At 40.9% G+C, this 203,106-nt stretch overlaps 4 protein-coding genes and 1 long non-coding RNA gene across 9 annotated transcripts; 3 read left to right on the plus strand and 2 right to left on the minus strand.

Annotated features, from left to right (window-relative positions):
- Positions 1-36,541: 36,541 nt before the first annotated feature.
- LGR5 (leucine rich repeat containing G protein-coupled receptor 5) lies at positions 36,542-105,265 on the plus strand. The gene is made up of 18 exons (XM_081928017.1): positions 36,542-37,095; positions 61,125-61,196; positions 67,389-67,460; positions 69,535-69,606; positions 80,447-80,662; positions 82,912-82,983; positions 83,715-83,783; positions 89,987-90,058; positions 90,966-91,037; positions 91,131-91,199; positions 91,560-91,631; positions 94,952-95,017; positions 95,820-95,891; positions 97,459-97,530; positions 99,692-99,817; positions 101,274-101,419; positions 102,401-102,484; positions 103,170-105,265. Exons 1-18 carry the CDS (start codon positions 36,869-36,871, stop codon positions 104,258-104,260), a joined length of 2,742 nt encoding a protein of 913 aa, XP_081784143.1. The 5' UTR covers positions 36,542-36,868; the 3' UTR covers positions 104,261-105,265.
- LOC309379215 lies at positions 98,135-99,685 on the minus strand. Its single transcript, XR_014172416.1, has 3 exons — positions 99,372-99,685; positions 98,555-99,111; positions 98,135-98,174 (listed from the first exon to the last, which is right to left on the minus strand). It is a non-coding gene; the product is annotated as an uncharacterized lncRNA (long non-coding RNA).
- Positions 105,266-114,925: 9,660 nt separating the features above from the next.
- Positions 114,926-149,985, minus strand: ZFC3H1 (zinc finger C3H1-type containing). Of its 4 annotated transcripts, none has more exons than XM_081927975.1 (35): positions 149,245-149,985; positions 144,778-145,194; positions 143,694-143,752; positions 143,187-143,385; positions 142,821-143,047; positions 140,829-140,952; positions 140,176-140,273; positions 139,341-139,544; positions 138,666-138,830; positions 138,274-138,411; positions 135,524-135,642; positions 135,107-135,253; positions 134,125-134,299; positions 133,827-133,958; positions 131,967-132,515; positions 131,758-131,867; positions 130,705-130,836; positions 129,191-129,312; positions 128,687-128,788; positions 128,407-128,526; positions 127,541-127,724; positions 126,693-126,879; positions 126,056-126,247; positions 125,202-125,439; positions 123,786-123,891; positions 123,192-123,390; positions 122,457-122,551; positions 120,989-121,099; positions 120,113-120,217; positions 119,863-120,028; positions 119,117-119,217; positions 117,799-117,900; positions 117,155-117,194; positions 115,968-116,030; positions 114,926-115,842 (listed from the first exon to the last, which is right to left on the minus strand). In XM_081927975.1, the coding sequence occupies exons 1-35, from the start codon at positions 149,840-149,842 to the stop codon at positions 115,705-115,707; spliced, it is 5,964 nt and encodes a 1,987-aa protein (XP_081784101.1). In that variant the 5' UTR covers positions 149,843-149,985; the 3' UTR covers positions 114,926-115,704. The 4 variants fall into 4 exon arrangements, 2 of the variants coding, with proteins under 2 accessions (XP_081784101.1, XP_081784100.1); XM_081927974.1 differs by having other exon boundaries at positions 143,694-143,755; XR_014172378.1 differs by having other exon boundaries at positions 115,824-115,842; positions 117,155-117,446; positions 143,694-143,755.
- Positions 149,986-150,282: 297 nt separating this feature from the next.
- On the plus strand, positions 150,283-178,158 carry TMEM19 (transmembrane protein 19). Of its 2 annotated transcripts, XM_081928095.1 has the most exons (8): positions 150,283-150,693; positions 153,890-153,962; positions 170,641-170,794; positions 171,289-171,402; positions 172,764-172,901; positions 173,219-173,470; positions 174,962-175,171; positions 175,830-178,158. In XM_081928095.1, the coding sequence occupies exons 3-8, from the start codon at positions 170,662-170,664 to the stop codon at positions 175,991-175,993; spliced, it is 1,011 nt and encodes a 336-aa protein (XP_081784221.1). In that variant the 5' UTR covers positions 150,283-150,693; positions 153,890-153,962; positions 170,641-170,661; the 3' UTR covers positions 175,994-178,158. The 2 variants fall into 2 exon arrangements, with proteins under 2 accessions (XP_081784221.1, XP_081784220.1); XM_081928094.1 differs by lacking the exons at positions 150,283-150,693; positions 153,890-153,962 and adding an exon at positions 166,839-166,924.
- A 10,163-nt stretch (positions 178,159-188,321) lies between these two features.
- On the plus strand, positions 188,322-200,750 carry RAB21 (RAB21, member RAS oncogene family). The gene is made up of 7 exons (XM_081928114.1): positions 188,322-188,685; positions 192,702-192,761; positions 192,908-193,015; positions 193,396-193,459; positions 194,302-194,356; positions 197,009-197,097; positions 198,905-200,750. The coding sequence occupies exons 1-7, from the start codon at positions 188,518-188,520 to the stop codon at positions 199,042-199,044; spliced, it is 684 nt and encodes a 227-aa protein (XP_081784240.1). The 5' UTR covers positions 188,322-188,517; the 3' UTR covers positions 199,045-200,750.
- The last annotated feature ends 2,356 nt before the right edge of the window (positions 200,751-203,106 follow it).

Genomic DNA, 203,106 nt, shown 5'->3' on the forward strand with positions numbered 1-203,106 from the left:
TTCATCCCACTGTACCCAGGGATCCAGCAACGTGATAGTCTTTTGAGTATAGGATTTCCACTTTCCTGTCAGAGAGAAAAAGACAACAGATAAAGGTGGATTGAACCTGATTAAAACCAAAGCTAGGAAGTCAGCATGTTTCTATTGAAACTATAGTGGATTTTTTTTCAGAATCAATAATTTTACTGAATTCTGGATCCCCTAAAATTGTAAAAATATATTATTATTCATACTGATTATTCAGAAGGGAAATTCCTGTCCTGCACAGTGCTGTGACCTGGAACCTTCTGTAAAAAAATGTATTTGTGGTCTGAGAAAACAGTTATAGGTACCAGAAAGCAGGTGTCAAGACCTGTGGAAAGTGAGTCATGCAGCAGAAATACAGGAACTGTACAGGCTGAGGGGAAGCTGTGGCAGCCTAGATATGGCTAACAGAAGTTAGGTTTCTACCTCTGCTAAAGCCGAGTTTACTGGGACCTATACAGTGTTGATGATAAGAAAAAAAACCCGAGGTAAGAGACACAACCTTGCCCTACTGTCTCAGAGAAATCATTAGTGTTTCAGGATCATTATACAGACATATTAGCTGCAAAGCAACTGTGCTTTGTTGCTGAATTAGACCCAGTACATGTGATCTCAAGACACCCGAAGGGTGGCAACATGAGAACAGGCCTTCTCTGCAGTGGCTCCCCATCTGTGGAATGCTCTCCCCAGAGAGGTTCGCCTGGCACCTTCATGATACAACTTTAGGTGCCAGGCAAAAATTTTCCTTTTTAAACAGGCCTTGGGTTGATTTGATTGACATCCTATGCCCTTTTTAAAATGTAGTTTTTTTGGGGGGGTGGGGGGGAAGGGGTTGTTGTTTTTATTTTGATTTTGTTCTGCAAACCACTGTGAGACCTCCAGGTATAGGGTGGTATATAAATTCAGTAAATAATAATAATAATAATCTCAATAATCACTTTGTGCTGCTTTGGCACAAAGTGCAGTCCTTGTCAGTGGTACGGAGCTGCAAGCTTTCTTTCTTCTTGACCATCCTGCATTAACAAGCATGCTAAGAAACAGGTGGTTTTTTATTTTCATATGAACAAAACAAAAGAATAAAACGAAGTCCAGGTGCAAGAAATGTATTTTTTTTACAATAAACTGAATTTCTAATAGGCAAAATTTCTAAATCCTGGAGTTCTTCTTCCTCATTTTTTTGACTCTTAGTGGTGCTATCCCAGTTTGATGGTTGCTTTTTTGTTATGTGGCCATGGATTGCTTGCTTACTGTTGGGGAAAACATTTCATCGTAATTATTAAATAGAATAAGAAAAGGGAATTTACTGGGAGCAGGACAACCTAGCATAGCTGTCTGGATACACCAGCAGAGCCAATCCAGCACCTGCACAATTTCAACCTTAGCCCTGATGTGCTGTCACTCTGCCCAGGTTAGCGTTAGGGTTACCAATATCAGGAGAGAGGCTCCTGAGCTCTGCCCTGCTACCCAGGCTGCCTCTGCTTCTGCACAGACATGCCTAAGATGGATACGGGAGGATTAACATTCCGCAACATTCCTCTTGTGTTATTTTCTTTTTAAATTGCCACAGATCTCTGGCAATCTCTAGCACGGATCTCATTCAAACATTTCTTACATCTCTGGTCACAATTAGGATTTGTCTTTTTTTTTTTTTTTTGCTTTTTCCTCATGAGTTTAGTAAGGATGCCAGATTTACAAAGTATCTTGTTTTAAAGAAAGTACCACCTGGACTTCAAGAGTGGAAATATTACTACAATATCACATCTTAAAGGAGGGGGCAACATCTGAGGGTGCTCTCACCGCTGGTGTTTGAAGCTGAGTATGCACGACATTAGACACAATCCGTATTTATCCTGTTGTTTCATAAAGAATAGTGCTAATCAGGGCTTTTTTTCCAGCTGGAACTCACCAGAACTCAGTTCTGGCACTTCTCATGTGGGCACCACTGTGATTATAAGAGAACAAGGAAGGCATTCATGGTGTGTTCTGTCACCTTTATTTTTCTAGAATAACTGCACTGCTGCTAGTTGATGCGTTTTGAAAAAACAAGACACATTCCCTTTGCAGTTAAGCTGAGGTGTGTATAGGGAAATCAAACAGGCAATGCACACCAGGTAAAACTATCCCTACCCCTCTCTGGCATGAACAGCAATATGCAAACCTTACTTGAAACACAGCAGGGGGAAATAACCTCACTGCAATTTAAGCTGATAATGGGTGCATAGCCTGAGTCAGAGATTTGTCACCGATATCTTTTACCTGTTCAGACAGTCTCATTTGTGTGCCAGGGATTATTGTTGCCCAGAGAAGAGGAAAAGATTGACAATTGTGGCAATTTCTTCTTAGCCCAACTCTCATCGCCATTCACCACTGGCCATGCTTGTCCAACCCCAGCTAGAGGACCATCCATGCTTCAGTCCAATAGTTATCTATCATGGATGCAGCACAGGCCTTGAAATCCATCATTTCATCGTCTGGCAAAAGGGTGTGATGTTCTTGACATCCCACACACAGAAAGAGGCTGTTGAAACTGTGCGGCTGCCAGCAAGAATTTTGGAAGGAATCCTGTCCCCACTCAATTGTTTCCACTGACTTCACTGAAGCATGATTTCTTTCATTGTGTTCGCTCCGTGCAACTCTCGCTGAGCCATCCATGGAAGTCTCTGCAAGTCAACCTGGGAAGGGGAGGTGTTCCTGAACACAAAGAGGCTAGTATGAAGTTATTTGTGCAAATCAGTGATTAGAAAGAAACTTCTCCAGTCTCTGAAGTCCCATATGATTCGTTTCTCGCAGCAGCTTTTCATCACCCTGCAATTTTTATATTGTTTTTAGAGAGGTTTGGCTTTTAAATCGATGGTTCTGCTAACCGGGTGGAAGAAAGCAGGCCAGCATCCACAGCTTGCACACACGAGAGCTTTTTTCTGTGTTCAAATCCTAAAGGATGAAAAAATGCTCAAGATGCACATTTTTGCAGCATCTAAACATTCTGTACAACTCTAGCACGAATCGGAAGGATATATGTCTTCAGCCCCACATAGACTCTCTGCTTTGACAAAGGTGTGTATAAGGTGGGTTTTTTCCTTCAAGTTCCTTCCCCAAGTCTTTAGGAAGCAACAGTAGTGTAGTGGTACCAGGCAGAGGGCCTTCTCAGTAGTGGCACCTGCCCTGTGGAATGACTGCTCCCCACTTAAAATGGGGGGGCGCCCTGTGCGTGGACGCGCGCAGCCCCTAGATCTGGAGCGACTCCATCAGCATAGGCTTGGCTTTGCCTTCCCTCAGGTGGGATACCTGGAGGTCTCCGCCTACCTCAGTCAGTTGTCCAATCCCACCTGGGGGAAGCATTGCCAAGGAGACCAGGCCAGGTAGGGGAGGGATTACCTGCCCACACAATAGAGGGAGGATCTTACCTGGGAATCCTCACTTGGCTCCAGAGCTTCTCCCACCCTACCCACCCTCAGTTAATGTCTTATTTTGCAGGTTAACTTTTCTTCACAGGTTATGCAGGTTAACTTTTCTTTACAGGTATGCGGGCGCTGCTACATTAAGGTCGCTGTTAAAGGGCCAGAAAGGAATTTCCCTGCATTGGCAGGTTTCGCCTTTCCCGTAGCAAAACGTCACAACTTTGGCGGTATCAAGCCTTGGGCGGAATCCTTTAGTCCATCTTCCTCTTTGCGGCGGTGATACCAGGGTTCCCCATTAAAGGGGTTTCAGAAGGGAGGCTTTGACCGTATGCCGAAAGGTCGTCATTGCTCTCCCCTGCAGCGGCGGCGTAACGGGAGCGGCTATCTCTGCTTGAACATATATTCTCCAGAGCCGGCCCATCCCACACACCCACACTGGATAATGCTCCCTAGGTCCCCGGCTGGGGACTGGTGAGGGAGAACGGCCAATGCCTCAGCCAAGGTCTACCCACATTTGAAATTTAATAAAGTTGTGGCCAATTTAATCCCATAGCACGTTGTCTTGAGTCGTTATTCCGCATGACGGGGGGGGGCGCTCGGGACCTGGGGACTCCGCCTGTCCACACAACACCCTCCCAACAGATGTCAAGGAAATAAACAACTACCTGACTTTTAGAAAACATCTGAAGGCAGCCTTATTTAAGGAAGTTTTTAATGTTTGATGTTTTATCATGTTTTTAATATTCTGTTGGGAGCCGCCCAAATGGGTGGGGTCTAATTGTTGTTGTTGTTGTTGTTGTTGTTGTTGTTGTTGTTGTTGTTATCATCTGCAAGAGCTCATGATGACAGCTCCACAGCGCCATCTCCAAGAACAGTTCAAAAGTGCAGGCAGTTGTGTGTGTGTGTGTGTGTGTGTGTGTGTGTGTGTGTGTGTGTGTATCCAAAAATATTGTTGCCTGCAGTTAAAAGTTACTACTGTTGTTTCTTAAAAGATTTATATGTGCACACTTCCTCTGCGCTAAACTGCCACAAACAACAGTAAAACATGAAAGCCTCGTTATCATCTCACATCACTAACAAGGAGGGATCTTCAGGTACAGTGGTACCTCGGGTTACAGACGCTTCAGGTAAAGACTCTGCTAGCCCAGAAATAGTACCTTGGGTTAAGAACTTTGCTTCAGGATGAGAGCAGAAATCGCACGGTGGCAGCACAGCGGCAGCGGGAGGCCCCAGTTTCAGGTTAAGAACAGACCTCGGGAACGAATTAAGTTCTTAACCCAAGGTACCACTGTACCTTGGTGTTCTGACACAGGAAATCATCGCTTCTGCTCTGAGAAAAGTTCCCAGTGCTGCACTTTTCCATATTCCCCGTCCACGACTCCACCAACAAACAACTAAAAACCGTAATATTGAGAGAAGCCCTCAGCAAACTAGGTTTTCTCACCTAGGCTGAAACTTCAATCAGCTGAGGGTGGTCCTAAACATGCCTGTCTCTACTACTTTGCTGTATAGGATGAAGGTGAGGTTAGGATTTGCTGCCCGCAGCCTTTGAATTAGATCAGTAAGGAAACCAGCATTCTGGGATATACTGGTACCTGAATTTCACTGCAAGCACACAGTGGACACTGGTGCAGTCCTATGAATGCAAATTTGCCACACAGTGGCCCTGTCTGGAACGCAGCAGCTTTTAACACCATAATTTAGGGCTAGCCCTTCGAACGTAACAACCAGACTTATAAGCCCCCAGTGTATCAAGTGCACTCAGATTGTTCTACTTTCAGCCTTTATTGGTTTGGGATTTTCCAAAGCTCTAAGCTGCTTGATCAAGACCACATGAGACTGCCGAAGTGTCAAAGGATATCACTGGCAACATCCCAGTAACAAATTTTTCCTCCTTTCTTGCATGGTCCATTTAATTGAACACCCCTATCAGTGGCAGATGCATTGCAAAACACATTTTTCACTTTTATGTCTCTCTCTCTCATGTCCCTTTTATGAAAGTTGTAAAGTTATATGCTTAAGAGACTTTGGCTAAAATGTTTTATTGTGAAAATTGATAACATTTACTTTGCTGGAGCTGGGGCAAAATGTTCATATTGTGGACAGACTCTCACGTTATGACTTTTTTTATTATTAATGTTCCTATTGTTTACAAGCTATAGCCAGATGCTGATTTGAAATGCACTCTTGGAAGATGAAAGGCTTTCTACTGACACAGGCATATGCCTTCTGCTCACTTCAGCGCCACATAGCAGGTACCTGTTCAATACTTGGCAAGGCTATTCCATCTATGAAGTCAAACGCTCCCCTCCCCCATTTTACACCAAATATGTTGGATTCCAGCATTTTGAAAGGCTTGGTCTGAACCTCCAAAGTTCATTTGGCTATCCTCACTTTCCACAGTGTTGGCACCAGTTTGAGAGGACCTCACACTAGGAAAAACACAGGTCTGTGTGTGTACGACAGCAACATTCCCATTGACGTCAATAAGAGTTAGGCGTGGCTATGAACATTTGGGACTTGGCCCTATGTGCTCGTTTTGAAGGAGCCTCTGCTTACAAAACATGGGTGGATTTCATGAGATAGAGAAAGCAAACTAGGAATCCCCATCTTTGTTTGGGCTAAAATGTTCCTTTGCAACTTCTGAATCTTTGTGCAAGAATAAGAGTGAGGCTCAAGGTTGGAAGTAAGTCAAAGGCAGAAACACACAATTCCTTTCCATACAATCTACAGCAACATAATGTGTTCAGTCGCAGTTTGGATATTTCCTACCCTGCTGTCATTATTTATTCCACGGCTCGGTAGTGGAAAGTGGGTGTTGTGGTTTGGGGGGCACTGAGGGTAGGAACTCAAACCCCATCACACTCCTAATGATGGGAGCATGCATGGGCCAAACAGAGCTCCCAAGTGCATTTGGAATAAACCAGGCTATTTTCTGCTTGTTTGAGGGAATTGCTTGATTTGTTCAGCCCAATTCTAAACCAAAAGAAATCACTAATCTTATACTAGGAAGCTTGCCTGTTGGAATTACCCAGGCTTTTAAACCTGAGGGTTGAGTGTGGGGAATGGTGGAATCTTCACAGAAACATGGGGAAATATATAAGCAATCTTTTCCATATGGGGGAATAAAGATAAGTCTGTGAGTAAAACAATCAGAGCTCCAGCATCAATCTGCAGTCACCTAACTGGACTGCATGGTTTTCAGGTTTATTCTCTCACAATAAATTCCTGGTGTTCTTTGTTAAAAAAAAGATAAAAAGCGCATTCATTTCTATGACTTTTTGCAACACAGGAGAAATCTCTTCCTGCCTTCCACCCCGATAGTATTCAGTTATTCTTTGGATAGGGAATGAATGAATGAAACTTTATTGCATCAGCCATCGGCCGTAGCAACAAAAGAACATTGCAATATACACAGAACAAAATAAAAAGTTGATTATATAAAACACAGTTTAGGGTCCTGAATCAGCAGTCAAATAGTGGGCCTTATTCTGATTGCCCCAGCTAGAAACCTTGCAACCTTTGCAGCCATCTGCTCCTCTTGATCTGCCAGCAGAAAAGACACTGTGGCAGTGGTTGGGCGGCCTGGAATGGACAATAAAAGAAGGGTGATAATCTCATTCCTCAGGTCTTTGTAAAGAGTGCACTTTAGGAGGACATGCACCACTGATTTGGTACTTTCATCTCTGCAAGGACATAGGCGTTTTTTGTGTGGAATCTGTTGGAATCATCCCTCAAGTACAGCCGAGGGCAATACATTAAGTCTTGCAAGGGTAAAGACACATCTATATTTTGGAATTGCTAGATTATACAGATAGGGTGCCAGAGAATCAAAGTGGGAGGTTGGGAAATGGTCATACCATGGGCAAAATTTCCTTGTTGTGACCAAGCTTGATATCGTTTAGGCATTGGAAGATTAAACTATTTGCTTTACTATAACCCACGGTGAGTAGATGTTGTGGGGATAAACCTCAAGAGTGAAGTTTTTGATAGACCATTTTAGACTAGGCACTCTTGTGACAGTCTTGTTGCACTAGGGATATTAGACCGGGAGGATTTGAGTTTAGGCGAAGCCAGAAGTTAAGTGTCCTGCGCCAGATCCGTAACTCTACCGAGGGGAGATTGACTTCTAGGCACAATGATGCGTTTGGGACACAGGGTGGTACAGAAAAAAATTGCCTTAAGAACTTTGATTGGACAGCTTCCATAGATCCATGGTAAGTGCCAGTCCAAATCTGAGCCCCATATAATAGCTGCGCTAGGGGTTTAGGTGTGGATAGGGACTTACATGGCAAGGCCCTGGGCCCCACAGTTCTCTTAGATAATAAGCACACGGACATGAAAGTTTAGGTTAATGGGATAATATAGGCAACAACTTGATTGGCCACACACCCTGGCTATCCCGACTGGTCAGCTGGGGGGCGTGACGCAGCTGGGGGTCCCTATGATGCAGGCGGCAACCCTCCACCCACAGCTAGGTCACTGGGAGGTCCCGGATGCCCTCCTGCAATGCCGCCCCCTTAGGGAAGGGGAATGGACATATTTGTTAATGGGGTGACCTTTTCAAGATGGATTCACTGCTGGACAGATAACTGGAGACCTATATCATCTTATTGTCTCACTCATTTGTAACATGCAGCACCCAGGACTAATATACGTATGTTGAGATATGTATCTTGGAAGGAATTTCTTGTACTGTGTGTTAATCCCATCCCCACAGTACACGATGTATCCACAGCCTCCTGCCAAGGAAAATAAAATGCACGACATTCTTAGGCTAAGCTCCATTTCCAAAGCAATTAAACTGGCTGTTGCTAATTAATACAAATGTCCTTAATACATACGAGACCCCTGACATGCATCTTAGCTCAGGAAACAAAGGTGCGGGGGAGGAAAAACCTCATCTCGTGAATGAAGACTCCACAAATACAAAATATTTTCAGAGCATTCTGTCCATTTATCTCATCCCCTCTGGGAGGGGGGAGCTTTTAAAATAAACTCTCTTTGTTTCATCTGCTTCTTTTGGCTTTTAACCTTTAAAGCAGGGACATGGATTGTTGGCTCTCCCAAACCAGAAATGGCGTGGCATGGAAGATCGCCACATTGATGTTGTACCCACCATTTATAAAATATCCCCTTGATGGTTCTAAAAACAAGCTTATCTCATGCTGTATCTCTTGTCAGAATTATACTGGTCAATCTCTTCAGATGTGAGGGATTCTGGTGGGCAGGGAGACATGTAAGGTACAGATCACTGGAGCTCAGAAATGACTATTGTCACTGGACCTCGAATGTCTGGTAACTTAGTTCCTAATTCTTTGTTAAGGATCCTTGCTACCCACGCCAAATAGCTGATCACAAGATACTGCACATGCCCATCATTTCAATGGCAATGCCCATCAGCTTTGAGGGCCCCTGGTCCCCTCAAATATTTTAGGGGAGTCGAAAGGACATCAGTCCCCAGGATTTGGCTACTACAGTAGATATGTACCTGAGGCTGAAGAGAAAGGGCATTTGCTTTTATTTTTAACAGACCGGCTGAACATATTCTCTGAATACTAATTCAGTATTGAAAAGGCTCATAGGGCAGTCAGTGTACCACCATAATTAGACTCTGAACTGACAACACTAATTGTCTGCTTTGTACATTGCTCTCTTAAGGAAGAGTAAGTTAAGCTGCGGCATAACTACTCTAGGAACTCACACAATACTGGATTCGTATTTTCCCTGATACAACCCAAGATGTTGTGGATAATAATAATAATAATAAATAAATTTTATTTATATCCTACCCTCCCCAGCCAAAGCCGGGCTCAGGGCGGTTAACAACAATAAACCAGTACAACAGTAAACACAACACAACACTCTAAAATCATTCATTATAAAAGAAAGGTTGCTTGTTTTTCTAAAGCCAAAGGTTTTGAGCTGTAGAGAGAAAAGCAGACTTTCTATATAAAAAAATAATCATGTTGCTTTATGCACTAAATAGATGGGCAGATAGAGCAATTCTCTCTTTCAGCAAGCAGCGGCTTTATGTTTAAACTCTGATTGCTTAAAACTTCTTGGTACTGAAACAGGGGCTCTGACTAGCTTTGGGACACATGTTATTGTTGAACTAACTCTGAGGTTATTCGTTTCCTAAATATTGTTTACATGATCTAGCAGCCTTCATTTTAGACCATGAAATATTTTTGACCATGAAATTGTGCTAGCAACAACAGAGACCACATCAGAAACAGATTTGGAACCTCTGCATCTCAGGCTATTCGTTTTGCTATCAGTTCTGGTTCCATATATCTATATTCAGTGCAGCCAAGCTGTAGTAGTTAACTTTTGCTGAATTCTACCAACTCATCACACGGGTGAATATGGCACCTTCACTGTACAGCTTTTGTTGAATGCTGAAGACACACCTCTTCAGCCTGACCTTTGACACTTGAGATGTATATTGTTAGGACCCACCCTATTCTTGTGGTTGTAGTTTGCTTTAAACTGTTCGTTAATGTTGCATGTTAAATTGTTGTGACCTGCCTTGGGACCTTGGGGTGAAGGGCAGGTAATAAAATAAAATAATCAGTGTTCCTGTTATTTAAATCTTCAGTGGGATGTTGAAGCTGCCTGCCTTCCCTTAGCTCTATCTGCCTTTTACCCTAAGGTTACCAGATGTCCCCATTTTCCGGGGACAGTCTCCGGATTTACAAGTCAGTCCCCTGACAAAATCCATCTATTTAGTAGAAAGTTGAAAAGTGTCCCTGGATTCATTGAAAAAAATCTGGTAACCTTATTTTACCTTCAATCTACAGATTACTTGAAGACCATAAAAAATCTTATGTTTAAGAATGTTTGACCAATACAACCATAAATTCACTTAAACAGGAATCTGGGACAGGGATAGTGTTATCATTATGTCAACTAGACAGGCATCTAGGGTGCAGACCTCAGAGGTGCACAGTTTTATACAGATTAGCTTTTGTTGTATCTTATATATTTTGGATAATATTTTACTTTACTTTTCTTTTTTGAAGAATTTTATCATTTTTGAAGTACCGTAACTTTTCCATGTATAAGACTAGGGCTTTTTTTTTACTTAAAAATAATGTTTAAAGGGGGGTAGTCGTATACAAGGGGGCAATCTTCCCCCCATTTTCTTAATTTTGAGTCCCCCAAAATAGGGGACGTCTTATACAGGAGGGCGTGTTATGCATGGAAAAATACGGTAACTCATACATTAGACTTAGTTTTTTATGTGTACATGAAATAGACCAAGTTGACTGGAGGTTATGTAAAATACACTTAATTTTAAATCTTATAGTCACATCTTAATCTTATTTAGAAAATGTATTCATTTTTCTAGTGAGTGATGGCTGATAAAACAACAACAACAACCCTCTGGAGCCCAGTACCACAAACGAAAGGCAGGAAAAGCTAAGGAGGAAGCAAAGTTATAGGGCTTCTTCCTGAAAGACCTTGGTACACCAAAAGCAACTGAAGACAAGAATATGACTGCACTCTTCTTGAAGCTAGCACTGAGGAAGTTGAATGTGGTGCTCCTACTGCAAATGATATAAACTCTAAGATAAAAGATTACTGCAAAGTCAGCAAATAAGATAGTATTGTGTCTGACTTAAATTTCAGTGCCCCCTACTAACTGGCCTAACTATGGCAGTGATAACTTGTGACAGATTGCAGTGGTACCTCGGGTTAAGTACTTAATTCCGGAGGTCCGTACTTAACCTGAAACTGTTCTTAACCTGAAGCACCACTTTAGCTAATGTGGCCTCCTGCTGCTGCCACTCCGCCGCAGCACAATTTCTGTTCTCATCCTGAAGCAAAGTTCTTAACCTGAAGCACTATTTCTGGGTTAGAGGAGCCTGTAACCTGAAGCATATGTAACCTGAAGCGTATGTAACCTGAGGTACCACTGTATAATACAACACGGACAACAGCAGATAGCATCACATGATTTTCCCAAAGATTCAAAACCAGAAGATTTTTGTCCTATATGCTACCATAGGAAATTAGCAATCTGGTTGTTTGTACATCTGGAGACATTTATCTTGCTCTTGTAGGGAGGTAGTATTATAGGGGTTGGGGTGGCAATTAGGCTGTATCCCTGAGTCCCTCCCAATTCCTGGATCCAACAAGGATTCAATTGCTGGACTAGCCAGACATGTTTCTTGGTCATGCATCCACTCCCCCAGTATGGGTCATTAATGTAACAAAGCAAGTGGCTCTGTACCAGCCAAAAGGATAGGCTTCCCTCCCTAAACCATCAGTTAGTTAGAAAGACAAAGGCCAGAGTCCATGTGTGCGTGAAGCTGAAGTGAGAAGCAAGGCTGCAGGTTGGGCAGCTTGGACACAGAGCCATGCCTAACCTCTGCTTGAATCCAAGGTTGTGGCTATGGGAGAACAACAACCCTCTTGGAGTGTTAATGCTGTGAGCCCCTCAATCATAGGCTCAGGTTGTATATACAGTGGTACCTCGGGTTAAGTACTTAATCCGTTCCGGAGGTCCATTCTTAACCTGAAACTGTTCTTAACCTGAGGTACCACTTTAGCTAATGGGGCCTCCTGCTGCTGCTGCGCCGCCAGAGCACGATTTCTGTTCTCATCCTGAAGCAAAGTGCTTAACCCGAGGTACTATTTCTGGGTTAGCGGAGTCTGTAACCTGAAGCGTATGTAACCTGAGGTACCACTGTATGTGCAAATAAACCACGTATCATAAAGACACCACAGCCCCTTTTCCAAGCATCATTTTCTTCCGTGCCTTCTTGTCCCTGGCAACCCTTCCCTGGCACCAATGGCATAGGAAGGGGGTTGCAGTGGGTGCGGGTCGCCCCGGGTGTCATCACTAAGGGGGTGACAAAATGGCTATGGGCTGTGTGAGGGCATTTTTAACTGTCAGATTAATTCATACATGCAATCAGCCCAAAATGAATGCCTAGAAGAACAACAAAGTGGAATCAATCAGGAGCAAAGGCATAGCTAGGGGGTGGGTGACACTGGGTGCCACACCACGGGGGGGGCAGCACTTACCGCGGGGCCTGCAGCATGCCCAAGTCACATGTCTCTCCTGGGAGTAATGCTGTGGCTCGGGTACCTGCAGGCCCCACGCTGCCCAAAATGGCAGCATGGGGCTTGCATCTGCCCACCACCTCTCCCTCAGCCACCCTATAGCTGGGGGTGGGGCGGTGGTGAGGCTCGATGCAGCGCGCCTGCCCTAGCTCGCCCCGCCCAATGGGTGGCTTGCCCCACCCCTGGGCAGAAGGGGCACACAGCGCTCTGGGTGCCTGAACAGCTATCTGCTCCACTGCCTGGCACCTGTTGCCATTTCTCTTTTCCCTTTCCGACTGTTCATTTTCCTGCCTGCTGATATACCAAAGACTTTATATAGTCTGTGTTACAGATGTGTGTTTCCCCCCCGGTTATTCATATGAAAAATTCTTCACAGATGCCTAACTACATTGCAACATATAAACAAACACATGGTTGTGAAAGAATATCACAGGATATTATATCGGCCCTTCTTACACGTGATGGGTTATTTTATTATATAAATTGCACTTCATCAAATCTCTGTTTTTCATTTTCCTTCCTTTATGAAAATGAGTGTAATTTTAGTGCATGCATAAATTTACTGCGATTTTTTTAAAAAAAAAAATTTACAACTTAGCGCTTGAGCTAGAGCTGGAGTTCATAATGTTCATTTGGAAAACAAATTTGTCTAGCTCATAATGCCTGGTTGAATTATAAATTGCCATTTTCTCCAGAAATTCTTCCCTAGCTCAGCATATAAGGTTCTGCACATATGCTGTCAAGCTGGCCGCATTGCTTTGTAGGCAGATGCACAGAACTTCTTTAATGTTAAGCCTTTGCTCTCAAACAGTCAGCGGTTGCTGTGAATTACATGACCAGACTAATGTTGGATACGATGCGGTGTGTTCTGAGCACTCAACTAGGCTCCAGGAACTAATTTTCAATCTTCCCACCCCCATGCTTTCCCAGTTGACTTAGAAAACTCCCAAAGCCAAACCACAGAGGTCCTCAGCGAGTTTGTACTACAAGAGGTCCTCCTTTGGGTTTTATACTTCAGGTTCCAAACATACGTCCTCTGCAATAATCACTCTTCTATTACTAGGGACAGAATATCATTATGATTTGTTTCATTTATGAATTGCTTACCATGAAGCATCCCAAAGCGACTTACAATATAATAGCATATATGTGTGTGCTATATATGCTGTTACATATATCAAATCAATTTGAACAATACAGACACTAACTGGGATAAAGAGCTTCATATAGAAGGCTTGTTGAAAGAGGAATGTCAGCAGCAGATACAAAACGACAATAGGGAAAGAGCCTCTCTCATATATATATAATTGGAGGGAGTTCGAAAAGGTAGGTGCTTAAGATTTCATTCTGACCATACAGAATGGACCTCTGGTAGGAGGTCTCCTGCAGAATGTGTTGCTCACTTGGGTATGTAGGGGATAAGATAATATTTTGGGTGTTTTGGTTCCAAGCTCTCTGCTTTTGTATACCAGTATACCTTCTTACATGGGACGCGGGTGGCGCTGTGGGTTAAACCATAGATCCTAGGACTTGCCAATCAGAGGGTCGGCGGTTCAAATCCCCGCAACGGGGTGAGCTCCTGTTGCTCGTTCCCTGCTCCTGCCAACCTAGCAGTTCGAAAGCAAGTGCAAGTAGATAAATAGGTACCACACTAGTGGGAAGGTATACAGCGTTTCCGTGTGCTGCTCTGGTTCGCCAGAAACGGCTTAGTCATGCTGGCCACATGACCCGGAAGCTGTACGCCGGCTCCATCAGCCAATAAAGCGAGATGAGCGCAGCAACCCCAGAGTCAGCCACGACTGGATCTAATGGTCAGGGGTCCCTTTACCTTTACCTATACCTTCTTACGGGACATGGGTGGCGTTTCCGTGTGCTGCTCTGGTTCGCCAGAAGCGGCTTAGTCATGCTGGCCACATGACCCAGAAGCTGTACACCAGCTCCCTCAGCCAATAAAGTGAGATGAGCGCCACAACCCCAGAGTTGGTCACGACTGGACCTAATGGCCAGGGACCCCTTTACCTTTTACTATACCTTCTTACACCTTGAACCTCTATCCCAGTAGCTAGTTGGCAGCCGGTGCTATTCTTTCAGCAGCAATAGTCCACCCCAGTGGACTATTTTGCATCACATTTTGCACTAGTTGCAGCTTCCAGGTCAGTCTTAAAGGCAGCCCCACCTACAGCACATTTGACTAATCTAATGTAATTGTTGTATAAATGCTATACAGTCATACCTCGGAAGTCAAACACCTTGCAAGTCGAACATTTTGGCTCCCAAATGCTGCAAACCCTGAAGTGAGTGTTCCAGTTTGTGAATGTTCTTTGGAACCCGAATGTCCGTGTGGCTTCCGATTGGCTGCAGGAGCTTCTGGCAGCCAATCGGAAGCCACGCCTTGGTTCCCAAATGTTTTGGAAGTCGAAAGGACTTCTGGAACGGATTCCATTTGACTTCTGAGGTACGACTGTATCTGTGCACTGTGTGACCAAGCAAGTACCAACAGGTCCTATTGGTTAGCACTTGTAACATCATTAATAATGAGAAAGAAAGTCTTCTTCCCCATAAGCCGCTCTTTCATTGACCTTTTCTCCTCATAAAAATGTAGGCACTTGATGGCAGTGCATTATGAGCAACATGTAGTATTATTATTTTTTAATCCTCTGGAAAGTACCTAAAGGGGAAGAGGTCACAAGCTTTCATGATCTTAACACAGAAATTATTTGAATAACAGACACCCATTGTCTTCAAAGTGCTGTAGTTTTAATGCCACACTCATTTTTGTTTGCTCAGTTAAGGTGATTTCATTTGTGGTTTGAAAATATTTGTAATAAGAAGCCTAACCGTACTATGTTGAACAGCACAACTGATAAGGCTGTTGATATCCGTTTCCAAGTTTGGTTTAAATTATTCTTTCAGATTCTTTGTTTCTGCTGAAACAGGTAAAGAAATTGAGAGAACTGGAAGTCTTGAACCATGACCAATAACATGATCTCCAGAGCGCTGGCATGGAAGGGAATTTTTGCAGATCACAAATCTGCAAGACACATGTTGGTGTTTTCCAAAAATATGTCATTAAATAGCTGGAAAAATCCTTATTTATGTTAAGCATGGTGTACTACAAGGCTGAATTATAAAATGGGCACATTTCAAACAACAGTTTTTTTTGTTTAAAGAGAAGTGGTAAGCTTATGAGAATGAGAACCTGCTGTTTGGAGAGGGGGGAGGAAACCTCCTTAAAACAATTAAATTTCAGATAAAACCAGTTGTCATCTTTCTGTCTTTGCTCATCCATTTGTCATAGAATGCCATCTCAAATCTTCAGCTGGAAATAGCATTATGAACACTAGCTGCTTTTCCCCATACAATTTTAACTCAATCCCTTGCTATGAATTATCTCATCGTTCTCCACTGCGCATTCCACTTGTACTTAAATCAGAGCATAATAACATTTGGACATAGCCAAACTTTGCTCACCTAACGCTCTCTGGTGCTTATATATTAAAGCAAGGACAGTGCACCTGAGCCAACTGAAGCCTGAGTCCCAAACTTAATCGAGCCAATTCAGGGGGAGACCAGGAATTGCTAGAGTCTGGTTGAAATAGCCCCACAGGTTGGGTCAGGCAGCCCAAAGTAATCCAGAGGTGTCTGGGAGTGGCACATTGGTCAGAAAGGAGAGGTAGGTGTCGGACAGGAAGCAGGAGAAGCAACAAAAAGCAAAAGAGTAGGAGAAGCTTACCTGACTGGTTGTGTCTTCCCAGGAGAAGGTAGAGATGGGGGGGGTGCCTTTGGATGTGGACTGTAAGATGCTCCTTTTCCAGCAGTTTCCCCACCTGGCCTCTCTTTCTCTCCTCATGCCCTACCACCTGAAGCAGCACCCCAAAGGACTGGATCCTCAGCGCAACAGCTGGTATGTGAAGGTTTTTGATCTTGAAGGCTTCTGGGGGTACTTCCCTGCAAGGAAAGTGCTTGCAATGGAACAGAACCCTGAAGGATTGAACTCTCCTCTGGGTCAGGAAGGGGGCAAAGTGCCAGAGCATCTCCTTGTCTTACTCTCTTCCTGACCATCTGTTTAACTGGGGTTTTAAAACTTTTCATCACATTCGTTTCCTATCTAATATTGTTCATTGGCATTGTTTCCATTTGTTTTTGTTTCCCACCGATTTCAGTGGGAGATTCAGCTCATCTTCTGCTTCCTCGTTGTTTCTATCCTCTTGGCACGTATTCCACTACCCTTCCATAGTATCAGACCCACCAATATTAAGTGTATACATTATATAGGCAAATTTAAACATTGGCGGATAGTAGTTCACATTTCTACCTTGCAGTTTTGTAGTGAAGGAGATAAACTATTGTTTTTTCAGGCCAGTTTTAAAAACACATAACTGATATTCTCCTTGGAGGATTTTCCCCAACTTAAACATACCATGACTTCTCCACCCTTTAAAAAAGTAAAGAAACTAAACTGAAAACTTGTTTTGTTTTTTGTGAAATAGGTCAACAGAGTGCAAGGCTTTCTAAAGCTTTGTCATTGCAATGGAAAATATTTGTTAATACTGCAACATTATGGACAGTGGTTGAAATTCAAGATTCTCTTGAATATTTGGGGGAAATGAAAGATGTGCAAAGATATTTTATACCAAGGAAAAAGCATCCTTTTAGGGTGGAATTGCAATTTGCTTTTGCTGATGGCAAAGGTGCAATGTCTGAAACTGTAACTGATTAGAAGGCAGCACAACAAAGAGCACAGAATTATTTCCTAATAGTTTGGATCACCAGAAAACACTGAAAGCCAATTTATAGGGGACGGTTTTTAATGAATTAGAGAAAGCATCACTATGATGGCCATTTCTGAGACATGACTTCTGTTATGAAATAAGTACTATACTTACATAAATGTACTTACAGAAATAACTGGGCTTTTACTTAACTGTGAAGTTTTTTCTTACTGGAAAGTTTTACTCAGCTGTGGTGAGATCCCCCCCTTTTTTAGATCTGTGTTTAGTTTGAATATGTTGACAATTTGGGAAGATCTGAGTCAAAATTATTTGGATGAACTTTGGTTAGGTAAATCAAAAACCAACTAAAAGGTTCACAGACCCAGAGTTGGTTTTCCCTAGATGGTCTCAACAACTAGGGAAATTCATATGTGGTCTGGTCCTAGACCTTTTCAAATATATTAATAAGATATTTGAACTCTGCAAGTGGTCACCCTGGAATCTAATGCCTAGATAAGCAATTGAGTACTACATGGTACTTTAAATGTCATTCAGTTTAAACGAATAAATTAAGAAATTTTAAATATACTTGTGCATATATGCTTTTTCACTTTGACTGATTATGTCTGCCCCCAGTGTACCTGTAGCCTCTTGCACCATAACATTTCTGCCAATAGGCCTGTCCTAAACATTTTCAGATGTATTGCAAAATCCCCCCCCACCCCAATTTTATTGGCCTGGCTTTTCTTCATTCAAGTTCTTAGGAAATGCAATGTGTCAAAATCTGGTCAAAAAAGCCAAAGATTCTGTATGGTAGCAAAGCCTGAAGTGGCCAGGAAATGTATATTTGGATCATAGTCAATGTCAATACAGGCTGTGGCAGCTATGGGAAGGCAAATTATATGTTAGGGATCATTCGGAAAGGGGTTGAAAATAAAGCTTCCAGTATCATAATGCCATTATACAACCCAATAGGGAAACCACTCAAGCAACTCCTTTCTGGGGAAAGTTTACAACACTTGAGGTGGGGGTTAGTTTGGAAAGAAGTGAATAAGGGGAAGTGTATTATAGAAGTGTATACAATTATATATGGTGTAGAGAAAGTGGGCAAAGAGACTTCCCCCCCACACCTTCTCCCATAATACTAGAACCTGGAGGACATCCAATGAAGTTGTATACTGTTCAGGATAGATAAAAAGAAATACCACATTAGCAGTGGCAAAGTTTTTATCTGTGGTTGCACGAACAAATGATCCCTATATTCTGAACAAAATGTTTGTTTAACCTGGAGGTAGGCTGTATGAATTGTGTATTGCTTTGTAATGATTTGTTGGGTCTCTGGACCATAATAAAGATTGATGATGAAATACCTTGATTCCTGAACACCTTGGAACTCGTACATTTCAGCTCCAAACAATCGAAAACCAGAAGTGAGTGTTCCAGTTTTCGAATGGTTTTCAGAAGCCGAACGTCCTGTGCGGCTTCTACAGCTTCTGATTGGCTGCAGGATGCTCCTGCAACTAATTGGAAGCTGCGCTTTGGTTTTCAAACGGTTTCGGAATTCGAACAGACTCCCGGAACGCATTCTGTTCAAGAACGAAGGTATGACTGTACTTCTTCACACAGTGTATAATTAAAAATACAGTGGTACCTTGGCTTAAGACCTTAATTCGTTCTGGAGGTCTGTTCTTAACCAGAAACTTTTCTTAACCTGAGGCACCACTTTAGCTAATGGAGCCTCGCGCCGCTGCCACGCGATATCTGTTCTCATCCTGAAGCAAAGTTCTTAACCCGAGGTACTATTTCTGGGTTTGTAACCTGAAGCGTATGTAACCCTAGGTACCACTGTATGGAATTTGGCACCACAGGATGTGGTGACGGCCACCAGTTTGGACATCTATGAAAAGGGTTTAGAAAAATTCAGAGAGGATAAGGCTGTCAATAGTTACTACTTATGAGGCCTTTGTGCTACTACAAATAGGGGAGGCAGTATGCCTCTTAATACTAGTTGCTGAAAGTGCAACTGGGGAGAGTGCTGTTGTGTAAATGTCCATCTTGCAGGCTTGCCCTGACATCTACTTGGCCACTGTGAGAACAGGATCATGGATTAGATTGACCTTTCATATGATCCACCAGGGCTCGTCTTATGTTCTTCTGAAATGAGGCTGGGCAAGATGGTCTCTGAAGATCATTAGCAAGCAGAGGCCCTTTAGTGCTGAGACCAAAGGAGGAGATCTTGCCTGGAAGTTCTTGTCTTTATCCAAGTAGCACACCACTTTCAGGGACAAAGTAATTCTGGTGGATGTCGCTAGTTATCTTGCAAATCTCAGCTTTGACCAAAGCTCAATGGTTTGGTCTGAATTACTGACTGGCATCTTCAAGGTTCAGGCCCTACAGCTGACTTCACCCCAGCAACAAAAGACAAACAATAAGACTAGTTTGATAGCTGCCAACATCTTTAAAGAGTTTGGCAGTACATATGGAGTGAAATGACTTTCCTTTTCTTGATGATTTTCGCAGCATGCAAGTATTAGCTTCACTAGCACCTTGGCAATAATCCACAATCATATCTGCGTAATTTTTGTAATAGTCAAGAAGTTGAGCAAGCCTGTTCAGAAAAGACGGATCTTATAAAATTCAGCATCTCTGGATGGAAACTGGGAAGCAGGGATGGGGGAGAGGTTTAGATTCACATTCAAAGGTGAATCTATCAAATTCACACTTTCTGAAACAACATGTGAATCAGAACAGTTTTGCACTAATCCAATTTTGTGCTTTTGTGCTCCAACTGATGTTTACAAAAATGCATATATTAGAGAAAGTGTGAAAAAAATCTACAAGTGCATCGTATATGGGGGAATTGCCTGGAAAAATATGTAAATCAGTCAAAACTGCATATAAAATGTGTTTGTCGGGAGAATTCTGCACTAAAATCCTGATTAAATTTCATAGGGATTTTTAAAAAATAATAAAAATTGCAAATTGCTGCAGATATGTGGAGAGCTGAATATAAGATTGGGAAAATGATAGAGAATCAAAATGGACAAATCCTTTCATACCACAGCATTCAGTTTAGAAATCCCTTTACTTCACACACTTACACTTTATAAAAAATGTGTGTGTGTGGCTAATTAAACAATCTATGGCCTTTTTAAATGGTGGAGATTATTGTTTTTGTTTGTTACTATGGTATGTATTTTTGTGTTTTTATACTGTAAAGCACCCTGTGATCCTCGGATGAATGACGGTATGGAAATTTCATTAATAATAATAATAATATGATATTTCTAATCCACACCAGAAAATTGCATCATACTCTCAACTGTATTGAAGTCAGCACTGTATATGCACAAACATTATTGCTCATATTTTAAGTACGGTAATTTTTAAAATCCATATTACTCAAAGATAATTTACAGTCTTCTAAGGTATACATACATAAAAGAAGTTTGGCTGATATTAATGGAAACCAAGCAACTATGAGCTATGTATCTTACTTTTATTTTAGACATTTTGTGAGCTAGTTCTCATAAAACTATAGATCAAGGAAATAAATTATCAGTGTATTTTGCTTGTGTAACAGCCGCAGTGAGGCTTTTTACAATACGTCCTAAATCCAGGACTGAGTCATAAACCACCCATGTAGATTCCATTTTCAGTTCCTACTTTTTCTGAGATGTGTGAAAGTAAGTTATAGATATAGGGAAATGTATGTGCTGTTGTGGCTTTTCCCCAAAAAGAATATTTTCCTAGGCACATACTGTCCCAGATCTCTAAAACGCATGTGTAAGAATAAACATTTCCACTGTATATTCAGAACTATCCTTGAAATCACATAATGCATTTGATCATTAGGGAGAAGGCAATTACTTCAGTAGGAAAAGGAAACTAAAGTACAATGAAGACAAGTTATGAAAGTCAAGCTGGGATATTTTACACTCTGGTTTTCTCAGTATACTTTAAATGATTAAACCTGAGGGAAGCATGAAGTCATTTCATTAGAAAAAGAGAGATGTGGAACTGCTTGCTGATGAATAAATTGTGTTTCAGTCAATTGAAAAAATCTCCCTAATAAATATACAATGTTAACTTATCGTCAGCATGATAAGATGCTTCCTTTTTTCCAAAACATGTGTATTTTACTGTTGCTACTTCATAAGCACTTGTCTTATGATTTTGATACTAACCAAATTTCACTTGGGCATTGTGTAAAATTGTTTTTCCTAAGTCGAAGTAGAGAAAACTATTGAATGGATGACCTTTTTAATCTATCCATTTTTAGAAGATTTTGTACAAAGCAAATGTAAAGCTTCTTTTTCCTGCAGGGATGATTAATGGTTGAATTAGAAGCATTGCAGGAATGGCAATAGACTTCAGGGAATCAATTAGGCAGTCTCCTAACCTCATGTTTATATCTGATAAGTGCTGAAAGTTATACCATTGGGGCTCTCCCTGTTTACTGCAGTGACAGCTTGTTGCTCAGAATAAAGCCAAATCACACACTAAGTTCCAGGGAATGTACAGAGTTCAAGCTGAACTGAGCTTCTCGGAAACACATCCTAACTTCCAGGACTGGGGAAAGGAGCCAGATAGCACCATTTTCCATGATCATTACAGAAGGCTTATTTAACCAATTCAGCTGTTCTGAGAAAACTACCAGTTTATGGGTTCAAAGCTGAAAGATTAGCCCTTGTCCTCAATTTCATCTTCATCATTAAAGTACCTTGCACTTTAATAATTAAATACAACCTCACAGTAATCAACTGTACATACAGAAAGAAAGAAAGAAAGAAAGAAAGAAAGAAAGAAAGAAAGAAAGAAAGAAAGAAAGAAAGAAAGAAAGAAAGAAAGAAAGAAAATCAGGTTTTTGGTGAGTGAGAACTTACTGCAAGTTGTGATCCAAACAGTGAGACTGAAAGTGATGTGTGTGGTTGACAAATGTTAGGATTCCCCACTCATGTAAACAGTGGCTCTTGTTCACCTGCACACATCCAGAAGTAAAAGTACATCTGGACAGAATTCAGTGACATTATCTTTAATACTAGGGCAAAGAAAACAATTGGAATGCAAAAATACAATGGAAAAATCTATGGAACATTCCTGTACTACTTTCTCTGCCCTTCCTCCGATCATTAAAAACTATTGTTTCCCATGTATATTATGACAGATATTTCCCTGGCAGGAGGAGTACTTTCATAGCGAGGATGTCTAAACTGAATTGCTCTGACAGTGATAAACTGTTTAATACTTTTCTATTTAACATCAGCAATCATTTCCAGAGTATTTTTGGACAGCAGCTAATAATAAATAAGCCAATTTTTAAGTCAAGTGAATATATTTAATTCCTACAGTACCTGGTGCCAGTCAGCCTATTATTTCTAAGTTACTTTTTTTTTTTTGCTGTATCTGTTTTTCATTTTAAAAGCAGAGGAAACATTTTCCTGGAAGTGGTTTCTTGGAAAAAGAAAGGGCAAGCATTTGGACCATTAGTTATATTACTGAAAGAGAAAGGCTTACCTAACTTCATGTAGTGAATCTCCACAGTGTTCTGCTCAACAAAACCACAGCTGTCTGAACTTGTTACTTACAAATCATGCTATTTCATATGACTGATCAGAGAGAATACTGAAATGAAATCTGTAGTTATTTATTAAACCACAGATGAATGCAGTACTTTGAATATACATCTACTTAACAGTTTAAAAAATCTTTCCAGTTGATATCTTTGTTTATGCATACAGAAATGGGTTTTCAGGGAACAAAAAAAAATCCCAACAACTTTGAACACCTTTGGATCTTGTTACCTTAAGGATTTACCAACTGAATGTTTTGACACATTGTTTAGGTTCCATAAATGAACCCCTGGAGGATATGAGACAGTACTAAAATACTTAGTTCTTCTCTTTCAGAAAAGGGAACTATCTAGAGTAGGTTCCACATCTCATCTGAGACTGATAAATTGTGGGGGATGGGACTCCAAATCCAGCTAGAAACAGATACTTGATTTACCTTTATTGCCATCATAAGCATGCTACTTACTAAAGCAGTAGTGGCTGGTGGGGTCCCTACCAGACGTTGCTGGTCTAAAACTTCCATAGGCGATCCTCATTAGGGATGAATGGAGTTGGAGTTCAAAACATCTGGAGGGTACCACACATGTTGCCACTGTAGCAAAGTATCCCTGCTTGCCAGCGATACCTCTATTTTAACTCAATGTTTTAAGATGTTCCCATCCCTCTTTTCTGTATGTTCTGAAATTCATAGGTTTGCTAGCAAGTGTAAGTGGCCATTGCACTGTGTCACTTGGCAAGCTAACAGTCAAGAGGTTTTCTTTGTCAATCCTTTGCCCCCAAATTCACCATGCAACTCACCATGTGAATTGACCCAGTGCTGGATTTACATATAAGCTAAACAAGCTATAGCTTAGGCCCTCACTCTATTGGGGGCCCCCCAAAAAATTAAAGAAAAAAACTGGATGTACATTTCCAAAATATAAGATAAAAACACAAATAAAATAAAACCTACATACATACAACAACAGTGTTTGTGTTGTGTAGGCTCCTATGATGTAAGTAATGGGCCCCGCCTGCTAGCCTGCTCCCTAAAATACCACCGGTTTGCTCATTTCTATATCAATTACTTTGGTAAAATACATATTTTGTTATGTGCAAATGGCTTTAGATACCTATTAGGTCTATCAATTACCATATAGCATATATTCAACACAAAAAACAGTGGCAATTTGTTGCTGAAAAAGGATAGCTGGACATATAAAGGCCCCCATTATCTTCAGTAGCTTAGGGCCTCATCAAACCTAAATCCGGCCCTGAATTGACCCAGTTCCACTTGATATCTACCTCAGTGTACTCGGGAGACATAGCCCCTTTTCTGTGACACTGCTGGCTAGGGAAGCAAAGAGTTACAGTGGCCAATGAAGGTGACAGTGTCTTCCTGCATTCCTGGGAGGCATTCTGATCGCACAGTTCCCGGAAGACTTCCAGGGGACTCCTAGACAACATGAGACTTGAAGAAGGGAATTCTCATGGCAGCTAGCATCCCCCAGATTTCATGACATCTGGGTCCTAACATAAATGGGGAGGCCTATATAAGGTCTTGTCAATTGTGGCTCAAGCTCCTTTGGGGTGGTAGCCAGCCTGTGTAGTGGTAGCCAAGGGCATCTAATTGTCTTTTGTATTCATTTATGAAGGGAAGGCATTCCTTAGCCTCCAAAGAGTAGCCACAATAGTGTGTTGCATCAAATACAAGTCTTGTGGTATCTAAGGGGAAGAAGATACATGAGGTGGGTAGGTACATGTGTAGGTACAGTATATATGCACTCTGAGTACAGAGTGGTTTGCTTACAATCAATGCTTTCAATCAATGCTAGAGATAAACATGGGTGTGCCATAGTACTATGCTGAGCCCGGACAAGCAGAGAATTCAGTCAAACACCAGATCTGCCTGGTCAGGTGTAAGTCACTCTTGCCTAGAGAGTGCTGGTGATTAATGGGCATTGCAAGAATAAAAGTGTAAATAGAGAGACAATTACCTCCTTCAATGAGTTTAGCAGTCCTAGGATTTGTTGAGACCAATGTCGAGGTGTCAAATTTGCTAATGAATTCCGACTCCATGGGGTTTCATGCTGAAGTCTTTCTCTGGGATCAAACTAGTTATTTAAAATGGCAGTGCTCTGAAAACAATGGGGGAGTGTTTCAATTTCTCAAGACAGTATTATGTAGTAGAGCTTCAAGTCACTATTCACCAAACTCAGTTTTCCAAATACCACTCCTAATGTAGGCTAAATAGCAATACCCAGTGAGGACCAAGCATAGTTCAAGGGCGTTGAATGCTAAAGATTGGGGTGGTGGTAATGGAATGGAGTCAATGTGCGTCAGCTTGGCTTACTGACAGAAACAGATAAAATTGAATAAACAAAGAAGTTGTCCTTAGTTTATTATTTAGCTTTCTAATTACTAGCACATGCTTCCTGAGCAAGTGGCATAATGTGCTTACTACTGTGAAGCCTCTAAACTGCCAATCCATTGCTAATGCATCAAGGCTTTCCGCATTTCACTAATGCTAGTTACTGTAAGCTATTTCATTCAAAGTCATAAATCTACAAGAACATCCCTGGATAATTGACAAATAAGATTCATCATTCCTCTGAAACTGTTCTGTTTTCTCTTTGTTTTCCCCTCCTGCCTATAAAAAAGTCCAGTGGGATACTCAGCAGAGATAGTTAAATTGTTTTTGGTTCATTTGGCAATTTTGCATGTCCTTCAGTCTACTGCAGATGAGAAGTAGCAGAAGAATTGGAGCTGGAGTAATAAAACATTTTATATAGTCAAGCTGGCATAACTAAAGTGTTTGTGTCAAAGTGAATCATTCAGCTGGCCAGGCTAAAACAGGGCTGCCCCTTGACCATTTTCATTTTACTTCTAATGGCATTTTCTTGTTGTATAACTTTGACCACACATGTTACACTATATCACATTATTGTTTTGCATTGCATTTTATTGCTACATTGTTGGTTTCTGCCTTGGGTGGATTTGGTCCGGGAAAGTGAGTTATAAACATTAAAAATATCAGATTGCTGGCGCAATCCTATCTATATCTACTGAGACGGAAGCCCCAGTGAGTTCCTAACAGGTAAGGAGGTATTCCATTCACCTTCATGTGAAAATTAATCTAATACTGGTGCCCTTTTACCAAATCAGGGCTGGGACATCTGTGGCCCTTTAGTTGCTGTTGGACTACAGTTCCCATCAGCCCTAGCTAGCATGGCCAATGAAGAGGGAAAATGGGTGCCTGACAACTTCTGGAGATCTGAACATACCAAAATATCTTCTAAACACAATGTGATGCCCTGCTAAATACAATAATCTTTCTTTTGTTTTGGAAATGAGTAGGAAAAGATCAGATCCTGTTACATTTGTGACCTCTAGAGGCCAAGAAGAATTAAATTGATTTTATTTATGCAAAAAAGAATATAAAACCCGCTCTGGAACACCACCATTATAGATTAGACAAGGCACGCTGAGATACTGCATGCTGCCAAGGTCTTCTGCTATACTAAATGCTGGGGTTGATTAAATTTCCATCTGCTAGCAAGTGGCAAACAGGGATTGACTAGAGAGCAAGTGATTAAATTATGTCTTTTTCTAGTTAACAAAAATGGAGTTTAAACTACTGCCAGCATCCTGACACAATCCCCCCCCCCCTATAAGGGCATTCTTAGGCATATTTTTTCCAGCTTGCATTATTCTTTTATAAAAGACACAGGAGTTGTGGGCATAATACTTTGTAGTCCCTATTGTTATAAAAAGTGAAACTGAGTAGCATACAAAATTTGGCTCTATGTAGGATTACAAAGGATTAAAATTTCCTGCTTTCAAAAACTTGGATCTTTATATCCATTCCCATTTCTTATGTGTGGCTGCAAATCCCATTATCTGACATGAAACTTGAAATGCTTTTTTAAAAGAAGAAGTTGGAAAAATTATACCTATGGAGGAAGCTAGGAGAAATTTCTGGTGGTTAAATCTCTTTGAACTTGTAAATAATGAAGTAATTGTATTTCAAACAGCATCTGCTACATCCTTTGACATTTGGACAATCCATTTTGAGAGGTGGAAACAAAACTACTAACAAATCAGGTTGGTGTATTTGGTTTTTGAAAATGGAGAAGTAAAGAAAAATTGTGACAACTTAAAGACCAACCAATTTTATTATGGGGTAAGCTCTCATGGACTAGAGCCCACTTCAGATGTATGGGGTGTGGTCCTCAGTTGTCAGGCATATAAAGAGAAAACATATATGTAAAAGGGGAAAACAGGAACAGTAGAATTAAATCGCAACGGAATGTAAAAGAAATGGAAGAAAACAGGGCAGGGAAACCTGTGACTCTCCAGGTCTAGTTGGACTAAAATTCAATTTTTAAAAAACTCAATTGGTCATGCTGCCTGCTTACTCCATTTGCCTGGGAATAAATCCCATTGAATTCAAAAGGACTTACTTCTGAGTAGACATGGCTAGGATTGCACTGTTAAACCATATAATAAGCATATCGCCACAACCCAGTTAAGCATCTTAGCTGACATTATTTCTAGTGAGAGAATTAAGCACAAGCTCTCTCCTGCTGAAATAACTAAGGTTTTTTTTTAAACAATGGCGGCGGCGGCGGCAGCAGCAGCAGCAAGTTAAATTTGGCTGAATTGTGCCCCAGGGCAGATGCAAAATGAAAATAAATAATTGAGTTGTGTTTCTCTCCTGCCCCATGTCACATGATAAATCCACTTGTTTCCTCTGTTTTCAAAGTTCAGAAGTGAGCATGGATTCTTACGGAGCCACATGACACTGCACAGAAGGGGCATGTCAGCAGACTGGAGGAAATCCTAATTTTTGCAGTGGTTAAAAAGGGGAAGGGCAGAATGAAAATGGGAAAGTACATCTTTAAAAACCTGTCCAGAGAGGACTGATTGTGCACAGAGGTCACAGTATACTGATTATAGGGGAGGGCGTGGAAATCAGTGGGAGGAGGGATGGAATGGAGTACCACAGAGGAGGCATGGTTGACTCACAGGAACAGTGAACAAGAGCACTCCACACTGCAACCTTTTGTTGTTGCTCCTGTTTAAATATTGATGTGCAAGTGGAAAGCAGGAAGGACAATGGAATGCACTGTGCACAGGGCTGCATCTGAATACAGCAGGAAGAGTGGCTTTTCAGAATGCTCAAGCAAGGTCAAAGCAGTGACAGACCTCAAGGTCTCAGGTTTCAGTGGTGCCCTGTGTGACACCAAAAGTCTTCACCCCCGCCTGTCGCTTTCCATTCTATATCATAGTTGTGGCACCCCCTGCAGTGACCCCCAAGCTCCGCGCCTAGTGCAACTGAACCAGTTGCTTTCCCCTAAATTGTTGTTGTTTAGTCGTTTAATCGTGCCCGACTCTTCGTGACCCCATGGACCAGAGCACGCCAGGCACTCCCGTCTTCCACTGCCTCCCGCAGTTTGGTCAAACTCATACTGGTAGCTTCGAGAACACTGTCCAACCATCTCGTCCTCTGTTGTCCCCTTCTCCTTGTGCCCTCCATCTTTCCCAACATCAGGGTCTTTTCCAGGGAGTCTTCTCTTCTCATGAGGTGGCCAAAGTACTGGAGCCTCAGCTTCAGGATCTGTCCTTCCAGTGAGCACTCAGGGCTGATTTCCTTAAGAATGGATAGGTTTGATCTTCTGCAGTCCATGGGACTCTCAAGAGTCTCCTCCAGAACCATCCCCTAAATTAGCCTCTGGTAAAATTCAAACAACCACCCCCAGAATTTCCAGTCTGTCTGACTTCAGAGGAAATACCTTCCAAACCAACCGTGTACTAATTACTAGACCCCATACCTTCATAGGATGAAGTTGGACATTAGATTCTATAATCACATTATGGAAAAGAATGGAGGACTGAGGGAAGGCAAGGGGGGGGAAGCAATGAAATTTATTTTTCCAGTGGTAATTCCCATTTGAGAAGATAAAAACCAACTGGTAATGGAACACACTTAATATCTCTAAGCCACTTACCAACTACAAGGCACACACACAAGTCTAAGTACATGTGGTGGAAGAATGCTAGACCAACTGCACCTTGGAAAGTGATCAGTAATGCTTTTAGACTTCTATATCCGTTTGATACTTTTATCAGATTTGGCAATGCACCTTCACTTTGTTTGAATTGTCAGTAAGTTTAGGAAATGCTTTCCAAGGACCTTAGTGCAACACATGTGTTGGGCTGTGAATGTTATCAAATGCATTTCTTAATACTAATATACCCTTTGTCCAAAAATGAAAGCCTCACATCTGAGCAGTAATTGTAATGTCCTTTGCTGAACGGAAGCACATTTCGGATAGCACAGATTTTTGTATTTTTACCCTGTGCTCATACTTATGTTCTGCTTCTTCTTTTCCTTATTTCAACACATTTTTTAAAAAATAAACTGTTGCATCTATAAGCAATGTGCAGTATGACTGTAGGAAGAGTACCTCTACTCTTCAGTTTCCCTTTTGTTGTATAAGTACAATATTAATTCACTATCTGGAGGTCTGTTGCGAGAAAGCCATTTCCTACTGAGAAAACCTATTTAACACCTGGCTTTAAGTACTTTCCATCACAGTGCTATGAGCCTTCATCCAGGCAGATACAGCAGCTCACAGAATCAAGCTTATGCATCCTAGCATTGGCGGGAGGACATAATATCTTGGGCTAGCCATGAGAACATGTATTTCTGAGGGGGGAAACATGCTTAGAGATGCAATGCACAGAAATATAATGGCCTAGACTTGAATGAAAGCTCTGAGAGAAGAGAGATTCCAGATTCAATAACTCAATTTGTTCTCTAGGTAATTCTCTTTGAACATTCAAAAGGCAGAGTAAATTAGATCTTACTCTGCCTTTTAAACATTCAGAGTCAGTTGCCTTGGAAAACAAATTGAATTATTGAATCTGGAATTTCTGTTCCCATTGAGTTTTCATTCAATTCATCATACTCTAGCTCTCTAGCTCAACATTTACCAGTAACTCTCATTTTCCAAGTGTGCGTGGATGTGAATAAGACATTAAAACTCATTCCTGAATAGTGCATAAGGGAAATGTGGCAATATGTCGTTTTAGCAGTAAAGTCCATCATAGTTTTTCTAATATTTTGAGGCCATAACAATCATTTTTTAAAAAAATATCAATGTCTGCTTTACGCAAAATGTGATGACAACATGCCCCCCAAGCAGTAGATGATATTTTTATACTTTGTAAAAAAATATAACACACTCTAAGCATTTCTCTAAACATAACACAAAATCATAAAAATATTTTTAGTAGATTTTAGGAAAAAAAGGAAAGAAGGCTCAGTTTTCCTCCTCCAAGATTGTGTATGAATCATCTTAAAAGATCCATCTTTTTCCATCTGCTAGAATCATTTCACACTTGGAACAAACTATCAGGTGAGAATATTTTGTCTTCTTTTTTTTATTAAGTGGAGACTTCTGCAAAGTCTTCTTTCCATGTTATGGATGAAGAAAATGTAGTTTTTGTGTGAAGATATAGGTCTTATTGGGGTTTTGTGTATTTATTTCAGCACTCTTACACAAAAAATAGCATTTCAGCATTTAAATATCCCAATAGTAATATGAATGTTATAGGCCAGCTTTACAATGACATCAGTAAAAACTGACCAGACTAAACCCATCACCTTCTTTTCTCTAAATCATGTTCTTAATTTTGAGGGCCTACTCCAGAGTAGGCTTTGGAGTAGGCTGATTTCATACTACAATACGCAACTCAGAATTTCTATTTGTCCAGCAGAGGGAGCTCATGCTTTCAACTTTTTTTCCTTTTCCACACATGCAAATTCTAGAATTCCTTTTTTTAAAAAGCCTTTTAAATTATTGTTGCTGTTTCTTAAAAAAATATGGACACACATACTTCTTGCATATGTGTAGAAGTTAAATATATATACGGTAGTTTGTAAGACTGGTAATATATTGGACTTATCTAGCTCTGAATTAAAAACTAAACAGCTTAAATATTTCTGAAATTTTCAGGGTGGCATTTACAGCCTCAGTTTTGCTAGTGGACAGAGACCTATACTAACTGCATAGAAATATAGATTGAGAAGGAAGCAGAAGAGTGTAAAATCAAGTACAGAGTGTGTCCCAAAGAAGCATCAGTGGAGGTCCCAAATCAAGGTTAGGGTACTTTTCTCCAGCTTCTTTCAAAAATCATCATTATGCAATCTGAACAAAATTTGACAAGCCAGTATTATCATTATTGAACCTTGGTGTGTTTCCTAAGAACATAACATGCATTCTAGGTAACTAGGAAGAAGACCAGATATGAAAGGCTCCTTGTTCTGTGAAAAATGACTCCCCAATCTGATTGAACTTTCATCACTTGAGCTAAGGGGTTCCACTTGAGTACAGCGAGAACTCTCACCTAGCTGTTGCAATTTGGAGCACTGTAGCTTACTTGGAGAAATCATCTCAGAACTGGCTTAGGGGAGGGAGGGGAAACCCCGAGCCCTTGCCACAGTTTTGAAAGTTTATTTGCAAATCAGCACTTGTTTTCTCTTTCAGTGGTTTCATGTGGATGAGGGAAATGCAACTTTATTGCAGTGGTGGCATACTTCTGAATTTGTTAGAATAATAATGTTCTGGTAGAGTGGGTGGTGAGACGTATCCAAATGTAATGATAGCAAATAACTTGTTGGTTTGTTTTTTAATTAATTGCATGAAGTTGGAATGAACCCATCCCATTTCCTTTTCTTTCCACTTCTAGTACTGCAAAGGGCAAGTTGTAATTATTTAAATGTAAAACATTTTAAAATTTAAACTTCAAATGCTTTTTTAAGGTGAATGCTCTGCATTTCAATCAAGGAAATGTACTGGAACAAATACTTGGTTTTTTTATCTATCATCTATCATCTATCTATCTATCTATCTATCTATCTATCTATCTATCTATCTATCTCTCTCTATATATATCAGTTACCAACCTCTTACAATACAATTCATATTGTATTTGGACATGGCCCTGCCCCACCCCCAGCTTCTTCCTTGAGGAGGAGCTAGTGATATGACCCAGAATGACTCACTGAGTAACCTGATTAAACACACACTGTTTCAAAGAGCCTGATTCGGAGATCAGACGTTGTAGTCTTATAAAAGTAATTCAAGTATAGGCTCAAATGTATCAGGCTTTTGGATACCAGTGTATCAAGTTCTCAAGGCGTGGCATTTATCACCCACTGGAATTTGCTGATAGGTTTATATTATTTAGCATTTGAAAAGTGAATTGAGCTTAACTGTACATGTGTGTGGTCTGGAGGACTGCAGGTGCATTTTATATGGAGCATCTGGTCTTTCAGAGTGGCAAAACTGAAGGGGGCACCAATACATAGTGTTCTACCACAGCATCCCCCATCCCATTGGGCATCGTGTTGGATTACCTTGTCTTTCTGGCTCTAGTCAGTTAAAGCAATAGTTTTGGGGTGCCTGTTATGAGTGCATAGTCCTTGTAAGGGCACAGAAGAGACAAACATGGGCAGGAAGGCTTTCCTATTTTGTTAGAAGTTTCTCATTTTGTTGAAACCAAAGTGTGCTTTCACTGACATATGTATCACTAAAGCTCTCCCTTGCATGGGTAGACAACCTAAGGCCCGGGGGCCAGATTTGGCCCAATAGCTTTCTAAATCTGGTCCACGGACTGTTCAGGAATCAGCGTGTTTTTACATGAGTAGAATGTGTCATTTTATTTAAAATGCACCTCTGGGTTATTTGTGGGGCCTACCTGGTGTTTTTACGTGAGAAGAATGTGTGCTTTTATTTAAAATGCATGTCTGGGTTATTTGTGGGACATAGGAATACGTTTCTTCTATTTTATTTTTTTAATATAGTCCGTCCCCCACAAGGTCTGAGGGACAGTGGACCGGCCCCCTTCTTAAAAAGTTTCCTGACCCCTGCTCTAAGTTCTATAGACATGAGAACAAGTGAAGAAAGATCATGCAACAATCCTGGATATATGAGATCAGGATTCCTCAAGTGGGTCATGCATACTCCTGAGACTGGCTGTAACAGAATCCTATTCCCCGTTGTAACTGGAGAAGGGAGGAGAATGCGGAGGAAGGCAATCCATTGACTTCTATAGTAATGTTTTGATACCTGTTTTAAGGCATAAGAGTGGGAACTCTTGCACTCTCTTGAACTCGCATTTCTCCCTTACTATGCTCCTGGTGCTGCACCATCATGGTACTAGTCTGCCCATGCCATGATGTAGCTGGTGATAGAATCCTACCAGTGCAAAGGTATCACTAAGCTGGTGGTTATTTGTTCTGCAGTACTCCGCTTCACCATTGTAGGGTAATTCTACTCAGCTGCCCATCAGGTTTAACTCAGGAATAAATACTCTTTCCCCATAACACAAGGTGATGGGAATCATCAGACCAAATGCACTCATGTGAAAGGAAAACCCTCTATTTGGTAAACAACAACCTCCCTGTTCTTTTCTCATTATATTGTATTTTAGGGAAGGGGTTGTTGTATTATACATTGCATGGTACATTGCACAGGCACCAGAAGGGAAGGGTGTGCATTTCTTATATTAATAAATAAAGTTTAACTTGATATATTTATTGACCATTTCCCCTGACCATTGCATTACAAAGAATCACACAGGATGGAAACCATATCCTCTGGGCATCAATATGTCAATTTTCACAGGAAATGTTATAGGAAATGTTAAATAAAAACAGGAATCAAAATGAACTGCTAACAAAGCAATCATACAGTATTTTCCTGGGCAAGCCAAATTCCTTAGGTTTGTAGAAAGTTCATTGGCTAGAGATACACTTGCATATTACATCCCAGTTATATGATCCATTTGTATATCTAGCCCAACCATATAATAATACTCTTCTGCATTTATTCTTGATTAACTGGCTACCCCTCTTCCCAAAGCCAACCAAAAGTGGCTTAAAATTCAAAATAGTTTTAACAATAACGATAAATCAGTAAGTAAAAACCCCAACAGTAACAGCAAAAGCAGAGTTAGAATCAACATATCTAATTGTTCTGGGAAAATGTAAAAGGACTTACCCGGCACCAAAAAGACAACAGACTCAATACCAAGCAAACTTTCTTGGGTGGCAGTTGCAAAGCTTTAGCATTACCAAAGGGGAACCTTTATCCCCAGTGTCCTCTCCCCTCACCTCCGATAGTGGAATAACCCACAAAAGGGTTTCCATGGCTGGCTTGGTTGGAAGGAAGCAATCTACTGGTATGTAATGTGTCTTCCATACACATAAAAAGTCTACTCCAGAAAGATTAGTAAATCACACTGCTAGCAACCCCAAGAGAGCGTCCCCAACATATGATGTCTTATAAGAGAGTGGAAATAGTGTCATTTCATACATGTGGAATTGTGGAGAGTGGGTCTTACATAAATAGAACTTCAAACGATGCATATGGTCTGATTATAGTACAAATATTTGGCATGCAGCACAAAATAAAGAATTCCAATCCAATCACATCCTGCTTCCAATAAGGACAAAGAAACCCCCACCCCAACACTAGATTTATTCAAAGGTTAATATTTGTATTAGCAGCAACTAAATAAAGATATGTTACTATTGCACACTGGCCTATTAGATAATCAAACATATGCATAAAAAATAAATAATGTCCAAGCAAAATATCATTTCCCCCCTCCCTCTCAATTATTAATCAAACCGCATTTATCAAAAGGAAGTAGCGATATCAAGCCTAAAGCATTATTTCCTTAGCATGAAAAGAGCAAGGTAAACAGTGGACATTATACTCTTTTGGAACAAATTAAATATGCCTATAACAACCCAGCAAAGAATGCAAATAGTGTTTAATCATATGTTTGAAAAATATTTGCTTATCAGTTGACTAAAACTATGCAGGCGTGGTATTCTTTGGTAAAGTACATAGATGACTGTTGGAACACACAATGAATGGGGCTGCCATCTTGCCTAAGGCGAACTGCAGTTATTCAGGCAACTGCCATTTTAGAAATTAATGGAACTGCAAGTGTCCTGTTTACTCCAAGTTACTGAGGATTGTTCAGAAATTCCCCCAGTTTGATGAGAAATGTTTGCATTCTGTACAAGCATAACTGAATACCTGAAAACTACTTTGCAGTGGTGCATATTCCTTCTGAAGGACATCTGAGTCAGGTTTCCCACCTCAGATGTCACTTGCTATTTCTCTGTGGCTGATAAGTGTGTCTATCTAGGATTGGGGAGACGAGTGTTCAAATCCCCACTGAGTCATGAAACTCCCTTGGTGACCTTTGGCCTGTCGCTTTTTCTCAGTCTAACCTACCTCACAGGGCTGCTGTGAAGATAAAACTGGTGTAGGAGGCAGGGTATGCCATCCTGAGGAAAGGGAAGATATATATTCAATATAAATATATAATCTGGTACAAAACAAGAGATCCCTCCTTCTTCTTCTTCTTCTTCTTCTTCTTCTTCTTCTTCTTCTTCTTCTTCTTCTTTTCTTCCCTTTTTCTTTTTTCTTCTTTTCTTCTCTTTTGCTTGATTACTTCCCCTCAGATTCTTGCATTACTATCCAACATCCCATACCGGACCCACAAAAATACACAGCGTTATTATAGTTGGGGAGGAGGTCAAATCCTCCTATTTAGCCAAGAAATAAGCTAAAACTTCATCCAGAGCCGAACAATTGAAATGAATCAGGATTTGCAGGCTCAAATCGTCCTCCCTAACAGATTGAAACTGATGCACAACTTGCCCATAAGGGAAAGAACTGAACTGCTGTTTGAACGCTATATATTTTTAAAAACTTGATAATTAGCAAGTAGACTTTGTTCTACTGTGGTTGTTTTTTTCCCATCAACTCTTAAGTTTTTAGACTGTGGGGGGGGGGGACCCTGCCTTACACTTGGGGAAGAGTAGACGTAGGAGACAAAACTATAGTCCTGCTTCTACAGTAAGGACATAATGTTGTCGATCTGGTCGCTGTCACAATGGGCATAGCTGTCAACGTTTCCCTTTTTTTTTAAAGGGAAATTCCCTTATTCCGAATAGGATTCCTCGCAAGAAAAGGGAAAAGTTGACAGCTATGCAATGGGATAAATATCTGAAACCGCTGCGTGATACCTGGGTGAGATTAGTAACCCTACCCACTGCCCCCCCCCCCGTCTGGCTATGACTGCCACCAGACAGATCTAGGCTGCTTAAAGAAAACGCTCTCTTGGGAAAGGGGACTGAAGAGACGCTTCACACGTGTCTGACCTCCTGCTTCTTTAACAGCTGCAGGGCGGTCAGAAAAGCTGCACCTGCTGAATCCCCGCCACCATGGAGCGGTTGAAGGTGAAATTTTTTTGGGGGGGGGCGACTTCCCGTAAGAACAAAGTTCCCGCTGACATTTGACGTGAGGGGCTTCGGTTGCGCGGGGTTTGTGTACGTCGAGGGGGAAACTACAGCCGTCCCGGGCTTTAGTTGCGTCAAGGACTATCGCCTCGCAGCTCTGAGGCGCTGCCAAGCTGGCCTTTTCCCGCTTGGCACACCAAACAGCAGCAAGGAGAAGGGGCGGGAAGGGAGCGAAGCGCGCCTAAACTCCCACTCGGCGTTCGCATCTGCCAGCTTCTGTTCCCGCCCGGCTCTGGCAAGAGAGCGCACAAGCCCCACCCCCTTTTCTGTCGCTCACGCAACCACGCCCCCCCCTTCTCCGGCGCTGGCAGGAGCAGGGAGCGCGGCGGCGAGGCGACGTCGGGGCGACGTCAGCGGGCGCGCGCGGTTCAGACTCCAGCTCTTTAAAAACAGCGTGTAAACTGAGATGCTCCTGCAAAGAGCGGCTCGGGCTTACGGGAGCAGCAGCAGCAGCCGCCACCGCAGTCCCTCCAACTGCAGTTTCGTGAGCTGCCAGCTATTCTAAGCGTCCCCTCTCTGGGCGAGTTTGAGGCTATATATTCACAGAAGAGCGAGAGTCGCCTCCCCACCTCAAAAAGCCGAGCGCGCGCCTCCGAGCACCGGCAAGCCCCCGCGCCGTACAGCTGAGGGGGGAATGTCAGCGGCTCCCTCGGCTTCTCAGGAAAGGAGCTCCGCCGTTTTCGCCGCTCGCCCCCTCAGCGCTGCCTTGGCACCATGGACACCTCCTCTGCCGCCGCCCGCGCGCTGCTCCTTGCCAGCTTGCTGGGGTTCCTGGGCGCGGCGGTGCCGCTTGCCGGCGGAGGCAGCCCGTTCGGAAGGCGCCCGAGGAGCTGCCCGGCCGCTTGCCACTGCGAGGAAGACGGGATGCTCGTGAGAGTGGACTGCTCGGACCTGGGCCTGGCCGGCCTGCCCGCCAACCTCAGCGTCTTCACCTCTTACCTGTAAGTGGCTTGGGCGCGCGGGGCAGGCGCCCTTTTTTTGCAGCTGTGGGAACGAAGAGGGGGGGGGCAGGGCAATGAGAAAGCCGCTACCTTAGTCGTCGGTGAGGCTAGGGATAGGGGGTGATGCTATGATTACGCCATCGGCGTGCTTTACGAAGAACAGGTAAGACAGGTCCCACCTCGAGGGTTTACAAACTGAGACCCGCTGAAGCAACGGAGGAAGGGGACGGGCGAGATGAAGACATGCGAGGAGGGCTCTGTGATTCTATTTCAACTGCGCAGACTTCGGCTTAGTTAGAATAAGGTATAAGAACTAGGGGAGGATAAAGGATCTCGTCGATCTCGGTCCTTTGCGCGATGGTCGCCCGTGCCAGAGCAAGACCATGTTCTGCAGAGGACGTGATGTCCTGGATTAAGCAGGGGACAGCGGTATCCGAAATAAGCCATGCTGCTTAAAGCGATGGGTATCTAGTAACCTAAGCAAAACCCTGTGGTGTGTCTACTGGTTTAGGTTTGTCCCTCTCAAAGGGAACTTCGTGAAAATGGTTGTTTTTTCCTGTGATCCTGTTCCACAGTTATGGTTACTTTTTTAAAAAAAAAATGCAGATGAGCTGTTCCGAGAGACTGTTGCGTGAGCGCTAAAAACAATTAAGCACATTGTGGAGTTTGAGTTTGTTCTTTGGGAGCAGTGGAGTTTCACAAGAAAGAAGGTGTCCGTCTCAATAGGTTTGTTACCCTATGGGTGTTGTGGGGTCAGCACTCCTCACATATGCAATTCCTTCACCCTCAGGATGTCAATGCCATAAAAATGCCAGCCTATGCATTTAATGGGATTTAACTTTTCCATGGAAAACCCAATAGATTTTACTGTTGCCAACAACACATTTGCATTCTGTGGAACGCATCCTAACATGACATGGAATCAGAGGCAGTTCTTTAAAAGTTGGGCTATCTGACAGTCTCGTGTCTGTCCACCACTCTGACTACATCAGATATAACTGAGGTGGGCAGCACTGTGTAATTCCCAAGCTTGAGGCACTCTGGTTTCAGACAGATGTGCCTGTTTTCCACCACCAATGGGCAACAAAAATCCAAATGGAGCCTGACAGAGTCTTGGGAACCATCCTCAAGAGCTAAAAAATCTGATTCAGCATTGCAACCAGCATCAGGAGCTATGATATAAATATTATTCTAAAAATACTTACGTTAGGATTGAGCATAATCCATGTCACTTTCAAATCTGTAGGCTGCAATCATGCATTCTATTACATTCAGCGGGGCTACTGAAAACTAAGTGAGCCATGGTACTTGTTACAGCTCTCCAATACTTGGTACTCTTTGTTCGTATATTCTGAGCTGGAAGGTACCAGGGGATGGAGATGGTAGAGTGCTGAAATATGTTTAAGGCTGTAGGTCCTGTAGAAACATGCCTGGTAGTATGTATGGTTGAACTCAGTGGGTTACTTCTTAGCAGAGACAGTCAGGATTTACAGTGTCACGTAAGGTAACGGTAAAGGACCCCTGGATGGTTACGTCCAGTCAAAGGCAACTATGGGGTGCGGTGCTCATGTTGCTTTTCAGGCTGAGGGAGCCAGCGCTTGTCCACAGAAAACTTTCTGGGTCATATGGCCAACATGACTAAACTGCTTCTGGTGCAACAGAACACTGTGATGAGTGCCAGGTGCACAGAAATGCTGTTTACCTTCCCGCTGCAGCATTACCTATATATCTACTTTCACTGGTGTGCTTTCAAACTGCTAGGTTGGCAGAAGCTAGGACAGAGCAACGGGAACTCACCTCGTCACATGGATTCGTATTGCCCACCTTCTGATCAGCAAGCCCAAGAGGCTCAGTGCCGTTTGTGTGTGTGCTGTATGTTTATATTAGTATCTTGCTGTGCTGTCAAAGTACATGCCAGATTTTTATTTCTTTTTGTTTGGTACAAAGTGGTAAAACATGTATGTGTTGATTGTGGATTTATGGAGCCTGAGTAGAAAAAAAGTATGGTTGAGAATACACTTTCAGATTATCAAAATTTATACATGAAAAGTGTTTTTATATAGGAATTAAGCTACAACTACAGCCTGCATGCTTTGTTTTATTGTTGTACATTCACTAAGAAGCTGCTGTCTAGGCTAGGGCACTGCAATACAGGTGTAATGGATGATCTCACCTCACTCTACTATACCTTGAGGTGGCACAGAGACACCACTTCAAAGCCAAATCCATGCACACTTAGGGGATGCGTGTATTTAGAACCATACTACAAGGGGCAACCTAGAAAAATAATCAATTTCTTGCCAAAACACCTGTGTAGATGTTGCTTTATAGTGCAATGCTAATGAGTTCAATGGGGCTTACTCCCAGATAAGAGGTTATATAGGATTACGGCCTTAAACATCTGTTTATTAGAAAATAGGATGTAAGCCATTTAGATACATTTTTTTGTCCATTCAAAATAGGTGCAAGGTACATATACAAGTATCTTGCATGATTTGATGGGCCACTGGTCTGATCCACCAGACTCAACAACTTTTGGGATGTCTTGGTTTTTACTCTTTGAAATATGGCAGCCCTATCTTACGTTCTTTCGGGTACTTATACCAATCCACTATATAATTATGATGCATTGTTTACAGAGTAGTTAAAAATGAAGCAAGAGCATAAACTTGGTTAGCACTGCTGGATGCTATCTTTACCTTCGCTTCCCAAGGCATGGCTTTGAAGTGCAGTATTTTATTTAATCTTTAACTGATCTCTGCCTAAGACCAGAGCAGGTGCCCAGGAAGGCAGATCAATCTTCCCTTTGGATTTACTACTCAGTCTAGCCAAGGAAATTGTAGTCTCCATATCAGAGATAAGGAAGCTTTGACTTGAGGGGAGGATGTGGCCATTCAGGCATCTCTGTCTGGCTCTTGGGATGCTTTCCAAGCTGTGCCCTGCCCTGCCCAGGCACACTGCTCTCTGTCTCTGCTCAGATCCTTCTTGAGTGCCTCTGCCTGGCTGTAATATATCCTTCAACTGCTTGCTGGGATGGAGAGATGTGTTTGTGTGAAGAAATCTCTGACTTCTGCATGTGGGCAGCAACGTAGCCTTCTGCATTCAGTGTTCCATTCAGTGACCTCCATAAGGTTTCCTATGAAGGAATGTGGACCTCAAGCTGGAAAAGGTCCCCCACCTCTGTCTATATGCGGCTTATCAAACCTGGTGATAAACTAGAGTGATTTTACTTGATCTGACATTGGATACCCACCCCTAATCTTCTCTGGTGTAGCTACTGGGTAGAAGGTCAAAGGCATTTGAACATGATGGATATCTTTGTTTTCCCTCAAGACAAACAGATTTGGACACAGTAGAGTATGAGACTTTTATACTGGAGGCCTCCTTGATATGTGAAAACTGTTCTTCCAAACCAGGAGTTGATGCTGTCTTGTGGATTTTAGGTCACATTTATATCCACCCAGTTTAATGCTTGAAAAATGTGCAAGCTCCATTTGTATAGGTTTTAGCATAATACTAAAGGTTTTTTGTTGCACTTTTAAAATAATTGTAAGACTTCGAGAAAAGTGCTACTTTTCATGAAAGTGAATAGATGAAACATCAATTTGTTGCTATTATCATGACATCAAGATTGTTTAATTGGGTGAAACTTTGTGATTACCATCCTTTTTTTCTTCTTTCTCAACTTCAACCATTGTTTGGAACATTGCTTTGCGTTATCGGCCATCGTAGTAATTCTTGGTAGTGAAATTTCTCCATTTAAAGCCAGTATCTTTTTACTTTACTATTGAGGTCAACTTCATTATTCATAGAGCAAATAATGCTATTTCAAACCATTATGACAAATCTCCTTGCAGCCTTGCCTGAAGCAGTGGTGGTGAATAACCTTTGCAGCCCTTTAGGGAAGGGGAGGCTGCAAGAGTCCTAACACATGTCAATGCTAATGGAGATGATGGCGAGGCTAAGGTTGGACTATTTAAGCCTCTCCTACAGCCTCTTCCATTCCTTGGCACACACCCCTTACTCTTTGTTCAGTATAGGCATTGCTAGTTGTCTTCTGGGACCAAGTAGGAATTTTTTGGCTTTGCTGATTGACTTTTTTGCCTACACTGTACTGATTTGGTGGCTGGTGCTCTTAGCAAGGTGGCAGCCATTGAATAGGTTAATTGGCCACATAGGCCAAAATAATTAAGGTTTGCTGAGCCTCCTTAGGCACCTTTAAGAGTAACAGATGTAGTCCTGAGATTTGTCTTTGAGGCTGTGGGTAGGGAACACCTTTGGGGCCAACCTATGAAGCAGCAAGGCCTCTCGACTCAACTGAAAGATGGAGCATAAGGAAAGGGGTAGATGAAATGCTGCTCCTCATTCTTAGTAGGGCTGGCTTGACCACAGTTTGCCATATGCAGTTAATATCCCACACCATCCCCCCCCCCCCACTGGTCCATTTTAAAGGAATAAACGTGGCCTATTTCATACAACCTTGTGTCTCGCCTCCTTATTTTCCACTGTTGGTACAAATTGCTATTCCTAGCTGAATGTTTTGTTTATTGTAAACCAAATAAAGCTATTGAATAATATGTAACAATTCCTCACTGGAAACAAGAGTGGCAAAATATATAAACCAGAATAAATTTGTTAGTTATTAAGTTGCCACAAGACTGATAGTTTTGCTGAAACCAACAAGCACAACTGCTCCTCTGGAAATTTTTGATGCTATGCACCACAGGGACAGGCAGAAGGACACACTCAAAATGTGACATAGCAGCCAAGAGGCCTTACTGAAAGTTGAGGATTCAGGTGCAGTGGTACCTTGGTTCCTGAACAGCTTAGTTGTCGAACAAATTGGCTCCTGAACGCCGCAAACCCAGAAGTAAGTGTTCTAGTTTGTAGACGTTTTCCAGAAGCCAAACATCCGACGCGGTTTCCGTGGCTTCTGCAGCTTCTGATTGAGTGCAGCCAATCAGAAGCCATGCCTTGGTTTTTGACAGCTTCAGGAGTCGAATGGACTCCCAGAATGGATTAAGTTTGAGAACCAAGGTACCACTGTATTGCCTCAGACATCTGTCGTCAGCCTATCCAGCCTACAGATGAGACTTGATGGACAATGTATATAAAACACTGCTTTCTTTCATGTGCTGTAGAACATGGCAAAACACATTTATTGTAAAGTATTTTATCTGTGCTGTTTGGAATCAAGGATAGTGAATGTATAGGTTGGAACTATACATATTTAGTCAGAAGTAAATTAAAATAGGATCAACCTATAGCTACCCCGGGGACCAGTTGTTTGAAGAACGGTGTGCATATACATTAAGCATATAATGTAGGTCTTGCTAAGTTCAATAGGGTTTACACCCAACTAAGTGTGATAGGATTTTGGCATTGGTAACATAAAACTTGTAGGCCAGGACTGAACTGTTAAAAACCAGAGGGTTGGGAAAGCTGGAGTTATGAACTGTGTCACTTACTTTTCAAAAGTAGCTTTCTAGTAATTAGCTATATTAAAGCATACCTGATTCTGAAGTGTGCATTTTTTCTTTTGAAGAGTTGAAAAAATTGAGGTAGGAAATGCCCTGCAAGAAAGGTTGTCTGCATTATTTCAGTCATCCTGCACAATGCTTAAAAACAGGATCCAGTGACATAACCCTTTGCTATTTGCATCAAGTTGTGATTAAATTATGTAGTGGCATAGCTCTAACCCATTTGCCAACTCTCATTGATGACTAAAAGACACAAGATAGGATTAGAAAACTCCAGAACGTCTTGTTGCTCAAGCATTTAAAAATGTGATGCTGGTACCTTTAGAATACCTTTAGAATACTAAAATATTGTGCTCACAGTCACTCATATCCCCATAGTATTTTGGATTGCTTTGTTTGCTATCTGGTCTCAAGTGTTTCAGATAACATTAAGCATCAGTAGTGCAACTTAATTCAGACTACATGCCAAATCACAGTTAAAGAAGGTTTCCATCATGGTTTTGTGGCTAACTGTGGTTTGTGATCCTAGTTCTAGCAACCCAGAATAGTTTAGGGCTACTCTCATTTTGACTCAAGAGAATCACCATTTTATAGTTCAAATTGGGAAAAATAAATACAGTAAATGGACAAAAGTACAAAGATTCACAAAATGTTTAGGGGTATGCGAACCACTGCATCTCCCCCCCCCCAACAAAACTGGATATATATAACAAAAGTGTGTTTTTGCTGTTGCCAATTTGCAGACTAATTTGAGCTATATGTATATCAAGGGCAGTGGAAAAGGGAGACCAAGGTTTGTAATCAACTAAGTCCTATTCAGAGTAGACCCACGGAAATAAATGAAACTAAGGACTCAGCTACATTTGTAAAAAAACCAATGTTTTTAATGTGTTATAAACCTGCAACACCAGATGGCACAGGAGGGTGTGTGTGTGCAATTTCTACATGGTGTTTTTTTCTTGTGTGTAGATCTACCCATAGCCATTAACTTCAGTTTGTCTGCTCAGAGCTGAATACCATGCAAACCATATAATTAAATATATACTGTATTTAATTATATATTGCTTATAGAAAGAACCATTCCAAAATATTTTTAATGGGTAAACTGAACTTTTCTGAGGTGAATTTAAGTGCTGTCCTTAGGGTGACAATATATATCCTTCTGGGTTGGAGAAAACCCATATCCATACACTTTTCAGTCCTAAGCATAGCTGAAAGAAGCAAGTGTGATGGGAGATTTTACTTCTTCTTATTTTCTTTTAAACATTTATTCTTCTCTAAAAACTTTTTAAAGTACAGTTAAAAAGTAGATTGTTATATGGGCCATTGGAAAAAATATATAAAAAGTCGGTGAAAGAATAATGTTGTATAATCTAAGGAAAATTCTGGCTGAGTGAAAAAATATCAAAAAGGTGCAGTAAAGTGAGGAGTTTCTACATCCAATTAACACCTCTGTACATTCACTGTTTTGGCTAGTTTACAATTAATAAATCATGATAGATCAGATTTGTTTATTTGTATCTAGTCATCAGACCACCACACAACAAAAGTTTAATAGTATAAGGTAAGCAAATAAATTCACCATATGTCATAAAGTTTATGATAACCTTACCATACAGGGCCATTCTAATTAATAAGAATATCTAGATCACGGTGGCTAAGCTCAAGGATGCTAGCATTACAGAAATACATTTTAGTCAATTCTGTTTTCCTTGACACGTATAAATTGGCAAACTATGCTGCTTTTAAATACTGGGCCATCTTGTACTTAAATAAAGCACAACTAAACTAACGTGTTGCATTCCCTGTTTGCTAAATCTATATGCATTGTCAGGGTTGTGTGACTTTAAGGGGAGAGACTGAAAAAGTCATTGCATAGCATACACCCGGTATTCCTTTTTTTGTGGTGACTGCTCTGTGGAAATGATATGTAAACTGACAGGGTGGTGTGGTGGGGGAAGGAAACTCCCTTTAAACTAGTAAAATGCAAGGGTCTGGCAGAGTGAAGGCACCTTCAGTTTGGCTTAGTATCTGGAGTGCAGAGGACAATTGGCCTGACAGAGGGAGCCCAACTCCAGCTGTGAACGCGTGCGTGAAGCTGACCTTCCCAGTCAACATGCCAGCTGAGATTAGACTTCCTTCAAGTGTTCCCTTGTTAACTTAGCCTTTTTCCCCCAGTGGAGTTTGTCTTTCAAATGCTTACCATTAAAATTGCTTACCCAGATCTGGAGCAACTTGGAAAGCTTTCTTTTTATACTCTCGGCAGCCTCTGCTCGCTATTGTTTAAAGAATGCAATTGTAATCATTTCCACCGAAATCAGTGGGATTTGTATCCAAGTGAATAGGATGGAGGGGGATGTTAATTGTTTGCAGGCATTTAAAAATGCCATTTATGTTTCCTTGTTGTTGTTAATTTAAGGAATAGTGTTATCGTGATTGCTGAGGTCTTGAGGTGAGTTCCATTGTTGCCAAACAGAGCAGAATTCTTTGGGTTTGGGATTATGGTAACTGAGAAAGCTTGAGTTTGCACTACTGATCATGAAACAGATAAGGTCTGGGTGATTAACCCCCTTCAGTAACAATGCAGTGAATTTAAGCGGTAGAGGGTCTGGACTACAACTCAGCTGGTCAGGTCAGATCTATGGGATGCTACGCAAATGTCCCCAATATGCATGTTCATACAGAAACTTCTCTTCATCTAGGTAAGCATGAGGCTTTATAATATTTAAAGGATACTTTCAAAATGGTCCAAAGTACTTTTAGACAGTGCAGAGCAGGGTCCTGGAAGTATGGATTGTGGAGGGGTACATGGCCTGGGTACGGTTCAGAGGGCTGGACAGACAAGCCTGCAGGGCCTCATCCATCCCTGGGCCTGAGATTCCCTCACTCTAATTTATCGCAACCCTGGCTGTTCATGGCATGGTAGTTGAAGTCTGCAGGTATGCCTGCAGTTCACTGGGGATAAGCATTCTGTGTTGACTTAGGGCAGGCCATTTTGTTCATTATACCCAGAGGTGAATAATTGCCGTGTTCCTCTGCTGAACAAGGACAAGACAAAGCTTTATGAGCTCTGTGTAAAACAAATGAAAAATCAAATAGTGTACTTAATTATTCATTCATTTATTGTTTTCAAAGCCCAACTATTAGCCACCATCATATAAACAGCAGTTTGTGTTGCCACAGCAACTGAAATGTAAATGCTGTGGTTTTTATGTGTTTGGATCTGTGCAGTTCAGTATATGTGGAACTGCAACTGAAAAGGGTCCAGAAACCTCATCTAGTTCAGGACACAGGGCATCAAGATTGTTAACCAGGACCAGACAAGTTGAGAGCTTTGCCCCTGGTGGTCTTTTTCAAGCTTAGTTCAGAGTCATTTCACAACTTTTTAAAATAGGGTTATAAGACCTATATTTTAAAGACAGCCTTTCAAAGCTGATGGAAATTTAAGTGTGAAGATACTGCTGTGAAATTATCTGGTCGTAATGTTTTATAATTGTCTTTATTGTGTTTTAGTATCCTGCCTCAAATGCAGGAGAGACATGATAGAATTATTTTAAATAAATAAATATGGATAGTTTGGGACTCCATTACTTAGAACATACTTTTGATTTCTTTTTAGTCATTTAACAATATTTATATGCAGCTTGATTGTAAACATAACCTCTAAGTAGTCTACAAAAATAAAGCAAACATTTAAATCAATAGAAGGCAAAGTTTAAAAATTCATAATATAATTAAAATCAACAGTAAAGCTAAAAACAGGCTATTTATTATTTATTTATTAAATGTCTATACCTGTCTTAATCTGATGATCACAGGGTGGTTTACACTATAAAAACACAAAAATAGATAGCATAGTAACAAGCAATAGTACCCCACCACACACACATAGTCCGTAGATGGTTTAATTAGCCAAAGGCTTGGGAGAAGAATGTTTTTGCCTGGTGCCTAAAGATCTGTAACAAAGTTGGCACGTTTCAGCTTCTACATGTCTGCATAAGCTTATCTGAATGAAAAGGGACTTACAAAGTGTAGGTACAGTTGTACCTCCGCTTACATATCCTTCCGGTTACATAAACGTCAGGATATGTGAGCGGCAAACCCAGAAGTATATTTCCAGGTTTTTGCCACACGCGCATGTGCAGAAGCGGTCTCTCTAGTTGCAAAAACCTCAGGATCTGGCTGGACCTCCAGAACATATCCTGTCCGCAACTCGAGGTACCACTGTACTTATATGCTAAAATGTTCATATCTTTGGGGACTCAGCTACATTTACTAAAGAAAAAGTGTTTTATATGCATTATAACACTGTGACACCAGGTGGCACTTTGGAGTTCCTTCTTTCACCAACGTGGTTTCCCACTTTGAGATTTACAACGCGTTTTCCTGAAACGCTTTTTTTTAAAATAAAGTTTTTTATTGAAACGCTTTTTTTGATGTGTCTAGATCCAGCCTGGGTCCCTTCCAAATCTACAATTCTATTATTCTAAGTGCAGAGCAAATATTATGTGACACCTGGACAGTGTCAGTTCCACAGACTGAAGCAGTCAAATTGGCATATATTGGGTAAGGGGATCTTGTAAGTTCCTGGTCCCAAGCTGTTGAGGACTTTATATATCTTAAGCTTGACCTAGTAACAAGTCGCAACCAGTGCAGGTCTCTGATCAGGTGTTAGATGCTGGACAGAGTCTCACTCCTCTCAGCAACTATGCTGCAGCATTCGGTACAAACTGCAATTTCCAAACCAAGCACAGGGGAAATCCCACACAGAACATATTTCAGTAATCCAATCTCAAAGTCACCAGTGCCTGAACTACTGTGTTCAAGCTCTCCTGGTCTAGGAACAACCATAGTTGTTAAATCAGCCATGCCTGGTAAAAGGTGGTTCTAGGCACTGAGGTTTCCTGAGTCTCCAGTGACAAGGATTCAGCAGCACTTCCAGACTGTGTACCTGCAACCCCATCCAGGGCAGGCAGTTGACCAATTTTTCAGACACGGGAACCCTTCGCCCACAGTGCCTCTGTCTTACTAGGATTTAAGCTGAGCTTATTTTCTCTCATCTATCCCACCAACTGCATCCAGGCTGCAGTTCAGAGCCCATACAGCATCTCCTGATTCAGATGTTATGGAGAAACAGAGCTGAGTGTCATCGGTGCATTTCTAGCACCTTGCTCCCAAATGCCTAAAGACTTCCAGAGGCTTCATATACATAGATATTTTTTAAAAGCATTGGGGATAAAATAGTATCCTGCAGCACCCCATAGCAGACTTGCCAGGGGGCCAACAAGCACCCTACCAATGCTACGGTCTGGATTCAGCCCTGTAGGTAGGACTGGAACCATAGGAGACCATTCCCAATGAAATATTTGAGCCTCCCCCTCACTTAATAGGCATTGTCATTCAAATGGTGTGTGTGTGTCACATCATGTGATCAATCATGCAGGCAGGGCTTACCTGCCCCCCCCCATATTTTATTCACGTTGGCACCCCTAGCTGTAACAGAGTGCCTCCAGTTCCCATCCACAGAGTCTGTGCAGGAAGATACTATGGTCTGTGGCATCAAAAGCCACAGGGAGATCCAGAAGAAAGAACAAGGACACACTCACTTTGTCCTAATTTCTTTAAAGATCATCCATCAGGTGACCGAGGATGACACAGTCCCATGGACCAGTCTAGTTTGGAATGAGCCTATATAATCCATGCCATCAAAAAATGCTTATAGCTACCTCTCCGTAACCCTCTTAACCACCTTCCCCCCCAAAAGGGAGTATTTGCAACTGATTGATAGTTTTTTTTGCTATTCACAATTGAATCGTACATACATGAAGATTGAGATGCTCAAGACCCAAGTAACACATAGCAGGCTGCTTGCTTGTTTCCTAAAGGGATTCATCACTTGCTAACTATAAGAATCCACCATCACAAATTGTGACTCAGAATAATGATCTCCAGCCTATTTTATGGTTATGGTGGCACACTGAGGCTAAGATTCTATATCTGCTTACCTGAGGAAAGGTCTCATTGAACTTGGTCATGTAACTGTTAAAACATAGTCTCTCTCTTAGGCAAAAAAGTGGCAGACCTAGAGTTGGTTTATGACATAGAACTTGTGATACTCTTTCCACAAACATTTCCTTTTTTTTTCCAAAGTGATCCCCCTGCAAAAGTGTGCAGCTGAATGGGAACTCCTATCTGGCTCATAACAATTAGGCAAGTGAAATACAGGAAATGTTAGTTGAAGCAGTTCTCAAGTTTTGTTTGCTTTAGAGAGGAAGTGTTTATGATTTTTTCTTCTTTTCTTTTTAAAGAAATTCAGTTGGTTGAACTACTTGGTTTGAAGCATTTGCACGTGGTCCCTTTGCTAGCAGCAATTCCCAAGATCATGGTACACAAGTAGCTTGGTTTTCTACTCTTTAACACATTCAACCAAATATGTCCTTGCTACTTCTTAAACTGATGAAGATTAAAGACTTAGAGCTCCAAAGTTCTCATTGTGTTAGCTCTGAAGTAATTGAATATATTCATTTAAAAATAAGAATGGAGGGGGTGGCGGACAGGAGGATGACTGTATGTATATAGATCAGGGATGATGAACCACCACAGATCTCATTTTGGGTCATGAGGCCATTTCCCCCCAAACCATGCCACCTACCCCACATCTGACATCTGATGTCAGGAGTGGGCTAAGTATAGATAAAGCTTCCAATGCACAATCCAGACCCCTAAAGTGCAAAGGATTTATATCACCAGCTATCAGAGGATAGGTGGTGACTTCAAGCCTGCTAGATCAGCTTCACTACCTAAGGTCCTGCAGGAAACAGAGCTTTGAGTCTCACCGTCTACCAGCTTATGGGTGGCACCTTCACGCCCCAGTTTTCCCTCTGTAAAGTATTATAGATTATTTATCCTATCCATCAATAGCTTTGAAAGGTAGGCAAACTTGTGCTGTGGAGAAACTGAGTCTGAGAGATAGCGACTTGCCCAGGGTCCCCCATGAGCTTGTGGTAGAATATACAGTTTGAACCCAGTTCTGCCATATGCAAATCCAGTAACTTACCTGGGGGACAACATTGAATTAGGATCTTATCACTCTGCCTTTTGAATCCATGGCAGCTGTGGTTTCTGTCCATATTTCCTTCTGCTATATGTTGACATAGGCTCACCATGGAGTGAGTGTTTTGACTCACCAGGGAGTGAGTGTTGTTGTTGTTGTGTTTTGCACGCCAATCCAAAAACTGAATCCAGCTGTTTCATGATCAGATCAACTTCTGGTTCCACAACTGGAAGCTGAAATGTCCTTGCTGAACTACATATCTGTCACAAACCAAAAGTGTTTCAAAAGTTGGCCCTTGTTTCTGGACCAGCCTAATGACTTGTTTCGTTCTTCATTTTGTCACAAACCAAAAGTGTTTCAAAAGTTGGCCCTTGTTTCTGGACCAGCCTAATGACTTGTTTCATTCTTCATTTTGTCACAAACCAAAAGTGTTTCAAAAGTTGGCCCTTGTTTCTGGACCAGCCTAATGACTTGTTTCATTCTTCATTTTGTCACATGTTGTCTTCATTTTGTTTACTTTTCCCCATGTCTCCTAGAAGTATCCTTGCTTTCTTGTCATCTCACCTTACTAGATATAGCCACAGGATCTTCAACCTGTTCAAATGACGTACTGGTCAACATGTTTCATAAAATATTGTCATTTTTTATTTCCCAAAGCTACACTATGAATTTGTTTTTAACATTTCAAATATAAATTAAATTAAATTGCTTTGTTTGCTTTATACTTTAGACAACTCAGTAGGCTGCCTTGGAAGTCCAGTCAATCCATTAACATTAAATCAACAACTTGAGCTTCCTTCTGTCTTCCTCCAGCAGGATTAATGGATTTTGGCATGATTGGGACATCTAACAGTAAAAGCTCTTGCTGGGAGAGCTAGGAAGCTTGACTAATTCCCAGCAGTGCTGACTTCATAAAGTTTTATTTCAAGGTTTTAAGTTTGATGGAAGATTAAAGGTAATGACTTCATGCTGATACCTTTGAGTGTGGAATACATGAACACCATTATCAAATATGTAGTGCAAAAGCTGCCTTTCTAACTGGAATATGAACAAGGAAGTTTTACCTATTACTCTACCGCATAAGACTTTTTGTATTTATTTGAAGCAAAACTCTTGTAATCTGTTAAGCAGTATCTTTTCCAAATTTTTGAGTCATACCTGATAGGTAATGTCAGACAGCCTGACACTTAGTTTCAATACCTGGCAGAGAGAGAACTATGTTTTGTTAAAAACAGTTTATGTTTTAATAGAAGAGCTGTTGATAATGTTCTTGTAACAAGACCATCAATTTTCACCAGCAAATCAAACTCTTATTAAAGCTTCTTCTCTCCCACCCAGACATTTCAGACTTGAGAATGAGAATTCAGGAAAGACAACAAAAAGTTGGAGGGAGATGGAAAAATATTTTCAGCCTGTCTGACAAGACTGCATAAAAAGCTTGTGATCAAAGCATATTAAGTACATGTTACTGGTGTGACAAACAACATTTTTGTCCCTTTATTAGATTTATTTTTCTCTTCTGAAAACTGCAGTGACCAGTACGTATATAGATTGTGAAAGAAGGCTGGCAGGGTAGTATTCTTTGATTCCTAATTAACACCTTCGGTCTCAAAAGAGAACTAACAGAAATACCATAAAATGTTACAGCTGCATTGTTATTCCGCTTGGTTGGTTTGTTAAAAGTCGGCTGGGCACTGGCAGCTGCAATAAAGGGAAAGCTCAATGGATGTTTTGTATTGTGCCCACTGAAGTGAAAGAAGGCAACCATTTTATTTTCAAATGGGCAGCTGCATAGTGAAGTTTAAATGGATCTAAATACAAGATCTACTGTTAACATATAGTAATTGACAATAAATAAAGGAATAGCACAGCCAACTTCCATCTGTTTTGTCTGTGGCACACAAATTTTAGGAAAACTTTTCACGAAGAAACAAACACATTTGCAGAGTTTTGTGAACAGAAAAAAACAAGAGTGCAACACATTAACAGGGTGGAACATTTAGAGTTAAAGCAGAACTTTTGAAGCATTTTAGAAAGCCACTATTTCAAAGAACACATTTATGGGATACACAATATCAGGACTCCCGGCGCCCACTTTTATTTATTTTTAAATCATTTCCCCTCCTCAAGTGTATAAATTGAGACATCATTATCATTCCAGTCCTTCACATTCTTATTTTGCCATAGTAGTGAAATAAAGAAAACATTTAAACTCTGGTCAGATAAGATGCACACACATTTAGAAAATGCAATTAGGGAAATATGGAAATCTAGATGTTTCATCAAATGCTTGCTAAGGAGTCCTCTGTTCTTTTTGTGCACAATGACTGAACTAAAGAACTTCAGTCGCTGTGTAAGAACCATTGTTCCAGCCACAGCACTTATTAGAAACAGAGTCCAGACTGGCGTGGGAAATACCTATGTATTTGACATCACCCCTGTTTTGGAGAGAAATGGAGTGGAATAGAAAGTATAAGGAGATTTTACTGTTGCATTCTAATCAGCCATGATCTGTCTAATTTGTTTTGCTTCAGAAGATAAAACTAATATTCTTCTGGATAAAAGTAATTAACAAGCCAATAGTATCATGTTGAATATGGAATGGAACAGCAGACACTGTAAGTTTTGGGAGCATAGTACTGTACTGTATAACTTTTCGAATCATCAGAGAATACTTTATTTTATACTACGATGCTAACATAGGATAGGTTTTAACTAACGGTTCTGTTTCAAATTGGGAAGAATAAGATTATGAAACTAAAACAAGACTTCAGTCGAGCTATTATCATCTGTATCACTGAATACAGGTTCTGCTATCTGTATTTCAATTTTAAAAGTGTCTTGGTTGGAATATAACATTGTATTTTCTTAAGTTCTGTAAATTTATTACCAGTGATTGGAATATGGATAGTGTGCTACTAGTCGGCCATAGTAAGTATTTTATTTAACAAATGCATTTGTTAATTTATACCATTTACTTATAGTAATCATATTTAATTTTTTTTATTTATACACACACATGGAAATATGCTTAGTTTTTATTGCCTTATACAAATTGACTCAGTGTTTCTTTATGGTTCTTTCCTTCTGAAGTCGTGTATCAAACTAAATAGTTCTAGGTTGTCAAGCACTTTGGGGACTTAATGACTGGACCCACCTGGATTAGTTGCATGCAGAGGTTTACGTACTGTAGTTTGTTTTATAGTTAGACATCTGACATGGAAAAAAAATGTGAAACTTATAAATATGGAAATGGAATAAGATACTGGCTCTTCTTCAGCCCATTAGCATCCTCTTCTTTATTTCCCTGCTTCCCCTTTCTCTGTGATTCTGTTAACCTCCATTTACCAAGTCTCTGCTTTCCTCTGCCTCATTTCAACTTTCCCGTTTTATGTTTCCCCCTATCCTTACCTCCATTTGCTTTGGGGGCCCTGCTCCATTTTCTTCCTGTTGTCTCCTGTGGAATAATAATGAGGCAGGTGCCAAACTTGGGTTTTCTACAACTTTATTAATCACAATCCTAGAATCACGAAATGATTTGATAGGTGGTGGCGGCAGGGATCTCTCTCTTTCTCTGCTCAACTTTATCTGAGAAACTGGGCTGGCTCTCCAGCAGCAGTTGTCCCTCAGGTGTCATGGCTTAAACTGTACAATTGTTAAGGCAGATTAAAAAGACATTATTAAATTTTTGAACAGTGCAAAATGTTACTAAAACCAGCATGAACTAGCATGGCCATGCCTGAAATCTAAACACAGACTCAGTCTAACCTTTAAAAGCAGCAATAAAAAGGTCTTTAAAGTCCACTTAAAGATCTTGAGCAGTGGAACCTTCACATGGAACTGTGGGGCTAACTCTATGGACGTCTCAAATAGTGCCGCAAATCTTTCAATCTTGAAATATTTTCAGTTTATGTGATTTGGAGAGCAGGAAGAAGGTGCTTCCAGCTATTTTAAAATGTCTTAATCTTTTGCCTCTTGCATCCTTTTTATGAAAGGAACAAAATGAATAAACAATAGGGAGTCTATAAAACAAGGAAAAGACAAAACATACTAAAACACTTTTTGCAGAGGTCTTTTTAATTGCATCAAATGCAACATCTAAGATGTTGGAACTCATCTGGGAACAATAAAAAAAATGTAAGTCAAACTACCCTATTTGTCCTTTATCAGCATCATTGCTGAATTGTACCTTTCATTTTTAAAATAGCAACATAATTGAACAATTGTCAGTTTAAAGTTCCTGGATTCAAACTGATTATACATAATAAAAATAACAAGCCATGACAAATAGGCAAATAGATTTCGATAATTCACTAAAGAATGTCTCTACCAAGCCTTTGTGGCGTATGTCTTGTTTGCAAGACAAATGCAGAGTTGAAATAACAACCCATGAATACCACTGGTGAAATGGCTATGTACACAAGGTGAATGCTAAAGCTTTTCCTTCTGAATGGACCTTTTAATCTAGGCATTATCTAAACTCTGAAAAAGCCTTCAGTGGCCTTACATACAGATTAATGGGAAAAGCTGAGACCTAGAGTTGGGCTATTTGCAGAAAAAGTTTTAAAGATTTACTGATGGTTGACAAATGCCATTTAAGTTTCAAAGCCATCAATAACCTATTGAAAAAGATTTAAAGGGAAACCCTCCCACTATAGAAAGAGACCTGACTCTGAAATATCTCAGCAGAAGCTCCTTCTCTCCGCCCCCCACCCCAAGCTTTCCCTACATACCCTCCACTGACTTTCTTTGCTATTTGGAACCCTTGAAACAAGTGACCTTGGAAAAGAGGAGGTAAGGCCCCTTTTAGAGACATTTGTATATAACTGATTGTGCCAAACTGCTATTGTGCAGGCATGAGAATTAAACAGAACTGTTTCCAGAAAAGTCTCTGGGATCATGGACAGGCTTTCAATAGCCTTTCTGCTAATAGTTTTTTAATGTGGGAGATGGGAGTGGCGGAATAAATTTTGTCAAGAATTTTGTCAAATCTGAAACCTTGTCCAAAACCTTTATCTTAACCTGTGTGAAGTTTGAGAAGCTTGTTTTTCTTTCAACTTTCTTAACAGCTAGTCAAACTCCAATTTATATGTATGTGGTATATGCCCTTTGCAGATGCATTTCTGCAAATATGACCCATACAAACAAGTTGTTAACATTTTGGTGCAGAAAAGCAATTACAAGTCATTCATAAATTCATTTTTAAAAAACTTTTGCTCTTGTGAGTTGTATGGAGAATAAAAAATATAATTAATTTAATACTACCAGGGGATATTGAGATAAGTATTAATTCATGTTTCTGATTATCTTTATTACAGTATGGCTAGGTTTCAGCATTGTAATAGCCTTGGTTGCTTTTATGGATGTGTTACGCACAACCCCAGTCTGTAAGCAGTGAGAGGCTTCAGAGGTTCCTATATTGACCCAGGGTAGTGTGGTCAAAAGGGACACAGGTGGTGCTGTGGGTTAAACCACAGAGCCTAGGACTTGTCGATCACTAGGTTGGCGGTTTGAATCCCCGCGACGGGGTGAGCTCCCGTTGCTCGGTCCCTGCTCCTGCCAACCTAGCAGTTCGAAAGCACGTCAAAGTGCAAGTAGATAAATAGGTACCGCTCCAGCGGGAAGGTAAATGGTGTTTCCGTGCGATGTTCTGGTTCGTCAGAAGCGGCTTAGTCATGCTGGCCACATGACCCGGAAGCTGTACGCCGGCTCCCTCGGCCAATAAAGCAAGATGAGCACCACAACCCCAGAGTCAGCCACAACTGGACCTAATGGTTAGGGGTCCCTTTACCTTTACTGTGGTCAAAGATACTGTGGTATCTTTAGGATATATAGCTTTAGTTGCGCACGCGCACACACACATATAACCTGAGCAAAGGATGGAGGAGCTCACAGTTTTACCACTCCAACAGATCTTATTTCCCCATTCTGTTTCCAGGGGAGCACCAAATCTAGCACATAGCAAGACAAGTCACTGTCTCTCCAGCTTCCAGCCAAACTCTCACAACTTTCAGATACACCTCCCCTCTAGGCCTGTTGTTCTCCATCCTGGATGACATGGCACCAGCCAGGTGAGGTAGGAAAAGGCCCATCATTGGTTTCTCCTATTCTCATTTTCCCCTTTTCCCTAACTGCCTGCCTCTCCCTCATTCTCACCTCTTAAGTTCATAGTAGCACCAATCTCCTGGTCTCATATTGTTTATTGCTCAACAGCAGTGGTCTAGCAGTACAGTCTACCCTCTCTGTAAATGTGTGCAACTGGCTCTTGATACTACCAGACTTTTGCTGAACAGCCTTACCCTGGCAATAGTATCCTGTGCGAGAAGACAGGTAGGGTATTTGGAGGTATTCCAAGGATCGGTGTAATCAGAAGCTGCTGGTATCTATCCAAACCCTATTGTACTGTCCATTTTGTGTGGACAGGATCACCCCCGGTCTGTAATGTAAATAATAATATTGGAAACATTAGATTTAATGAAAACCAGTCGCTTCATCATCTTTTCCCATTACTATAAGGTAATTGTTTGATATTTATATCTTGCAAACTATTAGCCAAAAATCTGAATTGGGGGGGGGAGTTGAAGCTGCCCTGATAATATATTGCTCACCACACTGAATTTTCTAGAGTGATGGCATTGTGTCAGTATAGTTAATATGCTTAGAATACCCCTACCACTGAAAATAAAAAGTCAACTAGTTGCTTGATTGATTCACCATTATATATATATAATCTGACCCTTCAGTTTCACTTTCTTCAGCTCTCTGGTTATTTGGTCACTCCTACGCCCTCTCAGTAGAAAATGGAAAAAATATATCCTGAAAAGATTAGCTATCCATGTCTGAGGATGCACTATAGCCACATCAATATTGCTTTAAAATATGCTGCACTAAGCTCCTGGGAGGATGCATGCAATAAAAGTAATACATAAATAAAATGTATTATGCAGGAAGGTTCACCTATAAAGCTAAAGCATGGTTTAGTGTTATGGACACAAGCAGGGGTGCTGCCATGATTTTTTGGGCTCAGTATGTGGATTAGGCACTCAGAAAATAAGACATATATTTGCATAAAAATTGCATATACTTTGTCATATGGTGTAGAGCCAGCGTGGTGTAGTGGTTAAGAGCAGTGGACTCGTAATCTGGTGAACCGGGTTCGCGTCTCCGCTCCTCCAGTGCAGCTGCTGGGTGACCTTGGGCTAGTCACACTTCTCTGAAGCCTCTCAGCCTCACTCACCTCTCAGAGTGTTTGTTGTGGGGGAGGAAGGGAAAGGAGATTGTTAGCCGCTTTGAGACTCCTTAGGCTAGTGATAAAGCGGGATATCAAATCCAAACTCCTCTTCATATTCAAATTTGTGCCGTCTTTGGCAGAGGGCCAAAGGCACATTGGGAGCTACATACAAGTAATAGATGTCTAACAGAATGCAAACATATGAAGCATTCCCCATAATCATTTTTCAGTACTAGAAAGGGTTTACTCTGTTAAATTTCTGCCTACCCCACAGCTGCTAAAGGCAGAAGACCACATTGCATTTGTACTAGTGCAAACCAATCGATAAGAGATTCTTAATCTCAGGGTCATGGATTTGAGGCAAAAGATTCCTGCACTGAAGGGGGATTGGACTACTAGATGACCTCTGGGATCCCTCCCACCTCTGCAATCCTATAGTTAACATAAATCATGGGTTGCAAACCAATTTCATCTACAAGGTTTCGACCTATCATTACAACCACAAGTAGGGGCAGCCTTTGCAGATATAGCACTGCACCATATTCACTGCTGAAAGAATAAGGGACGATTTTATGCAGGATAGAAACAAAGAATTCAGAACCCTGAGTCCCTTTCCTTGATTTCTTAACTATGGCTAAGAGAAGTGTTACATCTGCACCAGGTTAATGTGGGTAAAATGCTATGAGAATAGCAGAAAGGAACATACAATACTAGTCAGGCACCTGCGATGGTGCCCACGGCATCAGGACCCTGGAGAGTACACAATAAACCAGACAAAGTTAAAGCTAGCAAGTGAGGCTAAGAGCGAAACTACATGTTATAACAACAATCCTTTTTTTTAAAAAAAAAGTATACATAGACTATGTTTTATTTTGAAGAAAAAACTTGCTTGGAGCCCTGATCTGGTGTATATTTCCCTGCTGAAAGCTATTTGTCCCCTAAAGGTGTAACAGCATATTTAGGGCAAATTGGAGTGCAGGGCAGGGAACCAGACTGGGGACATGTTCTGGACTGACACCCAAAATCTGCTTGTTATTCACAGTAAAAGTAGCCAGTTTAAGTACACTTAGCAAAAAAAAAAAAAGCTTTGTCATCATGTAGCTCAGCCCTTGAGTAGCTCAGAGTGTTGCTGCACTAGTCAGAAGCCTACTGAATGGTGATATCAGGTGTGAGTACTTTGGACCCAGCTTCCTAATGGAGGTCACCTCCCAGTCGAGGAGGATAGCACTGAGTTTCTGAGGGCTGCGCTACAGCAGTGCTGGAAAGCCTCCTGATCTCCACCACTTCTAGGACGTGTGTGTTGGTGAAGGCCAGATGCCAGAAGTTAAGGGAACTTCCAAAGAAGAAGAATCTTCTCTGAGAATGACAACTGGTGATGGGAGAAAGTCTGGTCCTTAGGGGAAGATGGGGCGGGCTTAAGTAGTTCAGCGTCCAACCATAGCAGGATGCAAGTTCATGCATGAGGCCAGATGCCAGGACTTCGCCTTCCCAAATTGGTTCCAAAGGCCACCCACAGCCAACTTGGGGCACAGCAGCAGTGAGATTGTGACAGTTGTTCCCAGGTGTGATTTTTGCAACTGGGGTTTGGTTTTTTTACCTTAGCCCTATCTGATTTATATATAAAAATTTGCAAACTGGACACTAATTCCTTAGGTACATATCAATATTGGTCATAGTACAAATTTGTAGGATCTTTGTTTTTGCAGAAATTGGCCCTATTCAGAACATTTCCCTTCAAAAGTGTAGTACAGTGGTACCTCAGGTTACATACGCTTCAGGTTACATATGCTTCAGGTTAAAGACTCCACTAACCCAGAAATGGTGTTTCAGGTTAAGAACTTTGCTTCAGGATGAGAACAGAAATCGGGCTCCGGAGGCGCGGCAGCAGCAGAAGGCCCCATTAGCTAAAGTGGTGCTTCAGGTTAAGAACAGTTTCAGGTTAAGTATGGACCTCCGGAATGAATTAAGTACTTAACCCGAGGTACCACTGTATTCATTTTAAAAAGCACTGTTGCTGGTATATGTACAAAATACGTCATCACCCAAAGGCTTTATCTTATTGTCCATTAAAATATAATTAATTTGACTGGGATTTCATTTGCTGTACTTTTGTTCCTTTGCCAAAGAAAATCTTTTGTTCCTTTGCCAAAACAAAGGGGGTAGTAACCAACTACTGAAGAGAAAGAAAGGCATGATTAAATATTACAACAAAAGAGGGAATTTAATAACTACTCTGGTGTTGTTTAATAAATTAGCTTTTGAAGTGACTGCTAAACAACACATTGAGTTGAAAAAGGGTAATTGTTAATATTTCTTAACAATAAAAACTGTCATTTATTTCCAAATTTGCCCTGTGTAACTGTATGCTGTCAAATGAATAGCTGTAAACTAGTAAAAATGTGTTTCTGCATTAAAATGTTGGCTAAAAACAGTGTTAGCCTCTGGTGAGAATAATCAGCATGATAAGAACTTAAAATGCACACCCAGAACACCTGCTTAAAATAACATTTCCCACAAAATGAAAGATGTTCTGTACTAAGTATCATTTGCTGCCACGTCTACAACCTGAGTCAGCTGAAGCAAAATGTTATAAGTCTGAGGTTGACTTCCTCCAAGACAATCAGTGGCTCAAACTTGTGTTCCGCTGTAGCTGGATTACGGCGCACACTGTTAGTGTATCAGGACAATTGTCACTTTCTTAAAAATAAAAATGGCGATTAGAACAATTGTTTGTATTTTATATATGCTGATTTTGGTTGTAGCAATACTTATGCTACTAGTACACTTCTTAATTTTGTCTTTTCTTTAAAAAAGTGTTGCTGTTTGATCTTTTTATTCTTTATTGTTCATTTAACGTTTTTTATTGGTTTTGATCTGTTGCGCACAGTCTTGGTGGTTTGCAGAAAGGTGATATAGAAATATAATAAAATAAGTGAGGTATACAAGTGGGACCTGCAAAATGTGATGCTTAGTAGAGTGCTGCTGTTCAGGGTTCAAGCCAGTCAGCCATGCGTTGTTCTACAATACTCCATTCCATTCTCCCCTTCAATGGAGTATTTTCTGTTTTCCCACCCGCAACCCAACCCCACTTCAAGCAATCAGTCAGCATTCCGCGGCCACTGAGAATGATCAGCCTTCACTGGACTGCTTGGGGGGGGACGGTTCTCCCTTCACTTCTTCCGGCATCCGTGAAATATCTCTCTCTCTCTCTCTCTCTCTCTCTCTCTCTCTCTCTGTGTGTGTGTGTGTGTGTGTGTGTGTGTGTGTGTATTACTGTTGATGTTTCAAATTGCTTCAGGATGCTTTATGGGAAGTGATTCGTTAAAAAAATAAATAACATGTGCACAGGTCCATTTGCTTGGATAGATCCCATTCACATGGGGCTTGTGCAGGAAAGCCCCACAGTGGGCACAAACCTTTTTAATGTATTGTACAGCTCCCATGTATTTTAGTGGAGCCTTCCCAGTGAAGCCACGGTAATTACCCTGTACTAGCATGAGGAGGAAACAGGCTTTTTAAAAGTATAATTAAGTGGAATACTGCATAAAACTCAGGTTGATGTGACTTAGGAAAACCTGTTGGTTTCCTGTGCCAGGAACTACTGTGGAACCCCACCAGGAAGTGTGCTACAAGCAGGATCAGATTGCACCCTTGTTTTGTGGTTCATTTCACTTATTTAATGCAACTTGAGAATCTGCAAAGGCAGCCCATTAAAAAGAGAAATGGGCTTTCTGTGAGTCAAAATATTTGCTATTATAGTATTACGGCAGTAATATAGGGCAAATTCCTTTGTTTTGCAATCTACAACTAACAAGAGTGAAATACAGGTTACTACATTGTTTTAAAGTGCATTTAAATATTGTTTTATCATATTGCAGTTTTTCTACCATAGGAATCAATTTTCCTGTAAGAAAGCAAGAAGCAACCTGATTGTGCCAACTATTTTAATTTCTTACTGTGGTGTATTGAAATCGGTAGCTTAATAATAAGAAAAGGCAACCAAAAATATGTGGTAGTAGTTTTAAAAATTATATTTAATAAACCACATCTGCTGTTCTAAAACCATTTGCTTCAAAGCAATTCCATAGAATTTTGTGGGATCATCTGGAATAAATGGCTTAAATACTTCTGGTTAGTTCATCTGACTTTGAAAGGGACCTATTTTTGTTTGTTGTTTTGTTAATGTGCTACTTTAAAATGTATGAACAGCTGTGTACTGCAGTTATGTATCCTGTATTAAGACTCTGTCTCTTTCCTTCCTCAGCGATCTCAGTATGAACAACATCACTAGACTGTCCTCAAACTCGCTGCACAGTCTCCGCTTCCTGGAAGAGCTGTACGTATCTTTGTATCCTTGACTGACATAGTTGAGAGAACATTCTTAGGCACTTCTCTGGGAACCAGATAACACAGCACAGAAAAAGCTGTGAGCTCTGACACGTTTGGCACATGCGGAAACACTTAGCTGGAAAAAACACACACCAATTGCTTGTGATTCTAGAAATACACTTACCAAAAAAAACCCACCCTAAACGAGTTACCACGAGGCTACAACTTTTCTAAGCAGAGACAGGGCTATAGAAATTAATTTTTTTAAGGGTTGTTTAAAAGAGCCGGATTGCTTTTTGGAAATAGTTAAGCAGCAGGATATTAAAAGTTTGAATACCAGCTCATGTTTATTAAAATAGTAAGTGAAGTTATAATCAAAACCAAAACCTGCTGTCTGGTTCTGCCTGTGTCAAGGACACTTGCATTCACATTTCATGGTACTAAGTCGTCTTGTTGTAATCACTTTTAATTACTGTTTCCTTACTCTTTAGCTTTTAGCATCCCTCAAGGCTGGCTATGAAACACAGAACCCTGCATAGCTTAATTTGTTCTATTTGGTGTTTTCTGTTGTTGTTTTTTTAAAGAAAAAACACTATGCTATAAAAACTAGTTAATCAAACACAGGATCAGAAGTGGAATGTTGATTAGTAGTGATGATGGCCAGCCAGAAGAAGAAACCACTCTATGCACATAAGACTATATGTAACAAAGTGACCACAAAACTAAGAATTTGAAAATGCTTTGGATTTGCATTCTTCACATCAACAGTAACTCAAGGCACAGGTATCCTGGTGAGGTTCACTAAAAGCAAAGTGTTTGTACCTCTGCTTCTTCCCTCTGATACTCACTTGTGGCATCTAATTAGTGGCAAGCCACAAAAACCCACATATCATGGACAGCTGCAGCTTTGTTTATGCAAATCAATGCATCACTTCCTCTTCCTGAATACCCAGAGTTTACCTGACTTAGTAGTGTCATGCAATATGAGCTACTGTCTATAATCATGGGGGCAAGGGGGGTCGTATCTAGGGATCTTGCTCCAAATGTGAGACCTGATCAGTTGATACTGGGATGGCCTCATTATAACACACTTTCTGTCTAGAAAAGGGTCCAGACTTGCACTGGGATGCATAATACCGCTTCGTGTGAGGACGTCCTGATGGGAATCCTAAGCTATTGACTGCAGCATCAGTGCTCTGAATGCCCAGTGCATTGTTCTGTTTTACAGTCTCGCCATCCAGTCTCCTACAACTGCCTATGACTGAGTGAATTACACAAACTATGTAGAACCTGCAGTCACTTGATTGCTTTTACATCTCTAAAGGAGAAAGCCAGAAGGCTGCTGGGGCTAGTTACAGCATCATTGAATAAGACATATCTAGTTTCCTTTCTAAGACTGAAAAATTGGGCTTTGCAAACAAAAGCAGTGTGGGCAAAGCTCCAAGCAGTTTTTAGTACACTGCTCAACAACTTTACAGCAGGTGCCCTTAGCAGAATAATGCACAGATAAGTTCACTTGGGTTGTCTGTTTTGTTCCCCCTCTCCCTTTCAACAGAATGATTTGAGAATTAGTTTCGGGTGACAACCATTTTGCCAACCAAGTGACAAAGCTGCCTTAAAAGTTAGCTCTGTCTCAGTCACAGGTACAAACCAACAAACTAAGCCTCATGCCTTTTTTTAATGACGAATATGTGTGACTCCTGTGTGATTTCAGTTTTGTTAATCTATTGGTGGGGGTGGGGCGCATTAGTGAGAACAATCTTTCCAGGACTATTCGGTAATTCCATAATGAAGTACAAAGTCACAGCACAAGTGTTAAAGAATGCAATTACAATTTTCAGAACAAAAATGCTAGCTTTTTAACAGTAGAGATCGAACAATTACACTGTGCCTGAAGCAGTAGCATCAGATGGCATTTGCAGCCACTTAAAGAGGGCATTCAGCCTCTTGTGTGCCCATGCACGCAGCACTGCAAAACTTCTGCAGTTTTGCAGTTCCTTTCCAGCTTTTATCCAGTATGGACATTAGCTGGTTGTTTTTCAAGGGGGCGAGTAGAAATCTTTTGCATGTCAGCTGGTTGGCTTTGCTGGCTGGTTTATTTCACCTGTTCTGTATTGGGTTTCTGGCAGATGTCCTTATCGGATGGTTGCTTTTAAATAGGTTAATTGGCAACATTGGCAGGTAGGTTCCGGAAGTTAACAGGCAGTTAAGGTTCAGTGACCACTCTTGGGTACCTTTAAAGGTGAAGGGAGTGCCTGAGTAACTGTGTAGTGCAGTGATGTAAATAAACTTTGGAAAACAGGCAACATCACAAAGATTGACTTTTCTGACCACACCCTCCAGAGCAGAATTGGGGTATGTGTAGAGGGTTTCAGGGAGGAGGGGAAAGAAGGTGAAGTCCTATCTCACCAGCTGAAGTCATTCTGCTGGTGTGCAGATACCACTGGAAGTTGCCCAATTCGTATTATAATCCTGTATAGGAAGGGACATGCATAGTAAAGATTATAATAGTTGTATTCAAAGTACAGTATAGTAGCTTGTATGATCAGACATGCATGCCTCCAGGTTGGCAAACAGCCAGTGACACATAATAAATTCCACCATCACAAGACAGGATTGGTATGAAGTAAGAACAATATTAGTTAAAATAGAAAAGCCCTGCTCAGCAGAACACAGCATTTTTAAATTGATGTATTTTCTCATATAACTATTTGGGTTAATAGCCAAAAAGTAATTTTTTTTCTTAGTTTCGTGCATGCGCTTTTTCTGACAGGATTATTCCAGCAACAATACCTATTATAAAAGCTAACTATTTTCAAAGGAATAATAAACTGGGTATCCAAATGCATTTGAATTCTCATGCATACGGTTGTTCAGACAGCTGTAAAGTCTGACTCAGCCTCTTCAGTGGCCTGTCCTTTAGTTAATTTAACCAAGGTTCCTGTTTACAGTCCATTTGCTCCTCCGTTGTCTTACATGAGATGCAGCCAAGCAAATAAAATGCAGGTTATGGTTTAGATTTCTGTCATGTTGCCTATTTAAAAATGGAAGCATTGCTTCAGTTTGGACATGCTGAAGCATTCATAGCAATAGTTTTCCGCTGCTGCTAGTATAGCACTTTGGGGAACAATGTTGCCACTACCCAACCGTTAAAAATCAATAGAATTTATTATATTTTCAACTTGTAGAAGTTGTGTTAGTCAGAGTGGCTATCCTGATTATACAAAAACGGAGGCAACTTGGGAATTTGCATGGTTTTGAAATTGCGTATATTGTTTGTTTCATAAAATTTATACACCGCTTGATTAAAAAAAATAGTGTGGTTTACAAAAAGGTAAAACAATTAAAAAATAAAAAGTACAACCCTACTTTTAAACACACAGAAGTTAAAATACTAAAACGTATTAAAATTCACTCAACTTCCTAAGCATTTGGGTAGCTTGTTGAAAACAATAATCTTTCTAGCATGTGCAAAAAAGAATACAGTGAAGGCACCTGCTTGATCTCAATGGGCAGTGAGTTCCAACATTCAGGTGCTGTCACAATAAACAACTGAGTTCTTACGAAGGTGGAACTGGTATTATGTGGCACCTATAGTGGTGCCAATTACACTGATTGATGCAGTCAAGTGAGCGCATGTGGGGTAAAGCGATCTCGTAGGTAAACTGGTCCCAAGTTGTTAAGGGCTTTATATGCCAATAGTAACACCTGGAGCTTGGCCCGGTAGCAAATCTGTGCAGATCTTTGAGCACAAGTGTTATATGCTTGCAAGGGCTCACTTCCACTAGCAATTGTTCTGCAGCATACATTTATAATGGTTGTATGTGTTTGGGTTGGTTTGTTTTAAATAAATCTGCAAACAACCCTGTACCCTGAAAGGTATGTTAGAAATGGGTTTGTCTACTTATAGAGTATAAGAAAAAACTGTTCCTTTTCCCTTATGTAGGTTCTCTATTGGTTAGGAGAAAGTAACAGAGGCCAACCAGAGAATATTGAGAAGCAAAGCAGCTAGTAAGCCTGATCTTTATTAAAGTGTTGCAACAGGGTGCTCACCCCACCATGCAGGAGGGAGGAGGAACCCAGAACATTAGTGTGCAAGCCCTTATATAGATTTTTGAAATTGCCACCCTATAGCTCAAGGCCACCCCACAATACATCATACATACATCATAGAAGGGGCGGTCTACAGCAGAATCCTGTCTGGCAGGAAACCTGTTAATGGGTTTACCTGGACAGCCTGGCCATTCTTTTGTGATGATAAATACTTAATTCCTGAGTCCAGATCACAGGCTCACCCTATTCAGACCCAATTGTGCACATAATGCAGGATTTGTGAGCACAGAGGCAATGGGGAGGCTTTTCCCATTTCCATCCAGACTGCAGAGGAATATTTGAGGTCACTGAATAGTCAAAATGGCTTTAGGGCTCTTTTCCTGTACTGTTTCAGACACATGGGTTATATATTTATGTATGTCTTTGCCTGGTATATTTATGAACATTTATTTTATATCTTAGAACTTGTAATTTTCATAGCAGTGGGAACTTGCTTCTGAGTAAATATGCTTTGATTTTGTTGGAAATTGATTGATCATGAGATTCAAAACCTAAGGCATTGAGAAGTACAGGCAATCCTGGCTGTTCCAAGGAGAACCTCAACTGCAGCCCGAACCATGAATGAGTTCAATGGCAGTCTTTTATTCATTTCTTCACTATACCAGATGGGTAGCAGTGACTTAAAATAAAATAATGACCACATAAAACCAGGCCAACCCATGGTTGAAACTCCCCCCCCTCCCATTGACACAAATTATACTAAAGTGAATAATGCATGGAATAACATTGGTGTTAACTTTTCTGGACTACCGTAGACCAAAATTCTCTGGACATTCACAAAAATCAATAAAACACACAGATGTGGTTCGATAGTTATAAATACAGATGTCATAAAAACACATAATCTGGAATATAAAGTATCTTACACCCCTCCCCCAAACCAGATCAGCCTTTGCTATATTTGTTTGTTTGTTTGCTTGTTTGTTTGTTTTTAAGGGAAACCAATTTGGATGCACATTTAAATGCAGCAAAGCAAATAATTCAAATTAAAAGGGCTGGCTGAATTAAAAGGTCTTTACCTGGTGGAAAAAAATTGGTCATAATGTGGGTGCACCACATTGCATCAGCTAGTGGGAGTGGGGGGTGCTTAGTGCTGAAGGCTGTCTTCAGGTGCTTAAGGTGCTTTTCAAAACTACTGTTTGAAACAGCCCATGCTTCTCCTTTAAGAGAGCAGGTGGCCAGTGCCTCTTCCTTGCTATCCCACTACTGTCAGTGATGTACAGTGGTACCACGGGTTACATACGCTTCAGGTTACATACGCTTCCAGTTACAGACTCCATTAACCCAGAAATAGTACCTCGGGTTAAGAACTTTGCTTCAGGATGAGAACAGAAATCGTGCAACGGCAGCGCAGTGGCAGCAGGAGGCCCCATTAGCTAAAGTGGTGCTTCAGGTTAAGAACAGTTTCAGGTTAAGAACGGACCTCCAGAACGAATTAAGTTCTTAACCCGAGGTACCACTGTATTTGAAATGAAAGTTGACATAACAATTATCAAATTCCTCTGATACTCTGCTCAGGTTGACATCAGCAGTTACCGTAACATTATTTTAAGAAGCACATGTGTAACACAGAAAGGCAAATGATCATCAGCTCATTTCCACATGTAATTTCTATCCATTCACGACCAGTCGGCTTTTTAAAGCACAACACTGTGAAGGAACGTGCACCATTTTTGTAACCATGTGCTCTCTTGTAGCTAATGAAGCTTGGTAATTTATCTGTGTGCTTTCTATGTCTGCTGGGGAAAATTCAGGTCTACTGGGGCAAATGTAAAGTTATGAAAATAGGAGCCAATCTGCATTCTGTAATTTTGCATTGTTTGCTACTGAAGCAGAACAGGTTGGACAATTAGGCGTGCACTGTAAGCCAGGTTTATTGAAGCAAATGCATTTGCACAGCTGACGGTAAATGGACTGTGTAGTTACGAAATGTTTCACACGGAATGTTAATGATGACAAAACTGGGATCTTCAACAACTCCTTCTAGCCCTGGTGCTTCCAATATAACTGTCTTGTGTATTTTAACATCCAAATTAATTCCATATAAAATAAAATCTATTTATCTTTTTTCATTCTAACCCTGCAGACGTCTGGCAGGAAATGGCCTGACACACATCCCCAAAGGAGCATTTTCTGGGCTTTTCAGCCTTAAAGTACTGTAAGTAAACCAACATTTCTTTGTGGTTTGTTTGAAAGATCTCGGGGCCTAATACTAAAGCAACACTTTAAGTGAATTGTTCATTTTGATCAGAGTATGACCAGGAAAAGATGGTTGATGCTTTTAGAAAAATAAGGCATTTGCTTCATTGTAGTAAACCTTGAAACTTTGAAAGATGGGTGATGTCCCAAAATGCGTTCACTCATAAAGTTAATGTCTCTGTATAGTGTCAAATAAAGATCTAATTTTGTAATTGTTTCTTTAACTTCCTACAGAAGGGCAGGTTTTAGTTCTCAAAGTTCAGAGACATTTATAATGAGGATGGAAAAAAGGAGGTCACTTTTATTTCCATTTATATGGGTGGGAAGATGGACAAAATGAGTAGATTAATTACTTCAAACATCATAGTATTTAAGAAACGTTACGCCCATATCTTATGTTATTTCTTGGTAGATGTAGTCAGTTAAGGATAAACCTAACTGTTAACAAACTTAACTTTGTTAAACTGTGAAGTACATTCCAAGCAGGTCTTTATGAAACCAGCTTTTTGCTGAAAAACATTCCTTTTGAGAAGTGGAGTACCTTATCCATGATTGTACCCATTGTGTGGAATCATCTTCCTTCTGAAGTTAAGCAGCACTGCCTTTGACTATATTCTTACACCTCCTTGAAACATACTTATTTAGCAAGGCCTCTGCAGATGTGTAGTTCCAGTTTTCGTTCTTATTTTTCTAGATTGTTTTTTTCTAAGCTGCATTTTATTCTCTGTGTTATGTTTTTGTTAAGTATTTAATATTTATTAGATTTCTATACTGCCCTTCATCTGAGGATCATCAGGGCAGTTTACAATATAAAAACACAAAAATACATGCTATAGTAACAAACAAATAACCCTACACACATAACACAGTTCAAAAGGCCATATATTGTTTAGTTAGCCCAAGGCCTGGGAGGAGAGGAGTGTTTTCACCTGATGCCTAAATATATGTAATGTACGGTAGATGGCACAGGGCTTCAGATGATGATCGCAGGGTTCAGGTAAGTTAATATGGGGGGAGGTGGTCCTTAAGTTATTGTGGTCCTAAGCCGTTTAAGGCTTTATAGGTCAAGACCAGCTCTTTGAATTGGGTCCAGAAACTAATTGGCAGGCAGTGCATTCAAGCCAGGATTGGCATTAAATGCTCAAACCATCTTGCTCTGGTGATTAAAGTGGCCACTGAATTGTGCACTGTCTTCAAGGGCAGCACCATGTATCATGCGTTGCAGTGATTTAATCTAGAGATTATCAGAGCATAGGCAACAAAAGTTAGGCTATTCCTGTCCAGGTAGGGGTGCTGCTGGGCCACTAGCCAAAGCTGATGGAAGGTACTCTGCACCACCAAGGCCTCAGGTGGATCCAAAAGTAACCCCCAAGCTGCATACCTGCTCCCTCAGAGGAAAGGTAACCCCATCAAGAGCCTCAGTCTTATCCGAATTAAGCTTCAGTTTGTTGGCTCTCATCCAGTCCATTGCAGAGACAAGACAAGTGCCTCACCTGCGGATGTAAGGGAGAAGTAGAGCTGTGTGTCATCAGCATATTGCTGACAATCTACTCCAAAATTCCAGGTGACCCCGCTCAGTGGTTTCATGTAGCATAGGGAAAACAGCTGTCCAAGTGGGACTGGAACCACTCATCCACAATATGGACAGCTCTTTAAATGACAAGAAGAGGCACACACTTACATTTTATTAATTTATCTCATTAATATCCTACCTTCCTCCATGTATTTCTGTCTCCTACCCATTTTATCCTAACAACAACCCTGTGAGATAGTTTAGGCTAAGAGAGAGTCTTTCGGCTATCCCCACAATGCTACGCCGGCTCTCAAATTATACAAAGTTTTGGTTTTATCTCTAAACCTTAGTTTCAAAATATTGGTAACTAGCAGGTGGTACACTCTGTTTTGGAGACCAGATCTCACACCCATGTTACTAACCATGGGGGGGGGCGGTTTATACCAGTGTAAGATACTAAACACTGGCCTCTGGTTTGTAGGTTAAAATTGTTTAACACTCTTTCTCTCTCCAAACGCAGAATGCTTCAGAATAATTTGCTAAAGCAAGTTCCTGCTGAAGCACTCCAGAACCTGCACTCTCTCCAGTCTCTGTAAGTATATGCATATACCCTATAATACACTACATGGTTGTTAATGTGATTATGCCAAAGTATGTCATTGCATAACCTCTGCTCCCATTAATTATAAAAAAATAGCATAATCTGAAGTACAAAGTGACACTACATGGCAGAAATAATAGTGTTCAAATGAAGCACAAGATCACAACTTTTTTTCAAAGTATAATTCTTACTGCTTAAACAAAAAAATAGTTGAATAAGGAATTGCTTCCTTGAGCGTTCTGGTCTCTCTCTCAGATAGAACAGATTCCAGTGTACTAAAGCCCTCTATTGAGAGTGTCCCATTTAATATATATTCAAATAATAAATACAGAATTAGTATTTCATGCCACAAAGGCATAATCTCTCTTCCTCTTGTGTTTCAAAGGCTGCAGAACAAGGGTGGTGCAATGTATTGCACCTGTGTGTCAACTTAGAATTCTGTCTGATCCAATATTTTACTTTAAATGAAAGTAAGCCTACAGTCTACATGATTGCTGAAATAAATCTGACAAACGAGACCCAATGAATACTACAGCAGAAATGCATTTCAAAAAGAAACTTTCATTTCCATTTTAGTGATTTTTAAGTCTGTGCATCAGGCTAACTTGTGTTGCTTCCTCCAACAACCTAAATAGTAAGTGTTTATATATATGATAAGCCATATAAACAAAGGGTTCTTTGTGGTGTTGAAAGAGAGTTGAATTTTCAACAGAGTTTCTAAATAAACTATCTCGCTATCTCTCGTTCTTTGTTGCAAATGCCTTTCTAGAAGATAGAAAAGAGGAGGCGAAGGAGAAAGAAGGAGAGAAAACTGAGAGGTTGTGTTGACTGTGTAAGGGTGTTTGGTGACAAAATTAAAATAAAAAGAGAATGAGAGTGGTCAGTAGGAACTTTAAACAGCTGTGGAGCAGACAGCAGATAGGAATGATAAGTACCGTACATGTACAGAGCAGGCTGCTATCAGTTGAAAGAGGATCGTTGGCAAATGTGACCTCTTTGAGGAAAAGAAAACCAGGATTATTTTGTTTCTTCCAAATGAGTTAGTGCCCGTCTGATAAAGGTGTGCATAGATTTAGTTTCTCGTTTCATACAACCTAGTAATTTTCTATCCATAAGGTGATTTGCGTCTTGGTTTCCGATTTACAATGAGGATTCTTTTGAAACTATTCAAAACCAGGAAACCTTTTTTTAAAAAAAGTTGAAAGCTTTAAAAGCTAACTAGGAGCTTCTACAAAATGGGAGCTTTCTTTTGAGGTATGACATGGTTTAGAAGTTAGTTCATTTGAAGGTGTTTTATTTGAATTCTGAAGGCTTTGTCACATTTTGCTCATGTGCCCATCTTATTGCTTGTCTACAGGTTACCCAGAATTGTACAGCTATGCCTATTCTTCCATCTAGCACAAATAGAGTGATCCCCACCCTGAAAAGACACATTCTATTCCCAAATGCAGAATTAATTTACTAGATCACCATGGGGCAAACAGGTTTTCTTCCCATCCCCACAAAACCTTTTACCAGTGTCTGAGAGGATGATGGGCATTTTGGACTAAGACGAGTAGCATAAGTAGCCTATTCTTTTAAACCACCAGGCATTTATGACCTAGGTATTAATGGGCAGTGCTTATTTAGATCAGGGGTAGGGAACGTTTCCCGGCTGGTGGGTCTCATCCTGCATTCCCTGCACCCAGTGGGCCACTATGGCAGGTGGATAAAGCCTATAAAACAGAATTTGCATGAAGGTGCTGATTTTTAAATATCTCTTGGGAACATAGGAAGCTACCTTATACCACATCTGACCATTGGTCCATCTAATTTAGTAGTGTCTGCACTGTCTGGCAGCATCTCCCCAGGGCTTCATGCTGGTTTCCCTTGCAGCCATCCCTGGGCAGGCGTGGAACTGAACCTGAGGACTTCTGAATGCAAAGCAGATGGTCTACCCTATGGACCTTCCCCATAATGAACATAGATCTTAAACAAACCATTTAACATTACATTTCATTTTGCATACAAATTCAGTCTGTAGCCTCTGCTCCAGCCACGGGCTGCAATGAGATTCTAAATGAGGCAAAGTGGGTCGAGTTGTCAAGTTCTGTTCCTCCTTCACTTGAAAGCCCTCTACTAACGGCATCCTTATTCTGATTTGTATATATCTTCCTCTGCAAGTGCTGAAATGCTGGGACTGCCTGCCCCACAACATTTAGGAACACTGGGTTCCCAAATGTGACACTGGCTTCCCATGGGTGCAAGCCCATCTCTTCATTGCCCATCCTGACTTTGCTTGTACCAGCCATGAGAATCTATTGACCTGTATAGATGGTATATTACACTGGTGAAGCTAGCCAAACTCTATAAGGTAGATAATAAATGCTGGAAATGTAAGGAAAAAGAAGGTACCTGTTATCATATGTGGTGGGATTGTAAGAAAGTGAAATGCTTCTGGGATATGATATATAATGAAATTAAGAAAATGTTGAAATATACATATACTAAAAAACCGGACACAGGGACACAGGTGGCGCTGTGGGTTAAACTGCAGAGCCTAGGACTTGCCGATCAGAAGGTCGGCAGTTCGAATCCCTGTGACGGGGTGAGCTCCCGTTGCTCGGTCCTTGCTCCTGCCAACCTAGCAGTTCGAAAGTACGTCATGTGCAAGTAGATAAATAGGGACTGCTCTGACGGGAACGTAAACGGTGTTTCCGTGTGCTGCTCTGGTTTGCCAGAAGCGGCTTAGTCATACTGGCCACATGACCCGGAAGCTGTCTGCGGACAAACGCTGGCTCCCTCGGCCTATAGAGCAAGATGAGCACGCAACCCCAGAGTCAGTCACGACTGGACCTAATGGTCAGGGTTCCCTTTACCTTTACCTAAAAAACCGGAAGCTTTTCTGCTGGAAATTGTAGGTACAGACATTAACAGACAAGATACTAAGCTTTTCCTATATTCAACAACTGCAGCAATAATTTTATTAGCACAGAAGTGTTAATAAATAGGGCTGGCCTCTTAGTTCATGAGCTGCTTGAAGTTGCATCCTGCTAAAAAGGAGCACTGTGTATTAGGGATGTTTGATTCCCTATGTGCCAGAGAGGAAACAGCTGGGATCCTGAAATTGTGTCTGGAAGCAGCTGCAGAAGTGGGTTTCTGACCCACAACCAGGGGATGGACCCAGAAGAAATATGAGAGCCCCAGAAAGACTCAACCTGTGAATTAATCGAAATGGACTGGAAACTGTGTAAAAAAAATCCCAAGGCTCAGGAACTGGGCTGTTTGATTTACTCAAGAGGAAGAATTCTGAGGAAACTTCTAAGAAGTCTGTGGACTCAGCTACACAGCTGCAAATAAAATGTTTTAAGTGCGTTGTAAAGTGCATTATACAAATGCGACACTAGATTGTGATGGTGAGCTATGGCAAATTCAATATATTTTTCAAGAAGCATTTTCAGAACATTTTTTATATATGTCTAGATTCCACCTCTGTGTTTGGAGGCAGACTGGTGCTCATGCTCTTTGGACTGTGGGGTAATTTACAAAAAGACTCTTCATGCAAGCTCAACAATGATTTTGAAATGAGTTCAATATTTGTGAATTCTGATGCAACATATGCCTATGTATTTAGCTGTCCACATGGAACTCTTCCTCACAGGTAACAACAGTGTTATTCAGTCAGGAATGTGAGAGACATCCAGAATTATGTGTACAGTGGTACCTTGGTTCCTGAACTTAATCTGTTCTGGGAGTCCATTCAACTCCCGAAACTGTTCAAAAACCAAGGCGTGGCTTCCGAAGCTGCGTCAGACATTCAGCTTCTGAAAAACGTTCGCAAACCAGGAGCTGATTTGTTTGGAAGCCAAGCCGTTCGAGAGCCAAGGTACCACTGTATCATGGAAAACACTGCTTTTAGTTCTGCCACTTTATCTACTCCTCTGGTTCTTAGTGGGTGCCTAAACAAAACTATATTCGACTTCATTGAGCAGACTATTGCACATGAAAGTTCAACACCATAGAGCATTTATAATAATAATAATAATAATTTATTATTTGTACCCCGCCCATCTGGCTGGATTTCCCCAGCCACTCTGGGCGGCTTCCACAAAAACCAGAAATACACTAAAATATCACAGATTAAAAACTTCCCTGAACAGGGCTGCCTTAAGATGTCTTCTGAAAGTAAGGTAGTTATTTATCACTTTGACATCTGATTGGAGGGCGTTCCACAAGGCGGGTGCCACTACCGAGAAGGCCCTCTGCCTGGTTCCCTGTAGCTTTGCTTCTCGTAATGAGGGAACCGCCAGAAGGCCCTCGGCGCTGGATTTATCCTCAAACTGCAAGGGACTAATAAGGCTATTTCCTGGAGTATTTTCCATGTGATTCATGGTGGAATTTTTTTCTAGTGTCAGATGCACATGTGCAGATTTTGTATAGCATCTCTTTAAAAATTCACAAATAATATGAAAGGTTTTTTTAAAACCACCTATGAAGGTGATTGTGAGGAAATCCTGCCTATACATCTCTTTGGAATGCCCCAAACTGACATCTAGGCCTTAGAAGATGAAAGCTAAGATTAGCCTCTGAGCATCTTTAGTTCTCATTCATTACTTCCTCCTTCAATGCCCTTTATGGCTTCTCAGATCCTGTATTTGTATTTTCTCTGAGGTGAATGTACTTCATGGCTGTGTCCCAGAAAGTGCACTGTAGTAGCATAAGGAATTAGTATTTTATTCCTAGATATAACGAGAATAAATGAGAAAGACTGATTGTCATAACTCTTAAAGTATAATATTTTCTACATAAGCTGCAGAGCATATGGCCAGAGCACGCACAATTTGTTATTAAAAGCGACATTAGGTTGCATTCCTTATGCTTCGTGAATTCTCCTTGAAAGATTTCGACATTTTAAGTGAGTTCATGATCAATTTCATGTTATATTCTTCCTTATATGCTATCTATAGTAGGAAATAATAAAAAAAGTATCCCTAAATTGGCCCTCTTTTGAGCACAATAGCTGCTTTTAAACTTTCCACATGTTAGCCATATATTTTAAATTATAAATAAGGTACAGTTTATGAGCTAATGGATTTAGCTTTGAAAGTGCCAAAACTTTGATCAGCGCAACTAAAACAACTGAATGAAAACGTTAAGGTTTTCATTGCATGTTTTATAGATCAGCATGCATTATTTACATTATGACAGGAAGCACAATCACTAATGAAAAGTTTTATTATCTGTAACTAGAAAAATGGTACTTAGGAATAAAAGAAAAGATTAGATAACAAAGGAACATTTGTGGCGGTAGGTTTTAAGACTGCTTTGTGAACTCTTTAACTGGGTTGCATTTTCTGTAGTAGTACATGCTACAGTAGCTTCTTAGCGTGGCATGTTAAAAATTAACTTTGCTGGATTTGAATGGGAAATTAATATAATTACTTCTGTATAGATGTGTACTGCATGCTTGCCATAAGCTTAGGTATATATCCTGTAACATTTAAAGGTTAAAAGTTAATGCACAGAACTAAACTTTTTTAAAAAGATGTATGACTCCAAAGGGCAGGCAGAGTGCCCACCCTCCAAAAAACAGTGGGATGCTCTCTCTAGGGAGACCTGCCTCTTGTCAACATTGATATATTTTCAGTACCAGGTCAAAATGTACTTCCACACCCAGGCATTTAGCTGTTAATTTTTATTTTGTGAGGTTTGATGGCTTTGTTAGTGGCTGTTTAATAGTGCTTATACTAATGTGTGCTTATACTAATGTTTGTGGTGGCAGTTGGGTGTTTTATTTGTCTTGAATTTATATAGGATCACTTTTAGTCAGAGATTCTTTTTGATCCTACCTACTTTTATTTTTATTATGTTTTCTGTTCCAATATATAAATCACCTTGAAACTTTATGGTAGAAGTGATTCCTGCAATGCTATGTTGATGCACAGTCTGGATAACACAGTCGGTTAGTGTGGGGAGCCAATAATGCCAAGGTTGCAGGTTCGAGCCCCATATGGGACAGCTGCATATTCCTGCATTGCAGAGGGTTGGACTAGATGTTCCTCAGGAGGTCCCTTTCAACTCTCTACTGATTCTGTTATTCACTGTGGGAAATATAAATGCAAAATGGCTTGTAGCTGCTTACAACCAGTTGCTGTGCTGACCACTGGTGCTCTTACCAATGATACCCCCACCACCAATAGAACAATTTAGGGCACAATCCAAAGTCGCTGCTGCCAAGACCCTTTGGGGCAGCAGAGCCGCTGCCACATCTGTAGCCCTACCGTTCATGACAGCAGAAAGTGGGGAGAGGGCAATTGGGCCCAGCCCCTGCAACAGCTCTAGGCAGCCACAGCTGTTGGGTCAAGATTGGCCCAATGGCATCTCCTGACAGAAGAGAGACCAGCTCAGGCATTTACCCTCACTAGAGTCAACATGCTGCTATCTGCCTTATTGCAGGGCAGATTCGATGGTAAACCATACGCGGAACAAGTCTGCCCCTGTAGCTTGATGGAGGTAGAAACTGTCTCTCATGCCTTGTTACACTGCCGTTTCTACGGGGATATATGCTCGGTATTTATTACCCCTGCTATGCAAAAATCTCCAAATGAATCCAAACTTCAATGTCTAAAATCCCTTGTAGAAGACAAGGATCCTGAGATCACCCTAAGGGTAGCCAGATTCTGTGTGATTGCCATAAAACTTAGGGAACAAGCTGTGCTATCATAATGATTAAGGCCTTAAATGATAATTTAAGGTTATATGTTAGTGACTAAGTTTTAATTTATATATATTTTAACTGTTGCTATATCTGTATTGTCCCTGTTATACCTAATTGCAAATTCAAATGTACCCCATCATGTTTTATGACCACCTTGACCAGCTAAGGATCCAGTGAATCTCTGAATAACTCAGCCCTGCCTCTGCCCCTTCCTCAGAATGTTCCATTTGCAATGGACTCTGCTGGTGCTGATACTCCAGCATGTGGACGGAGGAGATCAGCACCCATGGAGCATCACTTGGGTCACTTCCTGTCAGAGCTTGGGTCACTTCCTGTCAGAGGCTAACAGGAAGCTGGCTCAGCTGGTAGAGCTTAGCCAAAAGGTGCCGCCACTCAATCCAACACCCGCCTGCCCCCCAACAAGTCTGGTGTTTGGATTGCTCTGCAAGTCATTACTTTGAATATTTCAGTGGAAATGGTGGACAGGTCTGTGCACATTTAGGAGCAGTCAGTGAGGAGGGACTGCATCACACACCTGGCCTCCCAGCAGCAGGCTCTGATGCTTACCAGGAGAGAAAGGGGTGCTGTGATGGATGTTGTGTAGGCACATGGATGCACTCACACAGCACTGACCACCTCACCTTCTCCTAGCAAGTGGCAGAGATGTCGCTGCCAGGAGGTCAGGTGTGCGGTGGTGCCTTCTCTCACCCATCAGTCCTGTGCACATCAAGTACCATTCCATTCAGCAAGATGACACTTGATGACACTGCAGATGATGCTAGAGCTGGCCCTAAAGTAAATTACTGTAAAATGCAGACAGCCCATCATTTATTGTTTAAGAGGGTACAGAGTATGCCCGCTGCTCAGGCATATCATGCAGACTTATGCCTAAAGTCCTACAATCCCAACTAATATAAGCAGCAGTGCTAGAAGAAAGAGCTATAAGATCTAGGTCATATATAAGGCAGGATGTTAGCCCTGCTGGAGAAAAACACACACGTGCGAATTGATTAAAGAAAAGGTTTTTAAAAAGAAGCTTTAATCAGTGTAACTGTCAAGCTGGTGAACTCTAAAGTCCTTGGCTTAGACTGAAACGTCACACAGACAAGAAATGCCTTTCTGACTAAATGCAAAGAAACCTTGTATTTCCATTTAAAGTATATCTCACTTGGAAACGTAGCACAAAATATTCTTGTTGCCCTTGCAGAGAGTGGGTATTTCTAAACATTTCCAGCTTTACCCATTTGTTGACAGACCTTGTGAGCTGTTTTGGAAGCTGTGTCCCCACAGCCTGCCATGTCAGTTTTCATATTGAAAATTTAATTGTAAAAGGGCTTTGACACTGAACTTTTATAAATTTGTTCCAACTGACCTTGTCTCAGTTATTTGCCAGCCTGGCATAAAGCCACAGAAATTGTTATTTGTTCTCGTGCAGTAGGTAGAAATACTGTGAACAAGTAGATAGAAAGGACCTGACGTTTTACATGAGCAAAAACGAAGAAGCAGCTTTAAATAAAAAGATTAACAGGCCTGCCATAAAGCCCAGTTTCTTTCAAATGAGCTAGCTTTGCCTCGTACAAGATTACTTGGTCTGCTTGCATTTTCATTTTGTTCAGTGAAAAAAAGAAAACATTTAAGCATATTTTTACTTCATCTTTCTTTTCTTTTCTTTTTGTATAATTTATCTGGACACAACCTATTTAGCCCGCAAAGTATTTCCTAAACAAGGGTGCTGGTTTGAACATCACTGTAAACCATGGTTGATATGGGTTTTGATATGGGTTTGAATGACTCAGAATAGCCTTGGGCTTGTGCATTAGCAACCTACCTCCGACCAGTATGGCTGCAAGAAGAAGACCAAAGCTTTTGCTTTCATTATTTTATTAACTGCAGCTTGCGATTTTTTCCTGAAGCAAATGATGTGTGGTTAATCTCGACTAAGCCTTGTTTGACAAAAGGCAACTTCAGGCCATGGGCTTGAACCATAGTGTAAAGTTGGAATGTAACACTAAACTGCTGTTGATTAAAAATGGAAGCAAAACATGCAGCTGCTACCAGAAATACCCCACCTCCCACTGCTCCTTTTCCCTCTTTCTCTGTCTACTTTGTTTATTATTCCTTTACTTTCTGAAGAACTCAAAGTTGCTAGCATGTAAAAGTACTGAAACAATATTTCAATTATAACCCCCAAATTAAATCCAATCTCAAAACCACAAAAAATTCAGTAATAATTTCTACGCAACCAAGTACCAGATAAAAAAATATTCAGCTCTGGGTTCCTTCATCCTTGCCCAGGAAGGCTTCAATTCTATGAAGCTCAGAAGGTAACTAACTCACTGTTCTGTGACTCTTTTAGTTGATTCATTGAAGGTATTTCATTCCTATTGGGCTTATCCGTTTCTTGTGGTTCATTTCCGAGAACGCTAATCTAAAGAACAAAGCCCCCAATGGTGCAATAGGTCAGTGTGTCCGGCTGTTAATCGGAAGGTTGGTGGTTCGAACCCATCCAGGAATCGCTGTGGGGTCCCTTCTAACACTACAATTCCATGACTCTATGAAAGAAAACTACTACATACTTTTAAAGGAGCAGTTACTTCCAGCTGTAATGTTGCATCAAATATTCTTCCTAATGCATTTTGGTTTGGGGTCCTTGGGTTGTGCTATAACACCTTTCTCTCTCTCCAAGCAATCTAATCCAATACATCTATGAAATCCAGTAAAATTAATATTGATGCGGATACAGGATAGACTATGGATTTTTTTTTAAGTTCTGTATTCCTTTAAAGAGGGATATGACCTCTGACCCTCCAGATGCTGTTGGACTCCCATCAGACCCAGACAGCATGGCCGATGGGGCTATAGACCACCAACAACTAGAGTGCCACAGGTTCCCTATGCTAGGTTTAAATAGATTACCCCTGGATTTCTGTCCCTTTTCTTCTTTTTCCATCCCTGCAAGTGCAGGAAAGCGAAAGACTGTTAAAGGTTTGGATGCAAAAGCAATGGAACTAGGAGCAAGTGAGGTAACAGGATCTGCTAATCACACTGTGCTGGAACCTTTGTTTCAAAACCACCAAAGAATATATCTTAGCTGCTAAATAGTGCTGAGAAAATACATCTGCTGTGCTGACTGCCTTATGCAGTAACAAATAGACTGTGTGCATTGAGGACTTTTGCGGTTTTGCTATAACCCTGTATTGTTTGTTGAAGGAAACTGGTGACACCTGCACTGTGGCATTGTGGAATAAACCCTGTTGCTTTTCTTCAGGACTCTACAATTATATTAGTTAAGTGGTCCCAGCACTGGATTTAGGGGGGGGGTCAGGTGGTTCCCCCACACAGGGCGGCAAGCTGAGGGGGCACAAAACTGTGATGTAGTGCACTTGAGAGAATGTGCAAAACAGAAGGTGAGAGGAGGGAGGGTGCCAAAAATGTTTCCTTGCTCAGGGTTCCCTGGTGGTCTCCTATTGCTGGCTCTGCAACAACCAGCGCCAGCAATTAGGAGTTCTTTTGTGCCTTTAGATTCACCTCAGGAAGAACACTGAGTTAAGGTAAAATAAAGAATTTGCTAACTGAAAAGGGACCTTTATTTGCATCTTGGATTTGGAAAACATATGAGGAAGGATGATTCAGTGCCCTTCCAGAACCATTCTGTCACACATTTAAGTTTCTGTTACCACTGGTAGAGCTGCCCAGTACCACACATGGAGAATGGGCCATCACCTTTATATTTAAAACATCGATTCAGTGAGGCAATTTATAATAGTGCTAAGAATGGCAAGTCACATTTTTTTTCTTTCTTTTTTTTGTAGCCCTTTCTCGCTTACAAAATGGTTTATGATTCTTAACCCATGTGCCTTCAAGCTAGAAATGGCCCACAAAGCTGAATCTGGTCCATGAATCTGGTCTCTTCCATATCTGGCCCACAGCAGACCTTAATCAAAGTGTGATAAAATGCTTACAGTTGTTTGCAGCATACAAAAGGGAAGATAAAAGAAAGTATTGAAAAACTGGGATATTATTATTCTCAAAAGCAGAAACTTGCTCCTTGCTCCCTGTTAGATTCATTTATTAGCAGATTTTTCTTCTGCAAAATAATAATAATAATAATAACGGTTCTGCATTTTTTTTAAGACGCCTTGATGCTAACCATATCAGCCTCGTGCCCCCCAACTGCTTCAGTGGCTTGGTTTCACTGAGACACCTGTGGTTAGATGACAACTCTCTGACAGAAATTCCGGTGCAAGCTTTCAGAAGTTTGCCAGCACTTCAAGCAATGACACTGGCTCTGAACAAAATATACCACATTCCAGATTACGCTTTTGGAAACCTCTCCAGTTTAGTGGTTCTGTAAGTTTTCATTGCATTTCAAAGTGTAACATTTGAACCTTGTTATTTTGCATCTTGAAGTAGTTGGTTTAATATTATATGAATAAGAGAGAAAGAATGTGCTTTCAGTAGATGCGAGCAGCAAAAATGTGACATGATTGATAGAGCCAAAAATTGGTTAACAATTGGTTAATGTGGCTAGTTGAATGAAATAGAGGTTGAGATTGTAAATACTACATTCTTCCCTTTATTCCTGAATCCTAACACACACATACACCCATCTGAATAATATGGCTTATTTTGCCCATGTAAAAAGAGACAAAATTCGAATTCATTGCCATTTGCAGTACTGAAACAAATTGCTGGCAAATAAGCTTTGATTACACTTGCTGTTTCAGTAGAGGAGAGAGACACTTGGGATCCAGTCTCTGTCACTTGACTGGATCACTTTAAAAACAAATTAATATGGGTTACAAAAAGATCTCTCCCATCACCTATAGAAGCACAAAATGGAATGATACAAATTATTATCCATATGTAAATATTTGAGTGAATGCATCCGGTGAAAAGATCCGGACTGAGCTTTCCGAGTCTGGTCTTCCTGGTGTACCTGTCCCATCACCCAATAACTGCATGCAGGCCTCTAAGGAATTGGGATAGTCCATCATGTGTAGGCCCAGATGTGCAACCTTGATACTACAGTGTTATAGTGCAGCAAAACATTTAGCCGCAGCCTACATGTGTTGGACTCCATGTACATAGACTGCTATATAAATGTGCTAATTCAAGATGCAGTCTTGGGGGCAGGGGGTGATGGGAAAGCATGATTCTGATGCTCTCCTTGTTCAAAGATTCAAGCCCAAGGCATTTGGGCATCTGAGGCAAAACACCCTCTGCCCTTCCTGCAATGGAGGGGCGGGGCGTGAGGCTCTGCAAAGTACTGGTTACCCCCCCTTTCTCTCTCCAAAATACAGAATGGGCATGGCCAACATGCAAAATTCATGGGCTGTGATTATGCTAATAGTTAATTTTTTAAAAAAATGAATATATTGCTCTTCTTGTGCCATATACCCAAATACTATGCATGTTTTTGGCACTCTCCTTTTGAATGTATAATTCACATATAGTCCCTCCCCCCCCCAGTCTGAAAGAGCTGTTGCTGAATTCCCCCTTGCCCTGTTACTTTGCAGTTTAAGCCTGCGTAATTCAGCAAGTTACGTAAAACTTCAGGTCAATGTGAAATCTGATACCATCTTCAATGAGAGAAAAACTGGGCCTACTGTCAATAAAAATGTAAATGTAATAGTAGCTTTTGGCAATGCTGTTTTGGGGAGAGAATATGTTTAATATGGGAGGCAGGCCTATTTTCCATCAAGGTTGTGGTGGGTGTGGTTTGTTAGGTTTCAGTAGTTTTACATTTTTCTGCGAATTTTGTGCGGTACATCTTCCCATGGAATTTGTAGTAACAAAAAACACAATCGCCTATTATAGTTATAGAAAAGCAAAATGTGCTCACTTCAGCAGCACATATGCTAAAATGGGAATGATAACAGAGAAGATCTTGAAAAGCAAAACTTCTGCCGTCACCCCACTTTCAGCTAGGAGAAGGGGGGGGGCGGACAAACAAAACTTGGGTATGGCTGGCTTGGCTCAAGATAGCTTGAGTGTGTAGTTGCAGTTCCAGTTCAATAGCAAGCAGAGGAACCTCCCAGATACAAAGACATTGTATACCATGGAACCTAACTTGGCATAAATTAAACTGTGGTAAACTGCACTGTGTACAAACAAATAGCTGATTAATTTATCCAAGCATTCTTGCAGGTCTTCATGCACATTCCTTGTGTCATATATGCTTCTTTTTTTAAAAAAAAATATTATTTCTTCTCTCCCAACCTAAACATTATTATAGATACGTGTGCTCTAGAAGTTTGTTTTCAATTACAAACATAACCTGCCTAGTTGCAGTATACATAAACAGACACTTAAATATTGGTTTTGCAACTATTGCAACTATACCAATTGAGTCTGTAATTTTTAAATCAGCTTTTAAAGCCAAAGGCCAAGTGAAAGCCTAGTGGAAAGGTAAGAGGTAGAAAGCATTCCCTCTCAATTTCTACCTTTGTGAGAACAGGACTTGCATATAAATCATGCCAGCCTTTTTTAAAAAAAAACAACACTTCTTTTAGAATTTTAAGCATCAAAATGTTTTCTTTTATGTCTACTGCACATAGCTTGTTTTTCTGACTTGTGTTCTTAATGTTCTAATGCAGGCATCTCCATAACAATAGAATCTACTCCCTGGGAAAGAAATGCTTTGATGGTCTCCACAACCTAGAGACTTTGTGAGTTGACCTTTTATTTGTTGTGCTTTGTTTTCAGTGTTTTCACTGACATTATGCAGAAATAAAAAATAAAAGGCAAACATTATTTTGGGATTACTACAGGTTCAGGATGAACATTTGTGATGAAACTATAAAAGTACATTTTGATGTCTAATTTTTTTAATGGTTTTTTCCAATTAGTAGGCAATGGAACATAACAGTGACATTGGAACTTACTTATCAATCTTTGCATATTCTTAAATTGTCTAATTTGGTAGATTTTTACCCAGATTAAACTTTTCACTTGGTTTATATTTACTATTGCAGATTTAAATACACACAATTCTAATTTGCAACAACTGGCAATGCCTACAACAGTGTTCTTGGTTTGGTTTTGCAGTTTTTTAAAAGGTGTGTGTGTGTGTGTGTGTGTGTGTGTGTGTTCCAGTAAGAGTAAGTTAGGAAGCTGACATGTTTTATAAAGCTCAGCTGTCACTCTGGCATGCTCAGTTGGGGAAGTGGACCTAAGATTATTTCTTGGGAATAGATTAATTTAGCACGACGTAATCAAAACTGTGGATGGAGTGTTTACAAATGCTCATAAACATTTCCTATTCATCTCCTACTCTTGAAGTTCTATGAAGTAATAGACCTATAAATGCAATGCAGATAAAATATTTCATTGCAAAAAACTGTATAATCATTCATATATCTAATATAGCTATTATGATTTGATTTTTTTTAACATCCAGGGATTTAAATTACAATAATCTGGATGAATTCCCCGTCTCTGTCAGGGCACTCAGAAACCTGAAAGAACTGTAAGTACTGAATGCAAAGTTTCTTAGAATCCCCTTTTCTTCCTGTGGATTGCTTTGTTTCAAATGCTAATTGCTTGTTAGCATAACTGTATATCCATTTTTGCTAGAAATGCCAGGACTAGCAACACATCCTTCATACCTAGGAGGGGGGAAATCATTCTGGCTTTCCAGCTTCAAGTGCACCTTTTGTCGCCTAAGCTGGTAGCATCACAGAAGCTCTACAGAAGCTTCTTCTTCTCATGGCCAGGACTCGGAGCCTCACTTGGCTTGACTTGACCACCATCAGAGAGAAAGAAAGGTGAAAGATGGAATCCTAAATACTTCTGCATTATTACTGGGCCCCCTCTGCATACTTCTGAAGATGAAACTGGGGCAGCTATGTAACCAAGGGTCAGTACGAACTAACTAGTCTACTCTGGGAGATTGCAAAATGGCCATTCCATGAGTCATAGCAGCCAAACAGACCTGAACTTTGGTATATTGATTGAGTTGTGTCCAGCATTAACTCCACTCAAAGTAGACTCACTGAAATGAATGAATGACCATTAATTGGTCTACTGTTGAGTAGAGCTTGGGGCAAGACTGAATTGATTGTATATAGAATATAGGCAATATGTAAATAATGAATACGACATTATTCATACCCAATGGAGACATTCTACTTTCTAGTATGCTTCTAAGGTACTTCCTGACATTATTATTTTATTGATCCTCATAGTTATGAGGATTTTCTGGAACTAACATGCAGGTTTTGTTTCTGTTGTATATGGGTAGATGAGTGGGGAATATGATATTTTACATTGTGATGGCGTGGCACTACTATTGGTCCCATCAAAAAGCAGATACAATAGGCAAGATATGCTTTCAAGGCACTCTGTATTGTGTTCTGGTTTCTGGAGGTGCCAATACACTTCCCAAAAGTTTGTGTAAAATGTACTCAAGCAAATCCAAGAAGAATCATTTCTTGATAAGTTGTCTTTATTGACCACGTCTGGTTTATTCGCCTTCTTGATATCAACTTGGAGTATAGGAAAGATAAATGTGGCTTGCTGGTACAACCAATAATAAATGGTGCCAACCTATTAAGAGAGGACAAGTATTTCGGTGGGGGAGACCCCACTTACCTCTGTAGTGTTCACACACAGCTTTTTCACTTAAAAGTGAGGGTCATCTTGCCTGTACTTCCAACTTAGGAAGACCTATATTTCTTGGTTGGGTCTGTGGTCCAGATGCTTTAGGAATTCAGGTAGGGAAACCCTGGGAGTGGTGGTGGTCTTTCTTGCACCTGCTGCAAAAAATAGCTACAAGCTGAGTAGATTTCTGTGGTGACCAAGTTTATTTTGGTATGGGGGGGGGGGGACTGATCTTCAGCTCTTGCACAGCAGTTTATTTTACTTAAAAGGTTGTCAAGTGTTTCAGCCTTATTCAGCCAAGCCACTATATTAAATAAATTGCATTATTCCGGTGAGGTGTCTGCAGTTTTAGCCTTGAAACATCATCCATCAGACTTATAAATTACCCACAGAATTTCTTCCAGATCTGGAGGTCAATTGGAACCATATCACAAGGCCTATATTGATAATGAAAATATTTTGCTATTTTCACTGGCTATTTTAAAAAATGAATTGACCATTTTTGTGGTTTAACGAGGATTCTTGATTCCCTTGTTTATAATGCCATTGAAAGAACTTCAGTGAAAACAGCACTGTAACGTCCTAAATTCTGGGAATTCATAATGTAAGGTGAAAAGCGGCCTGGACTGAGACTGATTCACCTCGTTTCCTTGTGGCAAAATACACAGAACAATTAAATGGCTATAGGGGTATTTTCCGAGTCATCATGTCTAACCTTTTGAACTTGTGGGATGGGTTTTAACAGGTAGGAGAGGATTTATTTATTGCACTTTACCCCTCCAGGCACCCCCGTGTTTGAATTGAACAGGGTTTCAAAATACCATCATGGGCAGCAAAATTAAAAGCATAGGAGTTAGGCTATAAAAGCTTATTTTGAGCAAGTCCAGGTATGAAGTAAGCTGGCTTCTCCCCGCTTAAGAATTTAGCACTATTGAAAGAAACATAATTGAATGGTCACAACTATTTTTAGTTCTGTTGATTTCAGTGGGAAGTAGTCAAGGCTAACTTTTGCCTAGTTGTATACATGGTGTTTTGCTATACCATCGCAGCACAATCTTATTCATTTACTCAGAAGTAATTTCCCCTTATTTAATAGAGTTTACTCCTTACTCCTTAGCATGTATGGTTCACATTGCTGCCTGAGGCAACGATTCTAACCCCACTTACCTCGAAACTCCACTGAATTCAATAGGACTTATTTCTAAGTAGACATAATTAGGATCGCACTGTATGTTCCTGCATTTGGTTGAAAGCCATATCAAAGCATTCCAGAGTCAGAAGACAGCCCTTGGCATCAAAGCTTTCCTGCAGTTCTTTCCCTGGTTGTTTGACTGACTGCTGCCTTGACTCCACAAAGGCACATCCCACATGCAGATTTCCAGTACTGATTCCCCCACCCCCATTATATGTACCTCCATGAACATTATGGGTGTCATTTAGCATATGGGAACATTTTCCATATTAAAAATTATTTGGGCCAAAATTCATCTGAATTTTGCCCATTACTGCCACAAGAAGTATGTATTTCCAGATGCTACCAGAATGCCCACAAGTGCATCTTGTAGACATCAAAAAGAAACCATTATAATCAAGATGAATGATATTTTCACTTGTAACAGACCTTATCAATCCCAAGGCCTTTGAACATAAATTGTGATATCATCTGGAAGGGCTTCCAATGAGGTTAGGGCTGCTTCACACACACAACATTTCCCCCTGTTCAGCAAGCAGCTCTCAGATCCCAAAATCCAGGCAACACAAACACAGCTATAATCCAAAAATCCTTAGCAATGACTTCATTTATTTACATGGTGATTCATAAGTAATAGCCAAAGAAAAGAGAGAGTAGGTTCTTTCAAGAGTGGCATGTCTCTAGTAGGACAATTGCTAGCAATTGAAAATGTTGCCAAAGCTTTGCAGACACCATTTGAACTATCACAGTATTTTAAATACATTCCGGAAGGTTACTAATCCACAAAAATAAATAAAAAATACTCACCTGGTTGGGAGAGTTCTGGCCTTCCCACAGCACCCAACTATATTTCTGCTCTCTGCCCATCTTCTGTCAGTCCACTCACTTGCCTACATGCAATTCCTTGTAGCCTCTGGCTACCAGGCTAATGCTTAAACCAGGGCTGGGTCACTAGCAACCCTCCAGATGTTGCTGAAGTCCAAATTCTGCAAGACCTGGGCAATGACCATGTTGACTGGAGCTGATGGGAGTTGGAAGCTAACAACATCTGGGGGACCACACGTTAGCCACACCTAGCTTAAACAAAGGGCTCGAGTTTCCTCTACAGATTAAATATAAATCTATAACACAAATTGTACAAAATGATGCCAGCAAAGCCTTTTCTTCTCATCCTTTCCCTCCATGACATCTCCCCAGCCAAACTCATTTTTGCTCTTAGGATACCTTTTGTTTCATTTCTCCTCTTAAGTCCATATACTGAACTCTGTGATGCTCTGCCTGAGATTTAAAAACTTCCATCTTTGACTTTTAAAGTTCTCCTTTCATCTTTCCCCTTTGACTAAGAACTCCCAACTGTTCATGCTGTGTGCAAGGGGACCATAATATCTGTTTTTAGTAGTATGCTTTTGTGTGCCGTATACATTAGGCTTGAAATCATCATAACCTTTTGCCACTCCTATATCTGGTGTGTTTGTGTGAATGCACTCTCAGGGGAGTGGAACCTCTGTAAACATTAGTTGCCACCACCTCCTCCCATTTTGCACCCCTGCTCATAAGCCAGGAGGTTGTTGAGATCTACAGAGGTTTTTTTAAGAATAGTGTATCAATGCTTCTCAGACCTGTTGGTCACTGCCAGCCAGACTCACTTTGGATATTCCCACGTTCCCCTCTTTAGTTAATCTATAGCATAAATTAAACTTGTGGGTAAGGCAGGTCCTAAGTCAATCAATGCCAGGTTTATGGTTGAAAGCATTTTTATTAAAGCCTTTGGATCAGGGAATACATGAAATGGAGGTTGCATTGAAAATGAAAGATAACAGTACTTGCCCCGCAAGACGAATGCCTCGCAAGACGAAAAACCCGCTAGATGAAAGGGTTTTCTTTTTTTCGATGCGCTTCACAAGACGAATTTTCCTATGGGCTTGCTTCGCAAGACGAAAACGTCTTGCGAGTCTTGCGATTTTTTTCGCTTTCCCCCCTTTTTCTAAGCTGCTAAGCCGCTAATAGCCTTTTAGCCGCTAAACCGCTAAGCCTTTAATAGCCGCTAAACCTCTAATAGCGCTAATCCGCTAAGCCGCTAATAGGCTTGCTTCGCAAGACGAAAAAACCGCTAGACGAAGAGACTCGCGGAATGGATTATTTTCGTCTTGCGAGGCACCACTGTAATACTGATTCTAAATGGCTGGCACCTCTAGGATAGATTCAGTAATTTTAATGTGATCAAGGCAAAACACCGTGTTCAAAATGATACATTTTTATGTTTTGTCCCCAAGAGATGGGGAGGCTGACATAGAGGAAGCCAGCATCTAACCAAATAAGAATCTGACTTCTCAGATTTAGTATGCTCACAGGATGAGATACTCAGCCACTGCACTGGGAAAAGCACTGTGCTATGAGTTGACTTCCTTTGGGGATCATGGACAACAATAACTTTCCTCACCAAGAGATTTATAAGGGAGTAAGGGGTATGTGCTTTTACTCTGTTACAGCATGGAATAGCTGCAACCCTTTTCTTGAGCTATTCCCCCCACCTGCTTAAGCTTGAAATACGCAATCAGGAGGCTGACTCGATGCTCCTACATCTGGTCTGTACCATTCCATCCTGCACATAGGGAAATCAGAAAAAAAGTTCCATCTGCTAAAAAGGGCCTGTTCTACACAACTTAAATATGCAAGAGGACGCCTGTTCTTTTTTCACTTGGCCATGCAACTGCACATTCAAAATTGTCATGGTAGGCAGAAAGTTAGTGTTACTGTATGTTGAAACAACATTAATGAACAAATAGCTAACTTTTACAATAGGCATGCTCACTGCCTGCATCTTGAAAAACTCGCCTTTACATTCCCCCCACAATGATATGATGTTGCAGATGATAAAGCACTGTGGAAATGTCTGGGTTTTTATATGTAGCTTAGAAATCTTTTATAAAAAATAATAATTAGTGTTGTGCTCTGCCTCAACTTTAATTGTTCAGGGTTCTGCTCTAGAGATAATTTTCTTGTGCAGCCAGTATTCTGAGCCAACCTACTAATAGCAGCAGCTGATGGTCTTGCCCATGCTTCAGTTTAAATCTGGGAAGCTTTGTTCATACCTGACTGAACAAATGAACATTTCCCACACAAATCATTACTGTTCCTGCTGAACACTTCATTGCTGCCTTTGTTTCTGACAATAGATTATTACTCATGTGAATAAAATGCTGTAATTAATTTGGAGACAATTTGCTTCCTTCTTAAATGGCAGCAATTACATTGTTTAGCTTGTCCTTTTTCGCTTGTTCATCTAAAATACTTTTCATAAAGAAACTGTGAAAGCCTAAAATGTACAGGATGCCCTGGGATTTTATGTATGTTCGCATTCATTAGCACCCTGATCTGAAACACATTTTCTTGGGAGCTGGTCCTGTTTATTTTAGTTAACTTTGTCCAGTAAGATATTTAGAAGAGTGGCATGCTTGCATGAGGACACGTTCAGTGGGACCTACCTCCAAAATAAACATGTATGCGAGCTCTGGCTGCAAATCTTATTAACAAAAAACGTCGCTCAGCATAAACTGTTCATAAACACTACTTTACCAGTGTATCACAGAAACATTTCTTCATGTTGCTACTACAGGGAATGGGCAAGTTCACTCCCTGCAGCTTTTAGGAATAAAAAGAAAGACTTGAGAAAATTGCTGGTGTTGTTGCAAAATTCCGACCCTCCCTGCCTGATTGTCCATCCATCCATCCCCATTTACTGCCGTAAAGTCTAGAAAACAGAAGACCTCCATTATTACACCTGCTAGCATTCTACAGATCTGAATTTTTTTATCCCAAGAGACTGTGCCTTTCACATATTGTGTGTATGTGTATCATGCTCTCTGTTTCCTTTCCAGGGGGTTTCATAGTAATAATATCAAGTCAATACCTGGACAGGCATTTGTGGGCAATCCATCCCTTATAGCAATGTAAGTAGTATCAGTTCACCTTTAATAGAAAATGTGAAATTAATTACTAAATTTCGTTGTGTATCTTGCTTCTCTGCTTTCTGTGAGCAGGCCATTGCTTCTCAGGCTTTATGAAATCTCGCCCCCCCCCCCTTTGTACACATTAAAATCAAGGTTGGGAAATCCAAATTTTGAGCTCCAGCTCCCAACAGACACATACATGATACAATGACATTTGGAAGGCGAAAAAGTGAATAAAATGCCATTTTATAAAGAGTTACTTGTGTAAAAGGCCTTACATAGTTTCTCTTTATATTCAAACCAGGAAACTGTTTACCAGGTTGACGTTGGTTTCAGATCCTGTTTCCCCCCGTAACCTGATAACGCTAGTTTCCACATTTGGAAAACAGAGCATGCTGGCACAAGTCTTGTGCATATCTCTGCTTAATAAAGTGAGATATGTTAGTGCAGAAACAAGATGGGAGAGTTTCGCTAGGCTAGTATGAACACTATCTTCCTAATCATTTCTTACTCTGAATGTGTGAGGTGTGTTCAATTCCATCCCTGCCTTTATTTATTTATTTATTTATTTATTTATTTATTTGTTCATTAATTTATTTCCTGCCCTTCACTCTGATGTCTCTAGGCCACACATTTTGTCAGTAATGCACACTGAAGTATAATCACACAGTTGGTCTAAATCAAAATAAGCATATAATCTGGGGAGCAAATTCAAAAAGCAAGGGAGAAAGGTGTGGCACATTAAAAGAAGTAACTCCAGAGGAGAAGGGGTAAAGAATAGATTGCAAGCTAGCTCTACAAAGTTTTAATAAGAAATGTCCTGCCCCGCCCCCCGCCGGTTTATTGCAAAAGTATTTAAAAATATAAAACTTGAGTGTTAAATGTGTCCTCCTCTTCTTCCTCACAGCCATTTTTATGACAACCCTATTCAGATTGTGGAAAAGTCTGCTTTTCAGCACTTACCTGAACTCAGAACCTTGTATGTATCCATAAGTTCACCACTAAAACAACTCCTTTGCACTTTCTAAAAAAAAAAAAAATCCCACTAATTACATTGTGTTTGTAACTTTAGGACACTAAATGGTGCTTCACAGATAACAGAGTTTCCCGATCTGACTGGGACAACAAGTCTGGAAAGCCTGTAAGTATCAGACAAATAGTTCATGTTACTGCTGAAAGCAGATGGCATTAATTATTGCCGATGCTGACTTGCTTTAAAGAAGCTGTCCTTCAACCAATCATGTTCAACCCAGTCTGCAACCGTGATCAATTCAAATTTCTTGGATTTGAGCTAGTTTGATCCCATTGACACTACGATCTGATTCATGGTCTTACTCCTTGTATGGTGGAGAAACAACTGAACACCCCTCCCCATGCTCCATACTCCTTTCAGAAGCCCATTCTCACATAAGCCCAATTCACAGGATCTTCTCTCAGTCCCTCCTCCCTGGTGGGCATTGGCATGAATCACTCTAAGGAGATATGCCTAATTTTTTAACAGGACCCTTACAGGAGCTCGGATCACATACCTTCCTGAAACAATCTGTGACCAGCTACCCAACCTCCAAGTACTGTAAGTATAAAATACATATTTACATTAAATCCTAGGAACTTTCAAGATACAGCATTCTCAGAAATGTGTTATATCATCACCATGGAAATTCACTTATTTAGCTCTTGTAATTCAAGAGCATAAACAGATGCATAACAAAGAGCCTAGCAACAATATTCCAGCGTCATGTAAAGACTTAGTACTAGCACTAGATTGAGTAGGGTGAGTGCTTAGTGTGTTGGTCCAGGGCTGGTGAGACTGAGCTTAAGTCCCCACTGAGCCACAAAGCTCGTTAGGTGACCCAGGACCTGTTGCTGTCTCATAGTCTAACCCCTATCTCAAGGCTCTTCGACAGGTGGGATAAGAACTGTATGCCGTGTTAAGTTCCTTGCAGAAAAAGCAGGATAAAATAAAATGAACCCAGCACTGATCCAGAGCTAATGGTGTATTAAGCAGAGTAAAGGTAAAGGGTAAAGGGACCCCTGACCATTAGGTCCAGTCGTGGCCGACTCTGGAGTTGCGACGCTCATCTCGCTTTATTGGCTGAGGGAGCCGGTGTACAGCTTCTGGGTCATGTGGCCAGCATGACTAAGCCGCTTCTGGTGAACCAGAGCAGCACACGGAAACACCGTTTAACTTCCCGCTGGAACGGTACCTATTTATCTACTTGCACTTTGACGTGCTTTCGAACTGCTAGGTTGGCAGGAGCAGGGACTGAGCAACGGGAGCTCACCCCGTCGCGGGGATTCGAACTGCCGACCTTCTGATCGGCAAGTTCTAGGCTCTGTGGTTTAACCCACAGTGCCACCCGCGTCCCATTAAGCAGAGTACAGAACATAAATGATGCATGGCCCCTAGTTGCAGTGCCTACAGTCTGTACTTGATACACAGGATTGTGGTGGAGAGACAATGTCTTTATAATGCAAGAAAAGTAAAACACATGGTGGGACGGCCTGGCAAAATGAGATGAGCAAGCAATATCACGAGTCAGAGTATGCTCAGTTAACTGATTGCAGTGACCATAAGAGGGAGAAAATTGAGAATGTATAGGATTTATAGAATGTATGGATTTAAGCAAGCTTCCTTCTGCTTTTCAAATAATTTTTAAAAGTCACCCATATCCAGAAAGCATACATAAGGGGCCAGGGAAGCCCATTTTCCATTCTGTTAAAGGTTTTTCTTTTTCTGATAATCACCGAACTGGGGACAGACTCCATCCTCACTTATACCTTAATGTTCCATACCTTTATTTTCTCTCCAAGGCATATTTATTCAATTGGATTTTTGAACACTATTCCCAAGATGTATGGGAGACCTGTTTCCTTATAATGATTAACCAATACATTATTGTAGCTTACAAGAATGCTGCAGTGTTAGTTTAATCACTATCAAAAGTAATCATTCTGTCTACTTCTTTGTGAATGGGCCAACTGCACTTTCCTTTAATGATTACATCATGATGAATGTATCTGGCATTAGTTTGCTTAGCCAACATTCTAATAACACTAGCTAAAAACATACAGTCATGGTGCCAAAGTGGCTCTTGTGGGCACTTCTTAGAAAGTTGGGTACTAATTCTATCACAGCAACATTAAATATTGCTGCTTATGAGCTACCTTTGCTCCTCTGACTTTGGGAGCAAAATGAAGTATCTTTTCCTGCAAAGCATAGAATAGGACCAAACTCAGTAAAGGTGTTTCAACTGACAGTATTGTTACCATCACGGATCAACTGTATATGTATAGAATTAACTGATTTAAATTCACATTTGTGGGGTTTGTTTTTTTTAAAGGGGGGGCAGATAAGCATTGACAATTTTATTTTAAATGCAGAAAAGGCCTACGTATAAACAAAATCATTCAGAAATGTTGGCTCAACTTACGGAATATTTTTCTTTGTCCAGATTGCAAGTTTCTCATTTGTTTCTATTTCGGCATTCCTCTCATGCAATTAACCATCACGCAAGCGGAGAGAATAGCTGCCTGCCTGCTGGTGCCAGCCCTGGCATTGTGTCCCCTCCACTCCTGCTTCCGCTGCCCACCTGTTGTTTTGGGGGTGGGGGATAGAGAGAGAATGCCTATAGACAGGAGTTTCCTTGCAGGCTCTCCTTGTAGTGTAGAACCATATCTGAGTAGGGAGGATAATTGTCTACAGGCTTAAAATGTGCAGTGTGTGCCCTGGGCCATATACTTCCATGAGAATCTTTTGTCAGTATCTGAAGCAACCAATCCTTAAGACCAGGGAACCTGACGTGCAAAGATTACCATTGCTAATCCACAGGGTGGCCTGACAGTTCTTTCCTCCAATGTTTCTGCTTTTTGTGGTTTTGTTGTATTGACCATTTTTACAGTTACTTTACGTTACCCTTGGGATGGAATTTCCACTCTAACACACACACACACACACACACACACACACACACACACACACTGGTAGCCAAAATGACCTACTATAACTTTACCATTTTCGTCCCTCTGCAACTTACACCTGATGAGGTTACAAGTGCAGCTCTTGTGTTTTACTTCCTGCTAAATGAGCATGCCCTTTGACTTTGGCATTGATACCCTTCTCCCAATGAGTGGAGATGGATCCTGCGAGAAGTAAATGCTCTTTAGGCGGGGAGCTTTCCCATCGCACCCATACAAGGAGAACTTTAAAGTTAACTTCATAAGTTAATTTTAAAGAATATTAGCCCAGGGACAAAACCTTACCATCTAAGGTTAGAAAACAGAACCAAGGGACATGTCCCTGTGTCCACTCTCATTTCTTTCTTTACAGAGGCAAAAGTCATATTAAGCCTGATGGGAGTTTCCCCTGCACAAAGGAGTACAGGATGCAAACCTATTTCCCTTTTTTTCTTTCTTCTTTTTACAATTTCTGCAAATTACCGTGGCTTGTTTTTGATTAGCTATATTATACTATAAATGAGTCCAGATGTTTCAGTTATTCTGCAATTTGTTGAGTTTTGGCTCAAATCATTTGAAGGGCTTTCTCTTCCCCCCACCTCCACCCCGTAGTGATTGATTTCAAAGTTAGTTCTAGTTCCTCAAACCACTTTCCTCAGTTAAAGATATGGCAGTTCTAAAGGTCAGAGGCAAGATTATTTAATTTAAAGTGTAGTCTGGGAAGCTAATTAAATTTCACTGTGATTGTAGTTCGAAAGATCAGATCCAGCTAGAAAAATGGTTTAAAACTAAGTATCTAGTAGATTATTTTAAGCAATTAAAAGAAGAGTTGTGTTTTGAAGGAAAACTGAATCCAGAAAGAAGCAATAACCCTAAATATATTTTTACTATTTAACAGAATTAGCCACCTTATATTTTTCTGTTTTTGTATTTCAGAGACCTCTCGTATAACCAGCTGGGTGATTTGCCTCATTTTACTGCTTGTGAAAATCTTCAGAAAGTGTAAGGTTACAAAGAATAAAAATAAAAAAATAATGTATGTTCGCATGAGGAAAGTTTTACCATTTCCTCCAATGCAAGGAGTAGACCTGTATATATGAGTCAGAACCTTGGTTTGTATTTTAAATTCATAGTTTTGGGTTAGGGAGAGAAGCATTTGGTGAGGTCTGGTGCATCATGTATTCCATCATATCACACATTCTTTTGCATGTTTAATGTGGAAGAAAAATAAAATATATAACTATAAAGGGCTTTTGATGGTGGGGAGGATTGAAGATTCAATTTTTTAGATGACTGTCCGTGGAGTTTTCAGTGGAGTGGATAAGCTCTAAACTTTGATCCAGGATATGATGCTCTTCCCATCTAGCTTGCTTCTTACGACGCCTTCGCAGTTCTCTTCCTTTTGGATAAAGAGACAGGATGAATAGGATACATATTTCTGGAGTGCAAGTTGTTTCTTATGCATGAGAAGACTGGAAATTCTGTTTTTCGTGTAACATATAGCTCTAAAAGAAATCTAAACAATGGCCAATATTCAAATAAACATACAACGAGTTCTGCACACTCAACCAAAGGGGGCTTTGTACCTATGCTTCCTGATAACAAGCCCCAAGTACCGTAAACCAAGCAACTTTTGCATCTGAGAGATCGGTTTGTGATGTGGTTCAGGGGCAGGAGGAGGCAGTCAAAGTCCCACTAGATATACTCAAACTCTTGAGACATCTGAAGTAGTTCTGGGATCCTGGGCAGCATTTGAAGTTCTCTAGAAGTTGTTTTCTCTAAAGCCATTTTTTTGCCATTACAGTGATTTACACCACAATGAAATATATGAAATCAAAGCGGGCACGTTTCAGCAGCTGGTTGCCCTACGTTCACTGTGAGTATAGCCATAAAAGAGCTATTTACCTTGGTACTGAGAAACATGGAAGCTCACATTCCTTTCCTCTGCCTGCTCCTACATATTCTGCTTTCCATTTTCCCCCCTTTGATCATTCAGCTTGCCAGGTTAGATTTGCCAAAGCAAAACAAACATTCTGACGTTGAAAATTTCCAGCAATGAATTCACACAGCCGTGAACAACAACAAAAAACCCCAACCCTGAAATAGCTTCCGCTTGCAGACTTCTCTGAAGAAATAGGAAGTTTGATTTAACTCATATAGAAGCCTCTTATGGGTACACTTCAAAATCCACTGCTGAATGGAAAAGCTGAGTGAATTGTATACAGATGGCAATAGGAAAGAGCAAGGAGCAGAGTATGTAAATGTACAAAAATTGATGGCCACACTCCATGTAATGGGAGTAATAATTGATCCGTTTCTATAATATTCTGTTCAGTGTTGTATTATCCTATGTTGGGTTTTCCACAGGCTGCAGACTCTTCTTATATATGTTCTTATTATGATGAAGCATTGGTGCAAAAAACAACATGCATCCAGAAGGAGATATGAAAGGGAAAATGTGGGAGAAAGATTGGAAAGACTGAGAAATTGGCTTACGAGAGAAGTTGCAGATGTGAAAGAGGAAGGTCTATTGAGAAGCTAGTAGATAATAGAGAAAGGTTCTGTTCAGGTTTAACACGTCCGTAAACCATGGTTTGTTAGAGCAGTCTCCCTCCCTTTCTGCCATCCTTTCACATGCCTAGTTTGAGGAGACACTTATAAAATCAGTTTCCTATAACATCTGAACTAGATAGTTATGGTTTAAATATAGTCTGTGAACCAGGATTACAAATCAGGGTTTGATGCTGATTGTAAACTTAAAACTGCCTACATTTCCTGGTTCAGCTGTCATGGTGATTTAGTAGTTGGGTCTCAATCTGAATGTAACTGAGGAGTGAAGGGAGCGAGCGGAGAACCCAACACTCCCCCCCCCCAATAAACCATGGTTTGTTCAAACAGCAGTAGTTTATCTGAACCAGACCAGAGATCATCCCATAATTTGCTTATTCGTTAGCTAGATCCTGGATCAAGGGGAAGAGATGTGTGCATTTGCAACCCAGAATATTTGTACATTTCAGTAAGCCATAAAATGTGCTCCTGCTGTGCTCCCTTTCTTGAGCCAAGAGCAAAAAACTATGAGCCTTGTTAGTGTGATGTGTGAACCAGTGCTTATGGTTTGTTTCTTCCAAACAAACCATAGTAGGTAAGCCAAGAACAAACCTTGGAGGCAAACAAACTGTGAGCACTGGTTCATACAGCACACTAAGCCTAGACTAGTGGTTTGTTGGTCCCAGGGCAACAAAGGGAGAAGCAATCTGGCTGTGTGCAGTAGCATGCTCCTCATTCACAGTAAGCCATGACTTGTGGCTTATCATAATGTCCAAACACGGGTCTAAAATTAGCCTACTGGAAGTGATTTCATGCAGTTAATTGTTGTTTAATTTAAAAGATTCAAAGTAAATCTCCATGCATTTTTAAGCATATATAATTTTCTTCCTTTCCAGGGATTTAGCTTGGAACAAAATATCAGTCATTCATGCCAATGCATTCTCCTCTTTATTGTCTCTGATTAAACTGTAAGTATTCTGCTTTTTTATATCTGATGCTGTCCTATTATGATCATTCAAATACCCAGTGACAAAAAAGCTCTATTCAGTGCAGGGTAAAATAGAATGACAATTTAATGAACAACAAAATGCAAAACAAAGTAGCTTTGGCCTTTGTTTGGCCAGCCATAGTGGTCTTGCATTTCTGCATTGTTTCATGGTCTCAATTAGTGATGGAGAGAATGCAGAACAGGAGAGCTTGGGCAGCAGATGCACCACATGATTAAATTTGGATCAGACCCAGATCACTCCGGAGCCTGGCTCTAAATCTAATTAGATTCATTCAGCTCCTGCCTACCACAGTATTTAACTAGAGCCCTCCATGTTGTCCCACATTTCCCCTAGTTTACTAAAGTGGCAAGGAGGACTTGCATGGCCTGTGGCATGAGGCCTTCAAGTGACTATAGGCACTGCACAGGTGCTTGGAACCATAGCATCCCATCAGTAGGTGCCACTGTGCATGTTCTTGGCAGCGTGCATAGATACCAGGAGTAGGGCAGGCTCTACTATGTAGAGTAAGCAGCATGATGCAAGTTTCTCTCTCTCGCTTTATGCTCTGGCTTTTGACACAACCCTGGTTTGCACAACACAATAAGCCAAAACTAAGAGCAAACCTTTGAGGGATGCGGGTGGCGCTGTGGGTAAAACCTCAGTGCCTAGGACTTGCCGATCGTATGTTCGGCGGTTCGAATCCCCGCGGCAGGGTGAGCTCCCTTCTTTCGGTCCCAGCTCCTGCCCACCTAGCAGTTCGAAAGCACCCCTAAAGTGCAAGTAGATAAATAGGTACCGCTATATAGCGGGAAGGTAAATGGCGTTTCCGTGTGCTACGCTGGTGCTGGCTCGCCAGAGCAGCTTCGTCAAGCTGGCCACGTGACCCGGAAGTGTCTGCGGACAGCGCTGGCCCCCGGCCTCTTAAGTGAGATGGGCGCACAACCCTAGAGTCGGACACGACTGGCCCGTACTGGCAGGGGTACCTTTACCTTTAAGAGCAAACCTTGGCTACAACTTTTGGTTAGTGAGGAGAGAGTTTAACCAAGAGAGTCAGTTTTGATGAGCCCAGGTTCAACACAGCACAGGAGTAAAAAAATAATTTAAAGAAAGACCAGGGAGAAGCAAAGGTTCTGTGAGCTTGTCTCCAGGAACCTGCACATTCACATTCTCCTGGTAAGCCATAGTTTGGCTTAGTGTGGCAGGCGAACCAGGTCAACGATGATTACATACAAGTAACCTACCAATGGAAAAGTTTGCCTGCTCTTTAAAAACTGTGGGCTGTATCCAACTATGTTTTACTCAGAGTAAAATTAATGGCCCTAAGTTAGTCGAGTCCCTTAATTCCAATAAATCTGCTCTAGGACTGCTGTAGATCAACATTAGAGAACTAAAGTTGGACACAACCTTGTGCTGGAAGGCATCAGTATAAGTAACAATAGCTGTGTTTTTTTAGTTCTGTGGTTGCTGTTGCTAATATCCCAGATGCTGACCAATTTTGCAGAGTCCAACTAAGACAATCTGGTTAGGTTGCAAGCACACTGACATCCAAGTACAGTGGTACTTCAGGTTAAGTACTTCATTCATTCCGGAGGTCCGTACTTAACCTGAAACTGTTCTTAACCTGAAGCACCACTTTATCTAATGGGGCCTCCTGCTGCTGCCGCGTCGCTGGAGCCCGATTTCTGTTCTCATCCTGAAGCAAAGTTCTTAACCTGAAGCACTATTTCTGGGTTAGCGGAGTCTGTAACCTGAAGCGTATGTAACCTCAAGTGTATGTAACCTGAAGCGTATGTAACCTGAGGTACCACTGTACACATAACTTCAGTAAAGGCCCTTTATGCATCAAAGAGTTGCCAACAATAAAAATGGAGAGAAGAATCCAGTAACATGTTATTGCAGTCCTGTTCCTTTCCATGTGGCTTGTACAAGAGAACTTCCAAGTGGATTGGGCTCTGAGATGAATCAGCAAATTTACCAGGAACCAAGGTGCATCCTTTGTCAACTGAATCGTCTTTATGTTTTATCGTTTGCAAAATTTAATACTCTGCGACAATAACAAATACCCTCAGGCAAAATAAAAAAAATTAAAATCCCACCCTTCTGGAAGAGTAAACTAGTTTTCCCCCCTTTAATTTTGCAGGGATCTGTCATCCAACCTATTGTCCTCTTTTCCTGTAACTGGCCTATATGGTTTAACTCATCTAAAATTAACAGGAAATCATGCACTACAAAGTTTGATATCATCTGAAAACTTTCCAGAACTCAAGTGAGTACCTCATTAAAACTAATAAGGCACACTTGTGCTCATGTGCAATGGGAGGGGTGTCACTGTATAATGTGAGTTACTTCCTATTCAGAGGCTTTGAACCACAGCACTGAAACAAAGATATACATGGTAAAATTATAGACTTACTACATCCTTTTTAAATCAAGAAAATATGATTGATTTTGGACACCCTGGTAGCTGCTCACTTTGAAACACATCTGCTTCTCAGCAATATCCCCCCTAAATAAACAGCCCCTGTTAAAATTTGTCTAATTTGTGATTTATAGTGGCTAGCTCCCTTCATTTGACCATTGCTTTATTTTAGCATTTGTGCTGCCAAAGCGAGCACTTGACCATTGCTTTATAAATTACCCCCATTTTGAAAAATGTAGGGAATATATAGTTGCAAACAAAACGAAAAGAACTGAATCAAGTAGGTGGTTTGAGGGTGGCAGTAAAATACTTTGCCATATTGACTTAATGCAAAAATACTGTAACCAGAACATCTGAGGAAGAGCTATTGGTGGTCTGTTCTTTTGAGAGGTGGAGCTGGCATGTAAAAAGATACCAGTCAGGCTCAACCAATGCCAAACAGGAACAGCATCACAATTTGATGCAATGCACCAGTACCCTGGTCCAGGCCAGGGTGTTGGTTGCCATCATGGAACTGCAGCCTGGAGGCAGCACAAAAGGTCAATATGTCAGCATAAGCCATTCTGAGCTTCTGTATCTACAGAAGGGGGTTGGACTCGATGGCCCTTGTGGTCTCCTCCAACTCTATGATTTTATGATTCTAAGTCTACAAGATCAAAAGTGTGATGTTCAAATAAGCAATGTAATTGAGCTAAGGGTTATGCAAGGTTTTTTAAAAAACCAACAACCTATAGTTTGGCATCACATTTGAAATATCCAAGTTATGTTTCCTGTTCAGGTCATATAAATCATTATTATGTTCATAGCCACTCCACTCCAATCTGACTCCCCACTGGTTTTCTGATTCTCACCCCCTGCAGACATTATTCCATAGTTATTGAATAGTCCTCATGTGGATATTTTTCAGTTTCCTTTCCATTTAGAGTTTTTCTGGTTTTTTAAATGTAATTCTGCAAACCTTGGGATTTACACACACATCTGCTGATAATTCCTTCTTGTTCATCAGCAGTGTTGTGTAGCTACATAAGCAACAGTGCTCACAGCCTGAACATTGAAAACAGAAGGAATTGTGGCATGTGTGCAATGTTCTGAAATGTACAGGGATGTGGGAAGAATATGCTTTCCCTTAATTTTTTAATATTTGTTTAATGAGTCAGAGCCCTGCCTCTCTATTGCTTCAGTTTGATGCTAATGCCATTTGCGTTGACTTTGCAAAGGATGTAGGTTGAGTACACTGATGTTCACTGATGTTCAGAGTACACTGATGTTTTGATGTTCATAATCTTGTCTGTTAATTCTAAAGGGTGATTGAAATGCCTTATGCTTATCAGTGCTGTGCATTTGGAGCTTGCGATGGCCACTACAAAATCCAAAACCAGTGGAACAAGGATGAGAACAGCAGTGCTGAGGAATTTCAAAGGAAAGATGTTGGCGTTTTCCATACACATGGTAAATAATAAGAATCAGTTTTAAAAGAGGCCACTTACTGTGACTGGAATGTGGCTACCAATAATCAAATGAATGTATGCCTTTCTGATTTCAGCCTTTAAAATAAAATGCCAGTACAAATGAGTCTCCAATAAGATGCCTATTTTACCCTTGTAAAGTAATGTTTTCGAATTTTACCTCCTCTTGGGTTCTTTCTCCCCAGCTTTGTGTGGGCAGACATTGGTGGCAAGGAGCTGTAGGATTCAAGTTTTTGTGTGGTGAAGGATTGGGATCCAGGGCTTGGTGAGTTGGGGATCTAGAATTCCTCTTGATTCCCACTCCCAACTCCAGCAAGGCTTCTCCACTCCAAGGGGCAAGGGTGTGGAATGGGGGGGACACATCTGCAAGAGAGCGAGGGCAGCAATGCAGTCTTTTGCCTTCTGTGACAAAATCTGTGGCTCCAGCTCTGCCTTAGAGTCTAACGGTTGCTACTGTTGTTAAAATCAATTTCCTGAATGCAACACAAAATGCCTTACTGATTTTTTTAAAAAATCTAGCATTGCCTCTGTTCTTTACAGACTACAAGAGGACAAATGTCTGCCCAATAAGTGTATTATCTAAAATTCAACCCAGACGAAAGGGAGGGAAGTAGGTGTAAACTGGGATAGAATTTGTTCTTTATTTGAGTTAGGTGTCCTTAGAGTTACTTACAGGCTAAGTTACTGTAAGGCATCTTCTGGAAATACTGAATTAATGGATAAGCTGTCACCCTTTCTCTGAATTCTTAAGAGATTAATGATATATGACTTAGGCCCAGGCTATTTGAAGGACCATATACTTGCTTTGAGATCTTCAGGGAAAATGCATCTTGGTAGCGCCACCCTTAGAGGCATCTTTAGTGGGGACGAGGGAGATGGCCTTCTCAGTGGCTGCCCCCAGGCTATGGAACTGCTTTCCAAGTGAGACAAGACTGGCACCCACCTTCTCCTCATCTTTTTACAGATGACCGCGACTTTGAGGATTTTCTTCTTGACTTTGATGAAGATTTGAAAGCTCATCATTCGGTGCAATGCTCTCCCTCTCCAGGTATTGATCTAGCTACATCCAATCTGTTGGTTGGCTTCAAAACTCCTTCGCTTCCTCTCTTGGCAGACTCCGCACTATATTCTAGAAAAAGGAGCTATGAAAAAGCGCAGTGCTCCATGGTGACTGCAACTCAGTGCGTGCTTTGTACGCAAAAGATCCCAGATACAATCCCTGGCTTTTCTAGGTAGGGCTATGCAAGACTCTTGGCGGAAGCCCTGGAGAGCCACTGCCCAACCTTTAGGGGCCTGGGGGCACATTTGTAAATCTAAACAGCTGTTGTGAGCACCACAAAAAACCCATTACACAGAGCAAAAAAAGGCAATGCTCAAACCGCCACCTCTCTGAAACAGCAGACAAAATGCATGTAACCCAGGGCTGTGCTTTATGGAGCCTCTGCCAATGACCTGCTGCTGGAAACTCCTGTGCTGCGTTCTTCTTTTAGTGGCACCAGCACCACCACAATCCCTTTTCCTTCTTCCCTTAAAATAATAATAATAATACTGTTACAATAGCAGCAGCAACACTGGCAGTTTCTTCACCACCTCTCCTGGGCTCTGCGAAAGGGCTGGCAGAGGAAAGGATGTCTTCTTAGGGCTCAGGCACTGTGGGCAAAGTGGCCAAGAGAAGGCCTGTGTTGTTGCCACGGCAGCTAAAAGCACTCATCTTTCCTGTCTCGCCTTTGCAGGACCCTTCAAGCCTTGTGACTACCTCTTCGGGAGCTGGCTAATCCGAATTGGCGTCTGGACCATCGTGGTTTTGGCCTTGGTTTGCAATGCATTGGTGGTTGCGACGATCTTTAGATTCCCGCTCTTCATTTCCTCCATAAAGCTGTTGATTGGACTAATAGCCATTGTGAACACACTCATGGGTGTGTCCAGCAGCGTGCTTGCCAGCATGGATGCATTAACTTTTGGAGTCTTTGCTCAGTATGGAGCTTGGTGGGAAGGTGGACTTGGTTGCCACTTCGTTGGACTTCTCTCCATCTTTGCTTCAGAGGCTTCCGTTTTCTTGCTGACGCTAGCAGCTCTTGAGCGCGGCTTTTCCGTGAAACACACCACAAAGTTTGAGACCAGTGCCACTCTTGCTAGCATGAGGGTAGCCATCTTGTTTTGCTTTGTCTTGGCCTTAATCGTTGCAGTGATTCCAGTACTTGGGGGAAGTGAGTATGGGGTTTCCCCTCTGTGCATACCTTTGCCTTTTGGGAAGCCAACTGCTGTGGGTTACATGGTGGCACTGGTCTTGCTGAACTCTCTCTGTTTTCTTATAATGACAATAGCTTATACAAAACTCTACTGTAGTTTGGATAAGAGAGAATTGGATAATGTTTGGGACTGCTCCATGGTCAAGCATATTGCCTTGCTACTTTTTACTAACTGCATTCTTTATTGTCCTGTGGCTATCTTATCATTTTCTTCCTTGTTAAATCTTACTTTTATTAGCCCAGAAGTAATTAAACCAATACTTTTAGTAATTGTCCCCCTACCTGCATGTCTAAACCCACTTCTCTATATACTTTTCAACCCACACTTCAAGGAAGACCTGGGAAGTCTTCGAAAGCAGTTGTTTTCATGGAAAGCATCCAAGCACGCAAGCCTGGTTTCTGTTAATTCAGAGGATGCAGAAAAACAGTCATGTGATTCAACTCAGGCTCTCGTAACCTTTGCAAGCACCAGAATATCATATGATATTCCCGCCAACAATTCACTAGTGCCATCATCGTATCGAATGAGTGAAAGCTGTAACCTGTCTTCAGTAACATTTGTTCCGTGTCATTAGCTTCATCTCAGAGTCACCTGTGTTTAAAAATTATCAATCACACATTTATTAAATGGGTGCAGTAAGAGGGAAATAATTGTCTACTACTATTGGGTGCCAAAGGCTTGGTGGCAATGAAAATGGCATCCTAAAGCCTAACTGATACCATCTCAGTCTGGTTTAGAGACAACCACTCTTGAATCAGTTGAGGTTCAGACTCAAGAAAAAATCCAAAAGCCATTGATGTTTACAGCACTGGCTCTGGTGATTCAAAATAGATCAACATTTCTCACTCTCCATTCATGAATCTTTTAATGGTCACAATGAAACTTCCACTAAGCTGATTTTTTTTTTTTTAATGGGACTTCAAATATTAAGAAAATGAGATTATCTTGGAAGTATTTATGAAAAATGTACCACTCCTAGTTGCACAATACATATTTACACATGAACTGGCCTCAATGTTCTAAGCGTGAAAGTGAAGAGCCGCTCTTAACTTGTTAAAGAGGTTGAACCTAGCACAGCTTATAGGCATTTGAGTTAGAACTTTACATTAAAAAGTCCCATTAGCAATAGCAGACCTACTTTGGAAGAACCACATTGAATACTATAGGTTGGGAGACCTGAATTGTTTTCAGGTTTATCCAGCATCACTTTTCTGAGCTGACACATGCATCCTTGGGAAAGAAAATGAACAAATGCGGAAAGTATGCACCCGAACGCCGGCTGCACGGTTATCATATTCCTTTGTCTCCTTGGATTTTGAAGCAATGCAGCGTGCAACTGGAGCTCTGTTCTTAAAACTACTTTGGATTAAACAAGAGATCATCTGACCATGGCACAATACATACTACAATGTTTATTTAGCTTTACTTTTACTGCGGTTCGGTTATGGAGTGCTGCTTAATGTCAGTGAAATTGTTCCTCACATGAATATATATTCTTTTGTATACAAGAAGTAAAAGAATAAGTCTGAAGACTGGCTCAATAAAGATTCTTTTATATTAAAAATTGAACTTCAGAACACTATGCATACTATTTTCATAAGCAAGTTTGAAAGCTATAATTGAGATATTTTAATGGGAAAATAATAAAATTCATTTGAGAAGCTTTTTTTAAAAAAAAGATTTGTAAATATAGAACTGTATTTATTATTACAGTAAAATCATACTAAAAATGAGAATAAGCCATGTACAGTTTTGTACTGATATATTTCCTAGATTTCTATTTTCTTCTCATATATTTGACTAAATTCACTATCTGTACATAATATATGTAAATGTGTAGTGATTGTAAATAGAGGATGTGCTTTCTTTTCTACTGGTGTTTCAAATATATGGAATTTGTAATAAAACCTGCAGCTAAGCAGAAAGAGTGCCTCGGTATCTTACACTCACAGAAGATAGGCAGCAGTTCCAAATATTTCCAGAACATTTTTACCACCTCATGATAATAGAACTTGCAAGTAACTCTTTTTCACAGAGGACAAAAACATAAACCTAAAATACTTTCTCTCATAACGTTTACAGTTTACCTAATCTAATGTTTCTCACATACAAGAGGTATTGGCATTATAGTCCAGGCATTTTCATGTCACATACCTATAGCTTTTCATGTTGGAAGTTTGTGTCACCCTAACAAAATTCTCATGAAGAATTGCATGAAAGGCTATAATTTTAGAATAAGCCAGTAATGGTGAATTACAGTTGCCAACACAAAGGCTCCCCAAGAGGTAAAGATTAGAGGTTGTGAGGAGGAATGTAATCAGAGAAAGCTTAAGACAACTTTTCCACACTCACCAATACTTACATTTGTTTGTAGTAGCCTATTATTGGGTATTTGACCTTGGGCAATAAACATCCATTGATGGATGTAGACCAGCAATTTAGCCAACAATAATGCAACTTCCTTTTGAGATACAGACTGATCTAGCATGTAAAAAGTTTTTTAAAACCTCCAGTCTCTAAATAAAAGCTGGCTCTGCATTATGTTTGAACAAATCTGACTTCAAATTATGAGAGATTTTGTGCTGCTTTTCATGATACCCCGCTTTAAGAGAAAATGCCAATTTATGAAAAAAAGTACTAGATATATTTCTTCCCATTTAGGTATACTCATGCATGGAAAAAAGCAGGAATAAACAATGCCATTAATATTTTTCCATCACCAAGATTATCATGTTGTATGTGGAACTGCACTTGAAAAGCATCCAGAAAATCAAATTAGTGCAAAATATCACAACAATTTTTTTGTCTGAGGTTGGCTAGAGTTTATTTCTGAGATGCTGTATGAGCCTGTGATTGCATGCTCATTTCTAGACACAATTTAAGTTCCTAGTGTTCATTTGAGGAAAAATTATATATAAATGAGAATTATTGAACGCCAATATCCAAGTTTGGGGCAAATACTCTTTGGTGAGACAACCCCAACAGATATTTAATGTTACAAAATATGCAGCAAAGTAAAGTGTGGAAATATAGGCTGTTAGACTTTTAAAATATGCCCTTTAAGTTCAAAAGTAAGTTTAAAATGCTTTACTTACAAACTCACCAATGGTCAGAGTCGTGTGCTTTTCAATACAGAAGGCACGTCCAGCTCCCAAGAGACTGTGATCTACTCCCAGTATAAAAAAACTGGCAGTGATCTATCCATTGTCATTGGAGGGAGGAGGAGTGGGGGGGCAGGTGGATTACTCAGAGTTGTTGAGCTTTTTGGGGGGTAGGATTGCCCAGAGTTCTTCAACTTTTATTTGTTAACTTTCGGTAAACTTTATTTAATCCTACGATCGATAAGGGTCCCACAATCTACCAGGATCAGCCGGGGATCTACCAATAGATAACGATCTACTGGTTGGACATGCCTGCACTACAGCATTCAGAAAAACTTACACAGGCAGTAAAACTTAGTTACAGAGTGGTGAATGCTCCTAAATTATTGGTATAGGAACTCAAGAGTGGCTTGTGAAAACCATGCAGTCTGAGTTGTAGCAACTAGCTCAAACCTCTTTACACGCTCAGCTGCTCAGGCAGACTGAAGGAGACCAAAGGCTTGTTTACCTTGTTCCTCTCAAGGTGAGGGGGAAGTGGACATAGCTAAGTTAGGTAGGATTGCTTACTCTATGGTATTAACCCCTTCGTGGATTAATTAGACTTCAGCATGTTGGCTACATAAGCTGATTATCCCACAACGAGATCAGGTGGGAATCTGTAGACCTCCAGGTGTTGCTAGACTATATATCCTCTCATTCCTGATCATTAGCTACACTGGCTGGGGCTGACAGAGTTGGAGTCCCACAATACTTGAGAGGCCACAGCTTTCTCTATCCTCGTGCTAGCTAAAGCCTAAAACATTTTGGAATGCAGGTACGTAAAGTACTGTCTTCTCTGTACATACCGCGCCATGCTTCAATCAACAGCCAAGCGCCTAATCCAGGTAGATGGGTACAAAGACCAGGGAGATTGTTTTAATTATGGGATGGATTGTAAGGTATGCCCTCTGGAGAAAACCCACACAGCCCTATGCTATCATTTTGATGCCTAATGAAAGTTTGGCTACTCAGACAAGGCTTTGAATGAGGCTGATAGTTCTACTGGTGGTTGGTTCTACTGACTTACCTGTTGGTTTTGCTTTGGGCTACCCATTTGTTAGTCTGACTATTGCTTTACTATTGCTGCTGGATGGGTTGTGTTTTGCTGCCTTTCATTTTGTGTTGTATTTGTTAATTTGCTTTACTGTGAACTACTTTGACACACACACAAACACCACCCTGAGAGCTTCCAGAATGAGTAAGGGAGACAAGAAATACTAAAGTAACTCATCCCATTGTGTTACATCAAAGCCAAAACCTCCAGTCTCTGCTGCTTCCCTGTTTGGCTGGTGTCACCCTGCCGCCCAATCACAGCTATGATAGGTTTCTCTATTGTTTTCAATATGTCTCATATCTGCCAGGGGAGGAGAGGACAGATCTATAGTCAGAGGAATCAGAGGTCAGTCAGATTGTGTGAATTTACAAGTGAAGCCTATGGCTTGGAGTAGTTGAGCCATGGGAATGTTGATAGTGTCTGTTTATAATGGAGAAGAAAGGACTGATCTGCATGAGCCTGTAAAGCATTTTGCTTTGTTGGTTTTTTATTGCATGGATATTTCATTGCTTTAAGCTGCTTTGAATTTCTTTGTGAGGTGTAAGGTTTTCAAACAAATAAATGATAGCTAGTGGATTTCTGGAGGAGAGCATTCAGGTTGCAGGAGGTGGATATTATTATTTTTGTTGTTGTTGTTGTTGTTGTTGTTGTTATTTATTTTCTTATTTATACCCTGCCTATCTAGCTGGGTTTCCCCAGCCACTCTGGACAGCTCCGATAGAATATTAAAAGCACAATAAAATATCAAACATTAAAATCTTCCCTAAACAGGGCTACCTTCATGTGTCTTCGAAATGTCAGATACTGCAGTTGTTTATTTCCTTGACATCAATGGGAGGGCATTCCACAGGGCGGGCGCCACTACTGAGAAGGCCCTCTGCCTGGTTCCCTGCAAAAAGACTCCCCTCCCTTGCCTCAGTTGTCTGGAGATGAGCAGGAACCAGACTGAAAAGTTTCCATTCAGACTTTGTGTTGTGTGCAGACAGAAAGAGCAGTGAAATAGTGCAAGAGTTTGGACTGATGAGTGCAAGGGGGGGCTATTTCCTTCCCCCAACTAAACATAGCCACCAGATTCCCAGCTTTCATTAAGAGAGAGAGAGAGAGAGAGAGAGAGAGAGAGAGAGAGAGAGAGAGAGAGAGAGAGAGAGAATGAGAGAGGCGAAACGTAGAAATGAGACAAAGTGGGGACATCATTGTCTTCCCACGAGCCTGCTCCACCCAACTCCCCCTTACTTTGCCCCCCTGCCCTGGAAAAACTACTGTGGGTGCCCTTGAGTCCAACAACATAATTAAAAAATTCAGCAATTTTAGTTGTTTGGAGAACAGCCTCCCACAGTGTTCCTAACTTGGGCTATGTAGGGGTGGGGATGTCTTTTACCTGAGGCAGGTGTTGGGAGTGCACTGGAGCCAGAGTAAATGGTAATTTCGACATAGCTTTGTTCTTTTATCCCAAACCAATCCAGATGGCCACCATCTCCGAGATCAGGCTGAGGGCAGCCAAATAATTCTGCCAGCTGAGTTGACCTTAACAGGCAGCTGATGTGAGTTATTGAGTCTCCTGTAAACTGCTCACCTTGCGTCGGTGAAAGATGATCAAAGCTAGATAGGCAGACCGGAGACTCGCTGCTCAGAAGCCATGGCCCACTGAGAAAAATACATGGCACAAACACAATTGATCTCTGGCACCTCACATTTTAGAAATTAAACACTCCATCATTTTTATTTTCCTGGGGGACACACTGAGAATTCTTGATAATGAAAGTCATTAGAGTAATTAGGAAATTATTATCCAGTTCTAGATTGCCCAGTTACATTCCCTGGCAACCCTCTGCTTCCAGTTTTCCATCCAAAATTCCTCTGGCATACGGAAGACATTTAGAAACATTTAACATTTATGATTTTAAACCGTTCACCAGCCAAGGGTGACCTTAACTGGCTAGCAAAAGAATCTCAGAGAATGGTTTCTAACAATTAGATCTTCATCATCATACCACCACTACCCCCAAAATCAATATATTGTTATGCCTGGGTCTAAGGCTTTTCAAGAAGTATGTTACATATTTATTTATTTTTTTAATCACATCCTCTTTCAGTTATTAAATGCACAAAGGGCATATTTGTCCCCAGGGAACTTGGGTAAGTGTAACATGACTGGAAACAGAATGTGTATGACAGATGATAGAACTCTTGCAATTAGAGTATAATTCCTACTCAATATTTCTTGGAAGTACAGTGGATGTAAATTTAACTGTGGGCCTAACCAAAAAGAGATGGATGGGGTTAAATTCATGAACAATCTCCTTCCTAGAAAATTTTCTCTTCCGTTCATTATCTCTGTCCTATGCTCAGAGCAGACTTGTATGAATGAACCTAAGCATATCCCTAATCATTCAGGGAACACTTCTTAAGTCATTAAAGGCACCATTTGGAAACAATAAAAAGCCCTAACAAACAAGGATGGGAGACTTTGTCCCTCGTGATTTACCTTCCAGGGGCCGCATTGCAAGTGGTAGGTGGGGCCAGAGAGTGCAGGAAGTAGCGGTTTTGAAGCAGAGGATGAAATGCAGGCTTGCAGCTCTGGAAAATGTCTTTTGGGGGCTGCTTATTTGTAGGAGTTCAGCTGCAAAACCTGCATTTTAGAAAATGAACTCAAAATTGGCATAAAATCCTTAAGTCTTTGTTGATGGCTGTTTCCAAAGGAAGCCAAGCTCAGGCAAGCGGTGCCCCTGGCACTTCCACAGCATCTGAACCAAATGTAACAACATATTGAGTTGAATGTGAACGAAACAACCACTGGGGATTATGGAGAAAATGCATTTTTTCAGAGAATATAAGGAACCTACTTATACCGAGGAAATGAAGTCAAACCAGAAGATGTATTACAGACATTGATCAGTAAATGTGTGTACTTTTCAAGGACAGAATGTATATGCATACATCAGAAATATACTGTTCAGTACTACAGAGTTGCCATCAAATTGCGGGAAGGATGCAAAGTCCCTTGGGGGTGTGGGTCATTTATACAATTATCCGGTTCCTTAAATGCATATGCATAGTGATCAGGTTTTGTTAACCTCATGTCAGTCCAGCTTCTATTAAGTACAATAATATGTGAGCTCATTTAACTAAGGCAGGAATAATCTTTGGGTTTCTTTAACGGCAGGCAGAATTGCCACCTTGTTTGGATGCTGGAAGCTGGAACTTTCAATCACACTGCCAGTTACAAGATTAAAATAAGTGGCAGAAATATTAGTAAACATCATTTTTCAAATAAGAGCTCAGAAAGATTCCGCACAATTTCGTGGAAAAATCAGGACAATCCTTAGATGAAGTTAGCCAACAGCTGGATTTCTCTAGAGGCGACCTACACTTTGATCTAAATTGACCTGATAAACCCCAACAAAATCTACTTACTGTGAGGCTCCTTGATGATGTCCCTGAACAAGGGATATAAACATGAGTTTCATGTGCCAGTTTGGATTTTATAGTCCTCAACTGACTCGTGTAGGCTCTATGAATTAAGTTGTTGTTTATATCTTGGAACGTGTCCAAGGGATATTCCGTTTTCTGCAGTATGAGTCCACAAATCATGACACAGGGATTTTTTATTTTTACAATCGATACATTCTAAGGCTCCAATATTCCATTCAGATCATAGCAATTATCTCCTTCCAGCAGAAAGCGCCAAAAAGAGACCAACATCGGCTCTGAAGTTGCCACTGTGGCGTATTGGTTAGGGTTTTGGATTAGGACCTGGGAGAGCAGGGTTCGAATCCCCATTCAGCCTTGAAGCTCGCTGGGTGACCTTGGTCCAGAAGTGAGGAGGAAGCCAGCCCCATGGATCCAAATATTTTTGGGAAACATTGAAACAACTCCATTATTTGAGGTTCTCCCTGCAGCAGAAGCCTGCCCCCTATGTCTTATTCATGGGGTATTTCCCCCTGTGATTTCCCAACTTTGATTTCCTAAGAAAATCTCAACAACTTTGGCTACCCCCCCCCAAAAAAAAACCACCTGACTACACCCGTATCATGGATACAACACAGGGGAGAGGATGTGGGGCTTCAGAGGAGTGAGTCACTAGCTCATCTACTTCATCTTCAGGTGGAAATACAGCACTCAAAGCACACAAATTGTTAATATAAAAAAACTGGAAGCAGCCACCTGTGAACAGCATGGAAGGCTCAAATGCACACACTTCTTAGGAAGGCAGCTAAAATTATAATAATCCTGCTTGCCTTCCTTTGACCTCTTTCGACCTATACAGGAAAGGCCTTAAGCTGCCCTTTCTTCTTGCCCAAGACTGTTCTGAACCGACAGGTGCAAGTGTGAAAAAAACTTTTATGATCCAGGAGTACACTCCTCTTTAACGGAAAAGCAAATAAATCTCAGCATTCCATGCCAGCAATTTCACAAGCTTTGATTTCGGTTGCAGTAAGTCTTTCTTGTGCCCGACAGCCAGGCAGGACCGTTAAGATTACTTCTGGCAGAAGTTCTACTGCAAACATATAAACATAGAGGAAAGAGGCTATCAATGCAATTGAACAGCCTCATCCGCAGTCACAACTTCCTTTCTTAGCATCACTGTTGCTTTAGATGAAATGCCTTCATGAGTTACACCAATTAAGCGAAATACCATCTTCACTTTCAACTTTTAAGTCTGGAAGAGGTGACTTTTTTTGACACAGGAAATCTGGTTGTGACAATTTAGCAATGCCATGTTTTTAAACTGTGTGTATTCCAGTATAAATACTAGTATCAATTTTTAAAGGACTTTCTCCAGCACCAAATTAAAAGGAAGCAAATGCCTGAAAGTAGGAGGAAGCTCATAAACTTTTCACATGCAAAGCATGTATTCCACCATTGAAATACAATCATGTAGAATGCTCTCCCCAGTGAGGTCTGCCCGGTATCTCTGCACACCTTTTCAGTACCAGGTAGAAACTGAACTTTTTCTCCAGGCCTTTGAAAGACTGTATTGTCTGCTTTTAAAAAGGTAAAGGGACCCCTGACCATTAGGTCCAGTCGTGACCGACTCTGGGGTTGCGGCGCTCATCTCGCTTTATTGGCTGAGGGAGCCGGCGTACAGCTTCCAGGTCATGTGGCCAGCATGACTAAGCCGCTTCTGGCGAACCAGAGCAGCACACGGATTACCTTCCCGCCAGAGCGGTACCTACTTGCACTCTGACGTGCTTCTGAACTGCTAGGCTAGCAGGAGCAGGAACCAAACAACAGGAGCTCACCCCGTTGCGGAGATTCGAACTGCCAACCTTCTGATCAGCAAGTCTTAGGCTCTGTGGTTTAACCCACAGCGTTAAACCTTGTCCATTGCTGTTACCGGGTGTGAAGGGCTGTTTTCATTTTTACATGTTGTATGAAATGTTAATGTTTCATATGACATTTTTCCTTATAGTTAACAATGCACTTACATGTATGTTTTCTGAAAGCAAGTCGCTCTGCAACCTTTTAGGTGCAAGAGACTAAGAAAAAATAATAAAGAACCACAAATTCACACCTCTCCAATCTCTCCACAGAGGAAGGGGTTCCCAGAAATATGTATAGGAGGAATAAAAACTCTCAGTAATAGTTTGCAGCTGAATCAGTGTCACAGGAATGTTCCTGATGTGAAAAGGTTGCATCTGCACAACTTTTTCCAGTCAGGGAGCTACCTGCAAAATGGAAGAAAAATTCCTTTTTTTGGATAGAGAATATGGAATATGCCACACCTGTGTCTGCTATGTACTGAGTGAAATATATAACTTTGCTTAATATATTTACCCCACCTCAAGACTAAAAAGGCACCTCTTATTTAAGAAAGCAAACACACTCTACTTCTTGTCAGCGGATTCAATGATACTTACCCCACAGAAAGTCTATAAAAGAACTAAGCTATGCTTACATTTATCAAAATAAAATGCCCTACTACTGCAGTTGTCTTCACTCCACATACAGCTTGAGTAGCATGGAAAAAGTGATTGGTATTATTGGTGTTTGCCCTGAAACGCCAAATAGGATGAAAGGGTTTATTCCCACTTATGAAGAATCACAGCAGAGAATTGTGCAAGACTGAGTAACAAGTTTGTAGCAGCCAGATGAACACTGCATGGTTTTTGTCCATAGCTGGTTCTCCTCAATTGCTGGTGGCAGATTGTTTTCTTTCTATTTAGGCATGAAATGAAGATTCTCTGGCATCCACTTGCTTTGTCCTCACTTCATGTGCTATCCCTCAAAGAGAGGTTTGCTGCCAGAAACCCAGTGTTTGACCTCAGGACACACCATTTCCCCCTTAGCCTCAGCTTCTCTAATCTCGTTTAAGAGAATCATGGCCTAAAGAGGCAGGGCAGGCATGGTGTTGCTAACAAAGAACAGTATTTGGACCAAAGGGTAGTTCAATTTCTCTTTAATCGTAACTCAGACAAAAATAAATAAAACTGTGGAACGTGCTGCCACAGGAAGCAGGGATGGCCACCAGCTTTAAAACAGAGAAATATGTGGAAGGTAAATGCTATCAATGGCAACTAGCCATTCATGGCTACGCTTTGCGTCGGAGGCTGTAGGCTTTTGAATACTTGCTGCCGGAAAGGGCAGGTGGAGTGTGTGTTCTTGTGGCTGGGTCCTGCTTTGGCGCTTCCCATAGGCATCTGGTTGGCTACTGTGAGAACAAGATGCTGGACCAGATGGACCAGTGGCTTAATGCAACATGCTCTCTCTTGTTATTAACAAAATGTTCTGCCCCTTCCCAATATGTGACTGTGGCTGAGGATTAGCCCATGTAAGGTGTTTTACTTTGTGGCTTCAGGGTGTGCAGTAGATAAGAGTTAGCTCCGGTCCTCCAGTGTATTTGTTTTTAATTTTAACCATCAATGCTCCTATCAATGGGGGGAAATTCATGGGAAATGTGTCCAGTGGCCTACAGTTATTGTGCATGTATTGACAAGCAAAACCAACTGACCCCCCACATTTGCACCAGCTTAATTAAAGACAATGGAAACAGGAGATTTTTTTAAAACGTATATTCAAAATATCTTTGTATAAACAATGGCAATACTACAGAGTAGTATTTTAATACAAATCAGTTCAATATTATTAACTGTTAAACTTTTATTATAAATTAAAATTTCTTTACAAAAAATTGCACATAATAAATTGACCACTCTTAGGTTCTGATGCACTGGCAATTGCAACTGTATCTTTAATCTTCAAGTCTCTGCCACAAGTCCAGAATGCAGAAAGGGCAGGAAACCACCCTCATTGAGCCTTCAAGTGCAAAAAGCATACTTGTGGCCATGGCAGTTACTTTCCTTAAGAGCGGCTGCTTTTGTTTTTATATCCTGCAATGAAAACGAATCTCCAAAACGAAACAAAAAGGGATTGGGAAAGAGGGTGGGGGTGGGAGGAAAACAAAGTGGACCGATTGTTTTTGCTGTAAACTCAGCCCGTATTATTAGCCCCAAACACAGATCTCTCAGGCATCAGTGCGAGCGTCAAGTGAAATCAGGAACCGCACAAAAGAAAATGAAAAATCGAAAATAAAATATAAAAATTAACACATTTAAAGTCTGTCATTGGGATGAACTATACTTACGTACATGATGTTATGAGAGTCTGGCAGGGCCCAGAAGCAGGCCATAGAGGACATTCATTTATCCAAGGAGGCGATCATGTCAATTGTTTCCAGGTTCAAGGAAAGCAGGCCAGAGAGAGACTTGATATGCTCAGCTTTGCGCATCTGCTTTTCAGAGGCCTAAAGCCAGAGATCAGCCTGGAGAATCATTCAAATGATTTTGGCATTTAATAGGACTTAGCACTGACTGCACCCAGTGTTCAGCGATTCGTGCTTTCTGTTCTGTAAGTGTTTAAATTTAAAAGCTCATCTAGGCTGACTCCAACCTCTTGGCACTTGGAAACTAGTTTTCTCAGGTTATCAGTTTTACCTCCTCCTGATGCTTCAAACAGGAGCTGCTGTAAGAGATGGTGAAGCAGACATAAGATTTAGCCAGAGCTGGAATATCACCACATCAATGGACATGGGATATGCAGAAAATTGAAATGAAACCTTAAACGGAAACATAAGGAGAAAACATTACATCTTTCCACAGGGTTGCGCAAAGAGGTAGCTTCTGAAAGGCTCTCTGATATAAGTGGTGGACCTGTAAAGAAGAGACAAGAATCAATGTTATCCCTTTTTCTGTCTTATGTGCCTGTAACACAGGTTAGGAATGGTGAAGCTATGGCAGGGAAATGCTTGAGGGCTACTGCTAGATTTAAGAGCTTTACATTCTTCAAAAAGTGCTTAGTTTTAAGGCTGTAGAGGAGACATGGAAGCCTGAGGATCACATTGTAAATGCTTAGGGACAGATAGGACTTTCTTAACTTGCTTCTATTTCAAACTGACTGAATTGGTTTACTACATCAACAAGTTTCTGTGTGCCTTATATTCAAAAGTTTGTAATGATCACTGAAGACCTATTTGTTGGATTTAAGCTTCTTTTGTTGTTTAAAGGCTCTGCAATCCTACACCAACTTACTGAGGAATTAATTGTTCTGATTTCTTATCCACCCTTCACAGTGAGGACCCATGGTGTAACTACATAAAAATACAGTATTGACATCCGCTAAAAAAACAGATTATACCGAAGGGAACAAGATAGGTCCCAAATACATATCTTAGGCGTCAAAGGACAGAGTAAAGAGGTGTGCCTTCATCAGCATGTGAAAAATTACAGAATGAAGATGTCAGACACACTTCTGTAGCTCAGGGACTGCCAAATAAATTGCCACTCCTTGGACACTTATCTAGTTTGTAGGGAAGGAGACCGCTATTTGGGAGCTAAGCCTCATTCAAATAATCAGGTTTTGCTTCTGACATGTACAGGATTGCATAGTAAATGAGCATTATGTGACCAAGGGGGAAGAATTAAGTATGTTAAATTAACATCCTAAGTGTCTTGTGTTGAAACACTACTGTGTTTGAAAGCTGCAGGAATGCACAAAGTCTGTCTTTCAACCAAGTCTGGCTCCAGCACATTGAGCCCCTGACAGAATTAATCTAAAAGGAAAAAAGGCTTAGCCAGAACCTTTCTTCCTCCTTGCCTTCATTTGATAACAGACACAATTTCTGAGGAGCAGACCTCTTACTCTAAAGCTAGCTTAGCAAGAACACTGTTCTCAAGCTTCTTTTTTTTTTAAGGTGTAGACTAGTTCATTAAACCCAGGGGTGAGGCTAGTTAAGTATCTTTGCAACTGGCTATTTCAATAAGCTTTTCTTACATACCTCTCTCTGTCCCTTTAGAAAGCACTCAGCAGCAATGGCTCTGAAGGGAAGAAATAAAAATGACTTATTTTTTTGCAGAATACCGAATATCTTTATGGGAAGAACACTGAGTATGGGATGGAACTATAAAAGTCCTGGAAAGTAACAGACTAACTCCCAATGATGATAATCTATAGTGAAGAGACAAAAAAGATCCATTTCATAAACAATCTTACATGAGCAAGACATTTCAGTTGTTCCCATTATGTACAAACACTGCAGACAATGATCAGTTCATCACCACTGGATATTGCTATTATGATATATAAAGGGGAGGGTAGAAAGGAGGAGGGAAACAGAAGTCAATAATTTAATGGTAAACATTCCAAGCAACAATAAAATTCATCAACACATTTTCCTTACTTAGACACACAAGGCATACTTACTTCTGAAATATTTTTTTGTATAGGAAGCAACAGTCCTCATTTTACGACATTAGTGCCAGGAATCTGTCTAAACCAAAGTTTGTGGAAAGACTGCAATAATGAAAAACCTTTCTAGCATAAAACCAAATTTGAAGGCCTACTTCAAATGTAGCTTTATGAAGCAAACCTTTTTTTAAAAAAAAAATATCTACGTTAACAGGTGTATGACTGTTGAATTACATTTTCCAGATGGCCAGGCATGTTGGGATATTATATGTAAACATCTTGGCTTGCAGTTTCAGAATCTGGACATTGCTCTCTTCCCAGTGTTGTTGAAGCAGCCTGCAGTGACAAAGGAGCAAAGGGAAACATGCAGTGCTGAATAAGAATGTAAAGCAATAATACTAAGCTCTTTTAAAAGCTTGAACAGGGGGAGGTGGGAGAAGAGGTGCAAGTGAGAGTACAGTTATTGGAAAATGAAAGTACACCCTCTGTTGTGGTTGTACACATCAGGACATGATATTGTATCATGGTTTATTTAACAAAAATAAAGCCCAAATGGAGAAGCCATGCGTGAAAAACTAAGTACACCTTATCACTCAATAGCTTGATGAACCCCCTTTAGCAGCAATAACTTGGAGTAATGGTTTTCTGTATGACTTTCACAATAATAGTAGTTGTAATAATAATAATACTTTGGAATAAGTGGAGCCTCTCTGTCCAGTGTTCTTATTCTTAGACCAAGTATTCTACAGTAGGTTTATGAGTCCCACAAACACCCAGACATAATGCCAGGGGCGGGGGGGGGGGGGGGAGAGACTGTTCTATCTGGCAAACCAAAATGCTTGCCCTAATGTAATGATCACCTTAGAGCAAGGCTTTCCAAATTTTTCATCTTGGTGACACACTTTTTAGACATGCATCATTTTGTGACACAGTAATTCAGTTTTACTAGCGAACTAACCCTCTTCTAGTCCCGGCAGGAATGTTGAGACAGTTTAGAAAGCTCTGCCTTAGAGCAACACTAAATTCCTCTCCTCACTTTTTTTTTAAAACAAGTATTATTTCAGTTTGTAGGAAGGCTTAGAAATCATATTATGTATTAGTTCTCTTTGCTCTATACCAGGGTTTCCCAAGCCTGGGTCTCCAAGCTGTTTCTGGATGATGGTGATGATAATTTATTTATACCCCACCCATCTGGTTGGGTTTCCCCAGCCACTCTGGGCAGCTTCCAACTGAATATTAAAACACAATAATCTATTGAACATTAAAAGCTTCCCTAAATAGGGCTGCCTTCAGATGTCTTCTAAAAGTCTCTCATCATCCAGTTAGCAGGACCAGTGGTCAGGGATGATGGGAATTGTAGTCCAAAAGCAGCTGGAGACCCAAGCCCTGCTCTAACCTATTTATTTCCAGATCTAATCTTTGTGAAGAATTTTTTTTCTTCAAAGAAAGCCCCACTCAGCCATCCAGCTTAGAAGATGGCAAGTAAATTTTTTAAAGGGCACCGGGGAAAACAGGTACTTGCTTCTAAATGCTTCCGCTGATATTCTCTTACCTGAATGCAAGTCCAGGATTAGCAGGCATGGTAGAGCAAAATCTTTCCAATGCTTTGGAATGCTGAGACTTCGGAATACAACTCAGATAAAAGAAAATAACCTGTAAAGGTTAATTTTCAAGAAGTTAGGTCATTCAAGCTGCCTGCTTTGTTCACAAATCCAACACTGATGTGCTCTCTCTCTCTCTCTTGAATTTGATGACGAAGACATTGGCACTGAGTTAGTAGCAGCATCTACAAACAGCTCCTCCAGGTACCAGTGGCTCCAAAGATGAACCACAGCAAGAACACCACAGGGGAATTTGCACTTTTCCAGCAAATGCTAGAGCAAATGCTGGAGTCCTTCAAAAAGTAGGGAGGGCTGGTGGAAGAGACAACACCAGCTTGACACAGCATTTCAGATCTCCAAGCAGCCTAAGGAACCTGAAGGAGGTCAAGCTCCGAAAGGAAAGTGTGACAGACAACCCTCCCCTATACAGCAACACTAGGCTTCTACAGTTCGCCAATCCCCAGCCTACAAAACATTTTAGAGAAGTTGATACTCTACAAATTTAGCCACTGTGCAGCTGTGCACACACACTCTGCAGCAAGGAGCTTTTGTATATGTGTACAGTTCTCATTTCCCTTACAGAACTGGTATTGTAGCGCACTGTGTTGAACAAAATACGAAGGAAACCCTACATGTATTTCAGCATAACGTGTTTTATATACAGAGTCCTGTATCTGTATTACCAAAATACTTATACCTTGTTGTGGAATTCATAGTTGGTCCAGTAATCAGCGGTGCTAAATGGAATAGGGTAACGGGTGGGGACTGTAACAAGACATCTGTTCACAAGATCTGTAAAAAGCTTGAATTCTTGAACTTGATTGTTAGATCTGACAACCTTGCCATTGATGAAAACAAGGTAACTGAAAAAGAGGAGAGAAACCCAGGTGTTAACACTTCCAAATGCATTACTTTTACAGTTATAATGTCTCGTCGTTTAAACTTACTCTATCCAAATCTGCTGAACTATTTCCTCTTGCATAACTGCTCCCAGAGCTGCCTCATAAGCATCCACTGCATCTCCAGAACTTCCATGAAGAGACTGGTATAAGCTATTTTTCATTGAAAGAAAACAGCGTTAGCTTTTCTGAAACTGTTACATGCCTTTTGTGAAAGAAAAGGGCAATGGAGAAGCTTGACATTATACGCAAGTATAAGCCAAAAAAATGATCAGAGGTACAAAATGTTTCCTAGTTTTAAAAGTGTTTCAACACTAACTCTTCACAGTGGTTAACAGGCAATAATTAATATTGAAATTAATGTAGTTAATGTAAGTCAGCAAAACAGCTCTTCATCTCTTTTTGACTGAATGTCTGCAAGAAAAATACTGCGGCCAACAATGCAGATGATGGGAGTATTTTAGTAGAAATTCCTTACACTTTATGAATCTAAGCACTTGAAGAAAGGGATTTTGGCAGCTGCCTAACTACTTCTAAGAAGTTCTCTCTTCCATTTATATATAATTCAAAACTAAAGTGTGGGACACAGGGCTCAAGCAGCACATCTGTCTTCTGATTTTAAACTTAAACACAGCCAACTTCATGGTGTTTTAAGTAAAAAAAATCACAACAGATGTTTGTAACACCAAACTGCAAAGCTAAATAGCATAAGAAAGGGCAAGCAAAGCAGTGCATGGTGTATGTTCATGACAGAAATACCAAAATCCTAAAAGATACTGGCAGAAACTAGGACAACCATGGCACTCCTTATATTTGCTCTTATTATATATAACACGAGATTAGCTGCCTCCTCAACAATCTGTAGTTCCCTACTTAAAAAGCGTTGCAATATTTAAAAAATTATCAGACTTTGGAAACACTCACCAGTATATTTGCCACAAGTAAGGAATTTGCTGGTTTAAAAGCTCTTCTGTAAAGCTTCCCTTATACATAGGCGGTGTGAATTCAATTGGCATTGGGAAATTCAAAAAATATCTAGAACAAAGAGTCCTTATTCAGTGTGACAAATGTTCACTACACCAAAACAATCCTAACTTGAAGCAATCTGAGCAAAGAGTGGACACACCACCTATGTGTATCTCCAAGTGAGTAAGATCCAGACTAGAATTTGGAAGAAGCGTACGGCAGCCACTGAAAACGGTAGCCGCTTGTCTAGTTTTCCCATCTGTAGCATAGAGCATAGCTGCGTTTCAAAATCATGATTTTCTGCATTCCCTTGCGCCAAGGATTACTGTGGTATCTAGTTTGATTCCAAGTGAAAGCAAAACAGTGAAGGAGATACCAAAGAAATGTATTTAAGCTATGCTTAATATGCTTTTAAAGAGATGTCTGAAGAAGGCTTTGTTATAATCCTTTCACAATCTTATGAGAACATGCAAATATGTGTGATCCGGCCTGACACCTGCAGGTATACGGCGGTATACCAATTTTAATAATAATAAAATACTGTCTCTTAAGCAAAATATTATCAATATATAAATACCTTCCCCTTATTGACTATATTAAATATATTAACTATGTTGGGTTCCCCCCCCCTGTGTTTTCCTTATTTGTTTATTCATGATATTCTGAATTAAAATATTAACATTTATTTAAAATTTAGTCATAATCTGATGTATTTTTTTGGGAAATTGTGCAATTATTACAGTATATGCTTATTTGCTTGTTTTCCTTTCAAAACTTGTATTTTAAGTGTATGGACATATACATGCCTATATAAACATGGCAAATAAAGAAGCCTTGCATTATGTGCAACCCACTAACACACTTTTTATTTCAAATGGAGTGTTTTTATTAAGTTACAGAAACTCATAAGGTAACATAGGCTCCCATAACAACCCCAATTTAGGGTGCTGCAAGGCTTATTTCAAAAGCCTGAGGTGTTGCAGAAATGTATTTTCCTGTTTGCAGCATCAGTTTCAGCTACTTAACCTGGCTACCTCATATGTAAATGGAGTTTGTGCCAATAATTACAGGGTGCTAAAAGATTCTGGAAGAATATCTCAAGAAAGAATAGCCTCTCTCGACTTAGCTGTGCACCACTTTTCTAAAAGTATCTGTCTACTTTTATATCACAAGCACTAGCTGCCTTACACTCAACACACAAACTGACAAAGTAACATGTGAATTGCTTTTCACTGTACTGTGAAATCTAAGGACAGCATCGCCATAACGTTCTGCAAGCAACTAAGGTTTGTGGCAAAATGGCAATGTGTAACGTTAGCGTTTTTACCAGTAACCATACAGAAATTTTATAAATGGAACCGAGCGACGCATTACATAAACCGAGCTTATAGCAGCATGGAATGATTAGTTTGCTTGCCAGACTTACCGTAACAGATCCACAGGACTGTTGTCTCGAGTCACACACTCAAAGAATGCTGCAACGAAGGCTTGCAACAGTGGAGGAATACTATCTGATCTATTCTGTCATGAGAGAGTAAGTGACATTGGACTAAAGTTACAAAATGTGAAGAACAAATCAAACTTCTGCATAATACATTTTAATGGCTCTTTCAAAACCATTAATGCAGATGGTGGGCAGACATTACCCAAAAGCAGAATGCTACCTAAATTTTCTGCAGTGCTTCAAATGATTAACATTCAAGGATGAACTTTTTGATCTCTCCATAGGTTAGATGCATCAGCTCACCCTTTTGCACGTTACAAAAGAAGGATAAAGAGTCTCACACGACTGTTGCAACATCTGTGTCACATTCTAAGGCCAGCGTGCCCCAACCGGATGTTTTCCTCTACAGCTCTCACCAACCCAAGCTGGAGCCGATAACAGTTGAGTCCCAATCATCTGAAGAAGGCTGATCTACATCGTCCAATAAACCACTCCCTTCAGATTCACATTCCAGCTTGCTTTTTTTTTTTTTAAGCATTTGTGGGCAACAACAACTTTAGGCAAAACAAAAACTCAGCTGCTTAAAGTCTGAAAATCAAACTCCTGGTCAAATCCTTTCACTGTAATGTACTCTGAATGTCACCATTTTGTATTAAATAAACTTGGTTCTCTCTCCAACCTGTTATAAAAAGCTGAATAAAGTCATTGGTGTTTTACCTGCAGAATGAAGAATTTGCACATAAAGTAGAAAACCTGGGCATTTTGAGGGTTTTTCTCAAATGCTGTAAGCCACACGTCACATGCTTTTTCCATCTGGCCAGTCCGCAAGTACAAACCAACTAGTGCTTCTAGCAGACGACAGTCAATGGGGTTTAGTTTCAAGAGTGATTTACAAAGCTCAATAGCAGCTTCCCACCTTGAATGAAAACAGTGAAAAACAGCAATTACTTATCTTATTTAAAAAAAGACAGTGACCTAGAAGAACTTCCAAGACAATCTTGTGAACTATTACACTCTTTCCTATTACCTATTCTTTTTGAATCATAACATTAGGCATGAACCTCCTTTCTTAGTGCTGCTATATTCATCTGTGTTAATACCAGAAAAATGGGAAATTGTCACTCACCATGCATTTTTGTACAAAGGATTGTATTCAACTAGATTTTACTCAGGAGACCCATTTAGATTAATTGCCTTTGCTAACTTGCAGCAATTGATTATAGTGGTTCTACTCTGAGTAAAACCTAGTTGAATATAACCCATAATGCTTAACACAGCATATAAAAAATAGCAATTTTGCAAGTGACTTACCTTTCTAACAGCTGCTGCAAAATGACCATGTTTCTATATAGTGGAAGACAGAGAACTACTCTTTCATCAGCTGCAGAATCCTCATTGGTGCATGACTGGATGGCATCTAAAAACAAGCAAAACATCAAGTAAGATTACACATTCACAAATACAAAGCTTTACCACAGAAAACGCTTATATGTTAATGTATAAATACACCTGTATTTGGGGGGGGGTTAGGGGGGATGGGGAGACAATGTAGTCATGCATTTCATTTCAGTCATTGTGCTTTAGTTAGGTATGAAATAATTTCAGAGTTTCTTTAAGAGATGAAGATGTAAATTATCCAAGCTGACAAAATTAAGTTTTCAGATCCCATTACAAAAATACCAACTAAAGATAATATCTGAGTTATTTCATGAAGAAAGCAACAAAGCCAGTCACTGATTATTCCCAAAGCATTTTTTAATGAACATTTGAAGTATTTCCTTTGTGTACATACATGTGCATTACTGAACATGCAGGATCACAGTAGGAAGCTGTCTCTTAGTTGAGTTACTTATTGTAAACAGATTCCTCTTACTATTATTTACTACTGCCTTCCCTGCTTGCTGCGCTCACAAGCCCCTTTTTCCCTTCCCACATTCTTGACCAACCCCCCCTCCCTTTATCCCTACACACACACGCCTATCCTTCCACAGCTCACCCAAGCCCTCCCCCCTTTGGAAGGAGGGGGAGGCCCTTCACCCAGCTGCTTGCTAAAAAACAAACTAAAGGGCCCTTTCCTTTAAACCAGTGTTTCCCAGCCTTGGGTCTCCAGCTGTTTTTGGACTACAACTCCCATCAACCCTAGCTAGCAAGATCAGTGGTCAGGGATGATGGGAATTCTAGTCCGAAAACAGCTGGAGACCCAAGGTTGGGAAACGCTGCTTTAAACCTACCTATCTGCCGGTGCATTTAAGGGAGGGGGAGGGGGAGAAGGAACTTCCCCCAACAACATGCTAAACTTCAAGATGAAGGGCCTCCCAGCATCCATTCAACAGCTCACCCCAACCAGCCTGCTGTTCTTCACGCTGCAGTTTGTATGGCTAACAATGCTGCAAACATTATGTTTTTTAAACCTATGGGAAGAAATTCTCATGCCAGTCTGCACGATCCACTACAATAAACTGTCTTGCTGCAAAATACATGGATTCTACTCAGAAGCAAGCTCCATGGGATTGGTCCCAGATGACTTGTAAGGACAGAAGTCATGGCTTCTCTTATATATGCTAAACATAAGCAAACTGCCTCTAAATCAATGAAGACCACAAGAGACTACACATTGAAAAGCAAAAGTCCACTGCATATACGTAACCGTAGGACAATTATTTTAGATATTCTATCAATATTAATTCAAGAAATAAACCACAGCTGAATTTAAATGGGTAACCTCACCTTCAAACACAGCTAACAAAGTATCAGGATCAGCTTTCACATCTTCAATTGTTTTCCAAGGTATTAAAAAAGGCTCCTTCTTCATTATTTTTGAAGGGTTGCTATTGGCAGGATCATAGAACTTGATGGGGAGATCGCCAAACTCTATCAGATGTATATAGGATAACCAAGCTAAGCAGCGGTCACTTATGGTGAGATGTTGCACCAAAACCGGTTCACTTTCTGACTTCAGTGCATTCTGCGGAGAAGAAAGTTATATGATGATTAAATCTGACAGCTTAAATAACGGGCAACCTTGCTATATTATGCCTAGTCATAGAAATATATTCTAGCAATCATGGTCACAATTGGGGAGTTCCAGGTTTTAGAAATTTGCCTGGCCTTATTTGTTCTGTATCCAAGACTCACATTTTTTTTAAAAAAAATGCTTTAAGGTTTTATTACAATTAAGCAGCATATAAATGTTGTGAAATAAATAAATTTGCAGTTAAAGCTATTTCTACAAGAACTGAGATGGCAGAAGACACAAATGTTGAAAACTGTATGCAACGGCTATATATTACACGGTAGGCCATGTGACAGAGGAACATTTAATCACAGACAGTAGTAAAGACTACTGAAGTCCCTGCTCCCTAGAACACCCAGTAAAAATGGTGGATATTTTGTAATCTTATATATTTACAAGCATTTTTTCATAACTGTAGGGAAGCACACTTTGGTCCGTGTGAAATTGCTCTCATTTGCTACTGAATAGTGCAGCAGGGACACTGCCTTCAAACTAGATATATAGGACAAAACAGCAATGGATGCCAAAGCCAAAATATCACCATAACATGATATACATAAGCAAGTACCTGGAATAACGCAACAGCATTTTGATATTTCCCAGTAAAAAGGCTTAGGTGAACTCTATACAGCAACATCTCCAGCAAGTGAAAGGACCGAAGATCCAGATTCTCTTCACATTTTGGACTCTCCATCAGGAACTGTAGCATTCTCCCACACACATAATCCTTTCCATCAAATGAGTTTTCCAGATTTAGAAACTGAATGGCAGTCAAGAAAAATAAATGTTTGAGGATTCATCTCATTTTGTTACGGGATCTAAAGAGCTGTGTGCAAGTGTCTAAAGCGCTTCTGTGTATGCACAGAGACATTCCAGAGGTTAGCTTTCAACTACAGCCAATTGCACTGTATCACATATTATCCTGGAGGCATGATGTTGGAGCGAAAGTTTATCTGCAAGGTAATGTGAAAGGAACCCCTAACGGGCATCCGTTTGTCTGGTACATTTTATGGGATTTTATATTCCCCTGTGGCAGGAAAAAGGAAATCCTAAGTTTAAGAAGTTTTTGTAAAAGTTCTTTTTGTGCTTTAAAAGCTATTTAGTGGAAGCCTTCAAATGAAACATGCATGGAAGTGAGATGTAGTGTGCTAATATGTACTAACTTCATAATTACTACATATAGCTTTTCCAGTGATCAAACTTACTGTCCACCAAATCTTGTAAGTAGGAGCATATTCCACTGCAGTCTCACACATTTCTTGCACCTCTTCCTTAATTCCTCTTTTTGAAAACAGCTTGAGATAATGACACCAGACTTCAGAATTTTCTTTGTTATTTTCTAGTGCTCGAGCCAGGACATTTAAAGCAGAATCCAAGCGTTCGGAGGATGATCTTCAACAAGAAAGGAAAGCAATACATTCATTTTCACACTCTCAGTTTCATGGTACAATGCCAAGGCCTGCACATGCATTTCCCCTTCAGAAGCTCTCTGCACTTCACACATGACCTTTTTCTCTTCTTATTTTAAAACAGTTTGAGGGATTTGAAATGCAGCAGTGAGAGGAAGAACGGGGAACTTGCACTGTAACTCTAAGGCACTTGTGGATGGTACAGTACAACTGCAGTTTGTTGCCAATACTCTCAGACACCTGCTGGTTCCTGATGTAAATGTAAAACATCTGAAAATGACTTCTACCATCTTGCTTAAGGAGTTTTCCATTTTATCATCATGAATTAAGAAAACCAACCTTAGAAATCCAATCAACTGTAACCTTCATTTTTCTTAAAATGAACCCTCTTTTTACTATTTCCATGCTGAAATGAAGCACTTTAAAGCATAATAATAATTTATTATGCTTACTCTGGACTGTGTACAACAAAAGAGCAAATCAATTCCACTCCCCATTGCTTTAAAATAATAACCTATTTGTACATTGGCCAAAGAAACAAAGAGTCCTTTGATGTTAGCGACAAAGCTTGCTTCCAACAGCACAGGTGAGAAGCTTGAGACAAAAAGTGCAACTGATTTGTTTGCAAAGAAAGAATTACCCACCCTTCGTTTTGATTCAGATATTTGTAGGCCAATTTGATCCAAAGTTGAACGTTATATGGGTTTTCAAGTACACTTGCTTCCAGGTTTGAAATGTCGTCGGTCTCATTTGTAAAATACCTAACATCATCAGGAGTCACAACAGCATCCAGAGCGGGAAGATTTATTCTGTTCTGTACTGCGGGAGCTGCAAATAAAAACAATTCTCTTTAAGGATTGTCACAACTTTCATGATTTGAAATCCAACTTGCAGCAAGTTATTATTTCAGTGTGAATAAAAAGCAAGCTACTGAAAGCAAAACATACTGATAAACAGTAGTATGTATGTGCGCACACACAGAGTAATTGTTACGGCAAAATAAACTGAGTTACTTTTGTCTAATATTCTATTAGAATTTTATTTAAACATTCTTATTTTTTTTCTTATCGTTATGTGAGTCAGTGCTGAATCATGAGTGACAGCAGTGCAAGACGTTCAGGACACTTTTTTCCAGTTAATGTAACTGACTCAGGCACAGGACTGACCACTAAGCCAACACAGTGCCAACAGATACACATATACTTGCAGAGGCCTTTCCTAGCTCGAGCAGGATCCTGCAACAACACGCCCCCTGCTGAAATGAGGCATCAAGGAAGTCTTCCATTGTAGACAAGAGAATGATTTTTTCAAACCTAAGTTTCACTGGGTCTGTGTGGAAATGGTGCCACCTACCTGTGACACCAGCTCTATATGCCTATACTGTATCAGTTTTATCATTACAAGGCAAATAAAGAGAGGAGACAAGTAAATGTGTTCGAGTACATTTTTTTGCCCTTTTCCAAAATTACTCTTAACATTCCAGATTTAGTTGCATAATAATTAATGCTACCATATTTAATAGGTCCAGAAGACTGTTCCTCTTCACTGCTGATATCACTGTCCAAATGAGTTTTTTCCCAGTGCTTAGGTTTCCATTTCCTTTTGTCTTTCCAAGTTGTAAACGGAGGGGCTATTTGCAAGAGAGATTAAATTGAAGTATACATTAAATTCTTTACATCATGTTTTATCATCAAAGCAAATCTTGCTTATCCAGCTACAACAATTTTTTTAAAAAACTCCACTGAATACTGCTGTAGACTGGATCTTGAGATATTAAAGAAGTTACTTACTGTGACCTTTGCTTTCATTGACATTACTAGCAAGAAGAACAGCCATTTGATCCATTGCCATGCGATCTTTGTTTACACCAAACAGTTTTTCAACATATTTTTCTGAAATAAGATGGTAGCAATAGCTAAGACATATTGTTATCAGTAATTTACAACTATATGCATTCATACTGTATATCCATGACCAAATCCACAGAACTCTGATGAAACTTATAACACTACAAACTGTTTCAAAATAGTGGCATCAATGTCCATCAATACAACTGCAAATACTTTTCACTTTTATTATCTTTTGCTGAAAGCTTACACAGCTGAAATGTAAAAAGCAACTACAGATTTACACATGACAGCAGAAGGTTGAATCACACTTTGTTTAATATTAATATAGTGCAGAGTGAAAGCATGCATTAGGAAGCAGCTTGCTTCCTTAACTTTTGGTATGAAGCTAGAATACCTAATTGCGGAACTAAATTGCTTTGCTGGCAAGACCAACAAGCAACATACCTGTTGCTGTGCTTATCTCTTCATCAGTGCTTTTCTCTGAACAGCCTATCAGAGCTAAATTGTACGAAAGAACATCCTCAAACAGCTGTCTTCGGCTGAGAGTGCAATCTTTCATGTGTTGCCTGAAATAAAAAATAATCCCACTTAAAAATCAGCCAAAGACTCTGTGAACATCATATCTAAAGTAAGTGAATGTTATTTTCAAACAGCATTTAAAACATTTCCAGAAACTCTAATAAGTGTGCAGCTGCAAGCCAAGTGTATACAAGACAGGATAGTGTACATATGCACTCTACCTAATACTCAGGTGCCACTATTACTCATAAGGACTGACTTCAGTAATCCCGGTGTATTACAGAACACATCTCAAACTTTTTATTACTCAAAATCAAAGTGAACTTTGAAGAGCATCTCTGACATAATGCATCTCATGTTCAAATATTAGCTGTCATCTGAGAAGTTTAAATAAGGTCACACAGTTATGTCAATATGATACGGCTACTAGCAGCTGAATACAAGTGTTTTGAGGGCAGGGTCCAGCCATTCAGGCAACCAATTTGTAATTCCCAATTCAATCCAGTGAACAGGTATTATTATTATTATTATTATTATTATAGATTTTAAATACCATGCAACATCAAAACTGAAGAATGTATAAAATGAGAATTGATGAGGAGACTAAATGGGTTATTTTAACACTTCTAACGGACTGCAAATTAGGAGTGCTCTATAAAACACACACAAATAGCAATGACTTTCTTTTCCTGTAGGTGTCCCCAACCCACTCCACTCCATTGATTAAGGCTTCTCCAAGCGCCTTGCTTCAAAACCCTAACTATGGGAGAAAGGATCGCTGGGCATTTAACCATGCATATTATTTCTTGGCTAGGTGAAAGGGAACGTGCTTTGGGGCTTTGGCTGCTGGCAGTTCAGAATACTGACTATTGCTCCTGGGTATGCAAGTTCTTACCATTATAGTGGTACCTCTGATTATGAACTTAATTCGTTCCAGAGGTCTGTTCTTAAGTTGAAACTGTTCTTATCCTGAGGCATGCTTTCGCTAATGGGGCCTCCCGCTGTGCACACACCTCCTGCGCACGTTCACATCCTGGGGCAAAGTTCGCAACCAGAAGCAGCTACTTCCGGGTTAGCGGAGCTCATAACCTGAAGCATTCGTAACCAGAGGTACCACTGTACTGATATCTTTAAATGTACCCCAGGTTCATTTCTTTTTATGCACAGACCAGGACACATCTGTTTGTATAAGGGCAGGGATTCCCTCCACTGCCATGGCCAAAAAAGCCATCTGTGTACCTTTCCCCTCATTCCCATCCTTTCCAGGATACAAAAGTGAAACAGATTATTCAATGAACTCTCCTTTTCTTTTAACATAAGCAACAGACAAAAATATTTCTTAATCAAATGACAAATTTGCTTGGAATCCCAAAGGAATAGCCTCTGCAGTAGAGATCATTCAATTAAAGAAATATGAGGTGAAGGGGAGAATCACTCACCATCGACAATCATCATCATTGCATGTACCCGTTAGATCAAAACGGCAGAAACACTGTTTAGGCTCAATCATATTGCTGTAGGATACTGAACTGAGGTAAAGCTTTTCTTTTGTTCGAAAATAGGGACTAAACCTAAGCAAAGTAACAACATAAGATGTTAATATATCCAGGCCAATAAAATTAGCTCATGGTTAACACACAAACATGTACTAATGGTACTAAAATTGAACTTCACTTTTCGAAGATAATCATAACCATAAGCAGATATGTTGTACCACCTGCTGTTCATCCCAAAAGGGAATAGAAGCTTGTTTTTCTTTCATCCACAAAAGTATTTAAGACCAAGTCAGCTGGTAGTTCTTAATTCTTACCACCCACTTTTAAGAAATAACTCTGTCTTCTATATGTACAGTGGTGCCCCGCAAGACGAACGCCTCGCAAGACGGAAAACCCGCTAGACGAAAGGGTTTTCCGTTTTGGAGGCGCTTTGCAAAACGAATTTCTTTATGGGCTTGCTTCGCAAGACGAAAATGTCTTGCGAGTTCCTGCGGGTTTTTCCCCTTTCCCCCCCTTTTCCTAAGCCGCTAAGCCGCTTATCAGCTAAAACCGCTAATCCGCTAAGCTGTCAATGGGCTTGCTTCGCAAGACGAACAAACCCCTATACGAAGAGCCTCACGGAACGGATTAATTTCGTCTTGTGAGGCACCACTGTATTTTGTAGCTGTTTTTGTTTTTTGTTTACATGTGTATGTGTCCTCTTCATGTAATGCATTTAAATTGTCTACAGTTTGGTGTTTGTTGTTCTAAATGAAAGTCCAATAATTACAAATGCAAGGGCGATTTAGCAACATTTGCTACCAAACTCATTTCTCACATCTGCAGAGCTCTTCCTCTTCAAGGATCATAAATGTAGCTATAGTTCTACAGCTCTGTTCTCCATTGCTACTCCAAAGCTCACCATTCTTTCATATAAAGGAGTTTACAACAGAAATCCCCAACCATACTCAAAGCCGCTATGCAACATAGCATCCTTAATCAACTCAGTATTCATACCTGTAGGATTTAAAAACAAGAAGTGGGCTATGATAAGGTCCAAACGGATATGGCTTCCCTTCTGTTTGTTTACTTGGAGCTGTGAAAGGGTCCACGTCCACTTTTATTTCCTAGGGGAAAGATACAATATATAACCATACAGAGACTCAAGCCACAGTAATTCATTAAAAAAACTTGATCTTTTAGTATTAAATAGTGCACTGAATTACCTGCCCATGTAAGTTTTCTTCATTAGAAACCGTAAGAATGGTATTTTCTCTCAAGAGATCTTTTAAGCCATCAGCTTTCCCATAGAGTTTTTTCAGTTCATCAATATTCAAACCCAAAAAGAGCTCAGGTTGTTCCAGTGCCTTTTTAGAAAGTTTGCTTGAAGTTTCTTGCTTGGGGGTGTCAACGTGCTTAAGGTTAGGTTTAGTAGAAGAATTTGATTCTCTGAAAGACCTCCTTCGTTCTCTGGTGGAATTGGACAAAATTTCATCATCACAATAATTCTCTTCTGTATCTAATGTCAGTTTGTCTTGTGTCAGATCATGAAGGGAAGGTTGAGGTAGTGCAAATTCAGGTTCCTCTTCTGTAACAGGAAGAATATTTGATCGGTCCTTAGTCTGATGGGCATGGGCCTCCTTCAGCTGCTGAATTTTTAGAGCATATTCATACTGTAGTTGCTGTAATCTTTTTTTCTCCAGTGCAATCAGCTCTGCTGAATGTTTCTTGGGGCTCGACGAAGGAGATTTCTCCAATTTCAATATTTTGTTTGGCTGCCAAGAAACACACTCAAAATTCTTAATACTTCACATTTACAGTCAAGATAAATAAATAAATACACACACACACTTCTGACTAGCTTTGTAGTTTAAATTCTTACCAGACAATTCACACATACAAATGGGAAAATCAGAGCATAATTTACCAGTGGTATAACTATTAGGGTTTCAATTAATCTATGTCATTTCAAGTATATTTCCAAGAACCCACAATTTTGCTCTCCGTGGGAAGAGCTAATTCAGTCCTTAGGCAAAGGTGACAAACCGCAGGCTCTCCCCCAACTTAGACTAGCGGGGAGAGGGGATGGATAATCCGAAGCCCAGCCTGGAATTTGTTTTGACTCTATGCATGTCAGGTGCTTGGAACATGTGCACTTAGCCTACAAATACAGAAACAACCTCCAAACTGATCTGTTGGCTTCTCAGCAAGGGAAGAGACTAAGCCAGTCTCTGCAACCTCCATGCAGCTCCAAGCTGGTGGGAGCAGATGGAGTTTGTCTCTGTTCTAATGGGATATTCTGAGCACCTGACAAACTCTAAGCCAAGCCTCCAGCTCTGCCTCCTATTGTCCATCTGAGCTGGCAGAAAGAAGTGTGTGGCCTTGAATACAAAATGACAGCTTTTTCTTTGCACTTACTAGGCAAGCCTTTACCCTGCTGAGCTCAGTACTACCTAGAGAGCAGGGGCATGTTTTCACATAGTACAGAATCCCTCACACTGCCTTCCCCAGTTCTAACCTTAGGTCTGAAATGGGCAGAGGGGGATTGTCTCTGACATTGTGCTGTATTTCAGAGGCTCGGCATAAAGTGAAATGTCAACAAGCTTTTAGGTACAGTAGTGTAAGTTTTAATATTCAAATCTGTTGAACATGATCTCTGAAAGCTATGATTTCCCAGAATGGACCCAACAGTTGAGGCGCATTTCATGGGATTTTTGACTTTTTAATAGTAAGGATAATAAATGAACACCAAGATCCCTGTGCCGGATCACAAATTGAATTTGAAAATCTCACTTTCAAATTCCATGTGCCAAGGATGGGTGCCCTTTGAGAAAGAACTCCAAACCCTCCTTAGGACGCAGAAAAAGTAGAATGCTACTTGGATTGTGGCCAGTGTTCATAATGCAACAATCCCTTATGCTTTCTCCAAGAACTGTGAACTGGTATTATAAAGCATAGGTGTGTTTGGAAGTTCATTTCAGCTCTCAGTTAATATTCTTGTTTTCTGGTCTACAATCTGCAACAATGGAAGTCCATTAAATACAATGATAGCTTCTTTAACACTAAGTTTTCAAGGCTATACTTACTCCAAAATGATCATATTCAAGTTTTCGTTTTCCAAGTTCTTTGCTAGCCAGTGCTTTCGCTCGAGCAAGCTCTTCTCCATATTTTAATGCTAGCGCTTTTTTTGCTGTTACTCGTTGCTGTACTCTGTGGATCTGAAATATTTATGCATTCTTCAGATGTCACATTTGAATCCAAGCATGGATATAAACCAAATAAGCTAACCAATTAGTCTGAAATATGTCTAGTAAAAAATGACTGTCCTACAACACTACAGGTAAACAAGCATGTTTTATAGTGCTATAGAAAAAGACAACTTACTTGTTCCTGAAGCTTCTTCAAGAATACTTTATTAGCATTTAATATCTTCTCTGCTGCTTGCAGCTGCTCATTAAGTTTTGCAATCTTGCTTTCAGCAAGACGAACAGTCTCTTTCTTTTTTGCCTCTTGCTGCAATAGATGTTTCAACACAGATTCATCCTTCATCAAGAGAAGTCTAAAGAAAAGAAAATGGAGTTCAAATTTCACCTATATTCATTTCTAGATACAAAAGCTGTATGAAATTAGAGCCACCATCTAAACTGTTCAAAGTATCAAGGTATTATTTAAGTTTATATTAAGGTTATTGTTGGGGGATTTTTAATGCTGTGAAGCTGCAGTGAGCATTATACTGGGGTGGGAAGGCACAGGCAGAAAAACACAGAGAAGCGGAGAGCTGGTGGGGAGATCACCACTGCAGTTTCCCAGCGGACAAGGAAAGCTGCTTGTGAAGGAGCAGCACCATTCAAGATCCAATCCTTCTGCTTAGTAGGAAGTTCCAATCATGCATGGAGCTGCTCCTTCGTGAGCAACTTTTCTGCACACAAGTTAAGGGGCGGATCGGAGACAAGGGTAGAGCGAGGATGGCTGCTGGGGAGAGGCATCGGGGACGAAAACTAAGGAGCCAGGATCAGGGAGCACAGCACCCAAACAGGCTGCCCCCAACCAGCAAAAGGCAAACAAATAAGAAGAGGACTAAATGAGCTTCTTTAAAGCTGTTGTTTTATTTTCACTGAGATTAAGGAAAGTCATTCTCTCATAGTATTTTGTTCATAGGCAGGTCCAGCTGTTTCGATATCTAAATCCGCTTGTATGTGTAGCATAGTACGGGTGCAAAGTTCTCATGTTCAGATAAGGGAATTTTTACTTAATGAGTGGATAGATAGTGGGACCTGCATATAATTAAAGTGAAGTGTCCCAAACACACAAACAACACATACTAACCATTGCTACGGAGGGTTACCATTAAGATGAGGAGACTTACTTGTGCTTTTTGAGTTTTGCCTCTGCATCTGTAACTTGTTTTGTTACTATTGCTATCCTACCAACCCCATCAACTTCAACGTCAGAGTTTGCTGGTGATGAACTTGTCTTCAAGGGTTCAGATATTATCAGGCGTTGTTTCTCCCTGCTAAAATATTCAAAACACATTATTTTCAAAACTTCAGTTTTCAGACAAAAATCTGAAGCTTATTTTCCAAGAAAGATTTGTTATCACTACCACTTTGAATTAGAATAGCTCACAAGATAATTTATAAATAAAACCAAAGCTTTAAATAAACAAAATAGAATAATTAAAAAATATGGATGACTACATCAGGCCACTGATTTTTAAATCAGTCAGTTTTTGGCTAACAACTCAAGTGCTTTTCTTGATTTTCACTGTGCGAAGCCCAAATACCTGGCAATCTCTTCTTTTAGGAGTCTGTATTCAATCTTTTTATCTTCTGGTAAGGCCTCTGGGGTTCTTACAGGGTTGTTTTCTTTTTCAGATTTTAAAGGTGCTTTGGGTTTTGAGGCCTGTAACAGAAGAATCCAACACTGTTATATATAGGAACCAAAATAAAAAACTGAAATTATTGAAGAAAGGGAAATTGGATTTACCACAAAGTTTATTTCTATCTAGAAGACAGGATTAACACTACTGATTCAGAAAGCAGGGTCAACCAACTTTGCCTCTTTTAAAGGGAGAGTTCCTCTCCAGTTTTGGAAAGGAAAAAAAAAATTGAGTAAGAACAAACTAAGTGTAAGACTTGAGGAAAAAATGAGCCATCCACAAGGGAACCGGAATAGCCAGGGAAATATAAGGGAAAAGTAAGTAGCAAAAAGACACTTTCAAAAGGATATTATGAGTCCAAGTTATAGCTTATTTTAACAGGATACAACTTGCCCCCACAGCACCCAAAAGTCAAATCCTTCTCTAGTGCTGGCAAGATCTTACATGCTCTCCTACCTAGCTATGAAGATTCCTTCTGTAAAGTTATGTCCAACTTCTCTTTTTCATTTAATGGTAGAAGACCAGGCAGAACAAGGATACTCTGAGGCAGAACCACATTCCGCAGTGGGTTCCAGAGTAAACAGACTATTATGGGCAATTCTCTGGAAAACCTGCCGTGGCACACACCTACTGAAAGAGGCGCACTGCTGGAGCCCAAAGTAAATACACATTGACTATCTCATATCCCCAATTAAAAATGAGGGCCAGGACAAGAAAGCAGTGCAGTGCTGCCGACTCCTGTGCTCAATTAGCAGTCTTCACCAGCAAGAGTGTGAAACAGGACCTCCTTCACTGAATGAGAACATGACAAAGGAGACCTGGAGCTCTGACAGGTGATCTGCTTATTGTATAGCTACCCAAAGGGATCAGTGCGAACAAGTACTAAGCTCCTGCTTTCACTTCAGGTGCAGGAAGGAAAATAAGACAAAATGTACTTAAAGATAAAAGGCTGGCAATGACTTTCACTCCTTGTCGGAAGGCGGGCTCAAGGACTGGGATGAACTCTTCTCTGAAAGGAATAATTTGTTTCTCCTAACTTCTGAACCAATTAAGTCTACCCATACCTTCCAACATTTCTCCAATAAAAATAGGGATGTCCCATTCCATAATGATAATTTTACTATTTATATCCCACACATCTTACTGGGTTGCCCCAGCCACTCTGGGCTGCTTCCAACATATATAAAAGAAGATTCTCCCAGCCTAAATGGGTGCTGGATGGCCATAACCTCGAACAGGTAAAATACTTCAGCTACCTAGGGCTCACATTCCATCATACAAGATCTTGGAAGCACCATTGGCAAACCTCCCTTCAAAAGGCGGAGATTACAAAGCTAGCCATACATAAATTCTTCTTCACAAAGGGCGGCAAATATGTTCCAGCAGCCTTAAGGGTTTTCAACGCAAAGCCCGTTTCCCAACTCCTGTATGCAGCAAATGTCTGGCATAATGGGGACCTGCCAAAGCTAGATGGCTTTCAGGCAAAATTTATACGATCTCTGCTGCAGGTACCTAACTGCGTCCCCAACTCCGTACTTCTGTTGGAAGCTGGTGAATGCCCAATTTCAGCTAGAGCATGGTGGGCTGCCCTAAGACATTGGCTCAGGATTTCAGTGTTTAATCTAGGGAAGGGTCTGTACCAACATATCACCAATGAGGAATTTGTCAGCAAATGGCAGAAAACCATGGCTAAAAAAGCCACCTCTATTGGTCTGTCTCCCCCCCAACTGTATTACCTGGGCTATGAAGGCGCCCAAAAGGCTTTAAAGCAAAGATTATGGGACAATGCACACAGTGACTTGCGATCTCGGTCACACGCAGTCTGTAGTCCACTGGCAGCAGGAGTTCAATATGGGTATGTCTTTGAGTTAACACCTTACATCAAAAACCTGACAGTACCTAACTATCGAAGCCTTTTCACCAAGGCCAGACTGAATGTCTTCCCCTCTGCAGTGCTGGATGGTAGGTTGAGAGGAGTTCCCTACCAGGACAGACTTTGCTCGTGTGCTCAAGACATCGAGTCCATAAATCATATTTTGTTACATTGTGCGAAGTATGAGCAGGCCAGGGCTGAACTGATACTACCCTTGCTGGTGCCTTTCCCGGGAAAGTCAGAGGCTCACTATGTCAGGTTCCTACTGGAAGACCGGACAAAAGCTAGAACTTTGGCAGTGGCAAAGTTTTTATCGGTGGTTGAAAAAACAAATGAGCCCTATATTCCAAACAAAGTGCTTGATTAACCTGGAGGTAGGCTGTATGAACTCTGTATTGATTTGTAATGTTTTGTTGGTCTCTGGACCGTAATAAAGATTGTTTGTTTTGTTATAAAAACAGGATTGCCTTCAGGCGGCTTGGGGGTCAGATAACACCATACCCTCCAACATTTCTCCAATGAAAATAGGGACATCCTAAGGAAAAGCAGGACATTCCAGGATCAAATCAGAAACCAGGACAGCTTCTCTAAATCAGGGACGTCCCTAGAAAATAGGGACACTTGGAGGGTTTGTCCTTCCTGTTCTCCTACCTATAGACAAGGAAGTCTGTTTTACACAGCTGGCCATTGCAATACACAGCAAATGCAGGTTAAGATTTTAAAAAACTACGTTTCATGTGCTCTTCTCAAAGTATGTCATTTCCACATCCATTTTATTTACCTCTACAGTCCTTCGAGCTTCTTTGATCATAGATTCTAGGCCACCAAACACACTAGCAGCAGAGATGGGTTGTTCTGCATCTGATTCACTGTCATCTGAATCATTCAGTGTAACCACGACTGACTTGTGCTTTGGAAGCTAAAGAATTAAAAGGTTAAATAATTTTGAGTGAGCAATACTCTTAAGAATAGTGGCGTTGTTCTTCTTTGAAAGAAACAGTACACAGGAACCAACCTAACCCACCTCCAAAATGCTACTGTTCCCAGTTGCCGAATCAGCACAAACCAACTAGCTAGGATTTTGCATGTTAGTTTCTTGCCCTACTTTGGCAATGTTAACCTCAAACATGATGCACCTTCCTATATGAAGCAAAGTAAAAAATATTTCATTACCGTAATCACTGTTCGTGGGAGTCTTGGTACTCTAATAATCTTTGTGTTCTTTACACGAGGTTGAGAAACAGTGTTAATACTGACGGCTGAAAGATTGCTTCTTGGCACGGCATGGGAGTTATTCGGGAAAGGCGGTGAAGGTGGACCACTATTACTTGAGTTCTCCTATAAATAAATAAATAATCAGAAAAGCCACTGTGAAAGGCTTTCAAATATTTAAATACACAAATGCTGCCAAAACGTAACACAAATATAGCCTGCTCAGCCTGTTAGAAGCTGCCACTTTAGAAGGCATAGATTTTTAACAACAACAGAAGCCATTGAGCATGGAAATGGCCACCATCAGCTGTAAGTAAAGTAATCGTTGCTCAGATTTCAACCATGTGAAATGTCATAATCCTACTAATTATCCAGCTGAAATAGCTGGGACAATACCAAACAAGTGGGAGGCAACTCGTTCAGTTTACAGCAAATTTAACCCTAACCAACAGAACTTTAAACTCCTTTTAAGGTTAAAGAACAGATTATGATGGTTAAAGAACTGCATGCCACCTTCAAGTTGTCCAGTCACACTTTTGTTTTTCCAAACTAACACAAAAAAAATTTTCTGGTGTAATGCAGATCATAATGCACCAGGGCTGACATCTAGTGGCTATATTTAGAAGTGATGAATACCTCCGGTTTGAAAGCTCGTTTGTTTGCTAGAGATTTAAGTAGCTCTTCTCGTAGCAACATTTCTTCCTCCTCCTCCTCATCTGCAAATGGTGGTTTGGGTGGCTGTTCAGGTTCTTCAGGTGGAAGTGGAGGAAGGGGTGGTAGTGGCTCAAGAGAAGCACTTGAAATACCTTCCACGTACAACTGGCTACCTGGTGGCAAAGCCTTAAAACGTTGGAAAGGAAGAGAGAAATAGCTTAATTACTACTTGACCTTCACAAATAGTGTGCCAAGCACATCTGGCTCATGCTACGCTTCAATACAAAACATCAGCAACTCCAAAAGCCAAGATACTGCAGTTGAAAATCAAGATTTTCCAAGGCAGAAAATAACAGAGAATGACTTGCTTATTCAAAACCATTAGTCGCCAGTACTAGACTGCACTAAGCAGTTGAACTTACTCCCAGGTAAGTGATTTTAATTATCCATTTTAGTTCCTTAAATAACATTTAAGCAACACAACTCTAAAAACGCACAAAGGTTTAGTAGTAAGTAGCTATATACTGACTGGGGATTTTTTTATTTATAGTTCCAGGAGAAGAAATAGGTAGCACAGGATATAGAAGCTCAGTGATATTAGTAATAGCATTAATCAGTAATAAGAGTGGGACTAGAAATAATTTTGATCCAGGCAAAGTCCCATTTCAATATATACCAGAAGAAATAACTTCCAAGACAGCCTGAAGGGATGCACACAAAAGAGAAGCGCACCATAATTTAAAGATAAGCTGGTCTAACAATATTTCTGGTTTCAATTGTTTCTACTTCAAAACGACCATCTTGAAAAAGAACTTACTGAAATCTGTGCTGCAAGAGGCAGTGTTATTTGTGGAATGGTAGGAGAAAAGTATCCAGCAGGGCATTCAAAATACGGAGGCTGCACTGGAGATGATGCTACAAGAGGATTATGGAAAGCAAAAAATAAAAGGTTACACTAGGCAAGATTTTATTTATATAACCTTTATATACAGTTGTACCTTGGAAGTCGAACGGAATCGGTTCCAGAAGTCCATTCGACTGTCAAAACCAAAGCGTGGCTTCTGATTGGCTGCAGATAGCTCCTGCAGCCAATCAGAAGCCGCAGAAACCCTGTTAGATGTTCGGCTTCCAAAAATAGTTCACAAACCAGAACAGTCACTTCTGTTCGCGGCGTTCATGAGCCAAAACTTTCAAGAACTAAGCTGTTAGAAAACCAAGGTACAACTGTACTTCCATTCATAAAAACCATCAAGACCCAAACAATAGAATAAGCAGTAATTTCTCTCATCACATACTGTTCCTACTCTTATGCTGGGTCAGCTATTGAATTTTTTATTTTTCATGTAGCAGCCATAACAATAGATAAATGAGTAAATAAAACAGTAGAACACAAGCTTTAATTATGGCTTCATTAGGAAATCAGCAAAAATAAAATGTTGTAATCCACACATTAGGTAAATTAACACTTACCAGGAGAGTTAGTTTCACTTTCTGTGTCCATGGCAACTTCATCGTAATTATCATATTGATAGATTCCTCCTGCACTCTCCGTAGATTGCTTATCTATTGACCGTCTCAAGTCTTTATCTGAAGACTACACAAAAAACAAGTTTGGTTAGCCTCAGATATATTTTATTTCCTTTCTTAAACACATGCAATGCTGCCAGTTTTGCCTCAAACAGCTGCCCAGGAAGAAAAGCTATATGAAAGATAGCAGTGGCAAACTACTGACTCCTATTTGCTGGATCTTCTCTCGTAACAACTGTGGTTTCAGTAAGGGACAGCAAGCAGCAGAATAGTTCGTTTTTACAAAACACTGCATTTTTCAAAGCTACCAAGTCACACTGTAATTATTTTTAAGTGTGTGGGAAGGCAAATCTTCCAACCATTTCCAACCTGCAAAAAATGAATAATTATGATCCCCTGGGTCATGACAACAGAATGGTACAGTTGGCGTCAGCATATAGCATGGCCTATCACAAGGCTAATGTCAGTCTCTTTTTTTAAAAATCACTGAGCGCTGATTGAAGCAGCTACAGCTGCAGCTACTGTAATTATCCTTGTCTCCAATGACCCTGGGCTCCTTTCCTTCCCTGGGGTGTACATCAGGTGTGAGGCCCAACTGGAAGTATTGCAAGAAAGAGAGTGAGCCACGGACAGAGAAATGCCTTGACAATCCTAGGCAGGTGCCCATCAGTGGAAATAGGCCCGGAAGCCCCGAGTAGTACAGAGTGCAGTGCTTCTCCTCTGCTGCTGGCTGGCCACTGCTGCTCCCCCCCCCCCCAATCCAGGTGACTAACTACGGTATTCTGGGTAGGGAGAGAAGTTGTCAAGGTGGTCAGCCAGTAGTGACCGGGGAAGCATTGAAATCTGTGTTCCTCTAGGGTCCCCAATCCCTCAAAATTAAATTCTCTTTTCCAACACTCAATGGAGAACCAGGAAATAAAGAAAATTAAAAGGAACAGGCCCCAGAGGAGGCATTCCTTTTCTGCTGGTGACAGTTCTTCATCCTCAATCTAGTGTTGCCAAGGAGGGTGGGTCTACAGAGGGCATTTGGCAGAAAGCCCTCTCCATCCTGGAGCTGACCCTGCGAAAACCTAGTTGTAGGACCTGAACTCCACCGTCAGCCATGAATTCTTATTATGGACTCCAAATGAACTTAAAACTACTTCAGATTCTGGGGAAGAATGTGCTACAGTTAGAAATATAGTTGGAGGGATTCAGGAATTTCTGCAATTTCTCACTGTTACAACACCTTGCACATCCAGTCGCTGCTTTTATTCCCCAATGAAAACACAAGTGGAAACAATCCCTTGTGCTTTCAGGATGCAATTTTACACAAGTGCTTGTGGCACTGCTCACAAGAGAAAATTCTCAAATCATAGATATTTACACCACCATTCCTAATCAACTTAAAAACATGACTAACAAAATGAGTGTAAAATTTACGGTGCCTCAGCACAGTTGCCACTAATTTATAAGGCCTCACTACTTACTAGTGAGAATTTTATGCCTAATTTGGTCTTCCTACTCATCTGTATCAATTTCCATTTGCAATTCCTTTGAAAACCATTAGGTTGAGGAAAAAAACCCATTGTTAACGACTTTCAGTTTTTAATGTGTATAATATACTTGAATTTAAAAGTTCTTGTTTTCCAGATAGCTCAGCATTTTTTGCTTACATAGCACTACCAAATGTTTTACAACCCTTATTTCATAAAGCCCAGCAAACTAGAGAAGATGGTCAGTATTTCTGATAGAAAACAGGCTGAAAGACAGCAAGTTGTCCAGGACCAATATGTCTATATCTAAAGAGAGCTAAGATCCTCAAGTCCTAATCTAATCCTGTCAGATCATGGGTCACCAAGCTGAGCAAACCCCACCCCACCCCCACCCCCACCAGCAACATTAATTACACAAGTACTTCCATGTTAAAGCCATACTCCATGCCTGTCAATTTACCTTGCTTCTTGATCTTGCCTTGCTTCCAACCAGCTTCATAAACCTATTATACTGTTCTTCTTGATTTGAAAGATCACGGATTTTTCTTATTTCCTCTTCCCTTTTCCTTCTCTCCTCCTCCTCTTCTTGTTTCCGTTGTTCCTCTTCCTTCTGACGCCTTTCTTGTTCCTTCTGTTGTTGCAGTTTTTTCCACACTTTTGTTTGCTGTTTCCTCAGTGCTTGCTTAGCTTTAAATAAGAGTATTGATTAATTACACTTAATTTTTCCAAAGACACACAACAAATCTATGGAGAAAGTAAGCTGTCAAATATTGAACATTACAGATCTCAACTTGGAAAGCCACTGCTTACCACTTTAACCATTTACCTGCAGTGCTGGTTTTTTTGGCCGAATGCGATTTTGTGCTGGTTTTGATCTTTTGTGGTACATTTTTTGCCTTTGTTAGTTTTTCCTTGCTTTCTTTCATCACTTGTTGCTCTTTCTGTTGCCACTTTTTACTGGCAGACTGCAAAGCTAGTAGTCTTAGCTGCAACTCTGACACTTCCTCCTCTTCATCAAGCAATTTCTTTTGTGAAATGAAAAGCACACACACTTCAGTTCTTTATTCATCATTAAACTGATATTTTTAAAAGGTTTTGACAAAAAAAAAATCACTCTATGCAAAACACTAGCTACAGTACCCTTAGAAGGATGGTTTTCAAACTTTACATACAGAATCCTAAAACACATTTTACTCAGGCGTTAGCCACATTTAACACTGTAGGACTTGCTTTGAAACAACATACATAGGCTTGCACTGTAAGTATACATTAGGCTAGAGCTAAATTTTAAGTGACTGATGTTGCAGCTGGAAAAACAAGTGGCTCCACTTACCTTCTCTACTGAAGCATCTGATGGGCTAAGATTTTGTTCTCCTTGCTCTTTTTCATCTACTGCTTAAAAATATAAATGATATATTTTATCAAGCACAATGACAAAATAAATGAATTTAAGCATGCAAAGGAACTGTCATATTATACATAAATTTCTAACATGTATATTAAGCAGAATATGCTGCAAAATCTATATGCTTGGTTCTTTTACTTTCCATGGTCCCAATTTATACTTGCCCTGTGTGCAAAAGCAAGCACACATTCCCTTAAGTTCCTGTCTTCCTCTCTTATTTTATTATTACATTACACAAGAGGTGTACTTCATACTGGGGAAAACTCATGCTTCCTGGTCACCTTAATACTTCCACTAATTCTGTGACGCAGTCTGAAAGCCTGGAAGCATCAGCATCACAGTGTGAGAAACTCAAGCAGAGGGTCCCAGGCACCCCCAAACTCATTATCAAGATCAGCTCAAGACCTCAACTCATAGAGCAACACTGCAGATTCCAAACTATCTACTCTTACAGTCAGGTCCAGGCTTGGTTTGTCCACACTACTATTGTAAAGAATGCTTGCTATGCCCTCAAATGAAACATGCAGCATTGCCAACAGCAAAAAGGTAGAAAAATAGATAAGCATCTCTCCTTCAGTACTAAACAGCACTCTAGATTCAATCTGTACCAAGTTCCCAGGCAAACAATGGTCAAGGAATGGAAAGATAAAACAGAAGTGCATGCCAAAATTATCAAACAAATGAGGGGATGGAATTCCCCCTACACATTATTTTTACAATGTACTTTTAATATATATTAAAGATTGTTGTTTGATTCTCTTTTTATTCTTGGCTGCCTTTACTTGAGTTATATTCTGTTAGTAAAACAAGATATAAACATTCTTAAGAAATGTCACGTTTTCAAAACACTTCTCTTTTTACCAGTAATAAAAGTTAAATAAAAACAAACTGTAATCTGTGCCAACATTACAATGTCTCTAAAAATGCAAGCTACTCTGGCACAAGCAAAAGCAGTTTTAAAAATTACAGAAAGGATAAAAACATGAGTTTATTACACATAAAGAACAATTACCTTGACTGGCATCCAGTAATTCAGTTTTCTGTGACACTTGTTTTACTCCATCTTTCACTTTTTTCAACTTGCTCCTCTCAGCTAGGGTTGGCAGTTTTTGCCTGAGAGGCTTCAGTTCAAATGCCTGAAAGGTTAACACTTTATTCTTCTCCTCAGGAGACACTTCATTTACAGCATCCTTTGTAATACTGATATTTTCTGTAGATACTTGGTCCTCAGGACTGGCCATTTCATCGTTGCCTTGTGGAGTTTCCTCTTTGTTATTCAGAGCCAGTTTCTCATCTTTATTAATATATTCAAGTTCTAGTTGAATCTGCTTATATTTCAACAACAGATCCTCAAAACTCTCTTCAACAGAGTTATCATTCTTAGATGAATAGTTCTGCTTTCTAGATGGAGATTTTCCAAAGCTTTTGGCTAATTTATTTATTAAGAAAATGGTCTAGAGTACATTTGTCACTTGCACCATTGTAAGGAAGTGATCAAAAGCATATAGCCACTGAAACCTTTCGTTCCAAACAGCAATTCAATCATGTTTCAACATGCAGGAGATAATACATACAACTTCCATGTTTACTCACACAGTGCTTCCTTACAAGATTCTGCAGTAAGTGAAGCGGCATTCTCTTGTCCTCTTCCCAAACATCTGACACCAGGCATTGCAACCACCCCTTTGAAGAGGTTTCCTGACCTCAATTCCACTGCCACAACCAGTTTGGTTTCTTTCCCTCCTGGGACACGCCAACTCTCATTATACACATCCCAGATGATTTCCTCCCCTAAAGTATTTCTGACCACAATCTTAAATGTTAGCAATACACAACTACTTCTGGCTGGCCTCTTTCATATTTAAATAAGCTGGTGGCAGATCTACTTAAGTATAAGGAGTCAAAAAAACTTAGTTTGGTGAATTTTGATACTTTAGGCAGTATCCAACTAAACAATTCTGCTAGCACAAGGACTTCCGGATGTGCAACAGAGCTTTCTCTACCTCTGCTTGTAACCTATAACAGCCTCTAGTAGAGAGCCTGAAGCAGGCATGACCAAAGTCTGTTTCGGGGGCCTAATTTGGCCCGCTGGTTGGGTTAATCCCACCCCGTGTGGGTGTTTATTTCCTGGGGTAAACTTCAATCCTAAAAGAAACTCAACAACTTCAATCCTAAAAAAAGGTCAACAACTGTGGTCGGCCCCCACGGCCCTTCACTTCATCAAATCTGGCCCTCTTTGAAAAAGATCTGGACACCACTGAAACTGCCCTCATTTATGACACAGATATACCTTAAGGCTGTGTGCACTCTGTGCTAAAAATAATTGAGTCCATTTGTTGTATATGTAAAATTATTTGGATTTGTATATATAGACCTCTTCTTTTTATATTTTATTCTACTACTGCTTTATCTGCAAATGTTCTGGTTTTCCCTAAATATGGCCAACCAGTAGTGCAGGCACAGCTGCTCACCTCTAACTACTAGCAGTATTAAGCTATCACAGGCCTGATTTCACTAGACATTGCCTGCACTTTCAAATATGTCTTCACAACGATAAGAGACCAGAAAGTTGTTTCTGTTAAATGAAACTCCATATACTCAGGAAGCTAAATTCTGTGGCCAGTATGATTTTATGTGCTTTCTTCATTCCCCTAGAACTAGGGCTTCAGGGTTTTAATTAGCTGCCTACACAGTACTTCATTACAGTGGTTCTTTTGAACAACTGCCTCTGATTGGAAAGCATCCTAAAATACATTGGAACAGAATCCAATGGTGTTTCAAAAACAGAAGCTTACTCATGTGTTATGCCACCTATGCATTGAGGAGCTAATAGGAGTTAGTCCAAAACAAGAGCCCCAGGTTGGGCAATTCTGGTCTAACAGAAAACCAATAGCCGTCAAGGCTGACTATCGGTCGAATAAAGGAAATTGATTGATTGAATAGCCATCAAGGGGTAAAAGCTAGCCAAAACAGACTTCCACACTGAGCCAGTCATAGGCTTGCATTGCAACATGTTGAACTCAGCTTGTAGTGACAGAGTTACATGCAGAGACTGGAAGGCAGAATCCATTTTCTTTTTCCTAAGTTTCTTTCCTCCAGTGATCACAAGAAGGAATACATTGGGTTGTCCTGTTTTATTCTCACAACCACTTAGCAGGATAAGGCAAAGCTGAAAAGACAGCAACTCACCATCCAGGACGATCTGGACTAAGCAGTGTCAACATTCCAAGTCCACCACTCTATTTACCACACCTCAAGCTTAATTTGGCCATTGAAGCAAGTTATCTGCTTCTAAATAGAATGCAACCCAAGAGAAACAAAAGCAACTCCTTGTGTCATCTTTAGAAGAATAAAACTGGGAGATGAGTAAAAATATACAGTAGCACCAATTGAGAAGCCTCAGCTTTTATCCTATTCTCTATTTACATAATTCCATAAAGACACAGAGATACATATGAGGAAATTACTACATGCAGCTCACACAGAACAAACTAAACAGTTCTCTGTATGCCCCCACAATATGCCTTTTTTATTCTTTCAGTTCATGGGCAAAACTGAAACTAGTAAACTGGACAAGAACCACGCCCTAGACAATGTGTAACTAAAGAATATGACTCTAGTAGTGAACTTAAATTCAGTTTTTAAAAGTTACTTGTTCAAATAATAAATAAATGTTCTTGTTCAAATAATAAATGTGAAAGATATTAATCACTGATGGAATTTCTGACAATGATCAGCTACTCAAGCAATAGAGTCCTTGAATATACATTTAAATTTAATAACAAACATAAGCAATCTCCAATTTCTGCTATCTAACTGCAGCTCTGACACGAGCATACAGTACATTCATTGCTTGTAAGTTCCGCTTGCCTCCATTCGGTCTTGTCTGGAGATACTAAAAAAAGCTTTTATCAACTTATGCTGTTATGTTACCTGCAGCCATACCTAGATGGAAACTGCCTGGGAATAGTTACACATGCTCTAGTAACCTCCGATTTACATTACTGCAATTGAAAAGGGTCTGGAAACTGCAGCTGGTCCAAAATAGGACAGCAAGGCTTTTAACTGGGATATGTTAGAGTGTTAATTATGTAATTGTTTTATCAGCTGTACTGTCTCCCAGTCAGTTTCTGGGATCAAAGTGCTGTTTTTAAATATTAGACCAGACATGGGAAACTTGTGGCCCTCCAGATGTTGGTGGCTTCCATTTCCCAGCAGCCTCAGTTAACATGGCTAACCAAAAGATCCCTCTCACAGGTCCTGCTCAAGGTGCCTCCATTTAGACAGGCAGCAACCATGAACTGTAGAACACTCTATCCAGAGAGACTCATGCAGGCCTAGCATATTCTTTATTGCCGTTCTGGCACCAGGTAAATAAACTTCTATTTTCCCTATGCCTTTACAAACAAAATGTGATTGTACTAATTATTTTTGTGGGTTTTATTTTATTTTTTGTCATCTGGCTTTAAGCTTGTCTCCACCAGAAGTTTTAGACAGTATGCTGTTCTCTGATAGTATTTAAATTGCCGGACAGCTTGAGAATGTTATTGGGCAGCCTTATTTAAATATCCTTCATTTTCTGTCCTTTCACCTGGCTTTCCCCTGTGGCCAACGTTTTCACTTATCTTCTCAAACAGCTACAGCACAGGCACCCTGCTACACAATGAACAACATAATCTTTTCAAACATAAGCCCTAGGAGTTCAATGGGATGTACTCCTAGGATGGCCACCATAATGAATGTAATCTTTTGGGAATTATTCATAAGTAAACATGCTTTAAAAACTGGATGAAAATGATAACATTTCAATAGTACTTTTTAAAGGTACCATTTTAGTACATAGTACTATATACTGATGCAAGAATTGCATGTTTCCGTTCCTCACCCTCAAAAGAAAGGGGGAACTATTCCCCCTATGCCTTCAACATTTCAAGGAAATTTACATTTCTCATCCTAAAAACAGAAAGACAAAAATTAAAAACATATTCTCGGTCGAGGACAAACTAAGCATTCCTTGGTTAGGATATTCCCTGCCATCTTCGGTTACACAACTAAAGGCCAGCTGTGTGGTCAGCAAACTTGCTTAAATGTAAAATCAACACTCATTAAAGTGTTTCAAGTATTTCAGGCATCACATTTGAAAGCCAATGAGGCTCCTCCCAAGATACCAGATGACATCTTCTGTCTCGGACCACACACTTCACTTCTGCAGAACCTCCTTAAATCTCAATCTCTCTCTCTCTCACACACACACACACACCCTACCTCTGCATTCATTTCCGCTTTGCCCTTTCTGCTGTCGTCACTACGGCCTCCACCCAGACCAGAGAAAACAAAACAGGCCGCCGGTCCAACTCCAGGACCACCCTGGGGCCAAACTACCCCATGTTGTAAGAGACCAGGACAGGCAACCCCACCCCACTTCCTGCGACACGCAGCACAGAAAGGCCAAGTGGCCTTTTCTTAATGGCAAGGATACATTTCCGAGGAGAGGGTTCCCTCCAGCCCTGGTTCCCGCCGTACCCGCCGCCGCCCCCACCTCCCCCGGGGGGTCTTCCCGGGGGGTTTCCTCCTCGGCTCCTGCCCCATCGGCCCCCGCCCCGAAAAGGCCTTCCTCGGAAGCGGAAGCGGTCCAGGGCGTTGTGGCTGCGCTCCCAGAAGGAGAGCCTGGGGCCGGAGTCTTGGTGCGAGCCGGGCGGCAGCCGCGAGCACGAAGACGACGGAGGCGGCGGCTGCTGCGGGTGCAGCCGGAAAGGTTCCTTGAGTCGGTAGCCGCCGCCTCCTCCTCCTCCTCGGCCATGGAGGTGCCCGAGCTCAGGGGGAGGCTGGTGGCGCAAGTGGGAGAAGCGGCGAGACGAGGAGAGGAGGAGGCTGTTCCGCAGGTCGGGAGGCGGCCTACGCCTGGCGTAAGGGCCCTTGGTGGTGGTGCCTCCGCCGCCATCTCTACTGCTGGGCTCCGGAGGCCCGCTGTCGTTGTTGTCGTCGTCGCTGATTTCCCCGTCCTCCAGCTCCCCTTCCTCTCGCGGAGAGAGGTCGCTCGAGGCCGCCGCCTTCCCCTCAGGCGCAGGAGCCGCCATAAGGGGGTTTACTCAGCCGCTCACCGACGCGGCAGGGAGCGGCTTCGAACTGACGTGCACGCGAGCGAGCGCACCGTTCACTTTCGGTTCCTTGGCCGAGTGCCGCCGCGGCCCAGTCAGACCCCAAACTTGTACGCGAGACACCACCCTTTCCCCGTTTGCTGGCGCCTGCTCTCGCGAGAGCTCAGCTCCGGCTTCTCTCGCTCGCGCTCTCCCGCTCCCCCTCCCCACCACCGCGCTTCTCTTTCCTCCGAGAAGGGGCAGCGAAAACATCACAAAGGGGACGTCGAACGGCATGATGGGAGTTGTAGTCCTCCGCTGTGTGTGGGCAATAGGCAGCGGTGGGGGTCGCCTGCCTGTTCAGCAGCGAGTTCTACACAGCAGTCCGTGGGAAGGAAGAAGGATAAATAACGGTGCTTTAACAGTAGAAGTTTAAAGAGAAAGGGCCGGTTCTGGAACTGTATCCCCTCAGAGCGGCCGTTTCAGTGGACAGTGAGGCGACTCCTTTGGGGCGCAGAAGGGTTGTCACAAACGCCGCTCGTGACGCTTAGAGTGAATCTAGGCCCCAAGCGACTCCGCTGCCGTGAGATGTGGTATCAGATTCACGGAGGCTGAGGTTATCGATAGGGAACGAGGCAAAGATGGCTCTAGGCTGCCTCCGAGATCAGAGGCCACTTTCCGTTGACCCGCTTTTGGAGAATGCTGAAGACGCGCCTTCTTTCCCTGACCTTTGACACCGTTTTTTTTTTTCGGGATCCACCCTACTGTTACTTAACTGTTTTTTTATTTATTTATTTTGAAAAATAAATAAATGATTGCAGCCTGCCCTGGGAACTGCTGCTGAAGGCCAGGTAATCAAACTTAATCATAATAATTAAATAACAGAAAGAACACTAGGAGACAGCTGTTGTTGCCCTCATCGCTTGATGGTGGGGCAGCCCATAAACATCTGGCTCTCCACTGTGGGAAATGGGATTCCAGGCTACAAAGGCTTTGGTGTAATCCAGTAGATTTTTGTGTGTGTTTAGGGTAAAGCAATCTAGAGAAATGGTTGTCGTTCTCCAGTGAGGCGGCTACCTATGATGATGGTGATAATAATACTTTGTTATTTATACCCCACCCATCTGAAAAAGTTCTGAAGTTATTATTTTCATGAGGTCATCTGGAATAATTAAAAGACGTCAGCTGTCAAGCTACAAGACCTCAGTGTAGCTCATACTACTTTTGTCATTTTCCAAATACACACACAAGAGTTTTGTGGCACTTTAGCAAATACTGTATGGGGAAGGATCCTATGCTTCAGTCACTCGGCTAAGTGGCTTACATGGCAGAAGCCATTTGATGCTATTGCTATACGAGGTATGCTGACACAACTGTGCAGATACACCAATGCAACACCGCTATGTTGACACAACTCCAGTGTAGCAGCCAAACAGTGTGGAGACATTGGCAGGACAGGGAGGAGCAGACCTTGAACGTCTTGAACATGCCCTCAGCAATGGCAGAATTTACACAGCCCATAATGCTGGTCTAAGGAAAATTTCTTCCATTCACTTTGGTAGAAACAGGAGGGGGATCACTACCTACCCACATTGCCTTGCTAGATTATAAGCAGGCTGGATCCCTAGATCCAAAGTGTAGGCTAAAACACACTCCTCAACAGGAGAGAGCCCACAGCAGAGTTTAAAACCACAAAATCATGCAGCGCAGTGAAGCATGAGGAATATAGGCTGTTAGACCTTTTGCTTCCCCTCTCTAGCCCTCTCTCAATGAACACAACACACTGCTAATAAGTTTTAATACTTTACTTAACAACTCCAAAGATCAGATTCATGCATTATTCCATGCAGCAGCAAGAACACAGGTAGAAAATTATTGCATTACAAAATACAGAAAAAATATTTCTGAGCACGCAGTCTGGACTTGAAGCAGTCGAGTTTAAGTTGAGTGTGCTAAAGAACAGGAGATGGAAGATGAGGCTGGTTGAGTGTCTCATGCTTCACTGGACAACTTAAAGGTACAGCGTCAACAGGGCTGGCATCAAGGGTCAGCAAGGTCAAGCACCTGCTGAGGATTCACATCCCAGCAAGGGGCCCTTTAACAAGAGCCCTCTAGATCTGCTACAACAAAGTGGTAGACTGACAAGGGAGGGGGCCCATGGAGAATGTCTTGCTATGGTGCCCTCTGAAACCTGAAGCTGACAGTGAGCATCAGTCTCTAGTGACTGGATAGCTAGGGCAATGTTTTGGAAACACTGCAATGCTATTCATGCTCCAGAAACAGTACATTCCACTGAACACAGTTTGACTTACTTCTGAGTAAATATGCATCCTATGAGCTTGTAATTTAATTTAATTTTCTAAGCGTTGTCCTTTTTATCCTGGGATATGCAAATAAAAAAATAATTCTTAGAACTGAAACCTGCAGCAGAATCTTTCTACTCTTCTCCTAAAATGTACAATTGGTGTTTCATTCTAGATACTGATTGGAATGTGGGAACCTGATTAACGATTTACTTTATTTTGCAAAACATGAGGAACAAGTTTCTTCTTGTTTAGGAGAATGTTTATGAGACAAAGAAGAACTTTTTAACTAGGGCAATCCTATGTCTGAAAGAATGTCATACCACATACTGGACACTTTGCAGCAGAGAGGTCTAAAATGTACCCAAATCTTATGTTAGCTCTCTTTTCCTTTGTTATCAGTTAGTATCAGTTTCTGCTTTACAGCATTATCTAATAGAGAAAAGGAAAGTGTTTCCTCAGAGGAAATATTTGAAGTATAGTGACAATTAAGTAGCAAGCTACTGTGTGCTTCCTGAATTGGATGTGTTTAGATACAGTGGCAAGGACCATTTTAAACTTCAGAAAATCACATACAGTACAGTATGTAGTTCTAACCTGCTTAGTACATTTCACTGAACTCACTGGGCCTTACATCTGGAAAACCGTTCTTAGTTTAATGCTGCATGTCGGAACTTAGGCGAGAGCTAAGTCCCAATAACCAGGCTGATTCGCTGTTTGATGCAAAACAGAAACCTATGGCAAATGTATACCCTCCAACATTTCTCCAATGAAAATAGGGACATCCTATTCAATAATAATAAAAATAATAATTGTTTTTATTTATACCTCGCCCATCTGACTGGGTTGCCCCAGCCTCTCTGGGCAGCTTCCAACATATATTTTTTTTTAATTCCCTACAGAGGGCTGCCTTCAGATATCTTCTAAAGGTTGTATAGTTACTTATTTCCTTGGCTCAGGGGTCGCATAGCTCCATACCCTCCAACATTTCTCCGGTGAAAATAGGGACATCCTAAGGAAAAGCGAGACATTCTGGGATCAAATCAGGAACCGGGAGAACTTCTGTAAATCTGGGACTGTCCCTGGGAAATAGAGACCCTTGGGAGATCTGCAACAAGGCAACCTGAGAAAGCTCCAGCATGCTGAAGGAGGCAGGGGAGAAAAAAGGAAGCTGGAGGGGAGCAGACCATGGCGGAGGGGTGAATGGAGGAAGAGGAGGCTGTGGTGGGTGAGAAGCACAGGAGGCAGTGAATAGCATTCTCCTCAAGCCTGGATCTGCTGACCCCAGCCTGTTGCATGAGGTGGTGACTGCTCCATCTAGCCTCATGATGCATTAAACACAGTGGTGCTTACTTCTGAATAAGCATGTGTAGAATCTGCCTTATAAATATTAAGCGAACTGTGGTATTGGTTGGCACCTTCCTGTATTTCAGTGCTGATAAAAGACACTGGGTGGGTGGATCTCTGAGGTTGAAGGAGGAGAATGCCTGCACAGGCAGGGCTTTGCTGTGAAGCCTGAGGCTTAAGCACGCCCTGACTTCTTGCATTTCTCAGTGCTGTCCCGTCCCCCAACAAAATGAGTCGTGAGAAAATTTAAGTTCTGCAGCACATAGTAGATGAAACAAGGCGAGTGGAACTAATTTTCTGTGGGTGGAAAGAATGAGCAGGAAAACCTATCCCACTACTCCATCAAGATGCTGCTGGTGGCTGCTTAGTTAATATGCTACTTTTGATATTTTCTCAGGATTTCAACCTGTGGTTTTGAGTTACTTATTTTACCTTCATCTTCTACTCCCTGAATTCATTCTCTGGAACAGGTAAGGTTACTGATTAATTCCCACGCTTTCAGTGTAGTGGCTTATTAATTTCTTGCTATATATTTTGTTTTTAAGTATAATATTTTAATGCATTCTTTGGAATCCTTTGAAAACATTCCTTCTAACACAAGCAGTGTACACACTATACAGTACATTCACATTCTTTCTCTCAGTGAATTCTGGGCACTGTAGTTCCCCTCATAGAGTTACAATTCATAGCAGCCCTTTGTAAACTACAGTGCCCAGAAACCTTTGCAAAGTCCAGCAGTAGTAATGAAAGACAACACAATATTACTGCCAGCCTTCTGGGGGAAGCAATTACCAGATTAACTCCCTTGATGTTCTTTTAATCCTCATCTGTGCCTGTTGCTTGCAGACCAACTGTAGCCTGGTAGGTTGCTCAGACTATTTAGGAAGCTTCCTAGAAACCTGGTAGGTTTGGGATCAGATGTTCATGTATTTTGGGAGAAAGTTTCTAGGCTAGCACTGCTTGTCAGACTTGCTTTTGTTGTTGCTGTTGGGAAGCCACTTGGATTACCTCAGCCTTTGCCAATCTAGTGCCCTTCAGAAATTTTGGACTGCAGCTCTCATCAGCACCAGTCAGTATGGTCCAGGATGATGGAAGTTGTAGTCCAGAGCTTCTGGAGGGCATCTGGTAGGCAAAGGCTGGTCTGCCTGATTACTCAGCCTTAGAATGCTGGAAACATTCTTGCAGAGTTTTGGTTCAGGTTTGACTGCCCATTGAAGTCCCTGGTAGTGCTGCACTGTCTCAAGGTATTTTGCTGCCTAAAGCAGAGCTCAGATGTCTCCACCAGAATTTTCCCTAGGGCTAATCCATTTAAATGTGTTGCTGAATTTTTTAAACACCAGCTTCTACTTTCCTCTGTGAGCCCCATCTAAACCAGATCGCTTCACCTTGCTAGTCAGCAAAATTAATTTATTCCTTTTTTAAAAATTTGCTGATTGTATGGGTTAGGAAAAGTAAGTTGGCAACAAACTGGAAGGCTTTTGACATGTGTGTTCTCATAGCTAGGGGTGTGGGAGAAGTTCAGTTCACTTCATATTTTAAGGTGTGCATATCAAATTTGCACTTTCCAGAACAATATATAAACCAAACCACAGCCATCTATTGAAACTTATAATGCAGTTGTCCAGGCATGTAATGTGTTACAAAAATTAATATATTTCTGTGAGGGTACATAAAAAGGCATATTTCCGTGAAAATAACGTGCAAAATGCATTATCTCATTATATTAGGGAGAATGCTTTGCAAAAATATGTTTATTGGGCAAAATTGCATTAAAAATGTATCGAGAGAAATTCACATTAACATGTTGATGAATTCTCATGTGAATTTCATGAGAAATTGTTGCAGAAATGTGGACAACTGAATTTTAAGGTTGGAAAAAGGAGAGAACCAAAATTGGCAGAGCCATCCATCTTTGCCTGTAGCACAATCAATTCAGAAAGGGATTACTTCAGAAAGGGATGAAGCCTACCACATTTCAGAACGGTAGCAGCCGGGTTCTCCTACAAAGGTAGATTTTACCATTTTGTGGTTGGTACAATAGGCATGTGGGGCAGTGGAGAAGAAAAGAACATGGATTCCCACAAAAGGCTGAGGTGGGAGAAAGATCACCCCCAACAATTACCCTGTCACCTCAAGAGCTGTAGATGGGTATGGACTTATATTCCCCACTATCGATTTTTGGGGAAACAGCTTTTCCCTACGAGAGAAGTTTCTCCATTGACATCCATAACGAAATAGATCCTTGTGAAAGACACACATGGTTTTTAATCCCTCCCCCAAATCACTGGAATTGGAGTGGCATGCGAAAATAATTCACTATGGTTAGAAGCTAACCCTAACTCTAAACCAGGCACCCCAAACTCGGACCTCCAGATGTTTGGGGACTACAACTCCCAACATCCCTGACCACTGGTCCTGTTAGCTGGGGATGATGGGAGTTGTAGTCACAAAACATCTGGAGGGCCGAGTTTGTGGGTGCCTGCTCTAAACCTTAGGCAAAAGGGAAAGGAGGCAGATTGGGAGCCAACTCCTAGGAACTCCCTTTACCTCCCCATAAAAGCTGATAGGCATTGCCATTCAAGTGGTGTGTGCATCCACCAAGTATTCTGATTAATTATGCGGGGCAGGATTTACCTGCCCCCCCTTTTTTTATTCAGGTTGGCACCCCTACTTAAAGCTGCTTAGTTAAAGCAGTTGTTATCAATAAAATGTGCACTTATGTGCTCAGGACAGCAAATCATTTCCTTGTGCAATTTAGGAAGATGTCTCTCTGGATAATAATGCCATTGGATCATATTCCGAGCCAGTTTAAAAGAGTGTTGCATTATGCATCACAATTAGCATGCTCAAATCTGCTTCAAAGGAAAATCAGAGCTAATCTACTAAAAGCTTATCCCTGGTAAGGGTTTCAAAAGCAATGCTAGGATGCCTTTTGCTGTGGAATGCTTATTGGAAGAGATACTCAATTTCAAATATAATATGCTTCTAGTCCATTCAGTCAATGGAAATTTTCCATTTGATTTACCTACATGGGAGGTTATTAACTTCATTTATTTAAATGATCATGAATGTATAGGTCAGGATGGCCCACTTTTCATACCAAGTGGGCTGCGATAGTACTTTGACATGGAACCCATGGGCTGCACACTGCTTTGTATCGCAGGGCGGGGGGGGGGGCAAGGCTAAAATATGACACACACACCAGGCCTTGCAAAGCCTACTGCACCAGGCTTTGAGAAGGAGACATGAGACTCTGGCAGGTCCAAGAGCCCTCCCACCTCCTTCCCAAAGCTGGGGAAATGCTAACTAGGCTTTGGGAAGGAGGCAGAAGGACTCTAGGACCCTGCCAGCGCCCTCATGCCTCCCTCCTAAAGCTTGGCATTTCATTTTACCCAGCAACAAATATTGCCAAAAAGGCGCAGCCCTCCGGCTATATGAGGTATTCTTGCACCAATTTGTTTTAATGATTATACAATAAGCGTGATTCATCTTCTGCTTAGAACACTTGCACTGCCCACAAATTTTCTGCCAGACAGCACCTTCAAACATACCTTAGTTAAGCAGATGAAAGAAAAACTGTGTACAGCCTTTCATATGGTAGAACCAGTTAAGTGTTTTTCACATGTCTCACCATATACCAGAGTGGCTAACCTATGACACTCCAGATTGCATTGGATTACAACTCCCATGATTGCTGACCACTGGTTATGGTGGTTGGAACTGATGGGAAGTAGATCCCAACAACTGTTCTCTACCACTGCCGCCCAAAATTTTTCCATGTTGTTGCAGATGAAGTTATACATGCAGCATGCTTGCTTTCTGTGCTGTAGGGAGCCTGTGATATTACCAGACTCCAGCTCCCATCATCATCAGCCAGAAGTGGTCAGGAATTATGGGAGTTATGTCCCAGGAATATCTGAATGCCCACAGGTCTCTCACCCCCCCCCCAGTGCCTTAAAAGAGCTATTATTTCAAATATTGCAAAATAAGACTGCTGAGAATGTGGCTAGACACTTTCATTTCAAAAGTACAACTTACACACAAACACGATGACGTTTGGCAAATGAACCATTGACATATACTCCACTCTCAGATCACCATCAACTTGCCTGAGGGCAAATAATGAAAACATTCCAGTCAAAGTGTGTACCTTGCCACATTTGAGGTGCTTAAAACTCGCTGGGACAGCCACGTGGCACTTAGGAAGGCCATGAAGCCCTGAGCCAAAGCTGCCATGGGAAGCTGCAGCTAGATGTCCATTTTGTCCTGTATGCTTAAAACACCACTTGCAAGCACCAGTAACAAAGGCTTTGTCCAAAGCAAAATCTGCAGAGCAGGGGCAGGGACCATGTTCAGCTCAAGCAGCACCTTCTGAGAGACAACTTTCCAATGCCAGTCATAGGCGCAGCCAGAGGCCCCAAAGTGCAGACCAACAACTGAGAATTTTACCTTGAAGCATTAGGTTTCTTCCCACTGAGGCTGTGTACACACCATGCCTTTAAATGCACCTCGAATAATATTGAGAACTATGGTTGCCCTCAGAGCCACAATTCCCAGTACCCTTAACAAACTACAGTTCCCAGGAGTCTTGGTGGGGGTATGCTTTGAATATGCTTTAAAGGTATGGTGTGTAGACAGCCAGGGGTGTAACTAGGGGGGTGCAGCCGGGGCGATTGCCCCGGACGCATTTTGGGCGGGGGACATGCTTCTCATGCAAACTTCCCCAAGCCAGCCCTGCGTGTGTTTGTGAGGGTGGATCTGATCGGATCCCAGTCTCGCAAAGCTGCTCGGGGAGGGCGGCAAGAGAAGGACCCCAGCCTTGCCAGGGCTGGGATCGAAGGGTGTGTGTCTGTTGTGTTCTTCTCACTCGTCCTCCCCGAGTGGCTTCGCGAGGAGAGTTTACATGGTGGGGCACAGAGGGCAAATGGAGCCCACTGCGCCAGGCCAGCTCTCACCACTGAAGCGAGCTGCAGCTCTGTTTGCCCTCCGTACCACACACCTTTCGATACTGGGATTGAAGGGTGCATAGCTGTTGCACATTTCTCATTCTGCCCTTCCCTGAGCTCTCTGGCTGGTCAGGCTCCTTTGCCCTCCTTCACCTGTCCCAGGCCCCATGGGAACATGCTCTGCCGCTGTTCACAGCCTGACACGACTTCCCTATCCTCCATCCAGGAAAGCAAGAAGCAGTATCAGAATAATTAGTGACAGCCTAGCTGCCCACAGTGATGTATGATGTTAAACCACTAGAAGAAGCAACCACTATATGTTCAAAAAACTAGAACAATCTTAACAGTGTAATCTTAAGCATGTCTACTTGGAAACAAGTCCAAACTGAATTCAATTAAACTTACTCGAATGCAAATGTGTACACGTCAGGACTTGAGTCAGGTGTAGATCAGCAGCATAAACAAAGCACCCAAGGCCAGTGAAGTTAATTTCCCTTCCAGAGTTTTTCCCACACATTGTCAAACTGTTCTCACAACTGTTTTCTGTTCTTTTCATTTCTCTGTGCATTCTTGGAACCCAGGGGACAGAGACTCCCTGGATTCTTCAGCAGCCTCTTGACCCCCCCCCCCCGCCTCTGCTTCAGCCTCAAAGTCTGAACCGCACTCTGCCACAGCTTCTTCATGTTCACTAAACCCTGTCACCTCTCCTGCAGCTGACACCTCCTTCCACCAATCCCCAGGCTCAGAACCATCCTCCCCTTGGTGTTCCCGAGGGTGTTTCCCAGCTGCTGCCTCCCACCCCTCCTCTGCATCCACCCAGTCCATGACAGTATAGAATTACATTCTAAACCAGCAATGCATCTCTTCTTAATATATTCTTAAATGGACCTTCACTCTCCCCCATCCGTTCAAATCTTAGTCACTTGATGGTCAGTCATGTCTTTCTATCTTGCTGACTTTGGGTGGAAAGCAGTGAGTCACCATTTGTACTTAGTTTGTTCATTAGTATGCACAGCATATCTCTGCCCTGTAATGTGGCAAATTGTTCGATGTAGTTTATATTAAATATTTTTAAAGGGTATAAAGTGCAAAAAAATGGCTGCTATTAAATATCTAAGCTCTAGGCCCACACTTTTATAGAGAATGAATGGTACATGAGTAGAATCACATCTACCCAGTGTTTGCTCTTTCGTGAAAGTAAGTCTGAGTTAAATATTTTAGGGCCTACTTCTAAGTAAACCTGGTTAGAATCAGATAACAATATGGAAGCATGATCAGAAGCAGATAGTCTGTGGGAGCTCACTAAAAGACTTCAAAATGTAATAAGGAAAACACATTATGTTGGATGATGATCAGGATCTTTCCCTTTTTATTAATCAATAACAGCCATGGGTGGGAGGGAGCTTGAGGATCCCATCCTTTCCCTTTGTGGAGTAAATAAAAACTGGATGGGACGGGTCTCATTTAGTTTGACCAAGTACATAAATTTTTAAGGCATTGTTCCCTTCAATATTAGAACTGCCATCAATATTACTAGTCTATGGAATTCATACAATACCCAACTGATATAAATGCACCCTCCCCCAATTAATTTTAATGGTTCAGTACACGCATGATGTGCTGTAAGGATTAATCAGCTTTACAAGAGCAGGACAGTTTTATGAATAAGTGAGCTCTTTTATTAAATAGAAGTTTATATGCACAATAAATCCCTTTAACAGAGGATGCCTACAAAGCAATCCAGATTTCCCTTATCTCACTCAGGTTAATTTGGAGCAATCCTTGTCAGCTTTGTAGCTCTGTTCTTAAACCCATTCTTCCATATAATATTTCTCGCTCTATTGCTTAAACAAACATAGTGACTGATTTATATTAAAGACACTCAGAAATAGGCAGGTGGTTAAGATACTGACAGTCACTGACTTCCCAGTCTTGAAAAGACAATGAAGTAATAAAATCCAAAGATGTTATTTCAGAAATGGTAATTCTACAAGTATAGAAGTAATTCTGCCAGGGGGGTGCGGGGATTGAACCATAACATTCTAACATCAAGAAACATATGAAAGGTAGGCATGAAAGCCAAATTGTTTTGAAAATAAAAAAGCTTCCTGGCCGAAGTAAGATATTTTGTATCCAGTTACAGCATTTTAACCCAATACAGTGGTGCCTTGGTTTATAATCCATTCCGAAAGTCCGTTCTTAAACCGAAACCGTTCTTAAACCGAGGTGCGCTTTCCCTAATGAGGCTTCCCACCGCTGATGCCCTTCCACCTTTCGGCTTCCGTTCTTAGACCGAGGTAAAGTTCGCAAACCGGGATACTACTTCCGGTTTTGTGGAGTTCATAAACTGAATAGGTCGTAAACTGGGCTGTTCTTAAACCGAGGTACCACTGTATTCCTGAAGTATTTTAAAGTAGCTAGACTCTTTTTCCCTATTTGCACCTGTGTTTTTAAATGAAACTGGAAGCGATTGCAATCTCATGTACAGTTAGGAGCAATTGTAGAATTCCGTGTGCCTTTTTTCAAAGTACTATACAGTATGTGCGTAGAATCGGACTGTAAATGTCTTTTGCATGGCAGACAAAAAATAATGTGGGAAAATATTAATTGTGAGTATTACGCATAGGTACATAGGATACTTCTTAGTAAGCTTTAACTGGCTTCCTTTCATCAGCATATTTTCACAGAGCATAGGTTCTTTGAAGCTTGCTGTTTTATGGAGTTGTGTTAACTCGGGATATTTCAGGTCAACATTCCGATCTTTGGGAAGGGCCTATAATCACATGTGTTCTGAACAATGTCTATCTTTTTAAGGGGCTCATCAAGAAAATATTTTAAAGTACTACACTTTCCATTCTGAATGTGTTTCTTGTAAGTCCCACTGGTTTTGAGGATTCCCTCCCCCCTTTTTGAGGAATGTGCTTAAGATCACAAATGTGATAAAGTGGTAAATCCTAGCATGTAATGCAAACAATCAGGTTGTGGAATTACCTCCCCTCTGAAATGCATCTTATAGGCTTTTCAGTGATTGGTCAATATGTGTTTCCTTATCCAGGCCTTTTGCTGAATTGATGTATTCCCTTCTCCTGTGTTCATATGCCCTGCTGTCCTGTTATTTTGTCACTGGTTTCGATTTTTGTTTTATCTTTTTAATGTAAATTACATTTGTTTTAATTGTGACATTTTTGTAATCTATCCTGGGACCATTGGGTGAAATGCAGGCTGAGAGTACAGTATAATTTAAAAAATCAAAATTTTGCTTATATAATAAAAATAATTTATTCAGCTCAAAAACATTTCCATCCTTAATACGAAGGTCAAATACTAGGGCTAAAGAGTAATAGGACAGACTATTTTCAATAGCCTGATAATGAAGCATCTCTGTTTTCCTAAACTTGGAAACACTTGTTTCTTTTTCCTACATTAGAATAGGAAAAACTGTGGTAAGGATGTCATACAAATTTGAAACTAAAGTTCAAATTCCTCCCTCCCATCTAAACTTTCTCTTTACCATGCATACCCCACACCCTGAAGTCCCCAAAAGAAGAGCAGCGTAAAAATGTAATAAATAAATAGTGGACATTTTAAAAATATCCCTACATGATCTCCCTGTACTGAAGGCACTGAAAGGCAAGAGCTGATGGGGCTTTGCAGGTTTTTTTTTATTAAACATGAAAACAGAGTGCAATGGTCTTCAGTTGAGTGTAAGGACTAGCATGAGAAGCAGGGTGCGTTCTCGCTTGTTATCCAGTTGGGAAAGTGAGCAAGGAGTGGGGAGCAGAATGGGAGAGTATTATAACAAGAAGCTCCATTGAGCATTGCCATTTATTTACACTGAAGTCTTGCAGTGGGGCTTCCGGCCTGGCAAATGTGCATAAGAACACACTCCTACACCTGTGTTCAAAGCAATGTGAAGGCATTTCATGAGAGTAGATACCCCACCACTAACTCACAGTCAGTTTGAGTTATATCCAATGTTATACATACTTCATTCCACTGATTTCAGTGGGTCTATTTTGGGTATGTGACTTAGCCCCATTAGTACTATGTATTTAGTGTACTATTCCCCTCAAGTCTCAGAGTTCCCTCGGAAGAAGGATTGGTAGTTAAACCATTCTGAAAAGTGTAGCTCTGTGATGGGCACAGCAGTCTCTTGACAACTCTCAGCACGCTTAACAAACTACAGCCCCCAGGATTCTTTGGGGGAAGCAATGTCTGTTTAAAGTAGCATGATGCTACTTGAAATGTAAAGTGCCTTGGTTGATTATCACTTATTATTTGCATTAAATTTAGTTTGCTGTGATTTCTGAGGACTTCATCAAGGTTATGGATCTTAACCACATCTTCTGAAAGCTCATTCAAAATCAATGGGAGTTCCAGGATATATGTTGAAAAATAGGAGAGTAATATTTATAGATATTAATTTCTGAATGCCTTAAAAAGTTAGAAGATGTTCAGAACACATGAGATGACATGCTTACTATTTAATACTTTCTTTTGCTTAAGGTTTTAATCCCACATTTCCACCACAATGACTTTCAGGTTGGCTTGCAAATTCTCCTGTCTAAACTATTAACTTTAAAACGGTTCAAGTAAACAGCTTAAGAACTGATAAATGACACACAAAATAAGCCAGTAGATTAATTGCTATTTAAAAGGACAAACAAATAAAAACAGCAAAAGCAAAAACAATAGCACTGAATTAATAAAAAATGGTTCTGAAGACTTAAGCTGCAGTCTAGTCTTGAGAGCTAAGCTTACCTGCATATTTTGTAAGCGGTGTGTCAAGGATGCAGGGTTACCTGGAAATTATAAAAATGCTTTGGAAAAGCAGAACCTCGTCTCCTACCCCATCTTGAAGTCTTTAAACCACACCTCATCCCGATGATTAAAATACACTCCCTAGTAATTTTCTTGTCTGCAATTCATGCATACCTCTCTGAAATACACTTTTTATTGGCTGTTTTGCTGACACTGTGATATACTATTTTGTCATATTCTTGCTGAGGTTGACAAACTGGTATGATCTGCCGTCATATGGAGCCTCTGTTCTTGGTGCTAAACCATGTTTTCCATTCCCAGAAAGAATATTTGGAGATATCAGTCCCACACTCGTGGTTTTCTTTATTTTCAGTTTTCTGCTGAAGCCGTGATTCCTTCCTACATATAATACAGCTTTTCCTGAGGCTCAGCATAAATTAAATGATGAGTGGGGTTTATTTCTAGCATTTGTCACGTCAGTCAGTTTATTTATTTCTATCCTGCTTTTTTGCCATACAGTCGCACTCAGTGTTGCTGCATTTTACAAGAAATGAAAGTACATCATAACTAAAGTAAAAACTGCATCCTATCTAAAGCGGTGGCACACATGTGACGCTATACTTAGGACTTGCCTGGAAGCACCAGTTTGTTAAAAATACCTTGACTAGAGTGCTGAGGAGAACAAACAACCCGAGCACATAACTCCCATACTTAAAAACTTGTACCAGCTACCAATATGCAACTTCAAGGTTTGTGTATTAATTGATGTACTACTGATTTTGGCCCAAGATCCCTTAAGGACCACCTTATGCTTCTATCCCTGTCCCATCATTGAGGTATTATGGGGAATTTATGTTAGTGGTTCCCCAGGGCTCAGTCACATGGCTTGAATCCACCAGGAGCTGTGCATTCAGTATTGTGGGCCCAATTCTGTGAAACTTCCTCCTGACTGAGATCAGACAGGGATCTTCCCTACTGAACTTCTGATGCTTGGTGAAGGCTTTAAACATTTCAGTCAACATTTTAAGTAAGCTTTATGACTTCATGGTAATTGTAATGAAGGGATGTAGGTTTTTTTGTAGCCTCGTTGCATATTGCTTAGAGACTGTGGTATCAAGCACTATATAAATAGTTGAAATACTGCTCTAAAGTAGAATTTCAAACAAATCCAGTAACTATTTCATAGCAACCACTCAACATCCATCAATACAATAATTCAAATATAAATGCTAACTCAATAATTAGTAATACTACCAATACAAATAGTGCATAATATAACTGCAGCGTTTCAAAGCCATTCGTTTCATAACTGCAATATAATTCAATTCAATAACAACTATCATGGCAAAAATAAATAAAAACCTTATAGGTTTTCTTATCAAGTAAGCAATATGCAAATGTTGTTAAATAAATAAAACATTGCTTCTACAATAATTTCCACAGAGCACAATAAAATATAGAGTGCACAATAGCAGAGTGCAGTACAAATAAATATTCAACACTCCAAATCATGGGGAGTCCAGGGGAGATAACTTTGACAGCTGTATAAACTTAGCTTTAAGCAGCAATTCATAAAAGGAATAAATTCACATTCAAAATGCCTTCCTCTTATCCTCCACTATTATAATTGGAAGTCTTATATTCTGTACCAAGAGGGGGAAATCATAGTACAAGTGAAGGCCTTGCCTCTCATGGTACCATACCATTTATCCCTCATTCACACCTTGACCCTTCTCCTTTTCTTATTTTCTTTCACCAGAGGGGCTCAAGGGAAAATCCCCCCCCCCCGGGGGACTAATTCCAGGTGTCATGTGCAGGTCCTTCCATGTCTTTTTTTCAGTGTGCTTTCATGATTATTTGTGCTCATGATGTTATGGTGCAGTTATATGCAATCCTGCTTTCAATTACTTGTAGCACCTGCAAAGATTTTGGGGCGGACATACTGCTTTGTTCTCAATCAGTGTAAGTCCCCTAACCTCCTGCAGAAATCTTGCAACTTTTTCTACTACAAATGTTCCAGTTTGTTTTTTTGTCCTGCTACTGTTGTGTTGTAGTGCAAGAGTGCCCCTCAAGATAGCAACAATTCAGTGGTACTGGGGAAGTATCACAGAACAACTAATAAAACTGATTTATCAGGGCCTTTTCTGCAGCTTTGTCCTGCAACATGTTTCCAGATGCTTCCAGACTACAGTCGCACCTTGGTTGTCGAACGCCTTGGTACCCGTATGTTTCAGCTCCCAAACGACTGAAACCGGGAAGTGAGTTTTCCAGTTTTTGAACTTGTTTTGGAAGCCAAACATCCGATGTGGCTTCAGCTATTGTTTCTGGTGCGCCTGCACAATCGGAAGCTGCACCTTGGTTTCCGGAAGTTGAACGGACTTCCTGTTCGAAAACCAAGGTACGACTGTATTGGCATTTTGAGGTGTGAATCAATCATAGTCTGGCAAATTCAGCATGCACAATTAAAGCCAACTTTGAGCTCTTGCGAAGCAACCATGCTTTCCCCCCAAAACTGTCCTTTTTTTGGATAAGGAAAGTGATGAGAAAATGCAGGACAATGCTTGTGTTGACAGCACGTCCTCTAGCCTCTTCACGAAAAGCTCCAACAGCCAACGTTGTCTACGCTCTCCCTGTGAAGAAATGGGGTTGAACGCTCAAATAAGCGTTTCTGCAAACGCTTTGGTGAATTGTCCACATGGCTGATGTGGGCAAGAAGCAGCTGTTAGCACTGCAGGAGTTCAAAGCACGGGGAGGGGGGTCGTTGGCGGATGTAATTACTCGTGCCTGTAGCAAGGGCAGGAAAAAGCAAAGCTCAGCCGCCCACGCAGAAGCTTCTCGCGGTTGCCTCCACGCCCCTAGTCACGGGGCAGCAAAAGAGAGGTTCGCCTTCAACCCTCAAGCAGTTGCACATGCGCGCTAGAAGACAACTAATCGCGCTAGAGGCCTCAGAGATACAGACGAGCGAGCTAAAGGATACAGAGATAAGAAGATGTGGCGAGCTCGAGGACAAAGAGATACAAAAAGCTTAGAGTGACAATAGGTTTTTTTTGCCTAGAGATAGAACTTCCTGGTTCATTTCGACACCCCCCCCCCCCGCTTTCCTCCTCCTGGGGCAAAACTGCCGTTCGTATGTTAACTATGCTGATGCGGCCAAGTGAAGAGGGTTAGTGCCTTACGACCAGCCTGGAATTTAATCCACCGGCAATATTTCTGTTTAAAAGCAGGACCGAGGCTAGTTTGAATTTCCAAATGCGGACACAGCAAAGACACGTCCGCTTAATCCTTCCCAGCTCAAATCGCAGTTTTATTTGTATGCAGAGGCCTCGAGCTTCCGCTAGCACGTTCCATTCCTCCCCCCCCTTCCAACAATGCATTAATCCTAGGCGGATCCACTCGGAAGGAAGTCCCACTGACTTAAAGGGGACTTATTCCAAAGTAAGTGGGTACAGGATTGGTTTCTGTAAGGATACAGCTAAGCAGAAAGCTAAGCTCGCGCCTGGATTTGCTCACCGCTTTCTGCGAGCGGCGGGTAGAGAATGCCAGTCCAGTGCCAACCCGGAATCTTGGGAAAGTGTATGAGTCTATAAGTTGTCAGTCTACGGTCACGGGTTTCAAGCTCCAAAGCGTCCTTTGCGCGGGGCGGGCGGCGCTGTTCTGAGGCGGCCATGGGACTTCCAAGCGCCGCGGCTGCCGCTGCTGCTGTTCTGCGTCTTGGCAGCGCGCGGGTGAGGAAGATGCGGCGGTTCCCACACCCCCACGCGGTCAGCAGAAAGCAGGCGAGGCCCCGGCGTCGGTGCTGAGGTGCGTAGAAAGCCCCGGAGGAGCACCCCCGTCTGGGCACAAGGCTTAGAAGCTCCCGCGGCTCCTCTCCGACGTGCCCGGCTCGCCATTTCATGTCCGGTTTTCGCGCAAGGGAGAGCGGGATGCTTCGCCTGTCGAGGTTGAGGTCCTCGCCTCTTCCTCGTTTGTAACGCGCGTAGACGGGCTGAAAGCGCTTGCCCTGCGCGGCCTCAAAGTCTTAGGGGTTTGCTGAGTCCTGGCCGGTGGTCTGAAAACACGACACGTGACAACTGCTTGGAGGGGAGACAACCAGGTAGCTTCCCATGCAAGCAGCCTTGGGTTCCCGGATGGAGAAAGGCGGGGTATAAAAGCATTAAATACATAGCCACGTCACCTTTTTAGTTGTCACACATGTGTAGGTGGGCTATTGTTTGTTTCGCTACCTTTCTATCCCAACTTTTCCTCCAAGGGTTGGACTAGATTGCCTTTGGGGGTCTCCTCCAACTCTACGGCTCTGTGATTCCCACCTTTTTCTCCAAGGAGCTCAAAGGTGGCCTACATACTTTCCCTCAGCACTATTTTTCTAGAAAAAGAGTGCCAGAGTTCACCGTGAATTTCTCCCTTGTTCTCTTAGAATGGCAATGGTGCCCACCTGAGAGGTGCTGGAGTTGAGCTCCAGCTGGAAAAAAGCCCTGCTTGTCCTCACAACAATCCTGTAGGGCAGGTTGGGTTGAGTATGAGTGACTGGCCCAATGTCACCCTGTGAGATTCACAGCTGATTTGGAGATTTGAGCTGTAGACTCCCAGGACTTATTCTTGCACTCTAACCACTAGACCACACTGCCTCTCACTACACCACATTGGCTCCAGAGCCAGAAAAGGAGGACAAGAGAGACAGGTAAAGAAGGTCATCTCAGGCTCCTCCAGGTAGATTCTCCTCCATCCCCACACCTGTATAGGGCTAGGAACCACATACTGTCCCATGGGGCCAGTATTTCTGAATTGTTATGTGTTGGATACTTCCTTATTGTGATTTTATATAATGCATTTACTTGTGAGATCCCTTGGAAGGATTTGTACCCCAAAAGGTGGGATGCAAATCAATGAAATAAATCAACACAAAGTGTGGAGTATACTCCATGTTTATGGCACAATAATCTGATTAAAGTGACACTAGATTTGTGGTTTGAAACTGCTACTTGTTATGGTTCTCAGCATACAAAGGGACAGTGGCAGTGATGGGGCACTGTTGGCCCAACAGGGGTTGTAATCTGCCCCATAATGTTGTTTCCCTAAGTCATGCAACACCTACTATCACACAAGACGTTAGGGCATGAAACAAGACACAGTTGTTGAGGAACAATCAGGAGCTTTAAAATATGCTCCTGATTATTCCTTGGCAGGCGGGGCTTGTATTTAATGCCTTTCAAATGTAAGCCCCACTGGGATTGGTTCCCCAGCTGCCAGTTGTAGTTCCTGAGGGGAGCCAATCCCTGCTGAAAGTAGAGCTCGAAGTCAGCATTGATCAACTGATTGGTAGTGACTTCAAGCCATGCTAGCATCAGCTGGGCTCTTCCTTTGCAATGTGTTTTGCAGTCAAGGTGAGCTGCAAAGGGGAAACGGGTCACCTGATGTCACGGTGACACCAGGTGATGGACAGGTGGTTGGCTGGCTGTAGGGGAATTAAGGTTCTAGCCTTACATTCTGAAAAGGTTCTTTTGCTCTGGATTATGGGAATAAGGCTATATTCTACCTTTGCTACTAGAGGCAATATGCCTCTGAATACCAGATGCTGGGAATTGGAGAGAGTGCTTGTGGCCTTCATTCCCAAGGACACTTGGTTTACTACCATGAGAACATGATCCTGGACTAGATGGGCCTTTGGCCTCATATACATTCCAGCCATGTGATAGAGAATAGTCCATCCAGGTAAGAAAGAGGCATGAACACAATTCTGGGGCACATTGTAAGCAATTAATTGATTAGGCATTCCAGTCCTAGTTACATGGGTCTGTATTATGTTCCTTTTAACATCTGTGGACATTATATATGGAACAGTGTCTCCTTCAGCTTGTTCTTTGAAAAGGCAGTCCAGCACCCCTCCTTGAATAAGTGCTCTAGCCCTCCATTCCCTTGTACAGTGATACCTCTGGCTACAAATGCTTCAGGTTGCAGACTCTGCTAACCCAGATATAGTACCTTGGGTTAAGAACTTTGCTTCAGGATGAGAACAGAAATTGTGTGGTGGCGGCGCAGCGGCAGCGGGAGGCCCCATTAGTTAAAGTGGTACCTCAGGTTAAGAACAGTTTCAGGTTAAGAACGAACCTCCAGAACGAATTAAGTTCTTAACCCGAGGTACCACTGTACTGTTGTTTGGATGTCTGTAGTGTGCAAAGCCGAACAGAACAAAGAAACCAATGAAATGTAGCGATACTCTTGATTCCAAAATATTTGGATGTTTGGGATGTGCTACTAGACTAGAGTATGAAGAATGCAGCAGAAAGGGCTAAACTCCGTATGAGGGCTGAAGAGTGAATTAACTTATATGTCCCACTTTATCCATCTTTAGTGCCAGTGCATGAGTGTGTTCACTCTATACAACTTCTCTTGCAAGTATGCTCTGTTCCAATGATACTGTGTTTTTTGAACAATGGATGTCATATGCTTTGCATTTTCCAAGAATGGAACATCCTCCAGATAAGGAAAGTGCAGGCATTGTGATTCCCGTGTTGACTGGTGTGTACAAGCTCCAGTCACCTGTTTGGATATTTTATGTGAGAGTATTCACAACATAGTGTTGTTCTCATGCCTACCATGTCAATCTTGCAAACTTTTCATTAATACTTTTTCATCTACTGTGTAACACTGTTGTGCATTCAGTGAAGAAGCACTTTTTTAAAAAAAAGAAAAGAAGAGAAGCAGGTCATTGCCTTTCCACTATTTTAAAGCTCTGCCTCATCTCCTAATCCATTATCTGGGTACAAAATAGCATGTTATTGGCATTTGATTGCATTTCTAGTAGCTTTGCACAGAAGAGGAAAATGGAATTTAAGTTGTTGGGCATACTGCTGCCTGATCATGCTGCAACTCTCCATACGATTATTGAGTAGCTGTTGGAGCCTATGCTATGGAAAAAATATAGTATCTCCCTCTGGCTCCTTACAATGACTCTCTTTCAAAATTCTGCTGCTTGCAGCAGAAGTTGCCTTGTTAACTAAGGACATTTGAATTTTTCATTAGTCAGGCCTGTAGGATTCTGTGCAGCAGGCCTTCACATGCAGATTTATTTGTATTTATTGGATTTATTTGTATGTATTGGATGAGCCTCCATGAGCTCAAACAAAATGTTAGGCATGCATGCTTTTTCCCTTGTTTTACCCCTGCGTAACTGGGAAGAGGATGCCTGCTACTTTGCGTTTCAAAGAATTTTGGCTTACCATTGAATTTGAAATGGGAACTCAGGCATATAACCAACAATAGGTACTGTACTTGACAAAGAAGCCAGGTTCAAACTGGCTTATGAAGCTGGCTGATTTAACTATAGCTTCTTCTGCCTTTATTGAATGTGGAAGCTACCTTTTTCCCACATTGTTTAATTTGCACACTTTTAAAAAACCAATTACGGTATCTGAAAGCTTGTTCTTGTTTCTTCTATGCACAGGTGATCAGCCTTGGACTTTCCATGATATTGTTTTCTTGGGACGACTCCAACAAAGACTATATCAAAATGATGACAAATATTATCATACTGAGTGTACTTATTTGCATTTCTTTATCTTTTTGGATTGTGTCTATGACTGCAAGCACGTATTATGGTAAAGTCTAGTTGCTACTAATGCATGATACATTTTAGTTTACAACACTCATGCACAATCTTTTATTAAACTTGGCTGCTAATCCTAATATTTTCTTAATATTTCATTTTCAAAGAATACAAGCAAATTCACTTGTAAATATGTAAATATTTACATAACTAAAAATAACTTCATCTGACTGTTAGATAAGAAATGCGTGTAAAATTAAGAGTGTAAAAGTTCCTTCCAGTTGATGCTTTACAGGGTGTTGCTCTGAAGGGATCCCCAATGTTGGCAAGGAATTCTGTGGGAGAAGAGCATAAAAACTCACAGCTACTTATTCAGCCTTCATCTTAACCCATATTTGTGCAGAAAGAAAAGCCTATAGAAAACTCAGTTCCGTCGTGTACATAAGGAAACGAGACGATAATAACACATGTAGTAAAAAAATGCTAAAGAATGGAGAAAGACATATTGCTATTCTGACATAGTGCTGTTTTTAAACTACTCTATAGGTACTTTGCGGCCTATTTCTCCATGGCGTTGGCTTGTTTCAATCTTAATTCCCCTGATAATAGCTTCACGAGGATTTAAGAAAAAAAGTCTTGATCATAGTGGAGCAATAGGAGGTATGTTCTTCTGCCTTAAGTTTGGTTGTGCTTACATATAGTTTTAGAAATTTCCTGATTCCTCCCCCCCCCCTTCAGTGGAATGTTCAATATTGCCATTCATAATTTTGGCTTTAGTATTCTTGTGCTACTTCATCTTACTTTTTTGTATGAGCTATTTTGCAAATAATGTAGTGTCTGCACCACATTCTGAAGTTATTTCCATTGCAGGGAAGATTCATTCACAAACAATATAAATGTCGTCCAATTGACTTAAAGCAACCATAACCTTGCTAATGTAAATGGTATATTTATTGCCCACAATGGACTAGATTATTATTATTATTATTATTATTATTAGGTGTGGTGTATAACATTGATGAGGTGTGGTTGCCAAGGAGAATACTTGCCGATTATATTAGCTGAAAAGATGGTGATGGGGAGAGGCTTATGTTCATTGATTCACTCCCTATAGGGAATCAGCACCTGTAGTCCTGTGCTTATTTATAATAATTTCATCTAGCAGAAGCTAAAACTTTATTATCCTCCAAGATTTCTGAAGGGAGTAGGTATGAATGGGATCTAGTTTATTGACCTGCTGTGCCAATTCAGCATTTATTATGCAAGTGGAAAAATGAAAATTGCAATACTGAGGCAAGAAAAACAACAACATTTGATAGATGGGACATGCATGAAGACTTGTGAAGATCAAAACTGAAAGGAAATTTAATGCAGGTGTTGGTTTGGCAGAGGGAGGCTCATGTGACCAGTATGTTCAGTACCAGAAAGGGAAGGGAAATGAGAATAAAGAATGGAAATGAACAATTGGAAGAAAGGACATGAGCAGAACTTTACTATTTTAAAAAATGCATAAAAGTGCTATATTTGGGGAAACTCCTACTGTTGCCCAAAGATGATGAAATAGTTATGGACTCAGGTACTAAAAGTGAGCTCAGGTTTATTATCTGTGTAACCAAAACAAGGCTATTGAAAAACAAGAGGAAGATATTTCAGGAAGTTGCAGAAATAGAAAGCAAAGGGACAGTTCCTCACCCCACTCCTAAAGCAAGTTCAGTGGCAGCAGGACGGGAAATGGAATGGAGTAATCTATCATGACTGGCTAGAATACTGGAAATGCACAGGCCACATTGCAGCAGTTTGTTGCAATCTTCACTTGTATGTTAGGAATTTTATTTTATAGCACATTTTTTTATCAGTTGCATAGGTAAATAGAAGATGCAATATCGTTGGGATTTTCTGCTGCTTTAACTAATCTTTAGACAGAACAATATTATCTTTACATTTTCATCATAGTCTAGGCTGGTTTTGAACTAATTTTCCCAGAGTACATAACTTGTGACACCATCTCTTCCCTCTTTTAGGTTTAGTAGTTGGATTTATCCTCACTGTGGCAAATTACAGCTTTTTCGCTGCCATGTTCATGTTTTTTATTACTTCCTCCAAACTCACCAAGTGGAAAGGAGAAATAAAGAAGCAAATAGATTCTGAATACAAAGAAGGTGAGAATTAAACATCAATTTTAAAGCCAATTGATTACAAAAAATGCATTTTGACTTTTAATTAAGGCGATAAATGGACTATGCACTGTGCAATTTATTTTTCGCCTCCCTCTTCTTTCTGGTGGGTGACTTGCAAGTACCAGAACTAAGTACTTTGCACTAGTAATGATCTTTACTTCTAGTTATGAAGGAAAACCACAATGATTGAAATGTAAAACACTTTACAGTCTAGCTTTTACTCTTTTTCTGTGTGCTTCTAAGGATATTGCATATTAAAATTCCTCTTAAAAACTTGTGTCTTCCCTTTCTGTACATAGGTGGGCAGAGAACTTGGGTACAAGTATTCTGCAATGGTGGTGTACCTGCAGAATTGGCTCTGCTATACATGATTGAAAGTGGTCCAGGCGAAATTCCTATAGACTTTTCCAAACAATATACAGCATCCTGGATGTGCCTGTCACTACTGGGTGCTTTAGCTTGCTGTGCTGGAGATACATGGGCTTCAGAGATTGGCACTGTCATGAGTAGTGAACCCCGATTGATAACAACCTGGGAAAAAGTTCCAGTAGGTAAGGAAATTTCTGCTTTTGTTTTTTTTTTAAATAGTACCATAGTTTAATGATGAATGGTTTGTGGGCAGCCTGCTAAATTCATTTTTGTGGCCTGGGAAACCTTGGAGGTGTACTTTTAATATAGCTTATGTAGCCTTAAATTAGGCCTGAAAAGGCTGCTTTGTGCTAGCTCATTTGTAGCTTGGCCCTTTCTTATCATATTCTTCTACGTTTGATTTAGTGACAACTGAGTGTAACTGGTCAAACTGTCCAAAAATGATAAGAGTTATGGCATCTTGTGAGTCATTCTGTCCCATTTGGGCATGATTTTATGCAACCTGTTGCAGAAAAACCCATTAATCTTTTATCAGAACCTTACTAGAAATACTACTGTATTCAAAATTCATCTCTGTCTTCTAAGACAGGGAAATATTTTGAATTTTTGATAGAAAAGCACAGAAGCTTATGCTCATATTCCAAAAGTGAATAATGTCCTTCCTTAAGCTTGACTGTGTATGCATATATTATATATTCTAGAGTGGTTTGATTTGAAAAATTCTGCTTTTGAAAATGCCAGTATTCAGTTAGTTGAGGTTACAGTTGAGGGAGGTGCTGGTCCAGTAGTTCAGTCGCAGACAGTAATGTTGACATCAGTATTGATTTCTTACTCTCTAATGAAAGTTGCTTAACTTTTTCATTCAAAAAGGGCCATGCTTTATATGGAGCGAGCCCTATTGTCTACTCCATCTAGCCTGATACCTTTCTTTGTGTTCAAAATTGTAATAGATCTGCCCTAAATTTTGGTAGTTATATTTTAGTTACCCTTATTTCTTCAGACAAATTGTCCATGTTTGGATTCTTTAAGGTAACAATACTTAACGTGTCATCAGAATAAATGCTGGAACAAACATGACATTCTAGGTTTCATAATGATAGCAAGAGATCAGGAGCAGGTTTGCTGGTTTGCATGCTTCCTCCTCCCCTCATGTGAATTCCATCCTTCCTTTTGCAGTGATGACCAGGGTTGGCGTTTAACCAGAGTTAGGAAGGTGACACTCACCATGGTTAGTGTCAACATTGGTGATGTAATGCCACATTCAAGTTAATGCTAACAAGGAAAAGCAGAGAAGAATATATGGGGAGAGATCTTGCAAGCCTGTGACCAGTTCCCAATCTCTTAATGCTCTCAACTAAAAAAAACCCCAATGGTTGTATCTGCACTTAATGCAGTTTGTTTGCTGACAACTTTAAGAAGTGTAATTTAAACAGATTGTAGAACATTGTGGTTCCCCTTGTTTCTTTAACACTGGGAACACTGCTGCAAAAAGAGTATAAGATAAATTATTTCTAATTCAGTTTTATTTATTTATTTTAAGCAAAGGGGGAGATTTCTCCTCATAGTCCAAAAGTGTGTAACAAATCTACCATTAGTTTTTGTAGTCTTCATTAAATGTATGTTCTAACAAGTTTAGAATGCCAGTTACGTTGGATTTTTAATTTTGTTTTTAGGTACCAATGGTGGCATTACTTTAGTGGGCCTAATCTCAAGTTTGCTTGGTGGCACATCAGTAGGTGTAGCTTACTTCATTTCCCAGTTGATGTTTGTGAATGACCTGGATATATCTGCTCCACAATGGCCCATTATTGTGTTTGGTGGAATGGCTGGTTTACTGGGATCCATTACTGATTCTTATTTAGGAGCAACCATGCAATACAGCGGTAAGGTTTTCTCCCCCCCCCAAAAAAAATTGCTTTGAGATTTGTATGAAAGTGATGTAATCTCCCTATTGGGTGGGTATGGCTCTTGGTAATGATAGCATAGGCTTACTTCAAAGCATGTCATCATTTGCATTGACTTCAACTATTTCTGATTACTTGGCATACTTTGAGAGTCTTGTTCTATGTGCGTTTATTTTGTCTCATCTCTGCAGCTTCGAGTTGAATTTAGATCATTTAACGATAGTACTGGAAAAATTGCCATTCCACAAATAAGCAGTGGAAATATTAAATATTGTGGAGAATTGTATTCTGTAAACCTTTGTTGACTTGGCAGAGAGGAATGGAAATGTAAAGAACCAAACTGCATAGCCAGAAGGAACATGTTTCACTCACTCCAAGACAATGATGCTTGAATCCTAAAAAGAGTAACATCTTGTTAGTTTGAAGCAGAATGACCTAAGAAACAATTTGTGCCATTGAGATAAATAGGGACAAGAAATTGCATGTAGGGTTGCAGTCTTAAGTTGTGTATAAATGTTCACAAATAGTTCTAATCTATGGGTGTTGGTAGATGTTCATTTGATGACACCCATGCTAGTTATTGGGTGAAAAGGACTTCTCCATCCAATTGTTTTCTATATTGTATTTCATTCTTCAGGTTTAGACACAAGTACTGGAATGGTTGTCAACCATCAGACAAAAGATGCAAGACACATATCTGGAAAACCTATCCTAGATAACAATGCGGTGAATCTCTTCTCCTCTGTAGTCATTGCTTTGTTGTTGCCGGGAGCAGCATGGGGATTTTGGCCAAGAGGCTGAAGTGAAAGCATTGACTCCCATATATTTTATTAAAACAAGCTATGACCTAAAGGAGTCTATACAATGCACTCTGGACTGGAATCGGTTTTCCCACAACCGCTACACAGGCCACGAGGAATCATCAGGCTATTGAAGCTACACTTTTGTAGCAGCTGCTGTTACTGTAGGAAAAGTAGACTGGAAAGAGGCAGTATTGATTTGACATCGCTTTGGTAATGGAATACAGTTCTGCCTGAAGTTTCATCACCTGCTGCTTACAAGGTTGTATGCTTGATCTCAATTCATTCTCTACCATCTAGTAATTTATTGAAGGAAATGGGAAACTAAGGTGTTAACCTGTCACTGAGTACAGCTGTGTTCACAATCAAAGCAATGGACTTAAACATTATACATCTCCTAACTTCTTATTATGTTGTAGGATGTGGAAAACACTTTTGAGGTGGTTTTCTCTGTGCACCATCGAAAGGTGTTGAGGCAGTTAGGACATAAATGCTAGAATGACTTCATAAGATCAAAACCTTTTTCTTTCTTTCTTTTAGAAAGAACAACAAAAACCAGCCTTTGAAAGAATCTGTGTTGTTTCTCTTAGAACTAAAATGTGATTGTTCTAATAACACTAAACTATTGGTGTCTAAAGTTTAAAAATTGGAGGAATACTTGATTTAACCCATATCTTTAGCTATTCTCATTAGCTATGGTTTTACCCAAGCATATTAAACAAACAGCATTCTTTACATTCATTTAATTTACTTCTGTGTTTCATGTTGTATGTTTTGCTTTTTAAACCTGAAGAAGGTGGCAGCCTGCAGATTCACTTTAGTCATCAATAAATGCAGGTTTCTTTTCTTGACCATGCAAGTTGCACAATCCGGAACTGGATTTCTGAGCTTTCAGAAACCTCATCTTTACACAGAAAGAGTAAACGAACTGTGGTAAAAGTTGTACTTCTGTATAACTAAATGCAACTCTTCTCAGGATGTGAAATTTCTCTTGTGCTAATGAAAACCTTTCAGGTAGTATGATTGTAAAAAATGCTCTAATATACTTTTGATTTATCTAGTTTGTTTGCAAACAGATGTGTTTTCTGTACTCTTATATTTGTTGTTTTACAGCAGTTTTATATTGGTCAGAGATGCTAACACTTTCAATCTGGCGTATAATACTTAAGAAAATCTGTAGGATGTTATTGTTATGACCCACAAACTACTTTTAAGACTGTATCCATTCAGAGTTGTCAATATTTTCAAGTTGGTAGTTACAAATTTAACTTGTCAATGGGATCATGATCTTGTAAGGTAAAATAGGGGTCATTGCCTTACAAGGCAGATCACAAGAATATTTCAAAAGTTGGACAGCAAAACACTGGATGCCTTGAACTTCACTCGTTCACACAGTAATCAGACATTTGACTTTGTGAACATTCATTGTAGAAAGATTTTTATAGTGTAGATAGGATTACACTGGGCACAATAAAGTGAATATAACACCTCAAAGCAGCATGTAAATTGCACTAATGTTACAGAACCATTGTGAAAAGTTTGTGCTTTATGAGAACATGGAAAAGGTATAAAAAGAGGAGACAGCAAAGAGAGGCAAAAAGTGGTACCTTAGATAAAAACATTTATTGTATTTTATAGTAGAATGCATCAACAAAAGTCCACTTTAGAAAATATCTGTGCTGTTTTTGTTATAATTGCCACGAGATAGTTCTAATACTACAACATAATTGATGTCTAAAGTTTGTGGGAAGATGGCAAAGATATAAAAAGGGGGGGGGTTTAAAAGTTGGAACTTGGAATAAGGCAAGAAGAAATTGATGGAACTGGAAAAAGAGCTAGCAGAGAAAAGCTCTGATGATGATGAACTAATTCTAGCCATTGTCAGAAGAGTGAGAACACAGGAAAGTGTGAGCAAGTTGTAAAGGAAAGGGGTGTGGAGAGAGAGAGGATAAGTGGGCTGAGATTTAACACTTTGAATGATTTTCTTTTTTTCTTTTTTTATGTAAGAGGGAACATACATTTTAATATTCTTTGCCTCAGGGCTCTTCCTTTGAGATCTATAGGGCTATTTGTATTGAAAGTGCATATACCAGTAATTTCTTTTCCAGATGAGAGCTTGCTATATTAAATTATACCCATTTGAATAAATCTGACTTAAAAATGAAATCTGTTTTTTGTTTTTATTGTTTAGCCATTACAACAACTTTAGAAAAATAATTAAAACCAAACTGAAGACAAATTGCTTTGAGAACACTCAGACATTATTATATGACAGCATCAGTTACTTTTATACTAATAAATGTTTCTGCCTTAGCTAGCACTAGGTATTTTTTTTTTAAGGCAGCTCTTCATTATCCTGAAATTATTATTGGAAAGCAAAGCAAATCTATCTTCTGAAGGATGGATAAGTGTGATACACATTTTAAAGTCTGTAAAATATTTTTCTCTTGCACTCTGCATCTGTGTACAGTCAAAATAAGTAGTGGAAAATATCTGTACAAAAATCAGTCCAGGTTTGTACATGTCATGTATAGTGAGCTTTAAGCTGTTCTGTCACGTGCATTTTGAATTCAGTATTATAACATTTTCTGTATGCATGTCTTCATGGAAAGAATACCACGACATTACACTGGAATGCACCTCAGTCTGGGTAAAGACATGCGGAGGACACAACAGTTCTGTTAGTTTGCTGCAGAAGATGGCTGCCCCCAGTACTGATTGGCAAGTAGCTTGTGAGGTCACCAAGAAGCCAGTAAGTTAAAGAATTGATAAATGGGCATCTGGGTTTTTTAAAAATAAACAGGCAACCTTTCAGAAGCCAGGCAGGGGGAACATGCTTCGCAAATGAATCAGATTTTGACTCTTAATACACACACCTGTCATTTGAAAAAGTGCTGAGTTGAGAAGAACCTGGGATCATCTTGCACGGAAGGTTTTCTTCACCCTTGTGTTCATTTTGTGAACATGCTCTTTGTAATATTACCGTAACTTATGTGTAACGTTAGGTTAAATCCAGACTTCATTGTCCACTAGTGGAAGCGCTCTTATCTGTGGGAGAGTTTTGGTCCCACCAATGGAAGGGACACTTGCTGGTGTCATGTTCCACACTATTCTGGAGGAACTGTCTGGACCAAAGTTTAGGCAGGTGGTGGGGGCCTTGGGAGCAAGGGGAATCTGCAGAGGTCACTTCCCCTTGCCACTTCTCATGTGAACTCACATGAACTCTCATGTGAATGCTAAATAGTGGCGAAATGTTTCCAGCATGTCATTTAAGAGAGGTCACTGTATGAGGTCAGCTTATGATACGGATTTGGGTTTTTTGTGCTTTTATAGGCCTATACCCTATGTGGAATCCATTGAGTTTTGAAAACCTGCTTCAATATAACCATATACAGTGGTACCTCTGATTAAGTACTTAATTTGTTTCAGAGGTCTGTTCTTAACCTGAAACTGTTCTTAACCTGAAGCACCACTTTAGCTAATGGGGCCTCCTGCTGCCGCCGCTCCGCTGGAGCACGATTTCTGTTCTTATCCTGAAACAAAGTTCTTAACCCGAGGTAATATTTCTGGGTTAAGAGAGTCTGTAACCTGAAGCCTATGTAACCCGAGGTACCACTGTATATATATGATGAATGAGAGAATGTGGTTCAGGGGTATGCATGCTGACCAATTGATCTTTTACCCTATGTTAAAGACTCCCTGCCCAAGAGAAACTAGGATGTTGTTGGCTTGTGGATGGATAATAGCTTTTGAAATCCTTTAAATTTGCACTTTAGATACATTACCTATGGAGATCACACTTTTCCCCTCAGTAACATTCTCTTGTTAAACTGGCTTTACAGGTTTTTGTTGCACTTCAGCAAATATCAGGAGGGCAAGTTGAAAATCCCTTCCAACAGCAGGAATGGGATTGCTGCACCCATTGCGGGAACCAGTTAGTATCCACAATGCAGAGTTGGTTCTCTTCTGTCTCCTCCCATTCCCAGTATTTTGGAAGACTGCACATTTTTCACTTTAACTATGGGAAATAGCTTATATGTGGCAAGCCAGAATCCTTGGCTAGTGGTCTGTGCCTAGTTTGCTGAATCCCGGGTTGTGCATGCCTGTCTTGACATGTCTCGTGATTGCTCTGCGCTCACTGCACACCTGCTGCATGTTCTACCTAAGGGAAAACAACACCCACACAAACCAGACAGAGATGAAAGAACAACAGAGAAAATATGCATAAGGAGGAGAGGAGAGGCAATATTTTGGAGGCAAATGATTCCAAGGAAGAACGCCAGCTGTTCTCTTATTCTGGGGCACCACCCTCTTCCTTATTATTTCACTTGTTCTAGAGACCACATTCCTTCAATGAAAACAGGATCCAAGGAAACCGATACCACTTCCATTATTTTATTTGCTGGTATAAAAACTGTGTTAAAATCAGCAAAATTGATAATTGCTGATTTTCCTGTATGCTCTGGCCTGATTTAAGCCCTTTTTTGAAGTGTTGAATTGAATGCTTTTGTTTAAAAACTGTGAAGAGACATTAATTCTATAATGATTCAGAGGGGGGAGTGCCACCTACTGGTTTTCTCATGTATTTTCTGGCAGGGCTGGAGCTGGAAAACCGAGGTGTGAAATCTAATTTGATCAAAGAAACCTTATACTGCACTTAACATTATGTCTCACAACAAATGTAACTGATTTGTAAGAAAGACTACAACCTGAAAAAAGAGACAAGGAGTATACTTTTGTAAACCAAGAAAATCTTTAATAAAAATAAATTTTAAAAAGAAAAAAGAAAAGACACAAGGCTTTAAAAAATATGTTTGCTTTGCATTGTACAACAGGCCTGCTGTTCAGGAGATCAGTGTGAGAGTGCAGAGAGCATGCTGGGAGTGTGGGACTACATATATATATATATATATATATATATATATATATATATATATATACACACACACACACACACACACACATACATAGTACTATTTGTATAATTCTAAGCACCATATAATGGGTTCCCTGGTGGTCTCCCATCGGGGTACCTCAGGAGACCTGCCAAGTGTCCCTATTTTCCAGGGACCAGCCCCAGATTTACAGAAGCCATTGTGACACCTCCCTCTGCTGGCTCACTGGTCACCAGAGTGCTAAAAGGCCTGGTGAGCTATGGTTGGATCATTTCGCGTTTGTTACAGGAAGAAGATAGACATGTAAGTAGGATTTCTCTCAGCATCTGCATTCTGTGATGATATTGAATTCCTCTTGAGCTTAGAGGCATTAGAGAGTACTGTGAGCCCCATTTCCTTTTCTAGGCTTTTAAGGCTGAGAAAAGTCTTATCTGGGAAGAAAAAATAAAATTTCCCCTCTCCCTAGACCTTCCCCTCGCCCACAGTCCCCCCCCCCCGCTTGTGGATCCCTCTTTGAGAGGACACAAAAGATAAGACCCTTCAGCATATAGATATTGCTTCCAAAGTAATTTTAGTCCCTGAGGTTTCTTAGGAAAGGTCTCTCTGTAACTGTCTGAGGCCTATTTCAAGGTTCAGAAAATAAACATATCCCATATGGCTCTTTGTTTTCCTGTAGGCTCTGCAGACCTCCTGCCATCCTGATCTGGAGAAAGATGGCAGGAGGAAGAAAGAACAAAGAAAACATGAAGGTAATGTCTATTTCCAAGGATATGTTCAGGGTATATAAGAAAGTCCCTAAAACAGTTATAATTGCTAGCCTTCTCTTCTTTTCCATTTAGATGACATAATTGAAGACCTGGAGGGAGAGCAGGGGCATGACAGCTTTTATACTGACACCATGAACCACATAATAATAATAAGATTTATTATTATTAATACCCTGCCCATCTGGCTGAGTTTCCCCAGCCACTCTGGGCAGCTCCCAATCGAGTGTTAAAAACAATACAGCATTAAATATTAAAAACTTCCCTAAACAGTGCTGCCTTCAGATGTCTTTTTAAAATAGGACAGCTGCTTATTTCCTTGACATCTGAAGGGAGGGCGTTCCACAGGGTGGGCGCCACTACCGAGAAGGCCCTCTGTCTTGTTCCCTGTAACCTCACTTCTCGCAATGAGGGTACCGCCAGAAGGCCCTCGGTGCTGGATCTCAGCTGAATGATGGGGGTGAAGATGCTGCTTCAGGTATACAGAACCTGAGCACGGAGTTTGCCATTGCTCTCTACCAACACTGGGCAGACGTCCACCATGGAACGAACCTCGCCATTTCCCCAGTGAGCATGTCTCTTTCTTTGGGGCTCAAGGGAGCACATTTGCCCAACTGCAGCATGCTCAGGGATACAGTACTCATGGTAAGGCAAGCTTTTGAGAAACAGCTTTTCGGTGAGCAGTGCATGCTGTCGTGAACTTCACCTTACAGCTTGGACTGTCCTTCCTCCGAGACGCTGAGGAAGCACCAGGGCTGCCTGGGGTCATGGCGGGCTCTGGAAAGCCAGACACCACCTGGCCCAGCAGGAGAAGGGACGAGGGAAGAAGCACCAGGGCCGCCATGGGAGCTGAGCCAGATTCCTCGCACCACCAGGAGCCGGCCTGGCCCAACTACACATCACTTTTATGTCAGATGCATATACTTTAAAAAAAGCATTGTATGCTGAAGCCCTGCATGCATTTGCCTGGGAGTAAGCCCATTGAAAAACAATGGTGCTTATGTAGGTGTGTATGTAGGACTGCATTATTAACAGCACTTAAGTGAAAATCCTCAAAATAACATAATTAGCCACTCGGAGAGAGAGGTACAGTCATAATTTCTGGGTTTTGTAGATTAATTTCTCAGTCAAAAACTCTGGAGATTAGACATTCTTGAGCACATCTTGTTTCTGATGGGGAGTTTTTCCTTTTCACCTTAGCGACTCTGGATCTATACTTCAGATGGTGAGCTGGGAAGCAGTTATTTTTGGATAGAATTTGGAAATTGCTTTTGATTAGAGTTGGAGTTTTTAAAATTAATAGTTTATCGCCCCCCCCAAATGTGCTCTTACTGGGAGTTGCTTCTTGTTCTGCTCTGTGTTGTATTTGTAGATAGCAACCGTGATACAGTTTATCTGAAATTGCCAACTATTTTCACCTTCGGAACATTTCCCCCCTATCTGCAGAGACTCCCATTCCCATGAAGATGAGCAATAGTGCTGAGGAGATAGATATGCAACTAGCTAAGTAAAATTCTCCATAGATATCTTAAACTGAAACCCCTAGGATTCTAAAGCAATTTATGGCATTGTGTGTCATTGCTAGCCTACTTCTGATAGCTGTGTTTCTCGTCTGCTCAGGGAAACTTCCTTATTTGCAGATCTTTGGACCTTTGTTGTGTTATTGGATAAAGCTGACTGGCAGGAGAATAAAAGCATGTATGCTTCTGCTTCTCATTACTAGAGATGCAGGTGGTGCTGTGGGTTAAACCACAGAGCCTAGGACTTGCCGATCTGGTTGGCGGTTCAAATCCCCGTGACGGGGTAAGCTCCCGTTGCTCAGTCCCTGCTCCTGCCCCCCAGCAGTTCGAAAGCACCTCAAAGTGCAAGTAGATAAATAGATACCGCTCCAGCGGGAAGGTAAACGGCGTTTCCGTGCACTGTTCTGGCTCGCCAGAAGCGGCTTAGTCATGTGGGCCACATGACCTGGAAGCTGTACACAGGCTCCCTCGGCCAATAAAGCGAGATGAGCGCCACAACCCCACAGTCGGTCATGACTGGACCTAATGGTCAGGGGTCCCTTTACCTTTACAGATCTGTCAGTTTGAGTTTCTCTCATCTTCTCGTCCCCCCCCCCAATCTTAAATTCAGTTCCCTACATCAGTTTGCAATTTAAAACAAAAGTTATCACGAAGATTAATCAGTATTTAAATACTAATTTCTCCTAATATGTTTGTATGCAAATTTGCCTAATATGCACATTTTCACCAAGCAATTTCCCCTATACTAATGTGTTTTTGTACGTTATTTTCACTAATACATGCACTTTACTCCACTATATGCACACTTTTGTACACATTACTTGGCTGGAGAAATGCATTGCAAAATTCGGCAAACCGTTTATTTGCAAGGATGGCTACGTCTCAGTTTTCATACTGTTTTGGAAAGTACAAATTAGGTTGGCTCACCTTTAAATGCAGATTGAATTGAAATCCCCCCCCCATATTCATAAGCAGAAATTGATACATCTCAGGTTCTCAACCAATAAATAACAGTTGTTTGACCCACCTAGGCAGAGCAAAATGTGATCAGATTTATTTTAAAGCTCTATTTGTCAGAATCTAGTAGTGTACCACACTTTGTTCTCTGCTTCAGGATGGCAAACTGATATATGGTGTGATTCCGACATATTTGTGGATAGTCACAAATGCATAGGGAGCTTACATACACATGGAAGATTTATAGAATCTGGCCTACATGTGGATGGGAGAGGCAGGGAGCATCTGAGGTATGGCAACCTGCCATGTAGTGATCTCTGATGATCCACCAGACTGCCACAAGGGCACACGGCATTGTTTTGCTATCCCTGATACACTGGATGAGCTGGAGCACATGTTAAAGATTCTGGCAAAGAGGGTTCTTAGGAAACCAGTGACTATATTTTCCGATGCCTGGGCCAAAGAGACAGCATTCAAGGCTCAAATTCCAGCTGTGCAGCCATTTTATCTGGAATAGAACCCGGTACCATTTCATGTACCTGGAACAGAACCTGCCTCTCGAATTGCAGACCTAAGAAACTGTGAACACCTCGCCCCCTAAGCTGAACAACCCTAGGATGTTCTCCTTGTATATGATTCCCCCCCTCTGTCAGGGACTGACAGGGCACTGAGGAGAGGGTGGAGGAGGCTGTGGGGACAGAGGTTGACCCACGGGAAGGGGGCAGTGATTTGTGGGGTTCTGTGCCTCCTCCTGTTTGGGTGGAGGCACGGTTCTACGGTTGCTCCAACAATCCAGCTCAGATGCCAGCTACTTAGGCATCAGAAGTGTGTGTATGTTCTGTGCATCTTAGGAGTTACTGTTAAGTGTGTGCTTTGTCCATAAAGACTTAAACTAAAACCCATTTTTCCTTGGTCTGGGTGTGCTGAGGACACATTTCCCCACTTCATAGCCATTTAGTCTTTACATACCCAGTACCTCACCCCCACCCCCAAGAGATGTAGAGCAGTGGTGGGGAACCTGTGGCCCTCCAGATATTGTCATCTGAGTTTGTTTATTTCCTCCTCCTTATCAACCCCTTTTCCTTTTGTGTCCCGTCTTTTAGATTATGTATCTGAGAGCAGGGACTATCTTACTACACATAGTTGCAAACTGCTCTGGTCGCCTGTGTTTGACTAAAGAGCAGATAAAAATGCTTTAAATAAAATAAGTAGCTTTTTAAAGATCTACAAAGGCATTTGAGCACTTTCCTTGTTTGTTAATGCATTTTTTAAATTAGAGATTTAATTATAAAATGCAGTGTCTCTTTCAGTAGCAATTTGTCCACACGTAGCAAAGGGAACCTTTTAGATTGCTTCTCAAAACGCATTAGCAACAATGCAGCGCAAAGGCAACAATATAAATCAATTTGCTTCTCCAGCTGACAGAGCACCTGGCTGTTCTATCTAACCATATTATTTAAAGGTCATTCCTAAAAATGGATTCTTCGCAATCTGTTTCTGGTCCTTAAGCTTTGAAAATGGTTCTGTGATGAATGACTTTCATTTAAAATAGATGGGTCTGATATAACTGTTTCCTTTGTTTCTATAAGCGTGAGTATAGATATATTGCTCTAGAAAGATGAGTCGCTGTGAGCAGGCAGATGCAACTGCTTAAAAGCTGGGTGTTAAAGCTGTGCAAAGTTTGGGTCTGATAAACCTGAACGTAATCCAAGGGCCAGGTCTTAGCTCAGAAGAGACTCCTACTGGAATTTATAGCAGAAGGTACAAAGTAGTCTAAAAATGGTTGGAAGAAATATACTAGTGAGGCAAGCAGAGAGGCAGGCAATTCTAGTTCTACAAGCAAATTCAGTCCCGCCTCTTCTCCCAATAAAAGCAGCTTTGTACTAGCCAGATTCAAATCTCCTATGCTGCTTTTCATGTCTACCAACTTAACTGATCTTAAGGGTGAGCAAGCAAGCACTGCCTCCAACCTCCCCCTTAAGACACAGCCAGGTTAACATGGGTGAAGGCAGTCCTTGAAAAAGCTGTCCCTAAACTACTTAGGGCAGGTCCCAGTCTCCTGCCTCAAGCTGCGTGCATGCATGGTGCTCCTTCAGGAGGAGTATAATTCCATCCAATATATGTTGTATCCTTTGATCCAGATCACTGCCTCCCTGGGACTTTTAGATGCAAATGAGAGATCAAGATGCATGTCATCAGTACTGTTTTCTCCAGCAGTTTCAGGCAGACATTAAATAGCACTGGGTCCAAACCAGAGCCTACAGCAGCCCAAAAACCATTGAGCAAAGCAAAAGTCTCCTCCTCTAGGACCATACTTTTAAAGACAAGATCCACTGCAATACCATGCTACTTACTGTATTATTCTATGTATAACACGCCCCTGTGTAAAACACACTCAAAATTAAGAAAATGGGGGGCGATTGCCCCCGTGTACAGTGGTACCTCGGGTTACAGACACTTCAGGTTACAGACTCGCTAACCCAGAAATGGTACCTCAGGTTAAGAACTTTGCTTCAAGATGAGAACAGAAATCGCACGGCCATAGTGGGAAGCCCTATTAGCTAAAGTGCTTCAGGTTAAGAACAGTTTCAGGTTTAAGAACGGACCTCCAGAATGAATTTAGTTCTTAACCTGAGGTACCACTGTATAAGACTACCCCACTCTTTAAACATTATTTTTCTGTAAAAAAAACCCTAGTCTTATACACAGTAAAGTATGGTAAACTCAATCCAGCTACATGACCCAGGAGGGCACAGTGCTGCTGAGAGGTCCAGGAGAATTAATAAGAGTTGCACTCCACCCCCACCCCAATTCAGGCAGTTTTACATCACATGTGTTTCTGCAGGGCAGGGGTGCCAACTTGAATAAAATATGGGGGGGGGGGAGGTAAGCTCCGCCCCACATAATTGATCCCATGTATGCACACTATTTGAATGGCAATGCACATCATCTTTGGGGGGGGGCTGGCCCTCTCAAATATTTTATTGGTGGGACGAAGCCCCTTCTAAGAGTTGGCTCCTATGCAAGAGGCCTTCTACAAAACTTATCAAAGGATTTATCACAAAGGTGGGTGACAACAGGTGGATTCTGGATCAAATTCGGCTTGAGGTCCTCCCTTTGCCAAGTGCAGAGATCTTGGGGAGTGCAGGAAATAGCAGCAGATGGGAGCAGTACAGGCGAAGGATTTTGCTTGCGCCTTCGAAAGCAAGTCCTAGGCAAATCTAACTGCCCACACGTTAGTAATCAGGTTCCAGCAGCAGCTCCGTTTGAAGTAACGGGGGGGGGGGGGGTGGAGGGGATCGAAATCCCCAAAGCCGCTTCTGAAGCTATAACGATGAATCACGAGAGCTTTCCCTCCAATTCCCTTGTCGCCGACTTCAAATTAGTGTTGGAATCAACGTCCGCATCAGGACAGGACTCCTTGCTTTCATCTACTAACTTCATTTATTATCAGGGCACCTTTCTCAATAGTTGATGCGCGTTTTAATCTGTTAAGGTTTTGAAAGTTTTTGTTAATTTTTATTTTATTCTTCCTTCTGTAAACCGCTTGGAGGTTCTCTTTACAGTCAAGCGGTGCGATTTTTTTTTAAAAATGAAATAAATCTTCAACGGCCTCAATCCTGCGCACCCGTACTTACGACTGCGCCTCGTTACAATCAGCTGGACTTACACGGAGCAAGCGTGTAGCACGGACCATGTTTCAGAAGTGCAACACACACGCGCGCGCACACCCCTCTTCCCCGCCATTTTCCCCAGGCCAGACGCCCAGCGACGTTTACGATGCAGTTCAGAGGCTTGACGATCTGCACAGCGCAGAGCGAAACATCAGTCTCTTCCTCTTTCCCAGCAGCTGCTGCTGCTGCCGGTAGCACATTATTAATTATTATTATTATTATTATTATTATTATTATTATTATTATTATTATTATTATTACATTTATAGATTCCCATTATTATTATAACTCAACGTGATTGAAGAGCAGCTCTGCCAGGACGATGGGGCGATATACCACCTTCTCCCGCCCCCCCCCCCCATGGAAGTTCCCGTTCGCGGATCCTGCCAGAACCCCTTGAATTTCTTCTCCGGCCCCGCCCCCGGCTGCTTCGCCCCACCCACAATGGGCGGGGTTTCTTAGGGCCGCGGCATCAACGGCGGGCGTCGCGTGACCGCACGTCGCGTGACGTAGGAGGAAGAAGGCGACGCCATTAGAGGGAGTCAAGCTGAGGCGCCCCCCCCCCTCCGGTAACAGGGAAGTGGGTGTCTCTTTCCTCCGGTGTCTCCTTCTACGCGGGGCCTGCCTTCTCTTCGCCGCCTCCCCTCACCCCCTGCTAGGAGAGGAGCGGGGCTGCGGATGTGAGGCCGCGGCGTCGGCGGCCACTTCGCTGCGGATGGCGGCGTCGGCGGCGACCTCTGGCGCGGGAGGCGGCGCTGCCGGCGGCGGGAGAAGCTTTTCCTTCAAGGTGGTCCTGCTGGGCGAAGGCTGCGTGGGGAAGACCTCGCTGGTCCTCCGCTACTGCGAGAACAAGTTCAATGACAAGCACATCACCACCCTACAGGTAGGTAGCCCGGCAGCAGCAGCAGCAGCAGGAGGGGCGGCGGCGACGACGGCGAGAGGCCGCTTCGGGGGCTTGACCCCGACACGCTCGTCTGAATGCGGTGACGCCGCTGCTGCTCCACTTTTCCAGGCAGAGTTCTCGCAGGCTGCCTGGTCGAGGCTGGGTTTGATGAGTCCTAAGGGTGTGTACGCCTCGGCGAGGCTGTCACTTCTCGGTTATACGGGACTTCAATCTCTTCTCTTCCGAAGTGAGGAGTGGTGCTTTTAGGGCGTGAAAGTGTCGCAGAACAAGCCGCGATCCTTTTCCTATCACATCTAGCTCAAAGCCAAATAGTGCCAAATAGCTAGTAAACAATTTATGGTGGTGTTGATTCACAGGGTGGCCCTCTCTCCTCTGAAGGGTATTTTGTGTTATCTCTTGTGATGCTGAAATTTGAGTGAGAACACATGGAAGCATAAAAGTTTGTGTGTGTGTGTGTGTGTGTGGACCTTTGATGCTTGACAGATTTATGGGCACTTGTGGAATCCTCTTTCTTTTCAGGTACCAGAAGTATATTTGATAAGTGGATTCTGCTTCACAAAAGCTTATGCCACCATATGTCCCTTAGTCTTTAAGGTGCCCCACAAGAACATGTGTTTCTGTGGTGCAAACAACTGGCACTAACTATATATAGAGCAGTGTGTTGTGAAATCTAGGAGCATTGTATGCATAGTTGAACCTATTTAAATCTAGTCTTCATATAGGTTGCAGTGGATTTTTAAAGAATATATGTAGCCAAGGGACACTGAACAAGGCTGCTTACTTGGTGGCTGAGTACCCCATACACTTCCAGAATCACTTATAGAAATGATGTCACATGGAGAGCGTCTGTAAATCATAAGTGCACCAAACATGTGAAATGTGTTCTCCATGGTTCATAATGTGCTGTTCCAGTTTCTTTGAACAAAAGTAACTTTTGTGGAAAAAACCTCCCAAAAACAACAACAACCACCACCCAACAACAACCCAAAGATTTAGTAACTGTTCCTGTATACTATCTTGTTACAAGTATGTGGGGCAAATGAGAGCAGAAAATGAAATAGTTAAAAGGAAGGGGGGTCAATGTTGTTCTGAAATGAACACATCTGTTTCAGAAGGTTTAAATCTGATTAGAAGTTTATTGATTCTTTAAAAAAATCACTCGTTTCAAGGGGCAGGGAAACTTGCTGAATCATAGTCCCAAGTGTAGTATTCACCAGAATTCTGTGTAACTTTGAATTTAAACATTTTGCGTCTTGTACATTGACTCATTAGTTTGTGGTAACTTAGTTACAGTACAATTAATGGAAGATCAAACCTGTCACTTAAATTACTGTGAAGTCATGAGTTATCACAAGATCCACCATACTGACAGCGGTGGTTTTTGAAGTTCACTTCTTAGAACTAACTTGTGGCCTCCTTCTTTTAAAAGCAACATCTGAAGGTAGTACTGTAACTTTGTAGTGTGCTGCTTGTAGTGAGTAGCAGGGAAACAAAATTATTTATGTTTGCTTAAATGCTCCTTCCAACACAGTCCTGCAGGTATGTACCTTCTGTGTTTCCTGTTGTTAAGACTGGGAGGGAGGGAAGAGGGACAGGCAGCTGTGTCATGATTCAGTGCTATTTCCCAAGCAAGGAAACATCCATCAATCCAGTATTACGTGACCACGTAGTCTCATATTACTCTGTGATTAATACTAGGAGCAAGGGAGAGATGAGTGCCCAGGATAGCTTGGTTTGTCTGGTTAGGGAAATACTTCTTTTGCAGTCTCCTTTGACCTAATATGATTTAATTTGGAATCATATATTAATTGTAGTTCAACAGCTGTGTTTGCTAGTGAAGACCTAGGTAGAGAGAACATAGAAAACTGAAAGAGACACGCTACTTATTTTCTTACGGTTTTTACTTCATCAATTTAAGAACCTAAAATGGCATATAAAGCTGCACTGTGTGCTATAGTTACTAAATGTAAATGTCATGGTTTTAGTGAAACATTAACTGTAAATATGCCTGGTGTTGGAGTATTTAATCATCTGTTGGCCCATGTTGTAAGCTGAGCAAGAAAGACCCTGCTATTGGTTTTACCATAAGTGGCTGTGGTCTGTTCTGTGGTGATGCAGTTATGGTACCTAAGTTGTGGAACTGTCTTCTGTGGCAACTTTCTTTTACTAAAGGCACAACAATCTTTTGTTGACCTCCTTCTGATGCCTGTAAAAACATACCTGTTGCTTCTGACATTTCAGAATAAATGAGCTTAGGGCAGGTTTGCCTACTGCAGGAACTATGTTCTGTTGTAATTTTGAGTAATGATTTAGTGTTGATTGATAGGTTGTATTTTTATTGGAATATTTGCACACTGCCCTGATAACCTTCAATTTTAAAATACAATACAGTCGTACCTTGGATCTCAAACACCTTGGCTCCTGAACAAATCAGCTCCCAAATGATTGAAACCCGGAAGTGAGTGTTCCGGATTTTGAACGATTTTCGGAAGCCTAATGTCCAGCGCAGCTTCCGATTGGCTGCAGGATGTTCTTGCAGCCAATTGGAAGCTGCACCTTGGATTTTGAACAATTCCGGGAGTCGAGCAGACTCCTGGAATGCATTCTCTTCACGAACCAAGGTACAACTGTACCAAGGATGAAATGGCGAGTTACTTCAAGGCAGGCCTGGCTTGGGCAGAGGGGTGGGTGAACGGGGTACAATTGCCCTGGGCCTTGAAGGGCTAAGCTGGCCAGAGGGCCCTGCCAGACTTACACTGTCATGCCAAGAACGCTCTGTGTCTCCCAGTCGACTGGGAACTCCTGCCCTGGCCTCAGATAAGTTCTGCACAGACCTGCCTCAACATACTGCTGTTGGGTTTTTCCATTTGAAGAAAAGGAGTGATGGCGTGGTCAACAAAAGGAAACTTATATTTGGGCTTAAGTAATATTATCTCTAGAAGCAGCATGATCCACAGTAATACCTTCCGCAGCACTTTACACACCAAACAATAACTTTTATACAGTTAAGGCCCGGAGTATAGTCTGAATAAATATAAGACCACCCAAAAAAGCAGGATATAAATATATAAAGCAAATGTACCACCAGTCTACAATAGAGAGGAACTGTAATTAACTTTTTTTAAAAAAAATACAAACTGCTGAAAGCTGTATAAAAATTATTATATCACTCACCAATTTCTTTCTGGAAAAATGGAAGAAAATACCTTTTTGGAGATGGGGAGGAGGCAGAGACTGAGATGGGGAAACATTTTTTTCCATCACAGCTCCAGCAGCATACCTCAGTGGCAAACAGAAACTAATACATACATGTCTTGAGGCCCCAAGTTAGGAAAGGCCCATGGAGTCAATCGTGAACTGTGGACATCTATCAAGTACATTTTGTTCAGTCTTTGGAGTTGCTTCTAAGTATATTGTGGAGAAACCAAGCTTTTAAATGAATGTATAGCTCTTAAAATTGATGCTCCTGATTGCATTTTGTTCTTGGATAGCTGTACTCTGACACAAAATGTTAAAAGAAGTTTTACCATTTGAGCTGATTTTCTGTGCTGTTACTGTTACCTGTCTTCATGGTATGACAGTTTCATAATTGACTATTTGTAAGAAAACTGTTTACTTCTTTAAATACTTATATTGACTTCCATAAAAGTATATTATGGTTGTTAACAGTGAAACATAAAATATAAACAATAAACAAACAGAGCAGCAATCAGGTTAGGACTAACTTGGCATGCTGGTATTAAATATAAGCAAAGGCCTGGAAGAAAAAGTAAGTTTTTAGCAACACCAAAAACTGGTATTGTTTGCCTTGCCTTAAACATATGCCTCTTGTTCACTATATTCTATTTTTGCAGTAGATAGATATCTTTATCTCATTGTAGATAATGCATTGAGTGCACTTAAATGACTGTAATTCTGCTGAATTTCTTCAACACATCATGAATCAGTTTTACTTTGGCATAAGGTATTTAATGTTCCTATGTTCTTTATTGTAGGCATCTTTTCTAACAAAGAAGCTAAATATCGGAGGAAAAAGAGTAAACCTTGCAATATGGGTATGTGTTTATTGATTACATTTCTTGTGTGTCTAAAGATAGAACTCTGTTTATCATACCAAAATATCAAGGCGTATCAAAATAGCACTGACTTTAATTTTACTAGCTTGAAAAAGAACTAACATAAATGTATTTGCTTCATGCAGGATACAGCAGGGCAAGAAAGATTTCATGCACTGGGTCCTATTTACTACAGAGACTCTAATGGAGCTATTTTAGTGTATGATATAACAGATGAAGACTCTTTCCAGAAGGTAACTATACCCTTTCCATTGAAGAAGTAAACTCAAAAGCTTCCATGTTGACCAGATCTTCTTGAAACTAATACTGTAATCATTTTTATTTTTATTTTGCTATGGTACATTGTAGGACTTGAAGAACTTTGGTACCAACTTGGTTTCATGTAATGGTTGTGCAACTTACCTAAAATCTCTTTGAGCTGCAATCCTATACACTTACATACCTGCTGAGTAGACAGGGATAGGATTGCTTTCAGTGTAGGAAACCAGGCGAGATGGGAATTTCTACCTGCTTGTATTTTAATGTTAGATAGATTTATGCTAGATTCTTTTCTGTCTTAGTGCTTACTATAATCCTGAAGTGAAATAATAGAAATTTCTTTTCATTCTTGCAGGTAAAAAACTGGGTCAAAGAATTAAGAAAAATGTTGGGAAATGAAATTTGTCTATGCATAGTTGGTAAGCTTTTGGTTTTCCACACCTTACTTTATGACTAGGGGATCTTGTTCAGTTTAAGTGCTAATTGTCTTTTAAATTATTGTACAACACTTATCAAACGGCTTCTCTACAGCTTCATAAGGGTACACAGTTGTGTTTACTATTGCACAGTAAAAAGAAACTATATTTGTGCACCTTAAAAGTGAAGTGATAGTAAAGCAGAAGGTTAAATGGTGGTAGCAATAATGTGAAAAGCTTCCTTGAGCAAAAGATGACACATTTCTAAACATTTTGTAATCCTGATAGGGAATGGTTTCCTAGATACCCATGTCCAAGAAAACAATGCAAAACCTCTTTGGGAACATGATACAATTTACTTAGTATTGCAAATGTTTAGATTGGTGAAGGATTTCCAAAAGTAGGATTATACTACAGGTGATACTGACATTTCATGTAAAAAACTTCAGTATCTCCTTAAAACTGCCAACCACTGTTGCATTAACCACAGTTTCCTGTGGAATTGCAAAAGTGAGCGCATCTTGAAGTTTTCTTGCTTCTACAAACTGTTCAGAGTGGAGGAGTGTGCTTTTTGTTTTTTTTAGCGGCAGTGTAAGGGGCTGCAGAAAGGTCTTGAAATCTTTCTGTCCACTCCCACTGCATAGCAATCTCATAAACAATCTTGGGTGGTGTGAGGTTGTTGAACTAAAGGTTGTTAACTGGCTAACAATTGGGTGGATGTAGCAGCAAAGAAGCTAATGTCTCATGGGCTTGGAAATGGAAAAAAGAGGCTAGAAATACTGAAAATATTGAGCAGATGTGCTTTCTCATTTTTTGGACACTAAGAAACTTTGAATTCCTAACAGGTAACAAAATAGATTTGGACAAGGAAAGGCATGTCTCTATTCAAGAAGCAGAAACGTAAGTTGAAGTCTCAGTTTTAATAGCACTTTGGTTAACAATAATTCTGCCTGAACTTTGCAGTGTATTCTTCATGGTAGTGTGACTCCTATTTTTCTCTGATTTAAATTTCTGGATTCCATGATATATTTTTTAAGTTATGTTGCTTAACCCCATTGAATTTAATAATAGTAATAATACTAATAATACTAATAATAATAATTTTTTATTTGTACCCCAGCCGGAGCCGGGCTCAGAGCAGCTAACATCATATAAATAATACAATATGCATAAAAACAAACAATCAATTAAAATGCATCCCAAAATTAATTCAAATAAATTAAAATTAAAGTTAAAACCGGACAAATGACCATCCTCAGGTTAAAACTGAAAGCGGTTAATACTCGCCAGGACCAATAGGGCTGACTTCTCATTAGAAATGGTTAATAGAAATGGTTAGGATTGCCCTGTAAATTATTTTGGGCTTGGCTTTGGTGAATGTTTAACAGTAACGCAACAGCCTATTGGTTTTCTGTGCCTGGCATGGGAAAGAAGTGCTGGCTTATATTCCTTTATAGAAACATGGGATGAAGTGCTCTAGTTCTTTTTAATTTTTTAATAAGGTTCTTATTTACTTTTCATGGTACAGAAGATACATTTTGAGTAACAATAGTTACAATAGCAAACAACAAGCAGCTTGTCCCATTAAAATTACAAACTTTGTCATGCTATGTAATAAAGCACGACAAAGCACGGGTTACTTTAAAATATCACACCACATTTTCCCGTGAGTGTTGGGTGGATTCCTGCCACAGTATGGACAATTTATGTATTCAGTAAACATTTGCCACATGTTATAAAAACAAACAGGAATTGTTTTGCCCTTTGCCTCTCTGACCTGACATGTTAATTTCTCAGCAAATGATACTGACCATAAGGATTCCTAGTTCTTGAGACTACTCTCTCCCTTCATAATACATAAGGGTCCCCTGTATCTTTCTCATTGCTCCTTGCACTCCTTTTCTTTGCTAAGCTTGTGGAAGTTCAGCCCTTGCCCATGTGTGGCTGCTCCAGGTTCTGGATTTCCTAGCCAACAGAGGTCTATCTAGCCCCTTGGCTGACTTTCTGCCAAAAGGCAAAACCATTTTTTAGACTGGTCATTGGCCTCCATAAGCTGACTTGTGCAGCCACATGCTATGATTTGTTCAACTGCTTTTACGTAGTTCTTAATCGGTTTTATTGATATGTTTTTACCTGATTTTTGCATTTTGCTATATGTATTTTTCTTTAGGTTGAAGCTAGTGGTGACTACACAATGGAATGGGGCTTTGGCTCATGCAGTGGGGACTTCCCCTTTCTGTATTCTGCCTGCAGTGTCCTGCATACCTTCCAAAATCTGCTTTATATGGTTGGGGGGGGGGGTGTCCAAAACTGATCGGGGAGGAGGTTTGAGAGGGAAGTCCCTTTGCATGGGCTGGTTGGGTTCCAGCCTTTGTAGTTGACTGTCAAGTCACTTTGAGAACCATCTGGTGGAAAGACAGTTTAACAAATAGCCTCCATATTAATTAATTAACTGCAACTTCAAACATAGCACCTACTTACTTAGTGCATTTATATCCCACCATTCTTCCAAGGTGGTGTACTTAGTGTACACCAAGGTGGTGTACAAGGAGAGAGCCAGTGTGGTGTAGTGGTTAAGAGCGGTAGACTTGTAATCTGGTGAACCGGGTTTGCGTCTCCGCTCCTCCACATGCAGCTGCTGGGTGACCTTGGGCTAGTTACACTTCTCTGAAGTCTCTCAGGCTCACTCACCTCACAGAGTGTTTGTTGTGGGGGAGGAAGGGAAAGGAGAATGTTAGCTGCTTTGAGACTCCTTCAGGTAGTGATAAAGCGGGATATCAAATCCAAACTATTCCTCCTCTTCTTCTTCTCTCTCTCCTCATTTTATCCTCAACAGCAGCCTGTTGAGGTAGGTTAGGCTGAGGGACAGTGACTGACCCAAAGTCCACCCAGTGAGTTTTATGGCTGAGGGGGGTTAGAACTTCAACCTTCCAGCTGTTAGTCCATCAGTCTGAGCATTACATCACATTGGCTCCCAAATTACTACCATGTTGGCATTTTCTGTCTCGAGAGACAATGGACTGCGTCTCTGGGGGTGAGGTCAAGCTGCCAGAGAATCACAGCATCTGTTGTGGTTGCAGAGACCAGTAACTTGTAACTGCTGCCTCCCATGTTGGTTTTGCTGCATTAGCAGCCCTGAAGGGACACCTCTGGAGTGCAAGCCTGGGCAGTATGTATGGAGGTCCTAGGGTGCCCAGATGACAAGACACTCTGCCCCCCTCTTGCTGATGTGGTCCAAAGGAAAGCCAAGCAATATATTTGGCACCAGCTTGGCTGCAGGAGTTACGGGAAAGAGGCATACAAGATGCCGTCCAACCGTCTTAAAGGACTCCCCGTCGGATTTGTGTAGGGTTTACTCTTTCGTCTTTTCTTCTCCTGAATGTGTCCTGCAAGGCTACTAATGTGCATATATTTCATCTATTTCCTCTATGCTGGATGCTGAAGGAAATCTAAGTTTTATACTTAACTACAACATTCCCTTAAAATGTAGACTGATGTTTGAAGATTGCTACTGTTTTTTAGTTGGGAGCTAAAGGCTTTCCTTATTTCCAGGTATGCAGAATCGGTGGGAGCAAAACACTATCACACATCAGCCAAACAGAACAAAGGCATAGAAGAACTCTTTCTTGACCTGTGTAAAAGTAGGTTATTTTGTGTTGAGTTGCTTGTTATGTTACTGCTGTGAAATTGGGAAATTTTAATTCCAGCCCATGTGTAACCAGTATTAAAAAGGGCTACCTGGTATAACTTGTGTTTCATAAGCATTTAATCTATTTGGATGCAGCTGAAACAGCATTTCTGTCCAGATGGATGTTTTTGCTCTACATCAGGGGTGAGGAGCCTCTAGCACACAGGCTAAGCTTGGCCCACCACTGGGTCAAACCTGCCTGTCTGCCAATAAGCTATCACTCTGAGGGGAGGTAGGCTGATGGGCAGAGCAGGGCAGAGTTTGATTTTGCATTGACTGTGCATGTTGGCTCCCCTACTGGGAACTGGTGTACACAGCAAAAATAGTAGGATTTAATCTCTGCTCATCAACTGACAAGTGGAGATTAAATCCTGCTCATTTTCTCTGGGTGTGCTTGTTCTTCTGCTGATGTCAGGTGTTCCGTTTTGAAGTCCTGACTGTTGGGACTGCAGAGTGCAGTGCAAGGCTATTTAAAAGCCCTTTTGCAAACAGCCATACATGGCTGTTTAAATCTCTCACTTTTGGAAATCTATAGAGCACCATGGGGCTTTTTGGAAAAGAGCTTTCAAAGAATCCCATGTTGCACAATAAAGTCCTGATAGTCAGGGCTTCCAAGTGCAGCAGCATCTGATGCCACTGTGACACTGGGTGTTTAATAGGTGGACGACCTTGCACACTTGTCCAATTTGGTCTCCAGGAATGTGGAAATAAGGATCTGGCCAGAAAAGATTCCCTACCCTTTCGCTACATGAATGTTAGTCACTATGCAGTTTTGAATACTTCTGCACATTGTAGGATTTTATTGCATGTTAAACTCTTACTACATTGAATTGGCCATATTTCTCTTAAATAACACCTGCTGATATGGTTGTACTGCTTAATCTATACATCTGAGTTCCTTAAAGGTAAAGGACCCCTACTTAGTTGGATTCTTGTATTTCAATGAAAACTACATCTATGTTAAAATATTGAGACTTAAGTTGTGTTGTCACCCCTTGGCCCAGGATATTTTTTTTTAATTGTGCTGGATAGTCAAGTTTTTCAAAAGTGGAGGTTGGCAACTTCTTGGGTAAAATTGCCCTGGGCTACAACACTACATTCTACATCGTAGAACATTCATATTTGAGTTACTGTGTCCCAGTTGGATGGTGAAATTTTCCTCTGGTATTGTATTGTAAGTAATGCCCAATGGACACCCAAGTCAAAGCCTGAGGATTTTTTGTACAACCAACAATCCTGAAAAGTTGTTGCTATACTCACTGACAGGTGGGACTGCTGGTATTGAATTATCTATGTCTAGTGATCTCCAGTAAAATGGTAATCTACCAGTCCCATTAACTATCTCAGGGTAACAAAATGCATTTTTAATTAAATAAATTTGTAGGTAGACTTGTGAGCTATTACTGCATCTGAACTTGTACAACCTCCAGCAGCCTAGCTGCTGAACCTTATGGATTTAGAATTTGTTACGCTTTTGTAGTAGATAGTCATGATTAAGTTGTCCCATTCTTTTCAGTGGACCTTCTCTAAGCATGAGTTAATCTGAATCCAACCCTTTATCTTGGCCTAAGAACGTACTGGGCATTTAACATTAGCCTTCCATTTATAAATATTAGGATGGCTAGCTTGCAAATCTGTCAGAAGTCTCTCGCTGCTGCTTCTTCTGTAAAACATTATGAATATGCTAAACTGAACCAGTGTGACTTAAATTGCTTTTATGAGTGACTAATCTAACCTAATGCAATATCCTTCAATTCTAGGAATGATAGAAACAGCGCAAGTTGATGAGAGAGCACGAGGCAATGGTTCCAGTCAGTCAGGAACTGCAAGGCGGGGAGTACAGATAATTGATGATGAACCAGCAGCTCAGACCAGTGGAGGCTGCTGCTCATCTGGATAATTGTATAAGACTGTGTATCTTGCCCCTTAGTGAAGACTGCCGTATTCAAAGTCTCATTCTTTATCAGTGGAGAATCGGAATTAACAGTATTCAAAATCATTTCTAACAATTCAGTACCATTAAGTGCTAAACTAGTGGAGTATGTGACCAGAGAATTGGCATTTTCTACAATGGTTAACAAAGCAAACCAATGGCCTTTTTACATAGTTCTTCAATAATGAATAATATTGCATGTGGGAAAGACTTATGGCTTCATTTATATTTTAAATGAGATCATTATTTAATAACTTATATACACTATTGGAATGAGACATTTTTTGCAGCCCTTTGTATTTTGTGGTAGATTGAACTGTTATCACTTCAAAATTGCAAATTGATTTCTTTTTAATTAGCAGATACTGAATACTATTTTTGCAGGGTTGGTGTCAACCTATAACTGTCTGACTACTTTGATATATTCATTCTGTACTCCATGCTGGTAAAAATAAATTGTAAATTACATATTAAATATTTTATCTGCTTTTACAAGTGCAGGTGCAGAAATATGTACATTAGTCTTGTCAGTGATTGTGAAGTGAGTAACAGCTGGTGAAAAAGAAACAAATTTCATTATTGACTGCTCACTTTTATCCTTGCTAGATTATGTCCATTCTTTTTGCTTGCTCTGAAGTTCACATATTTTGGGAGAAACTTTCTGGCAAGTATAGGTCTCTAAACACATAAGGTCTAAACATCTAGTTGGAATGTTGTGATTTGCTTCTACACTTGTTTCTTCTAATAGAAGTTTGACATGCCTAAAATATTGAACTGCTTTATAGCTGCTTTTGTCACACAAGAATTGAATCTTACAAACTTGGCTGCTTCCATCTGATAATCACTAAGTAAGACCTGATCACGAAACTTCTGTTCTTTTATCCTTGCTTCTTCTTGTCAAGCTTTTCTTCCAGTTAAAGAAATGAAAATAAGTGAAAAATAACTTGGCTGCAACAGTTTTCTTTGGGGGTTTTTTAATAGGCCATTCAAATTGGAAAGAACGCAATGTGTTTTGTATCAGCTTTGTTGAAATCCACTTGGTTTTTGAATAGGAGGGATTACAAATAAGAATATAGAAAGTATCTTCTGAAGGGACAGCAATTTGGAAAATAACCTGGAACTGTTCTTGTATTGGAACTAGAAGAGTAAAGCTAAAGTAGAATGCTAAAGAAAATTTCACTGAAGGTATTATTTGGTAAATGGGTATATGTTGGTGTGGAAATGGAGTACATGGTTTAGCCTTAGAAAACTGGCTTGTGTGATCCTCATACTAATGTCACGTGGTGCTTTGAATTTTCAGTAGTGCAGTGATCGATATTCACATTCAAACCTAAAAATAAAGGTGCACTGAGAACTTGATACCAACCTTATTAACTTCACTCTCCAAAACCTGGCACATAAGCTTTAAGGGTATTAGTCTTCTAAAACATTGCATGGATTTATTATCTTTCACAAGTTGTATGAAAATCAGGTGAGGCTTATGAGAAGAAACTAGCTGCCACACATGGCTATAATCTTATTTAATATGTACATTGTACTCTGTACCCTTGACCTTAATTGTAAGTTAGATGATCTGTTAAAGTGCATCTGTTTAGTTTGGTTACTGTGACTTAAACCATGTGCTGCTGTAAGCTACTCTATCTTCATTAAATATTCATATTTAGTACCTTTTACTTACAACTACTTTTCTCTAGTGGATACTGTGTAGCATGGTAGTAATAAAATGGACATAGGCTCAAACAGAGAGGGATCTGAAGTTGACTGAGAAGGTAAGGCTTCTTTCCGCCAGTTCTTTATTTGCATTAAAGTTAATGACTCTTAAAAATTAGTCTTTGGCCCTTGTAACTGCAAAGTAGGACAAGAAATTAGTGTATCGGTCTGAAAATCCTATGGTGGAGGAATAATTCCAGATGATTCAAGCAGCACCTTCCTGCTTCACCAGTCACTTAATTCGGACTGGGGTTTGGGAAGTCTTTGTAATCCTGAAGGTAGTTAGAGCCTTAGCAGAAGCAGAACCCACCTTCAGAAATCTATTTTAGGTACAATTCTGAGCCACCTAACATAAATGCACCTTAATCCTAGTTACTCCATTCTTGCTCTCCATCAGCTGGTTGGTGGTGCGAGTTTCATTCAGAAGCATTTGTCAAAGCTTATCACACTTGTCCACAGGAGTGTTGCATGAGTTTACAAACCATTGTTCCCTTTATGTTTTGACAAGTGCCAGACCTTCCAAACTCAAACACAGATGATGAACATTGGGTAAGACAAAGTTGTGGGTTCATTTAATGGTTAGATTGATTAGATTTTGTCATTTTACATACTTGTAGGGCTTCCATGTAGGAATGCGCAGTAACACTTTATTCCATTAATAATAATAATAATTTTGAAAAAAATATTATTATGCTTTCCATCTGACTGCCCCCCCCCCACTTCATCACCACCACTGAGAAAGTCTGTTCCCATGTTGGCAAAGGTGATAAAAAAGCTTTTTTGCCTGTTGTCAAAAACATGATGGTGCAAAGAGTGCCTCTTTGGGGAAAGCATTCCATAAATGGAGAGCCACCATTGAGAAGGCACATACTTGTGTCACCAACCTTTGCACAGATAAGGGCCTCAGATGACAAATGCAGGGTCCAGGTTGGTTGTCCCTTGGATTAATTATTTTTCCTAGAACTTTTATTTGTTTTTTAAAATGTCAGTATATACCAAATGGGGACTATTCAAAGGGAACCAACACTAGTTCAGATTAATTTAGTTACTGCCAGTTCAAATGTTTACTCCATGTTTACTTTTCATTTTGTATTTTTTGTTTCGTTCTCTTGTATTTGTGCATAGCAGTCAGGGGGTTGTGGTGGCATTTGTCACTGCAAAAATAGTTCGCTTGTGCAGATTCTTAACATATTACAATTGGAAGGAAAAATAGAAGGCATAAAGAGCTCTGTCATGCATGCTTGTGTGAAGTAAAGACATACAGAGGGGTAATTGAGAAGAGCATAGTATATTAGAGTCCTAGTGGCGGGGCTGAAGTGAAATGAATCACCTGTTTTTCCCACTTCAATACACTGTTACAGAATCATTCTGAAACGAATGATTAAGCACTGCCTTGTAAATTAGGGCAGGTCCTAATAGAAGTGGTTAAGTTCCTACTGTACTTGATTTTGTCAATTGCTGTCCTGAAATGAATTTGAGTCTCTTCCTCACTGCACACTCTAGAGTGAAAGTGCATGAACTATAAGTCCATCAGACATGCTAATATGGACCCACGAAAGTTGAAACCATATTCTAGAAGAGATCTCTCCCTTTTAGGAAATAGAGATAAATGCCATGGCCACAGCCATTGACCTCATCAGCCAGAGTGCTTGGCTGATTGAACTCTGGACATTCATACTATAGTTGTGTAAAAAAAAAGAAATAGAGTTTACCCAAATGGCTGCTATAAATGACAGGATAATTACTTCAAGTTATTATCAGCTAAGAGCTGTAATTATTTTCTAGTTGAAAAATAACACAGTTTAGCAGTGTCAGATTCACTAATACTCCATGCAAGATTCTGCAAGACCCCTGCACTTCTAGCACTTGTGATTAATAAAGGGGTTGTTTAGATGTACATTTTCCAAAAAGGTGGTATGGATTTTCCCCCTGATGTACAACTTCAGTGTGCACTTACAATCTTTAGATGCTGATCATTAGTGATGTTAATACAGTGGCACCTCTGGTTAAGTACTTAATTCGTTCCGGAGGTCCGTACTTAACCTGAAACTGTTCTTAACCTGAAGCACCGCTTTAGCTAATGGGGCCTCCCGCTGCTGCCGCGCTGCCGGAGCATGATTTCTGTTCTCATCCTGAAGCAAAGTACTTAACCTGAAGCACTATTTCTGGGTTAGCGGAGTCTGTAACCTGAAGCATATGTAACCTGAAGCGTATGTAACCCGAGGTACCACTGTATGTGTTCATTGATTTACTGGTAGGTACAGTGCTTTTGGGTTTCACCAGGACTACTGAATGGCCAAACTGAGGGGTGTGTGGTTG

The sequence above is a fragment of the Podarcis melisellensis genome, assembly GCF_964234715.1.
Source record: "Podarcis melisellensis genome assembly, chromosome: 10".
In the NCBI taxonomy this organism is placed as follows: domain Eukaryota; kingdom Metazoa; phylum Chordata; class Lepidosauria; order Squamata; family Lacertidae; genus Podarcis; species Podarcis melisellensis.

Coding starts and splice junctions, on each gene's coding strand:
- RAB21 (XM_081928114.1), top strand. CDS start 188,518: ATGGCGGCGTCGGCGGCGACCTCTGGCGCGGGAGGCGGCGCTGCCGGC. Junction 188,686..192,701: donor AGCACATCACCACCCTACAG/GTAGGTAGCCCG, acceptor TCTTTATTGTAG/GCATCTTTTCTAACAAAGAA. Junction 193,016..193,395: donor ATGAAGACTCTTTCCAGAAG/GTAACTATACCC, acceptor TCATTCTTGCAG/GTAAAAAACTGGGTCAAAGA.
- TMEM19 (XM_081928094.1), top strand. CDS start 166,865: ATGGGACTTCCAAGCGCCGCGGCTGCCGCTGCTGCTGTTCTGCGTCTT. Junction 166,925..170,640: donor TGCGTCTTGGCAGCGCGCGG/GTGAGGAAGATG, acceptor TTCTATGCACAG/GTGATCAGCCTTGGACTTTC. Junction 172,902..173,218: donor AGATTCTGAATACAAAGAAG/GTGAGAATTAAA, acceptor TTCTGTACATAG/GTGGGCAGAGAACTTGGGTA.
- ZFC3H1 (XM_081927974.1), bottom strand. CDS start 149,842: ATGGCGGCTCCTGCGCCTGAGGGGAAGGCGGCGGCCTCGAGCGACCTC. Junction 143,756..144,777: donor ATTACTGGATGCCAGTCAAG/GTAATTGTTCTT, acceptor TATATTTTTAAG/CAGTAGATGAAAAAGAGCAA. Junction 140,953..142,820: donor AGGCAAGATCAAGAAGCAAG/GTAAATTGACAG, acceptor TTTTTTGTGTAG/TCTTCAGATAAAGACTTGAG.
- LGR5 (XM_081928017.1), top strand. CDS start 36,869: ATGGACACCTCCTCTGCCGCCGCCCGCGCGCTGCTCCTTGCCAGCTTG. Junction 91,038..91,130: donor TTACCTGAACTCAGAACCTT/GTATGTATCCAT, acceptor TTGTAACTTTAG/GACACTAAATGGTGCTTCAC. Junction 95,018..95,819: donor TGTGAAAATCTTCAGAAAGT/GTAAGGTTACAA, acceptor TTGCCATTACAG/TGATTTACACCACAATGAAA.